The sequence below is a fragment of the Anomaloglossus baeobatrachus genome, chromosome 1, assembly GCF_048569485.1.
Source record: "Anomaloglossus baeobatrachus isolate aAnoBae1 chromosome 1, aAnoBae1.hap1, whole genome shotgun sequence".
In the NCBI taxonomy this organism is placed as follows: Eukaryota; Metazoa; Chordata; class Amphibia; order Anura; family Aromobatidae; genus Anomaloglossus; species Anomaloglossus baeobatrachus.
In genome coordinates, this window is record NC_134353.1 from 262475559 (window position 1) to 262726148 (window position 250590).

General features: G+C 44.9%; 1 protein-coding gene across 2 annotated transcripts; it reads right to left on the reverse strand.

Annotated features, from left to right (window-relative positions):
* Window positions 1–73289: 73289 nt before the first annotated feature.
* On the reverse strand, window positions 73290–222012 carry ENPEP (glutamyl aminopeptidase). Of its 2 annotated transcripts, XR_012754245.1 has the most exons (21): window positions 221241–222012; window positions 188428–188569; window positions 183141–183272; window positions 179189–179309; window positions 166571–166725; window positions 162349–162462; window positions 157623–157757; window positions 154367–154432; window positions 152589–152654; window positions 151850–152001; window positions 140772–140851; window positions 104460–104602; window positions 89675–89730; window positions 85672–85822; window positions 82475–82548; window positions 82294–82395; window positions 80778–80948; window positions 79431–79574; window positions 79269–79350; window positions 75258–77173; window positions 73290–75200 (listed from the first exon to the last, which is right to left on the reverse strand). XR_012754245.1 is itself a non-coding variant. In XM_075349316.1 (20 exons), exons 1-20 carry the CDS (start codon window positions 221954–221956, stop codon window positions 77030–77032), a joined length of 2946 nt encoding a protein of 981 aa, XP_075205431.1. In that variant the 5' UTR covers window positions 221957–222012; the 3' UTR covers window positions 73290–77029. The 2 variants fall into 2 exon arrangements, 1 of the variants encoding a protein (XP_075205431.1); XM_075349316.1 differs by having other exon boundaries at window positions 73290–77173.
* Window positions 222013–250590: the final 28578 nt, after the last annotated feature.

The following is a 250590-nucleotide window of genomic DNA, read 5'->3' on the forward strand; positions in this document are numbered from 1 at the left end:
ATGATAATTTCTCCCGGTCTGAGCGGTGCTGCTCTGATCGGGAGAAATGAATGAGCGATCAGACAGCTGATCGCTATAACCCCGAAGGGAGATTAGTAAAATAGTAAAAAAGAAAAAAGAAAAAGAAAAAACCTAAAAGTTTAAATCACCCCCATTCGCCCCATTGAAATTTAAAGGGTTAAAAAAATAAAAAATTTACACACATTTGGTATTGCTGCGTTCAAAAATGCCCGATCTATCAAAATCTAAAATCAAATAATTTGATTGATAAACGGCGTAGTGGCAAAAAGATTCCAAATGCCAAAATTACGTTTTTTGATCACCACAAATTTTGCACAAAATGCAATAACAGGCGATCAAAACGTAGCATCTGCGCAAAAATGGTACGGTTAAAAAATGTTCAGCTCGAGGCGCAAAACATAAGTTGTAACTGAGCCATAGATCCCAAAAAATGAGAACATTACGGGTCGTGGAAAATGGCGCAAAACATACGCCACTTTTTTCAGACAAACTGATTTTTTTAATTTCTTAGATAAAAGTAAATCTATACATGTTTGGTGTCTACAAACTCGCACCGACCTGAGGCATCACAATGACACATCAGTTTTACCATATCGTGAACACTGTGAATAAAATAACTCAAAAACAATAGTGCAATTGCACTTTTTTTGCAATTTTTCCGCATTGGGAATTTTGTTTAGCATTTTCCAGTACACTATATGGTACAACTCGTGGTTTCATTTAAAAGTACATCTTGTCCTACAAAAAACGAGCCCTCACATGACCATATTGACTGAAAAATAAAAAAGTTACGTCTCTCAGAAGAATGGCAAAAAAAAAGGAAAGCGCAAAACGGCTGGTTGTGAAGGGGTTAAAGCACCTCTCCAGTATTGAAAAAAATAATAACCCCAAAGCACTGAAGTGGTGATTTAAATAAAGATATAAAACTTTTTTTTTTAAATAAAACAGTATACTCTAAAACTATCAGAGGATGTTTAAGATTTTATTTTAATTAATGTCTTACATTTTTAATCTTTTACACAGTGTTTTTCAGTGTTTGCTGCTATATGCATTAAGAGAGGTCTTAGCTCTTATGTCAGCCATATATACAGGCTCTCATTCACCTAGGAAATGAAGACTGTCCTTTTAGTCTCAGTTATCATGCAGTACATCATACAATTGGGGTTGAGCAAAACGATTTGTAGGACCCTGGTCAGGCGGCCATGTCTCTGTGGTGTCCTGCGAACTTTCTGCTATCTGCCGGTATCCTACTTACCTTTTCTGATTAGTAGGCCGCAGCAGTTCCTACCAATCAGTAGTGACACCCAGGCGGCAGGTAGTGGTAGGTTTACAAGGCACAACAGAGTACCAACGTGGCCACCTGACCAGGGTCCTGCAGATCATTTAGCTCAATGATATATATATTTTTTTTACAATAGAAGTCTATGGCTGAGGGATACTATTGTATATCTATATAGATTATGGAGGTATACATTTGGAAATTCTCTAACAATATATGTCGCGGGCGGGGAGGAGGGTGTCCGCACACTACGCTCACCCCTTCTGCTCGGGTCCGGCGGCTGCTGCTCAGTGGTGGCTCGAGCCGTGGGCCGGATCCCGGGGGTTCTCGAGCGGCACTCCTCGCCCGTGAGTGAAAGGGGGTTGTTGGGTGTGGGAATAGTTTATTGTCCGTGACGCCACCCACGGTTGTGGTGATTTCACCACCGCTGCTCAATGTGGGGATCCCGGGGATGGTGATGCGGAGCAGCCAGGTGTTGTGTTGCCCCTCCGTAGGTAGGGGTTGGTGATCCCGGGGCCCGGTGATGGGGAGGGAGGTGCAGGGCCTGGTGGGCGCAGGGACGTGGGGGCAGCGCTGTGCCTTGCGGCACTGTGGTACTCACTCAGCCTGAGACGTTGACACAGTTTTATGGTAAACCACACGGCTGGAAAGACGGTTCCCACGGACGGCTGCACTTGCTCTCCCAGTAGGTGACGGTGATGTCCCTTTTCCTCGCACCTTTGTTTCTGTGTTGGTAGCGATGGATTCCCACCGGTAACCCGCTCCCCGGCTTCAAGTTGGACCGGAGGAGCTCTACTCTTTGCCCGCAGGCGCTGGCCCTGAGAGACTGGTGCCTTGGCGGTGGCGGTGTCTCTCCTACTCTGGTTGGACTGTTGCCTTCAATCGGGACTTGGTTGTTGGGGGATCTACGTCCCCTTCACTGACGGATTTGGCAAATTATGGCGACTCCTAGCCTTGCCAGGGTCCGAGAGGCCCCTGCCCTGGTGCTGACTGTCCTTCGGTACACTGCTCCAGACCGCCGGGCCACTACCCGTCCGCGGTCCTTCCAGGAACTTCCACACGGTCCCCCTCCAGACAGTTACCGCCGTTGCTGACCTGTCCTGCACACAGCTGGACTACTTCAGGCTTTCTTTCTGTCACCACTCTTGCTCTCCTCCTTTTACTACTTTACTTCCTTCCACTTCTTGTTTGCTCCTCCACTTAGCTCCTCACTCAAGCTTCCCCTGAGCTAATCTGCCTGGTACTTCCTGCCTCCAGAGCTGTGAACTCCTCGGTGGGCGGAGCCAACCGCCTGGCCCACCCCCTGGTGTGAATCATCAGCCTCTGGAGGAAGGCAACAAGGATTTTTGGTTAGCTTTGGTGTTCCTAACTGGGATGTAGGGTGTGGTGGTGTGATGACCTGTGTCCCCTGGCTTGCCCAGGGCGACACATATAGCCTGGCAGACACTGCAACAGGGGTTCTGTGTTCACCTGTTCACCCAAGTCTATGCCAGACCTCTGCTCTAGGACTAGTTCCGCTGGAGTCAGTTACTATCCAGGATACTCAGCTTTGGGCCTGGTACTCAATACGGCGGAATAGGGATGATCCATTATCCTGTCTTATATCCATTATCCTTGAGTCCATCTAACATGCTACAGATTCCCTTTTGTGATCCTGAGGGTCCGGCCGAACTGTCTTTGCCACATACACCTACTTTCCTTTGCCTCTTAGCTATACATCTTCTAGATATGGCTTGCTCTACTTCTTACCAGTACTCTTAACTAACTATCTCAAGCTTGGATTGAGCCCAGCTGTACCCTGCAGCTGGCTCCTCCCACTCTGGCCAGCACAGCATTTAACTGTTTGCTATCTCGCCCCTCCCTGTCACTAGGCGACACCTAAGGTTTAAGCCACAGGGCATGAAAATAGGTGCGAGTGGAGTGCGATAAAAAAAAAAAAAAATCGCATTCCAATCGGACCAATATTAGCCTGTGTCAGCACACATGAGCGATTATTTTCTCAGCCCTAATCGGACCGAGAAAACAATTGCAGCATGCTGTGATTGTTATGCGAGACTCTTTCTCTCGCACCCATTCAAGTCTATGGGCCGAGAGAAAAATCGCACTGCACTCGCGGTACTCCGGTGTACCACGAATGCAGTGTGAGAACGGAAATAACTGGCTACGGAGGTGAGAGGGAGATAAATCCCTCCCTCCCCTCCTCAACGCTGGCCTGCCCCCCCCGCAGCAAAGTCGGACCTCAGTCGCAGGGACACTCGCATGACACTCGGCTCTTTTGTACTGCCAGCGTGAGCCAAGTGTCATGCGAGGGGATCGCAGTAATCCCCGTTTGGGCCCAGCCTTACCTCTCTACCAGGGAGCAGTACCTAAACCAGCCACAAGATGGCGACATTCAAAGACTAAACATAACCACATTATATGTATAACACAATTCACATTATTATTCTGTAATGACGATTGGTGTCTTCAGGGCGGGACACACGGGCCTAATACCCTCTTACCAATGCATGAAAACACTATTTTTTTACCATTCATTTTTTTACATTTTGTTTTACTCCCTTTTCCCTTTAATGCCATAGAAATAGTGTATGATCATTACAAGTACAGGGGTACCAATTGTGTAGGATTTGATATAATAAAATTTTGCATAAAAAATATGTATTTGGTCACTTTCACATGGCACAAGACCAGAAGGCTGAACTGGAGTGACGTGGTAAGTAAAGCTCATCTTGTCATTTTTAGATAAAGTCTGTGGAATAAAAAAAAATCAATCTGGGAAACATATGCTATGTTTGTGCCGCATACTACATTACTATAATACACTGATATTTCCATATATAGTTTTTGCTGAATTTACAGAACATTTAGTAAAATTTGCTTTACTTTTGCTCATTAGAAAATTACACTTTACGAAAGTATGCTTCTGCACTTTTTTTTTGCCTTTGGCTTTTTGCTTACCCCTCCAGTGATGGAATATGTTATTTGTCTGACGTAATTTGTTGGAAACCTTTAATCAGAATTATTTACTGAAAATGGCTAACCTGGTAAAAATCATCTAATCACAAGTGTATGGAACAGTCTGTTTGTCTGTTTATTTACTAGTTACATAAGTATTTCTAAAGCACTGCTATAGAGTGGCATTAAATAAAATGATAAAACTATAAAGCAGATTTATCAATGTTCACACAATGTTTACACTAAAATTTTAGCTTTCTTCCAGAATGTCCAATTTATGACACAAAATGTCGGAAAAAGTATGTGGGCCTTAAAAGTTGCTTGCACAAGTGGATGAGGTCCCTGCCGAGCTGAGTGACCTGGAGTGCCGCAGTGCAGAATGAAGTAATGGAAAATGTGCAGCACTGAATCAGCACTGTGGCCTTATTTTCAGGATCGATGGAGGTCACAGTGGTCAAATATCTGCTGTTACATAAAGTACTAACATATCCTAGCAATATGCCATCACTTTATAAATTGGGAATACCTCTTTAAAGTCTATTTTCAACATTTATGCTGAATTTACACATGCTAGTTGACCTTAAAATAAACAGATTGCCCATTTTAATCTCATTACACACATTTTTATGTACTTTTTGTGGTTACGAAACATATTTTGTTCAGATATAGGAAATATCTTATTTAGTCCACCTGTAAATGTAATGCCTGTATGTATGTATGGCGACTAACAATAGCATCCTCACGTGACAGCAGCTATTGCCTCATCATTTACAATGAAATAATATATTATATATATATAATATATTATGAAATTAATAAGTCGGTCATTTGCTTAAAGGGAACCTGTCACGTGGAAAATTGCTATTAACCTATACATATAGGGTTAATCTTCAGGTTAATAGCATCTTGAACCTGCCCGGTATCTGCATTGGTACTCTTTTGCTCCGAAAAATCTAAGTTATAATTTTTATCATTTTGTTAGTATTTTGTAAATCCATATTTTGGCTTTAAACATTGCCTGAATCCTTGTGGACATGCTCTCAATCAGATTCAAGCATGCCTCAACTGAAATCTGATCCCAGGTCTCTTCTACACATTCCCAATGTTGGTACATACTGGTCAACTCACTTGGGTATGTATACAGCTTTTTCTTCAACTTTACCCACAAGTGTTCGATTGGGTTGAGATCTGTGGACTGTGGGGGACAATTCAGCACCTCTACTTTATTGTCATTGATCCATTTCTTCCCTATGTATGCTTTGGTTCATTGTCCTGCTGGAACACTATATCATTATCTTCATACCCAGAGTACTCAAGTGTATGAAGTAACTCATTTTGTAGAAAACTCACATATAGCTCATCATTGAGATCACCATCAATCTTGGTCAAGTATCCAACGCCTTTGGCTGCGAAGCAACCTCCTATCATCAGGCTTCCTCCGCCGAACTTCACAGTTCCTTAAATTTCTCAAGCCCTTAGCCCCTTTTCCCTTGTTTCTCCCAGACCCATTTGTACCCTTTGGAGCCTAGTTTATTGACTTTTGTCTCATTGCTCACAATCCCCTGTTTATAATCTTCTATTATCCATTTTTCATACTATTTTGCAAACTTGACGCTTCCTATGATGATATTCAAGTTGAGGCTTCTTCATCTTTTTTTGGGCCACCATTTCAGACTTGCATAACATGCTTTGCACGGTGCTTGCATGGATGTCTGTGATCTCACTATTACGAAGCATATGAGCCACCTCCACTGTCATGTTTGTTGTGCCAGAATTGATAGACCTTGTGATGAGCTGACTTGTTGACTCTAATATTTTATTAATTAATTTGGTATTCTTCTAACTGTCATAGCACTCACATGATAAAGTTTGCCAATTTTCTTGTCCAACAGAATGGTATCGATAAGTTGGATGATACTGTATCTCTTTTCTTGGCAAATCTTCTTCATGGCTGCTCCTTGATATGAACCGGTGACCTTTTGCTTGGTAACCAACTTAATAACACACTGAGCTATTAAACAATGTGAGAAATCTATAGTATGCAGGAAGAATTTTTTTTTCAAACACCAAGAGCAAAACAGTAACAATGCAGTGACATGACAGGAATCTGCACAACTAGTCATATACTAAATAATTGCAAGTCAAATTAATTTATGATATAGCAAAGATGATTGTCTATAAAATGAAGGTCGTCTCACGTCTCAGTGAATGGTGAGATACAGAGTCTAAAAGTCAAAATACCAAAACATTGTTACCCTTTTGCTCATCACCGTATATACAAAATGAGGGAGCAAAACATAAATAATATAGCATAGTAGTAAAAAAAGTATATATATTTGTCACTGTATATAACTAGATACACTTGAGTGTAGCAAAATATAAAGTGTGAGTTACATTTTAGAATTTACAAATGAAGGCTCCTTAGAAATGTACAGTATGTGTAAAGCGATCATGTGCATTCGAGAGCAATGCCTGCTGCCCCTAATGACTGAAAACAACAAACTAGTAGGAAAAGTTTAATAGTTTTTTAGCTGTTAAGGTAAAAAAATGATAGATTAATTGAGTGTAATCTATAATCCTAACATGATCTGGAAGAAGGCTGAAACCCTATGATGCAGATGCTGCTTGCTTCATATTAGAGGAAAAATGCCTTCCCGACTACAGATAGGGCAATCATACTAGTTCCCTGGATCAATGTCCAATGAGAGAATCTGGTATCCATGACCTGTAATCGAATACATTAATAAAGAGGAATCCAGGCCCTCAGTGAATTTGCTTCATTAATTGATCATCACAACATGCGTGTCAGACAGTTTCACAATCTCACTGCTTTTACAGAAGAGAATCATCATCTGTAATGATATTTAAAACTTCTTTCATCTAGAAACAGGGGATGCTACATATCATTGTTCCAGGTACAGGGGGCCAAACGGGAGAATTTGATGTCTGCACCTTTTGCCTTTTTTACCTTTACAAATTTAGGTTTTAAAATAAAAAAAAGAATTAATAAAATATATTCGCAAAGATATTGCCAAGTTTATTTCCTCTTTTATATAGCTGTCACATTATAGTACAAAAGTAAAGAAAAAATATCCTTTTTTAAATAAAATATAAAAGAAAATCAAAGCACTAAAAGGAGACCACGGCATGACAGGCATGAACAACATGCAAATAGGTGGGTATTGATGGCAAAGGGCTATGATGATAGGGATACATAAAAATGTTTTCACATAGACATAAAAATTACCATCAGTATTTATGATGGCCTAAGATGCTGATCTAGTTTTTTTCACAGAAAACATATGTAGATTTATAACATATATCACTCAAATAGCTTTGTTGTAATAGAGGTCATGAATAATAGCACAGGTGCACACAAGGTGAGAAGATATATATATATATATATAATTGCCTTATTCTGTCTGTCTGTCTGTCTTGCTCCAAAATTGTGTCACCGTGACAGTGTAATTTCAGTGACAACTGTCGGATTGGCCGTTGGGCTCGGCCTGCCCCCCCCCCCACGGATTGGCCGCTCGCCTCGGCCTGGCCCCGCCCCGGGCATAGATTAGCCGCTCGCCCCGGCCCTCCGCACGCATCGCCCGCTCCAGCGTACACCGGCTCCCGGTACACATGTGCAGGGAGCCGGCATACGCTGACGCCTCGCCCCCGCCACACGTTGGCACACTCGGCACCGCCCCCGGCGGACAGAACCTTGCGATGCTGGGGTCGTGACGGAGCCGATGTACGCTGGTAACCATGATACACATCGCGTAACTATAGGAAGCGCTTCCCTTAGTTACCCGATGTGTATCATGGTTACCAGCGAACACCGGCTCCCGGTACACATGTGCAGGGAGCCGGCATACGCTGCGGTCAATAATGAAGTGTCATGCAGCGGTGAAAGAGTTAAAGACACTGCAAGACACTTCATTATAGGCAGCGGGCACCCCCAGAAGAGAGAAGACAGAAGAAAGAACACCCCGCAGTCATACTCACCAGACACCGACCTGGAGCAGGTGAGCGCATCAAGGTCCTGCAGCGGCGTAACACACACACACGCACACACATAAGAACAGACACACACACATCAGATCCCACTCACTCACTCTCACACACACACCTCACACACACATCAGATCGCATCCACACACTCACAACATCCAGTGATATCGCTTACTTCTCGGCGGCGATACTGTGCGTGCAGTGACCTTCCAGGACCTGCCGGAGGATCACATGGCCGGAAGCATGTGGTATCTCCGGATGTTGTGAGTGTGTGAGCGCGTATGTGCGATATCGTCAGTGTGTGTGCGTGTATGCGATCGGATGTGTGAGTGTATGCGATCGGATGTGTGCGTGTATGCGATCAGATGTGCGCGTGTATGCGATCGGATGTGTGCGTGTATGCGATCGGATGTGTGCATGTATGAGATCGGATGTGTGCGTGTATGCGATCGGATCTGTGAGTGTCGGCAGAAAGCAGGGGAGCACGGCGTGCAGCACAGCTGCTGGGACCGCCCACCGGAGGGCACAGCGAGAAAAGGGGTGTGAGTGTATGCGATCAGATGTGTGCGTGTATACTGTCTGATGTGTGACTGTGGAGCACGATGGGGAGTGCGCAGCATGGGGGATGGAGCACGATGGGGGTGCGCAGCATGGGGGATCGAGCATGATGGGGGGTGCGCAGCATGGGGGATGGAGCACGATGGGGGGTGCGCAGCATGGGGGGTGCACAGCATGGGGGATGGAGCACAATTGGGGGTGCGCAGCATGGGGAATAGAGCACGATGGGGGGTGCGCAGCATGGGGGATGGAGCACGATGGGAGGTGCGCAGCATGGGGGATGGAGCACGATGGGGGGTGCGCAGCATGGGGGATGGAGCACGATGGGGGTGCGAAGCATGGGGGATGGAGCACGATGGGGGGTGCGCAGCATGGGGGATGGAGCACGATGGGGGGTGCGCAGCATGGGGGGTGCGCAGCATGGGAGATGGAGCACGATGGGGTTTGCGCAGCATGGGGGATGGAGCACGATGGGGGGTGCGCAGCATGGGGGATGGAGCACGATGGGGGGTGCGCAGCATGGGGGATGGAGCACGATGGGGGGTGCGCAGCATGGGGGGTGGAGCATGATGGGGAGTGCGCAGCATGGGGGATGGAGCACGATGGGGAGTGCGCAGTATGGGGGATGGAGCACGATGGGGGGTGCGCAGCATGGGGGATGGAGCACGATGGGGGGTGCGCAGCATGGGGGATGGAGCACGATGGGGGGTGCGCAGCATGGGGGATGGAGCACGATGGGGGGTGCACACCTCCCCCCAAAACACACACACAGCGCCACACGCACACCGCACAACACACCACACACACACTGGGAACCACAAACACTGCCCTACACAGACACCCACACACAGACAACGCAGCACACACACACACACACACAACACCCAACACACAAACACCGTGGCATACACAAATATACGCACATACCGCACAACACACACACTGCACAAAACATACCTCCCCCAAAACACACACACACGCACTCCACACCCACACAAACCGCGCAACAAACACAGCACCACACACAGACAACACTGCAGACACACAGCGCTCCACAAACAACCCAACACACACAACGCAACACACATACAACACCACTCTCACACACCCCCACACCTAGACAACACCCAGAACATTTACAGTGCCCTACACAAACACTGGCAACTACACACAACAACATTTATATATACAGTGCCTACAAGTAGTAATCAACCCCCTGCAGATTTAGCAGGTTTACACATTCGGAATTAACTTGGCATTGTGACATTTGGACTGTAGATCAGCCTGGAAGTGTGAAATGCACTGCAGCAAAAAAGAATGTTATTTCTTTTTTTATTTTTTTTTTAAATTGTGAAAAGTTTATTCAGAGGGTCATTTATTATTCAACCCCTCAAACCACAAGAATTCTGTTTGGTTCCCCTAAAGTATTAAGAAGTATTTCAGGCACAAAGAACAATGAGCTTCACATGTTTGGATTAATTATCTCTTTTTCCAGCCTTTTCTGACTAATTAAGACCCTCCCCAAACTTGTGAACAGCACTCATACTTGGTCAACATGGGAAAGACAAAGGAGCATTCCAAGGCCATCAGAGACAAGATCGTGGAGGGTCACAAGGCTGGCAAGGGGTACAAAACCCTTTCCAAGGAGTTGGGCCTACCTGACTCCACTGTTGGAAGCATCATCCGGAAGTGGAAGGCTTATGGAACTACTGTTAGCCTTCCACGGCCTGGACAGCCTTTGAAAGTTTCCACCCGTGCCGAGGCCAGGCTTGTCCGAAGAGTCAAGGCTAACCCAAGGACAACAAGGAAGGAGCTCCGGGAAGATCTCATGGCAGTGGGGACATTGGTTTCAGTCAATACCATAAGTAACGTACTCCACCGCAATGGTCTCCGTTCCAGATGAGCCCGTAAGGTACCTTTACTTTCAAAGCGTCATGTCAAGGCTCGTCTACAGTTTGCTCATGATCACTTGGAGGACTCTGAGACAGACTGGTTCAAGGTTCTCTGGTCTGATGAGACCAAGATCGAGATCTTTGGTGCCAACCACACACGTGACGTTTGGAGACTGGATGGCACTGCATACGACCCCAAGAATACCATCCCTACAGTCAAGCATGGTGGTGGCAGCATCATGCTGTGGGGCTGTTTCTCAGCCAAGGGGCCTGGCCATCTGGTCTGCATCCATGGGAAGATGGATAGCACGGCCTACCTGGAGATTTTGGCCAAGAACCTCCGCTCCTCCATCAAGGATCTTAAGATGGGTCGTCATTTCATCTTCCAATAAGACAACGACCCAAAGCACACAGCCATGAAAACCAAGGCCTGGTTCAAGAGGGAAAAAATCAAGGTGTTGCAGTGGCCTAGTCAGTCTCCTGACCTTAACCCAATTGAAAACTTGTGGAAGGAGCTCAAGATTAAAGTCCACATGAGACACCCAAAGAAACTAGATAACTTGGAGAAGATCTGCATGGAGGAGTGGGCCAAGATAACTCCAGAGACCTGTGCCGGCCTGATCAGGTCTCATAAAAGACGATTATTAGCTGTAATTGCAAACAAGGGTTATTCCACAAAATATTAAACCTAGGGGTTGAATAATAATTGACCCACACTTTTATGTTGAAAATTTATTAAAATTTAACTGAGCAACATAACTTGTTGGTTTGTAAGGTTTATGCATCTGTTAATAAATCCTGCTCTTGTTTGAAGTTTGCAGGCTCTAACTTATTTGCATCTTATCAAACCTGCTAAATCTGCAGGGGGTTGAATACTACTTGTAGGCACTGTGTATATATATATATATATATATATATATATATATATATATATATATATATATATATATATATATATAAAAATATATATATATATATATATATATATATATATATATATATATATATATATAACAAAAATCATACATTAACTACACAATAAATTCTAGAATACCCGATGCGTTAGAATCAGGCCACCTTCTAGTATATATGTATATTATATATATACACACAGGGTGTCCCAAAAGTAGGTGGACAGTATGTGTAAGGCTACTTTCACGCTTGCTTGCAACGGATCATACAAAATAACGCAATCCGTTAGTTTTTTTCCTTGACTTTACACATTTGGGCATGCGCAGTTGTGTAAAGAGTAAGACGGTTGCGTTAACGGAATCCGTCAAATGACTGTTTCTAACGGAATCCGCCACCATAGGCGTCCATTATAAAAACAACGGACGCCGACGGAATCCTGCAGGTTGCGTTTTTTTGACACTCCGCCAAGCGCAGAAAAATGCTACATGCAGCGTTCAATTCGCCAGACGGATGCAACGCATTGTCGGCTAATGGATGCAACGCAAGGCCATCCATAGCTAATAGACGTTTATGAGGAATCAAACGGTTTCCTGCAAGGGTTACCGTAATTCCTCAAAGAGGCGGATAGCTACGGATGCCGTTCAACGCAAGTGTGAAAGTACCCTAATAGGGTTATCAAACATGGTGTAAAGTGAAGCTGACTCAGTTGCCCTTAGCAACCAGATTCCACTTTTCATTCTTCACAGACTCTTTGGAAAATGAAAGGTGGAATCTGATTGGTTGCTAAGGGCAACTGAGTCAGTTTCACTTTACACCATCTTTGATAAATCTCCTGCTTCATTACCCTATTACACATACTGTCCACCTACTTTTGGACCACCCTGTATATATAAACAGGAGCGGACACTGAGAGCAAAGGGCCCCTGTGCAAGAATTGTGTATGGGTTCACCCCTCCTCCCCAAGGCAAAATGTTACCTCTGAGACATAAAGAGCAGCATGTCCCGGAGAGTCTGTAGTGCAGCAACGTTACTGAGAAGAGGAGTCTGGCGCAGGACACCAGTGAGAGCAGCGGTAGTAGTATATGATCACACATCACATGCACATACACACATTTAGTGAATACAAAATTTAATGGGAGCGTTCTTTAACAATGGTAAGGTTGTTACCAGAAAACAGATTTATCTCTCCATACTGCCCCCTCATGTTCCCACTTCAACATATAGTTCCCCTACATCTACATACTATCCCCCCCATGCTCCCACTTATCTATACTGCCATCCTATGCTCCCACTTATCTATACGGATCCCCCTATGCTCCCACTTATCTATACGGATCCCCCCTATGTTCCCACTTATCTATACTGATCCCCCAATGCTTCCACTTATCTATACTGATCCCCTATGCTCCCTTTCTGGGTACTTCTTGAAATATGTTTGGGGTCATTATCCAGCTTTCTGACATTGTGACCCACAATCCTTTCATAATCTTAAGATTTTATGATTCCTTGAACAAAGTCAAGTCACTCAGTGTCAGAGGCAGCAAAACAACCTCAAAACATCATTGAACCTCCACTATATTTGACTGTAGGTACTGTGTTCATTTCTTTGTAGGCCTCATTTCAAATTCTGTAAACAGTAGAATGATGTGCTTTACTAAAAAGCTCTATCTTGGTCTCATCTGTCCACAAGATGCTTTCCCCAAAGATTTTGGCTTACTCACGTACATTAGCTTTTTTATGTTTCTGTGTTTAGTAACTCACTACACATGAAGACAAATATATACAGGAAAACTATTTTTCAAAATATTTTTTTGAGTATAGAACATAAGTATACCTAGGTATGACCCATTGTACACTGACCAAAAATATAAACTCAACACTTTTGTTTTGCTTCCATTTCTCTTGGCTGAACTCAAAGATCTAAGACTTTTTCTATGTACACAAAAGACCTTTTTCTCTCAATATTGTTCACAGATTTGTCTAAATCTGAGTTATCTTCTCCTTTACCAAGATTATTCATCCACCCAACAGGTGTGGTATGTCAAGATGCTGATTAGACAGCATAATTATTGCACAGGTGTGCCTTGGACTGGCCACAATAAAAGGCCACTCTAAAATGTGCAGTTTTACAGTATTTGGGGAGTCCGGGGGAGGGGGGGGGATAAAAAAAACCTGTCAGTATCTGTTGTGGCCACTATTTGCCTCACATAGATCAATACATATACTTCTCATAGAGCTAATCAGTTTGTTGATTGTGGCCTGTGGAATGGTTGGTCCATTCCTTCAATGGCTGCGAAGTTGTTGAGTATTGGCAGAACTTGATGATGCTGTCATACATTGACCCTAAGCATCCCAAACATTCTTAATGGGTGACATGTCCAGTGACTATACTTGCCATACAAGAGCTGGGATGTTTTCAGCTGCCAGGTATTGTGTACAGATCCTTGCAACATGGGGCCGTGCAATATCATGCTGCAACATGAGGTGATGGTTGGGGATCAATGGCACAACAATGGGCCTCAGGATCTCGTCACGGTATCATGGTGCATTAAAAATGACATCAATAAATTGCACCTGTGTTCGTTGTCCATAACCTATGCCTGCCCATACCATAACCCACCGTCACCACGTGGAAGTTTTAGGCTGGTGTGGTTACGCATGTGTACCGCCCCGCGCTCGGCCGCAGCCGAGCCGCTTGGATCCGGGCTCGTTGGTGGGTGGCTCGAGCGCCTCCGGACCCGGGGTCACTTCGCTCTGAAAGGATGCTGGCGCTACGTAGGGGGGTGGTAGTTAGGTACGGCCGAAGCCGTGTTTGAGTTCGTGACTCCACCCACGGGATGTGGTGAAGGTGTAGACACCTTCGCTGCAGTTACGGGGCACCCGGGGGAGATGGTTATGCAGCAAGATGTTAAACCCTCCGTGGGCAGGGAAGATGGCCCAGGGACCCGTTGGGGGGGGGGAGCTGGGCGGTGCAGGGCGGTGCGTGGCCGGATGGCACTGTGGTACTCACACACAAGTCTCTGGTAAACAAAGTTGATGGTGGTCGGTGCCGCAGCCGGCTGCGTCTAGCCCCCACCCGGTTTGGTGGTCTTTGCCTTTCTCCTGCACCGTGTAGTGTGTATGTAGACTGCCTTCGCTTCAGCGACGGGAGTCCGCTCCCCGGCTGTATGTGTGTCGGGAAAGCCCGTTTTCCCGCAGACGCTGGCCCGTGGGATCTCTCTGCCTGTGCGGTGGCTTTCTATCCCCCTCGGTGGGCTGTTGTCTTCAGTCGGGACTTGGGTGGGAAAGGACCTATAGTCCAGTCCTCAGTCAATGAATTAACTCGGTCCAGTGGCTTCTGGACCTCGTTTCAGGGTCTGAGTACCCCCCTGTGTGCTCCGGTTTCCAGTCGGTTCCCCGGGTCGGTACCGGTGGGCCACTACCCTGTCCCGGTCCACCACGGTTCCACTGAGCTGTTTTCCAGGCTCCTGCAGGCTAGGCCACCGTGTGCCTCCTAACCAAGGTACCAGAGCTACGAGCCTGGCACCTGTCAGTTTCCGCTGCAGACCTGTCACCACAGGCCTGCTGCACTTCACTCCTAACTGAACTTGACTTACTCAACTCAACTTAAAACTGACTGTGTTTCCTGCCTCAGGCCCTCTGAACTCCTCGGTGGGCGTGCCAACCGCCTGGCTCCGCCCCCCTGGTGTGTCCATTAAGCTCTGAGGGAGGTGACTAGGGTGTATGTGTTTGGCTGATGTTACCTAGTGTGGGGCGCTATCTGTGACTACCTGGCTAGTCCAGGACATCACACTCCCCCTTGGTTAACTACAGACTGTCCGCGGGCTGTCCAACCACCACCGTTTATTTTGCTGAACTGAAAAAGATAAGAGAGACATTACAAGTATACTAACATATTTATAATTATGGGTCTTCCCTTGACGGGAGGCATTCTGCTTAAACGTTGCAAACAGGTAAAACATTTTTATTAACTGGGAACGGGACCGGATCCTTTCAGTTGTTCACCCAAACAACCTGAACCTTGATGCTGCCTCTAAGAACAGGTCAGCACCCCTTTTCCCCAGTCCAGGAAACAGGAATGGGTCCGGGTGTTGCCCAAATGGGCCGGGTACAAAGTTCCAAACCCGGCAGTCCCTCAGAGGCCCCACGTCCAGGGGACCCCTGACCCGGAGGGTTGTCACCGGTTTGCATGGTGATGGGACCCCGCAAGCCCTTCCTCCAACCAGCCTCTCCGTAGACTGTAGGACCTGAAAGGGTGGTCCGGATTTATTTACAACAGGGTAACTTCGCTGCCGGCGCAGCTTTCTCCAGCCACTTTCCCTCAGTCCACCACAGGGCAGCACGAGTCCCCAATGCCACATTCGCTCACGGTGACACTGTCCAGAAAGACCCCGTCTTCCAATGCCTGCAGTGCGGGTACGGTAAACCGGGCTCTGTAACGGGAACTGTCCTTGCTGCAGCTTAACTAGCTTGCCGTCCTCCACCAGGGGCTCCTATCCCTGATGGCGCCCTCTGGGACTCCAACCGCAACGGCGTTCAACAAGTCGGGCAGCTTTTCTTTCCCTTCCACCCAGTGTGCTGGATGGCATCTCCTGGGGAACTTGGGGACGTTCAACAAAGGGTGTGTCCATTAAGCTCTGGTTGAGGTGACTAGGGTGTATGTTTTTGTCTGATGTTACCTAATGTGGGACTGGTGTTGTGTGGGGCACTATCTGTGACTATCTGGCTAGTCCAGGGCGTCACACATGGTCTGGAGTTGTGAGGCCAGTTAGATGTACTGCAAAATTCTCTGCAATGCCTTTGAAGATGGATTATGGTAGAGAAATGAACATTCAATTAACACCCAACAGCTCTGGTGGACATTCCTGCATTCAGCATGCCAATTACACGCTCCCTCAAAACGTGCGACATCTGTGGATAATTTTTAGACTGGCCTTTTATTGTGGGCAGCCTAAGGCACACCTGTGCAATAATCTTGCTGTTTAATCAGCATCTTGATATACCACACCTGTGAGGTGGATGGATTATAGGAGAAGTGCTCACTAAGAGTACTCACTGTGTCCTGGACGCAGTGGGGCCTGACCCTGTGGGGCCTCGAGTCTCCTTCGCATGAGAACGCAGGATACCGCAGCTGCTTGTACCCATGATCAGGGTTCAGTGAGCTGTGGTCTCTCACTTGTGTTCTCCCTACGGAGGACGCATGCAATTCCGCAGCAAACAATTGACATCCTTTGGTCTGGAAAGTCGCACGGTAGGTCAGTGTTTGCTGTGGAAAAATCAAGCACTGTGGGCACGGGATTTCTAGAAATCCATCCACTATGCTTGTATTGTACAACGCAGCGTTTTGGATGCAGCTGAAGCACGCTACATCCAAAACGCTGCAAACACTGATCATGGGAACGCAGCCTAACACAGATTTAGCCAAATATGTGAACGATATTTGACAGAAAAAGGCCTTAAGAAAAAGTCTAAAGGGTGCTTTACACACTGCGACATCGCTAATGATATATCGTCGGGGTCACATCGTTAGTGACGCACATCTGGCGTCGTTAGCGACATCGCAGTGTGTGAAACCTAGGAGCGACGATCAACGTTCGCAAAAACGTCAAAAATCGTTGATCGTTGACACGTCGCTCCTTTTCATAATATCGTTGGTGGTGCATGCTGCTGATTGTTCGTCGTTCCTGCGGCATCACACATCGCTATGTGTGACACCGCAGGAACGACGAATATCTCCTTACCTGCGTCCACCGGCAATGAGGAAGGAAGTAGGTGGGCAGTATATTCCGCCCGCTCATCTCCGGCCCTCCGCTTCTATTGGACAGCTGCCGTGTGGGGTCGTTGCGACACCGCACGAACTGCCCCCTTAGAAAAGAATCGGTTCGCCGGCCACAACGACGTTGCAGGGAAGGTAAGTACGTGTGACCGGTGTAAGCGATGTTGTGCGCCACGGGCAGCGATTTGCCCGTGATGCACAACTGACGGGGGTGGGTGCGCTCACTAGCGATATCGATAGCGATATCGCAGCGCTTAAAGTGCCCTTTAGATCTTTGAGTTCAGCTGATGAAAAATGACAACAAAAACAAAAGCGTTATGTTTATATTGTGTTCAGTATAAGTAGTGGGTATTTAAGCAGCCAAAAAAAATCTACAAAAATAAAAAAATAAATAAGTAAAAATTAAAGAAGTTGTCCAGTTACCAAAACTGATTTTTTTTTTCTGATAAATATTGCTAATATGTGCCTCTCCACACAACTATCATGTTTTTTCAGCTATATTACCTTTTATTGTGCACTAGCAGCACATCCTCATTGCTGGCTCCAGCTCTGATGGGGTTAATCTCTCTTCTGACTTCCTGGGTTCAGTTCCTACAACTCCCATAATTCTTTGTGGCTCTAGGGCTGTGCCTAAAATATCTAACACCCCCCCTCAGCTCTCCACCCAAAGTCTCCTCCCTGCCTCTTCCTTGTGGATGGACTGAGAGCAATCACACAGAGACAGCAGCAGCTCTGCACAACCAGGGGAAGAAAGCGTCTATCTCCTGCTTGTTCTCATATAGTTCATAGTGTGTGTGGTGTGTATATACAGTGTGTGGTGGGTGTGTGTGGTGTGTTGTGTGTGTGTGTATATATACAGTGTGTGGTATGTTGTGTGTATATACAGTGTGTGGTGTGTATATACAGTGTGTGGTGTGTGTATATACAGTGTGAGTGTGTGTACAGAAATTATGATTATTAGCCGGCGTAACATGTGAAAAAAATAATTGGGGGAAAAAAAAATGAAAGGGTGATGAAATTGCTTTTTTCCCTCTTGCCTAGTCTGTGTGTCGTCCGTATCATCCGTGTGGCATGCATTTTGCAGGCTACTTTCACATCAGCGTTTTTTTGCCTGTAGGCAAACAACCGCAAACCGCATATGACCGGATCCTGTGGATTAAATGTACAACGCATGCAACCGTTATTTTACCGGATCCTTCTGCAGAGGGACACAGAATTTATCGGCCGGCACTGGAGTCTTCTGACTCCTGATCTCACAGCCTGCACACGCTGCAATAGCTGCAGGTGGGCTCATTCACATGACCATACCGTTTGTCCTGGTCAGTTCCTGTTTTTTTGCGGACCCACGGACAGGACCATCTTTTCAATGACTTTTGTGTAGGATCGGATGTTACACGGTAGCACCTCCATGTGCATCCAATCCTACAAAAAAAACCACATCGGATGCCGTATGTCCGCTCCGTTATTATGGAAGATGTCCTATTCTGTTCTGTAATAACGAACCGTGACTCAATACAAGTCAATGGGCCAGCAAAATTCCTGGAAGCAACACGGAAGCACTTCCATGTGACTTCCGTTGGGTTCCCGTGCAGTCTATGTCCCGCTCCAGCCCCAGCCCCATGGCTACCCGCACAGCAGTGTCAGCAGCTGCCCGCACTGCAGTGTCAGCAGCCGCGGGGATGACAAGCGCTACCGTCAGGAGGTTAGTAAGTTCATTACCTGCGGTTATGAAGTCCTGCACTCCTGATGTCAGCGGTCGTCACTTTCTTCTATGCCCGCCACTTGTTACATCACCTCTCGCTGTCGACCCGAGACTGTGACTAGTGGTGACGTCACGGGCCGCTCACAATACTTGGTTTGTGAAGGCGGCGGTCATTGAACTCAGTGACAGCGCTGCTGTCAGGAGTTCGGCGATCATCGCAGGTAATGTACCTTGCTAACCTCCTGACAGCAGCACTCGTCGTGCCCTGCAGTGACCTGGGCTGACCTATTGATGTTAGCTCAGGTCACTGCACGGCTCTCCCAGCCAATAGGGAACATTCTGTTCTTCATTGACTGGGACATTGACTATGGTATGGATCGTCGTGGGACCCCCTTGGATTACACCAGACCTGGATTTATTTTTCTTTTTAATAAATTGGTGAAAGAGGGAATGTGTTGGGGAGTGTTTTTTCAAATAAAAATGTGTTTGTTGTCTATTTTTTTTTATTACTGACTGGGTTGGTGATGTCAGGTATCTGATACACGCCTGACATCACTAACTCCAGGGCTTGATGCCAGGTGACATTACACATCTGGTATCAACCCCATATATTACCCCGTTTGCCACCGCACCAGGGCAATGGGATGAGCTGGGGCGAAGCACCAGGATTGACGCATCTAATGGATGCGCCACTTCTGGGGCGGCTACAGCCTGCTATTTTTAGGCTTGGGAGTGTCCAATAACGGTGGACCTCCCTAGTCTGAGAATACCAGACCACAGCTGTCCGCTTTAGCTTGGCTGGTGATCCAATTTTGGGGGGGACTCAGTGTTTTTTGTTTTAAATTATTTATTTAATTTAAAATAATAGCGTGGGGTGCTCTCTGTTTTGGATTACCAGCCAAGGTGAAGCTGCCAGCTGTGGTTTGCAGGCTGCAGCCGTTTGCTTTACCCTAGCTGGCTACAAAAGATAGGGGGACCGCATGTCATTTTTTTTTTTATTATTTATTTATTTTTTGGCTAAATACAAGGCTAAGCACCTTAGTGCCACATGAAAGTCACAAAAGGGTGCCAGCTTAGAATATGTAGGGAGGTGGGACATTATATATGTCTTTCTCATCTATCTATCTATCCCTCTATTCATTCATCCCTCTATCGCTCTCTCTATATCTATCTATCCATCTCTATATCTACTCATCTATTTATCTTTCTTGCTGCTTCCATTTTTTGCGGTATGCAAAAAAAAAGGAAGGCACACGGATGTCACACGGATGCATCCGTGAAAAAAAGGACCGGTTTTTGCGACCCGCAAAAACGGAACGGTCATGTGAATGTAGCCTTAACAGCAGTCACTGCCTGCTGCCGATCACATGTGACCGTGTGCGGGCTGTGTGTACAGGAGTTCAGCTGAGTTCAGGTCAGCTGACTCAAGTGTCAGCCGATTAGGCTGGGGCCACACGGGGATTACTACGATCCCCTCGCATTACACTCGGCTCACGCTCAGTACAGCAGAGCCGAGTGTCATGCGTGTGTCCCTGCGACTGAAGTCTGACTGTGCGAGCAGACCTCAGCTGCGGGGGGCGGTCCGGCACTCAGACTTTGTGTCTATGGCTGCTTTCACACATCCGGTTTTTGCAGTGCGGCTCAATCCGACTCAAAAACCTATGCAATGGATGCGGCGAAAAAAACGGATCCGTTGCATACGTTTTTCCATCCGGCCCATCCGTTTTTTGACGGATGCGGCTTGATACTGAGCATGCGCAGTTCAAAAAACCGCATCCGGCGGCCGGATGCGTTTTTTGCCACAGGACGCCGCCACCGGCGTCCATAGGCTTGCATTGCCAGGCAACGTTCCATCCGGCCGCCGCATGGGCTAAATATGCCGCATCCGGCAAAAAACGGACGCAACGCAAGGCCATGCGGCACAATACAGCGCTAATGCAAGTCTATGCGGAAAAAACGCAACCGGCGGCAAAAAAAAGTTGCGTTTTTTCTGCAAAGCGCCGTATTGTGCCGCTCAGCAAAAACCGGATGTGTGAAAGCAGCCTTACTTATCAGTTTATATACGAGGAATGGCCCAGGGTGGAGGCCATATGGGTGGCACAGGGCAATAGTCATGGGTAGAGGCGAACCCTGGGTGCTGAGCAGCCCTGCAATGTCAGTGCACACTCCAACCACCTCCTCAATGCAACTAAAGCAATTTAAAACCTTCTCCCATGGGAAGATTCAGACACAGAGTCTTGTTTCAAATTCAATGGTAGTTTATTTAGACTCTCGCACAGTGTCTCTGGAACACATCCACTGCGGGCACAAATCTTCAGCGTTACATTCTGGGCATATGTTGTTTGCAATGCACAATTTACTACGCACTGCTCAGTGGTATCCAGGACCGCTATTTTCCTCCATATTTAACACCACGGTGGCAGGCAATAAATTAAAACAATCCTGCATGATTCTAATTTCACCCCACGCACAGGGATTCCTCTCTTTACTTGGCATAGATCCTTCACCACTGTTCCCCTGACCACCCATTCGCCAGATTCTATGTCAAATACTCTCATAGCCGGTCCTGTAGGAGCTAGTGGCACCCAGTAGTCCTCTTCAGAGCCAGAGGCTGCTACTTACAGTTCGGGCATGGACACTTCACTAAACCCAGCTACATCAGAGACTTCTCTCCCACTTGCTCCAGTCATCCTGGGGTAACTCTGAGGGTCTGACCATATTTGCTGAATTTCACCCACTCCTCGCTACACCTTCCACAGGTGTAGTCTGCTGCTTGTCTTACATTTCTACTACTCTCTCTACTAAAATGAAGTCAGCCTGTTTTTCTTGCTGAACTCCTCCCTTGAGCTGTCCCTACAACATATTGACTACTTCCTGCCTATAAGGATATCTGGGAGCAGTACATAAAATTAACCAATAGATGGCCACATCAAATACATTGCACTTTAATACACATACACAAGGCAATACTGTACACATATTTTATGCAATCAACAATGTCTTCACGGGTGTACTCAAATAGCAAAACCCAAGCACTCAAAAAGAAGAGGAGAATTGTTTTTGATGCAAGTGTTTTATTAATAACCGACAAACTGCAAAAGTGTGAACCCTGACATATAGCAACAACCAACGTTTCGGTTATGACACCTTTATCAAGGTAGTTGCTTAATATAGAGATGCTATGTCGTACGGGTCAACTCGGACAACCGTCAATGAAGATTAGATGGAGGGCATCACATTTTGCAGCATGCAGTGTCAAGGTGATGGTGGTGGGATGAGAAAAGGCAGAGATGTGCTGCGTTACCAACCACCCCAGCAGAGAGAGACTTCCCGCACCGGCGGCTGATATTGGCCGCACACCACAGGTGGCGTCACGAACAACTACCCCCATCATCCCCATCCCCTGCTTTATTGACACCGCCAGGGTCACGGAACCGGGCAAAGCCATCGTGGCGACCCAGCAGAAGCGCTGAGGCCCGGTAACGAGTAGCCCCTGACCCCGTGGGCGAGTCACATACATACCTGGATGGGCCCAGAATGGGGTTAGATATACCAGGGTGAGGAATATATATATCAGGATGAGGAACATACATACCAGGATGGGGAGCATACTTGCCAAGATGGAGCCCATATATGCCAGGATGGGTGACATATTTATCAGAATGGGGGACATATATACCAGGATGGGGGACAAACTTAACAGGAATTGGCCCAGGATGGGGACATATATACCAGCATGGGGCATATAATATACTAGAATGGAGCACATATTTACTAGGATGGAAGACATATTTACCAGGAAATGGCCCAGGATCAGGGGCAGATATAGCATTGGTACAACCTGTATGGCTGCACAGGGGCGCAAGAGGTAAGAAGGCCATTTATACCTCCAATGCAGATACAATTATGCATTTTTATGAGCTGTTGGGCTGCAAATGGCCCATATATTGTTCTTGCACAGGGGCCCCTTTCTGTTTGTGTCCACCTGTAGCCAGGATGGGGGACATTACTACATAATGAAGTGGGAGGGGGTAACCTGTTTGTCTTTATAGGAGTTAGAACACTATAGGGGGTGGGCATGCCCAAATTTTGCTCCAGGTTTCATTGGACTCTAAACATGCAACTGGGTCCTTGGCATCCAAATCTCACACTGGGTGTAGAGGTAGTGTGCCGCCCCCGTGCCAGCAGCCAGCGCTGCTCGGATCCGGGTCTTCTGGGGTGGTGGCTCGAGGGTCTCCGGACCCGGGGGTCTCGCGAACACGCCGAATAAAAAGGGGGGCGTAGATGTACGGGCTAGGCCGTATTAAGTTCGTGATGCCACCCACGGTGTGTGGTGAGGCGGGACACGACCGCTGCTGTTATGGGGCACACGGGGGAGATGTTGTGGCAGCTAGATGTTAGATGTGCTAACCCCTCCGTGGGAAGGGATGGTGGCCCCAGGACCCAGTGTCGTTGTGCAGGGTATAGCGATGGCAGGGGGATGCTTGTTTACTCAGTCAATAAATCACACGAGTCTCTGGTAAACCAAGGTGCTGGTGGCCGGTGCCGTGGCCGGTTGCATTCGGGTCTCCCACCCGGACTGATGGTCTCTATCCTTTTCCTCTGCACTGTTTTGTGTAAGGTGGACTTCCTAGTCTGAAACTCAGGAGTCTGCTCCCAGCTGGATGTGGCCTAAGGAGTTATGCCCGCTGACGCTAGCCAGTGGGATCTATGGGCCCTGGTAGTTACCTCTTATCCCTATCGGTGGGCTGTTGTCTTCTATGAGGGACTTTGGGTGGGACAGGACCTATAATCCTGGCCTCAATCGGTTAATTAATCAGGCCGCTGGTTTCCGGTCCTGGCTTCAGGGTCCGAGTACCCCCCTTTGTGCTCCGGTTTCCGGGACGGTTCCCTGTGTCGGTACCGGCGGGCTACAACCCTGTCCCAGTCCACCTCGGTTCTGCCGAGCCGTCTTCCCATCCCCTGCTGACGGAGACCACCGTCAGCCTCCTAGCCAACGTACCAGGGCTCCTACCCTGGCACTGTTCAACTTGAACTTCCTCTGCTGGAGCTACACCTAGCTCCAGCCAACACTCCTCTCCAAACTGAACTACAAACTAGACTGCTTGTTTTCCCGTCCCGGGCTGTCTAGACCCCTTGGTGGGCGTGTCCAACCACCTGGTCCCGCCCACCGGTGTGTCTGTCTTTCCTTCAGGGGAGGGGTCACTAGGGTTTCAGGTCGGCTGTGTGTTTCCTAAGTGGGGGATGGTGTTGTGCTGGTGTAGCGCCCTGGACAAGCCAGGACGTCACAGGTACTACAACAACACACCCCACACCCCGGTTAGGCACATCAGTCACACACACAAATCCTTGTTGCCTCCCTCCAGTGGCTGATGTCCACACCAGGTGGGGCGGGGCCAGGCGGTTGGCCCCACCCACCGAGGAGTTCACAGTCCTGGAGGCGGGAAAGGAAGGGAGTTGAGTTAGGGAGAGTGGAAGTGGAGGAGCGAGAAGTGGTAGTGGAGGAGCAAGAGCAGACTGACGGTGTCCGGGTACGTGGCTCGGGCACTCAAGAGCAAGGTTGGCAGATGGTGGTGACCGTCTGCAGGCGAGGCTGATTGACGCACAACCGTGAGGACCGGGGACGGGCGGTGGCCCGCTGGTACCGAACCGGGGAGCGAAGAGAAGCCAGCACCATTCGGCAGGGCCTACGGACCCCGACCAGGCTTGGAGTCGCCATTAAACCGGTCAAATCCGCCAGCAACGGGAACCTCCGGGGTTCCTCAGCAGCAAAGACCCGACTAAAGGCAACCGCTCAACCGTGAAGGGAAATACAGCTACCGCCACAGCTAGAGTTCCCAGGGCCAGAGCCTGCGGGCAAAAAAAGGGGCTCCTCTGGCAAATACACCACTGGGGAGCGGGTTACCGGTGGGAAGCCATCGGAGCCGAAAACACATCACAGGTGCAGGGAGAGACAGTCACCGCCAACCTACCGGGAGTGACCATCGCAGACGGCTGCGGGACCTGTCCATCCAGCCGTTTGTTTTACCAGAGACTCAGTCTACGTCATTGGCTGAGTGAGTACCACCATGCCACCTGGCACTGCGCTGCCGCCCCCACGACCCTGCACCTCGCCAAACCCCGCCATCCACCTTACAGTCACCATCACCAGGCCCCGGGACCACCAAAATCCCCTACCCACGGAGGGGAGAGAAACATCTCGGCTGCGCTCTGTCATCGCTCCCGGGATCCCCGTCCAGAGCAGCAGTGGTGCCCCCAACCTCACCACAAACCGTGGGTGGTGTCACGGACTAAATCCCCAAACCAAGCCACCCCTTTCACTCACGGGCGAGGAGCGCAGCTCGAGGCCCCGGATCCGGCCCACCGCTCGAGCCACTGAGCAGCAGCAGCGCCGGACCCGAGCGTTAGTAAGCGCAGCGCCCCGCCGCCCGCGACACAGGGGCCTATCTGTGACTACCTGGTTTTGCCAGGGTGTCACAGTAGCAGTTGTATATGGGCTCAAATGCATTTCTGAATTGCAAGAAGAGAACAGTATTCTAAATGCATATAGCATATTAGTGCATTTTTATAGATTTTTCATTATAAAGAACTAAAGCTTCAATTTACAATATTAATAAACAGAGTCCGTCACCTCCAAAACAGGATTTACCTGCAGCTATGGTAGTAATCTGCAGGTAAATAGCATTTAAATCATGTCTGGAAAGCTTACTGGATGGAGTACAGGGAGAAAATGAAGTTATATTCTCTCTGCAGTTACTCAGTTTGCAGCATGTGTACAGTGTGTGCAGAGGAGGCTGTCAATCAATGTGTCGGGGAGTGATTACAGCTGGGTTCACTGTGTGGTGTATATTTCTCATTGTATATGTGGTGTAAAATTCTCATTGGATAGGGACTGATATCAATCAGAGTCAAAGCAGGTTGCTTTCTTTCCACTGTAACAAACAGTAGAAATAAAAAAAAAAAAATAAATAAATAAAAAAAAAATCCTAATGGCAAATCATATTTTTTTCTCGTTTCAGATCCCTTTAACATGGGTCAGGAATAAAATAAATAAACTAACTAATAGACTTGAGCAAGTCATGGGCGTTATGGGGACAACCATTCCCTGCATCACAGGATCACTGACTTTATGATTTAACTTTGCTTTATGAGCTTCTCTTGATAAGGGTGAGTGGTTGTAATGTACAGCCCCCCCCCCCCCCCCCCCTGCGTAATCTGAATTTATCAAATCACGTATATGGTGGCAATGTAAGGAAAAAATAGTAAAAATTAAACTAAAAGAAACCCTGCTCCTCTCTTTGCTAGTTCAGAGTTCTTCTCCCGGTCACACCTTCCCAAGACACCAATGTCTTGACCTCAACTGTAAGCAATTGGAGATGTTATTTGTAGTTCTTGAAACTTAGTACATGACCCCTAAAGTTTGTTATTGCAAGTATGCTGGACCTAAAGCGGTACCTTTATCTAAAAGATAGGTGTAGATGGTCTCAGAATACCTTCAACCCCTGTGTCAATGGATTCAAGACTAGTAAAAACAAAGAATAAGCTGTAAAAACAGAAGGGAAACACCACCGACAGTATTCATTTCAGCCACCAGGTGGCTCTCTAAGCATAGCAACAAGCTAGGGAACGTTGTAAGATTTGCTGTGGAATTCTGAATGGATATAATACATTAGTTGTAAACCTTGGGGCTATAAAATCTCTTTTCACCCAATGACTTTCTTATATTTGATTCAAAATAGTTTTATGGAATTGTCCTAAAAATATAATGTATGGACGGGTCCATGACCATTTAAAAATAAGATGTTGATGTACAAAAAAAATCCGTTCCTGTGTCTATCCTCAGCTGAGTTTAGCTGAATTATAAATTATAATTATTTATAATTATTATTATAATTTATAATATATTTTGATAACATTGCAAAATTTAGTGTAAAAAACCCAGCTTTTTATATTAGTGCATGCAAGACCCAGAGTCAGATATGAGCAGAAGAGGAGGCTGCGGGCACTAACGTTACAACAGGACCTATGAGGTGCAATAACCCCATTCAATTACTGACATCGCAGCAAGGGGTTAATAACTCTCTACTATTAATTTGGCTTATGTACGTGAAATGATAAAGGCAATTGAAGGATTATCCGTATATATATATATATATATATATATATAGTGATACTTACCGTGTTTCCCCGAAAGTAAGGCCCTGTCTTACATTAATTTTACCCCCAAAAGTCCCACCCTGCCTTACTTTCGGGGGAGGCCTTACATTGGAAAAAAAAACAATTTTCAACAACATCCCCTGCAGCCTCCCCATTGTTTCACAGTCTGGCATCCACCCCATCCTCCCCCCTGCAGCCTCCCCATTGTTTCACAGTCCGGCATCCACCCCATCCTCTCCCCTGCAGCCTCCCCATTGTTTCACAGTCCGGCATTCACCCCATCCTCCCCCCTGCAGCCTCCCCATACAGTGGTTCTGCCCCCCACTCTGCCACCACACACACTGACACATACGGTACCGGTACAGCCCCACACGGCACCCACACACATATCGTACCGGTACCGTACACACACACACACACACACTGACACATACAGCCCCATACGGTACCCATACACATACCGTACACATACCGTACACACAGAGAGAGAGAGAGAGAGTTTCGGAACTTACCGTTACTTTCCTTCTGTTTCGATCTCCTCTGCAGTGCTGACGATTCGGATGCGGTGGAGCCTGGAGGCGGTGACGTCGCGGCTGATTCGGCCAATCAGCTGCGAGCCGGCTGACTGGAAAATCACAGCTCGAGCTGATGGCCAGCAGGGAGCCTGTGACGAACAGGCTGATCGGCCAATCAGCATCGAGCAGGAAGGATGGAGCGAGGGAACAGCGGCAGCGGTAAGTAACGCCGCGACCACCACCCATAGGCGGCCTTACATTCCCCGGGCCCCCCCGCTACCCTGCCTTACAATCGGGGGGTGCCCTACATTGGCGGACCCCCCCGAAACCCCCACCCTGCCTTACTTTCGGGGGGGTCCTACTTTCGGGGAAACACGGTACTACCACCATTGCTGCAGTATGTGAATAATACATACCCTGATATGAGAGTATACTGAAAAGCTTCGACCAGTAAATAATAAAACAATAGAATACACACTCACCTTTGTTTAAATCATTTAGGCAATATTGATAATATGTGCTCATAAACAGATGCAAACAAAGGTGCACCTGTCTCTACAACAGTACAAGGCCCCTATACGGCTTTATTGCACCCGCTAAAACAAACACAACTGCAAGGAGCTGAACGAAAATACACATTTCTATGTCGGAGGGAGTAGGAGAACACTATAAATAAATCACATATTGTCATATAGTCAAAAAGTATAATAGAAAAGATCAAAGGGACTGTCCAGACTTATTCATGCAGTGATATAACCGCCTGCTCACACTTGGAATAATCCTGATGTGCCGCCCCCGTGCCAGCAGCCGGTGCTGCTCGGATCCAGGCCTTCAGGGGTGGTGGCTCGAGGGTCTCCGGACCTGGGGGTCTCGCAGACACGCCGAATAAAAGGGGGGACGTATATGTACGGGCTAGGCCATAGTAAGTTCATGACGCCACCCACGGTGTGTGGTGAGGTGGGACATCACCGCTGCTGTTATGGGGCACCCAGGGGAGATGTTGTGCAGCAAGTTGTTAACCTCTCCGTGGGTAGGGATGGTGGCCCTGGGACCCGGTAGCTCGGTGCAGGGGAAATGACGACCGCAGGGGGGTGCTGGTGTACTCACTGTTAGTAAAACACACAAGTCTCTGGTAAACCAAGGTGATGGTGGCCGGTGCCGCGGCCGGTTGCGTTCGGGTCCCCCACCCGGCTGGTGGTCTCTATCCTTTTCCTGCACTGCTTTGTGTAAGGTGGACTTTCCTAGTGTGAAACTCAGGAGTCCGCTTCCGGCTGGATGTGGCCTAGGGAGCCATGCCCGCAGACGCTGGACCGTGGGATCTATGGGCCCTGGCGGTGACCTCTTATCCCTAATCGGTGGGCTGTTGTCTTCTATGAGGGACTTTGGGTGGGACAGGACCTCTAGTCCTGGCCTCAATCGGTTAATTAACCAGTTCCGCTCGGTTCCGGTGCTGGCTTCAGGGTCCGAGTACCCCCCTTTGTGCTTCGGTTTCCGGGTCGGTTCCCCGTGTCGGTACTGGCGGGCTACAACCCTGTCCCAGTCCACCTCGGTTTCACCGAGCCGTCTTCCCGTCTCCTGCTGACAGAGCCCACCGTCTGCCTCCTAGCCAGTTCAAAGCGATTGTCTTTTAACTATGAAACCGAGAACTGTAAGCACACACAATCCCAACGGGGGAACTTTAACTGTGGGTAGTCGGGAACCGCTAATTAAACATCTTCATAATCTGGACTGGAGAGTGGCGGAGAGGGGTGGACGTGCAGCTGGGCTCCCATAGTCACCCTCCTTCTGACGTCAAGGGCAAACCACCCCCTTTTTCCGCAGTGTCGGGTGGGCCACGTCCCTCCAGGACAGACAGATATATCTCGGCCTCCATGCCCGGCTCGTATATAAACCCCCATCCCTTTTGGGGGTTAAAATGCCGGACCTGGCCTTCATACGTTGGGCCCCTCACCCGGAACGTGGCATTCCTCAGATTGTCCTTTTCTGTGTAGGTCCGGGACAGGACCTCCGCCTTCTGTTTTTCCCGGGCGGCAATTTCTTTACCCAGCTGCCGCTCCCAGTAGGGAGCTTCTGCTGCCTGCTCCAGGTCAACCTGCGTGGGAGACGGGCCCAGCCGGAGTCCCTTCGTGCCGGCTACAACCGACACCTTCTGCAATGGGGGACCCCGCCGTGACGTGGCCTGCTCTGCTGCCTGGCAGCTACATCCTCGCCGTGCCTCAGCCCAGGCCGAGTATCTGGGAGCGGTCAGCATGACTTGCGGTACTGGCTTCCAGTCGGGGATTGCCTCCGCTGTGGCCGGGCCGACTGCCGGGGCCGTTGTTATCTCGGGCGCTGTGTCCTCCGGGACTGGGATCAATGCTGGGCTCAGGGCTGGATGGGGCACCTTCCTGGCGTGGGTTTTGCGTGGAGCTGGGATGGGTGCCAGGACGGTGACGGCTGTGCTGTCGGAGGCTTCCTCTGGCAGGTCCTCCTGGACCAGTGGAACGGACACCGCTGCCGATGTTGGTGGCAGCGGACCGAGCGGGGTGTCAGTGGCAGGTGCGGGCAGTGAGGGAGGCAGCGTGGCGGGCAGGGGCAGGCCGGGCCCCTCAGCCTGGTCGGCCGGTCCCTGAGGGACATAGGGGCGTGGGTCGCTTACCCGCTCCTCCAAGGTTGCCTCCACTTCACAAGCCTGAATGGCTGCAGCCAACTCCGCCATCTCTGCTGTCCATCGCTCAAGGATAAAGCGCACCTGTGCCTGGATCCGGCGGCACATGCACTCCGTCTGGGCTTCTACCCAGGCCGCTGTTCCGGGCACGGGCCCCTGCACTCCGGGCTTGCCAGACGGGTCGGCCATGTTGCTCTGATGGTGTCGAGGAACTAGAAGGGTGGCAGGGTTCTGGAGTCCCTGCCCTTTATCTGCTCGGTCACATGCTGCAGAATCTTCACCCGCCCCCCCTTCGTCTTTTGCCGACACTTCTTTCTGCGGCATGTTAGTTTCGTTTTGTGACTTCCGGGCTCGTTTTCCAGCCGCGTTCCCAGGGGGCGGGGCTTCATCTTTAGTGCCCTTTTCACGGGGAAGAAGACGCTGGGCTGTAGTTTTTGCGCCCAAAATGGCGGCACAATGGCAACTTCTGAAAATTTGGCAACGGATCTTTGCTGACTGTCCAATACAAGGCGCACTTCTACAAGGTAAGTGGATGGGTAAGTATCCTGTTCGTGACGCCAAGTTTCGGGCTGTGCCGCCCCCGTGCCAGCAGCCGGCGCTGCTCGGATCCGGGCCTTCAGGGGTGGTGGCTCTAGGGTCTCCGGACCCGGGGGTCTCGCGGGCATGCCGAATAAAAGGGGGGATGTATATGTACAGGCTAGGCCGCAGTAAGTTCGTGACGTCACCCACGGTGTGTGGTGAGGTGGGACACCACCGCTGCTGTTATAGGGCACCCGGGGGAGATCTTGTGCAGCAAGTTGTTAAACCCTCCCTGGGTAGGGTCCTGGTACCGTTCAATCTGGACCTCTCCTGTTGGAGCTACTCTTAGCTCCAACCCACGCTCCTCTCCAACTTGAACTCTACACTAGACTAAACTGATCTGCTGTTTTCCCGCCCCGGGCTGCCTGGACTCCTGGGTGGGCGTGTCCCAACCACCTGGTCATGCCCACTGGTGTGTCTCTCTCTCCCTAAGGGGGGGGTGACTAGGGTTTTTGGTTGGCTGTGTGTTTCCTAGTGAAGGAACGGTGTAGTGCGGGGGCCTAATTGTGACTACCTGGTTTTGCCAGGGCGTCACACTGACACTTAGCATACACGCAGTGACGTAACCATCTGCTCACACTTGGAATAGTCCTGACACTTAGCATACATGCAGTGATGTAACTGCCCGCTCACACTTGGAATAGTCCTGACACGTAGCATACATGCAGTGATGTAACCGCCTGCTCACACTTGGAATAGTCCTGACACTTAGCATACACGCAGTAATGTAACCGCCCGCTCATACTTGGAATAGTCCTGACCTTAGCATTCATGCAGTGATGTAACCGCCCGCTCACACTTGGAACAGTCCTGACACTTAGCATACAAGCAGTGATGTAACCACCCGCTTGCACTTGGAATAGTCCTGATACTTAGCATACAAGCAGTGATGTAACCACCCGCTCGCACTTGGAATAGTCCTGACACTTAGCATACAAGCAGTGACGTAACCGCCTATTCGCACTTGGAATATCTGGGAATCATCACAATGTGCACACAATTCAGCAGTTTGCAGTTACATATAGTGACTTCACACTTTTGTCCTGAGCCCGGATAACCCCTTTAACCCCTTCAGCCCCCGGGCACTTTCCGTTTTTGCGTTTTTGTTTTTTGCTCCCCTTCTTCCGAGAGGCGTAACTTTTTTATTTTTCCATCAATCTTGCCATATGAGGGCTTGTTTTTTGCGGGACGAGTTGTACTTTTAAATGAAACCATAAGTTTTACCATATAGTGTACTGGAAAATGGCAAAAAAATTCCAAGTGCGGAAAAATTGCAAAAAAAGTGGGATTGTACAATAGTTTTTGGGATATTTTATTCACCGTGTTCACTATATGGATGCCTCAGGTCGGTGCGAGTTTATAGACACCAAACATGTATAGGTTTACTTGTATCTAAGGGGTTAAAAAAATTCACAAGCTTGTCCGAAAAACGTGGCGCACGTTTTGCGCCATTTTCCAAAACCCGTAGCGTTCTCATTTTTCAGGATCTGAGGCTCAGTGATGGCTTATTTTTTGCGTCTTGACCTGACGTTCTTAACGGTACCATTTTTGCGCAGATGCTACGTTTTGATCGCCTGTTATTGCATTTTGCGCAAAATTTGCGGCGACCAAAAAACGTAATTTTGGCGTTTGGAATTTTTTTGCCGCTACGCCGTTTACTGATCAGATTCATTGATTTTATATTTTGATAGATCGGGCATTTCTGAACGCGGCGATACCAAATATGTGTGTATTTTTTATTTTTTTAACCGTTTAATTTTCAATGGGGTGAAAGGGGGGTGATTTGAACTTTTAGGTTTTTTTATTTTTTTTTAATTTTTTAAAACTTTTTTTTTTACTTTTTTTTTTTATTTTACTAGTCCCCCTAGGGGGCTATTGCGATCAGCAATCCGATCGCTTTGCACAATCTGCAGATCTCAGGCCGCCGGCGGCAGGGGGCGGGGCTTACCGGAACACGATCCATGACGTATCTAGTACGTCATGGGTCGTTAAGGGGTTAATAGTTTGTATGGTAACGAAAGCTTTTATCCTCTGGAGAGTGATTTTTTTTGTCTCTCAAATGAGGGGAAAGCCTCATTATTTTTGAAGGGGGTATACACAGAATATATTTTCACCATACTTTTTGTATGGAACATTTAAAACACCTCTCCAGCGTTTTTTTCCCCACTGCTGGATTGATACTTTAATCTGAAGTCCTTGCCCCATGGTCTTATACTCACCCTCCAGCACCATCTTGCAACCGCAACTTCTGACTGGCCAGAAAACAGAAGTTATGTAACAACCTCTCAATGAAAATCTATGAGAGCCAATTTGAGGCTTTGATAGACTTGTGTCGTGGGCGGAGGAGGGGACGCTGCGCTCTCCCACTGCTCGGGTCCGGCCGCTGGTGCTGCTGCTCAGTGGTGGCTCGAGTGGTGGGCCGGATTCCGGGGACTCGAGCGGCGCTCCTCGCCCGTGAGTGAAAAGGGGGTTTGGAATGATTGTGGGGATTTATTGTCCGTGACGCCACCCTCGGCTGTGGTGATAATGGTGACACCACCGCTGCTCTGAACGGGGATCCCGGGAGCGGTGACAGGGAGCAGCTTTGTTGTTAGTTCTCCCCTCCGTGGTTGTCCCGGGGCCCGGTGATGGGGTAGGGATGGATGGCAGGCGGGTTACGGGGCCTGGCGAGTTGCAGGGTTGCGGGGGCAGCGCTGTGCCGCACGGCACGGTGGTACTCACTCAGCCCAATGATGAAGACACAGTTCTCGGTAAAACACTCGGCTGGATGGATGGGTCCCACAGACGGCTGCGGTGTTGTTTCTCCCGGCAGGTTGATGGTGACTGCCTTTCCCTGTACCTAAGTACGGTTGATGGTTCCGATGGGTTCCCACCGGTAACCCGCTCCCCAGCTTGGATATGGGGTGGAGGAGCCCCTCTTTGCCCGCAGGCGCTGGCCCTGAGAAACGGTTGCCTTGGCGGTGGCGGTGTCTCCCTCTGTTGGTTGGACTGTTGCCTTCTGTCGGGACTTGACTGTTTGGAAACCCAGGAGGTCCCCTTCACTAACGGATTCGTCAAATTCACGGCGACTCCTAGCCTTGCCGGGGTCCGAAAAGCCCCTGCCAGATGGTGCTTCTCTTTGTGTACCGGTCTGGTACCGCTGGGCCACCGCCCGTCCACGGTCCTTACGGTAACTCGGATAGGCCACTCCTGCAGACGGTCACCACCGTCTGCCAACCTTGCTGTTCCGCCCGGCCACACACCCGGACGCTGTCAGTCAGTTGCTCCACTACTACACTTTCCTCCTTCCACTTTCACTGTCAAAACTAGACTGCCTGTTTTCCCGCCTCCAGGACTGTGAACTCCTCGGTGGGCGGGACCAACCGCCTGGCCCACCCCCTGGTGTGATCATCAGCCGCTGGAGGAAGGCAACAAGGGTTTTGTGTCTGACTTCGGTGTGCCTGCTGGGAGTGTGGGGTGTTAAAAAACAATTCGTGTCAGTTGCTTACCCAATGTAGCTGCAATTAGCAAAGCAACATATGGTCTCAAAAGTAACGTGGTAACAATTTTAAAATATAACCTTTAATAGTTTATGATAAAAGAAATAATTGACCACACAACATAAAAGGTTGTAAAACCAACCTAAATGACTAGGGCCCGAAACAGGCTCCTACTATTACCAAATTAGGACACAGGTGCGGTAGGAAAGTCACCCACCGTAACCGTAAAAATAAGGTGACCAGACAGAGTTGTCACCCTAATATGCACACCAAGATATACCACACTTCAATATACAGTGCTTAAAACAGTCACTAGGACCAATAGTTAGGTCCTGCTATGGTAAATAAATAATGAAAAAGGTTGTCCAATAGAGGGGGGGCAGACCCTTCAGCCACACAATACCCCTCAAATGGCAACACTCTGACCTTAGTTTGTGCTTAGACCTCCCAACGCGTTTCTTAATTCACTTAGTCATCAGGGGACTGTGGTCAAGAAACCAAGGGCTGCAAGAAATGAGCAGTATTGTCAGAATCAAATAGAACAAACAAGAGTGCATTAAGAGTCACAGCATATATCCAGAGAGCATGTCCCTACCTTCAGTATGAAGCAGACTTCCTGCATGGTGTGTCAGGGCATGGCATAAAGCACAGGGCTTTGAATTTGCCGCCCTTAAATATCCTGTGGGAGTGTTAGAAAATCGTCCCACGTCAGAGGTCCCGCCCAACCACATGTCTCTCACCAAACAAACAGAGCGGAACGTTTTACAGTGGTGCCGCCCATAGGCAGGTTTCCTGATAACCCCCAAGAGTATGGAGCAAGGGAGTGACACCCACCGCCGCACCGCTCCAATAGTGAACACATGCCCACACACCGGTGTCAGCCAGAGCGACGCCCACCATCGCGTTGCTGAAGGCAGGGACAGATGCCGTGTTACCGCTTCTGGGTTGGTGGGAGGAGAACCTAGTCTTTGGGAAGTGTTCCCCGTTTGATTTGGACAGGATCGTGTTGTGGACCCGCTATATAGACGACGTGTTCATCTTGTGGCGGGGGACAAAGGAAACCTTCTCACAGTTTGTCTCGGCCATTAATCACAACCCTCTGGGTTTACACTTTACAGCACAAAGTGAAGATAGGGAAATATCTTTTTTGGACATCTTGGTTACGAAAAATGGAGACGGAACATTGACAACTAGTACTTTTCGCAAACCAACTTCCTCAAATTCACTTCTGCGATGGGAAAGCAACCATCCCAGATCTCTTAGGGCTGGGATCCCTAAAGGCCAGTATTTGAGAGCACGACGGAACTGTTCCAGTTCCCTAACTTTTTCTAGACAAGCGGTTGATTTGCGTAGCCGCTTCAAGGAGAGAGGATACCCGGATTATATCCTCTCCCAGGCTTTTCAGACAGCACAATCAAGAGAAAGGGCAAGTCTACTGGTTCCTTCTCCCAAGAAGAACGAAATGACAGAAGGTAAATTCCGGTTTATCTCCACGTTTAATAACTGTTCTGCGGAGATACGGAGGATTCTTGAGAGGCATTGGCCGATTTTGCAGATGGATATCGACATCGGCGAGGCAGTGGGAACATATCCTAAATGTACCTATAGAAGAGGCCGTTCTATTGGGGACAGGGTTGTTCATAGCCACTTTGTTCGCCCACGTGAGAATAGTTGGCTACACTCAGATCTCAAAGGTTGTTTCAGATGTAGTGGGTGCCCACACATACAGACTGGCAAAACCTTCTCCAGCTCAGTAATAGGGGACTCCTTCCACATCAGGGCTTTCATCAACTGCCGTTCGAGAGGCGTGATTTACAAGGTCAGATGTATTTGTGGCCTCGAGTATGTGGGAAAGACGAGCAGGGAGTTCAGGAGGCGGGTTGGAGAACACCTCAGAGATATAGCCAACAAAAGAGACACCCCCTTGCAAAACATGTAGCAACTATGCACAATGGGGATGTTTCGGGCCTAGTCTTCATGGGCATTGACCTCATTAACTATCCGGTCCGTGGTGTAGATTGGGACCGAAGGATCCTCCAACGTGAATGTAGATGGATCCACACACTAAAAACACAAACACCACTAGGCCTCAATGAGATCTTAACATTCGGTTGCTTCTTGTAAATTGTAGGGCTTCATAGGGCTTTCAGGGAAAGCCGCCGTGGAACGGGGGCACCCGGTACTTTATGGTGTTGTTACACTCCGTCGGTAGGTAGGAAATAGAGCAGGGCAGTGTAGGGATACTTCCCTTTCCCTCTGCCTCGCCGGGTCCGTACCCCTTTGCGCTCTCTTGATAAGAAAAACATTTTTCCAAAATGAGTTTTTTTTCTTAAAAATATATATTTTTTCACATAGGGGTCTTGTTTTTGTTTTTGTTTTTGTAATTCCTTGTGAAAAAAATTTTTCTTTGCCTTTTTCCCTTGTCATTGTTACCTGTTTGTGAGTAGTCGCTTATCCAATTTACGTGTCCCCCCTCTTCCCCTCCTTCTCTCGGCGTGGGGATATTGTTTGGGACCTGTGAGTCTAGCATATATTCAACCTTCTTATAATATCTCCGTTTAATTCCCCCCCCCCACCCCCACCCCCACTCCATATCCACCCATACACATAAACCCCCCCTCCCCCCCCCTCCTCCAATCCCTCTTTCTCCCTCCTCCTCCCCACCCCTATAATGTTTACTCAGGCATCATTACCCTGCCTGTTTACATAGGTGGGGACCCTTAGTGGGTAGCGTTTGGCACTTAACAAGCACCGTTTTATGCCCCTTTTTATTCTGATGAAAACGCTCCCACTATCGATGGGTGATGCAATGTTGGGATTGGTCTACATTTCTAAGTGCCTGGTCGGAGGGGCCACCTCATGGGGTTAATGGAGAAGTGGAGTGCAGTGTCTGGATGACGTCCGTCTGGGGCGTCTATATGGATAAGCACACACGTCACTGTATGGGCGGTATTGTGCAGTGTCAGACCTGTAAGGCTCCATGAGGGGGTGTGGCCTTAGTCAGTGACATGGTATGGGGGCGTCTGCTATTGCTGCGGGAGCGGCTGGCCGACGAGGCTAACTAAGGGGCGTGAGCAGTGCCCGGATGACGTCTACCCTGGGCTTCCCCTTGGTGAGCATACACGTCACTGTAGGGGCGGGACAGTTTAGCGTCAGGCCCGTGACGTTCGTCGGAGGGGCGTGGCCTCGGCCGGTAACACGGCGTCTGTCACTGCCTTCAGCAACGCGATGGTGGGCGTCGCTCTGGCTGACGCCGGTGTGTGGGCATGTGTTCACTATTGGAGCGGTGCGGCGGTGGGTGTCACTCCCTTGCTCCATACTCTTGGGGGTTATCAGGAAACCTGCCTATGGGCGGCACCACTGTAAAACGTTCCGCTCTGTTTGTTTGGTGAGAGACATGTGGTTGGGCGGGACCTCTGACGTGGGACGATTTTCTAACACTCCCACAGGATATTTAAGGGCGGCAAATTCAAAGCCCTGTGCTTTATGCCATGCCCTGACACACCATGCAGGAAGTCTGCTTCATACTGAAGGTAGGGACATGCTCTCTGGATATATGCTGTGACTCTTAATGCACTCTTGTTTGTTCTATTTGATTCTGACAATACTGCTCATTTCTTGCAGCCCTTGGTTTCTTGACCACAGTCCCCTGATGACTAAGTGAATTAAGAAACGCGTCTAAGCACAAACTAAGGTCAGAGTGTTGCCATTTGAGGGGTATTGTGTGGCTGAAGGGTCTGCCCCCCCCTCTATTGGACAACCTTTTGCATCATTTATTTACCATAGCAGGACCTAACTATTGGTCCTAGTGACTGTTTTAAGCACTGTATATTGAAGTGTGGTATATCTTGGTGTGCATATTAGGGTGACAACTCTGTCTGGTCACCTTATTTTTATGGTTACGGTGGGTGACTTTCCTACCGCGCCTGTGTCCTAATTTGGTAATAGTAGGAGCCTGTTTCGGGCCCTAGTCATTTAGGTTGGTTTTACAACCTTTTATGTTGTGTGGTCAATTATTTCTTTTATCATAAACTATTAAAGGTTATATTTTAAAATTGTTACCACGTTACTTTTGAGACCATATCTTGCTTTGCTAATTGCAGCGAGTGTGGGGTGTTGTGGGTGTTGTGCTCTGTGGCCCCTGGCTTGTCCAGGGCGCCACACTTGCATTGAAAAGTGACCCCCGGCTCTTTCCATGATATACTGGAGAAATCTGGCAGATCAAAAACTGCCAGAGACCGAAGGGAGCGTTGGCAATACAAGATGAAGATGGCGGTAGATAAGAATAAGACTAAGGGCAGGGGATGTAAGGGTACTTTACACGCTGCGATATTGGTACTGATATCGCTAGAGAGCATACCCGCCCCCGTCGATTGTGCGTCAAGGGCAAATTGCTGCCCGTGGCGCACAACATCGCTTACACTCGCCACATGGACTTACGACCCTGCAACGTCGCTCTGGCCACCGATCCGCCTCCTTTCTAAGGGGGTGCTTCGTGCGGCGTTACAGTGACGTCTCACGGCAGCCGTCCAATAGCAGAGGAGGGGCGGAGATGAGCGGCCGGAACATGCCACCCACCTCCTTCCTTTCTCATTGCCGGTGGACGCAGGTAAGGCGATGTTCGTCGTTCCTGCGGTGTCACACATAGCGATGTGTGCTGCCGCTGGAACAACGAAGAACATCGTACCTCCAGCGGCAACGATTTTAAGTAAATGAACAACCTCTCCAAAACCAACGATTTTTACCGCTTTTGCGATCGTTGAAGTACGTGTAACATGCTGCGATGTCGCTAACAATGCCGGATGTGCGTCACAAACACTGTGACCCCGACGATAAATCGTTAGCGATGTTGCAGCGTGTAAATGGCCCTTTAAATTTGAAGCACCACTCCAGCGGTAATATAAAAAAACTGCTTAGTGGTGCTTTAAATATTTTTACAAGTTTACAGCTTTAGGAAACAGACATAATGGTTGTCTAGAATCCCTAATGGAGTGTAAAAATAAAAATTAAATTAAAGAAATGACGTAGAGTCCCCCGTACATCGATAGCCAGTGCAGATAAGGCAGATGGCTACAGTCTGCAGCCCCCAGCTGTTCGTGTTATATTGGCTGTATATCAAAATACATGGGACTCCATGCGTTTTTTTTGTAATTATTTAAATAAATAATTTTTAAAAAACGACATGTGGTCCCCCAATTTTGATACTCCTTCAAGATAATGCAAGAAGTTCAGAGGAGACCAGAGTTGAGGTAGTGTGATCCTAAAGTATTGATCGAGATACAGAATGCAAGACAACGCTGTGGCTAGAAACTGGACTTTAAACAGAGTGGCCCCAGACATGAGCGTCTGGAGTACAGGACTTTAGTGACAAAGCCCCAAGCCGGAAAGGTAATGGGTCAGGACGGACTAATACGTGAGCAAAGTTGGCTTTCCCTGGCAGAGTTTCCCCAAGCATATAAGAGTGCCAGGCTCTACTCTGGCACTACTGGCTACCCTTCTTAGCCTCCTCCTCTATGAGGCGAAGAGACATGAATTCTAAAGCATCTGGGAGCACAAGGCTCTACTCTGGCCATAGTTACAAAACCCCTTATCCTGTATGGTAAGAAGATGCGGGGAACTGCAGAAAATGAAAGTCACTGTCATGAATTGGACTATAGCATGAGACTGATTTGTGCAGGGACTTACAGGACCAGTTAGAACGGAAACAACAGTCGCGGGCGGAGGAGGGGACGCTGCGCTCACCCACTGCTCGGGTCCGGCTGCTGCTGCTCGGTGGTGGCTCGAGCGGTGGGCCGGATCCCGGAAACTCGAGCGGCGTTCCTCGCCCGTGAGTGAAAGGGGGTGGTTTGGGTTTAGGGATATTGTCCGTGATGCCACCCACGGTTGTGGTGAGATTGGTGACACCACCGCTGCTCTGGACGGGGATCCCGGGAGCGATGACAGGGAGCAGCTTGGATGTTGGTTCTCCCCTCCGTGGGTAGGGGGGTTGGTTGTCCCGGGGCCCGGTGAGGGGTAGGGATGGATGGCAGGCGGGTTACGGGGCCTGGTGAGGTGCAGGGTCGCGGGGGCAGCGCTGTGCCGCATGGCACGGTGGTACTCACTCAGCCAATGATGAATGCAAAGTCTCCGGTAAAACAAACGGCTGGATGGACGGGTCCCACAGACGGCTGCGGTAGCTCTCCCGGTAGGTTGATGGTGACTGCCTTTCCCTGCACCTGTGTTGTGTCTATGGTTCCAATGGCTTCCCACCGGTAAACCACTCCCCAGCTTGGATGGATGCTGAAGGAGCCCCTTTTGCCCGCAGGCTCTGGCCCTGGGAACTGTAGCCTTGGTGGTGACTGTGTTTCCCTTCACGGTGTGAGCGGTTGCCTTCAATCGGGTCTTGACTGCTGGGAAACCCCGGAGGTTCCCTTCGCTAACGGATTTGACCGGTTTTACGGCGACTCCTAGCCTGGTCGGGGTCCGTAAGCCCTGCCGAATGGTGCTGGCTTCTCTTTGCTCTCCGATCCGGTACCGTCGGGCCACCGCCCATCCACGGTCCTTACGGTTCGCTCCAATCGGCCTCTCCTGCAGACGGTCACCACCGTCTGCCAACCTTGCTGTACCGTCCGGGCCACACACCCGGACGCCGTCAGACTGCTCCTCTACCACTTCACTCCTCACACTTCAAACTCTAAACTCTCTCTCCAAAACTAAACTCTAATCTGACTCCTTTTCCCGCCTCCAGGACTGTGAACTCCTCGGTGGGTGGGACCAACCGCCTGGCCCACCCCCTGGTGTGGACATCAGCCCCTGGAGGAAGGCAACAAGGATTTTGTGTTTGACTTTGGTGTGCCTAGCCGGGGTGTGGGGTGTGTTGGTGTAGTTCTGTGACGACCTGGCTTGTCCAGGGCGCCACACAACAAAGCGTTGTCTGGAACAAATGTGTCTGGATATGCTTTGTAGAAACAAATTTGCTGGAAGATGTGCACTCACTATCTTGTGTATAAATTGAACTGTTAAGTAAAGAGCTGTTGTTGAAACTGATCTGGTGATCTCCTTGTGGAAGAGAGTCGTCATTTGGTCCTGGCCAGCTGACACTAATGGCAACATAAAGCCTACTCAGTTGTACAGTCCACACAACACAAGTCCACACACCCAGCAAGGACCATATTTGTTATGAAGCGTGCAGGGGCATCCGGAGTCAATCCGTTGCTTACAACTACCTTGCTGCACCACTCTACACTCACACATTAATCTTCACTGCTGTGCTGTCACACACTTTAATTTTTTCAGTGATTTATGGCTTTCTCTCCCTGCCTCTATGGTTAACCTGTGGGCTGTGACATCCTCTCACTATCCATATTCACTACCAAATGCTTCAGCTTTTATGCCGTCTACAATATTTCCTCCTGATTAGTGATGGTGTACTAATCAATAGGGTGAGCTACAAGGCTTCATGGGGAAGCACATCCGGTCATGTCTGAGGTCAGGTGATCTTTCTCCAGTTGATAAATTCTTATAAATCTTGTACTATGTCTAAAAAAGCAGTAGTCATTGTAGACGATTCCCAAGATCAAATTTGCTTCAGCTGATTTCGAACAATTTGACACATATTTCATTAGATTAGAAACCATCAGCTAAAAAGGCAACCTCAAACAAATATGGCACTAGCCACTTTGTCTAGCAGGTCCCAGAAGAACCATACCCTTCACCATATAACCCCTATACAAGGAATCTGGACTTACAATGGCACCTTCCGGGCCCATCCGTGATAGAACCATGAATCACATCTGTAGATAGAAACATAGTCTATAAGATAGCCAGGAAGGATTAATGAACAAGCAAAATCAGGATCGGGAGAGGCCAGAATCAGGATATCAGCAGATCTAGCACCAATGATGTGTTAGGTAGCCAAATGCAATAACTGGCAAATCAAGGAGATAGATGGGAATTTAAATAGGGTATGTGTGACGCCCTGGACTTGCCAGGTAGTCACATACATACCAACATACACCCCCCCCACCCTAGGCAGTTACAACAGTCAGACAAAAACCCTTGTTGCCTCCCTCCAGGGTCTGATGTCCACACCAGGTGGGGCGGAGCCAGGCGGTTGGCCCCACCCACCGAGGAGTTCACAGGCCTGGAGGTGGGAAAAGTGTCAGTTTAGTCTTGTTTAGTCTTGGAGGTGAAAGTGAGAGGAGTAAACACTTGAGGTGTCTGGGTAGGAGCCCAGGCACTGACAGCAAGGTTGGCAGACAGTGGTGGCCGTCTGCAGGAGTTGGTGGAACTCCGCGGAGCCATAAGGACCAGGGTCGGGCGTCGGCCCGCCGGTACCGGACCGGGGAACGGAGTGAAGCTAAGCACACAGGCAGGGCCATCGGACCCCGACCAGGCTTGGAGCCGCCGACAATAGTCAAATCCGAATGTGACAGGAACCCCAGGGGTTTCCTAACAACCAAGTCCCGATTGAAGGCAACCGTCCACCCAGAGAGAATATACAGCCACCGCCACAGGCTAGAGATCCAAGGGCCAGCGCCTGCGGGCAAAACAGGCTCCTACGGCACTTATACGCCGGGGAGCGGACTACCGGTGGGCAACCACAGGAGTCAGAACATTTCTAAAAGGTGCAGGGAAAGACAGCCACCATCAGCCGTCCGGGGAGAGCACAACAACAACACTGCAGCCGGCTGCGGGACCCGTCCATCCGGCCGTTTTGGTTTACCAGCGACTCTGTCAGTGATTGTCTGAGTGAGTACACCAGTGCCGTCTGGCACCGCGCAGTCCCTGCACCCCAGCCATATGGCCTCCCCGTTACATCACCGGGCCCCGGGATCACCAACCCCCCTACCCACGGAGGGGACAACATCTTAGCTGCACCCCACTATCTCTCCCGGGATCCCTGTTACCAGCAGCGGTGGTGCCATTATCACCACGTCCCGTGGGTGGCGTCACGAACAATCTCCCTAACCAAACCATCCCTTTTCACTCACAGGCGAGGAGCGCTGCTCAAGTCCCCGGGTCCGGTCCACCGCTCGAGCCACCGAGCAGCAGCAGCAGAAGCCCCGGACCCGAGCGTGGCGAGCGCGTCCCCTCCGCCCGCGACATATGCTACTGCCCCATAGGCCACAGCAGAAAGCTATGACACTTGCTGAGCAGCTGGATAACACAAACACAATGTCATTGTTGCCCTTTTCTTGGTGGCACATCTAGTCCCAGCTACACCAGTATCCCTAGCTGGATAGCACCTCTGCCACCCAGCAATATTGGAATTGCTGCCATTACCACAGTTGACTACAGAGTGAATAAAGGTGCGGCTGGACACAGAGGAAGATGCCCTTGGAGCAGATCCAGGTAAATCACATAACATCAAATATGTGTCAATAACAATGACTTTACATTGTGTAATTTGGCCTGCTCTTGTTTTTTTTCTGTAGGTGTTTGCTTCACATGTGTATAGGGCCAGATATAATAGCTGGATACACTTTGGTTTGTGATCTGTGTATACATGGTACCCCATGATTGTATAATTAGTCATATTGTATTGTTATTGGCCACTGTGTGTCCTCTGTATATGTAATCAGCCACAATGTACCCTCTGCTTATGTAATTAGAAACACTGTTCCCCCATATAATCAGGCACACTGTGCAATCAATATCTATATATATACAGTATATATATAATTACCCACACTTTATCCTGGCACATATTATTATTTTCAGTTTGCTTCCTTTATACACAAATAGAATCACTGTGCTCTCTGTATATATAATTAACCAAACTAAATAAAACCAGGAACTCACTCATCCCTCATCAATGTTCCCACTGTCCTCAAGCTGCTTCAATGACTTGTTCCAGCAGAACTCCTGCAGAACGACACTGACAAAACAATGACATCATCAAGCCGCCTGTGTCACCGAAAAAGTGGACAAGATAAGAAGACAAGGAGGACTTCCTACAGTGCTGCTGCATTTGTGGCGCCCCTGACCTGGTCAGGCGCCACTGAGTACTGCACCCATGTTGGGTGAGTGCAAACTGGTAATCCAAAGGCTGGAATAGGGTGTGTACGCACAGACACATAGTGACCAGGTCTCACACACCATTGAGGGGATCCCTAGGCAGACCCAGGTGGGGGCATGCCTCCACATCCAATCAAGGGGTGCGGTAGAGAGGCTGGAAGCTAAGTTGCAGTGGCAGTCAGGAAAAGGAGCTGGAGGTAGCCAGTCTGAAGTGGAGACGCAGGAGAGCGGACACGCTAGTCAGACCCTGCACGTGTAGTAGCTGTTGGCGGGGGAGAACGGTCACCAGAAGTTGGACAGAAAGATGCTGAGGAAGTCAGCTGGTTGTGTACGGAGACCTCTGGTGGCTAGGCACGCACGGGGAACAGGTCCCCAGAGCCAGACATCCATTTAGTGGTCTGCTAAACCTGCCGGTGGGGTGGACCACAAGTTCCACACCAACCAAAACAGAGTCCGAGCATCAGCAGCAATGAGGGGGCCCATAAGGAGGATCGAGCCTGGAGCCATCTTCCTTGGTCCACGCTGCCAGGAAACGGGCCAAAAAGGGGAGAAAAGGCAGTTGCGACTTCCCTGGATGAACCCCACGGTACTTCAAGTCAGGGGTTATCCGAAACAAGAAGTGCTAGGAAGGCGAGCTAACAGTTACCCGTATGCCAGCCTGAAGGATACCTGGTTCTCTCTTGGTATATTTCAGCATCGCCCGGGTACCACTTGAAGCATTTGAAAGTAAGTAAAAACCAGTTGCAAGACACTTTGGACTGAGATTGAATTATTCTGTGACCTGTTGTTCTACACACATACACCCGGGCCCCTGGGGACAGCCTTACTCTCGGGAGGCCACACCACCTGACTGCAGATTCCATCAGTCCCAGACGCTCGTTAAACTGCAGTGGCGGTCACCTATAACCGTGACCACAAATCGAGAGTGGCGTCACGACTCAGATGTAGATAACCTGACATACCTGTCGCCAGAGAAGGATCCCCAAAGAGAAGTCCCTGCGGCGTCCCCGGAGGTGGAGCGGTGTCCCTGGGGCGACCGCCGCAGCGGTGGGTGACTCACATTCTTCAATTGGACACTCATTTTAAAGATGTCAACACACTTGATACAAGGGACAATATAGTACAATGTATTTGCTATATAATATTGTATAAGGAGTAATGTAGAGTGAGATATAGCAAGGTAAGTAAGTTACAGTATATAAGAGGGTTTTGGTTATGTGAGTCACAGTGCTATCACCAGCCACAAGAGGTCACTGGTTTTATCTGGACACCGTTAAATTTCCCTGTGTTTAGGTGAGATAGGGTTAATCCTTTGCCAGTCAGAGAGGAGTATAGTGTAAGGTTATGTAGGAGGAGTAATTCCTTTTTTAGTTAGTTAAAGTGTGGGAAAGACACCTGTTAGCAGTAGACAAGCTTGGTGAGCTGTTGGAGAGTACAAGGGGGCATGAACCCAAATCAACATTAGTGGCGACAGAAATGACTGCAGAAGCAAGTGGATGCAACCTGTATGACAACAGTCTTTGACATTAGTGACTCCAGTGTTATCTGGGAATGAAAGTGGACCTGGTAAGAGAAAGGATGCGCCTAGTTGGAAACACAAGGATGAAGGTATGGACCCAAGAAATGGCCTTTGTAACGAATCAATGTGCACAAGTTGAATGGTGTTGCCAAAAACTGTTAAGATTATGCCTCTGTTTGATATAGAAAATAAAGTGAAGTGTGCTGCTTGTACCCAGATTGTCTACCAAGTAAAGTGAGTCTTATTTACAACTACTCGTCTGGTGTCCTTGTCCTGAAAATTAAGAAGAAGGTGTTCATGGTAACCTCATCATAACTTCCACACACAAAGCAACCCCTTACTGTAGCATGCCAGAGTGAGGAAACCGCGCCAAGCTCGCTTACGACTACCGACTTCTGGCCACGTTACACAAGCATCAATGTCTTCATCTTCTGTGTTATAGTTAGGTTATGCCACACATATTATGTTACAGGTGTGTTTCTAACAAATCTTGGGCAATTTACACCATTTTTTTTACCAACTGGTAATGTCATGAACCCAACAACAGTATCGATCATTTCTATACTCTATCTGCTGTTTTTGTGGTATTTGTCCTCATTTTGACTTGAAAATAAATCAGGAAAAATAACATATTAACAAAGTGATTTCTACATCTGCTGCCACAAGCGCGTTTTTCACTGTATTTTAGCTATCGGAATCATTGTAGTTGAAGTTGCCTTTTAAACTAACGAAAAAAGTTGAACTCTGCCCCTATTTCATCAGAAAAGGCTTAGCTTAAAGTGACATTTTTATCTTCCAACTATATATTTATGCTCAAATGTCTACTCACCACATAGAAACTTGTAGTAAACCATTCCAAGGCCGGCCACTCTCAATGAATATATCAGTTAGACAGGAGCTTTTTGGCACAATGATCATCCTCTCTCAGCTCTGAAAGTCTGGTTGCTGTAACTGATACAAATACTTCAGACATCTTTTCTTACACAAATGGTATTCAAATTATCATGACCAACTCATTCATCACATGAACACACACTTTTTAACCAGTATTTATAGTGTTCGCATCTGTACCATTATGTGCCGCAAACATATATGGGCCATAATCTCATTCACATCTGAAATCAATTTTTGCAGCTCGTAAGTATATAAATTAATGAGGATTCCGGCAGTAGAGACAATGTTATATCACAAATTAGAATCAAAAGGAAAAAAAAACCATAGGACTGTTCACAACAAGGACATTGAGAAATCACTTGTACTAATATATTAGAGAAAACATATGTTAAAGGGATTACCTTAAAAAGTAGACCTATGATGCTTCCACCTTTGGGAGTTACAGTATATAGAGGATGTGCCTGTTTCCAGATGGTCTCCTAGTTTGAAATGGCAATTGTATTTGCATTAACCATTTCCGTTAAGCTTGGCATTGCTGGACACTCCTACTAAGACATCTTTTAAAGTTTTTTCTCTTTGGACTTTACAGTACCTCTTTTGAGATATGTATCTCACTGGTTATCACAATTCAGGACCCTAATCTATTAGCAAGAAGCAGGTGAACAGGTACCGGAGAATTTCCCATTCTCGAAGTCAAGCTTATCTAGTTTACGGATTGGAATGGGCAGTATAGCTCATCTTTTCTGTAGTGGCACTGCCGAAGAGTTGAACTTCTAACAAAAAAAGGGATTTCTTTAACTGACTTGGTCAAGCACATGTGGACCACAGTGCCATTCTGAGCAGCCCCCAACCATCTGGACACAGAGAGAAATGATCATCTGGGTGAGTGCAGTCAGATATAGTTTTTTTTGTCAGGGGATAGCAGAGTGCCATGTAGCTCAGCAGAGGAGATGTAAGGGGGTGTAAGGTGAGGCTGCCACATCCTGCAATCCTTCATCTACTGTATTTATGTAACTGTGTAGTGTTTGAAATTGATATGATGGTGTATTTAGTTCAGACAGCCACTAGACTGCTTCCTTGGTACCTTGGGTTTGGTATGGTTAACTGCAGGGAGGAGTTTAGTGAATAAAAAGGTCAGGGACTAGGAAGTGAAAGAAGAGTCTCAAGAGAATTGAAAAGAGGCAGAAGCTACATCTGTGGGAGGCGTAGTGAGCGAGGAGCTCAGTAAACAGAATTTGATAAAGCCTTTAGGCAAACCAGGATCCCAGACACACAGGGTCCAAGAGAGAGTAGAGGACTGGCTGTATCTGCGTCCCTAGGAGAAGGTTGAGTCCGTATGCTCCTGGCTGGCATCCGTTCCTATGGCATATACTCGAAGAACCCCCTTAGACGACTGAAGCTCATTTGGCTCTAAAGAGAGAGCAGGGATCATGTGGTTGGCAGAGGAGTGCTGGCGTGGAAAGTCCCTTTAATAACTTCGCGCTAAATCCCTGTGGCTGGGATGAGGGGGCCAAGAAGGACTATTTGAACCAACCATGTATCATGAAGTCAGCAGAGAGGATGAGGGGCTTGGAGGCTCTTATGGAAGTCCATGTGCAAGGGAAGCGGTTGGCCGATAAATTGATGTGTATAACTGTTGCTACTGGAAAACCCTTCACGGAACAAGAGTGTACATGTCTTTGGATCAGCATGAAAAGGGACTGTTAACAGTATATTGCACTGAGGAGGATTTTGGGCTACAAGGGGTTAACACCCGGCTGTGCTGTAGCCAAACCTATACCACGACTTCTACTGCCCTGTCTGGGCCTCCAACAGTACCCATCTGTGGCTCCCTCCCTATGTTCATTGTGTAACCATTTCTGGGTCCCTCACATCTTCTACCTGAGATTTGGCACCCTTTCACACAGGTTTGGCTCTCCTAAAAAAATATATACATTAAAATGTAATAGTCATTTTAATAAATCAAAAGTACACAGATGATAAGAAAGCATATAATAAATCTTTTCTTTAAAAGTTTCTATCCTCACTCATCAGTCACTTTTCGTCACCTGGACTGATCCAGTATTCTAAAAAGAAACTATTTGAATCATTCTACTTTCTTCAGTAAAAGATCAAATGACACCTACTGCTTATAGAAGTGTATGGAGAACACAGGGGGATTAGCTGGAGGTAGAAAATGGGGGAAAACTGCTAAAAAATACACAAAGCAAGTTATTTAATGGCCAGGAATAGGGTTAGTTTTCATGCACATACAAAACAGTGTGCAGTAACATGGTCTCTTGTTGTCTAGAGCGCCGATTATTGGAGAAGCAGACCTACGTTCTCCAGATAGTTGGGTTCCTAAAATTGGAAATGGCACTAAAGTTTTTGGCTTATCATTTGATACTACAAACATTTCAGATAGCAATGAACCTCTATGTTTTATCTGGGTCCTTTCTGGGTGATTTAGCATGATAGTGTGGCCCTCAGGATAAAAGATGTTCTAGGAGAACCTCAAATAACAGAACTCTTTAGTTGGTTGATTAACTTATTTGAGAATTATAATAATTAATTTGACTCATTTTCAAGACATAAATGTTCTTTAAAAGGATTGTCTGGATTTGGGACAAAGTCTGCAGCCATATTATGGCTGGAATGCACACTGTCAAAATGTATCAGTATTCCTGGTGTGACTGGGTGGTCATTTGACCGCATGAGTGCAATTTCCATACGGTCACATGCCAACTAGACTCTTTAGAAGTGAATTGAGATAAGCCGGGTAAGACTAGTCAACACATAACTGCAAGTATGCAAATCGCATATATATGCTCATGAGACCATTGACTCGCATCACGAATGATGGGAAATCATGACAGCATGCACCATTGGTGGACACAGAAAGGAAAGGGACCCAGTTCAAGAATAATATAGGGTCCCTTTGCAGTCCAATAATTCATAATTATGAAAAGTTCCAACTACTTGGAGATGGAAATGGGCCTCCTTACGTCTTGGGACCCCTGGTTGCACCAATGATATGTCCCTCCCTGACATGCACACCATATACTGTTACATTTTGGCAGTCTACATTCACTCTTTTGTCCCAAGCCCAGTCAACTCCTTTGAATTATCGACAGCCCGGTCTGTGCTCACTAAAAATTAAAAGTTGTTATCCTTTTAAAAGTTATTATTAAAAAAAACAGTATACAACTGTATTAAGAAACTAATGAGTATCGAATTTTGGATTAAAAGACAACATAATAAAAAAGGATGGACAATTTAAAGTGAGTTTACTCTTTTTTTAATTTGTTGTCTTTTGGTTCAAAATTCGATACTCATTAATTTCTTAATATATTTTGATACTGTTTTAAACTCAAATTTTCTTTCACACACACACACAGATTTGTAAAGCTAACATTCTGGTCGCTGCCACTAGAGGGAGGATGGAAGGTGATGGTATAGAATTCAATGTACATAATGCAGTTCAGAGAGACAGATATTTGGAGTTCTGCATATAATCTCCCTCCAAACCAAAAAAAACCTACTCTCTATGATCGCTACATAAATATTAATATTAAAGTAATTTCTTGATAGAGGACATGTTCTGTACTATCACAAATGTATAACTGCCTGGAAACCATCACTGTGCTAGCGAGATTAGCAGGAGGACCATAACTGTAATACACAACCAGGTTCTTGCTGCCACTGCTGGGTCAGAATATTTTATTATTTACTTATTATGATGCTTTGTTTATATAGTACTAACATATTCTGCAGTAATTTACAGATATTTTTCATCACTATCCCCTTTGGGGCTTACACTCTGAATGCCCTATCTGTATGCCTTGTAGTGTACAAAGAAACCAAAGTACCCAGTAAAAACCCATACATACACAGGAAACTGCAGATGGAATCCTTAGCAGAAATCGTAGCCAGAACCCCAGCAATGCAAAGCAACAGTGCTAACCACTGAGTCAAAATAATGCAGAACCTAACAATTTAAACCCTTAAATGCTGTGGTCAATATCTGCTGCAGCATCTAAACAGTTTGACAAATGGAGAAGTCTCCTTCCGTCCTGTCACCCCCCACCCACTATTTTCATTAATAATTATGTTGCCTTTAAAAAATATTTCACCATAAAATACATATTCCCAGAATATTGTTGACCCTCAAAATAACAATGATTTATTAGATATATGACATTGTTCAGGGCATAAAAATCCTAAAATAAATATAGAATTTCTAAATTTTTTTTACCTCCCCAAACAAGAGTCATAAGTGTCCTGCTACATTTTTAAGCACACAGTTGTGGTCCCCTTTTTAATACTGCAATAGACAGTTTATAGCCAGGATATCATCACCTTCTATTCCCTATTATCATATATCGGAGGATGAACATACAGTGCCTACAAGTATTCAACCCCCTGCAGATTTAGCAGGTTTACACATTCGGAATTAACTTGGCATTGTGACATTTGGACTGTAGATCAGCCTGGAAGTGTGAAATGCACTGCAGCAAAAAAGAATGTTATTTCTTTTTTTATTTTTTTTTTAAATTGTGAAAAGTTTATTCAGAGGGTCATTTATTAGTCAACCCCTCAAACCACAAGAATTCTGTTTGGTTCCCCTAAAGTATTAAGAAGTATTTCAGGCACAAAGAACAATGAGCTTCACATGTTTGGATTAATTATCTCTTTTTCCAGCCTTTTCTGACTAATTAAGACCCTCCCCAAACTTGTGAATAGCACTCATACTTGGTCAACATGGGAAAGACAAAGGAGCATTCCAAGGCCATCAGAGACAAGATCGTGGAGGGTCACAAGGCTGGCAAGGGGTACAAAACCCTTTCCAAGGAGTTGGGCTTACCTGTCTCCACTGTTGGGAGCATCATCCGGAAGTGGAAGGCTTATGGAACTACTGTTAGCCTTCCACGGCCTGGACAGCCTTTGAAAGTTTCCACCCGTGCCGAGGCCAGGCTTGTCCGAAGAGTCAAGGCTAACCCAAGGACAACAAGGAAGGAGCTCCGGGAAGATCTCATGGCAGTGGGGACATTGGTTTCAGTCAATACCATAAGTAACGTACTCCACCGCAATGGTCTCCGTTCCAGACGAGCCCGTAAGGTACCTTTACTTTCAAAGCGTCATGTCAAGGCTCATCTACAGTTTGCTCATGATCACTTGGAGGACTCTGAGACAGACTGGTTCAAGGTTCTCTGGTCTGATGAGACCAAGATCGAGATCTTTGGTGCCAACCACACACGTGACGTTTGGAGACTGGATGGCACTGCATACGACCCCAAGAATACCATCCCTACAGTCAAGCATGGTGGTGGCAGCATCATGCTGTGGGTCTGTTTCTCAGCCAAGGGGCCTGGCCATCATTTTTCCGCATCCATGGGAAGATGGATAGCACGGCCTACCTGGAGATTTTGGCCAAGAACCTCCGCTCCTCCATCAAGGATCTTAAGATGGGTCGTCATTTCATCTTCCAACAAGACAACGACCCAAAGCACACAGCCAAGAAAACCAAGGCCTGGTTCAAGAGGGAAAAAATCAAGGTGTTGCAGTGGCCTAGTCAGTCTCCTGACCTTAACCCAATTGAAAACTTGTGGAAGGAGCTCAAGATTAAAGTCCACATGAGACACCCAAAGAACCTAGATAACTTGGAGAATATCTGCATGGAGGAGTGGGCCAAGATAACTCCAGAGACCTGTGCCGGCCTGATCAGGTCTTATAAAAGACGATTATTAGCTGTAATTGCAAACAAGGGTTATTCCCCAAAATATTAAACCTAGGGGTTGAATAATAATTGACCCACACTTTTATGTTGAAAATTTATTAAAATTTAACTGAGCAACATAACTTGTTGGTTTGTAAGATTTATGCATCTGTTAATAAATCCTGCTCTTGTTTGAAGTTTGCAGGCTCTAACTTATTTGCATCTTATCAAACCTGCTAAATCTGCAGGGGGTTGAATACTACTTGTAGGCACTGTAGCATGAAGGTAAGTCCATACTAGACCGAACAGGTGCTGATCTTCTTGCGGATTTGCACAGGTAACATATGCAGTGGATTTCTGTACCTGGCAAGAGGATGACATTTTACAAATATAATCCTTTATCTGCAGAATTTTTCGCTCACATATCTTAACATGCGGTGAAAATCTTAAAATCTGCACCACGCCAAATTCAGTTGTGGATTTCCAACGTGGAATGATATATAGATGAAATTGTCTGTGAATTCATGTAATTGAAATATTTGTGGGTGATGGTTTTAATTTGCTGCCGCAAAAATGAGCAGCAGATTTTTAAAAAACAAAAAAACTACATGGAGACATACCTTACTTTTAAAAAAGACAACCTTAGAAGTTCTTAATACATGGCAGTGTAAAAGAGTTTTTCTGGACTAAAATATTTATCATAATTCTGCAAAATTTGTAATAATGATAAGAAATTATCTACAATTTAAAGGACCTCGCAGTTTAAACACAACATAAATGTTCCATCATATGCAATAAAACACATCTACCACTAGAGGGCACTCACCAGATATTTACAAGAACAGTGTAATATTTTCCTGTGGCCGTATGCATTAGGAGTCACTCACATCTGAGTATAAGGAATTGGTACAATTTTTCTCCAGAAAAGTGGGAAGAGTGAAATCTGTCTGATATTCCCTATGTCAGGTGAATGGACAATTTCTTGCAAAACATTGCTGTCACATGTAGTGGTAATCTGCCTTTAAATTGCAGTTAAATCATAGAAGAAAAAAATAGAAATAAATCAGACAACTCAAATAAATAATCTCTAGTATCAAAACAGAGTCCTACAGGTCACAAGCAAAGTGCAGCGGAGACTTGTGTGTCCTGCCAAAGACGCGCCAGGGAATAACAGATAAACAGAAATACTAAAAATCAGCTTCACCGCTCTAAACCTGTGTAAGGAAAACAATAGATGCTGAAAGGTCAACAAAGATCTGTAACTAGATCACAATAAATGCAAAAAAGAACATGGGACTATGTGTATAATGCCAAAAAGAAAGAAGAAAGGAACTATCACTCATACTGGGGCGAGTAGTTCTTTAAAATTGGTTGCCAGATCTGCTTCTTAAGGTCTTGTTCCGTACTGTAGTTTTGGCCTGAGAGCTATCTGTGGAAAAAATGAACATTACTCGAACCAATGTTACTCATGAGGCAGTAGAGATGACTGATTCTTTACCTGACAGACTCTGAAAAACTGTCAGCTTGCACAATTTTCCTACAGATATCGGATGAGACTCACTCATTCAAGCCTATGGATCTGAGTGACAGTTCATCCAATTTCTATTGAGTGTTTATGCAGAACAGGCTGTCAATAGACGTGATGGGGAGTGAATACAGCTGTTTATTGTGTAGTGATTACAACTGTTCCCTGTATCGGACTAATGACTGGAAGTGAGCGGCTGCAGGTAAAATATAACTTAATTTTCTCCCTGTAGCTGCTGCTCCAGTAAACCGACCAGGCATGAATAAGCACTATTAGGCTATGTTCGCACGTTGCGTTTTTTACCGCGTTTCTGCAGCGTTTTTGGCAGCAGCGTTTTTGCGCAAAAACGCATGCGTTTTTGATTTCCAGCAAAGTCTATGGGAAAAGCAGAAATCCTGTCTGCGCTTTGCTTTTTTTTCAGCAGCGTTTAATTTGCATATTTGTGGTCAAAAACCATGCTGAAAAAGAAGCAGCATGTCAGTTGTTTTTGCCATTTCTGCAGCGTTTCCTTAACATTGAAGTCAATGAGAAATGGCAAAAAGCAACCAAAATGACAATTCCTGCGTTTTTCATGCTTTTTACCTGCTTTTCCACTGCGTTTTTGGCTCCAAAAACGCATGCTTTTCTGGGGAACAATTAATGGGTTCTAATGTTCCTTTACACACACACAATAACCGAAAATTTAAATGTAAGAAAATAATAAACTTTACCTATTTTTCTGTTAAAATGTGCATAACCACTATTATTTCATTAAAATTGATAATTTCCCATATTGTTTTATTAAAAGTTAATTTTAACCTTTTTTCCTCTTTTTTCATTCTTTTTGACTATTTCAACTTTATTTCTCAGTGTCTTGATCTCAAAAACGCATCTGCAGAAACGCAGGTGAAAACACAGGTAAAAAGCGCTAAAAACGCACTAAAAACGCGGTAAAAACGCATGCGTTTTTAGCGCTAAAAAAATGGTCAAAAGCCATTTGGTCAAAAACCAAGGGAAGGAAAACGTGCAGAATAAACTGCAGGTACTCCGACGCAACGTGCGCACATAGCCTTACATGCAGATTATCACTACACTACATCGGCAAGCAAATAGCATTTTTGGATGTGAGAGGTTCCCTTCAGGAAATAATAAATAACTTTACCAGCAGTTCATTCCATTTTTCTTTAGCTGTGGATGAAAGGTCTGTCAATAAATATTTATTAAAAATGTTCATATATACATTTAGATTACTTGTGAAATATGTTAAAACCACTATACTCGCCAATATTGCTTAGACTTCATGCACACAGCATAATATGAATCTGTGTGGTAATGTGGTGGCCATTGTCTTCTGTGAGCTCATAGGAACCCTATTGTTTTAAACAAAGGTTTTTTTTCCTCACAGATTCTGTATGAATTTATAGTAAAAAATAATAATCTTATCGTGTTCCACAAGCACATTAAGAAGCCTTCTTTCTTCTGAGGGGAGAATCCTCCATGTTTTGCAATATTCACTTGACTGAATTTTCGGTCTAAGTGCGATCTGACAAACCATAGGGTTGGACTTGAACCGATTTTGTTCTATGGAGACGAGAATGTCTGATTTTTGCTCCTTGGACCGAGTCCGTCCAAGGAAAAACTTACAGTATATGTGATTTGCATCCGTATATCGAATCATAATCGGCCGTGCAAGCCAATGGGTCCATGGAAAAAATCGGACTGCACTTGGATGACATAAGAGTAAGGCAAGATTTTCATGGACTGACACAATGGAGAATATAGAGAATATTTTTTCCCATCGTCTCCATATCAAAGAGAAAAAGGATCACAATCGGACCAGAATCTGGCCACAGTGTAATTAGCATAACTGGACCTATTTTCTCAGATGAGAGAAAAAACAGTCATGCAACTCAGAAGTGCAATATAGCTGCTCACATAGTGACGAATTAGATCCCAAAATGTTCTACTTCCCACCATAATGGATTTTGCCACCACTCACTAGACAGTGAATGTGCTGTAATCACTGCCGTGCACTTTGACTGACAGCGTGGTCTCAGGTAAAATTTTATTTTTCAGCAGATTACCATATATATGTTCAGGTAAAGCGCATTTTTGTAGGTTACAGAATCCTTTTAACTTGACAACCCTTTTAAAGACAAGATGTGTGTATGTTTAGCAGTATGTCCACTAGGTGGCAGTGTAGCTTCTTTCTTATATGGAATGAATCATTAGTACAATAAAAGTTTGTTTATAAAACTTACGTCTTATTGAACAATACAATAATGTGTTTTGTTATATTATTATTATTATTTATTTTTAGGCTATGTGCCCACGGGACTATGTACCTGCGGATTTTGCCGTGGAAAACCTGCGGATTTATCTGGATTTTCTAGACAAATCCACAGGTTTTAGCAAGTACAAGCACTCCCCATGTTATCCTATGGGACATGGGGAGGGCTGTGTCCATGCTGTGGTATGTGCGGCTGCGGAATATGCTGCGGATGTCTCACAGCCACACATAACTGCACGTGAATTATTCATGCAGAAATATCTGTGGAATTCCCACTCCTCCACTATGGAGATAGAGGCCTGGACGTCCGCTGGTAAGTTGCACAAATGTCCGCAGGTTTACCGCAGATATTTCTATGTATAGCTGCAGATTCCGGGGAGCTGCTGCGGGAAACCTGTGGACATACCTGCGGATATATCCGCGTGTACATAGTCCCGTGGGCACATAGCCTTAAGAGTGCTTTACATGCTGCGACATCGCTAGCGATAGCTAGCGTTGTCGAGCGCGATAGCACCCGCCCCCGTCGTTCGTGCGACATTTGGTGATCGCTGCCATAGTGAACATTATCGCTACGGCAGCGTCACATGCACGTACCTTTTCAGCGACGTCACTGTGACCGCCAAACAATCCCTCCTTCAAGGGGGAGGTGTGTTTGGCGTCACTGCGGGGTCACTAAGTGGCCGCCCAATAGCAGAGGAGGGGTGGAGATGAGCGGTTGGAACATGCCGCCCACCTGCTTCCTTCCACATTGCCGGTGGACGCAGGTAAGGAGATGTTCGTCGTTCCTACGGTGTCACACATAGCGCTGTGTGACGCCGCAGGAATGTGACGTGTCAATGATCAACGATTTTTGACGTTTTTGTGCTCGTTGATCGCCGCTCATTGGTGTCACACGCTGCGATGTCCCTAACGGCGCCGGATGTGCGTCACTAACGACGTGACCCCGACGATATAGCGTTAGCGATGTCGCAGCGTGTAAAGCACCCTTTAGAGTCACCTGAATCCATTGTGCGATACATGCGAAGGGGTTCAATACAAATAAAAATTACAGGTAACAAACTAATAGCATCAGCCTCGTACAGAAAGGAGAGGCCCCTGTTCTTGCAGGCTTACATGCTACATCTATTGAATATGACATGTTGCAGTGCATTTACTACCTACAATAAAAATGAAACTTTTCTATTATATAGAATAGAACATCAATGAAAGAATATTGCTACAATACAAAACAGAACAATAAAAATCATCACAATGTGTAAAGAGGGTTAAATGATAACATTATAAAACTAATTATTACTTATTTGTGAAATGAATCATATTTTGTGTAACAAATGTAAATATCACATTTCAATATTTGCTTTAGCTATTATTTATAAGTAGCCATTGTACTAGGAATCCAACATGTTTATGACTTATGTATATTAGTTAATTATCATTTATTAATTGCTTCCTAGACCACCTGTCACTTTTGTTTTGGTGCTTGTCTGTATCATTTCTACAGATAATTTAATATATGTATTAGAGCTCAGATAAGGTAGTCCTTATACATTAAAATAAAGATATTTTCTTACAATTAAGATTTATAACCTAAAGGATGAACTCCTTATCATTCTCCAGATAAATGGTCATTTACAGATAAACCCTATTAATATCAAATAGTCCAAAACTTTCAGTCCAATCTTTATGTACAGATCCCTGATGGCAGGTCAGTTTATGGGGAAAAAGATGAGAGATCGAGCAATTGAGAGAAAATGGGAATAAAAAATATAACATCTGTTAGTGTTTGTGTGTATATATAAAAAACCCTATATGTCTGTATATTGTGTAATGAAGGTAAAAACTTTATCTACATATTTAGTTCTTAGTTTTTATTTTTTTAATTAAGCTCATAATAACCAATCAGATCATTAATTTAATTTCACAGTAATATCTTTCAGGTAAGGAGATATTTTTGCAGATATTACCAGTCTTTTCATTCATGATTTACAGAAGATCCTATATTACTTTTTTCAATATTGTCTTTATCCCCGTATTTTATTGCTGATAGAAATGTATTATTTTCCTCTATGTGTTTTACTGGGTCCCTACATACACAAACAGGTTCAATAATTTCTCTTCTTAAGGGTACGGTTCTACTAGCGTATAGTTTCCGATATGAGAGCATCGGAAGCGATATGCTAATGACCCTCTGCTGCGGGTCACAGCTGTGGAGAAGTGGGAGGGAGCACTTTCTCCCCATCTCCTCCGCTGCCTGTCTTTGCATGTATCGCACAGTCGGAAGACATGCGAGTGCAGTGCAATGTTTCACATGCTCCCATAGACTTGTATGGGGGTGCGTGAGCCGAGACTCGCTGCCAAACGCAGCATGCTGCGATTCATTCTACATACCAATACGGCATGAGAAATCAATCGCAGATGGACACTACCCCATAGTTTTGGACTTTTAGTTTTTGTTTTATCGAATTGCACTTGTCCGTGCAAAATGCAAGTGGAAGCGAGCCCTAATTCTAGTAATCAGCTCATTTTCCATCTCTCAAAGAATTCTCTATGAAATGGCCAATAGCAGTAGTAATTACAACATTGTCCCTTTTCTCTCTTACAGTGCCTCCTCTTCTACGAGTGATGGTATCGCCCCCCTCCTTTTTCTTAGTTGTACCTTTGCCTCATTCTAATAGTCACAGATGTACCAAAGATCACAGAACATTAAGTGCACTCCTTTCCACCAGGACTCATATCAGCTCCCCCATCTTAAAGCAGTCACAGCAGAACCCTCCATCCTCAGTAGTTGCAGAAATGCCTTTCCTCCCTTTCCTGCATAGACACAAAAGGGTAGCCAAGGCATTGCCTTATTTGCCCCGTATTCACAGGAGTGCCTACCTTTCTCCAAGTAATGACTGTCTGTTTTCCTACTATACTTTCTCCTAGCAATATCCCTCTCTTTAACTGGTGGTCACAGCAAGTCCTTCCTCTCATTGCATAGCATTTAAAATTTTCACTTTTGTAAGAGTGAGAAGATGTCTGACACCCTTCCTGAAGACTTTCATGTACTGTTATAAAATGTATAATTGTTGTTTTATACTGAATTTAATATAATATCTCCATTACTGCTGTAGTAGATTAGACAGCTGGGGAAGGAGAAGTTAACAGTTACCAACCCTGCAGTGGGGAGGAGTATTTTGGGTAAGAGGAGAGATACTGGTTACAGTGAGTCTGTAGTTAGTAAAGTGGAGACAGTCATAGGGAGGGTGTGAAGGGAAGAAGCGGAACAGAGATAGCAAGTAGGGATGAGAGAACCCGAACTGTTCGGGGTTCGTACCAGACACTTAAGGCCCTGTCACATACTGAGATAAATCTGCGGCAGATCTGTGGTTGCAGTGAAATTGTGGACAATCAGTGCCAGGTTTGTGGCTGTGTACAAATGGAACAATATGTCCATGATTTCACTGCAACCACAGATCTGCCAAAGATTTATCTCTGTGTGCGACGGGGCCTTTAGTGTACAGTGCTCAAATCAGAACACGATCGAGTTCGGATGCTGAATGGATGCTGAATAAAGGCTGTTGAAAGGCTGCAGAGCAGCCAATCAACAAGCTTTTCGGCTGTGGGCACTTACACAACCATCACAACCATGCCGAGTATTGGCATGGCTGTAATTCGTCGGTGCACCACATGACCCTGTTTGTATAATTGCTGGCGCCACTGTGGCGCCCCTGAGGCTTCAGTCGCCACAGGATGTTGCATCTGCCTTAAGGTGCAGTACTTATCCCAGATAAGAAAAAGTTAACCACTGGTGTTCATAGCTTATGTGCCGCCCCCCACGCCTGTAGCAGCCGGGCTGCTCGGATCCGGACCCGCTGTGTGGCTCGAGGGATCCTCCAGACCCGGGGGTCACGCGGACACTCCAAATGAAAAGGGGGGCGTAGTTGTATGGGCTTGACCGTATTCGGTTCGTGACACCACCCACGGTGTGTGGTGAAGTGGGACACCACCGCTGCTGTTGTGGGACACCCGGGGACGATGTAGTGGCAGCTGGATATTAACCCCTCTGTGGGTAGGGATGGTTGCCCAGGGACACAGTGTCTCTGTGCAGGGTATGGCGATGGCAGGGGCTCGCGCGCCCGGACATACCAGGGGGTGTTTGGTTACTCACAATTAAATGAATCACTTGAGTCTTTTGGTAAACCAATGTGCTGGTGGCTGGCCGCTGCGGCTGGCTGTACTCTGGTCCCCCACCCGGGCTGGTGGTCGCTGTCTTTTCCATCTGCACTGTGTTTGCTTGTGTTGGACTTCCCGGTATGGAACATGGGAATCTGCTCCCAGTTTGTTGTGTGCCTGTGGAGCAGTGCCGCTGACCCGTGGGATCTATGGGCCCTGGCGGTTGCCCTATTCCTTTCTGTGTGTGGTTGTCTGCTTTTGGGACTTTGGTTGGGACAGGACCTATAATCCTGCCCTCAATCGGTTGATTAGCAAGGCCATTGGTTTCGGTCCTGGCTTCAGGGTCCAAGTACCCCCTCTGGCACGGTTTCCGGGTCAGGTCTCTGGTGTCAGTACCGGCGGGCTCCAACCCTGTCCCGGTCCACCTCGGATCTCCGGCTGCCATCTTCCCGTCACCTGCCGATGGAGACCACCGTCTGCCACCTAGCCAAGGTACCAGGGCTTCAACCCTGGCACCATTTAACTTGAGCTTCTTCTCTGCTGGAGCTACACCAAGCCCCAGCCTCCACTCCTCTCAACTTGAACTACAGACTTAGACTGACTGTTTTCCCGCCCCGGGCTGTCTAGACCCCTAGGTGGGCGTTCTCTAACTGCTTGGTCCCGCCCACTGGTGTGCCTGTCTTGACCTGAGGGGGGGGGGTGACTAGGATTTAAGGTCGGCTGTATGTAACCCTGTGAGAGAAAGTGTTATGCGGGGGCCTAATGTGTGACTACCTGGTTTTTCCAGGGCGTCACACTTACACAACATCCTCTGCTCATGGCTTACACAACACAGCCAGCCAGCAGTTATACAACACAGGTGGTCACCATAGCAATGGGTTTTTCCCGGGCAGGGTGAGTCAGTCATCAGGAAGGTGGGGGCTGACTGGGGAAGTTACAGTATTAAAAAGGTAACTGAAGTGAGCACCAATATATATATATATATATATATATATATATATATATATATATATTATAGATACAGAGTCCAAGCCAAAAATACATGATCACTAAAGATGAAGGCTGTACATCAACAATTTGATAATAGTATAATGTTACAACCATGTTGACAAATGCAATGAAAAATGCAATGTGCTAAATGAAAGGTGAAAACATGAATCATGAAATGCATACCTGGCAAGACTATTAGGAAAAAAGAGATATTTAGCAATTACATTGATCAATGTAACCGAGCCTCAATACCTCGCCAAGGTATATCTCTATATTGGGGTCCCTAGCTCTGTGACCCTAAGGCTATGTGCGCACGTTGCGTACAGTTCACTGCAGAAATTTCTGCAGCCATCTGAAGAGCACATGTGCGCTTTAGATCGCTGCAGTAATGTCCGTAGTGAGCGCCGATTCCATGCGCTTTGCCTGCAGCTCCTGCCATAGACAGAGCAGGAGCTGCCGGCAAAGCGCACAGAAGAAGTGACATGTCACTTCTTTTTACGCAGCGCTTCGGCAGTAGCCGAAGTGCTGCGCTCTTAAACGGCACGTGCGCACGGCCCCTGCACAGTCTCCATAGACAGTGCAGGGGACGCAGGACGCATGCAGTTACGCTGCGCTACAAAGCGCAGCGTAACTGCATGTATTTGCGCAACGTGCGCACATAGCCTAACTGCATGTCATCTTATTGCAATTGAAAACTGCTGTGTGTGGATAAGGGTAGCCAAGGATTAACTTATATAAGAAATGGAAAAAACATGGCCGAAAGGGGCGGAGCTGTGTTCACATTCAGAAAAAAAACTTCATAGTATTTTTTATTGCCGAGCAATTGTCCTGCTCTTACCCCCATTTTGCTTCATTTTTCAGCCTCCTAACCCTTACTATGACCACTTTGCAGCAATTTTACAGATCACTATTGACTTCTATGGTGTTCGGGGTCAAGTTTGTGAACCAAACCAAACTTTCTACTTCCGGGCCCGCTCATTATCCTTCATGCATATGCACTGCTTCCCCTGCTCACCGGTGTCTGTGATTGGTTGCAGTCAGACAGTGCCCCCACGCTGAGTGACAGCGCGTCCGATGCTTCCAATCACAGACGATATCTGTGTGTTTAAGACCCCTATTACTAATCTCTAAATGAAAGTAAATAAACCCAAACATCAAAAAATCCATTATTTGAAATAAAATACAAAAATCACCCTCTTTTTACCAGTTTATTAACCCCAAAAACACCCCTGCAGGTCCGACGTAATCCCCATGATGATTCCAGCTCTGCTATATCTGATGTCGTGATCATGGATCATGATTGCCAGCTGTGAAGTTCAGGCAGAGACTCAGCAGCAATGATCGGTGACATCACTCAGGTTAGTTGCGGCCACAGCTGGAGGTTCCCATGGTCCTTTACCTGTGACCGCAGGTAACTTGACCTCAGGTGACTTCATTAAACTCAGTGACCTCACCTCGGGTAAAGTTTGCCCATCAATAGTTACAAATATTGGAGTTCTATGACATCTGTACACATTATAGGTATTTAGAGGGAACATGTCAGCTGATTCATGCTGCCCAAAACATGAAACAGCATGAAGCAGAACCTGGCTGTATGATTGCAACAAGGTATATTTTTATCTGGAATGCTGTGATGTTTCAGAGAAAATATGGTTAGAATATCCGTCTGGCTTTTTCCAGCACCATTCAAAGGGATTGAAAGTTTCTTGTTATGGGAGAGATCTATCAGTCACCTGCAAAAGGGCACCAGCAATGGTCTAGTTAGGCTGGGGCCACACGGGGATTACTGCGATCCCCTCGCATGACACTCGGCTCACGCTGGCGGTACAGCAGAGCCGAGTGTCATGCGAGTGTCCCTGCGACTGAGGTCCGATCATGCGATCGGACCTCAGCTGCGGGGGGCAGGCTGGCACTGAGGAGGGGCGGGCCGGTGCTGCGGAGGGGAGGGAAGGATTTATCTCCCTCTCCCCTCCGTAGCAAGCTATTGCCATTCTCGCCCTGCGCTCGCGATACACCGGTTTACCGCGAGTGCAGTGCGATTTTTCTCTCGCCCCATAGACTTGAATAGGTGCGAGAGAAAACAGGATTGCATTACAGTTGCAGCATGCTGCGATTGTTTTCTCCATCCGATAAGGGCTGAGAAAATAATTGCTCATGGGTACTGATGTACCGCCCCCGTGGGAGCAGCCAAACTGCTTGGATCCGGGTTCGCTCTGGCTCGAGGGTCTCCGGACCCGGGGGTCGTGCGGCCACTCGAATAAAAAAGGGGTATTTACAGGGGAGTTATAGTTTGTGACTCCACCCATGGTGGGTGGTAATTGGGAGTACCACCGCTGCCGTTGGGAGTACCCGGGGATGATGGAGTGGGGGCAGCAAGGTGTTGTAACCCTCCATGGGTAGGGGGTGCCCCGGGACTCGGTGAGGGGGGTGCTGTGGGGATGCAGGGATCACTCTCGTACTCACTCAGTTCATAGGCAGACACTGACAACCAGGTAAACCAAGTTTCTGGGTACCGCTGCTGCTGAGGGGAGCTTGTCCGGATCCCGTCCCCAAGTGGTTCTGCCTGGTGATCCGTGACCTGCCTCCTTAGTTTGACTTCAAGTTGATGGTCTGATAGCATGCAACTAGCCGGGCCCCACTCCCTACTATGGCTAAGTATGGGAGATTGCTCTCCGGGCTCACGCTTGGGATTTTCTGGACCGTTTTGGTTGGAAAGTCCTATCCCCCCTCGTTGCGCTAATTCCCCGATTCTGGAGCAGGTGGGAATGGATCGTAAAGGCTCCATTCTCCTCAGGTGAATTGTCGGGTTGCCTGAAGCTACTCCCTGACCTAGGGTCCATGTACCCCATCGTGCCTTCGGTCCCGGACCGGTGATAGGGCTAGGCTGCCGGCCGTTCTCCTCGACAGGTCCGAGCACTTTGCCACAATCCCCTGTGACCAGGGGTCTGACTCCTCCAGGCCCAGACCACCGTCTGCGACCTAGGCAGTTACTTCAGGAGTCACCCCTCCCAACCTCCTCTGATCTCCTCTCAGCTAAAGGGCTACTTCCAACTCCTACTACACTCACAGACAGACTCGACTAACTACACTCCTCACCTCCCCTCCCTCACCCCCCTATTCCACTCAAGCCGTCCACTGGTGTGTCAGGTGGGTGTAGTGCAGGGTGTCGCTAGGATTTGATTTGCTGTTGGAGGCAGCACCACTTAAGTAGGGACCCAGAACCAGGAGGGAGGCGGAATACTGCACAGAAGGGCAGCTTGTGCAGTACCCTGTGAAGACCTGATAGTCCAGGGGAGTCCCACTGACACATATTGGTCCGAGTGGAATGCGATTTTTTTATCGCACTCCACTCGCACCGATTTTCATGCCGTGTGGCTTAGGCCTTAAGTTAAGAATCTTAACCCCTTCGCAACATATGATGTACCTGCATTTGATGTGGGCTCACACGCCAAGCCCGCATCTTTTTTGGCAGATGACAACTGATTTAATTAGCCATTATGTGCTTTTACCAGTCAAGGGTTGAGCATCAATCTCTGACAGCGGCATTTATTTAGCCCATGAAATGATTGTGGGGTGCCGATGGATTTTCATGACAGCTGGAGGTCTGCTGATACCTGTCATTATAGATCTCTGAAAGCCAGTGTTTAGCTAATCACATGCTAAATAGTTACAAATCACATTTAGGTGTGAGATAGCCAAGATGATTTTCTATAAAATGAAAGTAGTCTCAAAAGTTCAAAATATTGATACCCTTTTGCTTGTTAGTGTACAGCACAAGTGATCATAACAGTACAGCTTCAAGTAACCTTAAATACAGTAAAAAGTAAAAAAAAAATTAAAAAATAAACCCCCCACAAATGTTCAAATTACCTCCCCTTTTGCCCATTAAAACTAAAAAAAATTAAGAAATATAAATATACATATTTGGTATTGCTACATTCATAAAAGTCCTATCTATCAAAATATAAAATAAATGAATCAGATCGGTACAGAAGCGTAATGAGAAAAAAAATAAAAATAAAAACACCAGAATTAAAATTTTTGAACCACAGCAACACTGCAATAAAATGCAATAAGAAGCGATCAAAACATCATATCTACCTCAAAATGGTATCAACAAACACATCAGCTCAGGGCGCAAAAAATAAGCCCTAACATAGCCTGATATCCCGAAAAATGAAAATGTTACGAGTCTTAAAAAATGGTGACAAAAGTAAAATTTTCAAAAATTTTCAAAAATTTAAAAAAAAAAAAAAGCCCTCATATGGCTGTGTAAAGGTAAAAATAAAAAAGTTACGTCTCTTGGAGGAAGGGGAGGAAAAAACTAAAAAATGTAAAATTGTCACAAAGGGGTTAACTATATTTTATTTGAAATATTGTTGTGTTCCAAAGAACAATATACCAGTCTGCGATCATACAGCTCGTAGTTCTGGCAGCATGAAACAGCTGACAGGTTTCCTTTAAGTAGCATTGGAACAAAAATTCTAAGCTTCATTTGATTTTGTAAATCAACAAATGGAAAATCTGTTAAACAATGACTGGGAAAGTAAAGAACTGGTCAAACTAGGAGGAAATGTTATTGTTTAATACATTATGAGTTATATGTTGCGGAGATGTGGTCATACTGATTTATGTAACATCTCTGGGTAGGAGGTTTTGATGAATATAATGTGAACTATGTACTATTGTCTTACAGTCCCTGGGAGCTAACCCAATTCCAAGTTTATGATGGTAGAAAATTAACCATGTGACTCGCAGTTATACAGTAACTGCAGGTCACGCGGGAATGTTTCTGTCATTATACATAATACTGTATATATATATATATATATATATATATATATATATATCTGTCTAATATATAAAGCTGAGTGTATGTATGTGTGTATGTATGTGTGTATGTATGTGTGTATGTCCGCTAAAGGAATCCGCACCGTCGCATTTACAATCACGAGATTTTGCACAGATGCCTCATGTGACTCAGGGAACGTAGTAGACTATGTTTTCACAGGAAAATTTAACCCCGCGCTTTACAGTTACTCTCCAAAAAACATGCCTCCATTACAGTAAATGGAGCCTGGAACTACTGGTTTTAATACGGTAGCAGCTGGGATTGGTTGCTATAGGAACAAAAGACATTGTTAGTATAAGAAGCTTATGTGTGAGGTAATAAGATGTCGGTGGGGAGACAGAAAGAGACAGACAAACATAGACACAGAGTAAGAGGCACACAAGTAAAGAAACAGACAGAGACAGAGACAGACAGGGAAAGAGACAGAGAGATAGAGACAGACAGACAAACGATGAAAGAGACAGACAGAGACAGACGAGGAAAGAAACAGACCCGGAAAAAGACAGACCTGGAAAGAGACAGACCTAAGAGAGACAGACAGACAGACCGGCAGACAGGGACAGAGACAGGCAAACAGGGAAAGAGGAGACAGCTAGAGAGACAGACAAAGATAGATGGGGAAGAGACAGACCTTGATAGAGACAGATGAGGAAAGAGAAAGAAATAAAGACAGACAAGGAAAGAGACAGGCAGACAGGAAAAGACACAGACAAAGAGATGGACAAAGACAAGACAGGGAAAGAGACAGGAAAAGAGACGGGGAGACAGACGTGGGAAAGAGACAGACCTGGAAAGAGATAGTTGGGGAAAGAAACAGAGAAATAGAGACAGACAAAGAAAGAGACAGACAGAGACAGGCAGACAGGGAAATAGACAGACCTTAAAAGAGACAGACCTTCAAAGAGAGACAGACCTGGAAAGAGACAGATGGGGAAAGGGACAGACGGGGAAAGAGACAGATGGGGAAAGAGACAGATCTAGAAAGAAACAGACCTGTAAAGAGACAGACAGAGAGACAGACAAAAACAGACCTTGAAAGAGGCAGACCTTGAAAGAGACAGACCTTGAAAGAGACAGACCTTGAAAGAGACAGACCTGGAAAGAGACAGACCTGGAAAGAGACAGAAAGGGACAGGCGGGGAAAGAGTCAGATGGGGAAAGAGACAGACCAGGAAAGAGGCAGACATGGAAAGAGACAGACCTGGAAAGGCACAGACTGGGTAAGAGACAGACTTGGAAAGAGACAGACCTTAAAAAAGTCAGACCTGAAAAGAGACAGACCTGGAAAGAAACAGACGGGGAAAGAGACAGACATGAAAAGAGTCAGACCTGAAAAGAGACAGACCGGGAAAGAGACAGACCGGGAAAGAGACAGACCGGGAAAGAGACAGACCGGGAAAGAGACAGACCTGGAAAGAGACAGACGGGGAAAGAGACAGACGGGGAAAGAGACAGACCTGAAAAGAGTCAGACCTGAAAAGAGACAGACCTGGAAAGAGACAGACGGGGAAAGAGACAGACCTGGAAAGAGACAGACCTGGAAAGAGACAGAAGGGATAAGAGACAGACAGAGAGACAGACAAAGACAGACAGGGAAAGTGACAGATGGGGAAAGTGACAGATGGGGAAAGTGACAGATGGGGAAATTGACAGATGGGGAAAGAGACAGATGGGGAAAGAGACAGACGGGGAAAGAGACAGACGGGGTAAAAGACAGACGGGGAAAAAGACAGACGGGGAAAATGACAGACGGGGAAAGAGACAGACAGACAGAAACAGACATAGAGACACAAAAAGAGATAGAGACAGACAGACACAGAGATAGAGAGACAGACAGACACAGAGATCGAGACAGACTGATACAAAGACAGACAGAGATCATAATAGACAGATAGAGACATAGACACAGACAGACAAGGAAAGAGACAGACAGACAGCAACACACAGACAGAGACTGGGAGAGAGACAGAGAGACAGTTACTATCACGGGCAATGCCCGGGTACAACAGCTAGTATATATATATATATAGTTTATATATACTGTATATCTATCTATCTAAATTATATACTGGACATGCGCCCAGCGCACACATCATATAGAGTAGTGCAGTAACAAGAGTGATCTTCACATAGGGGTGCAGTTGGCTCATCCATAATTCGGGTACATCACTCTGTCAAGCCAGAAAGGATCAGTTTAAGGCTTTGTGCGCATGGAAATGCTGAAATTTCTGCAGTGATTTCACAACACATGTGCGCTTCAAATCACTGCAGAAACACTGCATAATGGATGCAGTGTTTCAGCAGAATAAATGCCAAATTCATGCACTCAGGATGCTGCCCCCACCATAGATAGAGTGGGAGCAGCATCCAAAGCGCACAAATTAATTGACATGTTGCTTTTTTGTAAGCATGGATTTGGGTCAAAATTTCAGCATCCAAATTTCTGCATTCAAAAAAGCAACATGCGGATGGATTATGCACAATCTACGTAGATTGTGCTGGGGACGCAGGACGCATGTATTTACGCTGCAGTGCTAGACACAGCGTAAATGCATGAATTTACGCAACGTGCACACAAGCCCTAAAGGGAACCTGTCACCAAGTTTTTCCTTTATAACCTGTGGCCACCACTAGTGAGCTCTTATATGCAGCATTCTAGAATACTGTATATAAGTGCCCAGGCTGCTTTGTATAACATAAAAAAATGTTTTTATTATACTCACATGGGGGGTAGTCGGGTCCAATGGACGACGCTGGTCTCGTCCCGGTGCCTACTTTCTTCCTTCCATTGTCGTCCTCCTTCCCAGCTCCGTGTGGATGATGTGTCCTATGTCATCCACACAGAGACCTCCATTATTCTCCTGGGCATGTGCACTTTGATCTGTCCTGCTGAGGGCAGCGCAAAGTACTCTAATGCATAGGAGGGGTGAAAGGTCAAAGACTTTCCGCACATGCGCTATACAATACTTTAATCTGCCCTCAGCAGGGCAGATCAAAGTGCGCTTGCGCAGGAGTGAAATGGAGGCCTCTGTGTGGATGATGTCGGATGCATCATCCACATGAAGCAGGGAAGGAGGATGGTAACTGCACAGGATAGAGGAGGCATTGGACCGGAGACCAGCGACACCCATTGGACCCAACCGCCCCGCAGGTGAGTATAATAAAGGTCTTTTTAACATTATACAGAACAGCCTAGGCTCTTATATACAGTATACTAACATGCTGTATTTAAAGTTTACTCTTGGTGGTCACCGCTCATAAGGGAAAATCCTGGTGACAGATTTACTTTTAAAGCAGTGCTCTAAATTGTTGATGTCATGATAATGGCGGTAACACCTCAGCCATGTGGGACTAGTAACATCTACCGAAGACCAAGTCTGACTCTTATGCTAAAATGAGTATAATTCTCAGAATTTAATACAGGCCATTGTGATAAATAGGACATTGAGCTCCTGTTGACACTTAGTTCCCTCCAGTATATTTCATACACCTGACATTTAATATAATTTCTAACAAGATTGTTACAAAAATGTATAGTCAGGAAGTGTACATCTTTGCACATGTCAATCATTTTTTTCAATTCAGCAAGAGGAAAGAAAAAAATAGTCTTGCTGCATTAAAGGGTAAAGAAATATAATAGAGGTGGGTTGAAACTCTCCTTTAACCTTTCAGTTTCAATATCAACAGGATAATTTGATGAGGTGCCCAAAACTTTGCATAGACAATGTGTATTGTAAATTCGTAAAACTCCCATGATTAAATGTATATTGATGAATCCCCTAGGACACTGGTGACAACCTAATTTACATTTTTGGAACTCTAACAGTATAATTATATTACATTGACATTATGGATCATTTTGTGACATTTTTAAGTCATCTGCCTTCTTTATAGTGGAAGAAGAATGGGGCTGCCGGCCGACTTTTGGTCCAAAGAGATGTCAGTCTCTCATGTCCGATTTCAGACTGCCGATTGCATTGTTCTCCCAGACATAATTCGCTGGCCAACGTATCAGGCAGCCGATTTCTCATAGATAACACAGGAGTGCTTGGCTGAATGAACAGGAGACATGACCAAGATGACTTTCAGCCCAACAATTAGCTAAAGCATCATTTGGCTAACAGCCATCTAATGTTTATGGACAGCTTTCGTCAGGACTATGCTGAACGAAGCTTAGATGTCTGATTGCTAACATGGCAAATTAGGATAATGCAACAAGACACAAGCAACGTTTCAAGTTCCTCAAGTATTACCTGATTCATGTAGAAAGGGAGAAATAAAGAATGTTCTGAAATTGATAGGGTGACTTAGATAATTCTGACAAGAATCTAGAGAAATCAGTATGAGTCTTTAAAGAGAACCTGTCAGCCAGTTTTCACAATGTAAACAGTTGCTCCCACTTTGTCATATCTTCCTAGCAACTCTATTTTTTATAAAGCTTTGAATATCTTGTAAAAATCACAAATGATCCTGATAGACTTCTCCAGACCATGCTCAACACCACCTCTTTGCCTTCTAATGCAGACCTTTGCTTTTGATTGATTTTGATGATGTCCCTAATGGTTCTCTTTAAATCCTTTCCATGTTCCATCTAGTTATAAACATCATCATAATGTAGTCACAAAGCGACTGTGGAAAACTAAAATTCTAATAATAGGTACCCACAATAAAGGCATTTGATGACCTCAACTTTTTTTCACATTATCTAACCACATTCGAGAACATTGAATACGTTTAAGAAAAGAACTCATATGTTCCCTGAAAATAAGACTTACCCCAAAAATAAGTGCTAGTAGGATTTTTGGGGCTTTTTTTGAGTATGCTTAAAATATAAGTCATACTCCAAAAATAAGACCTAGTTGTGGTTCTATAAGGAAATGTCCAAGCATCTATAAAAGTTAAAAAATACAACAGGACTCTTCATCAAAGAAAGCAAACATTCCCCAAAAAAAGCAGACCCCCCCAAAAAATTAATTGCACTCACCAGACCCCAAACAAATTACAGTTGACAAGTGCTGATGGTGGATGGGCTCTCACACAGATCTGCATCACTGTCAGGTTCATCGCTGTTCCAGCAGCATTGCACTGCTGCTCTCACAAACAGATCTGGTACCAGTATCACTCTGCATGACGGATACGGCTTCTAGTCCCCAGGGTTGAGCCAACCACTGTAGATAGAAGGAGGACCTGACAATGATGCAGATTTGTATGTGAGAGCCCATTCACATGCCAACTCTAATTGTTTGCGGTCTGTAAGTGTGATTCTTTTAGGGGTCTCTGCTTTCTTTTGGGGGTAAACAGCAGTGCATAGAGGATAATAAATTTAAACAGGTAATTTAAACCTTTGTTCCCACAACTATAGAACTGGTTCTGCACCATAAGGATAGCAGTTCAGATAAGCAAATATGCACCTGAACCAGTAATAGGATTAACCCATAATGTTGTTGTTCCAGAATGTGATGACAATTATATTTGAATTATTGCTGATTTTTTTGTTCAAGAAGTAATGTGGATTGTTCTTCATGGGAAAATATAAGACATCACTTGAAAATAAACCCTAGTGCATGTTTCGGAGCAAAAAATAATATGACTCTGTCTTATTTTTGGGGAAACACAGGTACTCTATGGTCACTTTTTTTATTAGAACCAAAACAATTCACAAAATGTTTCTTTAAGAACTGCACTTTTGAGAGTCCAGAAGTCCGAGGAAGCTGACATATTCTACCTATACTTCCCCTTCTACCTCCAACATCTTCTTGAAGTTCTCATGTATGTCTTCTGTTAGTCTGGCTCCCAGAAGTGCTATCTTAGTATATCTTTTATGTCTTGCCAAAGGCGAGGTCATTCTAACCAAACTGATTCTCAAAATAAAAGTAACTTGTTATTTATACAGCACAGTGAACGGTGTGCATTTTAAAAGTGAAAAAAACCCACAATGGAAGAATTGTTACATTGTTCCAGAGTTAATAAGGTAAATCAAAAAGTTATATGAATCCAAACTTGGTGTTGTTAAACTTTAAAAACCCTTCTACAACTATGATAATAAGGTTTTCTAATGGGCTGATAAAAAATAATAATGCTGCTTGATTAAAAAAGGTTATACTAAGTTTATAAGTCATCTTCCACAGGTAGTAAAAAAATAATTACTGATCACGGGAGTACAACTGCTGGGACCCCAATGATCCCAAGAACGAGGGTCTACACCTGCCTGGCTGAATGGTTTGGAGACTGCGCATGCGCAGTTGTGCACCACTGCTCCATTCCTCTGCATTCCCACAGAAAATTAATGGAGCAGCAATGCGCATGCTCGATCTCCTCTCCAGCTACAGAGCTTCATTTTTGGAAACCTCGGTAGTCCCAGCAGTTGTAACCCTAGCACTAAATGAGTTATTCCAAGAGAAAAGAATGAGGGGACACACATCAGCATTAAAACTTTTCCTATTGAAGCCTCATAAAAGCAGAACGAGGCTGCAGGTATATGGGAGGATGCATTGAATGTCTGGATGACTGCCGTTTTGCATTTCCCAGCGAAATGGCCGTCGTACTGATGTTTAATGTATCCTCCCGTATACCTGCAGCCTTGATCTGTTTTTATGAGGCTTCAATAAAGGAAGAGTTTTAATGCTGGCGTGTGCCCCCTCATTCTTTTCTTTTGGACTGCCTGTTTTGATCACTGCTGATCGGTGGGTAAGCATAACCGTGAGTGTTAGCTTTGAGGCAATACCTCTATAATCCCATAGTGGGATGTAGCAAGGAGTTGCAGTTGGTGGAACGGATCAAGCTCTTTTTTGCATAAATAATTCCCTAGTCGTTATTGATAGCGTTTGACCTAATAACTATAACATGACAAATCGTTACTAGGTTTTAAGCATAAAAATATAAAAATCTAAAATAATTCTAACCCCAAACTAAGGATGGTGAGAATATTATATTTAATTAAATTGTAAATCTGACAGATCAAACAGAATACATTTCATTTACAAAAAGTATTTATAATAGAAACTGACTGTTAATAATTTATGTTCTATTAATTTATAAAAAAAACCCAGTTAATTAATGGATAAGATCCTACAGGTAAATGATCTCATAACAAGATTAATAAAACATGTATTTTCTACTTGACAATTTTAATTTAAACATAATTTAAAGTGTTCATTGCTTAAACGGGTTGTCCAATCATCTGGTAAAGGTTTGCAGTCAGTCTATGTGACTGCAAACTTCTGAATTTTTACAGCACAGACACCGCATGCTATTATGATTCACCGGTATTACTGCCAAGAGTGGATGGTCACATGACTGCAAGGATGCGATTTTCTTACTTCCGGACACTTTTCAACTAGACTAGCTCAGATAAGCACATCTAGTTGCCACTATACAAAATGCATGCAAATTGCATACTTGCGGTCATGTGACTGCCCTCTATCAGCAGCATTACTAGAGAATCCTGACAGTGTGGAAGGATGCAGTAGTCTGCAGTCACAGAGTAATTGCAGACTTTTAGGAGAAGACTGGATACCTCCTTTAATTTTGGACTAATCATCTATATAGCGGTGCAGAGTGAAATTGTGCATTAGGCACGGCCAAAGATAACTCTAAGCTGTTTCTATGTTACAACATAATGTAAGTAAACATAGTCAAATTGTGATCAAAAGAGTAGTCAAGACTGCTACACGAAGTCACAAAGTATAACAGATTTACACTTCTTGCAACTTGCAATGTAAAGGGAGCCTGTCAGGTGCAATATTTACCCAGAAACACAAGCAGGTCTGGGTGCATATTGCTAATCCCTGCCTAGTTAGGGATTGTCCCAGGTTATAGTAGCATAAGACTAGCATCATCAGCGGACACAGGTATGCGTGTCACCGCTGATGACGCTAGGCAATGGGTATTGAATAGCATGTTAGCACACTTCTATGGGCGTGCAAACATGCTAAGAGATCAGACTGAGTGCAGGAATTAGCGTCCTTGTGGCTAGTCCCTCCACTCATTAGCATATCATAAAGGATCTTTAGAAATACGATTTCTAAAAATCTCTTCATGTATGCTAGTATAGCCTGGGACAGTTAAGCAGGGATTAGGAATCTGAACCCAGAACTGCCTGAGGTTCTGGGTGCATATTACATCTGACAGGTTCTCTTTAAGGTTGTGGCAACAAGCTGGGTGGAACTTGACTACATTCACCTGCATTATGGTTCAATATAGCAACAGCATAGTGCAATCTTTGACAAATTGACTTTTGTTGATGATAAAGTCACCAAGTAGCCCTTTGTATCACTCCTTAGTTGAAATCCAAGATACATACATTTTCAAACATTTAGTTGAAATCTCTACATAAAGATTTCTTCTGAAATTTGATAACTCAACAGATTATATAAATGTTAAAAATTATCTGTTGTTTTTCTAGAAACAGTGCCTCCATTGTTCATTATTTGTTTTTAGTATTGCAGCTCATAGACATTAACTTAAAGGGAACCTGTCACATGCAATAATTAAACATGCAGATATAAGGGTACTTTACACGCTGCGATATCGGTACCGATATCGCTAGCGAGTGTACCCGCCCCCATCGGTTGTGCGTCACGGGCAAATCGCTGCCCGTGGTGCACAACATTGCTAACACCCCTCACACGTACTTACCTGCCCTGCGATGTCGCTCTGGCCGGTGATCCGCCTCCTTTCTAAGGGGGCGGTTCGTGCGGCATCACAGCGACGTCACACGGCAGCCGTCCAATAGCAGAGGAGGGGCGGAGATGAGCGGCCGGAACATGCCGCCCACCTCATTCCTTCCTCATTGCCGGTGGCTGCAGGTAAGGAGATGTTCATCGTTCCTGCGGTGTCACACATAGCGATGTGTGCTGCCGCAGGAACGACAAACAACATAGTACCTGCTGCAGCAACGATATTTAGGAAAGGAGTGACGTGTCAACGAGCAACGATTTTTCACGTTTTTGCGCTCGTTGATTGTCGCTCCTTGGTGTCACACGCTGCGATGTCGCTAACGACGCCAGATGTGCGTCACTAACGATGTGACCCCGACGATATATCGTTAGCGATGTCGCAGCGTGTAAAGCACCCTATAGTGTTAATCTGTTGGTTAATAGCATTATGAAGGTGCTCAGCTGTCATACTAAAAGTACGGTAACTGGAATAAAATTAACTTTATTCCTCCCAGGAGCTGCCGGATTCAGTCATGCAGGTGTGCCGGAGGGGCTTTAGTCATCACTCACTATACTGTGTGTAAGCACTTGAATTAACAGGCAGCTCAGCAGTGCATCCGGTCAGAGCCAGCTGTCAGTCATAGTGCTAAGGCGTGCTTACAGATACCGTATAGTGAGAGTGACAGAAGCTGCACCCACATGCCTGCATGTCTGAATCCAGTGGCTCTTGGGAGGAATGAAGGTCATTTTCTTCCTGGTGCCGCATTTTAATAATGCTATTAACCTTCAGATGAACAATATATCTGCGGGTTAATAGCGTTATCTGACCTTTAAAGTGTAACTGCACTTTCAGTTGACTTCAGAATAAGCTGTCATGTGTGTGTATATGAGGAATATCACTATTTTAGGTGATTATATGATTTGTATCTTGCATTTTTTTGCAGTTTCTTGCTCTGCAGAAGAAGCTTCAGCAGTTTTTCTTTCGTTCTGTTTTTGCCACCCACCACCTTTACTGACTTCTCTTTTCCATAGCGTTCTTTGGACCGCTATTTAAGACAAATTTGAGGAGTTTTTGAGAATGAATGAGTGGTGGAGAAAACAGAAAGTGACTGATATTTAAAGAAAAAGCATCGTGTTTCTAATAAGACATATTACAAAGTTTCTTCATATGTTCTGTTGATTTATGAAAAAAATGTATACAGTATTGTTCAATGTAAGTAACGCTAATCTGCGATACCAGACATGGCACATGGACTAGGATGGCCTGTTACTGGAAAGAAGCAAACAAACCTATTTGACTAATTTCTATAACCACCATGTTTGATGATTTTACACCTTCTTTGCAATTTCATTGCTAACAATATCAGGCTGGGTAGGTAAATGGCCCATCGATAAGGGGGAACAGGTATCTAAACTGTCCATTTATTCAGAGTCTGTATACGGACCACAATCCCCGGACTGACCACAGGCCTGGCAACCCGAATTACATCTTCATAGGCATTTATAGAACAATACATTTGGGTCAGATCTGTATTCAGTCAAAGCATTGTGGCCTGTATACAGACCGTGAATTATGAAGAGACAGCAGAATACAGGATTCTAAGAAAAAATGCAAGAAAATTATTATTTTACGAAGGATACAATCTAAACCAGAAACTTTAAAACTGTAAATGACGGAATTGTTATTGCATTATTTCTATTGAAATTTAGGGTGACAAAATACCTACAGTACAGGACTAAACTAAAATCCTTCATAACAATTGTCAGAGATTTTTACTTTTGCTTGTTTAAGACAATAAATACAAAACAAACACTCTAAAATTGGTCCCAAGGCACTTTTAGCAGTCCAGAATATTGATTACGGAAAATAGGCTTATCATAGACATGGCCTACAAAGTCCAGAATATCCAGACTTCTCCATTGATGAGCTCATTTTTGGTTTTCTCATTCACAATTAATTTGTCCATTCAGAATTGTGATTGTAGATCTGTTTCAGATGTTCAAGCGTTTTCTTCCAGCCAGGCCTTGATACCATTTTTGTTAGCTGCAACCCATTCAATGTTATTTCTAACAGTTTCAAGTGCTTGTTTTCTTGGGGTTTCTCCTGCCCCAGCATTTGGATTTGTCTCAAAAAAATTTGTCATCTGGAAAATAAAAAGTATGAAAAGTCAGCTCTATTATTATTTTATTTAGTTTACTTGCTTATATAGAGCTATTAATTAATACAACACTTTACAGCCATCAATGTCCCTACTGGGGCTCACAATCTAACTTCCCTATCAGCATGTCTTAAGTGGGGTTTACACGCTACGATATTGCTAGCAATTGCTAGCGATATCGTACGCAAAAGCACCCGCCCCCGTCGTGCATGTGATTTCAGGCGTTCGCTGCCGCAGCAAACATTATCGCTACGGCAGCGTCACACGCACTTACCTGGTCGTCGTCGTCGCTGTGACTGCCGAATAATCCCTCCCTCAAGGGGAAGGGACGTTCGGCATTACAGCAACGTCACCGCGACGTCACTAAGCGGCCGGCCAATCAAAGCGGAGGGGCGGAGATGAGCGGGACGTAACATCCCGCCCACCTTCTTCCTTCCGCATTGCGGCCGGCGGCAGGTAAGGAGACGTTCCTCGCTCCTGCGGTGTCACACACAGCGATGTGTGCTGCCACAGGAACGACGAACTACATCTATAAACAACCATTACCGATTTTTGGTTTTGGGACGACCTCTCCATGGTGAACGATTTTCACCATTTTTGAGGTCGCTTAAGGACGCTGGTAAGTATCACACGCTGCGATATCGTTAATGACTAACAACGTGACCTCGACGATAAAACATTAACGATATCGTAGCGTGTAAAGCCCCCTTTAATCCTCTCTGTCCTGGGGCCACTGCTGTTTAATATCTTTATAAATGATCTGGATAACGGAATTATTGGGAAACTCATAAAATTTGCGGATGATACTAAGATAGGAAGAGTAGCCAACACTAGAGAGGTAAGAGACTATATTCAAAAAGATCTAGACACACTCGAACAATGGGCTGAGGAAAACAGAATGGTTTTTAACAGGTACAAATGCAAAGTCCTACATCATGGTAAAAGAAATGTAAAAAGCATATATTGTATGGGAGGAACAGAACTAGGTGATAGCACCGGGGAAAAGGATGTGGGCATTATAATAGATCCCAGATTCAACATGAGCCAACAATGCGGAGCAGCAGCTAAAAAGGCCAATAAAATTCTGGGATGTATCAAGACAAGCAGTGAATCTAGATCAAGAGAGGTAATTATACCCCTATACTCTGCCCTGGTCAGACCCAACCTGGAATACTGTGTACAGTTCTGGGAGCCCCAATTCACGAAAATGGGGAGAGAAAGAGAAGAGGAGTGGGAAAGAAAGAGAAGAGGAGGGTGAAAGAAAGAGAGAAGAGGAGGGGAAGAGAAAGAGAGAAGAGGAAGGCGAGATATACCAACGCACCAGGGCAGTGGGAGAGCACACCTTATGGAGGCACCAGTTTTGGGGTGGGTGTACAGGGGGATTCAGGGCATAATAGCCACCTACTTAAAATGCGGCATAGGTGCTTCTGAAGATGGTGCTTTTAGTTTAAAACGTCAAAAACTGGTCTGGTGACAGGTTCGCTTTAAATAAAGGGGGCAATGATTATAATTACTAAACTTATTAAACATGCCTACGCTCAACCATGACACAGGAACGACTTGTTGGATTAGCAACAATTGCAACTGAACATGAGCTTGGCTACAAAGTGGACTTGGATGATGCAATTCAAACATTTGCATCCAAAAAGGCACGCAAAGCCCCCGTCATTTAAGTGACTATATTACTCAAGTAAGTTATGTTTCTAGTTGAATTCCTAAGTATACCGTTTCTCAATTTTTGGTTTATGATTTTTTTTTCAAGTTTTTTGCAATGACAAGTCCCGTTTCTTGGCTACAGCCGATAACTGAACATTAGCTGACTGCATTGCCCTTTCGATTTCCCACATCACTCTTTTCAATTTTCCTTAATCACATTATTTCACAGTGGAAAAATTAAGTAAAAAAAGCTATGAATTAACTATTTGTTGTCAATTTGAATATTGGCGAAGTTTTGGCTGCAATATAAGAACTCAGAGGCTGTCTCACCACATCTAATGCAAAAAGGTAAGTATATCCCTACATAGGACCTCATGATGAGTGTCATGATCTGATGGCCAAAGTTAAACTCAAGAATACTTACTTGCCACAGTTGTGTCTCCGTGTTAAATGTTGTAGATATTCTTGTAACTATCCGTCCAAGGCTACGATCATTGATGCTGTACCTGATGTGAGAATTAAAAGGTGTTGTTATGATATTGGAAGAAAAATGTGATATCTTTGTACTGATTAATCTTGAAGTTACCTGTTTACTAAATAGTCCCAGTTTACTCGCACCCAGTCCCAAGCCATTTGTTTTCCAAGCTTGCTGTATGCAGATATATAATATATAACATTCAGTGCATCTTGGCTCTTAATAAGGCTGGTGTTCTTAACACTTTTGAGTAATCTAAAGAAATATAGAAGAAATAAACATTAATTCACATTACATGCCTTTGCTCAGACAGAAATGTTGGGTATAGTGGACTATGGGTAGAAGGAAATACAAACATTAATGCATATATGTATGTAGGAATAGTTCTTTTGTCAATGAATCCCCATGTAGGTAATTATGTTACTGAGAATGCTGATCTGTGTAATCTTAGTCAACAGAAATATATGGGCCCAATATGGAAAATTGTTAGAGCTGCTAACCCCATGCTTTACTAATCAATCTCTTTAATCTGCAAGCTTCAGTATCTCTATAGAGCTGTGGTCCCCAACATTTTTTACCTTGAGAGTCACATTTAGGTCGGATAGATGGTTGTGAGGTTTATTCAACATTCCCACTCCCCCAATAGTAGTGACATGCAGAGCCCCTCTTTATCAGTATAATGACTTCCTAAGCTTCTCCATAGGAGAATCTGTCAGCAGGTTTTTGCTACCTCATCTGAGACCAGCAAGGCAAAGACAATCTGAATCTAATGATGTATCACTTAGTTTGCTGGGTGTAGCAGTTGTGACACAATCCAAGTTTGTAGATTTAGCATGCAGCAGAACTTAGAAAGTTAACCTGCCCACATCAAGCTCTCTATGTAGAAAGTCTATAGACAGAGAGCTGGTAATTAGGGGGGGAGGGGCGTGGTTCGACTAATGTAGTCCGAACACTGATAGTCCCAGGGAGATAAACCTTCATTATAAGAAAATAACAGCACACAAGGTAATAGATGACACATCATTTAACTCTGTGTGTCAGCCTTTATCTCCTGCAATCTTCAAATTACATAGCATAAACCTGCTGACAGATTCCCTTTAAATCTAGGCATTCCCACTTTTTCCCTTCGGTATTCTTGCATGAAACACTTCCACCACACTATTGCACCCAACTTAAATATTACTCTAACTGGCAGTATCATCCTATCTACAGCTTACATTATTTGCCACCCCCCTATAGCCTCAGATCTGCTCTTCTATGTTCTCATAGTGGTTTGCTAGACCTACTGCTAATGTACATGGGCTGTCTGACTGTTGTGAGTCACGCATTACGTGACTCCTGAGCCACAGGTTGAAGACCCTTGCTATATAGCATCTAGACTCTATAATGTAAGTGGTTGTCAGGCAATGTATTGTTTAAAAACTAAGCTACAAAGAAAAGTCAAAAGTTCTAGAAGACCTGTCCAGAAGTGGGATGCTGTTCACCGACGCTAGTCCCTGTAGAAGTTTTTCTTTCTCTTGAGCTAATGTTGTTTTTAAATATTCCTGAAACATGAAATTCCAGTATTCTTCTTCACCAGACTGCCTCATCCCATAACGGTACACCAACTGTCTGAGGTTCACAGGAACCCTGGGAAAAGCAATATACAAACAATGTATTAGCAAAAATGCACACTAAAGCTATTGTTTATTCTGTTTATTCTACCCTGTGTTTGCTAATCGTAAATATTAAGAGACTGAAAAGGAACTGTTGTATTAATTTTCCAGACTTTTACAACTGATTTATAACACGTCTGTGCAAGGCTGTTCAATATATATACACTGTATATATGTGTATATGTATCTAGGCATATACGGTACATTATATAGATAAAGGTATTGGGAAACTTACACATTGCACTTAATATGGAGCTGGTCTCTCTTTGTACCACTAAACTTTACTGTACATTGTGTTTCAGTGGCATTGGAACGTCCAACTTAATGCCTGGTCCTGTACAGATCAGGAATAGCCTCTATACCAGGGCTTCCCAAGCATTTTCTACTTTGGCCTCATCAGACTGACTAAGGTGATGTCTGGGCCTCACCATTTGTAATGGAAGTCCATGTTTAAATAAAAAATATCTCAATTTGACTGATTTTCCTCCCGAAGCCAATATAATATTAATATACATATAGAATAAGTAAGTTACGTTGCTAAACTAGGGGTTTTTTAGCAGAAAATTGTTGAAAACTACAACCAGTTCTGGTTTTGTACACCAGCAGGGCAGATCAAAGTGCGTCATGCAGGACTTCAATGCAAGCTAGTGTGTATGACCTAGGACGCGTCATGCACATGATCCTCAGAAGAAGGAGGGCGGCGGTCGCTGCAGAGAGGAGGTGCCGAATCGGAAAGCAGCGACGCCCATCGGACAGGACCGCCCCCTAGGTGAGTATTATAAAAGTGTTTTTTACGGTCTACAGAGTGGCCTGGGAACTTATATACAGTATTCTGGGCTCATTGATGGTGGCTTCAGCTCATATGGGAAAAACCTGGTGACAGGTTCCCTTTAAAGTGCAAGTAGGATCAACCCTCCTAAGTTATCTATATGTGCATGCAGATCATTGAATAAAATGATGCCTTGATATCTGTAATCTGATGAGTGTTTCTTGAGAAATCTAGGCTTTTCTTGTATGCAAATGAGCTGAAAAGATCTGTGTGCCAGATTAATCAGAGACAGATGTTTCAACTAATTTGCAAGTAAAAAAAAACATTAATTTTTGGGGAACCATTTATCAGATTGGAGATATTAAGGTATCATTTTATTCAACCGTCTATGATCTTCATACACATAGGTTAGGAGGGTTGATCCTACTTACAGTTGCCCTTTAAACATGATGCATAACAGTGACATTATGGGATTAAAAATATGTAATTATGTAAGTATCAGTATTTGGACAAATACATATAGAATATCTTCACAAGAAGTTTCTATTACCCTGTCCCATCTGTCCAATTTCTGAAAATGTTTAAGGAATTTGCCAATGCGTCAGGATCTCCGAGCCGACACGCAAGAGCTAGTACTGAAGTACGGAGGAGCCTTAAAGAAAGAGAAAAACAGTTATTCTGAGATGCTATATGTAGCAAGTTATTTAGTTTTCATGGTACCATGCACTTACTTCTGTATGTCACTGCCTTCATCAAGCCATCCAAGTTGATTTGCAATTGGTTTAACTTTTTTCTGTAAATATTCCTATAATAAACTTTTCATAATTATTATGTGATTATGACCATTTCAGTCTATATAACATTATGTTGAAAAGGCTTACCGTCATCTACACCAAGTGTATACAAGTCTGAGATGTTGTCTCTAGAGAATAGCAGACCCGTTGAAGTCCGGGTTCAGCTTAGCCGAACTTTAGATAAAATTCAGTTCTAGACCCGGACTTGACCCGAACTTCATTGGAAGTCACTGATTGGGCAGTTTAGGTCTACGCCCACATGCAGTCAGCCATAAACAGATCACTTCCGGGGAGGACAGGTTTCTTCATTTTTTTTGTGCACACTATATCCGATAACACTGTTTTTACCACAGTGCGAAAAATTCAAACACTGCATGTAGCTTGCACTGGGTCGAGCACCGAGCGTACTCGAACACAGCGAAGCTCGTTCTAACGGTCAGCATACATAAAGCACCTAAACTTCAACACTGATTCTTTTTTAAAGGTCCACTCATCTCTAGTTGTTGCAAATCTTTGGGCCAAATTCACTAAGATGTTTTCATCAAAATTCTTAACTTAAATTCTTAACTTAAAATGTTGCTAACTGTTTTGATGTTTTCAGTCCAGTCCTGCCCATCTTTGACAAAATGAGCGCAGCTTGGACAGAGCATGGCTAAGCCTGCCAACCTGATTGAACAAAATTTATGCTGCTTTAGGCTAGGTGCCCAAGTTGAGTATTTGGTGAGTTTTTCACCTCGGTATTTATGAGCCAAAACCAGGAGTGGAAGAAAGATAAAATATAATAGAAACACGGTCACCACTTCTGTATTTTTTACCCGCTTCAGGGAACAGTATACTGGGCTACAGCTTTTGAGGCAGGCTCTGATCCATGCTAACCACAGTTTTGGCAGCATGGATGATGTGGCACGTCTCGTTTAAGTCTGAACTGGTCTGAACTGATGCCAAAATTGTGTATTTTGTGAACTTAGCCAAATCAAAATATGCTGCATGCTACGTTTTCTGATTCAGCTTTAAAAACAAATCAAAGCAACAACTGATAAATGGGACAACCCCATAGAATGCTGTTGGATTAGATCCCACATTCCCACTTTAGTGTCCCTTTGGCTTTGTATTAATTTGAACTTGTCATCATTTTCTGTCATGTTACTAACATAGCAGACCTACAGTCAGGTCCTGATTATTTTATCTGTCATATTGTCAGTGACTTCCCTCATACACTAAATACAAAGAGAAAACGTTGCTGTGAACACTTGGCTTTAGTAACTAGCAGGTTCCTTCTATAGACCATTTTTAAAAGATGCCCACACACATCAGGTTAGTATTTGCCTAAATCTGCTAATTTTAGGGGGTGCATGTAACCATCTCATGCGTATGGGGGTTTGCCCACTCGGTGTACAGTGGCACAGAGGCATAGCAAATGGGAGGCGGAGGGGGCGGTCCGCCCCAGGCGGCACGTGTCAGGAGGACGGCATTTTGGGGGTAAAAAATAGAAAAACATAGAAGAAATAATAATTGTTGATTAACCTCTTAACGACCCATGACATACTGGGTACGTCATGGTGACCTGGTACTTAACGACTCATGATGTACCCAGTACGTCATGGCGAAATCGCGGCCCCGGAGCCTCGGTGGCTGTGATCGGTGTGCAAAAATCTTAGATTTGGGGAGGAGGGGACCTCTGCCTGACCTCAAGAGGGGTGGTGTCTCCTCCCCGGACCTACGGAGGCTGTGATTGGCTGACGAACTTCGCTCAGCCAATCACAGCCACTGTGATATTTCAGCCTTTGAAAATGGCTGAAACATTGAAATCCAGCCATGATCAGTGCAGCCATAGCACTGATCACTGGCTGGAGCTGGGTGAACTTTTTTTCACCCGCCCCCAGCTCTGATTGGAGAGATCGGTCTTGTGACCGATCTCTCCAATCACCTAGTATGTGGGGCCGGTGACCTGTAGGTGACCACTCCCCTCAGCTTCACTTCATCCGTGAAAGCTGAGGAGAGTGATCCCTGCAAGTGCCATTTGGTAAGTGCCTCCGATCCAACGCTGCTCCCAATCAGCCCCCGATCCACCGCTGCCCCCGCCACTGACCTCTTTCAACCACGTCGCCACCGCAGCAGCAGAAGTCCCCGCCCCCAATCCACCGCTGATACTGCCTCTGACCTGTCACCATCCTCCTCCATTTGCTGCAACCCCCTCCATTTGCCATTGCTCTCCTGATCAGCCGCTGCCCCCTGCATCCGCCACCTGTCTCTCCATCAGCCACTGCCCCCCTTCATACGTCACCACTCTCTCCATCAGCCGCTGCTCCCCTGCATCCACCACCGCTCTCCCCATCGGCCGCTGCCCCCTCCATCCATCACCCAATACCCAAGATACCCAAGTTATATATATTCTGGATTATTGATGGCTAATGGAGGGGGGCGGCAAATTTGACAGCTGCCCTGGGCGACAAAAGCAGTTGCTACGCCACTGAAGTGGCACATGTCAGGGAAAAGAAGGATCGGCATGTTGGATTTAAACATGCCATGAATTTTTTTTTACAAGAGATATTTACTACTAGAGATGTTGGGTTTATTTCCCTCTCCTCATTAAAGCTGACCATATGCATTAGATGGTTTTGGCTGTACAATGTTTTGACCTACTGCCATCTCAGTGGACTCACCCATATACAGAAGTGCTCACTAAGAGCTCCTGTGTTCTCTATAAGAAAGGTGCTGACTGAAGTCAGTTGGTGGTTTACCTCTAGTAAAACAATGCGATCAGCAGTCCAAAATCGGATATCAGCCCCATACACACTAGATCGTTGGCCGAAATAGTCGGTTCGGCCAACATTAGTTTATTGTGTATGGGGCCTTAGGAGCATATATACACCCAGCCATACCAAACATGAATGTCTAAGGTGGATTTGGGACAGATTGTTGTTGGTTGAAGGAGGAGTGGAGTGACAGCAGTCTAAGATGTATGGCCACCATTATTCCATATTTGAATAAGACATGCAACTCATTTTAGCATGTGTATAACCTTTGTCTCTTAAGGCCACTTTACACACAGTGACACAGTCCACATTCATGATACCACTACATTAAAGGAGATAGAGATGGATTAATATACCCAATAAAGTAAATAATTGTACCTGAAATTTTGGGTAGATGGTATCATCATCTTCCAACATGTCATTTAAATAGGAAAGTGCAGAGCTCACTCTCACCCAGGGAAGATAATCTGTCTCTTTATCAAGATATTTTGTTAAATCCAGAGAAACATTGTAATCCAATCTCTCAGCACTGGGAAAAAAATAATAGATTACTTTATCATTTGCTTTAGATAAAGTGTAGTGATTATGATGATGTTTGCTTTCCCTATAGATTATAGGATACTTTGACCTGACTATCAATCTACCATGTATTTGCAAAGTTTTTATGACACGATGAGTATGAGATTTTAATCTTTATCAATGATACCTTTTGGCCATGTCAGTTGGCAGTGACTATATTACACGCTGTAATTAGGTATACAACACATAATTTAAGCCATGCCATAGACTCGGCATGCCATATACAGTACTGGATGCATACTTCTTAATATATATTTTTAAAATATGCTTTGTGGGGTGCACTTTTAATTGTCCAAATACAGGAGTTCTCATTCGGCCGAGGCCGATTGCTCCTATGTTCTCCAAGAGAAAGCTGTAGATTGTCTTGTTGACCTGCAGCTTCTTTCCTGGAGAACAATGTGATTAGTAGTCCAAATTCTGACATGCGTTATCAACATCTCCCCTGACCATCAGTCATCTGGGGCCCCCATACTCATTAAATCATCAGATGAATCTGTCGATATTGGTGGGTTCTACTGACATTAGTCCAATGCGTATGGAGGCCTTAAGAGGTCCAGAAGCTGCGAATTAGGTTCAATCGGCCAGCTGAAAACAGACCTTGGAAGCAAATGGATGTAAGTAATTTAGTTGTTTGCATATAGACTAATTTTGTGATGTCATATATAAAGGAAGAGCTGCCTTAGTAATCTGTTTTCAGTCTGCTTTCCTATTTGTGTCAATTATCAGAAATGAAGACAAAAATGCCAGGCCATACTCTGCACTTTGTAACGTCTGACATGCCATGGGCTAATGAGTCATTCTGACTCCTGGGGCCTTATCCAAATATTGGTCTTTGGTAGTTTACAACTGTTGTCTGTTTTCTGAGACATCTTACAACTGTATTGTCTGAGATTTCACTGTGAATGTTTATAAAGCATCATACAAAAATGAGAGGTAAATTCCTCTGATCTTATAGATGAAGAGGTTCTATGAAAGTGATAAACTCTGACGTAAGTAATGTGGATATACAATGAACAAAAATATAAACGCAACTTTTGTTTTTGCTCCCATTTTTCATGAGCTGAACTCTGACAACTAAGACTTTTTCTATGGACACAAAAGGCCTTTTTCTCTCAAATATTGTTCACAAATGTGTCTAAAACGTTGTTAGTGAGCATTTCTTTGCTGAGATAATCCATCCACCTCACAGGTATGACAGTTCAGGACGCTGATTAGAAAGCCTGATTTTTGTACAGGTGTGCCTTACCCTGGCCACAATAAAATGCCACTCTACAATGTGCAGTTTTATCACACCGCACAACACCACAGATGTTGCAAGTTTTGAGGGAGTGTGTAATTAGCATGCTGATTGCAGGAATACCATAAAGGCTACTTTACACACTGCGATATCGGTCCCGATATCGCTAGTGTGGGCATCCGCCCCCATCTGTTGCACGACATGGGCAAATCGCACAACATCGCCCAGACCCGTCACACATACTTACCTGTCCGACGACGTCGCTGTGACCGGCGAACCGCCTCCTTTCTAAGGGGGCGGTCCGTGCGGCATCACAGCGACGTCACTGAAGCGTCACTGAACCGCCGCCCAATAGTAGCGGAGGGGCGGAGATGAGCGGGACGTAACATCCCGCCCACCTCCTTCCTTCTGCATAGCAGCCGGGAGGCAGGTAAGGAGAGCTTCCTTGTTTCTGCGGCGTCACACGCAGCGATGTGTGCTGCCGCAGGAACGAGGAACAACTTCGTTACTGCTGCAGTAACGATTTTTAAGAATGGACCCCCATGTCGCCGATTAGCGATTTTGCACGTTTTTGCAACAATGCAAAATCGCTTATCGGTGTCACACGCAACGGCATCGCTAATGCGGCCGGATATGCGTCACGAATTCCGTGACCCCAACGACTCCGCATTAGCGATGTCGCAGCGTGTAAAGCCCCCTTAAGACATTACCAAAGGCGTTTAAGAGAATTTGGCAGTACATCCAACCGGCCTCACAACCGCAAACCACGTGTAACCACACCAGCCTAAAGGGTGCTTTACACGCTGCGACATCGCTAACGATATATCGTCGGGGTCACGTCGTTAGTGACGCACATCTGGTGCCGTTAGCGACATCACAGCGTGTGACACCAAGGAGCGACGATCAACAATCGCAAAAGCGTTAAAAATCGTTCATCGTTGACACATCGCTCCTTTTCATAATATCGTTGCTGGTGCAGGTACGATGTTGTTCGTCGTTCCTGCGGCATCACACATCGCTACGTGTGACACCGCAGGAGCGATGAACATCTCCTTAACTGCGTCCACCAGAAAAGAAGGATGGAAGGAGGTGAGCGGGATCTTCCGCCCACTCATCTCCGCCCCTCCGCTTCTATTGGACGGCTGCCGTGTGACGTCGCTGTGACGCCGCACGAACCGCTCCCTTAGAAAGGAGGCGGTTCGCCGGCCAGAGCGACGTCGCAAGGAAGGTAAGTCCGTGTGACTGGTGTAAGCGATGTTGTGCGCCACGGGCAGCGATTTGGCCGTATCGATGGGGGTGGGTACGCTTGCTAGGGATATCGATACCGATATCGCAGCATGTAAAGTACCCTTTAGACCTCAACAACCAGCAACTTCATCACCAAGATCATCTGACACCAGCCATCTGGACAGCTGCTGCAACAATCAGTTTGCCTAACCAAAGAATTTCTGCAGATATTGTCAGAAACTGTCTCATGCATGCTTGTCATCCTCATTGGGGTCTCAACCTGACTGCAGGTCGTTATCGTAACCGACTTGAGTGGGAAAATGCTCACATTCTATGGCATCTGGCATGATGGAGAGGTGTTCTCTTCATGGATGAATCCCGGTTTTCACTGTACAGAGTAGATGGCAGGGTGCGTGTATAGTATTGTGTGGGTGAGTGGTTTGCAGATGTCAATGTTGTGAATTGAGTGGCCCATGGTGGCGGTGGAATTATGGTATGGGCAGGTGAATGTTATGAACAAGGAACACAGGTGTATTTGATTGATGCCATTTTGAATATACAGAGATGTGACGAGATCCTGAGGCCATTGTTGTGCCATTCATCCACGACCATCACCTCATGGTGCAGCATGATAATGCACGGCCCCATGTTGCAAGGATCTGTGCACAATTCCTGGAAGCTGAAAACGTCCCAGTTCTTGCATGGCCAGCATAGTCACCGGCCATGTCTCCCATTGAGCACGTTTGAGATGCTCTGGATCGTTGTATATGTAGACTGTGAGCCCTCGCGGGCAGGGTCCTCTCTCCTCCTATACCAGTCTGTTTTGTACTGTTAATGATTGTTGTACGTATACCCTCTTTCACTTGTAAAGCGCCATGGAATAAATGGCGCTATAATAATAAATAATAATAATAATAATAATATGACAGTATGTTCAAGTTCCTGCCAATATCCAGCAACTTTGCAGCCATTGAAGATGAGTGGATCAGCATTCTACAGGCTACAATCAACAACCTGATCAACTCTATGTGAAGGAGAAATGCTCACTAACACAGATTAAGACAAATTTGTGAACAATATTTGAGAGCAAAAGGCCTTTTGTACATAGAAAAAGTCTTAGATCTTTGACTTTAGCTCATGAATAATGGGAGCGAAAACAAGTGTTCTGTTTATATTTTTATACAGTGTATACATACATTAAACAACCCCTTGTAACGGTAAGCTTTCAAAGTTGCATTTGAGAGCTATTTTTTACCATGCACTTTAATGAGAATATTGAGTGCTTAAAAAATGTCTAAGCCATATACAAGAAACACATTAATGCAATGTTATATTCACCTTGCTAAGGCAAAAACATCATCAATCATTCCAGCTCTGTCTCCAGGCGTAAAGACCTAAAACATCAGTCAAATTGTAAAAATATTACCAGTACATGTATAACTGTACATAACCATACAAATAGTCACATACGAATAGTTACTCCAAGTGTGTGAGGCTGCACATTATATACAGCTCTGGCAAAATTAAGAGACCATTACAAAATTTTCCGTTTTTCTGATTTTTCTCTTTATAGGTATATTTTTGAGTAAAATTTAAATTGTTCTTTTATTTTATAAACTACTGACAACCTGTCTCCGAATTTCCAAGCAATAAATTTTGTATTTATTTTCTGAAAATGAGAAATAGTCAAAATAACAAAAAAATGCATTGCTTTCAGACTTCAAATAATGCAAAGAAAACAAGTTCATAATCATTTAGAAACAACAATACTAATACCTCAGGAAGAGTTCAGAAATCAATATTTTGTGGAATAACCATGATTTTTGTTCAAATCAAAGTTTATTAGAATAGCAGAAGAGAATCAAACAATTGCACAGCGTGCAGGCTGAGGGTATATATCCCAGGCTAGCTGCTGAAAAATCACAGTTCTGTGTCTACACCTTCGCCACTGGCGACCAAAAATAACAAGTACAATTCATATTTATGTGGAATAGGAAGAACAAGTTGAAAAAAAAGAGATAACGAAGAAGAGGTGGAAGAAGGATTTAGAGACAGTAAAGACAACAGAAACATGGGTGAGTAAGATGAAAGGGAAAGGGTCAAAGGGTCCCCACCCGAACGGACTCGCCCTCCTACATCAAAACCTCATTTTCAAGGTAAGCCTTCCAGGTACAGAAATAAGAGAATTAATAGAAGATTACCCACATACCTGCCTCCCTTGAATCCATAGACCCATATATATATATATATATATATATATATATATACACTAGAAGGTGGCCCGATTCTACGCATCGGGTATTCTAGAATTTACGTATTGTGTAGTTCATGTATGATTTTTGTTATATATATGTGCAGTATGTGCGTATATTTGTGTGTGCAGCGTTGTCTGTGTGTGGGTGTCTGTGTAGGGCAGTTGTTTGTGGTTTCCAGTGTGTGTGTGTGGTGTGTTGTGCAGTGCGCGCGTGTGTGTGTGTGTGTTGGGGGGAGGTGTGCACTCTCCATCGTGCTCCATCCCCTATGCTGCGCACCCCCCATCGTGCTACATCTCCCATCCTGCGCACTCCCAAACGTGCTCCATCCGCCATGCTGCGCACTCCCAAACGTGCTCCATCCGCCATGCTGCGCACTCCCTATCGTGCTCCATTCCCCATGCTGCGCACTCCCCATCGTGCTCCATCCGCCACGCTGCGCACTCCCTATCGTGCTCCATCTCGCATGCTGCGCACTCCTAAACGTGCTCCATCCGCCATGCTGCGCACTCCGAAATGTGCTTCATCCACCATGCTGCGCACTCCCAAACGTGCTCCATCCGCCATACTCCACACTCCCCATCGTGCTCCATGCCCCATGCAGCGCACTCCCCATCGTGCTCTATCCCCTATGCTGCGCACCCCCCATCGTGCTCCATCATCCATGCTGCGCACTCCCAAACGTGCTCCATCCGCCATGCCGCGCACTCCCAAACGTGCTCCATCCGCCATGCTGCGCACTCCCAAACGTGCTCCATCCGCCATGCTGGGCACTCTCGATCGTGCTCCATCCTCCATGCAGTGCACTCCCTATCGTGCTCCATCCCCTATGCTGCGCACCTCCCATCGTGCTCCATCTCCCATGCTGCGCACTCTCAAACGTGCTCCATCCGCCATGCTGCGCACTCCCAAACGTGGTCCATCCGCTATGCTGCGCACTCCCAAACATGCTCCATCCGCCATACTCCGCACTCGCCATCGTGCTGCATCCGCCATGCTGCGCACTCCCAAACGTGCTCCATCCGCCATGCTGCGCACTCCCAAACGTGCTCCATCCGCTATGCTGCGCACTCCCAAACGTACTCCATCCGCCATGCTGCGCACTCCCAAACGTGCTCCATCCGCCATGCTGCGCATTACCAAACGTGCTCCATCCGCCATGCTGCGCCAGCATCAGCCTCTCTACCCGCATCATCAGCCTCTCTGCCCGCAGCATCAGCCTCTCTCCTCCCAGCATCAGCGTCTCTGTCCCTAGTATCAGGCTCTCTCCTTCCAGCCTCCCTCAGCATCAGCCTCCCTTTCCCAGCCTTCCCAAGGATCAGCCTCTCTCCTCTCAGCCTCCTTCCTCCCAGCCTCCGCCTCCCAGCCTCCCTCAGCATCAGCCTTCCTCTCCCAGTCTCCCCCAGCATCAGCTTCCCCAAGCATCAGCCTCTACCAGCATCAGCCTCTGTTCTTCCAGCCTCCTCCAGCATCAGCTTCCCTAAGCATCAGCCTCCCTCGTCCCAGCCTCCCTCAGCATCAGCCTCTCTCCTTCCAGCCTCCCTCAGCATCAGCCTCCTCTCCCCAGCCTTCCCTAGGATCAGCCTCTCTCCTCCCAGCCTCCTTCTTCCCAGCCTTCCGATCCCAGCCTCCTTCAGCATCAGCATTTCCCTCTTCCCCATGATCAGCCTCTCTGCTCCCAGCCTCCTCCAGCACGCCCTGCTCCTCTGCCGACACTCACACACCCGATCGCATGCACTCACACACACACCCGATCGCATCCACTCACACACACACCCGATCGCATCCACTCACACACACACCCGATCGCATCCACTCACACACACACCCGATCGCATCCACTCACACACACACCCGATCGCATCCACTCACACACACACCCGATCGCATCCACTCACACACACACCCGATCGCATCCACTCACACACACACCCGATCGCATCCACTCACACACACACCCGATCGCATCCACTCACACACACAGACACTGACGATATCGCACTTACGCGCTCATACTCACAACATCCGGGGATATCACATGCTTCTGGCCATGTGATCCTCCGTCAGGTCCTGGAAGATCACAACAGCACATTTTCGCCGCCGAGAAGCAAGCGATATCCCAGGATGTCGTGAGTATGTGGATGCGATGTGAGGTGTGTGTGAGGTGTGTATGAGAGTGAGTGTGAGTGTGATCTGATGTGTGTGTATGTTTGTGTGTGTGCGTGTGGACCTTCCGGCGCAGCAGGACCTTGATGGGCTTGTAACCATGCGAGCATGGTTACCAACGTATCCACACCACTCCCACCACTGCCGTGGGAGCGGGGGCCGGGGGAGGGGGAGGGAGTACAGTACTCACCTCCGTGACAGCGCTTGTAACCATGCGAGTATCCACACCACCCCTTTGGGAGCGGGGGCCGGGGGGGGGGGGGGTTGGGGGGGGATAGGGAGTACCGTACTCACCTCCGTGACAGCCGTGTCAGTTAGAGAAATGCGCGGGGGGAGGGAGGGGGGTGGGGCCAGAGCTAACGTGCATTGCGTGAGGGGGGCGGGGCGTGGCGTGGCTGAATTGCCAATGCCTGCAGGGTGCCGGGGCGAGAGGCCAATCTGTGGGGGGGGCGGAGCCTGGGCGAGCGGCTGGCCAATCCGTGTGGGGGCGCAGCCTGGGCGAGCGGCCAATCCGTGTGGGGGGGCGGGGCCATGGCGAGCCCAGCGGCCAATCAGCTTTGTGTCACCGTAAGGACACAATTTTGGAGCATGACAGACAGACAGACAGATAGACAGACAGACAGACAGACAGACAGACAGAATAAGGCAATTATATATATAGATACAGTGCCTTGAGAAAGTATTAGCCCCCTTGAATTTTTCAACCTTCTCCCACATTTCAGGCTTCAAACATAAAGAATTTTAATGTTATGGTGAATAATCAGCAACAACTGGGACACAATTTTGGAGATAAACAATATTTATTGCTTATTTTAAATTTTTGTAAAAAATAAATAACTGAAAATTGGGGCGTGCAATATTATTCATCCCCTTTAAGTTAATACTTTGTAGGGCCACCTTTTGCTGCGATTACAGCTGCAAGTCGCTTGGGATATGTGTCTATCAGTTTTGCATCGATAGACTGAAATTCTTGCCCATTCTTCCTTTGCAAACAGCTCAAGCTGAGTGAGGTTGGATGGAGAGCGTTTGTGAACAGCACTTTTCAGCTCATTCCACAAATTCTCGATTGGATTCAGGTCTGGACTTTGACTTGGCCATTCTAACACCTGGATACGTTTATTTGTGAACCATTCCATTGTAGATTTTGCTTTATGTTTTGGATCATAGTCTTGTTGGAAGACAAATCTCAGTCCCAGTCTCAGGTCTTTTGCAGACTCCAACAGGTTTTATTCAAGAATGGTCCTTTATTTGGCTCCATCCATCTTCCTATCAATTTTAACCATCTTCCCTGTCCCTGCTGAAGAAAAGCAGACCCAATCCGTGATGCTGCCACCACCATGTTTGACAGTGGGGATGGTGTGTTCAGGGTGATGAGATGTGTTGCTTTTACACCAAACATATTGTTTGATATCATGCCCAAAAAGTTTAATTTTGTTTAAACTGACCAGAGCACCTTCTTCCACATGTTTAGTGTATCTCCCAGGTGGCTTGTGGCAAACTTCAAATGACACTTTTTATGGATATCTTTGAGAAATGGCTTTCTTCTTGCCACTCTTCCATAAAGGCTATATTTGTGCAGTGTACGACTGATTGTTGTCGTATGGACAGACTCTCCCACCTCAGCTGTAGATCTCTGCAGTTCATGCAGAGTGATCATGGGTCTCTTAGTTGCATTGTTAAGCCCCACAGGTGTAGTGTCGGTGCATTACCTTCAGGGACTCCACTCGGCTGGATCTTGTCACAGGTAGGAGATCTTCTTCTTGTCGTGACGCCACTCTCAGTATTGCGGCCAGTAGGGACCGCCACTGCAGGTTGAGGGACGCCTGGGGCTGATGGTGAGTGCAGTTAGTTGGAATAGCCTCCTGAGAGTGAGGCAAGCCCCAGGGCCCTGTGTAGGTGCGTAGAACCACAAGGCGCAGAATAACTCCACACAGGCAGAATGTCTTTCAGGGTTTTTACTCACTTCAGGTGGCAGGGTGAGTAACCCGGGCGTAGCTGGGATGAACCAGGCGGGAACCAGGTATCCTTCAGGCTGACTTCTGATGGTGACTACCAACTCGCCTTCCTTAGCCCTTGGTGGTTTGGGGTAACCCCGACTTTTAGTCCCTATGGGGGTCACCCAGGGAAGTTGCTGAAGCCTCACTCCCCTTCGTTTGCCGTTTGCTTGTGGCCTGGACCAGCTCACTCCAGCTGCTTGCCTCCTGTGAGCTATGGGCCCTAACTGTGGCTACGTGGCTGCGGCTTTTGTGGTGTTGTGGTGTGGGCTTTGAGGGCCCCACACCGGCAGGTTTAGCAAGGAAAGGTGGATCTATCCCCGCTCCGGGATCTGCCGCCCGTTTGGGCCTGGTTCTCCCTAGCAGTCTCCTTACTTCCCACTCTGTGCTCTCTCTCTAGCTGGAGATGGGTTTCGGGTAGCACTCCTAGGTGACCGTTCTCCCCCGTCGGTAGCCACTGCGCGGACGCTGTCAGACTACAGCAGCCCAGGGGAAGGGGTCAGCTCTCCTCGGAGCTCCCTGGACTCTGCTCTGAACCGGCTCACATCTGGGACCTTCACTGCTGCTCCTGTCAGAGCTTCACTTTCCTGTTCCTCACTCCTCCACACTCTGCTGCAGACTCTAGACTGTTTACTCCTCCTTCTGTTCTTGCCTACGCCACCTAGCAACCAGACTCTCCACCACACCCCTTGAGAGGAGATGGAGGCTCTACCCCCTCCACTATTCCAGTGAAGGTGAAGGCTTGCCCCCTCCTGGGATCCCCAGGGGTCCTCTCATGGGTACATGTGTGAGACCTGATCACTATGCGCCTGTGTTCCACACCCCTGTCAGCCTTCTGGATTACCTGTTTTGTACTGTCCCCAGCATGGGTGCAGTACTCAGTGGTGCCTGACCAGGTCAGGGGCGCCACAGCATCTCTGATCAGTCTTCTCCTTGTTTGAGATGAAAGTTTTGAGGGATGGCCGGTTCTTGGTAGATTTGCAAGTGGTATGATACTCTTTCCATTTCAATATGATCACTTGCACAGTGCTTCTTGGGATGTTTAAAGTTGTGGAAATCTTTTTGTAACCAAATCCGGCTTTAAACTTCTCCACAACAGTATCATTGACCTGCCTGTTGTGTTCATTGGTCTTCATGATGCTCTATGTACTTTAAATAGAACACTGAGATTATCACAGAGCAGGTGCATTTATACGGACACTTGATTACACACAGGTGGCTTATATTTACCATCATCAGTCATTTAGGACAACAATGGAACATTCAGAGATCCTCAATGAACTCCTGGAGTGAGTTTGCTGCACTGAAAGTAAAGGGGCCGAATAATATCGCACGCCCCAATTTTCAGTTTTTTATTTTTTAAAAAAGTTTAAAATAAGCAATAAATTTCGTTCAACTTCACAATTGTGTCCCATTTGTTGTTGATTCTTCATCATAAAATTAAAATTTTTATTTTTATGTTTGAAGCCTGAAATGTGGGAAAAGGTTGAAAAAAATCAAGGGGCCGAATACTTTCGCAAGGCACTGTATATAATATATGTATATATTATATACAGTCATGGCCAAAAGTGTAGGCACTCTTGAACTTGTTCCAGAATATTGAGTATTTCTCCCACAAAATTGACAAATTGGACATAATTTCCCACAAATCTCCCAAAATGAGCAGGACAAAATTGTTGGCACCTTTCCAAAATTGCAAAATTCTGGGCGAACAACTTTGTTTCAAGCATGTGACGCTCATTCAAACTCCCCTGTAGTAAGTAACAGGTGTGGGCAATTTAAAAATCACACCTGAAACCAATTTAAAGGGAAAACATTGACTCAATCTTTGCATCGTGTGTTTGTGTGTGCCACACTCAGCATGGAGAACAGAAAGAGGAGAAAAGAACTCTCTCAGGGCTTGAGAATCAAAATTGTTGAAAAATATGAACAGTCTCAAAGTAACAAGTCTATCTCAAGAGGTAGTCCTTCGTCCACAGTGAGCAACAAAGTCAAGAAGTTTACAATCCATAGTACTGCAGCTAATCATCCTGGATGTGGAGAGCAGAGAAAAGGTAGACTGCAGTTTGTCAAAATTTACATGTGTAGGCCAAAATTCTTCTGTGAAACCGTTTTGTGGACAGATGAGACCAAGATATAGCTTTTTGGTACAGCACATCATTCTTCTGTTTACTGCCGAAAATGGAATGAGGAATACAAAGAAAAGATGGTAGAGGGTCAAAGATGTTTTGGGGTTGTTTTGCTGCCTCTCGTACTGGGTGCTTTGACTGCGTGCAATGGATCAATAGATTTGAACATTGGTCATGGGCAGGACAATGACCCCAAACATAATTCAAGAAGCACCTAGAAATGAATTGAAACAAAGTGGCGGAGAGTTCTGAAGTGGCTGGGAATGAGTCCGGATCTAAATCTCATTGAACACCCCTGGAGAGATCTTCCAATTGCTTTTGGGAGAAGGCATCTTTCAAATATGAGAGACCCGGAGCAGTTTGCATAAGAAGAGTGGTCCAAAATTTCAGTTGAAAGGTGTAAGAAGCTCATTGATAGCTATAGGAAGCGATTGATTGCAGTTATTTAATTCAAAGGGTGTGCAACCAAACATATTAACATAAAGGTGTCAATAATTTTATTCTGTCCATTCGTGGGGTTTTGTGAGAAATTATGTCTAATTTGCCTCAGCCCCTCAGTTTTTTGTGTTGCTCTGGGAGAAATATTTCATTTTATGATACAATTTCAAGGGTGCCAACACCTTTCCATGACTATATATATACAGTTAGGTCCAGAAATATTTGGACAGTGACACAATTTTCACGAGTTGGGCTCTGCATGCCACCACATTGGATTTGAAATGAAATCTCTACAACAGAATTCAAGTGCAGATTGTAACGTTTAATTTGAAGGTTTGAACAAAAATATCTGATAGAAATTGTAGGAATTGTACACATTTCTTTACAAACACTCCACATTTTAGGAGGTCAAAAGTAATTGGACAAATAAACCAAACCCAAACAAAATATTTTTATTTTCAATATTTTGTTGCGAATCCTTTGGAGGCAATCACTGCCTTAAGTCTGGAACCCATGGACATCACCAAACGCTGGGTTTCCTCCTTCTTAATGCTTTGCCAGGCCTTTACAGCCGCAGCCTTCAGGTCTTGCTTGTTTGTGGGTCTTTCCGTCTTAAGTCTGGATTTGAGCAAGTGAAATGCATGCTCAATTGGGTTAAGATCTGGTGATTGACTTGGCCATTTCAGAATGTTCCACTTTTTTGCACTCATGAACTCCTGGGTAGCTTTGGCTGTATGCTTGGGGTCATTGTCCATCTGTACTATGAAGCGCCGTCCGATCAACTTTGCGGCATTTGGCTGAATCTGGGCTGAAAGTATATCCCGGTACACTTCAGAATTCATCCGGCTACTCTTGTCTGCTGTTATGTCATCAATAAACACAAGTGACCCAGTGCCATTGAAAGCCATGCATGCCCATGCCATCACGTTGCCTCCACCATGTTTTACAGGGGATGTGGTGTGCCTTGGATCATGTGCCGTTCCCTTTCTTCTCCAAACTTTTTTCTTCCCATCATTCTGGTACAGGTTGATCTTTGTCTCATCTGTCCATAGAATACTTTTCCAGAACTGAGCTGGCTTCATGAGGTGTTTTTCAGCAAATTTAACTCTGGCCTGTCTATTTTTGGAATTGATGAATGGTTTGCATCTAGATGTGAACCCTTTGTATTTACTTTCATGGAGTCTTCTCTTTACTGTTGACTTAGAGACAGATACACCTACTTCACTGATAGTGTTCTGGACTTCAGTTGATGTTGTGAACGGGTTCTTCTTCAACAAAGAAAGTATGCGGCGATCATCCACCACTGTTGTCATCCGTGGACGCCCAGGCCTTTTTGAGTTCCCAAGCTCACCAGTCAATTCTTTTTTCTCAGAATGTACCCGACTGTTGATTTTGCTACTCCAAGCATGTCTGCTATCTCTCTGATGGATTTTTTCTTTTTTTTCAGCCTCAGGATGTTCTGCTTCACCTCAATTGAGAGTTCCTTATACCGCATGTTGTCTGGTCACAGCAACAGCTTCCAAATACAAAACCACACACCTGTAATCAACCCCAGACCTTTTAACTACTTCATTGATTACAGGTTAATGAGGGAGACGCCTTCAGAGTTAATTGCAGCCCTTAGAGTACCTTGTCCAATTACTTTTGGTCCCTTGAAAAAGAGGAGGCTATGCATTACAGAGCTATGATTCCTAAACCCTTTCTCCGATTTGGATGTGAAAACTCTCATATTGCAGCTGGGAGTGTGCACTTTCAGCCCATACTATATATATAATTGTATTTCTGAACATGTTTTTGTAAACAGCTAAAATAACAAAACTTGTGTCACTGTCCAAATATTTCTGGACCTAACTGTACATATATATATATATATTTATTTATATATATATATATATATATATGTACACACTATATACTGTGTTTCCCCGATTGTAAGACACCACCGATAGTAAGACGTAGTGGGGGTTTTGGGGGGGTCGGCTAATGTAAGACGTACCCCGAACGTAAGACATAGTAAACGGAAATTTTATTTTTTTTTTTCTTCTGTACAGTACCGGCCAAGCGCCCAGCTGAGCGCCCTGACACGCCGGCGGCCGAGCGCTCAGCTGAGCGCCCTGACATGCCGGCGGCCGAGCGTTCAGCTGAGAGCCGTCACATGCCGGCGGCCGAGCGCTCAGCTGAGCGCCCTGACATGCTGGCGGCCGAGCGCCCAGTTCTTCTTTACAGTACCATACAGTAGTATATATATATATATATATACACACACTATATATATATATAAATATATATACACACTATATATTTATATATATATATATATATGTATATATATATATAAATATATACTATATATATATATATATATATACATATATATACACTATATATATATATATATATATATATATATATATATTTGAAACCAGACGTTTACATACACAATCTACAAGCACACATATGCATGCTTTTCGCACTATCTTCCCGTTTTAGGTCAATTAGTATTACCAAAATTATTTATATTTGCCAAATGCCAGAATAATGAGAGAGAGAGAGAGAGAGAGAGAGAAAGAGAGAGAGAGAATGTTTTAAGGCATTTTTATTACTTTCTACAAAGTCAAAGGTCTACATACACTAAAGGGTACTTTACACGCTGCGATATCGATACCGATATCGCTAGCGAGCGTACCCGCCCCCATCGGTTGTGCGTCACGGGCAAATCGCTGCCCGTGGCGCACAACATCACTAACACCCGTCACACGGACTTACCTTCCCTGTGACGTCGCTCTGGCCGGTGAACTGCCCCCTTTCTAAGTCACAGTGACGTCACACGGCAGCAGTCCAATAGAAGAGGAGGGGCGGAGATGAGCGGGCGGAAGATCCCGCCCACCTCCTTCCTTCCTTCTTTTCCGGTGGACGCAGGTAAAGAGATGTTCGTCGTTCCTGCGGTGTCACACGTAGCGATGTGTGACGCCGCAGGAATGACTAACAACATCGTACCTGCAGCAGCAATGATTTTTGGTAAATGAACGACCTCTCCAAAACCAACGATTTTTACCTCTTTTGCGATCGTTGAAGGTCGCTCGTACGTTGCACACGCTGCGATGTCGCTAACGATGCTGGATGTGCGTCACAAATTCAGTGACCCCGACAATAAATCGTTAGCGATGTCACAGCATGTAAAGCACCCTTAAGAGTACTATGCCTTTAAACAATATGGGGCAGCCCATATGATGATGTCATGTCTTTGGAAGCTTCTGATAGATTTATTGGCAACATGTGAGTTAATTAGAGACACACTTGTGGATGTATTTTAATGCACATCTGAAACACACTGCTGCTTTGTGTAGCATCATGGGAAACTCAAAAGAAATCAACCAAGATCTCAGGAAAAGAATTGTAGACTTGCACAAGTCTGGCTCATCTTTTGGTGCAACTTCCTGATACCTGAAGGTGCCTCATTCATTTGTACAAACAATTATATGCAACTACAAACAAGATGGGAATGTCCAGCCATCATACCGCTCAGGAAGGGATGAATGTGCTTTGATCAGACATGTGCATAAATCAAGCAACAATGTAGAGGTCCAACACCAACCACTTAACCATTAACTCCTCTCAGCAACAATGATTCTGATGCACGGAAAATAGGACTATTTAAGTGGTGCACTGCACAAAGTAGATACTCAAAATTATACAAAAAAAAATTAAAACAGCAGTATTTATTATTTGTGTCCAAGTGTTCTTTATTGTAGATCCATAAATTCACCAAATGACAGGGTGCAGAGAAGGGGAGTGGGTAACGTCCGGACGATGGCCGTTTCATGCGTGTCAAGCTGCGCTTCAACAGGTCCTAATTGCAATAAAGGACACTTGGACACAAATGGTGAGTGTTGCTGCTTTAATTCTTTTTTGTATCATTCAGACATGTGCACATCAACCCACGAACAAAAGCAAAAGACCTTGTGAAGTTACTGGCAGAAGCTGGTAAGATTATGTCATTAACCCCAGTGAAACAAGTACTGTATCAACATGGGCTGAAAGGCCACTCTGCCAGGAAGAAGCTATTATTCCAACAGAAACATAAAAAAGCCAGCTTAATGTTTGCATATGAACAAAGACCTTAATTTTATGGTGACATGTCATGTGGTCTGGTGAAACTAAATTTGAACTGTTTGGCCATAATGACGATCGTTACGTTGGGAAGAAAAAGGGAGAAGCTTTGAAGTCTAAGAACACCAACTGTGAAACACTGGGGTGGCAGCATCATGTTGTCGGGTTGTTTTTCTGCAGGAGGGACTGATGCACTTCACAAAATAGATGGCATCATGAGGAAAGAAGATATTGAAGCAAAATCTCAAGACATCAGCCAGGAACTTAAAGGTTGGGTTGAAATGGGTTTCCCAAATGGACAGTGACATGAAGCATACTGCCAAACTGGTTACAAAGTGGCTTAATGATAACAAAGTCAATGTTTTGGAGTGGCCATCACAAAGTACTGATCTCAATCCTATTGAAAATTTATGGCAAAATTGAAAAGGCCGGTGTGAGCAAGACAACCTACAAACATGGCTCAGTTACATCAGTTCTGTCAGGAGGAATTGGCCCAATTCCTACCAACTATGGTGAGAAGCTTCTGGAAGGTTATCCAAAAGTTCTGATCCAAGTCATAAAGTTTAAGTGCAATGGTACCAAATACTAATGAAATGTATGTAAACTTTTGACTTTGCAGAAAGTAATAAAAATGCTTTAAGACATTCTCTCTCATTATTCTGGCGTTTGCCAAATAGAAATAATTCTGGTAATCCTAATTGACCTAAAACGTGAAATATTTATGCTGATTTCATGTCAGATAGCGAGAAAAACATGTATATGTGTCTTTTTAGATAGTGGATGTAAACTTCTGCCTTCTACTGTATATATATATATATATACATGTATATATATATATATATATATATATATATACAGTACAGACCAAACGTTTGGACACACCTCATTCAAAGAGTTTTCTTTATTTTCGTGACTCTGAAAATTGTAGATTCACATTGAAGGCATCAAAACTATGAATTAACACATGTGAAATGAAATACTTAACACAAAAGTGTGAAACAACTGAAAATATGTCTTATATTCTAGGTTCTTCAAAGTAGCCACCTTTTGCTTTGATTACTGCTTTGCACACTCTTGGCATTCTCTTGATGAGCTTCAAGAGGTAGTTACTGGAAATGGTCTTCCAACAGTCTTGAAGGAGTTCCCAGAGATGCTTAGCACTTGTTGGCCCTTTTGCCTTCCTTCTGCGGTCCAGCTCACCCTAAACCATCAAGATTGGGTTCAGGTCTGGTGACTGTGGAGGCCAGGTCATCTGGCGTAGCACCACATCACTCTCCTTCTTAGTCAAATAGCCCTTACACAGCCTGGAGGTGTGTTTGGGGTCATTGTCCTGTTGAAAAATAAATGATGGTCCAACTAAACGCAAACCAAATGGAATAGCATGCTGCTGCAAGATGCTGTGGTAGTCATGCTGGTTCAGTATGCCTTCAATTTCGAAAAAATCCCCAACAGTGTCACCAGCGAAGCACCCCCACACCATCACACCTCCTCCTCCATGCTTCACGGTGGGAGCAAGGCATGTAGAGTCCATCCGTTCACCTTCTCTGCGTTGCACAAAGACATGGTGGTTGGATCCAAAGATCTCAAATTTGGACTCATTAGACCAAAGCACAAATTTCCACTGGTCTAATGTCCATTCCTTGTGTTCTTTAGCCCAAACAAGTCTCTTCTGCTTGTTGACTGTCCTTAGCAGTGGTTTCCTAGCAGCTATTTTACCATGAAGGCCTTCTGCACAAAGTCTCCTCCTAACAGTTGTTCTAGACATGTGTCTGCTGCTAGAACTCTGTGTGGTATTGACCTGGTCTCTAATCTGAGCTGCTGTGAACCTGCAATTTCTGAGGCTGATGACTCGGATAAACTTATTCTCCGCAACAGAGGTGACTCTTGGTCTTCCTTTCCTGGGGCGGTCCTCATGTGAGACAGTTTCTTTGTAGCATTTGATGGGTTTTGCCACTGCACTTGGGGACACTTTCAAAGTTTTCCCAATTTTTTCGGACTGACTGACCTTCATTTCTTAAAGAACTGATGGCCACTCGTCTTTCTTTACTTAGAATTTGTATTATGGCAAGAAAAAAGCAGCTAACAGTCTATTCAGTAGGACTATCAGCTGTGTATCCACCAGACTTCTACACAACACAACTGATGGTCCCAACCCCATTTATAAGGCAAGAAATCCCACTTATTAAACCTGACAGGGCCCACCTGTGAAGTGAAAACCATTTCCAGTGACTACCTCTTGAAGGTCATCAAGAGAATGCCAAGTGTGTGCAAAGCAGTAATCAAAGCTGGCTACTTTGAACAACATAAAACAACATAAAATATAAGACATATTTTCAGCTGTTTCACACACTTTTTTGTTAAGTATTTCATTCCTCATGTGTTAATTCATAGTTTTGATGCCTTCAATGTGAATCTACAATTTTCAGAGTCATGAAAATAAAGTAAAACTCTTTGAATGAGAAGGTGTGTCCAAACGTTTGGTCTGTACTGTAAATATATATATATATATATATATATATATATAAAATATATATATATATAGTTGTAATTGATATTTTCGTCAATAGGTCATGATTATTATTGTAATATGAGGAATTTCACAATATCATAAAACTATAATATTTCTTGCATAGAATAAATTATGTGGTTAATTCACTTACTCACTGCAATATACCATGGTTAATTAATTAAGAGGACACATCTGCTAACCAGCGTGCACCTGCTGCCAGAAATGTACTCTAGTTAGTGACTGGAATACATGTCTGGAGTAAGTTATACCACTAGCGTGGAGTAATTTATTGTGAATATGACAGGTGGGAATAATCATGCGCCATCATGCTTATGTCATATAAATGTTACGCTCATGTAGCAGCATGGACTGGTGCGTAAATGCCGAATATCACAGTATTTTTATGCTAACTGTGAGTTTCACAAAAAAAAAGTATGACTTATCAAGGTGTATTACTTCAGAATTCTAGTGTAGACACTTTAATGCATCACCCCCATTTTTTTTCTATTATATCATTATACATACGTTATGTTTTTGCTGCAACAAAGTTGATAGATTACTCCATACTCCAATTTCATAATTTACACGGAAAAATCCAACGTGCACGTCATTAATCTTAAAGAACTCCACATTGTTACTATCATATGGTTCCAAGGTTAAGGAGGTTTCTAAAGTATAAAAATATACATAACTGGATTATTAGATTTGATTATTATCATCATTGGGATTATTGTTAATAGATAAATACAAAAATATATTCCTAAAATGAGTTGTCCCTTAAACATTATTTATTACCTACCCAAAGATATGTGCTAAAAGTATGATTGTTAGGGTGTCCAACTGGCAGGACCACAGCCAGCTCTGAGATCATGGGTCTTAAAAATGTTAACGTAGAAGTACACATGTAAACATAGCTCTTTTTACTTCATACTAACAGAGATAGTCACTTCATTAGTCCTACAGAAGTAAAAATGAAGATAACATAAGTATACATCTACTCCATTCATATAGAGGACTTGGTGATTTCTATTCATGGGATCATGAGAATCTAAGCTCGGTGTCAGAGAAACTGTGGAAAGAAAGCGCACATAGGTCCAATGATAAAGCAGATATAAGGAAATAGGACAGGTGCACTGCTCACCTGTTATAGTTGTGACAGGCACATCCCCTTGAAAGGCCGAAGCAAATGAATGCAAAAGTGGTCAGCTGCAGCCCCAATGTAGCCGTAGAAATCACAGGTTAGGTAGAAAAGTCGGGTTTGATGCTGCGCTAAAAACCACGATTCCAAGGATTGTAATAAATTCTTTTCTTTATTTTCAAAGGTCAACGCATTTCAAAGGCATCTCCGCCTTCTTCATCAGGACAAAGAACCGAAAAGAACAGCCTGGCTGGTGCTCCCATTAACATTAGACTGTCGGCCAACTCCATCAATATCGACATTAGTCTAATGTATATGGAGGCCTCTACACATGACTGAGGGTCATTATTAGGAATTCGTATAGGTACAATAGAGGCAGGCGCAGACAAACACTATAGGCTGCTTTACACGCAGCGACATCGCTAGCGATGTCGCTGGTGAATGCACCCACCCCGTCGGTTGTGCGTCACAGGCAAATCGCTGCCCGTGGCGCACAATATTGTTAGTCCCCGTCAAATGGACTTACCTGCCTAGTGACGTCGCTTTGGCTGGCGAACCGCTCCCTCAGAAAGTCACACGGCAGCCGTCCAATGGAAGTGGAGGGGCGGAGAGCAGCCGAAAGAAAGTGATGCCCACCTCATTGCCGGAGGATGCAGGTAAGCTGTTGTTCCTCATTCCTGGGGTGTCACATGTAGCAATGTGTGCTGCCTCAGGAGCGACGAACAACCTGCATCGAGCACCAGCACCGATATTTGAAATTAGAACGACGTGTCAACGATCAACGATAAGGTGAGTATTTTTGATCGTTAGCGGTCGTTCGTACGTTTCACACGCAATGACGTCGCTAACGAGGCCGGATGTGCGTCACGAATTCCGTGACCCCAACGACATCTCGTTAGCGATTTCGTTGCGTGTAAAGCGGCCTTAAGTGCAGCTGATGTCAGTGTTCCACATTCTCGGGACTCAAACTCATGTCATGACATAGTCTACACCGCTAGTTATGGTACAATTGTTTTCTCCCTGGTATAATTCTTCATAAAAGGCATATTGTACCAATAGATAGCAAACCATCTCTGTATGCCAGTGCCTAGCAGTGATAATATAATGTGCGATGTTTAGTTAGGAAGTTCTGCCTAGCAATAGACAACACGGTCAGAGACAGTTAAATATTGGGACTAACCCACCCTGGAAGGGGTCAAATGGAAGGGAAAGTAATGGCTCTTTCTAGAAGACTCAATGAAGACCTAGTGAGTGAGTGAAATTGATGGACATGTAGTCTGGCAGTCGTGAGGGTAAGTTTTGCCAGTGAGTAGTTTGTCACAAAAATACAAGGAAAGATGGAAGGCAAGATAGCATTATACCTCAAGTGTGAACAAAGACACAGGGTTTGACAAGCAATGAGACTAGAGATCGTTCGGAGGGCAAAACCCTAGCAGCAAGACCCCCTAACCATCAAAGTACCGGGTGATCTCTATTAGTGCAGGACTCTAATGGCCAGGCCCCTAAGTGTCAAGTTAGACCTTAACTAGTGTGGGAACGTCTTCAACCAACCAAGCAGTTTCCCGCTAAACATCCAGGAGGGTAAAGCTTTCCTCTGGTCATTATGGGACCCCTAAAGAGACTAAATATGGGACTGCAGGAAAGGTAGGTACAAATATTTCTGGACCTAACTGTATATACAGCGTGCAAAATAAGTATTGAACAAACACCTCAAAAATTTTCTAAGTAAATATATTTCTAAAGGAAGTGTAAATAACATAATTTCACCATAAACTGGCCACGACCAGGTGCTCTCAGCAAGGTTACAGACAGAAAAGTGAAAAGAATTATCAGAAGTGTTGCCAAGAGCCAAGGACCACCTATGGAGAGTTACAAAAAGACCTGAAATCAGCAAGTACAATTGTTAGATAAGACTCCATTGACGAACAAAAAGCAAGTTCAAGTACGTATAAAGTTTGCTCAACAATATTTAGACAAGCCTGTGAAATACTGGAAAATATATTGTCTGGCCAGATCAGACCAGAATTTAACTCTTTAGGCCACGTCTCACTAAGCGATATCGCTAGCGACATTGCTGCTGAGTCACGGTTTTTGTGAAGCAACAGCGATCTTGCTAGCGATGATCTGGCCCCTGCTGTGAGGTTGCCGGTCGTTGCTGAATGTCCTGGACCATTTTTTGGTCATTGCTCGCCCGCTATGAAGCACACATCGCTGTGTTTGACAGGGGAGCCAACGATCTGAATGTGCAGGGAGCCGGCTTCTGGCAGGCTGCGGTAAGCTGGTAACCAAGGTACATATCGGGTATCCAAGCAAGGTGCTTTGCTTAGTAACCCGATGTGTACCATGGTTACGTGTGCAGGGAGCCGGCTTCTGGCAGCTGCGGACGCTGGTAACCAAGGTACATATCGGGAATTCAAGCAAAGCGCTTTGCTTAGTAACCCGATTTGTACCATGGTTACGAAGCACAGCGTCGTTACACAGGTCGCTGGTAGCTGGTGGCTGATCTCTGATCGCTGTGGAGATCTGCCTGATTGACAGCTTACCAGCGACCATGTAGCGACATCCCTGCCAGGTCAGATCGCTGGTGGGATCGCTGGTTGCGTCGCTTAGTGTGACGGTACCCTTTGGATGCCATAATACACACCATGATTGGAGGATAATAGGCACTGCACTTAACCTCAAAAACACCATAACAACAGTGAAGTTTAGAGGTGGGAACATCATGATGTGGGTCTTTATTTTACTGGTAAACTTCATATAACTTAAGGATGGATGAAGGGACAAAGTCTGTCAGCCACCCCCTTAAACTCCCACCAGCCCATAGCATGATGTTTGGGGGAGAATGATGCCATGCCACGTACTCAACAGTTTAGTGAAGAGCAGCTCCCATTACACTCATAGCCAGCACACACATCATGCTATATATTCCTATCCAATGCTTTGATGTGGGCAGTACCAAGTGGGTGGAGGTGGGAGAAGTAAGCAGTCTCATCCAAACTCACTCCACTGTGCCCTGCACTACACTAAGCAATGAAGTGGAGAGTCACTCCTGCTACACTAAACTGCACTTTGACTGAGTAGACAACATGCTATTGAAACTCCATGTTGGTTTGTTCTGGGTATTTTGCACATTCACAGTAGCTGATGCCTTCGCATTACATCTATCATTACTAAAACTAGATTATTTTCGGTGGCATGGAGATTCACATATATAGATTGCAGTCGATGTCCTGGGACAAAAACTCCTTAAGTAGATGCACTTACTCTTACGGTTACTGTCCTGGCATGGGCTGTATACTAGTGTGCTATTATGTGAGTCCCAACGAAACCCAGCCCAGCGTTCCAGCACAGTCTGTGACAGTCATCTTCCCTTCTTGCAGTCCCTCATTCAGTACAGAGTGGAGTAAAGTTTGCACTTCCAAATGTCTAAAGGGAAACTGCTTGTGCCTTCGACTATGTTCTTGTTTCAATGCTACTCACACTCTGTGTCTCTCTCAGCACTTGAGGTTCACACTTTCTCACATTTTGTCTCCTCTCTTTTTCGTTTGTTGCCACAGACCACCATCTGTATGAGACTTTCACAACAGTCTTACTAGCCTTCACCTTTACTCATTGTGTCTTCACTGACTTCTCCAGAATGATTGTCACTTTCCCTTTCACTTGACCCCTCCCATGGTGGGCTAGTCCTAACATTTAACTGTTACTGACCCTACAGTCTGACAACTTGCTAAACAAGTGCTATGCAACATATAACCACACATAACCCTACATTACACATTATTAACACTACATATCACAGGTTATACTATAGATTACACAGGAGCACATTACAATACATATATTATCATCACAGTTCACATTACAAGACAACAAGAACGCAATTGGTATCTTCAGGGGTCGGAATGCGCCAGGAATTTTCTATAACCCTTATACTTGGGCAACGATTTTACAATTTTATGGGGCTAATAAGAATGTTCTTTGTGAAGCAGTTTCCCCACGAAATGCATGTATATAATACCCAACTTTTAGGCGGGTGTTTTCAAATAGCATAAAATATAATTTCTTTATTTCATCGCATAGACAAGCTCAGGATTAAAAAAGAAGAACACGTGGTCTACAGATGTTTTGGGCCTCTTAGGAAACATGAGTAGTGCGAGAAACAGCTGTAGGCCACATGCTGATTGTTTGTATTCCTGTGCTCATGCATGCATTGAAATAAAGAAAAATGCATTTCATCAGCGAGTGTTATATCCCTAACCATCACTGAGTAATACATTGTAATCACCAGTGTTTATCCAAATAATTAGCTACAGAAAATATTAACGAGCTGTGCCGACTTAGGTTTTTGTTGGATTTCATTTTCAAATCTGCTTTCAGAAAAATTAAATTAAGCAGTATCACATTTGAAATTGTTTGGAGGCAAATGTCGCACATAATAGAGATGAGCGAACCGGTCGTGGTTCGGCTCGAGTTCGGTTCGTCGAACGGAGGTCTCGTTCGAGTTCAGTTCGTCGAACGTTCGACGAACCGAACTCGAACCGCATAGGAAACAATGGCAGGCAATCACAAACACATAAAAACACCTAGAAAACACCCTCAAAGGTGTCCAAAAGGTGACAAACAACTCACAACACAACACAAACACATGGGAAAGTGACAAGGACATACTCATGCAAAAACAAAAGAGCTGGACAAGGAAAAAGAGGAGGAGACACAGATATAGGCATGGCATGCCCTTCTAAAATCATGTAAAACACCGCAAGGTGACTCCAAGCGGAGTCTCCCTTTTTTTCCAAAAATTGGGCCCCACACACACCCACCCCTTCAGTGGCAGCACTTGTGCCCCAGTTAAAAACTTCACAGCTAGATTTGCATCAAGCACATTCAAAAATACGCCATTCTTAACCGTCCCCAGGATGACACCGGGGTAGGTAGCAAAGTCTTTGCTAAACCATGACTTGTTCATCTTGGCTCCTTTTTAAAAACACGGCAAGCAAGGGTTACTCCAAGCGAAGTCTCCCTTTTTTCCAAAAATTGGGCCCCACACACACCCACCCCTTCAGTGGCAGCAGTTGTGCCCCAGTTGTACACTTCACAGGTAGATTTGCATCAAGCACATTCAAAAATACGCCATAATTAACCGTCCCCAGGATGACACCGGGGTAGGTAGCTAAGTCTTTCCTGATCCCAGCTCTGTTCATCTTGGCTCCTTTTTAAAAACACTGTAAGCAAGGGTTACTCCAAGCGGAGTCTCCCTTTTTTCCAAAAATTGGGCCCCACACACACCCACCCCTTCAGTGGCAGCAGTTGTGCCCCAGTTGTACACTTCACAGCTAGATTTGCATCAAGCACATTCAAAAATACGCCATTCTTAACCGTCCCCAGGATGACACCGGGGTAGGTAGCAAAGTCTTTGCTTAACCATGACTTGTTCATCTTGGCTCCTTTTTAAAAACATGGCAAGCAAGGGTTACTCCAAGCGGAGTCTCCATTTTTTCCAAAAATTGGGCCCCACACACACCCACCCCATCAGTGGCAGCAGTTGTGCCCCAGTTGTACACTTCACAGCTAGATTTGCATCAAGCACATTCAAAAATACGCCATTCTTAACCGTCCCCAGGATGACACCGGGGTAGGTAGCAAAGTCTTTGCTGAACCATGACTTGTTCATCTTGGCTCCTTTTTAAAAACACGGCAAGCAAGGGTTACTCCAAACGCAGTCTCCCTTTTTTCCAAAAATTGGGCCCCACACACACCCACCCCTTCAGTGGCAGCAGTTGTGCCCCAGTTGCACACTTCACAGCTAGATTTGCATCAAGCACATTCAAAAATACGCCATTCTTAACCGTCCCCAGGATGACACCGGGGTAGGTAGCTAAGTCTTTCCTGATCCCAGCTCTGTTCATGTTGGCTCCTTTTTAAAATCACTGTAAGCAAGGGTTACTCCAAGCGGAGTCTCCCTTTTTTCCAAAAATTGGGCCCCACACACACCCACCCCTTCAGTGGCAGCAGTTGTGCCCCAGTTGTACACTTCACAGCTAGATTTGCATCAAGCACATTCAAAAATACGCCATTCTTAACCGTCCCCAGGATGACACCGGGGTAGGTAGCAAAGTCTTTGCTGAACCATGACTTGTTCATCTTGGCTCCTTTTTAAAAACACGGCAAGCAAGGGTTACTCCAAGCGGAGTCTCCCTTTTTTCAAAAATTGGGCCCCACACACACCCACCCCTTCAGTGGCAGCAGTTGTGCCCCAGTTGTACACTTCACAGCTAGATTTGCATCAAGCACATTCAAAAATACGCCATTCTTAACCGTCCCCAGGATGACACCAGGGTAGGTAGCAAAGTCTTTGCTGAACCATGACTTGTTCATCTTGGCTCCTTTTAAAAAACACAGCAAACAAGGGTTACTCCAAGCGGAGTCTCCCTTTTTTTCCAAAAATTGGGCCACACAGACACTAACCCCTTCAGTGGCAGCACTTGTGCTCCAGTTGTACACTTCACAGCTAGATTTGCATCAAGCACATTCAAAAATACGCCATCCTTAACCGTCCCCAGGATGACACCGGGGTAGGTAGCAAAGTCTTTGCTGAACCATGACTTGTTCATCTTGGCTCCTTTTAAAAAACACAGCAAGCAAGGGTTACTCCAAGCGGAGTCTCCCTTTTTCCAAAAATTGGGCCACACAGACACCCCATCAGTGGCAGCACTTGTGCCCTAGTTGCAAACAGGATGTTTTGATTTGCATCAAACACATTCCAAATCCACAAGCATTTACTCTCCCCAGGATGACACAGGGGTAGTAAATTCCTTCTGGATCCATGACTTGTTCATTTTGATGAACGTTAGTCTGTCCACATTGTCACTGGACAGACGCGTGCGCTCATCTGTCAGCACACACCCAGCAGCACTGAAGACACGTTCAAAGACAACGCTAGCAGCTGGACACGACAAAATCTCCAAGGCGTAAGTTGAGAGCTCTGGCCATTTTTCAAGATTTGAAGCCCAAAATGAGCAAGGCTCCATTTGCAAAGTCATGGCATCAATGTTCATTTGGAGATACTCCTGTATCATCCTCTCCAGCCGTTGACTGTGTCAGACTTGTTGTCTCTGGTGGCCTTGCAAAGGAGGGTCTAAAAAAATTATGAAAAGATTCCATAAAATTGCTGTTACCAGCACCAGATACGGTGCTACTGGTACAGGTAGACTATTGAAGATGACGAGACCGTCCCATGTTTGTCAAGTTACAACTGGGAGATTCACTCCCTGCACCTGCACGGTTGTTTGGTGGAAAAGCCGAGCTAAGATCGAGTGACAGCTTCTGCTGATACTCCTGCATACGTGCGTCCCTTTCTTTGGCTGGAATTATGTCACAAAATTTGGACTTGTACCGGGGATCTAATAGTGTGGCAAGCCAGTAGTCATCATCACTTCTAATTTTGACAATACGAGGGTCATGTTGGAGGTAGTGCAGCAAGAAGGCGCTCATGTGTCTTGCGCAGCCATGCGGACCAAGTCCACGCTGTGTTTGTGGCATAGAGGTGCTAACCGTTCTTTCTTCCTCTGACATCTCCCCCCAACCTCTTTCAACAGAAATTTGACCAAGGTCTCCCTCATCCGCTGAGTCTTCCATGTCCATGGACAGTTCGTCCTCCATTTCTTCATGTTCTCTTGCACCTTCCTCAACATTTCGCCTGCTACCATGCGCCCTTTTTGATCCCTGTCCCCTATGGTCCCATGCCTGCTGCGTTGGTGATGATGAACGTCTGGACCTTGGTGATGTTGTTGTGTCTTGCGCATATGAATCCTCCTGTAGTTCCTCCCCTTCCTGTTGTCTCACCCCCTGACTCCGAATAGTGTTTAGCGTGTGCTCCAGCATGTAAATGACTGGAATTGTCATGCTGATAATGGCATTGTCAGCGCTAAACATATTCGTCGCCATGTCGAAACTGTGCAGAAGGGTGCATAGGTCCTTGATCTGAGACCACTCCATCAGGGTGATCTGCCCCACCTCTGCATCTCGTTGGCCCAGGCTATACGTCATGACGTATTGCACCAGGGCTCGGCGGTGCTGCCACAGTCGCTGTGACATGTGGAGAGTCGAATTCCAGCGTGTCGGCACATCGCATTTCAGGAGATGAACCGGCAGGCTGAAAGACTTCTGGAGCGATGCAAGTCGCTCAGCTGCGGCGGTTGAACGGCGGAAGTGAGCAGACAGTTTTCGTGCCCTGGTCAGAAGGCCATCTAGGCCGGGATAGTGTGTTTAAAATTGCTGGACAACAAGGTTCAACACATGAGCCATACAAGACACGTGTGTCACCTTGCCCAGGCGAAGGGCCGCACCCAGGTTTGCAGCATTGTCGCACACGGCCTTACCAGGCTGCAGGTTGAGTGGAGACAACCATTTATTAAACTCAGTCTCCAGAGCTGCCCACAACTCAGCCGCTGTGTGACTCCTATTTCCAAGACATGTCAAGCTAAAGACCGCCTGATGCCGTTGCGCTCTGCTGCCAGCATAGTAATGAGGGGTGCGTGATTCCTTCTGCGCAGTGAGAACGCTGGTGGCCTGAGCAGGCAGGCTTGGGGCAGAGGTGGAGGACCCAGATGAGGTGGAGGAGGCAGAAGCAGTGGCCGAACTTGGACAGACAGAGGATTGACACACAAGTCGTGGGGACGGTAAGACTTGTGCAGCAGACCCTTCACCATCTATCACCATAGTTACCCAGTGCCCAGTCAGCGACATGTAACGTCCCTGTCAATGCTTACTGGTCCAAGTATCGGTGGTGAAATGCACCCGTTGACACACAGAGTTTCTCAAGGAAGCGGTGATGTTGTGTGCGACATGCTGGTGTAGCGCTGACACACCTTTCTTAGAGAAGTAGTGGCGACTGGGCATCTGGTACTGGGGCACAGCGACAGACATAAGGTCTCTAAAATCCTGTGTGCCCACCAGGCGGAAAGGCAGCATTTCGGTAGCCAAGAGCTTACAGAGGGATAAAGTCAACCTCTTAGCTTTGTCATGGGTCGCAGGAAATGGCCTTTTATTTGTCCACATCTGAGGGACAGAGATCTGGCTGCTGTGTGTAGACGGTGTTGAGTAGGGTGTCCCTGGAAAAATGCAGCTTTGTGAGGAAAGTGCAGGCGTAGACATGATGTTGCCTTTATCCAATTTTGGTGCTATCGATGTCTGAGAGAGCTGTACACACGTACTGGTTTCCCCTTCCAAACCAACTGACGACCTACCAAGCAAACTGCCTGTTGCGGTTACAGTGGTGGAAGTTGTGCGTGGAAAACCAGGTGTGACAGCTGTCCCCACAGTCCTAGAAGATGAAGAGCGCGCGGATGCACTAGAAGGGGCAGGCGGTGGATGGTTCGCTCCGCTAGGCCGCATTGCAGCACGGTGAGCTTCCCACCGGGACAAATGATATTTATTCATGTGATGATTCATGGAAGAAGTTATCAAACTGCTGAGGTTTTGCCCTCTACTAACAGAATCATGACAAATTTTACAGATCACATAATTTGGGCGATCTTTTGCTATGTCAAAAAAGGACCAGGCTAAGCAAGGCTTAGAGGGCATGCGACCTGCTGATTCACCCCGACTAGTGCTCAGAGGCAGAGTGGTGGCTGAGGATGCAGTTGTAGACGTGCCACCAGTACTCATACTCTGTCCAGGAAGGCGCAAGGTAACTTCGTCGTCAGTTGCATCCTCCTCCACCATCTCTGTTGACCTCCTCGAGGGCCTGACTGTGGGTTGACAGTAGGTGGGATCTAGAACTTCCTCATCAATTGTTGTGTTTGCACTCCCCTCACCCTCAGACCGAGCCTCTTCTTGCCTTGACCGAATATTTAAGTTGTCATCCCAATCTGGTATCTGAGTCTCATCGTCTTCAGTATGTTCCTCATTGTCTATAATAACAGGTTTTACAGTTTGTGAAAAAGGGTCAACATTATGCTCAGAAACGTGGTCATCACGGCCTGAATCAGAGTCACAAAGGTTCTGGGCATCACTGCAGACCATTTCCTGGTCTGTACTCCCCTGTATCTTGGGAGCAGACCTCTGATTCCCAGGCTATAGTGTGACTGAACAGCTCTGCAGACTCAGCCATCTCAGTTCCACCATACTGTGCAGGGCGGATGGAGACTTCAGAGCTGGGAGAAAGCAAGTTTGATTGGGATGACAACTCAGAGGACTGGTGTTTTTTGGATGCGGTAGTTGAGGTGGAGGAGAGGGCACTTGTTGGACCACTTGAGATCCATTCAAGCATTTTCCTTTTTTGGCCATCATCTACCTTTGTTCCAGTTGTTCGTGTCCGTAAAAAAGGGAGCACATCGGATTGTCCACGGTAAGTAGTAGACATCTTACTTTTGCTGGAAGATGGTCTATCTTCAGCAGATGTTAATGGAGCTTTGCCACCTTCCCCACGGACAAAACCTTTTTTGCCTTTTCCACCACGCCTCTTCCCCTTTGCACCAGCATCTGTCATTTTGCCACTCATTTTGATTGCGACAAAATTGTGCACTTAAAATGTGGTAGTAAAAATTGAGAGGTGGTGTAGATTTCAGCGGTGGTCTAGCTTTATTAACAGCAGAATAAACAACAATAATTATCCCTGACAATGCAACTACGGCCCTTAACTTGGCAGTAGTGTTTGCTAGTATAATGGCTTAGTAACAATGAGTTTGAGTGTGCAATGCAGGCAGACGTGCTGCAAATATCTTTGCACTAGTGGGACAACACAGAAGTCCAACAGCCACTTTTATGATGCCACTAAGTTCACTCAGTGTTTGCTAGTATAATGGCTTAGTAACAATGAGTTTGAGTGTGCAATGCAGGTAGACGTGCTGCAAATATCTTTGCACTAGTGGGACAATACAGAAGACCAACAGCCACTTTTATGATGCCACTAAGTTCACTCAGTGTTTGCTAGTATAATGGCTTAGTAACAATGAGTTTGAGTGTGCAATGCAGGCAGACGTGCTGCAAATATCTTTGCACTAGTGGGACAATACAGAAGTCCAACAGCCACATTTAGGATGCCACTAAGTTCACTCAGTGTTTGCTAGTATAATGGCTTAGTAACAATGAGTTTGAGTGTGCAATGCAGGCAGACGTGCTGCAAATATCTTTGCACTAGTGGGACAATACAGAAGTCCAACAGCCACTTTTATGATGCCACTAAGTTCACTCAGTGTTTGCTAGTATAATGGCTTAGTAACAATGAGTTTGAGTGTGCAATGCAGGTAGACCTGCTGCAAATATCTTTGCACTAGTGGGACAATACAGAAGTCCAACAGCCACGTTTAGGATGCCACTAAGTTCACTCAGTGTTTGCTAGTATAATGGCTTAGTAACAATGAGTTTGAGTGTGCAATGCAGGTAGACGTGCTGCAAATATCTTTGCACTAGTGGGACAATACATAAGTCCAACAGCCACTTTTAGGATGCCACTAAGTTCACTCAGTGTTTGCTAGTATAATGGCTTAGTAACAATGAGTTTGAGTGTGCAATGCAGGCAGACGTGCTACAAATATCTTTGCACTAGTGGGACACTTATGGAAGTCCAACAGCCACTTTTATGATGCCACTAAGTTCACTCAGTCTTTGCTAGTATAATGGCTTAGTAACAATGAGTTTGAGTGAACAATGCAGGCAGACGTGCTGCAAATATCTTTGCACTAGTTGGACAATACAGAAGTCCAACAGCCACGTTTAGGATGCCACTAAGTTCACTCAGTGTTTGCTAGTATAATGGCTTAGTAACAATGAGTTTGAGTGTGCAATGCAGGTAGACGTGCTGCAAATATCTTTGCACTAGTGGGACAATACAGAAGTCCAACAGCCACGTTTAGGATGACACTAAGTTCACTCAGTGTTTGCTAGTATAATGGCTTAGTAACAATGAGTTTGAGTGTGCAATGCAGGCAGACGTGCTGCAAATATCTTTGCACTAGTGGGACACTAAAGGAAGTCCAACAGCCACTTTTATGATGCCACTAAGTTCACTCAGTGTTTGCTAATATAATGGCTTAGTAACAATGAGTTTGAGTGTGCAATGCAGGCAGACGTGCTGCAAATATCTTTGCACTAGTGGGACAATACAGAAGTCCAACAGCCACTTTTATGATGCCACTAAGTTCACTCAGTGTTTGCTAGTATAATGGCTTAGTAACAATAAGTTTGAGTGTGCAATGCAGGTAGACGTGCTGCAAATATCTTTGCACTAGTGGGACAATACAGAAGTCCAACAGCCACTTTTAGGATGCCACTAAGTTTCCTCAGTGTTTGCTAGTATAATGGCTTAGTAACAATGAGTTTGAGTGTGCAATGCAGGTTGACGTGCTGCAAATAACTTTGCACTAGTGGGACAATACAGAAGTCCAACAGCCACGTTTAGGATGCCACTAAGTTCACTCAGTGTTTGCTAGTATAATGGCTTAGTAACAATGAGTTTGAGTGTGCAATGCAGGTAGACGTGCTGCAAATATCTTTGCACTAGTGGGACACTAATGGAAGTCCAACAGCCACTTTTATGATGCCACTAAGTTCACTCAGTGTTTGCTAGTATAATGGCTTAGTAACAATGAGTTTGAGTGTGCAATGCAGGTAGACGTGCTGCAAATATCTTTGCACTAGTGGGACACTAAAGGAAGACCAACAGCCACTTTTATGATGCCATTAAGTTCACTCAGTGTTTGCTAATATAATGGCTTAGTAACAATGAGTTTGAGTGTGCAATGCAGGTAGACGTGCTGCAAATATCTTTGCACTAGTGGGACAATACAGAAGTCCAACAGCCACGTTTAGGATGCCACTAAGTTCACTCAGTGTTTGCTAGTATACTGGCTTAGTAACAATGAGTTTGAGTGTGCAATGCAGGCAGACGTGCTGCAAATATCTTTGCACTAGTGGGACAATACAGAAGTCCAAAAGCCACTTTTATGATGCCACTAAGTTCACTCAGTGTTTGCTAGTATAATGGCTTAGTAACAATGAGTTTGAGTGTGCAATGCAGGTAGTTGTGCTGCAAATATCTTTGCACTAGTGGGACAATACAGAAGTCCAACAGCCACGTTTAGGATGCCACTAAGTTCACTCAGTGTTTGCTAGTATAATGGCTTAGTAACAATGAGTTTGAGTGTGCAATGCAGGCAGACGTGCTGCAAATATCTTTGCACTAGTGGGACACTAATGGAAGTCCAACAGCCACTTTTATGATGCCACTAAGTTCACTCAGTGTTTGCTAGTATAGTGGCTTAGTAACAATGAGTTTGAGTGTGCAATGCAGGCAGACGTGCTGCAAATATCTTTGCACTAGTGGGACAATACAGAAGTCCAACAGCCACTTTTATGATGCCACTAAGTTCACTCAGTGTTTGCTAGTATAGTGGCTTAGTAACAATGAGTTTGAGTGTGCAATGCAGGTTGACGTGCTGCAAATATCTTTGCACTAGTGGGACAATATAGAAGTCCAACAGCCACTTTTATGATGCCACTAAGTTCACTCAGTGTTTGCTGGTATAATGGCTTAGTAACAATGAGTTTGAGTGTGCAATGCAGGCAGATGTGCTGCAAATATCTTTGCACTAGTGGGACAATACAGAAATACAACAGCCACGTTTAGAATGCCACTAAGTTCACTTAGTGTTTGCTAGTATAATGGCTTAGTAACAATGAGTTTGAGTGTGCAATGCAGGTAGACGTGCTGCAAATATCTTTGCACTAGTGGGACAATACAGAAGTCCAACAGCCACGTTTAGGATGCCACTAAGTTCACTCAGTGTTTGCTAGTATAATGGCTTAGTAACAATGAGTTTGAGTGTGCAATGCAGGCAGACGTGCTTCAAATATCTTTGCACTAGTGGGACAATACAGAAGTCCAACAGCCACTTTTATGATGCCACTAAGTTCACTCAGTGTTTGCTAGTATAATGGCTTAGTAACAATGAGTTTGAGTGTGCAATGCAGGTAGTTGTGCTGCAAATATCTTTGCACTAGTGGGACAATACAGAAGATCAACAGCCACGTTTAGGATGCCACTAAGTTTACTCAGTGTTTGCTAGTATAATGGCTTAGTAACAATGAGTTTGAGTGTGCAATGCAGGCAGACGTGCTGCAAATATCTTTGCACTAGTGGGACAATACAGAAGTCCAATAGCCACGTTTAGGATGCCACTAAGTTCACTCAGTGTTTGCTAGTATAATGGCTTAGTAACAATGAGTTTGAGTGTGCAATGCAGGTAGACGTGCTGCAAATATCTTTGCTCTAGTGGGACACTAATGGAAGTCCAACAGCCACTTTTATGATGCCACTAAGTTCACTCAGTGTTTGCTAGTATAGTGGCTTAGTAACAATGAGTTTGAGTGTGCAATGCAGGTTGACGTGCTGCAAATATCTTTGCACTAGTGGGACAATACAGAAGTCCAACAGCCACTTTTATGATGCCACTAGGTACACTCAGTGTTTGCTGGTATAATGGCTTAGTAACAATGAGTTTGAGTGTGCAATGCAGGCAGACGTGCTGCAAATATCTTTGCACTAGTGGGACAATACAGAAGTACAACAGCCACGTTTAGGATGCCACTAAGTTCACTCAGTGTTTGCTAGTATAATGGCTTAGTAACAATGAGTTTGAGTGTGCAATGCAGGCAGACGTGCTGTAAATATCTTTGCACTAGTGGGACAATACAGAAGTCCAACAGCCACATTTAGGATGCCACTAAGTTCACTCAGTGCTTGCTAGTATAATGGCTTAGTAACAATGAGTTTGAGTGTGCAATGCAGGTAGACGTGCTGCAAATATCTTTGCACTAGTGGGACAATACAGAAGTCCAACAGCCACGTTTAGGATGCCACTAAGTTCACTCAGTGTTTGCTAGTATAATGGCTTAGTAACAATGAGTTTGAGTTTGCAATGCAGGCAGACGTGCTGCAAATATCTTTGCACTAGTTGGACAATACAGAAGTCCAACAGCCACTTTTATGATGCCACTAAGTTCACTCAGTGTTTGCTAGTATAATGGCTTAGTAACAATGAGTTTGAGTGTGCAATGCAGGTAGACGTGCTGCAAATATCTTTGCACTAGTGGGACAACACAGAAGTTCAAAAGCCACTTTTATGATGCCACTAAGTTCACTCAGTGTTTGCTAGTATAATCACTTAGTAACAATGAGTTTGAGTGTGCAATGCAGGTAGTTGTGCTGCAAATATCTTTGCACTAGTGGGACAATACAGAAGTCCAACAGCCACGTTTAGGATGCCACTAAGTTCACTCAGTGTTTGCTAGTATAATGGCTTAGTAACAATGAGTTGGAGTGTGCAATGCAGGCAGACGTGCTGCAAATATCTTTGCACTAGTGGGACAATACAGAAGTCCAACAGCCACGTTTAGGATGCCACTAAGTTCACTCAGTGTTTGCTAGTATAATGGCTTAGTAACAATGAGTTTGAGTGTGCAATGCAGGTAGACGTGCTGCAAATATCTTTGCACTAGTGGGACACTAATGGAAGTCCAACAACCACTTTTATGATGCCACTAAGTTCACTCAGTGTTTGCTAGTATAGTGGCTTAGTAACAATGAGTTTGAGTGTGCAATGCAGGCAGACGTGCTGCAAATATCTTTGCACTAGTGGGACAATACAGAAGTCCAACAGCCACATTTATGATGCCACTAAGTTCACTCAGTGTTTGCTAGTATAATGGTTTAGTAACAATGAGTTTGAGTGTGCAATGCAGGCAGACGTGCTGCAAATATATTTGCACTTGTGGGACAATACAGAAGTCCAACAGCCACGTTTAGGATGCCACTAAGTTCACTCAGTGTTTGCTAGTATAATGGCTTAGTAACAATGAGTTTGAGTGTGCAATGCAGGCAGACGTGCTTCAAATATCTTTGCACTAGTGGGACAATACAGAAGTCCAACAGCCACTTTTATGATGCCACTAAGTTCACTCAGTGTTTGCTAGTATAATGGCTTAGTAACAATGAGTTTGAGTGTGCAATGCAGGTAGTTGTGCTGCAAATATCTTTGCACTAGTGGGACAATACAGAAGTCCAACAGCCACGTTTAGGATGCCACTAAGTTTACTCAGTGTTTGCTAGTATAATGGCTTAGTAACAATGAGTTTGAGTGTGCAAAGCAGGCAGACGTGCTGCAAATATCTTTGCACTAGTGGGACAATACAGAAGTCCAAAAGCCACGTTTAGGATGCCACTAAGTTCACTCAGTGTTTGCTAGTATAATGGCTTAGTAACAATGAGTTTGAGTGTGCAATGCAGGTAGACGTGCTGCAAATATCTTTGCTCTAGTGGGACACTAATGGAAGTCCAACAGCCACTTTTATGATGCCACTAAGTTCACTCAGTGTTTGCTAGTATAGTGGCTTAGTAACAATGAGTTTGAGTGTGCAATGCAGGTTGACGTGCTGCAAATATCTTTGCACTAGTGGGACAATACAGAAGTCCAACAGCCACTTTTATGATGCCACTAGGTACACTCAGTGTTTGCTGGTATAATGGCTTAGTAACAATGAGTTTGAGTGTGCAATGCAGGCAGACGTGCTGCAAATATCTTTGCACTAGTGGGACAATACAGAAGTACAACAGCCACGTTTAGGATGCCACTAAGTTCACTCAGTGTTTGCTAGTATAATGGCTTAGTAACAATGAGTTTGAGTGTGCAATGCAGGCAGACGTGCTGTAAATATCTTTGCACTAGTGGGACAATACAGAAGTCCAACAGCCACATTTAGGATGCCACTAAGTTCACTCAGTGCTTGCTAGTATAATGGCTTAGTAACAATGAGTTTGAGTGTGCAATGCAGGTAGACGTGCTGCAAATATCTTTGCACTAGTGGGACAATACAGAAGTCCAACAGCCACGTTTAGGATGCCACTAAGTTCACTCAGTGTTTGCTAGTATAATGGCTTCGTAACAATGAGTTTGAGTTTGCAATGCAGGCAGACGTGCTGCAAATATCTTTGCACTAGTTGGACAATACAGAAGTCCAACAGCCACTTTTATGATGCCACTAAGTTCACTCAGTGTTTGCTAGTATAATGGCTTAGTAACAATGAGTTTGAGTGTGCAATGCAGGTAGACGTGCTGCAAATATCTTTGCACTAGTGGGACAACACAGAAGTTCAAAAGCCACTTTTATGATGCCACTAAGTTCACTCAGTGTTTGCTAGTATAATCACTTAGTAACAATGAGTTTGAGTGTGCAATGCAGGTAGTTGTGCTGCAAATATCTTTGCACTAGTGGGACAATACAGAAGTCCAACAGCCACGTTTAGGATGCCACTAAGTTCACTCAGTGTTTGCTAGTATAATGGCTTAGTAACAATGAGTTGGAGTGTGCAATGCAGGCAGACGTGCTGCAAATATCTTTGCACTAGTGGGACAATACAGAAGTCCAACAGCCACGTTTAGGATGCCACTAAGTTCACTCAGTGTTTGCTAGTATAATGGCTTAGTAACAATGAGTTTGAGTGTGCAATGCAGGTAGACGTGCTGCAAATATCTTTGCACTAGTGGGACACTAATGGAAGTCCAACAACCACTTTTATGATGCCACTAAGTTCACTCAGTGTTTGCTAGTATAGTGGCTTAGTAACAATGAGTTTGAGTGTGCAATGCAGGCAGACGTGCTGCAAATATCTTTGCACTAGTGGGACAATACAGAAGTCCAACAGCCACATTTATGATGCCACTAAGTTCACTCAGTGTTTGCTAGTATAATGGTTTAGTAACAATGAGTTTGAGTGTGCAATGCAGGCAGACGTGCTGCAAATATATTTGCACTTGTGGGACAATACAGAAGTACAACAGCCACGTTTAGGATGCCACTAAGTTCACTCAGTGTTTGCTAGTATAATGGCTTAGTAACAATGAGTTTGAGTGTGCAATGCAGGCAGACGTGCTGCAAATATCTTTGCACTAGTGGGACAATACAGAAGTCCAACAGCCACGTTTAGGATGCCACTAAGTTCACTCAGTGTTTGCTAGTATAATGGCTTAGTAACAATGAGTTTGAGTGTGCAATGCAGGTAGACGTGCTGCAAATATCTTTGCACTAGTGGGACAACACAGAAGTTCAAAAGCCACTTTTATGATGCCACTAAGTTCACTCAGTGTTTGCTAGTATAATCACTTAGTAACAATGAGTTTGAGTGTGCAATGCAGGTAGTTGTGCTGCAAATATCTTTGCACTAGTGGGACAATACAGAAGTCCAACAGCCACGTTTAGGATGCCACTAAGTTCACTCAGTGTTTGCTAGTATAATGGCTTAGTAACAATGAGTTGGAGTGTGCAATGCAGGCAGACGTGCTGCAAATATCTTTGCACTAGTGGGACAATACAGAAGTCCAACAGCCATGTTTAGGATGCCACTAAGTTCACTCAGTGTTTGCTAGTATAATGGCTTAGTAACAATGAGTTTGAGTGTGCAATGCAGGTAGACGTGCTGCAAATATCTTTGCACTAGTGGGACACTAATGGAAGTCCAACAACCACTTTTATGATGCCACTAAGTTCACTCAGTGTTTGCTAGTATAGTGGCTTAGTAACAATGAGTTTGAGTGTGCAATGCAGGCAGACGTGCTGCAAATATCTTTGCACTAGTGGGACAATACAGAAGTCCAACAGCCACATTTATGATGCCACTAAGTTCGCTCAGTGTTTGCTAGTATAATGGTTTAGTAACAATGAGTTTGAGTGTGCAATGCAGGCAGACGTGCTGCAAATATATTTGCACTTGTGGGACAATACAGAAGTCCAACAGCCACTTTTATGATGCCACTAAGTTCACTCAGTGTTTGCTAGTATAATGGCTTAGTAACAATGAGTTTGAGTGTGCAATGCAGGTGGTTGTGCTGCAAATATCTTTGCACTAGTGGGACAATACAGAAGTCCAACAGCCACGTTTAGGATGCCACTAAGTTTACTCAGTGTTTGCTAGTATAATGGCTTAGTAACAATGAGTTTGAGTGTGCAATGCAGGCAGACGTGCTGCAAATATCTTTGCACTAGTGGGACAATACAGAAGTCCAATAGCCACGTTTAGGATGCCACTAAGTTCACTCAGTGTTTGCTAGTATAATGGCTTAGTAACAATGAGTTTGAGTGTGCAATGCAGGTAGACGTGCTGCAAATATCTTTGCTCTAGTGGGACACTAATGGAAGTCCAACAGCCACTTTTATGATGCCACTAAGTTCACTCAGTGTTTGCTAGTATAGTGGCTTAGTAACAATGAGTTTGAGTGTGCAATGCAGGTTGACGTGCTGCAAATATCTTTGCACTAGTGGGACAATACAGAAGTCCAACAGCCACTTTTATGATGCCACTAGGTACACTCAGTGTTTGCTGGTATAATGGCTTAGTAACAATGAGTTTGAGTGTGCAATGCAGGCAGACGTGCTGCAAATATCTTTGCACTAGTGGGACAATACAGAAGTACAACAGCCACGTTTAGGATGCCACTAAGTTCACTCAGTGTTTGCTAGTATAATGGCTTAGTAACAATGAGTTTGAGTGTGCAATGCAGGCAGACGTGCTGTAAATATCTTTGCACTAGTGGGACAATACAGAAGTCCAACAGCCACATTTAGGATGCCACTAAGTTCACTCAGTGCTTGCTAGTATAATGGCTTAGTAACAATGAGTTTGAGTGTGCAATGCAGGTAGACGTGCTGCAAATATCTTTGCACTAGTGGGACAATACAGAAGTCCAACAGCCACGTTTAGGATGCCACTAAGTTCACTCAGTGTTTGCTAGTATAATGGCTTAGTAACAATGAGTTTGAGTTTGCAATGCAGGCAGACGTGCTGCAAATATCTTTGCACTAGTTGGACAATACAGAAGTCCAACAGCCACTTTTATGATGCCACTAAGTTCACTCAGTGTTTGCTAGTATAATGGCTTAGTAACAATGAGTTTGAGTGTGCAATGCAGGTAGACGTGCTGCAAATATCTTTGCACTAGTGGGACAACACAGAAGTTCAAAAGCCACTTTTATGATGCCACTAAGTTCACTCAGTGTTTGCTAGTATAATCACTTAGTAACAATGAGTTTGAGTGTGCAATGCAGGTAGTTGTGCTGCAAATATCTTTGCACTAGTGGGACAATACAGAAGTCCAACAGCCACGTTTAGGATGCCACTAAGTTCACTCAGTGTTTGCTAGTATAATGGCTTAGTAACAATGAGTTGGAGTGTGCAATGCAGGCAGACGTGCTGCAAATATCTTTGCACTAGTGGGACAATACAGAAGTCCAACAGCCACGTTTAGGATGCCACTAAGTTCACTCAGTGTTTGCTAGTATAATGGCTTAGTAACAATGAGTTTGAGTGTGCAATGCAGGTAGACGTGCTGCAAATATCTTTGCACTAGTGGGACACTAATGGAAGTCCAACAACCACTTTTATGATGCCACTAAGTTCACTCAGTGTTTGCTAGTATAGTGGCTTAGTAACAATGAGTTTGAGTGTGCAATGCAGGCAGACGTGCTGCAAATATCTTTGCACTAGTGGGACAATACAGAAGTCCAACAGCCACATTTATGATGCCACTAAGTTCACTCAGTGTTTGCTAGTATAATGGTTTAGTAACAATGAGTTTGAGTGTGCAATGCAGGCAGACGTGCTGCAAATATATTTGCACTTGTGGGACAATACAGAAGTACAACAGCCACGTTTAGGATGCCACTAAGTTCACTCAGTGTTTGCTAGTATAATGGCTTAGTAACAATGAGTTTGAGTGTGCAATGCAGGCAGACGTGCTGCAAATATCTTTGCACTAGTGGGACAATACAGAAGTCCAACAGCCACGTTTAGGATGCCACTAAGTTCACTCAGTGTTTGCTAGTATAATGGCTTAGTAACAATGAGTTTGAGTGTGCAATGCAGGTAGACGTGCTGCAAATATCTTTGCACTAGTGGGACAACACAGAAGTTCAAAAGCCACTTTTATGATGCCACTAAGTTCACTCAGTGTTTGCTAGTATAATCACTTAGTAACAATGAGTTTGAGTGTGCAATGCAGGTAGTTGTGCTGCAAATATCTTTGCACTAGTGAGACAATACAGAAGTCCAACAGCCACGTTTAGGATGCCACTAAGTTCACTCAGTGTTTGCTAGTATAATGGCTTAGTAACAATGAGTTGGAGTGTGCAATGCAGGCAGACGTGCTGCAAATATCTTTGCACTAGTGGGACAATACAGAAGTCCAACAGCCACGTTTAGGATGCCACTAAGTTCACTCAGTGTTTGCTAGTATAATGGCTTAGTAACAATGAGTTTGAGTGTGCAATGCAGGTAGACGTGCTGCAAATATCTTTGCACTAGTGGGACACTAATGGAAGTCCAACAGCCACTTTTATGATGCCACTAAGTTCACTCAGTGTTTGCTAGTATAGTGGCTTAGTAACAATGAGTTTGAGTGTGCAATGCAGGCAGACGTGCTGCAAATATCTTTGCACTAGTGGGACAATACAGAAGTCCAACAGCCACATTTATGATGCCACTAAGTTCACTCAGTGTTTGCTAGTATAATGGTTTAGTAACAATGAGTTTGAGTGTGCAATGCAGGCAGACGTGCTGCAAATATATTTGCACTTGTGGGACAATACAGAAGTACAACAGCCACGTTTAGGATGCCACTAAGTTCACTCAGTGTTTGCTAGTATAATGGCTTAGTAACAATGAGTTTGAGTGTGCAATGCAGGCAGACGTGCTGCAAATATCTTTGCACTAGTGGGACAATACAGAAGTCCAACAGCCACGTTTAGGATGCCACTAAGTTCACTCAGTGTTTGCTAGTATAATGGCTTAGTAACAATGAGTTTGAGTGTGCAATGCAGGTAGACGTGCTGCAAATATCTTTGCACTAGTGGGACAACACAGAAGTTCAAAAGCCACTTTTATGATGCCACTAAGTTCACTCAGTGTTTGCTAGTATAATCACTTAGTAACAATGAGTTTGAGTGTGCAATGCAGGTAGTTGTGCTGCAAATATATTTGCACTAGTGGGACAATACAGAAGTCCAACAGCCACGTTTAGGATGCCACTAAGTTCACTCAGTGTTTGCTAGTATAATGGCTTAGTAACAATGAGTTGGAGTGTGCAATGCAGGCAGACGTGCTGCAAATATCTTTGCACTAGTGGGACAATACAGAAGTCCAACAGCCACGTTTAGGATGCCACTAAGTTCACTCAGTGTTTGCTAGTATAATGGCTTAGTAACAATGAGTTTGAGTGTGCAATGCAGGTAGACGTGCTGCAAATATCTTTGCAATAGTGGGACACTAATGGAAGTCCAACAGCCACTTTTATGATGCCACTAAGTTCACTCAGTGTTTGCTAGTATAGTGGCTTAGTAACAATGAGTTTGAGTGTGCAATGCAGGCAGACGTGCTGCAAATATCTTTGCACTAGTGGGACAATACAGAAGTCCAACAGCCACATTTATGATGCCACTAAGTTCACTCAGTGTTTGCTAGTATAATGGTTTAGTAACAATGAGTTTGAGTGTGTAATGCAGGCAGACGTGCTGCAAATATATTTGCACTTGTGGGACAATACAGAAGTACATCAGCCACGTTTAGGATGCCACTAAGTTCACTCAGTGTTTGCTAGTATAATGGCTTAGTAACAATGAGTTTGAGTGTGCAATGCAGGCAGACGTGCTGCAAATATCTTTGCACTAGTGGGACAATACAGAAGTCCAACAGCCACGTTTAGGATGCCACGAAGTTCACTCAGTGTTTGCTAGTATAATCACTTAGTAACAATGAGTTTGAGTGTGCAATGCAGGTAGACGTGCTGCAAATATCTTTGCACTAGTCGGACACTAATGGAAGTCCAACAGCCCCTTTTATGATGCCACTAAGTTCACTCAGTGTTTGCTAGTATAGTGGCTTAGTAACAATGAGTTTGAGTGTGCAATGCAGGCAGACGTGCTGCAAATATCTTTGCACTAGTGGGACAATACAGAAGTCCAACAGCCACATTTATGATGCCACTAAGTTCACTCAGTGTTTGCTAGTATAATGGTTTAGTAACAATGAGTTTGAGTGTGCAATGCAGGCAGACGTGCTGCAAATATATTTGCACTTGTGGGACAATACAGAAGTACAACAGCCACGTTTAGGATGCCACTAAGTTCACTCAGTGTTTGCTAGTATAATGGCTTAGTAACAATGAGTTTGAGTGTGCAATGCAGGCAGACGTGCTGCAAATATCTTTGCACTAGTGGGACAATACAGAAGTCCAACAGCCACGTTTAGGATGCCACTAAGTTCACTCAGTGTTTGCTAGTATAATGGCTTAGTAACAATGAGTTTGAGTGTGCAATGCAGGTAGACGTGCTGCAAATATCTTTGCAGTAGTGGGACAACACAGAAGTTCAAAAGCCACTTTTATGATGCCACTAAGTTCACTCAGTGTTTGCTAGTATAATCACTTAGTAACAATGAGTTTGAGTGTGCAATGCAGGTAGTTGTGCTGCAAATATATTTGCACTAGTGGGACAATACAGAAGTCCAACAGCCACGTTTAGGATGCCACTAAGTTCACTCAGTGTTTGCTAGTATAATGGCTTAGTAACAATGAGTTGGAGTGTGCAATGCAGGCAGACGTGCTGCAAATATCTTTGCACTAGTGGGACAATACAGAAGTCCAACAGCCACGTTTAGGATGCCACTAAGTTCACTCAGTGTTTGCTAGTATAATGGCTTAGTAACAATGAGTTTGAGTGTGCAATGCAGGTAGACGTGCTGCAAATATCTTTGCAATAGTGGGACACTAATGGAAGTCCAACAGCCACTTTTATGATGCCACTAAGTTCACTCAGTGTTTGCTAGTATAGTGGCTTAGTAACAATGAGTTTGAGTGTGCAATGCAGGCAGACGTGCTGCAAATATCTTTGCACTAGTGGGACAATACAGAAGTCCAACAGCCACATTTATGATGCCACTAAGTTCACTCAGTGTTTGCTAGTATAATGGTTTAGTAACAATGAGTTTGAGTGTGTAATGCAGGCAGACGTGCTGCAAATATATTTGCACTTGTGGGACAATACAGAAGTACATCAGCCACGTTTAGGATGCCACTAAGTTCACTCAGCGTTTGCTAGTATAATGGCTTAGTAACAATGAGTTTGAGTGTGCAATGCAGGCAGACGTGCTGCAAATATCTTTGCACTAGTGGGACAATACAGAAGTCCAACAGCCACGTTTAGGATGCCACGAAGTTCACTCAGTGTTTGCTAGTATAATCACTTAGTAACAATGAGTTTGAGTGTGCAATGCAGGTAGACGTGCTGCAAATATCTTTGCACTAGTCGGACACTAATGGAAGTCCAACAGCCCCTTTTATGATGCCACTAAGTTCACTCAGTGTTTGCTAGTATAGTGGCTTAGTAACAATGAGTTTGAGTGTGCAATGCAGGTTGACGTGCTGCAAATATCTTTGCACTAGTGGGACAATACAGAAGTCCAACAGCCACTTTTATGATGCCACTAAGTTCACTCAGTGTTTGCTGGTATAATGGCTTAGTAACAATGAGTTTGAGTGTGCAATGCAGGCAGACGTGCTGCAAATATCTTTGCACTAGTGGGACAATACAGAAGTACAACAGCCACGTTTAGGATGCCACTAAGTTCACTCAGTGTTTGCTAGTATAATGGCTTAGTAACAATGAGTTTGAGTGTGCAATGCAGGTAGACGTGCTGCAAGTATCTTTGCACTAGTGGGACAATACAGAAGTCCAACAGCCACGTTTAGGATGCCACTAAGTTCACTCAGTTTTTGCTAGTATAATGGCTTAGTAACAATGAGTTTGAGTGTGCAATGCAGGCAGACGAGCTGCAAATATCTTTGCACTAGTGGGACAATAGAGAAGTCCAACAGCCACGTTTAGGATGCCACTAAGTTCACTCAGTGTTTGCTAGTATAATGGCTTAGTAACAATGAGTTTGAGTGTGCAATGCAGGTAGACGTGCTGCAAATATCTTTGCACTAGTAGGACACTAATGGAAGTCCAACAGCCACTTTTATGATGCCACTAAGTTCACTCAGTGTTTGCTAGTATAGTGGCTTAGTAACAATGAGCTTGAGTGTGCAATGCAGGCAGACGTGCTGCAAATATCTTTGCACTAGTGGGACAATACAGAAGTCCAACAGCCACTTTTATGATGCCACTAAGTTCACTCAGTGTTTGCTGGTATAATGGCTTAGTAACAATGAGTTTGAGTGTGCAATGCAGGCAGACGTGCTGCAAATATCTTTGCACTAGTGGGACAATACAGAAGTACAACAGCCACGTTTAGGATGCCACTAAGTTCACTCAGTGTTTGCTAGTATAATGGCTTAGTAACAATGAGTTTGAGTGTGCAATGCAGGTAGACGTGCTGCAAATATCTTTGCACTAGTGGGACAATACAGAAGTCCAACAGCCACGTTTAGGATGCCACTAAGTTCACTCAGTGTTTGCTAGTATAATGGCTTAGTAACAATGAGTTTGAGTGTGCAATGCAGGCAGACGTGCTGCAAATATCTTTGCACTAGTGGGACAATACAGTAGTCCAACAGCCACGTTTAGGATGCCACTAAGTTCACTCAGTGTTTGCTAGCATAATGGCTTAGTAACAATGAGTTTGAGTGTGCAATGCAGGTAGACGTGCTGCAAATATCTTTGCACTAGTGGGACACTAATGGAAGTCCAACAGCCACTTTTATGATGCCACTAAGTTCACTCAGTGTTTGCTAGTATAGTGGCTTAGTAACAATGAGTTTGAGTGTGCAATGCAGGCAGATGTGCTGCAAATATCTTTGCACTAGTGAGACAATACAGAAGTCCAACAGCCACGTTTATGATGCCACTAAGTTCACTCAGTGTTTGCTAGTATAATGGCTTAGTAACAATGAGTTTGAGTGTGAAATGCAGGCAGACGTGCTGCAAATATCTTTGCACTAGTGGGACAATACAGAAGTCCAACAGCCACGTTTAGGATGCCACTAAGTTCACTCAGTGTTTGCTAGTATAATGGCTTAGTAACAATGAGTTTGAGTGTGAAATGCAGGCAGACGTGCTGCAAATATCTTTGCACTAGTGGGACAATACAGAAGTCCAACAGCCACTTTTATGATGCCACTAAGTTCACTCAGTGTTTGCTGGTATAATGGCTTAGTAAAAATGAGTTTGAGTGTGCAATGCAGGCAGACGTGCTGCAAATATCTTTGCACTAGTGGGACAATAGAGAAGTACAACAGCCACGTTTATGATGCCACTAAGTTCACTCAGTGTTTGCTAGTATAATGGCTTAGTAACAATGAGTTTGAGTGTGCAATGCAGGCAGACGTGCTGCAAATATCTTTGCACTAGTGGGACAATACAGAAGTACAACAGCCACGTTTAGGATGCCACTAAGTTCACTCAGTGTTTGCTAGTATAATGGCTTAGTAACAATGAGTTTGAGTGTGAAATGCAGGTAGACGTGCTGCAAATATCTTTGCACTAGTGGGACAATACAGAAGTCCAACAGCCACTTTTATGATGCCACTAAGTTCACTCAGTGTTTGCTAGTATAGTGGCTTAGTAACAATGAGTTTGAGTGTGCAATGCAGGCAGACGTGCTGCAAATATCTTTGCACTAGTGGGACAATACAGAAGTCCAACAGCCACGTTTAGGATGCCACTAAGTTCACTCAGTGTTTGCTAGTATAATGGCTTAGTAACATTGAGTTTGAGTGTGCAATGCAGGCAGACGTGCTGCAAATATCTTTGCACTAGTGGGACAATACAGAAGTCCAACAGCCACGTTTAGGATGCCACTAAGTTCACTCAGTGTTTGCTAGTATAATCACTTAGTAACAATGAGTTTGAGTGTGCAATGCAGGTAGACGTGCTGCAAATATCTTTGCACTAGTGGGACACTAATGGAAGTCCAACAGCCACTTTTATGATGCCACTAAGTTCACTCAGTGTTTGCTAGTATAATCACTTAGTAACAATGAGTTTGAGTGTGCAATGCAGGTAGACGTGCTGCAAATATCTTTGCACTAGTGGGACACTAATGGAAGTCCAACAGCCACTTTTATGATGCCACTAAGTTCACTCAGTGTTTGCTGGTATAATGGCTTAGTAACAATGAGTTTGAGTGTGCAATGCAGGCAGACGTGCTGCAAATATCTTTGCACTAGTGGGACAATACAGAAGTACAACAGCCACGTTTAGGATGCCACTAAGTTCACTCAGTGTTTGCTAGTATAATGGCTTAGTAACAATGAGTTTGAGTGTGCATTGCAGGTAGTTGTGCTGCAAATATCTTTGCATTAGTGGGACAATACAGAAGTCCAACAGCCACGTTTAGGATGCCACTAAGTTTACTCAGTGTTTGCTAGTATAATGGCTTAGTAACAATGAGTTTGAGTGTGCAATGCATACAGACGTGCTGTAAATATCTTTGCACTAGTGGGACAATACAGAAGTCCAACAGCCACGTTTAGGATGCCACTAAGTTCACTCAGTGCTTGCTAGTATAATGGCTTAGTAACAATGAGTTTGAGTGTGCAATGCAGGTAGACATGCTGCAAATATCTTTGCACCAGTGGGACAATACAGAAGTCCAACAGCCACGTTTAGGATGCCACTAAGTTCACTCAGTGTTTGCTAATATAATGGCTTAGTAACAATGAGTTTGAGTGTGCAATGCAGGTAGACGTGCTGCAAATATCTTTGCACTAGTGGGACACTAAAGGAAGTCCAACAGCCACTTTTATGATGCCACTAAGTTCACTCAGTGTTTGCTAGTATAATGGCTTAGTAACAATGAGTTTGAGTGTGCAATGCAGGCAGACGTGCTGCAAATATCTTTGCACTAGTTGGACAATACAGAAGTCCAACAGCCACTTTTATGATGTCACTAAGTTCCCTCAGTGTTTGCTAGTATAATGGCTTAGTAACAATGAGTTTGAGTGTGCAATGCAGGCAGACGTGCTGCAAATATCTTTGCACTAGTGGGACAATACAGAAGTCCAACAGCTACTTTTATGATGCCACTAAGTTCACTCAGTGTTTGCCAGTATAATGGTTTAGTAACAATGAGTTTGAGTGTGCAATGCAGGCAGACGTGCTGCAAATATCTTTGCACTAGTGGGACAATACAGAAGTACAACAGCCACGTTTAGGATGCCACTAAGTTCACTCAGTGTTTGCTAGTATAATGGCTTAGTAACAATGAGTTTGAGTGTGCAATGCAGGCAGACGTGCTGCAAATATCTTTGCACTAGTGAGACAATACAGAAGTCCAACAGCCACGTTTAGGATGCCACTAAGTTCACTCAGTGTTTGCTAGTATAATGGCTTAGTAACAATGAGTTTGAGTGTGAAATGCAGGCAGACGTGCTGCAAATATCTTTGCACTAGTGGGACAATACAGAAGTCCAACAGCCACGTTTAGGATGCCACTAAGTTCACTCAGTGTTTGCTAATATAATGGCTTAGTAACAATGAGTTTGAGTGTGCAATGCAGGCAGACGTGCTGCAAATATCTTTGCACTAGTGGGACAATACAGAAGTCCAGCAGCCACGTTTAGGATGCCACTAAGTTCACTCAGTGTTTGCTAATATAATGGCTTAGTAACAATGAGTTTGAGTGTGCAATGCAGGCAGACGTGCTGCAAATATCTTTGCACTAGTGGGACAATACAGAAGTCTAGCAGCCACGTTTAGGATGCCACTAAGTTCACTCAGTGTTTGCTAGTATAATGGCTTAGTAACAATGAGTTTGAGTGTGCAATGCAGGTAGACGTGCTGCAAATATCTTTGCCCTAGTGGGACAATACAGAAGTCCAACAGCCACGTTTAGGATGCCACTAAGTTCACTCAGTGTTTGCTAGTATAATGGCTTAGTAACAATGAGTTTGAGTGTGAAATGCAGGCAGACGTGCTGCAAATATCTTTGCACTAGTGGGACAATACAGAAGTCCAACAGCCACTTTTATGATGCCACTAAGTTCACTCAGTGTTTGCTAGTATAGTGGCTTAGTAACAATGAGTTTGAGTGTGCAATGCAGGCAGACTTGCTGCAAATATCTTTGCACTAGTGGGACAATACAGAAGTCCAACAGCCACGTTTAGGATGCCACTAAGTTCACTCAGTGTTTGCTAGTATAATGGCTTAGTAACAATGAGTTTGAGTGTGCAATGCAGGCAGACGTGCTGCAAATATCTTTGCACTAGTGGGATAATACAGAAGTCCAACAGCCACGTTTAGGATGCCACTAAGTTCACTCAGTGTTTGCTAGTATAATCACTTAGTAACAATGAGTTTGAGTGTGCAATGCAGGCAGACGTGCTGCAATTATCTTTGCACTAGTGGGACACTAATGGAAGTCCAACAGCCACTTTTATGATGCCACTAAGTTCCCTCAGTGTTTACTAGTATAGTGGCTTAGTAACAATGAGTTTGAGTGTGCAATGCAGGTTGACGTGCTGCAAATATCTTTGCACTAGTGGGACAATACAGAAGTCCAACAGCCACTTTTATGATGCCACTAAGTTCACTCAGTGTTTGCTGGTATAATGGCTTAGTAACAATGAGTTTGAGTGTGCAATGCAGGCAGACGTGCTGCAAATATCTTTGCACTAGTGGGACAATACAGAAGTACAACAGCCACGTTTAGGATGCCACTAAGTTCACTCAGTGTTTGCTAGTATAATGGCTTAGTAACAATGAGTTTGAGTGTGCAATGCAGGTAGACGTGCTGCAAATATCTTTGCACTAGTGGGACAATACAGAAGTCCAACAGCCACGTTTAGGATGCCACTAAGTTCACTCAGTGTTTGCTAGTATAATGGCTTAGTAACAATGAGTTTGAGTGTGCAATGCAGGTAGACATGCTGCAAATATCTTTGCACCAGTGGGACAATACAGAAGTCCAACAGCCACGTTTAGGATGCCACTAAGTTCACTCAGTGTTTGCTAATATAATGGCTTAGTAACAATGAGTTTGAGTGTGCAATGCAGGTAGACGTGCTGCAAATATCTTTGCACTAGTGGGACACTAAAGGAAGTCCAACAGCCACTTTTATGATGCCACTAAGTTCACTCAGTGTTTGCTAGTATAATGGCTTAGTAACAATGAGTTTGAGTGTGCAATGCAGGCAGACGTGCTGCAAATATCTTTGCACTAGTTGGACACTAAAGGAAGTCCAACAGCCACTTTTATGATGCCACTAAGTTCACTCAGTGTTTGCTAGTATAATGGCTTAGTAACAATGAGTTTGAGTGTGCAATGCAGGCAGACGTGCTGCAAATATCTTTGCACTAGTTGGACAATACAGACGTCCAACAGCCACTTTTATGATGCCACTAAGTTCCCTCAGTGTTTGCTAGTATAATGGCTTAGTAACAATGAGTTTGAGTGTGCAATGCAGGCAGAAGTGCTGCAAATATCTTTGCACTAGTGGGACAATACAGAAGTCCAACAGCTACTTTTATGATGCCACTAAGTTCACTCAGTGTTTGCCAGTATAATGGTTTAGTAACAATGAGTTTGAGTGTGCAATGCAGGCAGACGTGCTGCAAATATCTTTGCACTAGTGGGACAATACAGAAGTACAACAGCCACGTTTAGGATGCCACTAAGTTCACTCAGTGTTTGCTAGTATAATGGCTTAGTAACAATGAGTTTGAGTGTGCAATGCAGGCAGACGTGCTGCAAATATCTTTGCACTAGTGAGACAATACAGAAGTCCAACAGCCACGTTTAGGATGCCACTAAGTTCACTCAGTGTTTGCTAGTATAATGGCTTAGTAACAATGAGTTTGAGTGTGAAATGCAGGCAGACGTGCTGCAAATATCTTTGCACTAGTGGGACAATACAGAAGTCCAACAGCCACGTTTAGGATGCCACTAAGTTCACTCAGTGTTTGCTAATATAATGGCTTAGTAACAATGAGTTTGAGTGTGCAATGCAGGCAGACGTGCTGCAAATATCTTTGCACTAGTGGGACAATACAGAAGTCCAGCAGCCACGTTTAGGATGCCACTAAGTTCACTCAGTGTTTGCTAATATAATGGCTTAGTAACAATGAGTTTGAGTGTGCAATGCAGGCAGACGTGCTGCAAATATCTTTGCACTAGTGGGACAATACAGAAGTCTAGCAGCCACGTTTAGGATGCCACTAAGTTCACTCAGTGTTTGCTAGTATAATGGCTTAGTAACAATGAGTTTGAGTGTGCAATGCAGGTAGACGTGCTGCAAATATCTTTGCACTAGTGGGACAATACAGAAGTCCAACAGCCACGTTTAGGATGCCACTAAGTTCACTCAGTGTTTGCTAATATAATGGCTTAGTAACAATGAGTTTGAGTGTGCAATGCAGGCAGACGTGCTGCAAATATCTTTGCACTAGTGGGACAATACAGAAGTCCAGCAGCCACGTTTAGGATGCCACTAAGTTCACTCAGTGTTTGCTAATATAATGGCTTAGTAACAATGAGTTTGAGTGTGCAATGCAGGCAGACGTGCTGCAAATATCTTTGCACTAGTGGGACAATACAGAAGTCTAGCAGCCACGTTTAGGATGCCACTAAGTTCACTCAGTGTTTGCTAGTATAATGGCTTAGTAACAATGAGTTTGAGTGTGCAATGCAGGCAGACGTGCTGCAAATATCTTTGCACTAGTGGGATAATACAGAAGTCCAACAGCCACGTTTAGGATGCCACTAAGTTCACTCAGTGTTTGCTAGTATAATCACTTAGTAACAATGAGTTTGAGTGTGCAATGCAGGCAGACGTGCTGCAATTATCTTTGCACTAGTGGGACACTAATGGAAGTCCAACAGCCACTTTTATGATGCCACTAAGTTCACTCAGTGTTTACTAGTATAGTGGCTTAGTAACAATGAGTTTGAGTGTGCAATGCAGGTTGACGTGCTGCAAATATCTTTGCACTAGTGGGACAATACAGAAGTCCAACAGCCACTTTTATGATGCCACTAAGTTCACTCAGTGTTTGCTGGTATAATGGCTTAGTAACAATGAGTTTGAGTGTGCAATGCAGGCAGACGTGCTGCAAATATCTTTGCACTAGTGGGACAATACAGAAGTACAACAGCCACGTTTAGGATGCCACTAAGTTCACTCAGTGTTTGCTAGTATAATGGCTTAGTAACAATGAGTTTGAGTGTGCAATGCAGGTAGACGTGCTGCAAATATCTTTGCACTAGTGGGACAATACAGAAGTCCAACAGCCACGTTTAGGATGCCACTAAGTTCACTCAGTGTTTGCTAGTATAATGGCTTAGTAACAATGAGTTTGAGTGTGCAATGCAGGTAGTTGTGCTGCAAATATCTTTGCACTAGTGGGACAATACAGAAGTCCAACAGCCACGTTTAGGATGCCACTATGTTTACTCAGTGTTTGCTAGTATAATGGCTTAGTAACAATGAGTTTGAGTGTGCAATGCAGGCAGACGTGCTGCAAATATCTTTGCACTAGTGGGACAATACAGAAGTCCAATAGCCACTTTTATGATGCCACTAAGTTCACTCAGTGTTTGCTAGTATAATGGCTTAATAACAATGAGTTTGAGTGTGCAATGCAGGTAGTTGTGCTGCAAATATCTTTGCACTAGTGGGACCATACAGAAGTCCAACAGCCACGTTTAGGATGCCACTAAGTTTACTCAGTGTTTGCTAGTATAATGGCTTAGTAACAATGAGTTTGAGTGTGCAATGCAGGCAGACGTGCTGCAAATATCTTTGCACTAGTGGGACAATACAGAAGTCCAATAGCCACGTTTAGGATGCCACTAAGTTCACTCAGTGTTTGCTAGTATAATGGCTTAGTAACAATGAGTTTGAGTGTGCAATGCAGGTAGACGTGCTGCAAATATCTTTGCACTAGTGGGACACTAATGGAAGTCCAACAGCCACTTTTATGATGCCACTAAGTTCACTCAGTGTTTGCTAGTATAGTGGCTTAGTAACAATGAGTTTGAGTGTGCAATGCAGGTTGACGTGCTGCAAATATCTTTGCACTAGTGGGACAATACAGAAGTCCAACAGCCACTTTTATGATGCCACTAGGTACACTCAGTGTTTGCTGGTATAATGGCTTAGTAACAATGAGTTTGAGTGTGCAATGCAGGCAGACGTGCTGCAAATATCTTTGCACTAGTGGGACAATACAGAAGTACAACAGCCACGTTTAGGATGCCACTAAGTTCACTCAGTGTTTGCTAGTATAATGGCTTAGTAACAATGAGTTTGAGTGTGCAATGCAGGTATACGTGCTGCAAATATCTTTGCACTAGTGAGACAATACAGAAGTCCAACAGCCACATTTAGGATGCCACTAAGTTCACTCAGTGTTTGCTAGTATAATGGCTTAGTAACAATGAGTTTGAGTGTGCAATGCAGGCAGACATGCTTCAAATATCTTTGCACTAGTGGGACAATACAGAAGTCCAACAGCCATGTTTAGGATGCCACTAAGTTCACTCAGTGTTTGCTAGTATAATGGCTTAGTAACAATGAGTTTGAGTGTGCAATGCAGGCAGACGTGCTGCAAATATCTTTGCACTAGTGGGACAATACAGAAGTCCAACAGCCACGCTTAGGATGCCACTAAGTTCACTCAGTGTTTGCTAGTATAAAGGCTTAGTAACAATGAGTTTGAGTGTGCAAAGGGCAGGAGGGTACAGTGTCAGGTTTGTGGGTCTCTGGGTAGAGGAAAGGAAGCCTGCTTTTCTATCCCTCCTAATGGGGAAATGCAGCGAGGAAATCCCTGACCTTAGCTACACAGACGCTGTCATCTTGTGTAGCTGTTAAACTCAAAGTGCTATCCCTATTGTGTACAGCGCTGTGTATAGAGCGTACACAGCAGTATCGGAGATAGGCGCTGCACCAGCGGTGACTGACACCAAGGACGCAGAAGAGATAATGGCGTCCGGACGGGCAGATACTCGTTTTTATAATGCAGGGACATGTGACATGGACATCCTATCACACATGCCGATGCTTATCTGGCTAAAAGTACATTTAGCTGTGTGTGTGTGTCTGGGATTGGCTGACATGCTGGCCCGCCCCACTACACGCGCGCGCTTAGGGAAGGAAGACAAGGAAAAAAAAAAAAAAATGGCGATCGCCATTATCCATACAGCAGTGATCTGAATGCGCTGTTCCCGCACACTATACACTGAAATTTCATAATAGTGTGAGTCACAGAGTGACTTACACTATTACAGCGGAAAGCCAGCTAGTAATTAGCTGGTCTTTTTGCTGCTAGAACCGTTCTCGAACGTATCTAGAACTATCGAGCTTTAGCAAAAAGCTCGTTCTATCTAGAACAGCCCCCAAAATCACTCGAGCCGTGAACTGGAGAACCTCGAACCGCGAACCGCGCTCAACTCTACACATAATGGCCCCAATTAACCTGCAGATATGGGGCTAATCTGCAGGTTATTGAAGCTGTTTGGTGCCTGCATTGAAACCTGCTGCTGTAAGGAAATTATTCCTCCCTGTGGCCTCATGCTTTCAGTCACAGGTGCGGCTGGTGCGACTTCAATCACCACTCTGTGCACAGTGAGCGATGGCTGTAACCATGCCCAACACGGACTGACAGCCGGCTCTAATGCTGAGACGCTTTTCAATCAGTGCTGGAGGTGGTTACAGCCGCCGCTTAGTATATACTGAGCAGTAACTTAAACCATGCCTGCCCACCCTTATGACTAAAAGTTTGAGGCTGCAGAGAGGACTAAAGGTCATTTCCTCCCTTCAGCAAGGCTCTCAGTGAAGGCCCCAGGCAGCTTCAGAATGCTATTAACCTGCAGAATAACCCAATATCTTCAGGTGAACAGTGTTATTGACAGGTTCCCATTAATTTACATATTTTTTTAATTTAAAATTGATTCATTTTTTTATATAACGATGTGAGCATGATTTTCCTTATTAAGATGTTTTAGCCTTATAATTATTTTTATTATTTATTTTTTTAACCCATTTCACAACCAATGACCAAAACCTTAGATAGAATTGTATAAATATTCCTAAAGATGAAAAATATACCCCCATAAGGCTACTGTGAAACGGGGGCACCACTATCAAATTAGGGTGTTTAACCTGCGTTGGTAGGTAGAGGAGGAAAAGGGGCACCACTATCAAATTAGGGTGTCTAACCTCCGTTGGTTTGTAGAGGAGGAACGGGTACACCAAAATCAAATTAGGGTGTCTAACCTCTATTGGTTAGTAGAGGACAGTTCCTTAGGGCTTTTCAGTATGGTAGACGAGTGGTCCTGGCATCCTCACCATATGTAGGACTTTTTTGTCCTAGCTTTCGCACAATTTAGGTTTGTTTTTTGTCTTTGGGGTATAATTGTCTGTACTTAGATCCATATTTTACTAAACTAATAAAAGTTATATTTTAATTATCCAGGGGTTTAAAATTTGTTTGGATCTTTCTCTCCTCCATCATCTGTCGAGGGAGAGTCAGAAAGAGCATTCACATTAGACAGTTGGCCAGTTCCAGTGAATTCGGCGGAGAACAGACAGCTTTAAATAAGTATGATACATTTGCCACAATTTAAATTTTTTTGTTTTGTTTTTGAGTTAACAGGGCACCAGCTCATAAAAAAAAAACTAATTATGCTGCTAAGGACAATGCACAGATTTCCATTTACCTGAGTTGTTGTAAATCCTGATGTGTTTCAATGTTGGGTTGCTAGTAGAATAATAGGTCACCGGGATATTCCACAGGTAGCTGAAAAGATAGAAACATAATGTGTCATCTTCCTTGCTCAATTATAACATAACCATGGCGCTTATATTACTTTTTTTTTTGTGAAGAATCAACATAAGGCAAAGACAAACTTTATGGGAGTGATTAAGGGAATGCCTTTATAGATTTTAGGAAAATAAAGTAAAATCATTGTAAAAAGAAAAGTTCTGAAATTTTAAATAAAAAATAGGGCACTGGGAACTCAAAAAGGCCTTCACATACATAGAAGAGAACAAGAAGACAAGTGGTGAATGATTGTAAAGTACTTTCCATGGTGAATAAAACCCCCTTCACAACATTCACCCAAGTGATGAACACTCTACAGGAAGTCAGTATCTAAGTCTATCATAAGGAGAAGACTTCATGAGAACAAAGACAGAGGGTTCACCACAAGGTGTAAACCATTAATCAGCCTTAAAACAGAAAGGCCAGATTAGACATTGCTAAAAAAACATCTATAGAAGCCAGACCAGTTCTGGAAAACATTCCTTGTGCAGATAAAACTAAGATCAACCTGTACCAAAATGATGGGAAAAAGAAAGTATGGAGAAGGCTTGGAGCTGCTCATGGTCCAAAGCACACCACATCCTCTCTAAAACATAGTGGAGGCAGTTTGATGGCCAGGTATGCATGGCTTCCAATGGCACTGGGTCACTGGTGTTTATTGATGATGTGACTGAAGACAAAAGCAGCTGGATGAAGTCTAAAGTGTACAGGGCTATACTTTCTGACCAGATTCAACCAAATTCAGCAAGGTTGATTTGGACTGTCTTCACAGTACAGATAGACAATGACTCAAAGCATACTGCATAAGCAACAGAGGAGTTTTTTAACCCCTTTACAACTGAGGACGTACCCATATGTCCTAAATCATGAAAGGGTAATCACCTCCAGCTGCTGCTGTGAGCCTGCGGCGATCCCTGCACATGCCTGCTGATTTGTACAGCAGACATGTGTGACTCATAGGCGCAGGTAGATTCGTGATCCACCCATGCCTGTTAATGCCTTAAATTGCGCAGTCAAAATGTGACAGTGTGATTTAAATGCCCGCAGAGGGTAACAGGCACTTACCCACCGCCATCGGAATCCCTGTGACGTGATCACAGGGAGCCGATGATTGTCATGGTAGCAGAGGGCCATGTCAGGACTCTTGTCGCTATCATGACTCACTTCCTATTACTGCCGGCAGAGAGCTGCCTGTAACTGAAGACAAGCATTTCTCCTGGTCTGAGCTGTAGAGCTCTGATTAAGAGAAATGAATGAGCGATCAGACTGCTGATCCTTATAGTCTCCTAAAGGGACTAGTAAAATAAAAAAAAGTAAAAAACAAAAATGTTTTTACAAATTAAAAATAAAAAAAATTAAAAGTTGAAATCACCCCATTGAAAATTAAAGGGTTAAAAAAATAAAAAATACACACATTTTGTATCACCACATTCAGAAACAACCGTGCTATCAAAATATAAAATCAATTAACCTGATCCGTAAACGGCGTAGCGGCAAAAAAATTCCAAACACCATAATTACATTTTTTGGTCATCACAAACTTTGCGCAACATGCAATAACAAGCGATCAAAATGTAGCATCTGTGCAAAAATAATGCCATTAAAAACATCAGTTTTAGACACAAAAAATAAGCCGTCATTGAGCCTTATATCCCAAAAAATGAGAATGCTAAGTGTGGCGGAAATAGCATGAAATAGCATGAAAAGTGCACCACTTTTTTGGACAAACGTCTGAATTTTTTTAACACCTTAGATAAAAGTGCACCTATATATGTTTGGTGTCTACGAACTCGTACTGACCTGAGGCATCACACTGAAACAACATATCTCCAAAACAATCATACAATCATACTTTTCTGCATCCTTTTTTGCATTTTTTCTGCACTTGGAATTTGTTTTACTGTTTTCCAGTACACTATATGGTAAGCTTATGGTTTCAGTTAAAAGTACAACCTGTCCCACAAAAACTAAGCTCTCATATAGCAAGATTGACGGAAAAATTAAAAAAATTACGGCTCTTGGAAGAAGGAAACCAAAAAAAAAACAAAAATGAAAATCAGAAGGGGTTAAGGCAAAAAAGTTAAATATTCTGCGATGGCAAAGTCAATCACTGGATCTCAACCCCATCGAGCATACTTTTCACATGCTTAAGACAAAACTTAAGGCAGAAAGACCCACAATCAAGTAACAACTGAAGACATCTGCAGTAAAGGCCTGGCAAAGCATCCCAAAGGAGGAAACCTAGTCTTTGGTGCTGTCCATGGCTTCCAGACTTCAGCCAGTTATCGCCTGCAAAGGATTCTCTACAAAGTATTAAAAATGAACATTTTATTTATGGTAAAGTAAATTTGTCCAAATACTTTTGAGCGCCTGAAATGAGGAGGCTTTGTAGAAAAATGGCTGCCATTCCTAAACGTTTTAAGGATAGTTTTGTTCAACCCCTTTAATTAATCTTGAAAGTGTACACTTCATGGATACAAAGGAGGAAGAAGTCATTCATTTTGCCAAAGTGCCTACATGCCTCGAAGTTAGAAGCAGAAAGTAATCAAAATGCACAAGTGTGCAGGTAAAAATACTTTTAATGAACAACAAGTACAATATAAAGGCATAGATGTGAGCATAAATAAGTTACACAGACATAGGGGGTGATAAGAATCCCCACATGTGAATGCATGCGAATCGTATCAATTAAGTTACTTGTAGCTCACTGGCATGGTCAGTGCTGAAGGCATATAACAGCATAGTGCAAACAACAAAGGTACCAGCCGAAAGAATCAACAAGCCGGCTACACATTATAGGTTAACAAGTTGACAATGCAGCAAAAGACCAGAGGCCAGTATAGAGCTTACCAGGGTAACAGAAGGAAAAAGCGTGCAGGCACACACAGGGAAAGTCCCGACACGTGTTTCGTGTTGCGACTGCTTCAGGGGACTGTGGACAACAGGACAAGGCAAGAGTCTAATATACCTGCCGTACTTATGCTGGATTTGCAACACCTGTCGCAGTTCAGTGGGGCGGAGAGGCGCAGCGTCAGTATGGGCGGCTGCTCAGGCGTCATCTGGGTGAAGGGAAATCCCTTATTGACGTCACAAACCCAGAGGACGCCGGGAAGAGAGCCGCACCCACCGCGCATGCGCGATCCCGCAACCAGGAAGTGCGATCGCAAAACCCATATTAAGTACTGGCAACAGTAAGGGCAAAAAAGCGCAGATGCAGCTCCTGAGGAGGAATGTCACATATACCAATAGCTCAGAGAAGATGACTGAAACATAACACAATAGGTAAATATAGCTATGCAAATTTAGTAAAAACGAAAGCAGACCAATTATATTTAGGCTGCTTATTATACGCATTATACCAGACCAAGGCATATATAAACATATCATGGATGAAAAATACATATACTGGATATATAACATCCCAACCAGGTACAGAAATGAAAATATCTGCTTTGGTTAGTTTGTGGAGCGAAGCATTTGCTGCAGTAATAATCCAGAATGGTTTTAATCAAACACTCCATTTACTGTAGTTCGTATAGGTGTTCAGTGTTCTGATTACTGTAACTTCAGAAGAGATGGCGTGATAAGCATCCGGCAGGCATATTAGAAAAACGAGAAAGGGGACTGTGAAGAAGGAAAAAGACACAGAAAGTGAATTTTTTAAAAATTAAAACATAAAAAAATTTTTTTGTGTTAAAAAGACTCAACAGAACATAAACAGCACATGGAAATTGCAACCAACCAGCAAAACGCATTAGCACAACCCACGACGGAGGAGAAGTGGTGGTTTAAAGGAATGACGCAAACGTTTGTCTTTCATTCAGTCCGTTGGGTACCACGGACTCAAGCAGAAAGATCCACCGACATTCTGCCCTTGCCAACATCCTATGAATATCCCCGCCCCTAAGTCCAAGGTGCACCTGGTCAATTCCCCTCACCTTAAAACCCGAGGGGTCCGACCGGTGGTGCACCCTGAAGTGGCGGGGAATAGTCTTAAGAGTGTCAACATCCTCAAGTTTAACCTGTTTTGCGGCAATTATATCCCTCACATGTTCCCTAGTGCGGACTTTAAGTTCACGGCTAGTTAGCCCGACATATATTAAATTGCATTTGCACGTGGCATAATAAATTATGCCAGTGCTATTGCAGGAAATATAATGTCGAATGTCAAAAGTCCTAGAACCACTAGAGGACGTGAAGGATGTTGCCCGAACGATATTGCCGTGGCGGCAAGCGATGCATGATCCACAGGGGAACGACCCAACTAAGGGTCGCCCAGTAGAAAAAGGTAATTTGTTAGGTCTTAAATAATGACTGTGGACCAGCATATCGCGTAGGCTGCGACCACGACGAGCCGTCATAAGAGGGCGGTCAGGCAGAGTGTTTCTCAACACGGGCTCAGTTTGTAAAACCGGCCAGTGTTTAGATAGAATACCTCTGATGTGTTCCCACTGACGGTTGAATGATGACACAAAACGGATCTTGGGTTCGGTGCAGCGTGTCGTATTGGGATTAAATCTAAGAAGAAGCTGGTCTCGTGGGGCAGACCTTGCGCGTTTGTATGCCTGTTTTATAGATCTTGTACTATAGCCTCTCGCCCTAAACCTATCACGCATCTCATTGGCCCGGTCCTCGAATACCCCCGTCTCAGAACAAATTCGTTTAAGACGGATAAATTGACCTGTGGGGATGGCATTGATGGTAAATTTCGGGTGGCCAGAGGATGCGTGGAGAAGGGCGTTAACAGAGGAGGGCTTACGATAGATGTCAGTAGACACAAGGCGCTGGTCAGTAAGGGATATATTAATATCCAGAAAGTCCACCTTAACTACATGGCAGACCCAGCTGAACAAGGTTTTTGACACCGAGGGTGAATTGGACAACACGACTGACTCCAGATCACACAGGGAACTCTGTAACCAACTTAAGCTTTTATATAACCGCAGGATGAGATTGTGGTGGAATAAAGCGTTCATGCAGCGCTATGTCGACCGAGATTTAATACCTAGAGGTCTTAGGGTGCAAGTTTTCCCCTCTTTCAACGTCACGGATGTGGACTTCAAACGAGACTGGGAGGACGCAGCCTCGGCTTGCTCTAAGTCCTTTATGCTTTTATTGATTAAGAACAATGAGGCCTCTCTCCGTGACCTTGATGGAGAGATTGCTACCCTATTAGACCGGTTGCCTAAGGAATTAACGCCTACGGAATTATCCAGTTTCAATGAAACAATGGATAAAGAATTTACTAAATGGGAAAAGGAACTGGTCTCGACTAAAACCAAAAAATATCAACGGGATGTCACCGATTATAAGAATCAGCAGGTATATCGCTGGAGGGGGAACACACGTCGTAGAAGGCATTTTGTTGGTCTGGCAGCCTCTGTATCCGCCTCCTCGGTCTCTTCAGTGGAGGACGAGAATGTGACCTCGCAAGTTCTCTCGAGACCCGTGACCAGAGGGTTTATGGGGAAAAATCGACCGAATAAGGCACCCCCTGGCCCCCCGAGACCAACCCCGGGCGCAATCGCCAAAAAGGGCAGCTCTAATGAATTGGAGGTGATTAATTTGTCTCAACTTGTCCTTTCTGATGATCAGGTTGAAGTGTTGAAATTGGGGCTAACTTTTGTGCCTGATTGCAATTTTGACTTATTTACAGTTGCAAAGGACTTGAACCTATTCCTCAGAAGGTTGATCCTCCATAAGCTGCACTCTAAGACATCTGGTCCGGGGCTGTCCATCACTGAGGCCGAGGAGGAGGCAACACGTACGCTTGAAGAACTCGAGGGTCAGGCATCTGGTGAGTTGTCTGGTATCTTCCCTATACACCTGTACCCGCGCTCCACCACGTTCCCCCCGCTTTCGCTGTGCCCCCAGGTTCAGATCTTTCATGACTTGGTCATGGGAGACCTGAAATCTCTCTCGAGGAGCAACCGACCTAACAATCTTTCAGCTAAACATCAACGGGCCCTCGAGGAGCTGAAGAAGTTAGAGGGGGTTGTGATTAAACCAGCGGATAAGGGGGGTAACGTGGTGATCTGGCCAACCACCATGTATGAGCGAGAGGTATATAGGCAATTGAAGAATGCTGACTTCTACCAGCTGCTTCCCTCGAATCCGACTAATGCCTATCTTACCCAGTTGACTCTCATACTCGAAAATGCTCTCGCCGCAGGCACCATAACAAAAAAGATCTATGATGGTCTCCTTCCAGGGTCGCCGGTAACGCCCACGTTCTACCTATTGCCAAAAATACATAAGAACCCTCGGGTTCCCCCAGGGCGTCCGATTGTCTCTGGCATGGGAGGGCTATGCGATGCAGTGTGCAAGTTTATAGATTTTTATCTCCAACCTTTGGTTGAGACGCTGCCCTCCCATGTCAGAGACACTTCGGACGTCCTTAGGAGGCTTAATGGCCTGACGGCGGCCGTGGGTGTATTGCTGGTGACCCTGGATGTCGAGACACTATATACCAACATTTGTCATGAACATGGTTTGCAGGCGGTGGAGTATTTTCTGAGTATGAGCAACTGGGCACCCCCTCTACAACAGCTGATTTTAGAGTTATTGGAGTTCATACTGACGCACAATGTCTTCACCTTCGGGGAACGGTTCTACCTCCAGCGGCGCGGCACTGCGATGGTGGCGGCTTGCGCGCCATCGTACGCAAACCTCTTCCTGGGCTACTGGGAGAGAGAGGTTTTCGGCGGTGGCGTGCCGGCTAGCTCCCATGCGCAGTGCTGGCTCCGCTTCATTGATGACATATTCGTCATCTGGGGGGGAACCACCTCGGAGCTTGAGGGCTTTGTGCGTCACTTGAACTCCAACTCTTTTAACATCTACCTTACTTTCCATGCTGACCCCATTAAGGTGGACTTTCTGGATATTAATATATCCCTTACTGACCAGCGCCTTGTGTCTACTGACATCTATCGTAAGCCCTCCTCTGTTAACGCCCTTCTCCACGCATCCTCTGGCCACCCGAAATTTACCATCAATGCCATCCCCACAGGTCAATTTATCCGTCTTAAACGAATTTGTTCTGAGACGGGGGTATTCGAGGACCGGGCCAATGAGATGCGTGATAGGTTTAGGGCGAGAGGCTATAGTACAAGATCTATAAAACAGGCATACAAACGCGCAAGGTCTGCCCCACGAGACCAGCTTCTTCTTAGATTTAATCCCAATACGACACGCTGCACCGAACCCAAGATCCGTTTTGTGTCATCATTCAACCGTCAGTGGGAACACATCAGAGGTATTCTATCTAAACACTGGCCGGTTTTACAAACTGAGCCCGTGTTGAGAAACACTCTGCCTGACCGCCCTCTTATGACGGCTCGTCGTGGTCGCAGCCTACGCGATATGCTGGTCCACAGTCATTATTTAAGACCTAACAAATTACCTTTTTCTACTGGGCGACCCTTAGTTGGGTCGTTCCCCTGTGGATCATGCATCGCTTGCCGCCACGGCAATATCGTTCGGGCAACATCCTTCACGTCCTCTAGTGGTTCTAGGACTTTTGACATTCGACATTATATTTCCTGCAATAGCACTGGCATAATTTATTATGCCATGTGCAAATGCAATTTAATATATGTCGGGCTAACTAGCCGTGAACTTAAAGTCCGCACTAGGGAACATGTGAGGGATATAATTGCCGCAAAACAGGTTAAACTTGAGGATGTTGACACTCTTAAGACTATTCCCCGCCACTTCAGGGTGCACCACCGGTCGGACCCCTCGGGTTTTAAGGTGAGGGGAATTGACCAGGTGCACCTTGGACTTAGGGGCGGGGATATTCATAGGATGTTGGCAAGGGCAGAATGTCGGTGGATCTTTCTGCTTGAGTCCGTGGTACCCAACGGACTGAATGAAAGACAAACGTTTGCGTCATTCCTTTAAACCACCACTTCTCCTCCGTCGTGGGTTGTGCTAATGCGTTTTGCTGGTTGGTTGCAATTTCCATGTGCTGTTTATGTTCTGTTGAGTCTTTTTAACACAAAAAAATTTTTTTATGTTTTAATTTTTAAAAAATTCACTTTCTGTGTCTTTTTCCTTCTTCACAGTCCCCTTTCTCGTTTTTCTAATATGCCTGCCGGATGCTTATCACGCCATCTCTTCTGAAGTTACAGTAATCAGAACACTGAACACCTATACGAACTACAGTAAATGGAGTGTTTGATTAAAACCATTCTGGATTATTACTGCAGCAAATGCTTCGCTCCACAAACTAACCAAAGCAGATATTTTCATTTCTGTACCTGGTTGGGATGTTATATATCCAGTATATGTATTTTTCATCCATGATATGTTTATATATGCCTTGGTCTGGTATAATGCGTATAATAAGCAGCCTAAATATAATTGGTCTGCTTTCGTTTTTACTAAATTTGCATAGCTATATTTACCTATTGTGTTATGTTTCAGTCATCTTCTCTGAGCTATTGGTATATGTGACATTCCTCCTCAGGAGCTGCATCTGCGCTTTTTTGCCCTTACTGTTGCCAGTACTTAATATGGGTTTTGCGATCGCACTTCCTGGTTGCGGGATCGCGCATGCGCGGTGGGTGCGGCTCTCTTCCCGGCGTCCTCTGGGTTTGTGACGTCAATAAGGGATTTCCCTTCACCCAGATGACGCCTGAGCAGCCGCCCATACTGACGCTGCGCCTCTCCGCCCCACTGAACTGCGACAGGTGTTGCAAATCCAGCATAAGTACGGCAGGTATATTAGACTCTTGCCTTGTCCTGTTGTCCACAGTCCCCTGAAGCAGTCGCAACACGAAACACGTGTCGGGACTTTCCCTGTGTGTGCCTGCACGCTTTTTCCTTCTGTTACCCTGGTAAGCTCTATACTGGCCTCTGGTCTTTTGCTGCATTGTCAACTTGTTAACCTATAATGTGTAGCCGGCTTGTTGATTCTTTCGGCTGGTACCTTTGTTGTTTGCACTATGCTGTTATATGCCTTCAGCACTGACCATGCCAGTGAGCTACAAGTAACTTAATTGATACGATTCGCATGCATTCACATGTGGGGATTCTTATCACCCCCTATGTCTGTGTAACTTATTTATGCTCACATCTATGCCTTTATATTGTACTTGTTGTTCATTAAAAGTATTTTTACCTGCACACTTGTGCATTTTGATTACTTTCTGCTTCTAACTTCGAGGCATGTAGGCACTTTGGCAAAATGAATGACTTCTTCCTCCTTTGTATCCATTTATGCTTCCAGAAGTCTTTGCCTTTTACCATTGTTAAGATCCAGTTACACTGTTCTATGATTTTCAAAGTGTACACTTCAATTGCATCTTAGTTGTTTCATTTTAAATAAAAAATATTGGCCTGCAGAGGCCAAAATGACAAAGATTTGATCGGTGTCCAAATATTTGTGAATCTAACTTTATATCCATTTCCTAGACTGGATATAACTGAATCAATATCACACTTATTAGAATATTAGTCTGTGTGAATTTTCAGCCTCTGAATGTAAAGAGGAATTTTCACATTTATTGAATGCAATAAAGATATTGAAATTAGAAGGGATTTACATGTAAAGTACAATTCAAAGTTGTACACCTTTCCCATGCATCTAAAAAGTTAGATACATTTGGATAAAACTAGAAAACCTCTCAAATGATTTTTGTATGACATGATAGTTTTATAGGTGATGACCCTCAATCTGCAATCTAATATATAAAGCTGAGTGTATGTATGTGTGTGTGTGTGTGTGTATGTATATGTGTGTATGTACGCTAAAGGAATCCGCACTGTTGCATTTACAATCACAAAATTGCACAGACACCCCATGTGAGTCAGGGACTATGTTTTGACCAGAAAATGTAACCCTGTGCTTTACAGTTACTCTCCAAAATATCTGCCTCCATTAAACTGAATAGAGCTGCAATCTACAGGTTATTACTAACAGCTGTGATTGGTTGCTATAGAAACAAAATAAATTGTTAGTATCAGAAGCTTATGTGTGAGGTAATAAGATGTCGGTGGGGAGACGGATGGAGAGAGACAGAAAGAGACAGAGACAGACAGAGAGAGGGAGACAGGGAAAGAGACAGACCGACATAGGAACAGACAGAGTAAGAGGCAGACAGGGAAAGAGATAGACGGAGGCAGAAAGACACAGACAGACAGACACAGACAAACAGGGAAAGAGACAGGCACAGACAGACAGGAAAAAAGACAGAGAGACAGACAGAGAAGGAGAGAGACAGACAGGGAAAAAGACAGGGAAAGAGACAGAGAAAGAGACAGACAGGGAAAGAGACAAAAACAGAGAAAGAGACAAAAACAAGGAAAGAGACAAAAACAGGGAAAGAGACAGAGACAAGGAAAAAGACAGGGAAAGAGAAAGAGACAGACGGGGAAAGAGACAGACAGGGAAAGAGACAGACATGGAAAGAGACAGGGACAGTTGGGGAAAGAGACAGATGAGGAAAGAGACAGATGGGGAAAGAGACAGACGGGGAAAGAGACAGATGGGGAAAGAGACAGGCGGGGAAAGAGACAGACCAGGAAAGAGACAGACGGGGAAAGAGACAGACCGGGAAAGAGACAGACCGGGAAAGAGACAGAGACAGATGGGGAAAGAGACAGACGGGGAAAGAGACAGACTGGGAAAGAGACAGACGTGGAAAGAGACAGACGGAGAAAGAGACAGACAGAGAGTGGGAAAGAGACAGAGAGACAGTTACTATCCAAGGCAACGCCCGGGTATTACAGATAGTTTATATGTAAAATTGCTGTATGACACTCTGACTTGTTCTAAGGCAACTAACTTTGTATGTACCCCAGTATTTTGGCATGCATAACTGGTCACTGAAGAGATACACCTATCTCAATATTTCAGCCTATAATTGTCATTAAGGTTTAATCAATCAGTTATTATTAGCAGTGGTGTAATTCTACAAGACATTCAGTAATATATAATAACACTCACTGGCTCGCACACACATCACTTACCGGTATGGGGACTCGGGTGTGGATGCATCTGCTTTTGAATCCAAAAGAAATCTTTGCTGTTCAACAGTATTTCCAGATTGCACATTGAGAACTGGGTATCCCATCTGTCTAGTCCAGGTATCCATAACATCTTTCACTGGAAGGTTACTTGCCTGAAGAAAGTAATGTTCATTATCATAATCATTATATGTATAATTATAATTAAACTGTGTTCAGTTCCTTTAAATGCCTATAGCAGCAAGACAGTCTGTAGCAATGGACAAAAAATGTAACAAACCACCTCATCTCTGCCTCATATTTTAATTTCTCAGATAAATTTCAGACACACTATGGATAATTTTGAAGGAAAGAAGTGTACACAATGAGAAAATATAAACTCCACACAGATGGTGTCTTTGGACAAATTTTTATCATGTTCCCCAGTGCTGCAATCATACATTTTTTTGGCACATCTCTTTAAAATGCCATTAGTGAGGTTGTCCTATGGTACTTCTATGAAAAGTGCAAAGAAACAAAGTTGCCTAGGTTCCAATTTACAAGCACGGTGACACTTCAGACCACCTGATATCCAGGACACTGCATCAGGGCTTGAAAATGCAAAGGAACCAAGCCGCTTTCTTAGCTCTATAACGCCTTTATCCTAAGGATCGTGCCTATTTGACACTTATTTATCACTAAGTGATGTTATTTCCTCGTGATATACTATCATATTCTTTAGTAGGAAAACTAGCTTGCTCACCTCAGCCAGCGAACCCCAGAAGTCATCTGTTTTGGCATTCCTGAATTGGTAGGTTTTAAGGTAATTCTAATATAGAAATAAAATAGTTATTATATGCCACCTACACAATTAAGAAAATCCTAAGAAGCACAAAAGACATTATAAGCTTCATAACCCTAAAGTAGTACAGTACAGTTTCCATTAAATTCTGAGATATATATTTATTGATATTAGGACATCAACTTTCAGCAGAAGCTGCCAAAGAACATTTAGCCAATAGATACAGTATCTTCCCTAACTCTCATATTAACGATACTATTTAGCTTAAAAGAGAATCCGTCAGCAGGTTTTTATTATGTAATATGAGGACAGGAAAATGTAGGGGTTAAAAACAAAAATCAAGTGTTGCTCTCTTATCAGGCTGTGTGCTGTTGTTTACTTAAAGTTAAGGCTTTATCACCTAGTGATTATCATTGCTGGACTACAATGACAAGCACACGGAAGTTCGGCATTCTCCCTTCTCTGATTGGTAACTCACTGTCAATGTATATTTTCTATTGAGAGCGTGGTGTGAGCGGGGCAGCTATCTCTGGTCTCCTGTTTTCCTAAATCTAAAAGCTTTGATTGTGTCATAACAGCTGCAGCCAGTAATGTAAGTGATACATTGTGGATTCAGAGTCTCTTTTTTTCACATTATTTTGTTCTCAGATGAGGTACCAAACACCTGCTGCTAGATTCCCTTTAAAGAGAATCTGGCAAACACATTTTTGCTGCCCTATCTGAGACCCTAATTCTAGGGATGTATTATTTACTTAGATACTTGCTGTAATTTCAATAAAATTACTGTTTTAGATCTAGCAGTTTTCTGAATGCTGAGCTCTACATAACCCACTAATTGACAACAAAGCTCATCATGGAGGACATGGTAACAAGTTTAGTAGTCCTCTAGTGATTATCTCCTTCTGCTAAAAAAGTGATTTCATAAAAGCTACAGCAAGTAGCCCAGTAAGGCCAGGGCCACACGAGGGACTACTGCGATCCTCGCATGACACTCGGCTCATGCTGGCAGCACAGCAGGTGCCGAGTGTCATGCGAGTGTCACTACGACTGAGGTCCGATCATGCAACTGGACCTCAGCTGCGGGGGTTGGGCCGGCACTGAGGAGGGGAGGGAGGGATTTTTCTCCCTCTCTCCTCCATTGCCGGCTATTGCCATTCTCGCCCTGCACTTGCGGTACACCGGTGTACCGCGAGTGCAGTGCGATTTTTCTCTCGCTCCATAGACTTGAATGGGTGCGAGAGAAACAAGGATTGCATTACAGTCACAGCATGCTGCGATTGTTTTCTCGGTCCGATTAGGGCTGAGAAAATAATCGCTCCTGGGTGCTGGCACAAATGTTAATATTGGTCCGAGTGGAATGCGATGTTTTATCGCATTCCACTCGCTCCGATTTTCATGCTGTGTCTTAGGCTTTAGTGATACATCACTGGAATCAGGGTCTCTGTCCCTATATTATACTGCTGTCAGATTTGGTTGCAAAATCTGGTGACAGATTCCTTTTAACACTTAAAATGCCCATTTGATATAACACAATTTACACTATTTTTGAAAGATATGTGATTTATTTTTACTGTTTAGCACTTGGAAAACATTTAATAAAAACATTTTACATGTAATAACAAAATAGACTAAAAGTTATTTATTGGCTTATTTTTTACATTATTAAATGGGACCAATCAAGGTGTATCCTAGAAGTGTAATGGCATATCACATAAAGGATAAATAGACTAAAACCGTACCTGACATCCTAACTGGAATTTCTCTGGTGTTATCCAATCTTCAAGCATTCTTAAAATGGATGCTCCCTGTAAAAAACAATATGCATATTTTGTGCATTTTTAATTTCACTTACACATTCAAATTATGGTAACATTTCTACGCGAATCCAAATTACATTGTATATTCTGAAAGTGAATAAATGGCTTATATAATAAAAAAATCATAATAACTTTTAATAATAATTTCTCACGTACTTGGATTAATTCATTATTAAGGCTGAAACACTGAGTCTGTACAGTAGCACAGAGACACCCTATATGTCTGGATAGCAGCAAAACCTTACCAATATGACAGATGGGTGAACATCTGACTCATTTTATATAAAAACATGTGCGCCTTTGCGCAAAATTTGCATATTTTATTAAATTCATAGTGTCAGAAAGGTAAATTCATAAATATGGCATTTGGCATAAACTGCATGGCCAGATTTCATCATTGTTTCTTCAGTTTTCTGTATTCTTTCTAGTGGCTTTAGTAAGAGAAAAGCAGTAACTTAGGCCATGCATCAAATTCGTGGACCGCGTGTAACATTTTGAAGAATTTAACTGAGTAAGAGAAAAGCACGTACTGTATTTTTCGTTTTATAAGACGCACCGGATTATAAGACGCACCCCAAATTTAGAGACAACAAAAAGGTAAAAAAAAATAAAAATGGGATCCGGTGTTGCCTTACCAGAGGGGGGCAGCAGTGGTGGTGAAGCGGGGTCACAGGAGGCAGCCGCGGCGGGTCAGTGGCGTCAGCCGCGGCGTGTCCGTGGTGGCAGCGGCGGTCAGTGGCGGCAAGCGTGACGGCGGTCAGTGGCGGCATCCGCGGCGGGTCAGTGGTGGCAGCCGCGGCGGGTCCGTGGCGGCAGCAGCGGTGGCAGGTGAGTGGTGCAGCAGGCCGGTGCAGTGAGTGTCCCAGTTGTTTCTGCGGTCCCGGTTCAAATGATGGCGCCTGGAGCGATGCATGCACAGATGGAGCTCTCATCCAAGGGCTCCATCTGCGCATGCACTGACTCCCGGAGCGAGGCATGCGCAGATGGAGCTCTCATCCAAGAGCTCCATCTGTGCACGCGCTGACTTCCGGCGCCATCATTTGAAACTGGGACCGCGGACACACTGGGGCACCTGCCACACAGCCGCCCACATGCACAGAGTGGCAGCCAGCACCGACAGGTACACGGCTGCCCGCATGCAGCCACAGGCACCTGGCTGCCCGCACACAGCCACAGGCACCCGGCTGCCCGCATAAAGGCACCCGGCTGCCCGCATGCAGCCAAAGGCACCCGGCCACCGCACAGACAGCCCCCCGGTAAGCTATATTTGGATTTTAAGACGCACCCCTCATTTTCCTCCCAAATTTTTAGGAGGAAAAGTGCATCTTATAATCCAAAAAATACGGTATTTTGTTCTTCTTGAGAAAATTGTACCTTTATTCCATATGTGCTAAAACCACTGAACACAGATCCTCATACAACTGACGCATTTCGGAAGTAGCTTTCCTTATTCATAGCTAGGAATAAGGAAAGCTTTTTTCCGAAACGCACTAGTTTTTGAGGATGTGTGTTCAATGGTTTTAACACGTATGGAATAAAGTTACAATAAATCTGGGGTTTTCTCAAGAAAGACAGAGTGCTGGCTTTTCTCTTACTTGATTATATAGACACAATCCGCTCAAGCTGTCGAGCACCTTGGATGAAGCCATTATAGGTGAGGTGGTCTATTAGAGAGGAGGGAATATATCAGCTCACCAGCACAGGAGTCACCAAGTAGATATATGTGGAGCACGCAGAGACCAGCCTGGCCTCTGGCTTTGGCAATATGGAAGAAAAAGTGAGGAAGATCCAGCAACTGCAGAGAGATGCTCAGTTCATATTAAAACATCACATTTATTAGAAAAAAAAGTTAAAATGGGGGATAAAAATTACATCATCTATGCATTTCAAGTATAAACACTTAGTCCTGACTAAGAGTTTTTTTTACTTGAAAAGTGCTAGCCCTGGATAGCATCATGATGTAATTTTTATCACCTTGCTAACTTTTTTTTTCTAATAAATGTGATGTTTTAATATGGACTGAATATCTCTCTGTTGATGCTGGATCTTCCTTGCTTCTTCTTCCATCGTGATCTGTTTTTTTTTCAAAGGGAACCTATCAGGTATAATATGCAGCCAGAACTAAGAGCAGTTCTGGGTGCATATTGCTAATCCCTGCCTAACCGTCCCTGTATACACTAGCATAGATAAAGGGATATATAGAAAAAGTATTTCTAAAGATCCTTTATAATATGCTAATGAGCGCAGGGACTAATCGCAAGGAAGTTAGTTGCTGCACTCATTTTACCCTCTTAGCATGTTAGCACACCCCTGTTCTATTTAAAGCCCATGGCCCAGCGTCATCATTGGCAGTGACATGATTACCTTGTGACTAGTCCCCACGCTTATTAGCATATCATAAAGGATCTTTAGAAATACATTTTCTAAAGATGTCTTTAGGTATGCTACTAGATACAGGGACAGTTAGGCAGGGATTAGTAATATACACCCAGAACTGCCCTTTATGTTGGATTTGAAGAATTTGGCGCAAAAAGAGTCAGTGAATAAAAAAGATAAAAATGAAAAAGTAGTGACTTCTATAAATTGCATATGATGAATTGGGCCTTACAATCATACATGCATTTATGCTATTACACTGGTGTGAAGGCAGTGATAAACCTGCCACATATTAGCATATTTCTGTAGATATCCGGGCATCTTCAGGGGTGGGGGACAACTGGCACCTAAAAGGCAATGAATTCGACAATCCTGCAGTCTTAAGCCCCTGTCACACAGAGATAAATCTGCGGCAGATCTGTGGTTGCAGTGAAATTGTGGACAATCAGTGCCAGGTTTGTGGCTGTGTACAAATGGAACAATATGTCCATGATTTCACTGCAACCACAGATCTGCCAAAGATTTATCTCTGTGTGTGACGGGGCCTTTAGTATATAAATTGCTAGTTCTTGTAAACTGCCCAGTTATATGACATTAATTAATATTGCCACTTGACAATAAAAATCTACAAGAAATTGGACATAAATGGTGCAAAATGTAATTCAGAGAAAAGGGAACAATAAACTAATCCAGATGATTGAAAGAAGTAGTGCAACATTCTTATTTGCAACCTAAAATAAAGAAGACTAAATATATTATCGTTCTAGATTAGCGTTATGAATAAATGTAATTAATTTCCAACCTTGTTATACGAAATGGCATCAAAGACCGATGTAATTTCTGCCGGGGTGGAGACGCTGACAATAATTGGATGGGAAGACAGTAATGCATCGTCTCTCATTACAGGTAACATGTCATCTATTAAAATTTGGTCAAGCTATAAAATAAAGGGTTTATAGTGTGAAAAAGAAGAACTTGTGTCATTGTAAATAAATGTACACATTTCTGTATCTGTATAGTATATATATATATATATATATATATATATATATATATATATATATATATATATATATATATATATAGACACAGTATACATAAAAAGAGCATTAACCACCGAACTGCTACACAACCACTATATAAAGCTCTATATAAGCATTTTAATATTTTATTATAGAGTTTATAGACTATGTGGCTAAGCAACACCACAGGAAATGAGTCTAAACCCTATATGGGCCATTTTCATCAACCCTGTCTAAAAAAACAAATATATACCTCTTTGTTGCCCATAGCAACCAATCACCGAGCAGCTTTCATTTTACCAAATCAGTTTAAGAAGTAAGAGTTGAGCCGTGACTGGTTCCTGTGGGTTACATAGACAGTTTTTCTTTTGGACAGTTTTCAGAAAACTCCCCCATTGTCTCCATTTTCTCTGGCGAGCACCTTTAACCCCTTCGCAACCGGCCGATTTGCGCTTTCCATTTTTTTTCGCCATTCTTCTTCCAAGAGATGTAAGTTTTTTATTTTTTGGTCAATATGGTCATGTGAGGGCTTATTTTTTGCGGAACGAGCTGTACTTTTAAAAGAATCTATGAGTTTTACCATATAGTGTACTGGAAAACGGCAAAAAAATCCAAATACAGAGGAAAAATTGCAAAAAAGTGCGATAGCACTATTGTTTTTGAGATATTTTATTCACTGTGCTCACTATATGGTAAAACTGATGTGTCAGTGTGATGCCTCAGGTGGTTGCGAGTGAGTTCGTAGACATCAAAAATGTATAGGTTTACTTTTAACTAAGGGGTTAAAAAAAATCAGATTTTTTCCAAAAAAAGTAGCGCACGTTTTATGCCATATTACGTGACCCGTAGCGTTCTCAATTTTCAGGATCTATGGCTCAGTGATGGCTTATTTTTGCATCTCTAGCTGACATTTTTAATGGTACAACTTTTGCACAGATGCTACGTTTTGATCGCCTGTTATTGCATTTAGCGCAAAATTTGTGGCAACCAAAAAACGTAATTTTGGCATTTGGAATTTTTTTTGCCGCTATGCCATTTACCGATCAGATTAATTGATTTTATATTTTGATAGATCAGACGTTTCTGAACGCGGCGATACTAAATATGTGTATATTTTTTATTTTTTTAACCCTTTAATTTTCAATGGGGCGAAAGGGGGGTGATTTGAACTATTAGGTATTTTTATTTTTTTTATTAATTCTTTAAAACTTTTTTTTATTTTACTAGGTCCCCTAGGGGACTATATGGATCAGCAATCTGATCACTCTTCCATATCTGGTGATCATAGCTACACAGCTGTCAATGGCAGATATACTCATTTCCTGTTTCACGCAGCTCTGGGCCGGGTGAAACAGTAAGTGAGTCATGTGAGCTACAGGAGTCATCACAAGACCCTGTGCTACCATGACAACCACCGGAAGTCACGTGATAATGTCACGTGACTTCCAGTATGTAAACGTTTACCGCGAGCGCGATTATAATGGCGATGTCACTTATTGACAGCGCTATTTAAGGGGTTAAACTGCACGGGCGGATAACGATTCCACTCATGCCTGGCAGGCACACATCCCAGCTATATAAATAAGCTGAGAAGCGTGCCGATCTCTTGCTGCTGCCGGCGGCAGAAGAGGGAGATTAACCATATGACTGCTAGGATGTAATTTTACCGCCCGCGGTCATTAAGGGATTAAACAAGAGTGTTGCTTTAAAAATCTAGAGAACGTCCATAGAGCTTGTCTGATCAGAGTTTCAGAGACTTTACATATCCTGAGGAAAGCCTCAGCCTATTTTCCTTTTTGGTTAATTTTAAAATGTAAAAGATGAAAATTATTTTTTATTTTTGCTAAAATACAATGGAAATGTGTCATTTTCAAGTCTGTGCCTTTTAGACATCATTTCATCTTCAACTTGCTTAACTGTTCACAATAACAGTAATTTTGACCAGGGGAGCCAAAACTTTTCTATGCCACTGTACATGGGTGTATATTGGGCTAAAAATATGTTTTCCAATTAGGTTTCATTACAAATGTTGCTCCTTTTGCCTTTTTATGGCTCTTTGTTACTCACTGCTTGCTGCAGAATGAGTTAACTTAGAATCCATTTGTGAGCTTGTTATGAGTAGAGAACATATAACTCTAATGCGGGCGTCACACGGGACGATCTATCGTGCGATTGCAGGAGCGATCGTACCCGCCCCCGTCGTTTGTGCGTCACGGTCAATTAGTTGCCCGTGGCACACAAAGTCATTAACCCCCTGTCACATGTACTTACCTCCCGGACGACCTCGCTGTGGGCAGCGAACATCCTCTTCCTGAAGGGGGAGGGACGTTCGGCGTCACAGCGACGTCACACAGCTGCCGGCCAATAGACATGGAGGGGCGGAGATGAGCGGGACGTAAACATCCCGCCCACCTCCTTCCTTCCGCATTGCCGGCGGGACGCAGATAAGCTGTGTTCGTCGTTCCCGGGGTGTCACACGGGGCGATGTGTGCTACCCCGGGAACGATGAACAACCGGCGCACAGAAGAAGAAACGACTTTTTGAAAATGAGCGACGTGTCAACGAGCAACGATAAGGTGAGTATTTTTGCTCATTCACCGTCGCTCGAAGCTGTCACACGCTACGATATATCAACCGATGCCGGATGTGTGTCACTTACGACGTGACCCCGCCGACATATCACCCGATATATCGTACCATGTGACGCCCGCATAAGTTTTCTTTTTCTGAGCTCCACTAAGTTGATTTATGACCGTTAATAGTTCACCTCAACGTTTAGTGTGTTCTGTAGCCATAAATCAGCATAGAGGAGATCATTAAAAGATAATAAAAGAGTTCACTAAATGATTTTCAGTTTAACTCATTTTGCAGCCAACAATATGTAAAGAAACAAAGAGCTTGTAAAAGCCAAATTGTGTATTATTTTAATGAAACTCAATTGCAAATATGATTTTTTAACTTAACTATATGCATTTAAGCAGAAAGAAATGTTCCTGAAGGTTTCTTTAAGCTTTAATAGACATGGATGACCACACATCATTTTTTCCAATTATTTATTTATTTTTGGACTGCACTTCGGGCACCCAAACAGCTAGTGTGAAGGCAACCAATCATAGATGCCAGAACAGAGTGAGGAGGCAAAATCTGACTGCAACCAATGACAGACGCTGTTACAAAGGTTGGGAGGTGGAAGCAGTGAATATTTATAAGATTTAATGAGCGGACCAGAAGCAGAGTGACCGCCGCGTGGAAACTCAGTAAATATAATTGTCCTGCTTTAATTGCCATTTTGCTTCCTTTTTTTAAATCCTGGCGGCCAAAATCAAACAGTAACCCGGACTTCACTTAGAAGTCCTTGTTCGGGGTCCCTGTACAGACACCAGGTGTCTGGTGTGGACCCCAAACTTTACAGTTTGGGCTCACTCATCATTATCTTTTTAGCCTACTATTTAGTCCCACTTTATTTCTCATAGTTGGTGTGATGACCTGGACTCTGTCAGTGCCTAGCAGGGGTAAAATTTCTTAAAATTCAGCCAGACATGAAGATAGTTTGTTTATAGATGGGGGATAAGCCCTCATTGTTTTTACAAGACTCTTGTTGACGCATGTAATTGCCTTGGCTAATGAAGGCTAGACACACAGATAAATCAAATTATGCTTCCCATTGTATTACTAAGTGAATTGCTAGATGTGATGTAACTTACCTGTCTCTCCCTTGTCTCTGGATATTGGAATATGGCTTGAAATCTAGCCAATAAGAGCCCAGTCTTTTCCACCAATCGTGAAGACCCCAATGGTCTGAATGGAGAGCTCAGGGGTATAAGAAGGAGGACTGGCCATTGCCCAGGGAGACTCTTGCTACATGATACCAATCTAGGACCTGCGGATCCGATTGGCAAGACATAACCGAACCTGGATTATAACACTATATGGACTTCAGCATCGAATACAATGATTCGACTGAGATATCAAGGACTACCTAAGGAAGGAATGAAGCTTGGGACAATCCAGTCACCGGACTACAGACTTTACAGACCTCAACCAGCTTCCTAAATCTGGCGTTATTCCATTCTCGGTGGGTGCCCGCCGAAAGCGGGGTGCTGCTGGATTGGAGTAAGTAGCCCTGGAAGCTCTGAGGCATGGACATTCTAAATCCCTGGTGAGCCAGCGGAAGGGTGAGACTCTGTTGCCTGTTACATCTGTGTTTTGCTGGTTATGTGCTATGTGCCATTAATAGTTTGGGGATCCAATAAAGTCTTAATATTGTGATTTCCTCACCCTGTGTTGTCTGAGTAGTGTTTCGCCGACGGTTAAGGAGGTTGTGCGTTCACTTGGGATGAGCCCTGGACCATGCTGTTTTTCTAAAGAAGGCCGGGCCAGCGGACAAGAGCACCCACTGACCCCCGTGCCTCCACAGTTGAGCCGAATTAAGAAATCGCATCCCTGAACACATTGATATGTATATAATATATTTTTATAAATTTTCCTTTTAGAAAAAGCAATTACCATGTTCCATGTTGGCTCGTGTGAATTAACTCCAGAATACTCAAAGAAGCTGGCAAAGCCTTCATTAAGCCATAAGTCCTCCCACCAGTCCATCGTCACTATATTTCCAAACCACTGAAATAAAGATGCAACATGACAAAATGTATCAATCCTTCATAGAAAAACAACATTTAGTTACATAGTACCTGCTCCCAATCAGTTGTGCAATCTGGGATCCATTAGATGCTACATTATAAAATATATTCAAATTTGAATAAAATATACATTTCATAGTAAACTTTCCGTCAATTAAATATATATTCCATAGAAAACATGCAATCAATCTGTTATTTAAAACATAATCCATTTAGTTATCTCGGCCATAGTCTTTTCTCAGAGTTGTAAGTGTAATGCTGCAATGATTAAAGGGTTTGTAAAAAGATATTATTAAAGCGTATCTATCATGTGATGGCGGCATATTCTACAAAAGAGGGAGAGGCACTGACCTCGGGGACATACAGGTATCTATGATCTGATTAACTATTTTTGTTACACAGGTCAGGATATGCTCTTTTATTTCTGCTACTCCCTGAGAATATATTTTTGTTAATTCGCCATATGGTTCCAGAGATGTGGACCTATTTTTTAAATGCTAATTTTTATGGTCTTATAAAGTGTTGTTCTCAGGATTCTTTCAGAGTGTGTCTCTAGGCTGCTCTGCAAAATTACCTTTTAATCATCACCCCCTTCGTAAAGAGTATAAAAATTTGCACTAAATAAAACAGAATCCTTGGGAGCTGTGGGAATCAAATAAAAGCAAAAACTGTCCACTTTTCACCTGATGACAGGTCCTCTTTACAGTTGCTAAAAGCCTATGAGGCTGGGTTCACATGTCCTGTAGTCATCCATTATCATGAATCCATCAGATCAGAGATCTAATGGCAAAAAAAATTGTGCAAACACAACTTTTTTGTCCATTGTTAAATAAAAGATGTCGGCCAGATCAGTTTTTAACATGTGGAGTCTATGCACAATGCATTTCAATTTATTGTACATTTGTAATGGATCCGTTAAGAAAACAAAGGATCCGTTACAAATTCAAGTTCAACGGATGGCTAAATAGCAATCCCTTAACCGATCCGTTATCCATAGACTCGCATGTTAAAAAACTGGAATCAGCAGAAATCAGTCTCCCAACGCATCCTTTAGGCTGGGGCCACACGGGGACTACTGCGATCCTCTTGCATGAGACTCGGCTCGTGCTGGCAGTACAGCAGAGCCGAGTGTCATGCATGTGTCCTTGCAACTGAGGTCCGTTCGTGCGAGCAGACCTCAGCTGCGGGGGGCGGGCCGGCACTCAGGAGGGGAGGGAGGGATTTCTCCCCCTCTCTCCTGCGTAGCCGGCTATAGCCATTCTCGCACTGCACTAGCAGTACACCGGTGTACCGCGAGTGCAGTGCGATTTTTCTCTCGCCCCATTCACTTGAATGGGTGCGAGAGAAAGAGTCTCGGATTACAATCGCAGCATGCTGCGATTGTTTTCTCAGTCCGATTAGGGCTGAGAAAATAATCGCTCATGTGTGCTGACACACAGGCTAGAATTGGTCCGAGAGGAATGCGATGTTTTATCGCACTCCACTCGCACCGATTTTCTCGCCGTGTGGCTTAGGCCTTAGAACCACAGTTTTCTGCCAGGAGATGCAGGTCTGTGAACTCAGTAAAAGTTCATTGAGGTCACCTGGGGTCAGGTTATCTGTGAACACAGGTGGAGGACAGTGGGAACCTCCAGCTGTGACCACAACTAACCTTAGTGACGTAACCACTCATCACAGCTCAGTCTCTGCCTAAACCTCACAGCGTTCGGTCATATTCCGTGATCACCCCCTGTGCATTCAGTAATGTAGCAGAGCTGAATCGCCATGGGACCTCGTGTGGATTTCATTGGACCCGCAGAGGTGTTTTGGGGGGTTAATAAATTGGTGAAAAAGGGGGCTTTTTTGAGTTTTATTTCAAATAAAAGATTTTTTGGGTTATTGTGTTTATATCCTTTCACTTATAGATTAGTAATGGGGGGGTGTCATAGACTCATTGTGATGGTCGTACAGTCTGGGTCACTAGTTCTAACAAATGACTGCAGAACATGTGAACTTAGCTTGAGTTCCATTTCTACCCACCCAAATAATTGAGAGAACCCATGTAAGCATATACAGTTAGGTCCAGAAATATTTGGACAGTGACACAATTTTCGCGAGTTGGGCTCTGCATGCCACCACATTGGATTTGAAATGAAATCTCTACAACAGAATTCAAGTGCAAATTGTAACGTTTAATTTGAAGGTTTGAACAAAAATATCTGATAGAAATTGGAGGAATTGTACACATTTCTTTACAAACACTCCACATTTTAGGAGGTCAAAAGTAATTGGACAAATAAACCAAACCCAAACAAAATATTTTTATTTTCAATATTTTGTTGCGAATCCTTTGGAGGCAATCACTGCCTTAAGTCTGACTTGGCCATTGCATAATGTTCCACTTTTTTGCACTCATGAACTCCTGGGTAGCTTTGGCTGTATGCTTGGGGTCATTGTCCATCTGTACTATGAAGCGCCGTTCGATCAACTTTGCGGCATTTGGCTGAATCTGGGCTGAAAGTATATCCCGGTACACTTCAGAATTCATCCGGCTACTCTTGTCTGCTGTTATGTCATCAATAAACACAAGTGACCCAGTGCCATTGAAAGCCATGCATGCCCATGCCATCACGTTGCCTCCACCATGTTTTACAGAGGATGTGGTGTGCCTTGGATCATGTGCCATTCCCTTTCTTCTCCAAACTTTTTTCTTCCCATCATTCTGGTACAGGTTGATCTTTGTCTCATCTGTCCATAGAATACTTTTCCAGAACTGAGCTGGCTTCATGAGGTGTTTTTCAGCAAATTTAACTCTGGCCTGTCTATTTTTGGAATTGATGAATGGTTTGCATCTAGATGTGAACCCTTTGTATTTACTTTCATGGAGTCTTCTCTTTACTGTTGACTTAGAGACAGATACACCTACTTCACTGAGAGTGTTCTGGACTTCAGTTGATGTTGTGAACGGGTTCTTCTTCACCAAAGAAAGTATGCGGCGATCATCCACCACTGTTGTCATCCGTGGACGCCCAGGCCTTTTTGAGTTCCCAAGCTCACCAGTCAATTCCTTTTTTCTCAGAATGTACCCAACTGTTGATTTTGCTACTCCAAGCATGTCTGCTATCTCTCTGATGGATTTTTTCTTTTTTTTTCAGCCTCAGGATGTTCTGCTTCACCTCAATTGAGAGTTCCTTAGACGGCATGTTGTCTGGTCACAGCAACAGCTTCCAAATGCAAAACCACAAACCTGTAATCAACCCCAGACCTTTTAACTACTTCATTGATTACAGGTTAACGAGGGAGACGCCTTCAGAGTTAATTGCAGCCCTTAGAGTCCCTTGTCCAATTACTTTTGGTCCCTTGAAAAAGAGGAGGCTATGCATTACAGAGCTATGATTCCTAAACCCTTTCTCCGATTTGGATGTGAAAACTCTCATATTGCAGCTGGGAGTGTGCACTTTCAGCCCCTATTATATATATAATTGTATTTCTGAACATGTTTTTGTAAACAGCTAAAATAACAAAACTTGTGTCACTGTCCAAATATTTCTGGACCTAACTGTACTGTGTTAATTGTGAATGGCTTTCTGTAAATGGGGAAAGCAGAACACCCAAGACCAGGAAGATTAAGAGGATACAGACTATAGCATCTAATAAAAAAAGTGTTATGGAAACTCCTTTTTAGAAGAAATTATTAACGTAAAATGAATATTTGATAACTTGTTAATAAGATCAAGACAAGTTTAAGAAGAAAGTCCCTGAATAAATAGAAATGGTCCTAGTTATCAGCTGATGATCACACCCTGCAGCCTCGATTTCTCTACTTCACCTTGTGACTCAGCAATATACAGATGTGCCAGGTTCTCCACATTTTGCAACTCTTTTAGGCACATGGAAAAAAATGTCTAAATGGAGCACATGGAAAGACTTTATTATTACATGATTTGATTATCTCAAAAGGCACATTAACAAATTAAAAAAGGTACAGGACAACAAATGTTTTGTTAAAAAATACATTCTTTCTGGGGTTTGTCTTGGAGCAGGTTTACCCCAGTGCTGTATGGGAAGAGGTTCAATTATTAATAGTTAATTAATAATTAGCTTCATACCTGATGAACAAGCTCATGAGCAATTACAGCCGCCACTCTCTGCTTATTGATTGTTGCAGATTCATTAATATCATACAGAAGGTTGGTCTCCCTATATGTGATCAATCCCCAGTTTTCCATGGCTCCAGTGCCAAAATCTGGTATTGCTATTTGATCTAGTTTTAAAAATAAAAAGTAAATTAGCTGCATTGTAAATACAAAGGTGAGAGTTCTGTACAGAAACAATGTCACATTGATGTCAAAGTAGTCAAGAAATTTCAAGAAGTAGAAAACACAAAGATATGTCACCTCTAGAGATGAGCGAAGAAGAGGTTCGGTGTTCAGTGTTCAGACTTTGATAAAAAAAACAGTTCGGGTGCTTTACGTATGAACTTCACTTGTAGAAGAATCGTTGTGCTCAGGTACGCTTGGTACTCGGCCTAGTACGAGCCGCTTGCAGTGTTTGAATGGCTTGCACTGGCGGTAATAACAGCATGATTGGATGTAGTGTGCACCCCTCAAAAAAATGGAAAGATCCCGTCCTCCCGCCCCGGAAGTGCTCTGTTTATGGCTGACTGAATGTGGGCAGAGACCCGAACTGCCCAATCAGTGACTTCCATTGGGCTTCAGGTCAAGTCCGGGTCCCAAACTGACCTTACTCTAAAGTTCGGCTGAACCCGTCGAACCGAACTTCATCTCTAGTCAACAAAGCAAGACTATGAAATAAAGTAGATCACATAAAAATGTTGACTTGTGTCCAATGCTCAGACTTTTTATGTAAAAACTGGAAGTAATTTGATGGTACAATTTATCCTAATTTTATTTAGAATGAGTTCTTTTCTTTTTTGTGCCCTTTTTAGCAGCAAACATTTCTAACATTACAGACTTCTATCAACACTGTTTAAAGATGAACTTTGAGGTCAAAATCCTACCAGATGAGAAGCAGAGACACCACAATATAGGTAAACATATACTACATGACTAATGAAACTAGTGTATGCAATAACATCTCTAAATCCGTGACAAAATAAATATGCCAAGAATGCCTTCAGATGTTGCAAAGCAGCCTGATTTTTAACCTAAAAAAACCTACATCATTAGAATGTAACAACAGTTATGAATGTACATTCTACAAAGGACCTCAAGAATGTAATCCGTGCAATTGTGATAGATTTGTCGTTATAACCAGGGGTGGGATTCAGCCACTGCTCTCCGGTTCGGGGGAACCAATTATCAAAATTGCAGCAAGTTACCCGAACCTGCAAGAAGCGGCCCCCCGATTCAGTTCTGGGGACACACCAGTTTTAACTGAATTTGTGTCCTCAGACGCACATTCATTTGAAATGTATTGTGATGCAGGAAACCTTTCTACTGCAATAGCTAACATAACTGCCAGCCTATCGGAGGCTGACAGCTGACGTTGGCATGCACAACCTCAATGTACGATGTCACTGACATGAGCTGGTCTTTCCACTTCGCATATGCAGCAGGAAGAGAATGCTGCTTGACTGAGTACAGGTAAGTAGAATTATTTTTTTTAATATAAAAGAACAGCCATATGGGGACCAGGATGGAAGAAATATGGGGACCAGGATGGGAGACAAATAGGGATCAGGATAGGAGACATATGAGGACAGGGTTGGAAGACATATGGGGACCAGATTGGGAGACATATAGGAACCAGCATGGGACAGGACAGAGCACATATGGGGACCAGGATAAAGCACATATGAGGACCAGGATGAAGTACATATGGGGACCATGATGGATCACATATGGAGACCAGGATGACATATGGGGACTATAATGGATGACACATGGGGACCAGGATGGATCACATATACCGAGCTCCTGTGTATAATGTCACTGGTGATCACTGTATTACCTGTACTCGTTTACTTTATACTCTATACAGAGCTCCTGTGTATAATGTCACCGGTGATTACTGTATTACCTGTACACTATATACTATACACATAGTGCCTTTGTATAATGACAGTAACGGTAATATAATTAGTATTGTCATTTTTATTAATGATAAGTAGTGTAGTATTCAGTCACCTGTCTTGGCAAAAAACGCATGAATACATTTGCGATGCCGTTTGGTGTGGTTTTCTGCCAGGAGATGCAAATTTGGTGCAAAAATCTGGTGAAGACATTTCAGTACCAAATTTGCATCTTCTGGCAGAAAACTGCACTAAAGTGGCGCCAAAACAATTTTTGTGCTTTTCTTTTTAACAAAAGATGCAGATTTGGTGCTGAAATTTATACACCATATTCCTGCACCAAATCTGCATCACCTGGCAATCGCATCAATACCGCTTCAAAACCACATCGTGGTTTGATGCGTTTTTTTGGCCAGAGGATGCAGATTTGGTGCAACAATATGGTGTAGAAATATTGAGCACCAAATCTGCATCTCTTGGCAAAAACAATGCAGTTTTCTGCCAGAAGATACAGGTCTCTGAACACAGTTTACATGAGGTCAGGTCACCTGAAGTCAGTTTCCCTGCGGTCACAGGTGGGGTACCATGGGAATCTCCAGCTATGACCACAGATAAAATGAGTGACGTCAAGGCTCACAGCTGCAGCTAAGCCAGTTTCTGCCTGAAGCCCACAGCGTGCGAACATGTTTTGTGCCTGCACGTTGTGACTTCAGTATATATGTAGCAGAGCCAGCATTGTTGTGGGACTTCATGTTTATTACTTTCGAACTGATTGTTTGGGGTTAATAAAGGAGTGAAAGAGTGTGTTTTTTTGTATTTTATTTCAAATAAAGGAATTTTTCGGTATTTGTATTTATTTCTTATCACTTACAGATTATTAATGGGGGAGGGGGTTTCATAGACACCTCCCATTACCAATCTAGGGCTTAGTGGCAGCTATGAGCTGTCATTAACCTCTTCTATTCCCCAATTGCTATTGCACTAGGGCAATCGGGATGAGCTGGGTAAAGTGGTGGGATTGTCATATCTAATGGATGCAACAGTTCTGGGTGGTTGCAGGCTTCTATTTTTAGGCTGGGGACCCAATATCCATTGGTCTCGGTAGCCTGAGAATACCAGCCCCCAGCTGTTGGTTTTATCATGGCTGGATATCAAAATGTAGGGGGACTGCACATTGTTTTTAAAAAGCAGCATATTGTCTTTCTTATTTTGATACCCAGCCAAGATAAGAACACAGCTGAGTGCTGCAGCCTGTAACCTTATCCTTTATCTGTGCTGGGTATCATAATATGGGGGAACCCTATTCCAATTTTTTTATTTATTTATTTTTGCACCTTTATTGAGCTGCAGACAGCATGTGTGATTCCAAGCAGTTAGACATGCTGTCACACAGGGTGGGGGAGCGGTCTAACTGCAACCAATCACAGACACCAGGACTGCCAGTGGGTGGGGGAAGCAGTGAAAATGAATGAGGGTAACAAACGGCTACCTCTGCCCGGGAGGATTGTTAAGTATAACGCTCCTGCTTATCCCTATTTCTTTTTTCCCTTCTTTTTTTTAATTATCCTAGTGGCTGCATTCAGATAATTAACCGGAGTTCCATGAGAACTCTGGGCCCGGGGTCGGAGCAAAGATACTAGGTATCCCGTGCGGATCCAAACTTTTACAGTTCGGGTTTGCGCATCACTAATTGTGACCATATGCTCACAGATGGTGTCATTGGCTTTGCTTGATATTATAAGGTCTTCACAATAATGATGTGTAGGTTCCACAATGAAGCAAAACCAGCAAAGACATGATACTCCCATGATTTTTCCAAATTTATCTTTTTAACCCCTTCACCCACTTTCCGTTTTTCCTCCCCTTTTTTCAAGAACCATGACTTGTTTATTTTTCTATCAATATAGGCAAATGAAGGCTTGTTTTTTGCGGGACAAATTGTACTCTTGAATTACATCATTCACGTTACCATAAAGGGTACTGGAAATGGGGAAGAAAAATTGAGCTGACATTGACAAAGAATTGTGCTTTTGTTGCCAGTTTCCGAGACCTTTAACGTCCTCATTTTTCAGGATCTGGGGCTGTGTGAAGGCTTATTTTTTGCATCTAGAGTAGAGATGAGCCACCCCCCTAGTGTTCAATTTCGGTTCGGTTCGTCAAACGGCGGGTGTGTTCGTCGAACGTTCGATGAACACCTTCGAACTCCATTGAAAACAATAGCAGGCAAACAGATACAAACAAATTGAAAACACAAAAAAAAAGTTCAGCTTACCAGCGTAGAATCCACAGGACAAATCAGGAGGTGCACGGATCGATCCAGATGAGCCACTTCTGGTATGAAGTACGTATACACAGAGTAAACTCCTTTTACGGTGTCCAAAAGTGAAACTACTCAGAAGTCCTTATAGGGCAAGGACATGTGCCATACACAGCCAATGACACATGCCCTTGCTTGTGTGCAAAAAATGCACTTTGCTGTGTGTGTGTGTGATTGGCTGACAACCTGCACCGCCCCACTGTACGCGCGGATAGGAAAAAAAAAGGAGATTGCCGTTATTTCAGGAACCCCCACCCCCCCGCACACTAAGCACTGAATTGGCATATTATTATTATTATTATTATTAACATTGCGCACATTGCGTAGTGTCCATACGTATAATTCTGCAGCTATTTGGCAGCACATGTGAATGTATTGTGAGTGACTGCAGAATTGATGCAGAATGTATGCGCGCTGGATGCTTTCTCTACCATTCAGCAAAACTCCATGCCCGCTCACAGCAGACACAAACAGTCGCACGATGAGAATGAACTCGGATGAACTTCACCCAACTTCATTGTCATCCTGCGGCTCTGTCTGTGTCGCAGCCTGATTTCCGGTCACCGATGAAGGACACACCGGAGACCGTAAATACCCTGAGTGACAGAAGTGTGAAGTGATCAGCTGTGCCGTTACTGCAGTTACCGGCCTCCATCATCCCAGCACACACCGCCCCATCATCCCCGCACACACCGGCCCCCGTCATCCCCGCACACACCAGCCCCCGTCATCCCCGCACACACCAGCCCCCGTCATCCCCGCACACACCGGCCCTCGCCATCCCCGCACACACCAGCCCCCGTCATCCCCGCACACACCAGCCTGATCGAATCGTTATTGAACGTTAACTCGAACCGTCGAACGTGAAGCAAATCGTTTAAGTTCGGCGAACGACTAGAGCACCGCCAAAAATCACTCGAATTTGAAATTGACGAATGGTTTGATTTGAACACCGTTCATCTCTAGTTTAGAGCAGCCAATTTTAATTATGCCATTTTTGGGTAGATGCAATGTTTTGACTGCCTATTATTGCAATTTATTGCAATGTTGTGGTGACCAAAAAAACATGATTCAGGCTTTTTTAAATTTTTATGCGCTTTACTGATCGTATTAACTTATTTTATATTTTAATAGATCGGACATTTCTGAAAGTGGCAATACCAAATATGTGTACTTTTATTTTCAGTGGGGTAAAAGGGGGGTGATTTGAACTTTTGTAGTTTTTTATACATTTTTTTTTTTAATTTATTTTTTAACTTTTTTTTGTTTTTATTAGTCCCTTAGGGAAAATTAAGCAGTGTCCAATCGCTTCTGCTGTTCAGTGATGCTTCAGCATTCCACTGAGCAGCAGAAATGCTGATTTCCTATGAATGCCAGCGCTCAGCCAGCGTTCACGGGACCTTCGTCATGACCATGACAGAGGTCGTCAGCTGACCCCTGCTGTCATGACAGCCCATCGGCACCCCATGATCATGTCACGGGGCCGCTGATGGGAGTGGGGAATGGCGCGGTCTCCGCTGGTGCATGTTATATTCAGCTGTTAGAGTTTAAGTGCACAATCTAACTAGTTAACAGGTTCGGGTGGATCTCTGATCAGGGAAATATGAAAGCTCAACGTGTGAGCTCCAATCAAAGTCAGGGACATCAAAGATGTACAGCTACGTCCTTGATCGTGAAGGGATTAAAAATCTGACATATTGTTCAAAAGATAAAGGCTTTTTTATTTGGTACTAACTTTTATTGTCTTCACCAAGGGGAATGGCTCATACATTTCATTGATTATTACATTTTCCAAAAATCTCAAATCATGAGAATTAGTTTACCCAATAAAGCCTAATACCTGGCAATGGATAACCAGTTTGAGAATTCTCAAAACTCCAATTGGGCAAACAATATGCTATATTCGATTAATAATGTATACTTTTTTTTTAGATACTTTATTGCATGTCATTCCATAATACATACCACAAATATAATATTAAAAATAAAACGAACTAATCCCCTACCCACCTAATTCACAGCAAGATAGTAGAAAAAAAGGTATTATACATGTAATGAGAGAGAATGGGTAAATTCACCTCCACAAATTCAAACATCCTATATTTCCCCTTATTTTTAAGGTAGTCGAACCAGATTTTTTTCATATATTTACCCAAACTTGTGTCGCGGGCAGGGAGGAGGGTGTCAGCACACCGCGCTCACCCCTTCTGCTCGGGTCCGGCAGCTGCTCAGTGGTGGCTCGAGCGGTGGGCCGGATCCCGGGGTTTCTCGAGCGACACTCTTCGCCCGTGAGTGAAAGGGGGTTTTTGTGGTTGGGTGTGGGGATTGTTATAGTTCGTGACGCCACCCACGGTTGTGGTGAGTTCACCACCGCTGCTCAATGTGGGGATCCCGGGGATGGTGATGTGGAGCAGCCAGTTGTTGTGTTGCCCCTCCGTGGGTAGGGGTTGGTGATCCCGGGGCCCAGTGGGGTGCAGGGGCGCAGGGGCAGCGCTGTGCCTTGCGGCACTGAGGTACTCACTCAGTAAACACGACACAGTTCTCGGTAAACAAACGGCTGGTTGGACGGGTCCCTCGGACGGTTCACGGTGCTGCGGTTGCCTGCAGTTAGCGGTGACGGTCTCTTCCCTGCACCTTTGAAATGTCTGTTTGGTAGCGGTGGATTCCCACCGGTTACCAGCTCCCCGACTGCAATCTGTGCCGGAGGAGCTCCACACTTTGCCCGCAGGCGCCGGCCCTGGGAAACTGGTGCCTTGGCGGTGGCGGTGTTTCCCCGTTGTGGTTGGACCTTTGCCGTCAATCAGGACTTGCTTGTTGGGGGATCTACGTCCCCTTCACTAACGGATTTAGCAATTTACAGCGACTCCAAGCCTTGCTGTGATCCGAGAAGCCCCTGCTCTGGTGCTGACTGCCCTTTGTATACTGCTCCAGACCCCCGGATACACACAGCCTCCGTGGTCCTTCCAGCAACCTCCGGACAGTCCCACTGCAGATCTTCACCACTGTCTGCTGACCTTGCTGACTCCGTCTGGGCACACAGCCACAGACCAACTTCAGGCTTTCTGTCACTTTCACTGCTGTTTCACTCTAGCTCCCTCCTGAGCTACACTCTGTTCACCTCCTACTCCTTTCTCCTACCTGGCTGAACAACCTGGAACTTCCTGCCTCCAGAGCTGTGATCTCCTTGGTGGGCGGACACCAACCGCCTGGCTCCACCCCCTGGTGTGAATCATCAGCCTCTGGAGGAAGGCAACAAGGATTTGTGGGTTAGCTGGTGTACCTACAGGGAATGTGGGGTGCGTGTGTGTTGTTATCTGTGTCCCCTGGCTTGCCCAGGGCGACACATTCCCCCTTAGCAAAACGCAGACCGTCCTCGGGCTGCCCGTCCAACACCGGTTTTAATTTTCCTTTTTGTTTTCTGAAAATGTAAAACGGTATAACATTATAAACGGTAAATTATATACATTTTTAATAACAACTCTTCCCAAGACCGGAGGCACATTTACTTTTAACGTTACAACGGTGTACGGTCACGGTTTCCGCTCTCTCCCACCCAAGCAACCTGGCCCTGATGCTGCCCCTAAAACCCAGGCAGCACCCCTTGACCCACAGTCCAGCACAAGTTACCCGAGCGGGATCTGTCCTTCCCTCCAGATGGTAGCCACCGGTTCCTTTGGTGGCTGGGCCCTAGCCTGCTCTGCTCAGGGCCCTCCCTCCAACCTGCCTCTCCGGAGGCGGCATTGTGGAAACGGTAACGGTACCCAACATATTTACAAGCCACTTAACGTTTGTGGTGCCCTGCAAGTTCACGGGCTTGTCCATGGATAGTTCCCATGCAAAACTTAAACGGTCCCCACGGGGACAACGGTGCCGGCTCCAGCCGGTTGCAATCACAAAAGCAAATCAGGTAACTGTTCGGTAATTTTCATTTTTTTTTCATCTGCAACTTTCAAAACTTTTCAACAAACTTAACTCAGTGGTGGTCCCAACGGGGACGGTGCAACGGGCATCCGCTGCCCTACTCGTACTTTTCTGCTGAGGCGGACCCATCCTCTGCCACTGGCACATCAAACATGCACTGACATGCCTGCGGTGACAGGGGCACCCGATACCCATTTCCACCGGCACACGGGGTATGGACAACCACGGGGTCCCACACATAGCGGGAACGCTCACTGGCCTCTTCAAACTCAGCAGCAGACCCGGGACTAGGGCCGGAGTCGTCATCTCGTGTTCCTGCGTCAGGCGGGTTGCCGCCAGCTGTCGCAGCCTCCTGGCCTCCAACTTCCAGCACTTCAGCCCCTTCTGCGGTAGCACGGAGCAGCAGATTTGGCGAGCTGACATTAAGGCGCCTCATAAGTAACGGCAAGGGCGATGCACAGGCCGAGACTAGGCCGGGCCCCTCAGCCGCAGCAGCCGGTCCTGGGAGGACATAGGGACGTGGGTCACCAGTCGGTTCTGCTACATCCATTCCCCCTCCGTACCTCGGGGCAGTTGTAAGCAGCTCCTCCATCCCGTTGGTCCACTGCTCCATCATCCGGAAGAGCTGATCCTGCTGACACTGGTGGAATTGCATCACCCGGGCCTTCATCCAGGCCACGGTCTCGGGCTCAGGGTCTGGCACAGTCTCTACTGGGACTTCTGGCACCATGCTGTTAAGGGGTCGCGGTTCCCCCTGGCATACTTCAGGGATGTCCCGGACGTCTGCAGCCGGCTGGTCCGCTGGAGCGGCTGGGCAGGGTATCGCTACCGGTTGGGCAGGTAGCGGGCCTAATGGCGGGGTGGCAGCAGCTACTACGGGTAGCAGGGAGAGAGGCAGGGTGAGCGGAAGCCGGCCGGGCCCCTCAGCTCCAACGGCCGATCCCTCCGGAATACAGGGGCGTGGGTCGCTTACCCGCTCCTCCAAATCCTCTTCTGCCTCGCGTCTCCACATAGCAGCCACCACATCCGCCATGTCGGTCTCCCACTCCTCCAGGAGGAGTTGCATATGGTCCTGCAGACGATTACTCAGCGGGGCAGTCCGGTCCCTCAGCCACGTCGCCGTGCCGGGCGCGGAGACTTCCTCGTTGGGAGTTGGGTTGTACATCTTGGCAATCGTGCCTTCCAGGAACCCAGTATTGCTGCAGAGTCCTGGCGTCTCTGCTTTTATAGCCGCAGCTACATGCGTCCAGCCGCCATCGCGTCCCCCTTAGCTCTTTCCGGCCCCTCCTCTCTCGGGGCGGAGTTTTGGCCTTCGCGCCTCTACTGCTCGAGAAGACGCTCGAGCGGGAACTTTTCGCGCCAAAGATGGCGGCTTCTGAACTTTTTCTGCCGGATGCCTCCGGCGGTAACAAGGCGCACCTCTACCTGACGGCAGAGCGGTAGGATCCTGTTCGTGACGCCAAGTTGTCGCGGGCGGGGAGGAGGGTGTCAGCACACCGCGCTCACCCCTTCTGCTCGGGTCCGGCAGCTGCTCAGTGGTGGCTCGAGCGGTGGGCCGGATCCCGGGGTTTCTCGAGCGACACTCCTCGCCCGTGAGTGAAAGGGGGTTTTTGTGGTTGGGTGTGGGGATTGTTATAGTTCGTGACGCCACCCACGGTTGTGGTGATTTCACCACCGCTGCTCAATGTGGGGATCCCGGGGATGGTGATGTGGAGCAGCCAGTTGTAGTGTTGCCCCTCCGTGGGTAGGGGTTGGTGATCCCGGGGCCCAGTGGGGTGCAGGGGCAGCGCTGTGCCTTGCGGCACTGAGGTACTCACTCAGCCAGTAAACACGACACAGTTCTCGGTAAACAAACGGCTGGTTGGATGGGTCCCTCGGACGGTTCACGGTGCTGCGGTTCCCTCCAGTTAGCGGTGACGGTCTCTTCCCTGCACCTTTGAAATGTCTGTTTGGTAGCGGTGGATTCCCACCGGTTACCCACTCCCCGACTGCAATCTGTGCCGGAGGAGCTCCACACTTTGCCCGCAGGCGCCGGCCCTGGGAAACTGGTGCCTTGGCGGTGGCGGTGTTTCCCCGTTGTGGTTGGTCCTTTGCCGTCAATCAGGACTTGCTTGTTGGGGGAGCTACGTCCCCTTCACTAATGGATTTAGCAATTTACAGCGACTCCAAGCCTTGCTGTGATCCGAGAAGCCCCTGCTCTGGTGCTGACTGCCCTTTGTATACTGCTCCAGACCCCCGGATACACACAGCCTCCGTGGTCCTTCCAGCAACCTCCGGACAGTCCCACTGCAGATCTTCACCACTGTCTGCTGACCTTGCTGACTCCGTCTGGGCACACAGCCACAGACCAACTTCAGGCTTTCTGTCACTTTTACTGCTGTTTCACTCTAGCTCCCTCCTGAGCTACACTCTGTTCACCTCCTACTCCTTTCTCCTCCCTGGCTGAACAACCTGGAACTTCATGCCTCCAGAGCTGTGATCTCCTTGGTGGGCGGACACCAACTGCCTGGCTCCACCCCCTGGTGTGAATCATCAGCCTCTGGAGGAAGGCAACAAGGATTTGTGGGTTAGCTGGTGTACCTACAGGGAATGTGGGGTGCGTGTGTGTTGTTATCTGTGTCCCCTGGCTTGCCCAGGGCGACACACTTGTTCCACCATACCCTCAACATGGTGACATGCTGTCTCAACCAATTTCTAGCATTTAGTATTCTAACAGTGAAAAAGCAACCATGTAATGAAAAGAATTGCACTGTTATTGCAATTCCACTCACCGGAAAGGGGTTTTCCGGTCTTCTGACGAAAGTCTGTGGTCACTATATCTGACAGCAGACTTCTGATTTATTATGTCGTGCACCTTGAACACTGCCAAGATTCTCCACTAGCAAGAGTGGGCGGTAATGTGACTGTAAATATGTGATTTGCATACTTTCAGCCTCATTGTGACAAGATGACTGAGTTGCCAACTGTCCAGAAATTTCAGGACAGTCTGTAAAAAAATGTTTAAGGTGTCTGTGATTTTTATGAAACTGAAAAAATATACAAAGATTATTTTGACTCTAATTATCATCATTTTACAGTTTACAGTGAATGCAGCTGATATCTTCATATCAGAATAATGGATCACTTATAATCATAATGATTTATTATAATTTTCCAATATGTCCGTAAAAAATATTGTCTGTCTGTGATTTTTTGATAAGCTGTCCAGAAAAAATACAAAGTAAAGTTGTCAACCCTGCAAGACGTGCCTGGCCTGTGCAATTCATGTCTAGTTGGCATCTATACAAATCGCATACTTTCAGTCACTAGACTGTCCATCATAGAGTGACTGCATACTTTCATCAGAAGACCAGACCACCCCTTTAAAGGGACTTTGTCAGCAGATTTTTGCTCTGTAATCTGAAGACACCATGCTGTGAGGGTTAAGATTCAGTTTAAAGCGCTGCTTCTCTTAGCACAAAGTGTGTTTTCCTCTACCTGCAATGTTAGTTTAAGCCTCTTAGCTTTATCGTTAGTGGGTCCATGGAGGATTGAGCTGAAGTCCGATTTCGCCCCCTTCGTGTGATTAGCAGTTTCTGTCTATGGAAATGTACAGTGAAGGCCTGGTGTTGTCGGCGGCAGCTTGTTAAGCTCTTGTTAAGCTCTCTCGGCATAGCTGCGCCCAGTAAACTGATTCATCACTGGTTTCAGGATGTCTTTGCCTACATCATGCCACTCTCAGATGAGGTAGCAAGAACCTGCTGACAGATTCCCTTTAAGGCGGGCTTTGCACACTACGACATCGCAGGCCGATGGTGCGATGCCGAGTGCGATAGTGCCCGCCCCCGTCGCAGCAGCGATATGTGGTGATAGCTGGCGTAGCGAAAGTTATCGCTACGCCAGCTTCACACACACACACTCACCTGCCGTGCGACGTCCCTGTGGCCGGCGACCCGCCTCCTTGTTAAGGGGGCGGGTCGTGCGGCGTCACTGCGACGTCACACGGCAGGCGGCCAATCAGAGCGGAGGGGCGGAGATGAGCAGGATGTAAACATCCTGCCCACCTCCTTCCTTCCGCATATCCTACGGAAGCCGCAGTGAGGCCGGTAGGAGACGTTCCTCGCTCCTGCGACTTCACACACAGCGATGTGTGCTGCCGCAGGAGCGAGGAACAACATCGGACCGTCGCGTCAGCGTAATCATGGATTACGCCGACGCTGCACCGATGATACGATTACGACGCTTTTGCGCTCGTTAATCGTATCATCCAGCCTTTACACACTGCGATGTCGCATGCGATGCCGGAAGTGCGTCATTTTCAATTTGACCCCACCGACATCGCACCTGCGATGTCGCAGTGTGCAAAGTGCCCCTAAGGATCCCTCCTGATCAATATGCCAAATGGCAGGCCAGATGTGCAAAACAAAGAATAATATGTACTTTAGTGCATACCTTATACTAAAGAAACATACATACCAAGTTTGGGAAGAGAATAGTTCATACCAAAGTATACTTCAAAAAAATCAAATACAGTTTTTGTAGTGTCAGCTGCATACACTGCTGTTGCCCTCTGTAGTGGCTGCACATAGATCCTTAGCTGGATAAAAAAATAGGCAAAAAGTCATTCTATGAGAGTGAGACTTGTATTAGAGTATAATCTATTATACACATTATAAAGTTTATTACAATTTCAATCATTTTGATATTGTTTCCTATATTAACCATCACCATCACCCATTCCCTGTAGACTGTGAGCCCTCGCGGGCAGGGTCCTCTCTCCTCCTATACCAGTCTGTTATGTACTGTTAATGATTGTTGTACGTATACCCTCTTTCACTTGTAAAGCACCATGGAATAAATGGCGCTATAATAATAAATAATAATAATAATATTAACCCCTTCACCACCAAGCAAATTTCCGTTTTTCATGTTCATTTTTGCCCCCTTTCTTCTAAGAGCCATACCTATTTTACATTTCCGTCAATATAACCATATGAGGGCTTGTTTTTTGCAGGACAAGTTGTACTTTTGAATGACATCATTCTTTCTACCCCATATTGTACTGGAAAACCATTCCAAGTGAGTTGAAATTGCAAAACAAGTGCAATACCACGATTGTTTGCTTTTTTTTATTTACCATGTTCTCTATATGATAAAACTGACGTGGCATTATGATTCCCCAGATCACTATGAGTTTGTAGATACCAAACATGTATATTTTTACTTTTATCTAAGAGGTGAAAAAAAAATTCAGAAGTTTGTCCAAAAAAGGAATTGCGCTTTTGTCGCCATTTTCTGAGAAGGGGAGGAAAAATGAAAAGGTAAAACCTAAAATCACCTCGGGATAGAGGGGTTAAATAGAAAAAAAAACAAAACAGAAATTTGTTAAAAAATGAATTGTGTTTTTGTTGCCATTTTCCGTAGCATTCTCATTTTTCAGGATCTGGTGCTCTGTGATGGCTTATTTTTTTGTGTCCTCAGCTGACGTTTTTAATTACTGTATTTGGGACGAAAATGAGGGGTGTGTCTTATAATCCCAATGTAGCTTACCGGAAGGTGGTGGAAAGGTGTCACAGGGAGAAGGGGCAATGCTGTGAGCGCTGTACTGCGGGCCGCTGTGCTGCAGGCTATGGGCCGCCGTGCTGGTGCTTGATATGGGCAGTGAGGCAGAGGCCATCCTGAAAATGTCAGCAGTGTGGGCTTTCAATTATGGGCCATGGAGTCGGCATGCATCAATGGAGCTCTCGCCTCAAAATCTCATCTGGGCTTGTGCCGCCTCTTGCCTAATAATCTCTCAGCAGCAGACTAAAGGAAAATGGCGCCCGTAGGTGGCACGTGCACAAATGAGATCTTGGCTTGTCATTGAGCCGATAGCCCAATCTGCACATGCGCCGACTCCGGGTGCTATTTGTTTGAAGTTCACACTGCTGACAGTTTCTGGATGTTGCCTTCTGCACAACGCCCTCAGCAAGTATTTGGGACACCCACAGCATCGCCCTACTCGAGCACTGCCCTTGCCTTATGTGACCCCACTTCACCACCACTGCCGCAGCCCCCCTGGTAAGACACCACTGGATTATAAGACAGACCCCCCTTTTTTTTCTCTAAATTTGGGGTGCGTCTTGTAATCTTGTGGGTCTTATAAAACAAAAAATACAGTATACCATTTTTGGGTACATATGTTATTTTAATCGCTTTTTCTTGTTACGCCCTTTACCGTTCAGATTAATTGATTTTGTATTTTGATAGATGAGGCATTTCTAAACCCAGAGATACCAATTATGTGTTTTTGTTTTTTTTAATTGTTTTATTTTCAATGGGGCAAAAGGGGGTGATTTGAACTTTTGTGTTTTTTTTTTTTTCATATTTTTTAAAACTTTTTTTTACACTTTTTTATTGTTTTTACTAGTTCTCTTACGGGACTTAAAGCTGATATACTCTGATCACATCTGCTGTTCAGAGAGATGCTTCAACATTGCTCTGTATAGCAGAAATGCTGATCTCCTATGAATGCTGCCACACTGCCGGTATTCACAGGAACTATGTCATGATAGTGACAGGGGTCATAAGCTGACCCCCAACTGTCATGACAACCCATCGTCACCATGTGATCATGTCATAGGGCTGCCGATGGGGGCAAGAAATTACATACTCCCTACTGCCGAGCATTAAATACTGCTGATTGAGATTTAGGCCCTGTGCACACACTGTGTTTTTTGCCAGTGATTTGCTGCGTTTTTTTCTGCAGAATTGGTGCAGTTTTTGTTCATAAGCTTCATGCAGTCCTTCCCCAGCAAAATCTATGAGAAATCCAAAATGCTGTGCGCACACTGCATTTTTTTTTCCGTATAAGTTTTGTTGCAGCAAAAAGAAGTAGCATGTTACTTCTTTTATGTGTTTTTCCCTGTGTTCAACGTTAAAAAAAAACCGCAGGGACAAAACCACAGGGAAAAACACAGTAAATCGGCAACAAAAACGCGCATGCGTTTTTGGTGCATTTTTTCTGTAGATAAGTGCATTTTTCTGCCAGAAGGTGCGCTTTTCGCTGGAGAAACAAATCCGCAGTGTGCGCACATAGCCTTAACTAGTAAACAGACGTGGGTGGATCTTAGATCCACCCGCACCTGTTAGCGGCACGTCACCTGATCAGATCAGCTGATGTGCAGGAAACATGCATGCTCGTGACCTGAGTCCACATTAAAGGGACAGACACTATCTAGCACGTCATAGGTCATGAAGTGGTTAAACATGTACTGTAGACAAATGACACACCAAAAACGCAACAAAAAAAGCAGAAAAAAATGGACCAAACTGCTTTTTTTAAGCAGCTTGATTACTGCCAAGATAGCAGGATTTTCCTGCAGAAAAAAAACGCAGCAAAAATGTATTGTGTGAGCATAGCCTTAAGGCCCCTTTACACACTGAGACTTTCTAGCGATCCCACCAGCGATCCCAACTGGCCGGGATCGCTACAAAGTCTCTGGCGAGTCCCTGGTGAGCTGTCAAAGAGGCAGACCTGGCCAACGACGCAGCAGCGATACGGACCTGCAGAATGACCTAGCTGGTCATTGGGGACGTGTTAAAGCAGCTATTTGAAAGGGAAGTCGCTAACAAAGTCGTCGTAATGGTGTCAAACACACCAATGCATGCTGCTCAGCGGGAAACAAAGGACCAAAAAATGGTCCTGAAAGATTTGTAGCGATCAGCGACCTCACAGCAGGGGCCAGGTCGTTGATGTGTTTCACACACTGCAATGTAGCTTTGGAGGTCGCTATTACATCACAAAACCGGTGACGTTACAGCGATATCGCTAGCAATGTTGCAGTGTGTAAAGGGGCCTTAAGACTACCTTCGCACAATGAGATTTTGGTGAGTTTGATGTTGCAGAATTTCTGCACATACTATATAAATAAGTTGACTTGCACTTTTTTACATTTGTTTTTGTGTATTTTTTTATTTTCATATGCATTTTCATTACATTTTGACGCTGCGCTTCTTGTTAGTTGTTTTTTTTTCAATGTTCATCACGTGTCATGAATAAAATAATTTTATATTTTGGGTCATTACGGTGGAGGCTATACTAAATATGTGTAGTCTTACTTTTAAAAACATTTTAAGTCATTTTAATTTTTTAAATAGGATATTTTATTTTTTTCCTTTATTGTTTTTTTTTTTTTTGCTTTATTTTTACTCCCAATATGGAAGTTGACCACACAATTATTTGATCTCTTCTACATTATACTACAACACTTCATTATTACAGAAACAATAGCATAACACAGTACAAATATCTCAGAATCTGTGAAGAAAGCACAGACCCCTCCGCATTCCATTTGTCAACAGAGCCGTGCATCAAGTAGAATTGACTAGTTCTTCTGAGAAAAAAAAAAGAAAGGGTGTTTTTAGTTTTTCAAAGACTCAAACTCACAGGGATCCCTCGATTTGATATTCTTTCCACAAAGTCAAATTGGTGGACTGCAAAGGCAACCAAGTATGTACTCATAGGTACTGAATTAAGGAAATGTGTTTGGCGCCAACCATTTCCCAGGTCTTCAGTTTTCTGAAAAGAAATAGAGATGCTGTTACAACTTGAAATAAGTGTGCATTGTGCCTATATGTATATCTTAATCAAGCTGTTAGCATTTTCAGTTTAAATATTCAAGTGCTTCCATAAAGTCTTTCTGCTCTATAATAACATAATACTGTATATGACTACATATTTTTAGCTTTCTCATGAGCCAGATCAGACACCCCCATACTTTGCACTGACGAGGGGCAAGCACCCCGAAACACCGTGTCTGCAAATTGGGATTCTGATCTGGCTTATATATCCTGAGTCATATTGCAAAGAATTGTTAAAAATCCACTTGTGACTTTCAGGATCGCTACTTCCAATAGGTGGCGCTGTGCTAGAGTTTGTCTCCTTTACTGGAGAGACAATTTACATATTTTTAGAACCTGTTGCCGTTTAGGGCTCATTCACACTTCAGTCTTTTGATTATGAGAATACTCCTTGTTTTTCATGGATAGTACTCATACCTATAAAAGTCCACAGTTCACATGTCCGTGTTTTTTGCGGACAGAGGGGTCCGTGCAAAATCAAGGACATTTGTCTGATGTTGATCGGAGTGTTGGATCAAACTCAGTAATGAAAGTTCAAGGGTCCATGAAAAAATTGGATTCTATCCGAGTCTTCTCTGTTTTTCAGGGACATAAGAGAAGGTGGAGAAACATTTTTTTTCCTTATAAAAAAAAACTGATGTAACTGACCAAACTCGGATGAAACAGATGACCAACAACAACGTTTTTTTAAACTCTGATCAAAAACACAGATGAAAATGTGACCGATTTTCTCATACAGGAAAATCTCTAATGTAAGCATGAGTCCTTACTGCTGTGGACAATATGGATGATTCAGAGGGACTTCTATGTTGATGTCATTAAGGGGAGGTTGTCAATCCGAAGCCTCCTCTTTAATCCACAATGGAGAACAGTTCTGTAAGAGCAGTTCCTGTTCTAGCAAACTTGAGTGGTTGGTGGATTCCAATAAACTATTTTTGTGAATGGTCAACATGTATTACCATATTTTCTCTGCAGTGACCATTAGGCTATGTACCCATGAGAAATTAAACCTGCGGATTTATCTGTGGAAAATCTGCAGATTTTCTGCATTTTCCAGATAAATCCGCAGGTTTCAGCATGTACAAACACTCCCATGTTATCCTATGGGACATGGGGAGTGCTGTGTCCATGCTGTGGATACGTGCGGCTGCGGAATATGCTGCGGATGTCCCGCAGCCGCATGTAATTGCAAGTCAATTATTTCTGTGGAATTACCTGCGGAAATCCCGGCCTTCCACTATGGAGATAAGAGGCCGGGACTTCCGCAGGTAAGTTGCACGAAAGCCCGGAGGTTTACCACAGCTATTTCGCTGTAATACCGCAGCTAAAAATTGCAGCGGATTATGGTAAGCAGCTGCGGGAAACATATGGATGTACCTGAGGATATATCCGCAGGTACAAACTCCCATGGGCACATAGCCTTACGGTTGAAGAGTCTGGCTGCTAGTTGAGTTGATGAGTGCTGTGATGATAATCCATCTTTAACTTGTAGACAAATTTAGATATTTCCCCATTTTTCAACAAGTGATACAACCATCTGTTTTTACATTAAGACGCTCATCAGTTGATGACTGCTCACTCTCCCCAGTGACGCACGCTCGTTGCCTGGGGGTAATTCTCAACTCTGCTTTATCCTTCAAGCCACACATACCAGCTCTCTTCACCTTCTGTCAACCACAAATCAAAAATGTTTTCTGGATTTTTACATTCCTTAACCAAGAATCAGCAAAAACACTAGTGCATGCCCTCATTATTTCCCGACTGGACTACTGCAACTGTGACACCCTGGGCAAGCCAGGGGTCACAGGTCATCACACCACCACACCCTACACCCCAGTTAGGAACATCTAAGCTAACCCAAAATCCTTGTTGCCTTCCTCCAGGGGCTGATGTTCACACCAGGAGGTGGGCCAGGCGGTTGGCTCCGCCCACCGAGGAGTACACAGCCCTGGAGGCGGGAAGAACCAGGCAGATAGAGTTTAGAACAGAGTTCAGTTAGGGAGGTGAAGGAGTAAACAACGGAGTCTAGTGAGGGAAGAAAAAGTGTGAGGAAGCAAGATCTGGAAGAACAGCTAGAGGAGTGAAGCTGAAGTCAAGTAAAAAGGAAACAGTAGTAAAGCCTGAAGTTGGTCCGTGGCTGTGTGCCTGGACAGTGTCAGCAAGGTCAGCAGATGGTGGTGACAGTCTGGAGAGGGACTGCTCGGAGGTTGCTGGAAGGACCGCGGACGGGTAGTGGCCCGGCGGTATGGAGCAGTATACAAAGGACAGTCAGCACCAGGGCAGGGGCCTCTCGGACCCCGGCAAGGCTAGGAGTCGCCATAATTTGCCAAATCCGTCAGTGAAGGGGACGTCTGTCTCCAAACAACCAAGTCCCGACTGAAGGCAACAGTCCAACCATTGAGGAGAGACACCGCCACCGCCAAGGCACCAGTTTCTCAGGGCCAGCGCCTGCGGGAAAAGTAGGGCTCCTCCGGCCCATATCCAAGCCGGGGAGCGGGTTACCGGTGGGAACCCATCGAAACCATCATCACTTTAGGTGCAGGACAGAGGGACCGTCACCGTCACCTACTGGGGAAAGCAAGTGCAGCCGTCCGTGGGAACCATCTTCCCAGCCAAGTGTTTTACCGAGAACTGTGTCATCGTCTCAGGCTGAGTGAGTACCACAGTGCCGCAAGGCACAGCGCTGCCCCCGCGTCCCTGCGCCCACCAGGCCCTGCATCTCCCAATCCATCACTGGGCCCCGGGATCACCAACCCCTACCCACGGAGGGGCAACACAACAACTGGCTGCTCCATACCATCCTTCCCGGGATCCCCATACAGAGCAGCGGTGGTGTCAACAAATCACCACAACCATGGGTGGCGTCACGGACAATAAACAATCCCCACACCCAAACAACCCCTTTCACTCACGGGCGAGGAGCGCCGCTCGAGTCCCCGGGATCCGGCCCATCGCTCGAGCCACCGAGCAGCGGCAGCCGCAGGCCGCAGTGCCAGCCGGACCCGAGCAGCAGTGGGAGAGCGCGGCGTCCCCTCCTCCAACCGCGACACAACCTCCTGCTCTATGGCTTCCCTTTGAACACAATCTATTGTAAACTATGCTGCCTGACTAATCCACCTACCCCTCTGCTATTCCCCGACCTTTCCTCTCTGTCAAGCAGTTCACTGGTTTCCCATTGCATACATCTGTGATCTAGTCACCTAGTACTTATCTACACGTAAACTCTGATCCTCACAAGAGCTCCTTCTTCACTGCCCTCTTATCTCCTCCTCCCACAATCACATACAAGATTTCTCCCATGCATCCTCTGTGACGCCCTGGCCTATCAGGTTGTCACAGGGTATTGTGCAATCTGCCCTTCTGTGCAATATCCACCTCCTCCTTGGTTAGGGGTCCCTAACCACTGGTGTTGCCAAGAACAGCTAATCAAAATCCTAGGAACACTCTGCACCACACCCACCAGATACACCACTGGACGGCCTGAGTGGAATAGGGTCGCCAACTGGGGGGGTTGGTTAAAAGGGGAGGTCAGGAGAGTCAGGAGTCAGTCAGAGAAAGGGAGAGTGAAGCGTTGGAGGTGAAAGTGAGAGGAGGTCAGGAGCTAGGCTCCTTGGAACTACTAGGTAGCAAACATTGGTCTGGGCCTGGTAGGAGCTGGACCCCGGTCGCAGGGGATTGTGACAAGGGGCACGGACTGTTGAGAAGGACAGCCGGCGGCCTTGTGCCATCACTGGGCAGGGGCCAGGGCATGACGGAGTACGTGGACCCTAGGTCAGGGAGTAGCTTCAGGCAACCTGAAAATTTACTCGACAAGGACGGAGCCTTCAAGAGCCATTCTCCACCCGCTCCAAAATTGGGGTACTGGCGCAACGAAGGGGTTAGGACTTTCCACACATACGCTCCAGAAAATCCCAAGCGTGAACCCTGAGAGCAAGCTCTCTCAGTTAGCCACACTGGGGAGTGGGACCCGATTAGTTCCAAACTAAAGGGGCCAATTAGAAGACAAGGTGCCACAAAGAAGGTCACAGGCTAACAGGCAACACCAACAGAAACGGGACCCAGGGGTGCTCTCCCTCAGAGGCAGCGGTGTCCAAAACTTTGGTTTACTACGGTTGTCGGTATCAGCGTTATTGGACTGAGCGAGTATGCAAGTGACCCTTACCGTTCCACTGGCACACCCCAGTCGCCATCACCGAGTCCTGGGGCATCCCCCCTACCCGTGGAGGTGTTAAACACCTAGCTGCCCACACCATCGCCGCCGGGTACTCCCAATCGCAGCGGTGGTACTTCATCTTACCACGCACCACAGGTGGCATCACGAACTTTCCACACCATCCCCTGTACATAACCCCCCTTTGTTTGAGGAGCCGCACGACCCCCGGGTCCGGAGCCCTCTCGAACCACCGCTGATCCGGATCCGAGCAGCCCGGCTGCTCACGCGGGGGCGACACACCTCCATACTCTAGAACTCTCTGCCCCAACATATCAGACTCTCTCCTACCTTGGATGCTTCAAAATGAACCTGAAGATCCACCTCTTCTGACAAGCCGACAACCTGCAATAACCCTCAGTCCACTATAGCACAGCATGACCATCTCTACCATCATCGACTGTACCCTCACTCATCCCCTGTAGACTATGAGCCTTCAGAGGCTGGGACCTCTCTCCTCCTGTACCAGTGTGTGCCTTGAATTGTTCATGGTTATTGTATTTGTCCCTATTATGTATACCCCTTTTCATATGTAAAGCGCCATGGAATAAATGGCGCTATAATAATAAATATTAATCAGTTATAAGGCATGCATGAAAAAATGTTTCACACAATGAAAATGATTTTCCCCAATAGAAATCCTATACATCATAGCAAATATCAATTACTTGGTCTCCTTTTTTAGCAGAAATATTGCGACAACACACATAGCAGACGTTCAAGGACACTCTTCATACAAGCAGTCAATGCATTCCCAATGTCTTGTCTGATAAACCGACTGAACAAAACTTGACGGAGAATGATTTTGCTGCTCAAGATAATGATAGCATGGAAAAAAAGATTAATATGATAACAGACAGCAGACAAATAATGTCATAGTTACCTCCACAGGCATATTGGAGAGTGCACTGTACTGATTGCTGTGCGTAAGGGAAATTTTGTACGTTGCTTTTTTATTGGGTTCATCAAAACATGGGAATGACTTGCGTGCGTCTGTCGGTTCATGATCTGTAGCTGCGATGCTCCTTGAGAAGAAAATTATAATATTCAATGAGCTTTTATTTCCAACATAAGATATGATTACATTTCATCAGGGATGTTTAAAAGTAGTATAGGGTTATATAAGGCGACATTTGGAGATCTTTCATATTGTTTAAAAATATTAAGTTCTTAAAGGCTAAAAAAAAAAAAAAAAAAAAAAAAAATCGCAGAAAAAAACAGCACATAAGATATAAATCATGTAGCCTTACCCATTGTGTGCTGATAATTTACATGTAAATTTACTCACCCCCTCACAGAATTAATTATTAAGGAATCTCAACTATGTTGCGTTTATTTGTGCTGACAATGACAAGACTTTCTTTCCCTTCTTCAAATGTTATTGTTGAAAACACAATAAAACAGGCTGGTAGTCTTCAATTAGATATGGCAATCAGAAGACTATTACTATCCATAGCTCCAAGATTTTTCATGCACTTTTTGTAGTTCTTAATTTATCATTCATGACGTTTTAATTTTTGTGTATAAAATATATCTACAAAATTTTTGTCATAACCTAATAGAAAAACATTAGATTTGAAAAAAATATCAATACTGATAATGAAAAATTGTACTGATACAGTAATTAAAGACTAAAACTGTCCAATAAGAGTTGCATTTCATTACCAATTATTCGTAGTGCGTTTCATTGATATAATGACAAGTTGTGTTTATATTGCGCCAACATAGACATAATCCCACAGGAATATTTAGGTATAATTTAGATAATTAGCTTTATCCCTATGTGCCTATGACCAGTTTGCTATAGGAATATTGAGGTATAGTTATGTAGCACCCTTTTATTTAAGGCTATGTTCACACACTGCGTTTTTTACCTGCGTTTTTGGTCTGTTTTTGCTGCAGAAATTTCTTGAGAAATTCTTGTAACCTTTCTGCAGACATTCCCCAGCAAAACCTATGGCAAAAAAAATTAGCTGTGCACACACTGCGTTTTTTTCTTAAGAAAATTCTTTCAGTAGATTTTCTTAAGAAAAAGAATGAGCATGTCACTTCTTTTCTGCAGCTAACTGCGTTATTTGCCATATATAATTGGCACAATAACGCAGGGAGCAACCAGCGGTAAAAACGCACCAAAAACGCACCAAAAACGCACCAAAAATGCACCGAAAACGCGGCAAAAACGCAGGTGCGTTTTTGGTGCGTTTTTTAACACAGGTGCACTCTTAAGAAATTTCTTAAGAAAAATCATTTTTCTAGTGTGAACATAGCCTAAGAGTGACTTAGTGTCTTTCATATGAGGGTTACTGTATGTGCTTGGCCAAGCTGATCACTGCTAGAACTGTAGACATCATGGAAATTAGAGGGTTTGGACAATTGAATTTAATACGGTATGTATAAGAATTATCAGCCTACACATAGGGGGGCACGGTGGCTCAGTGGCTCAGTGGTTAGCACTGCAGTCTTGCAGCGCTGGGTCCTGGGTTCAAATCCCACCAAGGACACCATCTGCAAGGAGTTTGTTTGTTCTCCCCGTGTTTGCATTGGTTTCCTCGGGGTACTCCAGTTTCCTCCCACACTCTAAAAAAAAATACTGATAGGGAACCTAGATTGTGAGCCCCAATGGGGACAGTGTTGTCATTGTATCTAAAGCACTGTGGAATTAACAACGCTATATAAATGAATAAATATTATATATCTTATATTAATCACAATGATTTACAAATTTTGGCTAAGACCTTGGCAAACTATAATTCTTGAGCCATATATTATTTTTTATATTATTAAAACTTTTTTTATACTTTTTATTGTTTTTACTAGTGCCCTTAGGGGACTTGAAGCTTATATCCTCCAATCGCTGTTGAGAGCGATGCTTCAGCACGGCTTTGAACAGCAGAAATGCTGATCTTGTGTGCATGCCTGCGCTCTACCAGCGTTCACAGGAACTATGTCATGACAGTAACAGAGGTCATCAGCTGATCTCGGTTGTCTTGATAACCCATCGGCACACCGTGATCCCGTTATTTCTATTAGTCCCCCTAGTGTACTTGAAGCCTGCACTATCTGATCGCTTCTGCTGTTCAGAGCAATGCATCGTTCTGAATGGTAGAAATGTTGTTCTCCTGTGAATGTCAGCGCTCTGCCAGTATTGACAATAAGTGAGCCATGACAGCAACAGGAGCTGACCCCACTCTCTGTTATGACAACCTACTGGCACCCCGTGATTGCAATGGCACAAGGGAATGGCGGGATCCCCTTCGAAGTGCATTTGATCGCGCTGTCAGAGTCTGTGGTCCACCTTCACCGCGATCTACCTTGCACATGTCTGCTAATCATGTCAGCAGACATGTATGAGAAATAACGTGGGCTTGCTTTGCGAGCCTGCATTAAAGGGACAGATACAACCTAAGATGTATAAGTATGGTCTTGGTCATATTAAGGTTAAAGAAGTTGTAAAGCAATTTCTAGGTAGCAACAAAGATCCAAAATTCAAATCCATCATGGAGACTATGCTGAAACGTTTCAAAGCCTTGGGTTGTTAGACTATAAAGAAGTGCTGAAAAACAATAAAGCGCAGTTCTTTGAGTCCCGAGTGACTGATGCACTGCTAAGATGTGCGAAGTGCAGCCAGCTCTAAAGTCTGTGTTGGGAACTGCGCCAATGTGGTATTAGGGATAGCATGTGGATCACAAAGCTCAGCACAGCATAGTTGAGCTGTGCTGGAGACCAATGCCGAAGCCAGTGTAGGAAATCGCTCCAATGCAGCTTCATGAAAGACAAGAGGTCCGTCAGCTCAGCACAACATAGCTAAATGATATTGACTAGCTGCATAAAATACACTAGACTGAACAGCTCATACATGGCTTACTGAAAGTGTGGGCAAGTGGCTAATATAATAAATATTTGGAATGTGTGCCTTAGTGAGAGGGAGCTTGCAGACACCAGATGGCATTGTGCATGCTCAACCATTGTCATTGAAACAACAGTAAATAGATCAGGGAGGCATCATTGGGGGTATTATGTGTAAAACTAGTCAGAATTTTAATTATTTATGTTGGCACAATAGAATAAGATTGCATGAAAATTATAATGAGATGACATTATCATTTTGGTAATAAGTATTAAAGAGAAATGATAAAAAAGTTACCTTCTTTTTGACAAATTGCAAGTTATATAGAAATCTACCTGGAGATGTAACTAAAAATAATGAGATATAATTGCAAAACTCTAACCTGTAAGGGCTACACAAAACTGCCGATACACAATATAGCAATGATGACCAAACTGGACACTTTAGGCATCATATGTATTATGTGTATGGGGGGTTGCAGACTCTCCTCCAACATCAATTGTAATATTAAAAAATCAAGAATGTTGGATCTTAACATTCCCAAACATTGGCTATCACGTGAGATGAGCCTCTGCCAGCAGTTCTTTCCCTCTTCCTATTGAAAACACATGATCGTGTATGGGGGAGTGTGAAGAGTAGCAAGTATTCAGCCATCAGGTGATGGTGATGATGGATGATGATGCATTTCAATGGGTATACAATGGGTATACAACATATTTTGATCTGTAATATTTCCATAGTGTTCTGTATTGTCGTAAAGGAAACAAAATGTTAATCTGCTTTTTCTAACATTTATTTAAACTGGAAAATTCTACTGGTTATGTTGGGAAATTAGACATTACTTAAGTTTCCACAAAATCATTTTAACATGTGCAGTGATTAATTGGACAACCACTGTACATTACCAAACCCCCTTATCTCTGCTCTTAGACTGATTTACTGACTGTATCTTTCCATGTGTGACCAGTTTACCTTTGATCTTGTATTCCTTGGAAAACTTTACCAACTTCACTTGCTATCTCTAAATTACTGTCCCTAATCTTATCTGTAACACTGAGTTGTAAACCTAAATTACTAGTACAAAAAGTGTGATCACATACATCTATATAGTAACTGATGTTCTGTAAAAGCTAAAATCACCAGAGCTCATGACGCTCTAGTGAGGTTCCAACATTCCGACCTCTACAGAGTTCTCTTCTGTGCAACTCCCTATTTTATGAAAAGATCACTTAGGTCAAAGAGTTTCTCCAGTACACACAGACAATAACATTGGAAATATTACGTATCTCACCCCATACATTGCTTCTAAGTCATATGTTATCATGTAAATAAGAAGTCGTGTTACAATGTTTGGGGGAGTGAATAGTAGCATTTTGATGTGCGTATATATATATATGTAGCGCCCCACGGGTCAGGTGGTTAACCTACTCGTCACCAGGATGTTTAGGGTTGGGTCAGGCGTTGTCACGGGGGTGCCTTGCCCGGTTCCGTTGTCCCGAAGTGTACAGTTAAATGGTGAGGGAAGCGGGATATTGGGGAAAGTTTGTTGTGATGCCACCTGTGGTATGCGGCCAGGGAATTGCCACCGCTGCCGGGTTCCTCTCCGGAGCAGGTGTTAAGGCAGCTGGGATGGTGGTGCCCCGGGTGGATGATGAGGGGTGTAATGGCTGTTGGCGCCTAAGCGCTGGGCGGTGGCGCTGGTAAGGATGAGCCAACACAGTGTTTGCGGGTTCAGGGTGTAGTTTACTCACAACTTCAGCTGTCAGCCCGGTCACACTGGTCACTGCAGTGATGGGCACCGGTCAATCCCAGATCTGGTAAAGGGGTCACCCCCAGTGTTTTGAGAGAGGAGTGAGAGTCCTATTTCTAGGGTGTCCCCCTCTGCAGTTAGGTACCCTGGCTGAGCTCCCGCTCCAAGCCCCTGGGCCCAGTAAAGTCCAAGTTGTCCAGAGATGTCTTGCCAGAACTATGGTCCTGACGGGATCTGTTTGTGTGAGTGTGTTGCACCTATATCTACCCCAGGTGGACCCCGCCCCCCAGGTGGCTGGCTTCAGTGACCGGGGAAGTCCCATGTATCGTGATGGCCACTCCCCTGGCTACCGAGCCATCCCACCCTGTGAGAAGGCTCCTATGCTGCATGTAGTGTGTGGATGTGGAGCACCGGTGATTATCACCCTCCCCTTACCTGAGATAGATGCACTTTAATTGAGGTGCAATACCCTGTGGCGTCCTGAACATCAGGGGCGCCACATATATATATTTATCGAAATGGTATGAAAAAACATTAGCACTGTAGATTTTGGAAATAAAGATCTGTGTCAATTCCTGGAAAATAAGCTTACTGAGACTGTTTATGGAGGATTAAAAAAAGGAGAACTTGTAGTGTGAATGGACTATAATTTTGCTAGTATATAATTTTGGTGTCTACCGATGCCATAATTGTTAATTAATCATCAATAATAGGTGCCAACTGTAGTCCTAAAATGATTGATTCATAATTGTATTCCACCAATGATAAGTGACCAATGTTTCTTGGTAGATCACAAATAAAGTTATAATAGCATTCAATTAGCTATTCACAATAAAATATAAGCATTGGCAGAGGTTAAAAAAGAAACAAAAAACAGAAGTAGGAGACATACCCCAAACTAAGTTCCAATGGGCCCCAAGGAACCTTTTCCACATATCAAGAATTATTAATGGAAAATGGCAGATTGGGAGATTTGTTACACCATTTGAATTGGAGCCAAGGAGCCAAGTTAACCTGTTACACAAGATTTAGGAGCATACTGTAGCAGACTACTGTGACGCCCTGGACCCCCAGGGGTCACAGTACACTAACATCACACACACACCCCTTCCCCTGGGTAGGTGACATCAGTCAATCAAATCCTTGTTGCCACCCTCCAGGCTTGATGTCCACACCAGGTGGGGCAGAGCCAGGCGGTTGACCCCACCCACCGAGGAGTTCACAGGCCTGGAGGCGGGAAAAGACAGGAGAGTGTGGTAGGCAGTGGAAGTGAGAGGAGTGAAAACTGTTGGTGTCTGAGTTGGAGCCCAGGCACGTTCAGCAAGGTTGACAGACGGTGGTGGCCATCTGCAGGAGTTGGTGTAGGTCAGCGGAACCGTAGGACCGGGGTCGGGCGGTGGCCCGCCGGTACCGAACCGGGGAGCAGATTGAAGCCAAGCACCAAGGCAGGGTACTCAGACCCCGACTAGGCTAGGAGCCGCCGAAAAGGTCAAATTATCTGATTGCGGTCTGGACCTCAGGGGTTCATTCCCACCTAAGTCCCGTCAGAAGGCAACAGCCCAACCCGTCCGGATAAGTGCCACCGCCAAGGGCCAGAGATCCAAGGGCCAGCACCTGCGGGCAAACGGGCTCTCCCGACACGTACACGCCGGGGAGCGGACTACCCGTGGGAAGTCATAGGAGTCAAATACACTTACACAGGTGCAGGAAAACGACAGCCGCCATCAACCCATCCGGGAAGAGTGAGAACACCGCAGCCGGCTGTGGGCCCCGTCCATTTAGCCATTTGGTTTACCAGAGACTCTGTCCTTCTGTGTCTCAGTGAGTACAACAGTGCCATCCGACACCGCGCTGCACCGCAACATTGCACTCGCGCCCACGCAGCCTCCCCGCCTCGGCACCTACACCTATACCTCCTCCCTACTCCCCAACCGGGGCCCCGGTACCAACAGCCCCTACCCACGGAGGGGCCAACACCTCAGCTGCTCTCCGCCATCGCTCCCGGGATCTCCCGTCACCAGCAGCGGCGGTGCCCACCATCACCACAACCCGTGGGTGGCGTCACGACCGACATCCCCAAATACCCACCAAAAACCTCCCCTTTTCACTCGTGGGCGAGGAGGCGCTGCTCAAGCCCCGGGTCCGGCCCCATGCTCGAGCCACCGAGGAGCAGAAGCACCGGACCCGAGCGCCAGCGATTCCAGACGAGCGGCGTTCCCCACCCCTCCGCATGTGCAGAAGTACAGCAGTAGGAACAATGGTAAAATATACCCATCATTGCAGATACTATATACTGCAGTAGTTAATGACTAATATCCCAACAGCCTAAAACATATCAATGCTGAATTGATCTTGTCCAATTCTTTCGATTGAATCTTTGTGCCATCCTCTTAGGTAAAATGAGAGAACTTCAGATTCCAAGGCAAAGTAAACAGTCATCCGCCGTTATCATAATTCAGTGTAGATGCTTTGTTCTCGCGGGACATGAAACACATCCAGAGTAGTCTGGCAGTGGTTTATTCCTCATTCCCCATTAAAAGCACATGTACACTTAGGTGAGCCAAGATAAAATTTGGTTTAAGAGAGATGTTAAAAGAAAACTTTTAGTGAACTTTGCAGCATTTTATTTTATATACAGTCAAGTCAAAAGGTGTTATATTCAGTGTCAGTTCATTCTACAATATAGAGCATCCATCTTTCTTCGGAAGAGGATTTGAGGATGTTCTCTTTCTGCAAAACTACCTCTTACATGTGGTAATACATAAAATGGCATTCTTTATCTCTGTTGCTGAGGTTAAACTGACATAAAGAAGAGATATAGTTTGGAGACATCTTATTAATTTTACATTGGAAGTTCATATAACGAATGATCAGAATTTCGTCTCTGCAAACAGTACAATCACCCCATATGGGTGGCCATACACACTAGAAACAAGTAGTCAAAGTTTGATGGTGGAACCATCATTATTTAGTGAACGATGGTTGATGCAGCCTAATATTTTAGTCCGTATTGGCTGTTACAGTTGTTCAACTTGGCCATAGACATTTGACAACACCGGGCAATGAAGAAATAACTTTTCTTGCATGAGATCTTTTGTCTGATAAGTGAAGGGCAACTTAATGTAGACAGTGACATTTCTGTGATCGGCCTGTTAAAACAATATTTAGTTCTTGAGTCTTCTACAAAGAACGATCGTTTTGGTTGACATGTTATTTTCCACAGCTAAAGTCTAATGTCTATGGGCATTTTTAGGCCGAATTACTGTTGTTGTGTGGCTGACATATGATAACAGTCTTCATTACAGAAGCGCTTCCATGATGGGTTTTTTTACTAAATAGGTGCATGTCTCACGCTCCCGGTGTCCCGTCACCGCTCCATACCCACTGATCCGGTCTCTGTGTCCCGGCACCGCTCCGTACCCACTGATCCGGTCTCTGTGTCCCGGCACCGCTCCGTACCCACTGATCCGGTCTCTGTGTCCCGACACCGCTCCATACCCACTGATCCGGTCCACATGCTCACCGATCGCAGCCGCTGCTCCCGCTCCTCTGCATTCCCCGTGCTCCCTGCTCGGCCTCTTGTGCTTGCCTCTGGCTCCCGGGCTTCACGTATGAGCGTTAGGGCGCGGGCGTGCTCAGTCACCTTGTCTTATAGGGCCAGCATCCCTGGAACAGGATGTGGCTGATTGCAGGTGCAGGGTATAAAAGACTTCCTGTTACTTATGGGCGGTGCTTGTTCAACAAGTTCTCTCGCCCTTTGTGTTCAGTCATTAACCCTGTCTCTGTCCTCAGAACCTGATGCCCGGTTTGCCTCAGCTGGTTCGGCTCCCTGGAAATTCCCCGGTGTCCGTTTGCAGTGGATCTATCCAGGGGTTGTCCAGGTTTGAGATGAAAATCTGCAGTTACTATGTCACTGCAGACTTCTGAATTCTCACAGTGCGCACACTGCCCACTGTCAGGATTCTCTGGTGCCGATGGTCAGAGTGGGAGGTCATGAAACTGCAAGTATGTGATTTACATATATGTAGTCATGTGCTGGCTAGACATGCATGGCCTCGCTCAAAATGAAATGAGTGAGGCTGGACACGTCAAATCAGAATGTGGCCAGAAATATAAAAATCTCATAGTTGCGCTCACATGACCATCCACTCTTGCCACTGGCACCAGAGAATCACAAAAGTGTGCAGAGCATGCATTGTGAGAATTCAGAAGCCTGAAGTCACCTAGAGTCACTGCAGAATTTCATCTCAAACTTGGACAAGCCCTTTACGTATACAATTAAGCAGTGTATCCCAATTCTAAAGGCCCCGTCACACACAGAGATAAATCTTTGGCAGATCTGTGGTTGCAGTGAAAACATGGACATATTGTTCCATTTGTATACAGCCACAAACCTGGCACTGATTGTCCACAATTTCACTGCAACCATAGATCTGCTGCAGATTTATCTCTGTGTGTGACAGGGCCTTAAGTAAAGGGGTTGTCCAATCTTACAATTTATGAATTGTTACTTGTGTACAGGATCAGAGATAATAACAGCACCAAAACCAGCAGAGGTACAGAAATACATAGTTGTAACACCCAACAGTACAGAAACACAGCATCACAACCACCAGCAGTACAGAAATTCATCATCAGAACCACCAACAGCACAGAAATACATCCATATAACCCCATCAGTTCAGAAATACAGCATCAAAACCCTCATCGATACAGAAATACATAATGAGAACCACAAGCAGTACATAGTACATCAATTTTAATGTCAGGTCAGATCCATACACATTTGTATTGCATGAACTGACAACTTCCAGTACATCCAGGGCTGGCTCCAGGTTTTTGTGGGTCCCAAGCAAAAGAGTCTCAGTCGGCCCCATACACACATAGAAACGCACATATACATATTTAAAAATCAATTCACAAGAATACATCTAAGTAGACAAATCTATACACAGTCATATACACTGACATACATAGATACACATCATACATGCCCACACAGACACATTAGCGATATTAATAAGGGGAAGCCGGCGGCAGCCTCACTCACCTCCCCAGCTTGTCTCAATATCCATCTCCGCCTGGGCATGTGACTGTGCCGCGCTTATTGGGGGCTATGGCTAACAGACATGGCTGCACACAGAGCACACTGACACTGCTATATACATCACAGGAAAGACTGGAGACATACAGCAATGGGGGCACGTACAGCTCCAGAGGGGGGCATACAGCTTTGAAGTGGCAAACAGAACTGTGGTGCGGGTACATATAGCTCTTGGGGTGTACAGCACTGGGGTGGGGGAGATATAGCTCTGTGGGGTATACAGCTGTGGGGTGGTATACTGCACTGGGGTGGAGGTACATACAGCTCTGGGGGTATAGCTCCCTGGAGTAGAGAGTCAGACACTTCTGGGGGGTATACAGTACCGGGGTCGGTGGACAGACATTTCTGGGGGTATACAGCACTGGTGTCAGGGAACAGACAGTTCTGGGAGCATATAGCACTGGTTTGGGGAGACAAACAGTTCTTGGGGTATACAGCTCTGGGGTGGTGAGGACAAACAGTTCTGGAAGTATACAGCTCTGTGGTACGTGGGACAGATAGTACTGGCGGTATACAGCACTGGGGTGCGTGAGACAGATAGTACTGGGTGTATACAGCTCTGGAGTGCGTGGGACAGATAGTACTGGGGGTATACAGCTCTGGGGTGCATGGGGCAAATAGTACTGAGGGTATACAGCTCTGGGGTGCGTGGGGCAAGTATTACTGGGGGTATACAGCGCTGGGGTGCGTGGGACAGATAGTACTGGGGGTATACAGCTCTGGGGTGCGTGGGGCAAATAGTACTGGAGGTATACAGCTCTGGGGTGCGTTGGGCAAATAGTACTGGGCTATACAGCTCTGGGGTGCGTGGGGCAAATATTACTGGGGGTATACACCACTGGGGTGCGTGGGACAGATAGTAGTAGTGGGGGTATAAAGTACTGGGGTGGAAAGGATGACATACAGCTCGGCGATATGTAGATGCTTCGGTTCCTCTGTGGGTTGAGCCTAGAATGTATGGGTTCCTTCCATGTTAGTGGGCATGACCAGCTTCATTACAAATTAACTCATACCTGGAAGGAGCCCATACATTCTAGCATCTACCTTCATCTGTTGGATGGGGAGCACAGTGCACAGTGCGTGCTAGCTCCACCCACAGACAAACGTACACCCTGCATGAAGCAGTGAAAGCTCCGTGCAAGTAAGGAGCCAGCAAACCAGGAAAGTTCGGGCTGCCAGCAGGAGCTCTGTGGTCCTCGGAACTCGGCACGGGGGCTGCAGCATACATCACCGCCCTTGCTGACAGCCAAGCATTGATGTTGGCTCAGGCCGCCAGGGAAACTCAGTGCTGCATCAGTCAGCATGACAGCGCCCCCCTGACACTGCGCCAAGGGCAGATGCCCCGCCAGCCCCCACCTAGATACGCCTCTGTATAATGCCTCAGAAAGTGGAAGCCAAAGGCTATGTTCACACACTGCATCTTTTAATGCGTTTTTGTGCATTTTTTGAGGTCACAAAGATGGAACTAAATGCATGCATTTCCTTCTCCCAGCAAAGTCTATGAGATTTCTATTTTGCTATTTACATAGTGCATTTTATTTTTGGCTGCATCTTGGCTGCGTTTTTGAAGATGCAGCATGTCAATTCTTTTTGCATTTTTCCAGCATTTTTGAACCCTGCCAGTCAATAGATTTGACTTAAAAAAAACGCTTTGGGCAAAATGTGGTAAAAACACTGCAAAAAGGCGTGGAAAAACGCATACCTTTTTGCCACGGGTGCGTTTTTTGGGGCCAAAATCGCTGCATCTTTGTGGTTAGGAAAGGATGCAGTGTGTGAACATAGCCTAAAGGGGGCTTTACATGCTACGATATCGCTAGCGATATCGCTAGCAAGCGTACCTGCCCCCGTCGTTTGTGCGTCACGGGCAAATCGCTGCCTGTGGCGCACAATATCGTTAGCCCCCATCACACGGACTTACCTGCTTAGCGGCATCGCTGTGGCCGGTAAACTGCCTCCTTTCTAAGGGGGCGGTTAGTGCGGCGTCACAGCGACGTCACACGGCAGTCGTCCAATCGAAGCGGACGGGTGGAGAGCAGTCGAAAGAAAGTTATGCCCACCTCGTTGCCGGAGGACGCAGGTAAGGTGTTGTTCCTCGTTCCTGGGGTGTCACAATTATCGATGCGTGCTGCCTCAGGAACAACGAACAACCTGCATCCTGCAACAGCAACGACATTTGGGATTAGAACAACGTGTCAACGATCAACGATTAGGTGAGTAATTTTGATCGTTAGTGGTTGTTCATATGTTTCACACGCAATGACGTCGCTAACGAGGCCGGATGTGTGTCACGAATTCCATGACCCCAACGACATTTCGTTAGCGATGCGAGCAAAGCCCCCTTAAGTCTACAAATACTTCATTCTGCGCTAGGCTTTGAGACTCCCAATCTATTATAGCTAGCTTATTGACTGGCGTAAAGGGAATCTGTAAACAGAAATTTGCTATGTAATCTGAGAGCAGCATGCTGTAGGGGTTGAGACCCAGATTTCACAAATTTGTAACACACTAGTCTGCATGCTGTGATATTGAAACACTCACTGTCTTTTCCGGGGCAGCTCTAGTTGTGCTCAGAGGATGAACTTTGTACTGTATAACTCACACCACTGACTGGCAGCTTTCTGTGTACACTCTACATTGACAGCAAGCTGCTAATCAGTGGTGGGGACAGGGTTACACACAGTAGTTGACTAGGAGGCACAAGATAGCTAGTCTTTTATTGATAATCTCCTCCTGATAAAACACTGATTTTATTGAAATAGCAATATACAGCCTAGTTAGTGATACATCCCTGAAATCAGGCTCTCAACCTATACATCATGCTGCTCTTAGATTACATAACAAAAACGTCCAGAGTCACTTTTAGAGGGAATCTGTGTCACCCTGAACTAGTTATATTTGCATTTAGATTTTTCAAAGACAAGTCTAAAGGCCCTGTCACACACAGAGATAAATCTGCGGCAGATCTGTGGTTGCAGTGAAATTGTTGACAATCAGTGCCAGGTTTGTGGCTGTGTACAAATGGAACAATATGTCCATGATTTCACTGCAACCACAGATCTGCCAAAGATTTATCTGTGTGTGTGACGGGGCCTTAACAATACCTTTACCTTGCCAGTCCCTATGTTACTAAGAAATCTGCATTTGCATTGACATGTGAATGAGGTTGAAGAACTACTTGTAGATCTGCAGCCTCTGTCACTCAAGTTCTATTCCCTTCCCAGCAACACCTCTTCCTGCTTGACTGATGACTCCTTTGCCTGAAGTCAAGTAGGAGACGGTGCTGGGAGTGGAATAGAGCTGGAGTGACAGAGCCTTCATATATACAAAGAGTTCTTCATCTTTATCAATGCAAACACTGATTTCTCAGTAACGGAGGAATGGACTTTCCATGTAAAGTTATGGCTAGACTAGTCCTCCATGCACTCAGTAGCTCTTTGTACCTGTACTTGTACTGATGGTGACTGGTTCATGCAGCATTGTGTGAATGCCTCTTTTATTATCCTGATAGCTGGGACATTACATGACAAACACTTTATTTTTACCTTTTGTGTCACCCCTATTTCCTGATACATTGTGAGCTTGCAAGCAGGAACCTCACTCCTACTGGTATGTGTTGAATTATGTGAGACGTCTTATTTTGTTGGCATTATTTAAGAGTTGCACATATCATGCAGACCCAGGACTCTTCTAAATCTTTAAATTCTCCTAGATGGATGCAAATATTTGTGGATCCTTCATGCAAATATACAAAATAGAAACATAACTATATTACAGCCTAGACTGAGGAAAGTCAATTGTTTAAAGTGTACCTACAATTTGAGGTGACTGCATTAATTTACAGCACTAGTTGCTGCATGTTATGTGCTCTGTGCATGCCGTAACTAATAAAGTGATTCATCGGAAAAGGATTTTTGGTGCATTGAATTTTGGACCTTCTGATGATGTGACAACATTGTAGACAGATGTACCAAGACTGCACAGACTACTGAGCGGGGTATGGGGATATAGCATTTGTACATTTTTTTTTCTCATCTGTTATGCCAGGATTCACTTTATGATATGGCATCCGATGTGAGTGCATCAGATGCGATATGCTAATGAACCTCGGCTCCCGCTGTGCTGCCAGCGTGAGCCGAGTGTCATGCAACTGTGAGCCGATCCTGCAATCATATCACAGCTGCGGAGGAGAGAGTGGAAGCTGTGGAGGAGAGGGAGGGACTAATCTCCCCATCTCTTCCAGTGTCAGCTGATGCAATTATCACACTGCACTCTGATGTCTTCTGAGAGCAGTCCGATGTTTCTCTCGCACCCATAGACTTGTATGGGTGCGGGTGACATGACTCTCGCTGACAATCACAGCATGCTGTGACTTTTCTCTCATCCAGAATCTGGAGGAAAAAAAGCTGACCATCTGCTCTCCTTCACTGATTAACATTGGTCCGAATGCAATGCGAGATTTTCTTTGATTGCACTCGTCCGATTCATACGCTCGTGTGAGCGTACCCTTAGCTTATATACATGATGGACTCTACAATGTAAAATTTCTGTTTAGAACTAAACAAATGCAATTAATATTGAGTATTTTTCAAAATAACTCGTGGAACATATGATGCATAAATACCTGTCTGGCAATTACAGAAATCTGAGTTAAGGTACCGTCAAACTAAGCGACGCTCCAGCGATCCCACCAGCAACCTGACCTGGCAGGGATCGCTAGAGCGTCGCTACACGGGTTGCTGGTGAGCTGTCACACAGGCAGATCTCACCAGCAACCAGTGACCAGCCTCCAGCCAGCAGCGACGCGTGGAAGCGATGCTGCACTTGGTAACGAAGGTAAATATCGGGTAACCAACCCGATATTTACCTTGGTTACCAGGACACACCGCTTAGCGCTGGCTCCCTGCACTCCTAGCCAGAGTACACATCGGGTTAATTACCCGATGTGTAGTCTGGCTATGTGTGCAGGGAGCCAGCGTGAGAGTGGCGGACGCTGGTAACGAAGGTAAATATCGGGTAACCAACGTAAGGGCTTCTTGGTTACCCGATATTTACATTGGTTACCAGCATCCGCAGAAGCCGGCTCCCTGCTGCCTGCACATTTAGTTGTTGCTGTCTCGCTGTCACACACAGCGATCTGTGCTTCACAGCGGGAGAGCAACAACTAAAAAATGTCCCTGGACATTCAGCAACAACCAGCGACCTCACAGCAGGGGCCAGGTTGTTGCTGGATGTCACACACAGCAACATCGCTGCTACGTCACAAAAGTCTTGCCTCAGCAGCGATGTTGCTAGCGATGTTGCTTAGTGAGACGTGGCCTTTACATGCCTCTCTATCTCTCAGAATCAAAGTTTAAATGGATGATCTGGCATAGATAAACTGATTTTGCAGCCCCGTAAAACTAATGCTATTGTTTGCAGAGAGTTTTCATTGACAACTTCTCTACAATTAAATTCAGCTAAGGTGCCTTGGACATGATTTACGTCTTAAGTAACATTAGTTAGTGACATCGTGCTAGATATGTGTGCCAGCTGTAGTGCAAACTACCCTGGACACTTGACAAAAATATAACCGTGATTTAGCAGAGAAGGAGTGAGAAATTCTTAGCTCCTACTCCAATTCATTGAGCATCGGTCCAGAATAGAATGCCAAAAAGGATTTAACCCATTTAGCTGTGTTTAAAGCATTCAATGAACCCAATCTAGTAGAACATCTTTGTCATTACTATTTAATTTCAATTTCCTGGCAATAATGATGAGCTGCAGCAGAGGTCAACATTGAGGACCCTCAACTTTCACATGCCATTGGAAGAAAAATGATCTTGATATTGAATACATAGAAATCAAGAAACCCCATAGCAGAAGTTCTAATTGCAGCCCCCCCAAAAAAACAAAATCTAAAAAAATAATATTCGGCTGGATCACATAATAGCACATGCGACAACTTTTCAGCTCTTTTGAACTAATTGTCCTCCCATTGAAGACCCTAGATTCCCCTTTCATTGCATTCATAAGGTACAATGCCAACAAAACTGTCCTGCAAACACTGTATTATGCCCCACAATAAATTCCTTCACAGTACCCTCCAGACATACAGAATGGTGACCATGCAGTACCCTCCTCAACTACCCCAGCAAAGTATAGTGACCCCAACACTGTATAATTCTCAACTGTGATCCCCAGATAGCCCTCCGTGCAGTTTAATGTGTCTTCTTACAGTATAATGGCCTCCATACCACTGCACACTCTATATTAGGTCCCACTAGCCCTTCAAACAGTACAATGGCCCCCACACAGTAAATAGACCACACACAAATCTCCACACTGTATATTTGCTTACATACAGTATAGTGGTCCTAAAATAGCCCTCCATAAAGTATAAATGCTCCCACATAGTCCTCCAAATACTATAATGGCCTCCACGTATCCCTCCAAACATTATAATAACATAGCCTTTCATATAGTATAATGGGCTTCACATTGTTTCCCATATAGTATAATGTACCCCCCCAGAGTCCTTCATATGATATAATGGGCCCCACATAATCCTCCATATAGTATAATGCAGTACCCATAGTCCTCTATAAATATAATGCACTCTCCATAGTCTCCATATAGTATAATACCCCCTCATAGTCCTCTATATAGTATAATGCATCCAACAGTCTTCCATATATAATGCACCCCTGATAATCCTACATATAGTACAATGCACCTCCATAGTCCTCAATATGATATAGTACACACCCCATAGTCCTCTATATAGTATAATGAACACCCCAGAGAGCTCAATATAGTATAATGAACACCCCATAGTCCTCCATATAGTATATTGCACTATCCATTGTCCTCCATATAGTGTAATGCACCTCCATAGTCCTCCATATCGTATAATGCACCCCATAGTCCTCCATATAGTCTAATGCACAGCCCATAGTTCTCCATATAATATATCGTACCCTCCATAGTTCTCCATAAAGTATAATACACCCCCCATAGTCCTCCATATAATTTATTGCACTTTCCATAGTCCTTGATATAAAATAATGCACCCTCCATAGTCCTTGATATATAATGCACCCAAATAGTCCTCCATATAGTATGATGTACCCCCATTGTCCTCTACATACTATAATGCACAGCCCAAAGTCTTCCGTATTGTATAATGCACCCCTTAGTCCTCCAAATAATATAATGCACACCATAGTCCTCCATATAATATAATGCACCTTCCATAGTCCTCCATATAATATACCCCCGAATAGTCCTCCATATAGTACTGTATAATGCACCTCCAAATATAATGCACAGCCATTAGTCCTCCATATGGTATAATGCACTTCCCATAGTTGTCATCAATGTAGCATTATGGCCACCGTCCGTGTAAGCACTGATTTAAAAAAAATATAAAAATACTCACCTCTCCTTTGTCTCTCACTGCTTCAGTGTCAATAGGGAGTGTTCAGAAGCTGTCTGTTTTATAACTCAGTACATTGGGTGCGATGAAGTGACATAATCGCACCTGCTGCGCTAAGATATCTCAGATGCAACAGCAGGAGAATGATGAGGGAGGGGGAATGGACAGCAGAGCGCTCCCTCTTTCATCAGTGCTTTCAACTGTATTGGCATCTGTGGTACCGAAACAGTTAAAAGTGTGAAGATGTGCGGGGTCCGATGTCGCTGGCATGGCACCCCCCGATTCATGAGCCCCATAGTAGCCATGTGGGCTATCGCCATTGGCAGTATGCCAATGCCTCTGGGGCATCATTGCTCAGATATAACTGCATCCTATGCACTCTCAATAACTTGAAGAGAATCGGTAAGCTCATAAACCACCACCATAACTTTATAGAAGCCTACTTCTTGGTTATAAGAAGGTCCTTTTATGCCATATATATATTGCTATGTTTGAAAAATCAGATTATAAGTGTTGTTTGTGTTATGCAAACTAGCTAGGACTAGTCCAGCATGGTGTTGTTTCCCTAAAACTAGTCATACATCAGATCTTGTAATTTCGCCCTTGGAAATATCACAATCAGGGCTGCGCATCTCTTGAGAGAGAGCATGAGGTTCTGCCTTCTTGGCCATGTGCAGTGAAGCCTGGGAGTAGAGTTGAGCGCGGTTCGAAGTTCTCCAGTTCGCGGCTCGAGTGATTTTGGGGGCTGTTCTAGATTGAACTAGAACTCGAGCTTTTTTGCTAAAGCTCGATAGTTCTAGATGCGTTCGAGAACGGTTCTAGCAGCAAAAAACCCAGCTAATTCCTAGTTGGCTTACCGCTGTAATAGTGTAAGTCACTCTGTGACTCACACTATTATGACATTTCAGTGTATAGTGTGCGGGAACAGCGCATTCAGATCACTGCTGTATGTATAATGGCGATCGCCATTTTTTTTTTTTTTCCTTGTCTTCCTTCCCTAAGCGCGCGCGTGTAGTGGGGCGGGCCAGCATGTCAGCCAATCCCAGACACACACACAGCTAAGTGGACTTTTAGCCAGAGAAGCAACGGCATGTGTGATAGGATGTCCATGTCACATGTCCCTGCATTATAAAACCGGACATTTTCCTCCAGCACGCAATTATCTGCCTTCTGCGTCCTTGGTGTCAGACATCACTGGCGCAGCTCCTATCGCCGATACTGCTGTATACGCTCCATACACAGCGCTGGACAGCTTAGGAATAGCACTTTCTATCAGTCCTTTTAAGGGCTCATACCGGCAGGGTCAGAGCCATAGGTGACAGAGTTTAAAACAGAGTTTAACAGCTACACAAGATGACAGCGTCTGTGTAGCTAAGGTCAGGGATTTCCTCGCTGCATTTCCCCATTAGGAGGGATAGAAAGGCAGGCTTCCTTTCCTCTACCCAGAGACCCACAACCCTGCCACTGTACCCTCCTGCCCTTTGCACACTCCAACTCATTGTTACTAAGCCATTATACTAGCAAAAACTGAGTGAACGAAGTGGCATCCTAAACATGGCTGTTGGACTTCTGTATCGTCCCACAAGTGCAAAGATATTTGCAGCACGTCTGCCTGCATTGCACACTCAAACTCATTGTTACTAAGCCATTATACTAGCAAACACTGAGTGAACTTAGTGGCATCCTAAACGTGACTGTTGGACTTCTGTATCGTCCCACTAGTGCAAAGATATTTGCAGCACCTCTGCCTGCATTGCACACTCAAACTCATTGTTACTTACTAAGACATTATAATACCAAAAATTGAGTAAACTTAGTGGCATACAAGAAGTGGCTGTTGTACTCCATTAGTGCCCCACTGGTGCAAATCTATGTGCAGCACCTCTGCAGGACACCCTCCTGCTCTGTTTTTAATAAGCTATAATGATAGCAAAAAATACTGCCATTTAGTGGCATCATAGAACTGGCTGTTGTATTTCATTAGTGTCCCACTGGTGCCAAGCTATTTCTAGCACCTGTGCATTACACCCTCATGCACATTTTGCTACGCTAATGTTATAGCAAACTCAGGGAATTCATTGCTGCATTTGATAATTCGGAGGGATAGAAAGTGAGGCTTCCTTTAGCTTTTCCTTCTGTTCATAGACAGTATCTCCAAGTCCACACCCGAAGAGCAATTTCTCCTCCATGTGTAAGTGTGGAGAGGCAGCTAGTGCGCATGCGTGTGCCGATTTACCCCAGCTGCAGCCTAACTACAGTGTTTCGCCTAGTGAGTATGCTCAGCCTGACTGTGCCATTCCTGAGGCTAAGTCTTCATTTCGGGATACAGCCCATGCTCCCACACTTAGTGCGAAAAGCCTCTTTGCACAGGTACTTGTATTCCGTGCCGGGTATAAGTCCTGTTTTGTGCCGAGACACCATGCTAAAGCTGATAGTCTTTTTTCAGAGACTCTATTTCATGCAACTGACCATGCTCAGGCACTTACTGCATCAGAAACTAGGTCCGGTAATGAACTCTTTGGCCCTGCCCCTGATGTGGGGGGGCCCATATAGACCACAGGGCATCAGGTCTCCTGACGATGTGGCCAGGCCACTCCCAAATGGCTTGCAGAGGCCCGCCCCTATGACTTGTCACCTCATTATTGATGGTCAGACGATGACTGGTGAGGTGTTTGTGTCGTGGCAGCCATGAGGTCATTATTGAAGTTGCGGTTCCAAATAGGACGCTAGTTATGCCACTCATGACGTGTCACTCTGCTTTTGTCTCAAGGAGGTGCATTGTGGTCCACCCTGCTTTGGGGCGGACCCAGGTTATAAAACGGGCTGGAGCCAACAAGGAGGTGCGCAGTCTTCTATTATGCTCCGAAAGAGCACACCTCCATGTGTTGAACCCATTGCGGCTTTAGGCCAGAGGTAGGCAGGGATAGGGCGTCGATGCAGGCCGCCACCACAGTTGGTAACGCAGAACGGTTAAGACCAGCTCCTGTACTACAAGTCCTGCTTGTGCAGCCCAGTGACATTAACAGGCCTGCTGCTGCTGATGCGCCTGCTGTCCACAGGTGTGGCCCCAATGCACACGGTCAGCGTACTCAATGGCCCCTGTGATGTTAACAGGGAGTTCCTGGGCTGGGTGGGCATGTGGACCCTGTGACGCTAACAGGGCTCCCAGTCTTAAGATCCGAGTGGCGTCTAACTCGGTTCAGGCAACTATTAGTTTCATAGCCACACAGATCTGTATCCTCCACCTAACCTTCCAGTTGCCAACCTCACCTTTTCCATCTTGGAGCACGGTGGACACTGACTGCTGATGGGGATCACCTTTCTCTTTCTTTTCTTATTAATTTTCGTTATATAGCGGTAACATAGTGTATACCACCTTATCCAAATCTGCCAGTCCCACCGTAACAGATGGTGTTTCTTCATCAAATGTTACTTTTGCTTAACCAAGAAACCCACGGACAAAAATTTTTTTCCCCTTTCCAACACACCTGTTCCCCTTTCCACCAGCATTTGTCCTTTTTCAACTCATTTGGTATATGACCAAAAGTGCAACTCTGCAGGGACACCGTACTCAATGCCATCTCAGCACAGCAGCCAGCCCTCGGTCCCTCAGATGTGGACAAGTAAAAAAGCCCATTTCCTCCTATCCATGACAAAGCGTTGAGATTCACTCTGTGCAGCACTGGTGTTTACTGGAAAAGCAGATCTAAGAATCCGTACCACCTTTTGCAGATACTCCTGTATACGTGCGTCCATTTCTATGGCAGGAATTATTTCGCCAAATTTTGTCTTGTACCGGGGATCTAACAGTGTGGCAACCCAGTAGTTAGCATTACTTCGAATTCGTACAATCCGAGGGTCATGTTGTAGGTAGTGCAGCAAGAAGGCGCTCATGTGTCTTGTGCATCCAGGAGGACCAAGTCCTTGGTGTGTTGGTGGCAGAGAGGTGAGAATCGTGCCTCCTTCCTCTGCCCTCTCCCCCCAACCTCGCACAACCGAAATGTGAGCAAGCTCTCACTCATCTGCTGAGTCTTCCATGCCCATCGCCAGTTCGTCCTCCATTTCTTCATGGGCTCCTGCACCTTCCTCAACAATTTTTGCTGATACTATGCGCCCTTGTTAATCCCTCTCCCCCACCATCCCTTGACTTCCGCCTAGGTGCCGCTCACCGTCTGGACCTTGTAGATCTTATTATCCCTTCTGCATATGACTCCTCCTGTACTTCCTCCCCTTCCTCTTGGACCAACATCTGACTCCGAATAATGCATACAGTGTGCTCCATCTTGTAGATGAACAGAATTGTCACGCTGAGAATGGCATCGCCAGTGCTAAAGATCTTCGTCGATATTTGTAAACTGTGTAGAAGGGTGCATAGGCCTTGATCTGACACCACTCCAGCAGCGTGATCTGCACCACCTCTGGATCAAGTTAGCCCAGGGTATACGTCATACCATATTTCAGCAGGGCTCTGCGGTGTTGCCACAGACGCTGAAACATGTGCAGATTCAAATTCCTGCGTGTCGGAACATCGCATTTCAGGCGTTTAACCGCCAGACCCTAAGACTTCAGGAGCGATGAAAGTTGTTGAGCTGCTGGGTGCGAAGGATGAAAGTGAGCACATAGCAGCGTGCCCGCTGCACAAGGCCATGTAGGCCGGGATGGTATTTTAAGAATTGCTGGAGAATCAGATTCAACACGTGAGCCATACAAGGCACGTGTGTCACATTGCCCTGACGAAGGGCCGCAGACAGGTTTGCATCATTGCCACACACGGCTGTTAAGTCACCAACGTAGTCCACTCAATCAATTTGTACTCCGGTCGCCAGGTGACAACGTGTTCCTTTCGTGCATAGTGCTGATGATGGGAAAGGAGTCGATGCCTGCGGTGCAGGTGGACGCAGGTTATGGTCACCCACTGGGTTGCGTTACCTTGACAGATACAGAACCACAGGCTGAATGTAGGTGGTGGGTATCTCACAGATGAAGTACCATCATTCAGCTACAACCAATGGGAAGACACCACACCCTTTTTTAGGCCCCTCCTGTCTGCAGACCACTGCCAGACAAAGCTATGAACCTCTTGTTATTGTTACCCCCAGTTCAGTTTTATGAGTTTGTGTGCTTGTTACCTGACTACTTTTCCTGCTTGCTGTTTATGTACCTCGTTAACCGATCCGCATTTCACCTCTGCTTGTTTTCTGATTAAGTCCTGGCCATCCCATTCTGTTCCTCTTCCTCAATTAATGTTTTTGACCATGCATGACTACTATTCTCTGGAACTGCAGCCTTCCACAGGTATTGATCAACTTGGGCCCTGTGTAATTCCAAATCACTGTATAGGGGTTAAAGGGTTTCAGGGTTCTGATTGTCCAGCTTGGTGAGTGGCTTGCCTCTAGCCTATCCTTTACAGCCCATCTGAGTGTGTCGATCCAGGCAGGCGTTACACCGTGCCCTCTGCAGAAGGCCATGTAGGCCGGGATAGTGTTTCAAAAATTGCTGGACAACCAGGTTCAACACGTGAGCCATACAAGGCACGTGTGTCACATTGCCCTGAAGAAGGGTCGCAGACTGGTTTGCATCATTGTCGCACCCGACCTTCCCTGACTGCTGGTTGAGTGTAGACAACCATTGATGAAACTCGGTCTCACTCTCCAGAGCTAACCGTCCACAATTCCTCAGCGGCGTCTCACATTTCCCCTACATTTCAAAGTAAACATTTGACCGCCTGATGGCCTTGAGCTCTGCTGCCAGCATAGTAAGGAGGTGTGTGGGATTCCTTGGGCGCAGTTACAAGGAAGGGTGGCCTGACCACACAGGGTTTGGGCCGAGGTGGAGCACCCACACGAGGTTAAGGAGGCAGAAGCAGTGGAGGAACTTGTACATACAGAGGAAGGATTGACACACAAGTCGTGGGGACGGCAAGACTTGTTCAGCAAACCCTTCTCCATCTCTCACCATAGTTACCCAGTGCCCAGTCAGCAACATGTAACTCTCCTGTCCATGCTTACTGGTCCAAGTATCTGTGTTGAAATGCACCCTGTCACACACAGAGTTTCTCAAGGAATTGGTGAGGTTGTGTGCGACCTGCTGTGGTAGCGCAGGCACGCCTTTCTTGGAGAAGGAGTGACGACTGGCCATCGGCTCTTGGGGCACTGCAATGGGCATAAGGTCTCGGAAATCCTCGGTCTCAAAAGGGTGTAAAGGCAGCCTTTCTGTTGCCAACAAGTTGCAGATGATGAAACTCAACCTCTTAGGCATGTCATGCCCTTCGAAAATCATGTAAAACACAGCGAGGGGACTCCAACCACAGTCTCCCTCGTTGCCACTAATTGGGCCACACACACCCCACTTGACTGGCATCAGTTGACCCCCCTTTTGAAAAAGAAAAAGATGCTTTGCATGAAGCACTCTCAAAAATACGCGTGTCTTTCCCATCCCCTGGATGACCCAGGGGAAGAAAAGTCCTCTGAGAGCCATGACTTGTTCATTTTGGTTCTTTTAGAAACACAGCGAGGGGACTCCAACCACAGTCTCCCTCGTTGCCACTAATTGGGCCACACACACCCCACTTGACTGGCATCAGTTGACCCCCCTTTTGAAAAAGAAAAAGATGCTTTGCATGAAGCACTCTCAAAAATGCACGTGTCTTTCCCGTCCCCTGGATGACCCAGGGGAAGAAAAGTCCTCTGAGAGCCATGACTTGTTCATCTTGGTTCTTTTACAAACACAGTGAGGGGACTCCAACCACAGTCTCCCTCTTTTCCACTAATTGGGCCACACACACCCCACTTGACTGGCATCACTTGATCCCCCTTTTCAAAATGAAATAGATGCTTTGCATGAAGCACTCTCAAAAATACGCGTGCCTTTCCCGTCCCCTGGATGACCCAAGGGAAGAAAAGTCCTCTGAGAGCCATGACTTGTTCATCTTGGTTCTTTTTTCAAAAGCGAGGGGACTCCAACCACAGTCTCCCTCGTTTCCACTAATTTGGCCACACACACCCAACTTGATTGGCATCAGTTGACCCCCCTTTTGAAAAAGAAACAGATGCTTTGCATGAAGCACTCTAAAAAATACGCGTGCCTTTCCCGTCCCCTGACTGACCCAGGGGAAGAAAAGTCCTCTGAGAGCCATGTCCACATTGTCAGTGGACAGACACGTGTGCTTATCTGCCAGCAGACCCCCAGCAGCACTGAAGACAGGTTCCGAGAGAACGCTGGCTGCAGGACACGACAAGATCCCCAAGGCGTACGTGGCAAGCTCAGGCAATTTATCCAGATTGGAAGCCTAAAATGAGCAGGGCTCAAGTTGCACAGTAATGGCATCGATGTTTCCTTGCATATACTCATATATCTGTGTCTCCTCCTCTTTTTCCTTGTCCAGCTCTTTTGTTTTCGCATGAGTATATGTCCTTGTCACTTTCCCATGTGTTTGTGTTGTGTTGTGAGTTGTTTATCACCTTTTGGACACCTTTGAGGGTGTTTTCTAGGTGTTTTTATGTGTTTGTGATTGCCTGCCATTGTTTCCTATGCAGTTCGAGTTCGGTTCGTCGAACGTTCGACGAACCGAACTCGAACGGGACCTCCGTTCGGCGAACCGACCTCGAGCCGAACCGCGACCGGTTCGCTCATCTCTACCTGGGAGGCATTAGTGATGCTGATCCTGTTCTCTGTGGCTGGCTACAAAGTAGGTTAGGCAAAACAAATGTCTCCCTGTGCCTGCGTCGTTCAATGATGAAACCAGGGAGCATACCACCACTTAATTGCACATGGCCAGAATGTCATCCTCATGCTCAAATGATTCAGAGTAATGTCTCCTGTATGGTGGATGTTAATCGCCAACCCCATGTTACGAGGAATAAGTGGGTAACTGAGCAGAGACCTCTAAGTTGGCCCTCAAGCTAGAGCTCCTGTGCTGTCTCTTATGCCAGAGGTAAGCTTGACTGTAGCTAGGTCTGGGTCACTAGCGTAACCCTAGCTCCTGTCCGGACCCTGATCTAACAACCCCTCTCTCCCACCCCAGGAGAGGTCCAGGACCAGAGAAGCAAACCCCACAAATAACAAGGGGAGTGGAAGTACCAAAACACACACTGCAATCAGCCACAGGGAAGATACAACATAAACCTAGGAGGAAATAAAACACAGGGAGGAAATAAACGAACAACGGGATTATTTCCACAACACTCAGGAAAGTACATCACAGATCCCCAGGCTCTGGATCTCTACAATAAGGACCGTTATCGCTGAAGCAACGCTGAGCTATATTCGGCGACAAGAAACTGGATCCAGTACCTTATAAGGAGTGAAGGCGGCTGTGAGTGGTCATTAGCAGCCTGAACTATTAGCAACAGTTCACAAGCCAGCAGGAATTAACTTCTCCTGGATTGGAGAAAAGTGAAGCTAAAAACAGCATACGCCCGAGTCAGGCTGAACAACTAAGAGACCTCAGGCTGCTTGTCAGACTCTGCAGTGTGAACAGAGTCCAACGCTGCCATGACACACAGCAAGTGCAAAGCCAAACAACGCATGACACCCCAGAGCATGATTGCAAAATCCAAGATGGGATTAGTCTAGGGAGCTCAATACTCCACTGTACTAGTACTGGCTAATTTGCATTACTAGCGATATTTAGAACTTGATTTTTTTAAATATAGAAATAAGTGTATGGCACATTAAAACATCTTATAATACAGAAATGAGCTTAAATAAAGTTGTGGGGATACAGTGGGGAAAATTAGTATTTGTTACACTGTCGATTTTGTAAGTTTTTCCAGCTACAAAGAATGTATAGGTCTGTAATTTTTATCGTGGGTACACTTCAACTGGGACCGACAGAATAAAAATATTCAGAAAATCACATGATTTTTAAATAATTAATTTTCATTTTATTGCATGAAATAAGTATTTGATACAATAGAAAAACAGAACTTAATATTTGGTACAGAAAACTGTGCAATTACCGAGGTTAAACATTTTCTGTAGTTCTTGACCAAGTTTGCACACAATGCAGCAGGGTTTTTTGGACAACTCCTATCTAGAGATTTTCTCCATATAGATCTTCTCGAGATCTTTCAGGTTCAGGGGCTGTTGCTGGGCAGAGATTCAGCTATCTCCAAAGATTTTCTATTGGGTTCAGGTCTGGAGATTGACTAGGCCACTCCAGCACCTTGAAATGCTTAGTTCCCTGGCAATATGTTTCAGGTTATTGTCATGCTGAAAGACCTAGTCATGAGCCATCTTCAATGATTTTACTGAGGAAAGGAGGTTGTTGGCCAAAATATCACTATACATGACCCAATCCATCTTCCTTTCAATATGGTGCAGTAGTCCTGTCCCCTTTGCAGAAAAGCACCCTCTAAGTATAATATTTCCACCCCGATGCTTCACAGTTAGGATAGTGTTTTTGGGGTTGTACTTATCCTTCTTCTTCCTCCAAACATGGCCAGTGGAGTTGACTTAAAAATTTCTATTTTGGTCTCATCTGTCCACATGACCTTCTCCCATGCCTCTACTGGATCATCCAGTCATCCAGATGTTCATTGGTAAACTTCAAATGGGCCTGGACAGGTGCTGGCATGAGCAGGAAAACCGTGCTTGCCCTGCAGGATTTAAATCCATGGAAAAATGTCTTACTAAAGTTAATCTTTGAGACTGTGGCCCCAGCTCTCTTTAGGTCATTGACCAGGTCCTTCTGTGTGGTTCTGGGCTGATTCCTGACCTTCCTCAGAATCATCCTTACTTCACAAGGCGAGATCTTGCAAGGGGCCCCAGACTAAGTAACATTGACAGTCATCTTCTGTTTCTTAAATTTTCTTGTGCCAACAGTTGTTGCCTTCTCATCAAGTTGCTTGCCTATTGTACTGTAGCCCATCCCAGCCTTGTGAAGGTCTTCAATTTTCTTCCTGGAGTTCTTCAACAGCTATTTGGTCTTGGCCAAGTGTCATTTATATAGGTAATGAGTTCTAACAGGTGCAATTAATACAGGTAATGAGGTAATGAGTGCAGAGTAGTTGAGCTTTTTAAAAAAAATGACAGGTCTGTGAGAGCCAGAATACTTGCTGGTTGGTAGGTGATCGCATACTTATTTCATGCAATAAAATGCAAATTAATTATATAAAAATCATACAATGTGATTTTCTGGATTTTTTTAGTACATCTGTCACAGTTGAAGTATACCTACGATAAAAATTTTTTGTAGGTGGGAAAACTTACAAAATTGGCAGCGTATCAAATAGTTATTTTCCCCACTTTAGTATATTAGGGGCTGGGAAGGTGATAGGCTCCCTTTAAAGCAGGGTTGTGAGGTCGGTAAACCAAACCTCCGACTCCAACTCCGACTCTGACTCCTCAATTTCCCTGATTCCGATTCCAACTCCCTCATACAGTTGAAACCCTTAACTTCCATCCACTATCTGTAAAGACACATCTGCATGTTTTTCTCACTATCTGGCATGAAATCAGAATAAACCATTCCCATTTTAGTGTCAATAGGAATCAAAATGATTTATATTTGCCAAATGCCAAAATAATGAGAGAGAGAGAGAGAGAGAGAGAGAGAGAGAATGTTTTAAGGCATTTTTATTACTTTCTGAAAACTCAAAAGTTTCCATCTATTTCATTAGTGTTTGGTACCATTGCCCTTACACTGTATGACTTGGGGCACACTTTTTGGATCTCCTTCCACAAGCTTCTCACAATAGTTGGTAGGAATTTTGGCCCATTCCTCTTGACAGAACTGGTGTAACTGAGTCATGTTTGTAGGTTGCCTTGCTCGCACTTGCCTTTTCAGCTTTGGCCATAAATTTTCAATAGGATTGAGTTTAGGGCTTTCTGATCACCATTCCAAAATATTGACTTTGTTATCCTTAAGCTACTCTGTAACCAGTTTGTCAGTATGTTTCAGGTCAGTGTTCATTTGGCAGACCCATTTCCGCTCAAGTTCCTTCAGATGTTGCTTCAGTATTGTCACATAATCTTTCCTCATGATGCCATCTGTTTTGCAAATTTCACCAATCTCTCCTGCAGCATAACAACCTCTCCACATGATGCTGCCACCCTTGTGTTTCACAGTTGGGATGGTGCTCTTAGGCTTCAAAGCTTCTCCCTTTTTTCTTCAACTGTAATGATTCTGATTATGGCCAAACAGTTCAATTTTAGTTTCATCAAACCACAGGACAGGTCTCCAATAATTAAGGTCTTTGTTCCTGTGTGCATTTGCAAACATTAATCTGACTTTTTATGTTTCTTTTGGGGTAATGACTTCTTCCTGGCAGAGTGGCCTTTCAGCCCATGTTGATACAGTACTCATTTCACTGCGGATAATGACACAATCTTACCAGCTTCCACCAACATATTCACAAGGACTTTTGCTTTTGTTCTTGGGTTGATATGCACATGTCTGACCAAAGCACGTTCATCTTCGGTACACAGAACCCATCTATTTCCTGAGCGGTATGATGGTTAGACATTTCCATCTTCTTTGTACTTGCATATGATTGCTTGTACAGGTGAATATTTTCCCAGGGGGCCTTGTTCTAGTGTCACTGCATTGAGAAACACGTGATATTGTCTCCGCGGTGTTGGATGTTGATCTCCCCGAGGTCAACCATCCTTACCCGTGTACAGATGAATGAGGCATCTTCAGGTATCTGGAAATTGCAACCAAGGATTTACCAGACTTGTGCAAATCCACAATTATCTTCCTGGGATCTTGGCTGATTATGGGCGGCTCAGTGGTTAGCACTGCAGCCTTTCAGCCCTGGGGTCCTGGGTTCTAGTCCACAACATCTGCAAGGAGTTTCTATGTTCTCGCCGTTTTTGTGTGGGTTTCCTCCTGGTACTCCGGTTTCCTCCCACATTTCAAAGACATACTGATAGGGAATTTAGATTGTAAGCCCCAATGGGGACAGTGTTGCTAATGTATGTAAAGCGCTGTGGAATTAATGGCGCTATATAAATGAATAAATATTATTATTTCTTGTGACTTTGTGACTTTCCTATGATGCCACATAAAGAAGCAGTGTGTTTCAGGTGTGCAATAATATACTGTATATCCACACGTGTGTTTCTAATTTACTCAGTTGCGAATAAACCTATCAGACGCTTCCAAAGACATGACATCATCATATGGCCTGTCCCATATTGTTTAAAGGCATAGTATTCTAAGTGTAAAGGCTGCTTTACACATTACAATTAATCGTGCGATCGCATTTGTGATTGCACCCGCCCCCATCGTTTGTGCGGCACGGGCAATTTCTTGCCCGTGTCGCACAATGCTGTACCACCCGTCACACGTACTTACCTTCCATACGACCTCGCTGTGGGCGGCGAACATCCACTTCCTGAAGGGGGAGGGATGTTCGGCCTCACAGCGACGTCATACAGCGGACGGCCAATAGAAGCGGAGGGGCGGAGATGAGCGGGGCGTAAACATCCCGCCAACCTCCTTCCTTCCGCATTGCTGGTAGGATGCAGGTAAGCTGCAGTTCATCGTTCCCGGGATGTCACACGGAGCGATGTGTGCTGCCTCGGGAACAATGAACAACCGGACGTTCGATTTTTAGAAAATGAGCGACGTGTCAACGATGAACGAGAAATTGAGTATTTCTGCTCGTTCATAGCTGTCACACGCTACGATATCACTAGCGATGCCGGATGTGCGTCACTTACGACGTGACCCCGCCGACATCTCGTTAGATATATCGTAGTAGCGTGTAAAGCCTGCTTTAGTAAACTTTTGACTTAGTTATGTGACGCCCTGGGCAAGCCAGGGGTCACAGGTCACAACACCACCACACCCTACACCCCAGTTAGGAACACCTAGGCTACCAAAATCCTTGTTGCCTTCCTCCAGGGGCTGATGTTCACACCAGGGGGTGGGCCAGGCGGTTGGCTCCGCCCACCAAGGAGTTCACAGCCCTGGAGGCGGGGGAAAAACCAGGCAGAAAAAAAAAAGAGAGTTTGAAGTGTGAGGAGTAAACAGTGAAGTGGTAGTGGAGCTAAAGAAAAAAGCTGAAGTGACAGAAAAGTGAGAGTAGTAAAGCCTGAAGTTGTTCCGGGTGTGTGCCCCGGACAGTGACAGCAAGGTCAGCAGACGGCGGTGATAGTCTGCAGGGGGACTGCTCGGAGGTTGCTGGAAGGACCGCGGACGGGTGGTGACCCGGCGGTCTGGAGCAGTATACGAAGAACAGTCAGCACCAGGGCAGGGGCCTTTCGGATCCCGGCAAGGCTAGGAGTCGCCATAATTTGCCAAATCCGTCAGTGAAGGGGACGTCTGTCTCCTAACAACCAAGTCCCGATTGAAGGCAACAGTCCAACCGTAACAGAGAGACACCGCCACCGCCAGGGCACCAGTTTCTCAGGGCCAGCGCCTGCGGGCAAAGTAGGGCTCCTCCGGCCCATATCCAAGCCGGGGAGCGGGTTACCGGTGGGAACCCATCGCAACCATCATCATCTTAGGTGCAGGAAAAAGGGACCGTCACCGTCACCTACTGGGGAAAGCAAGTGCAGCCGTCCGTGGGAACCGTCTTTCCAGCCGTGTGTTTTACCGAGAACTGTGTCATCATCTCAGGCTGAGTGAGTACCACAGTGCCGCAAGGCACAAAGCTGCCCCCGCGTCCCTGCACCCCACCTAACCCTGCATCATCCACCTCATCATTGGGCCCCGGGACAACCAACCCCCTACCCACGGAGGGGAGGATTAACATCTGGCTGCTCCATACCACCACTCCCGGGATTCCCATACAGAGCAGCGGTGGTGTCAACAAATCACCACAACCGTGGGTGGCGTCACGGACAATAAACTATCCCAAATCCCCAATCCCCTTTCACTCACGGGCGAGGAGCACCGCTCGAGTCCCCGGGATCCGGCCCATCGCTCGAGCCACCGAGCAGCAGCAGCAGGCCGCAGTGCCAGCCGGACCCGAGCAGTGGGAGAGCGCGGCGTCCCCTCCTCCGCCCGCGACAGTTACATAGTTACTAAGGTTGAAAAAAGACCTAGGTGCATCTAGTTCAACCTTCTTCCACCAGTTCTACACCTGGTCACCAAGACTTTGTAGAGAGTAATAAAAATGCCTTAAAACATTCCCTCTCTCTCTCATTTGTCTGGCATTTGGCAAATATAAATAATTTTTGTTCCTAATTGACTTAAAATGAGAAAGGTTTATTCTAATTTCATGTCAGACAATGAGAAAAACATGGAGATGTGCCTTTATAGAGAGCGGATGGAAACTTCTGGTTTAATCTGTACATGACTCATGTTTGTGACAAATTTACAGTAGTAAAATTGTAACATCACTACTTCTATCATGTAGCTAAAGTGCAGTATACATTCATCTCAACTAAAAGCCTAGATTCTTTCATCAGGAATAGAACAGACATTTATAGGACATTTCATAACTTTCCTAAATTCTTATGAAAAAATATTCATCACATACTGCATAGAACCGCTTTTCCCAATTAATTATATATTTTAGGAGTTGGAATCAGTCCATTTTATACCGACTCCGACTACGCAAAAATGGACACCGACTCCGACTACATGACTGACTTCACAGCCCTGCTTTAAAGAGAATCTGTGAGCAGGATTAAGCAATATAAAGTAAATACATCGCTATAATGGTGCTGCTATACTGAGTAAACTAATATCTTTGGTGAAGGAATCTGATCTCTGGTTCTTGTATAATGAGATATCTTCTAATGACAATTCTGTGCATCGGTACAGGACTGAGGGTATGGCCTTCTGCTCCTCTGACCCTACACTTGCCTCATATGTGTCAAGGACAGATCACTGATTATTCAGTGATCTGCCTTCTTTTTGAAATTTTGTGTCGCCACCATCATTGGGGAGGGTGGCACGTGTGCGGTGGGATTCTACAGCTAGTTTTCAGGTCTCATGCTCTGATCCAGATCATGGCTCAATGACATCTTCAATAAGCCGAAATCTTGGTCTGTGCATGTGCCGCTTCAGGCAGCATTTTATTGAATACCTAAAAACCAGCCATGGAATCACACTGCGCGTGTGCCGCACACCCAAATGATGATAGCTCAACGAAATTTAAAAAAGAAGGCAGATCACCGAAAAATTAGTAACCCACAAAGGAGGCAAGTTGAGGGGCAGAGGCGCAGAAGAAACACCTACCTACCCTCAGTCCTACCCCAATGCACAGAGCTCTCATTAGAAGAAAACGTCAGAGATTGATTAAAAAAGAACCAGAGATCGGATTCCTTCACCAAAGATATCAGTTTAATCAGAATAGCAGCACCAATATGGCCATGCCTTTATGTTATATTGCTAAATGCTGCTGACAGGTTCTCTTTAACCTCTAAGCACAAACAACTCTTTCTAAAAATGTATTTGCTGACTGCAATTAGGGTCATCATGATTGCACAGTATACAATGTAGCATCCATAATTTATCTAATGCTAGAGATGGGTTGGCATTAACTATTACAAGCAAAAAGAGTCTACCCTGTGAATTATAGTGATGCAGTATTCGACTAATGCTATATAATAATAATTAATAATTTACACACTGAAAGAATAGAACATATATAGATTCGAAAAAGTCAAGAATACATTACTTGGTCACTCCATTTTCTTGGTAGGTGGTCCTGTAGAAGCCCACTAGGGAGCCATTCAACTGTCCTGCAAATTGCAGTGTCAGACGATAAGTATCATCCTGTACATCATTGTTGGCATTAGGCTGCAGAATTTGGTTGGCTTGGAAAACCACATACTCATGAAGTCTAAATTCAAAGCAATGATCAATAGTGATATCCCGGTTATCTCGATCTCTCAGTCTTGGTTGCCCTATAATCTTAAGGTCCCTGATGTGCAGCCACAGATGTCTGCTTCCTGACCGGAGCACCTTCAGCCAGATGGTCACAGTACCATTGTACGTATCTTTATCCAACTCAGGTTGGATATGCAGGTCATAGTGCAAGGGATAAATGTCACTTGGGAGTCTAAACTTACTCCAGTCCCCACTGTCATTATTCTCCACTGGACAGCCTTCGGAGTCTGGGTGCGGCGGAACAGTAGTAGTAGTTCTAGTAGTAGCAGTAGAAGTCGTTCTTGGCAGAAGTGTGGTGGTCTTCAAGCTGGGGGAAGGTGGCTTGGTTACGTCTCCATTGGTGACTTTACATGGCTCTGGATAAGTAAGTCCTACTCCCAGACCCACTGCCAAACCCACCACTACCACCCCTGCTACTATAAAAGCTGCATGCTTTCCACTGATGCAATACTTCTTTGAGCCCCCCTTCTCGTACATGTCCATATCTTCTACATCGCTTCCCATTATGTTTGGAGGACAATGAGGTTTTCTGCTCCTCTGTTCCCTGCTGCTGAGCCCAAGCTGATGTGAGGCTCACTTCACTACTTGAAGCACACTTCTATCAGCTCCCCCTTCCTCCTCCACCTCCTCAGTCCTCTCCCCGCCTCTTGCAGGGCAGTGTAGCTGAAAATAACTCTGTGTTAATCAGCAATAGATGATGGCGAGATCTTAAAGAAGGCATCCTTAGACTTGAAGACCTAAGAACACTTTGTCAATGAACTCTGCCCATTCTGCTGAAATTACATGTCATTAATGCTGGGACCGTCATGTCTATTAAGTTTAGATTATAACCGTCTTGATCATGTTCCTCAATAGCATATTGAGCCAGAGCAGTTAGTCTTCTTATTTTGGATTTACATTATTATTATTTATTATTATAGCACCATTCATTCCATGGCGCTTTACATGTTTACAATGTAATTTTCTATATGAGTCCTATTTTAGGATTAATCTGGAAATGGGTATAAAAGTTTTAGCAAATTAAAGTTATTGTACAATAAATTGTGATACCATTTCCAAAATACTTTTTGCATTTCTTTTTTTTTGCAGTCATACAAAAAAGGACCTTCATTTTTTACTTCATATGAAGAAGAAATCAACTTTATTCTGCAAGTCGATACAATTACTGTGATACCTATAGTAAAATTACTTTTTCGTGTAACGAGTAGTGATGGGTGAGCATGCTTGGCACTGCTTGTTACTCGATCAAGTGCTGGGGTTACAATGAAGCAGCTTCTTTGAATGTTTAGATCCACCACCAGGGATTTCCACAGCTGAGTGTAGGAACTCCTCGCTCACCTGGACTCTTTTAGAGCTGCCAAGTTAGTTCTCTCTTTTTTACATCTGACTGTCTCTGCTCTGCTACATTTGACAGAAGGGGGCTTTACACGCAGTGACATCGCTAGCGATGTCACTGGTGAAAGCACCCACCCCCGTCGGTTGTGCGTCATGGGCAAATCGCTGCACGTGGTGCACAATATCGTTAGGAGCCGTCACACGGACTTACCTGCTGAGCGACGTCGCTGTTGTCGGCGAACCGCCTCTTTTCGAAGGGGGCGGTTCGTGCGGCGTCACAGCTACGTCACTAAGTGGCCGCCCAATAGAAGCGGAGGGGCGGAGATGAGTGGCCGTAACATCCCGCCCACCTCCTTCCTACTTCATTGCCGGCGGCCACAGGTAGGCTGTAGTTCGTCGTTCCTGAGGTGTCACACATAGCGATTTGTGCTGCCGCGGGAACGACGAGCGTCCTGCGTCCTCAACAATCACTGATTTTTTGAAAATGAACGAAGTGTCAACGATGGACGATATGGTGAGTATTTTCCACCGTTAACGGCCGCTTGTTGGTGTCACACGCAACGACGTCGCTAACGACGCCGGATGTGCGTCACGGAATCCGTGACCCCGGCGATATATCGTTAGATTTGTAAGATTAGAATTGTAAAGCGCTGCGGAATATGTTGGCGCTATAGAAATAAAGATTATTATTATTTATTTTATTGTTAGATACGTTGCTGCGTGTAACGGGGCCTTTAGGCTAGTTTCACATCAGTGTTTTTTTAAATGCGTCAAGAATGGATTTTTTGCAGCAAAACTGGATCCTTTACAAATGCGTTGTCATTTCAATGCATTTGCAATGGAATCGCGGCAAGATGCGATCACTTGCGGTTGCGTGCGGCATACACTGGATCCGGTGTTTTGCGGTATTTTATCTTTTTTCAAAAACACTACTTGTAGCGTTTTTGAACCTGGACAAAATACTGCATCTTACTGGATCGGATGCATTGCAGCAGTACCTGCAGGGTAGTTCAATGAGTGCTGGATCCTGCTCTACCGGGAGTCACCACATTCTGATAGGCAGGATCCTGTTGTCTGTACTGAGCAGGCCAAGAAAGTAGTTATTCTTCCCCTGTGCTTTCTGATATAGTGGAGCTGTATCAGTTGAAGAAAGAAAACAGAAGAAAGAAGACCAGGATCGTGGAGGGGTGAGAGGGCGTAATAAAGATGGAGTCCCAAAGTGTGTTTGTGCATTTATTTCTAATAAAGTATTTTTTCTCTGTGTGATGTCTTTTTTTAACCCTTTATAGGAGATTCTTAATGGCCGGGTCAAACTAGGCCTGACATTAAAAATCTCGGGCTTTATACCAGCTGGTAAAACAAAGCTGGTATTAACCCGTTATTACCCAGCGTGCCACCCGACACCAGGGCCGCTGGAAGAGTTAGGTACAGCGCCAGAAGATGGCGCTTCTATGAAAGCACCATTTTCTTGGGTGGCTGCGGACTGCAATGCGCAGCGGGGGGGCCCAGAAAGCTTGGGCCACCCTGCTCGGTGGATTCCAATCCCCAGCTGCCTAGTTGTATCTGGCTGGACACAAAAATTGGGCGAAAACTACATCATTTTTTTTAATTATGTAATGAAATTCATGAAATAATTAAAAAATGGGGCTTCCCTACATTTTTGGTTCCCAGCCGGGTACAAATAGGCAGCTGGGGGTTGAGGGCAGCCCATACCTGCCTGCTGTACCTGGCTAGCATAGAAAAATATGGCAAAGTCCACGTCTTTTTTTTTTTTTAATTTTTGGGCAAAAAACTTAAAAAAAAGGGGCTTCCCTGGATTTTTCATTGCCAGTGACGGTAACACCAAGCAGTGTGGGTTACCAGCCAGTAGCTGCTTGGGTTACCCTTAGCACTAGAAAATGCAGCAGTAGCCCACATATTTTTATTTTTACCCCTAACCCGAGGGTTAGGGTTATGTGTTTGGGTTTTTTTTTTTTAATTAATTTAAAAAAAAAAATTGACATGGGCTTCGCCCATCGAACACCCATGCATTTTACTGGTCACTCATCCCTACTCCTGACCAGCAGAACAAGTAATCAGATCAGCTGACTCCAGTGTCGGACGATTACTTGTTCTGTGTCCTCGTGCATCCATCGCAGCGTGTGCAGGCTTTGAGGTCAGCTGAGTTCAGCTGGCACTGAAGTCTGCTGATCTGAACTCAGTTGAACTCCAGCCCGCACACTCTGCGATAGATGCAGCGGCCCACAGAACAAGTAATAGGCTGACACTGTAGTCAGCTGATCTGATTACTTGTTCTGCTGGCTATGAGGTCAGGAGTTCAGCTGAGTTCAGATCAGCTGACTTCAGTGCTGGCCGAACTCAGCTGAATTCCACAGCCCGCACACGCTGTGATGGATGCAGCGAACACAGAACAAGTAATCGTCCGACACTGGAGTCAGCTGATTTGAACTCAGCTGAACTCCTGACCACACAGCCTGCACACGGTCACACGTGATCGGCAGCAGGAAGTGACTGATGTTAACCTGCATCCATCGCAGCGTGTGTGGGCTGTGACATCAGGAGTTCAGCTGACTGCCGATCAGCTGACTCCAGTGCCAGCCGATTAAATTCTGTATCCATCGCAGCAGCCATAAAAACTAGAAGGATCCGGTAAAATAAAGTACCGGTGAATTTCGGTTGCATGTGTATGCACAGGAACCGGTCAAATGCGGTTTGCGGTATTTTACCCACAGACAAAAAAAATTCTGATGTGAAACCAGTAAAATATATCTTTGTACCGTGTTAGCCAGTAGAGATAAAAAAATTGTTTAAAAGAACAGAGAGTCCTCAGTGGTTGATACCTTTTAATGGCTAACTGAAAAGATGGTAATAATTGCAAGCTTTCGAGACTACTCAGGTCTCTTCATCAGGCATCAGCATTACTCAGTTGTAGCAGAGCTTAGATGGTCAGAGACGCTACATCTGTCTCTGTTCTGCAGCATCTGATTGTCTCACTCAGTTGTAGCAGAGCTTAGAGGGTCAGAGATACAGTTGTATCTACTCTGCTACATCTGACCATCTCAAACAGTTGTAACAGAGCTGAGATGGTCAGATGTAGCAGAGCAGAGAAGGTCAGAGACGCTACATCAGGTTTAGTGTTTTTGACAGTCTCTATTACCTCTAACCATCTCAGCTCTGCTACATCTGAGTGAGACATCAGATGTAGTAGGGGAGAGACCGATGTAGTGTCTCTGACTGTCTCAGTTCTGCTACATCTGTGTTAGATGGTCAGATGTAGGCAAACAGAGACAAATGTAACGTCTTTGACAGTCTCTGCTCTGCTACATCTGTCAGTCTCAGGTCTGCTATATATGAGTGAGACAGTCAGATGTAGCAGAGCAGAGACAGGTGGAGCATTTCTGACCATCTCTACTCTGCTAGATCTGACAGTCTCAACTTTGCTACATCTGAGTGAGACAGTCAGATGTAGCAGAGCAGGTACTGTCTCTGACCATCTCTACTCTAATACATCTGACTATCTCTACTCTGCTACATCTGACCATCTCTGATCTGCTACATCTGACCATCTCTGCTCTGCTACATCTGATTGTGATAGATATAGAAGAAACAGATGTAGCATCTCTGACTATTTTTGCCCTGCTACATCTGTCCGTCTCTGCTTTGCTACATTTGAATGTCTTTACTGTGCTACATCTGAATGAGACAGTCAGATGTAGCAAAGCAGAGACAATTGTAGTGTCTCTGACGTCTCTGCTTTGCTACATTTGACCATCTCTGCTCTGCTATGTCTCAGTGAAATGGTCAGATGTAGCAGAACAAAGACAGATGTAGCATTTCTGACCTCAGCTTTGCTACATCTTAGTGAGATGGTCAAATATAGCAGAGCAAAGACAGATGTAGCGTCTGTAATCATCTCTGCTCTTTACATCTGACCATCTCTGCTCTTCTACATCTGATGGGAGGATCAGATGTAGCAGAATAGAGACAGTTGTAGCATTTCCGACCACCTCTGCTCTGCTACATCTGACCATCTCACTCAGATATAACAGAGCTGAGACGGTCAGAGACGCTACATTTGCTCTGCTTTGACACATCTGACCATCTCAGCTCTGCTACATCTGAGTGAGATTGTCAGGTGTAGCACAGCTGAGACACATGTAGCATCTTTGACCTTCTGCGCTCTGCTACATCTTACCAACTCATTCAGATGTAGCATCTGTGACCATCTCTGCTCTGCTACATCCAACTGTCTCTGTTTTACTACATCTGACCTTCTCAGCTCTGCTACATCTGAGTACAGGGGCATAACGATCGCGTTCGCAGAGGTCGCCATCATGACCGGGCCTGGCAAGTTAGGGGCCCGGTGCCCGCCCTGCAGATCAGCAGCCGGCTCCTCTTAGTGAGAGAGGAGCTGCGCTGTTCTTTGGCAGACCACACGGCCGCTGTATGGCCCGTGAGTCAGGAGGGCCTGGTGTCAGCGGCGGCGGCACCTTGCCCCCCTCGCCCGTCGTCGCTCTCAGCAATGATGAAGCATTGAGCAGCACTCTCCGCTCCATGCTTCATCATTCTCCCCCTGTGCCTGTCCTCGATGTGTTAGCATGATGGAGAGCTATATACAAAGGAGGACAAAGTTACAAGCATGGGATAGGGAAGTTTTGTGCTGAGTGAAAAAAAGCTCTTTCTCTCAGCACCCAGCTTTCCATGCTCTGCTATACGTCTTCGCTCAGCATCCAGCTTTCCCATGCTCTGATATGGGAGAGCTAGGTGATGAGGGAAAGATGTATAGCAGAGCATGGGGAAGCTGGGTGCCGAGGACAAGATGGTTATCAGAACATAGAAAAGCTGGGTGCTGATAGAAAGAGGGATTTCAGGTTATGGGAAACCTGGGAGCTGAGGGTAAGAGCCAAGTGTCAGCGTTGTTATCCCATACCCTGAGCGTCAGCATCATTATCCTGTACCCAGAGTGTTGGTGTACATGGAGGGGGGTCCAGGTCCAAAGTTTGCATCGGCGCCCATCAAACTCTAGTTACACCACTGTCTGAGTGAGATGGTCAGATATATAGCAGAACAGAGACAGATGTAACATCTTTGACCTTCTGTTCTCTCCTACTTCTGACTTTTTCTGCACTGCTATAGCTTACCATCTCTTCTCTGCTACATCTGACCATCTCAGCACTGTTACATCTGAGTGAGACGGTCAGATATATAGCAGAGCAGAGACACATAGACACTACATCTGTCTCTGCTCTGCTACATTTGCCTGGCGCGCTGAGGAGGTCTCAGGAGATTTGAAGAGGTAGAAGGGGGTTCTCGGGAGGACTGGGGAGAGCGAGCGAGAGATCATACCCCTGAAATACTCTGTACTGTTAGAAGACAATTTTCAGTCCATTGCGTAACTCTCACACTGTGACCAGCCACAAGATTATCATATCCCTGAAATACTCTGTGCTGCAGGTGGAACTTGCACATTCCAGCTTGTAACCTACTACAATATCTCAACATTCTTTTCCTGAAATAATCTGTTCTGATGGAATACAATTCTCTTTCCACTGTGTAACTCTCAGTCTGTGACCCACCTCAAGATTATCATCCTCCTGAAATACTCTTTGCTGCAGTGGGACAATTCTCCTTCCACTGTGTAATTCTCAGTTTGTGATTATTATACCCCTGAAATACTACTGTATGTGTTGGCGGTGGAACCTGCATTTTCCAGCTTATGACCTACTATAACATCTCAACATTCATTTCCTGAAATACTCTGTGCTGCTGGTAGACGATTCTCCTTCCACTGTGTAACTCTGTCTGTGATCAGCAACAAGATTATAACCCTGAAATATTCTGTGCTTTGGGTTTTTGGGTAGAACCTGCACTTTCCAGATTGTGACCTACCACAATATCACAACATTCCTATTCTGAAAATCTCTGTGCTGCCAAAGGACACTGCATTATTCACAATGTAATGCTCCATCTGTGAACTACCATAACATCAGTTTACTGCTTTCCTGAAATACTCTATGCCTCTGACCTCCTATATGACTGTAATGTTCCTCTGAATTACTCAGTACTGCTGGGAGACCATTCTTCTTCCACTATAAAATTCTCAGTCTAAAGTCAGCAGACCTCTCTACTGAAATGCTCTGTGCTGCTGGAAGATTTTACTCTCTTCATTGTATAGATCCAGCATATTACCGCCATATAGTAATGAGACAGCATTGTATAGACCCATCATAATACTGCCATTAGTAACCACGTTACATTGCATTGTATAAACACAGCATAATACCGCCACATATTAACTACACTACATTGCATTGTATAGACCTAGCATAACACCAACATATAGTAACGAGATTACATTGCATTGTATAGACCCAGCATAATATCCCTATATACAGTCATATGAAAAAGTTTGGGCACCCCTATTAATGTTAACCTTTTTTCTTTAGAACAATTTGGGTTTTTGCCACAGCTATTTCAGTTTCATATATCTAATATCTGATGGACTGAGTAATATTTCTGGATTGAAATGAGGTTTATTGTACTAACAGAAAATGTGCAATCTGCATTTAAATAAAATTTGACCAGTGCAAATATATAATAATTTATTTAATATAAATTTAGGATAGGTAGATAAGTTTTAGAATCATTTACCATAATTAAAATCTCCCTCTCATAGAGACCTTTGTCTAAGATAACTACAGAACAGCACTTGTCTGAGTTTTTAATTACTAGATTATCATTAGTTTGAAGGGATTTCAGTAAGATTAGCTTTGAAAAAAGTGCTCCTTTGAAGCAGATTTCTTAGTTTAGATTTTACTAAATGTTGAAATTTGTCCATGGCCGAACTCTGTGACTGTACAGGATAAAAATTTGGGTTCGAGATTTTTTGGGAAAATGCTTCCTCATTTAGGCAGGAATATTTACAATTTGTGTCAGACAGAGAGCATGCCTCCAAAAATTAAGGTCTTTGTTCCTGTGTGCATTTGCAAACATTAATCTGGCTTTTTATGTTTCTTTTGGAGTAATGGCTTCTTCCTGGCAGAGTGGCCTTTCAACCCATGTTGATACAGTACTTGTTTCACAGTGGATAATGACACAATCTTACCAGCTTCCACCAGCATCTTCATAAGGTCTTTTACTTTTGTTCTTGGGTTGATATGGAGGTGTCTGACCAATCCACGTTCATATCTGGTACACAGAACCAATCTCCTTTCTGAGCAGTATGATGCCTGGACATTCCCATCTTGTTTGTACTTGCTTATTATTGCTTGTACAGATGAACAAAGCACCTTCAGGTATCTGGAAATTGCACCCAAGGATGAATCAGAATTGGGCAAGTCCACAATTCTCTTCTTGAGATCTTGGTTGATTTCTTTTGACTTTCCCATGATGCTACACTAAGAAACAGTGCATTTCAGGTGTGCATTAAAATACATCTACAGGTGTGAAGATCAGAAGCTTCCAAAGACATGACATAATCATATGGGCTGTCCCATATTGTTTAAAGGCATAATACTCTTAGTCTATAACACTATTAGGCATAACAATCTTAGTGTATGTAAACTTTTGACTTTGCAGAAAGTAATAAAAAAAAGCCTTAAAACATTCCCTCTCTCAATATTCTGCCATTTGGCAAATATAAATAATTTTGGTAATCCTAATTGACCTAAATGGGAAAGGTTTATTCTGTAACGGTAAGCAAAAGAAAAGTGTTAATATCTCAAGCTGAAACTACTGAAAATGTTAATAAACAATACATTTCAAAATGGATTCTATTTACAAGCACTATCCTATAAGGAATAAGCCAATACAAAAGGCATATTAAAGATGTAGTCAGCTCTGTTATACTTTGTGGTGGACCGAACAATAGGCTTAAATGAATTCTGCTCAATATTCCCGTAGATGGCATTTACCATCATTCCCCCAGTTTATTATCACAGTAATCATAATTTGCTGCACTATTCATCCTTCAAGTGCCCTTGCACAGTTTATTATCACAGTAGTCATATTTTGCAGCAGTAATCATTCCTCAGATGCCATTCCCCCAAGGCAATTATTCTCATGACCCTGGTTTATCACAGTAGCCATAAATTTTAGCAGTAATCATTCATCAGATACCATCCCTGTACCCCACTTTCCAGGCTCCTCTTGCTTATTGTCACATAATGAAGAATAGACCAACACTCCGATTTCATGAAAAACTATGAAGAATTTTATTCTATCAATTTCAAGTATAGGTGTCAATGGCAACTCATCTTATTGGAATATATAGTAGTCACAATGAAGTATTGACTATAACATATGTGCAAAAGTCCAGTTAGACTAGTTGAATGATTATTACAAAATCATAATGAGTATATCGCATAACTATAATCAGCCATGAAAAATTCTTCATATATGTGTTAAAACTTACTTTTTTTTATACCAACAAGCCTTATCCATATATAAATTAATAGATTGGATTGTGTAAAATAAAATCAATAATTAATTCTAATTATAAATTCAATCATTTATAAAGAAATTCCTTTATTCACAAAAGATCCTCTCCATGTAATATTGAAAGAAATAAAACTAATTATTTCATCCTGATTTAAAGGTAACAGAGAACAAACCAATCTAGATGAATGAATGACATAGAATTAATCTATTTCAATGCATATGGGGCTCAAATACATTCAATGCTGTCATACCACACAAAACACTAATGAATAAACCCACCAAGATTTTCAGCAGCCACAGTGGGGAATGACAAAGATGTAGCTTGACAGGTTGGGTCCAAAAGCACACAGCGTCACTTAGCCTTTTATTGATTTCAATGGAAAAACTTATCTATAGTGCACATTGTGCTGTTTTTCACCACTTTTTATTTATGAAAAATAAAGCAGCATGGTAATTCTTGAGATTTCTCTGTTTGAAAATATGCTCCAAATATGATCACTGAATTATTATTAATTTTTAGAGCACTATTCATTCCATGGTGCTGTACATGAGAAGAGGTTACATACAAAGTACAGATATAAATTACAGTAAAGAAACTAACAATGACTGATTTGTACAGAGGAGAGAGGGCCCTGCCATTGCAGTCTTAAAGTCTCCAGGATAATGGGGAAGGAGACAATAGGTAGGGGGGTTGTGGTAACTGTGGTAGGAAAGTGTCAGTGGGGTCAATGCAGGCTGTAAGCTTTCTTGAAGAGATGCACTTTTAAGTTCTGTCTGAACTTCCAAATCTGGTGAATAATGTCATGGGGTGTAACAGTGTTTGTAATGACGAGACAGGTGACCCTAGGCTGGCCCCTCAGAGTAGAGTCCCTGAGCTGTCCCTTATCTCGGAGGTAGATTTGATGATAATCAGGTCCGAGCCTCCAGCATGACCCTAACTCCTTTCGGAGCTCTGATCTTACTCCCACACCCTAGGCCGGCCAGAAAACACAAAGACAAAACCCCACAAAATGACACGGACAAGGGATAACGGAACCTCTTGCATACCACATTCAAACACAAAAAAAGAGACAGTATGTGTCCTGGGAAACAACGGAAAAAGGGGTGGAAGTAACACATAACACGGGAACGCTCACACCAGTCAGAAGCGGAGCACGGATCACTATAAGTAGGAAAATCACCAAGACCGGTAATCGCTGGAGCTAAAGCTGAAGCTATCATCGGCACATACAGGAAGGAAGCTATGCTTTAAGTAAGGAAGAGACAGCTGCACAAGGCAATTAGCAACCTGAGCTCTTAGGTCCTGCTCACCAGTCTGCAGGAATTTATTCCTGTAGAGCTGTAGACCAGTGAAACTCAACCCATAGATGCCTGGCTTAGCCCTCAAGTTGCTTGTCAGGCTCCGTTTTGTGAACAGAGTCTGACAACACCGTGGCGGCAGATGTGTTCAAAGCCGAATATCGCATGACAGATAATCGGACGTGTTAGGGCACAGAATTCCAGGAGATGAGGGATACTTGGGAGTCTTGGAGGCAATTGGGTGAGGAATGTATAAGGGTGAAGGAGGGAAGGAGGTCTTGGGAGGATTTCTGTAAGCATACCTTCTATGCACTTGACATCTTTAGGGATGAAGACGCTGTTTGCAGCATCGTTGGTCACCAGCTTTTATTTTTAACTGAACAATGGTCAGGTTAGTTCTTTTATCCCCTTTGCATCTTTAGAAACCTGAAGCGGTTTAAATAAGCTCAAAAGACTGATCATATGTACAGCAAATCGATTTTACATAACAATGCATATGTTCATTCTTCTTAGCTTTTATTTAGGGCTTCTTCAGGTAGGTTATGCAATGTACCTGCCTGAAAAATACATTGTGTCCACATATATCTGTAGAGGGAACTGATCGTTGTCCTTTATCTGGATTGCTTAATACATGGGCATTTTATTACATATCTGATATATAACCAATTCTGTATATTGTAGAGTTAAGGCTTCTTGCATGAGGAAAGTAAACTTTTGCCTGATTTCTGTTTTACTCACTTAGTGTCTATTGGAATTCATTGGCAAACTCATTTTAGACTTTTGTTATTCACTCTTGGCAAATTTATCTAAAAAAATTTAATTCACCTATTTTCTATTGTATTGATTAGTCACTTACAAAATCGCAAAACAGGTAAATTAGCCTGTTTGCGCCATATTCTTATCAGATCTGAGCACAGGCATCCAAATATCATTCAGATGTATAAAGTCACATTCAGCTCCCTCACTGTGGTGCCTCCCAGATAAGAGAACCTCAACCTGTTTGAGTAAAAAAAAGTTACATTTTTATTCTAAAAATTAGCAAATTAATTTAAAGTCAATCAAATTCACAATTTGCTTTAGGAAATGGCAACCAGCAGCCACTTTCATAGATTATTTTTAGAGTTAGGAAGGGGTAAAAAAAATAATTATACTCACATCTCACATCATCTGGCCAGATATATCATCCTGCTGCCGGTCCTTCACTGGCACCGTCCCTCTGACTCTGATTGTCTTCTCTTTAGGCTTCATTCTTCAGCACCTGATGCACTGAGTAGGCCTCATGTTGTCCTCTGTAGTGGATGGGCAACCAATGCAATGACTGGCACAGGTGGCAAGCATCTATGTATAGGCTGGACAGCAATAAGCCTAGCTGCTGCATTCAGGATAGATTAGAGAGGGAAGTGTTTAGTAAAATGGAAACCAATTAATAGAGAGTTGTAATAGTCTTGATTACAATAAGAGCAACAGTGAGAGTTATTTCAATTTCAAAAGTAACAAAAGCTCAGATTCTGGAGAGGTTTTTGAGGTGCAGATGACATGAGCAAGTGAGTTATTAGATTTATGGAGTTATGCAAAGATCTGAGTCAAATATAACAACAAGTCAGTGTGTCGCCCTGGGCAAGCCAGGGGACACAGGTCACAACACCACCACACCCCACACTCCAGGTAGGCACATCACAGCTAACCTACAAATCCTTGTTGCCTTCCTCCAGGAGTTTGATGATGCACACCAGGGGGTGGGCCAGGCGGTTGGCTCCTCCCACCGAGGAGCTCACAACTCTGGAGGCAGGAAGAAACCAGGCAGTCTAGTCAGGGAGGAGGAAGTGGAAGGAGTGGAGGAGTAGTCTAGACAGGGTGAAAGTGAAAGTAGAAAAGGAGAAAAGCAAGTGAAGTGACAGAGGAGAAAGAAGCCTGAAGGGTCCAGCTTTGTGAGGGCCAGATCAGCAAGGTCAGCAACGGCGGTGACTGTCTGGAGGGTGACCGTTTGGAAGTTCCTGGAAGGACCCCGTTGGCTGTGTGCCCGGTGGTCTGGAGCAGTGTTCCGAAGGACAGTCAGCACCAGGGCAGGGGCCTCTCGGACCCCGGAAAGGCTAGGAGTCACCAGATTTGCCAAATCCGTCAGTAACGGGGACGCAGCTCCCCCAACAACCAAGTCCCGAGTGAAGGCAACAGCCCAACCTGAACCGGGGAGACACCGCCACCGCCAGGGCACCAGTTTCCCCAGGGCCAGCGCCTGCGGGCAAAGTGTAGAGCTCCTCCGGCCCAGATTGCAGCCGGGGAGCGGGTAACCGGAGGGAATCCACCGCTACCACAAGTCAAACAAAGGTGCAAGGAAGAGGGACATCACCGTCACCTACCGGGAGTGCAGGTGCAGCCGTCTGTGGGACCGTCCTACCAGCCGTTTGGTTTACCGTACAAACTGTGTCCGTGTCTCAGGCTGAGTGAGTACCACAGTGCCGCAAGGCACAGCGCTGCCCCCGCGTCCCTGCGCCCACCGGTCCCTACACTTTACATCTCATCACCGGGCCCCGGGATCACCAACCCCTACCCACGGAGGGGCAACACAACACCTGGCTGCTCCGCATCACCATCCCCGGGAGCCCCCGTACGGAGCAGCGGTGGTGCAATCACCACAACCGTGGGTGGCGTCACGAACTATAACAATCCCCACACCCAACAAACACCCCCCTTTCACTCACGGGCGAGGAGTGTCGCTCGAGTAACCCCGGGATCCGGCCCACAGCTCGAGCCACCAGGAGCAACTGCCGGACCCGAGCAGAAGGGGTGAGCGCGGTGTGCTGACACCCTCCTCCCCGCCCGCGACAACTTGGCGTCACGAACAGGATCTTACCGCTCTGCCGTCTGGTAGAGGTGCGCCTTGTTACCGCCGGAGGTATCCGGCAGAAAAATTTCAGAAGCCGCCATCTTTGGCGCGAAAAGTTCCCGCTCGAGCATCTTCTCGAGCAGTAGAGGCGCGAAGGCCAAAACCCTGCCCCGAGAGAGGAGGGGCCGGAAAGAGCTAAGGGGGACGGAAACAAGATGTCTGCGCCCGACGGAGCCGCTGGAGGAGCGGTGGTCGCAGCCGCAGCGGCACCCGCGGATGGGAATGGGCCTGCCCAGGTCCCGGCCGTACCGGCGGGAGGTGCCGCGGCCCCCGCGCTTGCTCAGGTCATGCCGTTTTCCTTGCCCTATGCGCCCGGAGCTGCCTGGCTACCGCAGTATGACGGGAAACCGGATGCCCTACAGGCCTTCCGGAAAAAGCTTAACCCGTTGCTAGAGCTGTACCCCCTGACTGATAAGCAACGTGCCGCGATAGTGCTAGGCCAGCTAACCGGTGCGGCGGAGCAGGAAGCGGAGACCTGGACCGAGGGGGACCGGCTCTCTGTAGCCACCATCTTCGAGAAGCTACAGACTGCCTTCGAGACCCGGACTGAAGCGGAGCTGAGGATGCAGTTTTACCAGTGCCGGCAACGAGCTGGGGATAGCATTCGGGACTATGCTCTACGTCTGCAGACCGCCCTCCGCACGCTGAAGCGGGTGAACTCTATTAATGAGGCGGATAGCAACAAGATGTTAGTGGAGCAATTTGCGCAGGGGATGAGGTCCCCTGAGGATCGTAAACAACTCCGGCTCTGGGCCCTGGAACACCCTGATGTGGACTTTGCTGTGTTAAAGGAGCGGGCTATCAAAGCACTACAGCCCCCAGCTGTTGAAGCTCAGGAACCTGTCCTGTGGTCCGTAGAGACGGCCCCCGTTGTGGCGGCCTCAGCCAAACCAACCTCCCTAATATCTGCAGCCCCGAGCAGCACAGTAGAAGAGCTGGCAGCCCAGGTCCGTCGCATGGACGGAGACCTTGCCAAAATCCTAGCTGCACTGCAACCTCTGACCAGACCTCGACCCCCAGCGCAGATACAGCTTGCTGACAGTCCCGAAGATGTTCCCTGGATGCAGCGGAGAAGCGCTATCAACCCGCGGAGCAGACCTCCGATCTGCTACAAGTGCCGTAAGCCGGGCCATTACTACCGACAGTGCCCGTTAAACGAGCAACCCCTGGGGCCCCGGGCCAATCCTCAGGAGTAGAACACCGTGGCCCCCCGGACTGGCGAGACCGATATATCGGGGCCCGCCCTATCATCCCCGTGGCTGTGGACGGCATACCGGTGATGGCTCTCTTGGACACTGGATCACAGGTAACTACCATACCGTACACGTTGTATCAGCAGTATTGGGCCACAGACGAGCTGGCGCCTCCAGACAATAGTATAAATTTGATTGCCGCTAATGGACTCCCATTGACCCAGGTGGGGTATAAACAAGTGGCTATGACAGTGGGGCAAGCTGAACTGCAACACCAGGGTATGATTGTGATCATGAATGAACCCAGTGATCATAACCTGAAAATAGTGCTGGGAACCAATGTGATGGAACACTGCATGGCTGATGTGTTGAACTTATTGCAACAGCTAGCCGCTACAGCGGTTGGGAGCCGGCAGAGGGCTGTGCAGCGTGAGATCCGCGCCCTGATGTACCGCCAGCATGTGAGCTCAACAGGAGGGGAGATTGGTGGAGTGAGAGTGATGGATGTTGCTCCATTGACTGTGCCCCCTAGGAGTGAGATGATGATCTGGTGTAGGGCAGCGGTAGGGCCTCAGGGGCGTGACTACCCTGCGATGATGGAGCCCATGCCTTCCGAGCACTGGCCCACTGTAGTGGCCGCCCGCGGGGTGGTAGATGTGAAGAAAGGGAGAGTGCCCGTGAGAGTGTTGAACTGTGGGGAGGAAGAAGTCAGGCTCCCCCGGTATGCCACCATTGCCAAGCTGCTCACCCTGGACCCTCACACTATCCATGAAGCCAGTCCATCCACACTCCCACCTACCGTCAGCACTCCCCCACCCCAGGGGGACGCAAAGGAGTGGCACCAACAGTTACATGTAGGCACTGATGACACCCCTACACATCACAAGGCAGGGGTACACAGGGTGGTGCAGGAGTACGAACAGGTTTTCAGTAAGCACCCCCTAGACTTTGGGCAGATCAAGGGGGTCCAACACCACATTCCCACGGGTGAACATCCCCCTATCAAAGAGAGGTATAGACCTATTCCCCCTGCACATTACCAGTGTGCCAAAGATATGTTGAGGAATATGAAGGAGGCAGGGGTTATTCGGGACAGCTGTAGTCCCTGGGCCGCTCCGTTGGTACTGGTCAAGAAGAAGGATGGTACCATGCGGATGTGTGTGGACTACCGGAAGATCAACCAGATAACCCATAAAGATGCCTATCCATTACCTCGTATTGAAGAGTCTTTGGCTGCACTGAGAACTGCAAACTACTTCTCGACCCTTGACCTCACCAGCGGATACTGGCAAGTGGCCGTGGCCCCAGAGGACCGGGAGAAGACCGCCTTCACCACCCCGATGGGGCTCTGCGAATTCAATAGCATGCCGTTTGGGCTGTGCAATGCCCCCGGGACCTTCCAACGGTTGATGGAGTGCTGTCTGGGACATTTAAACTTCGAGACCGTCCTGCTGTATTTGGATGATGTGATTGTTTATTCCCAGACGTATGAAGCCCATCTGGAGCACCTGGCCGAGGTGTTCGCGTCCCTTGCCAAGTACGGGATGAAGTTGAAGCCCTCAAAATGCCACCTGCTGAAACCCAGGGTGCAGTATCTAGGGCATGTAGTGAGTGCGGATGGTGTCGCCCCCGACCCTGAGAAGATCACTGCCATCCAGAGCTGGCCGAGACCAACTACAGTGAGGGAAGTAAGGCAGTTCCTGGGTCTGGTGGGGTACTATCAGTGCTTTATAAAGGGGTACACGAAAATGGCTGCCCCCATGCAAGATCTCCTCGTGGGACAGACCAAAGGTGGTAGACCCATTGGCGCCCCACTGTCGTGGGAGGACAAGCATGAGGAGTCCTTTTGCCAGTTGAAGGCGGCCTTGACCGGAGAAGAGGTCCTGGCGTACCCTGACTATGGGAGCCCGTTCATCCTCCACACGGACGCCAGTAACGTGGGGCTAGGAGCGGTCCTATCCCAGGTCCAGGATGGAAAGGAGAAGGTGATTGCCTACGCTAGCCGAAAACTCCGGCCGACCGAAAGGAACCCTGAGAACTATAGCTCCTTCAAGCTCGAGCTATTGGCGTTGGTGTGGGCTATCACGGAGCGGTTCCGCCACTACTTGGCGGCAGCCAAATTCACCGCGTTTACGGACAACAATCCGCTGACTCACCTGAACACGGCCAAGTTGGGCGCGCTGGAGCAGCGGTGGGTAGCCCGGCTAGCCAACTATGATTTCACCATAAAGTACCGAGCTGGTCGTGTCAACATAAATGCTGATGCACTCTCCCGGATGCCCCATTTGTCAGAAGGGGGGTGCGAGGATGACGACCTCGAGGAGATCGAGTTGCCTGCGTTTCACCAGCTGCCTACGGAGAGGGTACAAGTCTGTCAGCAAAGGGTGGATCTGGACCCGCGGCCCAGTCAAGAGTGGCAAGACGCCCAGGATCAAGCGCCGGCTGTCCGCCTTGTCAAGATGCAGAGAAAACCTCGCATCACCTCTTGTGGGTGCTCAGGAGAAAAATAAGTCAGACAACATGGGAACCCTGGCACACTCACAATCACCCTTTGAGACACAGAAAGTCAGAAAACATAAGGCTGATGTCAAAATCCTTTTCTTTTTATTTTGTAGTGAAAAAAGTGCCAAAAAGTGCTGTACAATAGTCCGCCAATCACAACGTTTCGGCCAATATGGCCTTCTTCAGGTCGGACAGGCTGAATATAATATATACAAAGAAACAAAACAAAAATACAGGAAATCCATCAGTATAGAAAATTGAGACAGACAAAAGTATCTTAACAAGTATATTGGAGTTACAGGAAAAAATGGGAGATAATGATATAGAGTCATGGATACATAGACTCAACAAATGTGTCAACATCAATATTTCGAATAGGAGAATAAAATGGAAAATTAATGTGGGTAACCCCATGCATTCATATTGGTTTGTGCGCACTTGTGTGATGCCAATATTATGTGACATGCATGGTAAAGAGGCTCACCTTAAGAATGGAAGGACGAAAAAATGGGGATGAATATGTGCAGGACACTGTTGTTCAACCTATGATATGTTGAAAATGAGTCAAATAATTGAAAATAATCGTATAACGGTATCGTTTGTCAGAGATTACTATGTAGTCATACCAATGCTGGGAAGTCGTATGAATCAAGGAATACAAGGTGGTCAGTTTCGAATACACTATACGTGGAGAATAGCACTGGGGGAAAGATAATAGATGTAAGGATTGAGGAGACCAAAGTTATTTGTGGTATAACATACAATGGTTACCTGTTATTGAAAAGTATCAATCCCAGACATTCTACTTAGTCAATGATATAGTAGTGCATGGTCATGCGTAAAGGGTCTGGTTTATTCTGGAGCCAACTCCTGTAGCGGATGACATGGGTCATAGTAAATATAGTTCATCAAAGTGATGTCATGGGAAACGATAGATAATCCTAGATTACCTCATTGGTCCATAACATGTGTGTAGGTCTCTGACGCAAATAGACGTCCCGGATGGTCTGTGAGATGCAGTAATTTCTATAGGAGAACAAAGAAAAAGAGAAAGAAAGAGAAAAAGAAAAAGAGGAGAACAGGAAAACAAGAGAGGGAGAAAGGAAAAGAGAGAGAGAGAGAGAGAGAGAGAGAGAGAGAGAGAGAGAGAGAGAGGGGGGAAAGAGAGAGAGAGGGGGAAAAAGAGAGAGAGAGGGGGAAAAAAGGAAAGAGAGGGGGAAAAAGAGAGAGAGAGGGGGAAAAAAGGGGGAAAGAGAGAGAGAGGGGGAAAGAGAGAGAGGGGGAAAGAGAGAGAGAGGGGGAAAGAGAGAGAGAGGGGGAAAGAGAGAGAGAGGGGGAAAGAGAGAGAGAGGGGGAAAGAGAGAGAGAGGGGGGAAAGAGAGAGAGAGGGGGAAAGAGAGAGAGAGGGGAAAAAGAAAGAGAGGGGGAAAGAGAGAGAGAGAGGGGGGAAAGAGAAAGAGGGGGAAAGAGAGAGAGAGAAAGGAAGAGAGAAAGGGAAAAAGAGAGAGAAGGAGAGAGAGAAAGGGAAAAAGAGAGAGAAAAAAAGAGAGAAAAAGAGAGGGAGAGAGAGAAAGGGAAAGAGAGAGAAGGAGAAAGAACAGTAGAAAGAGAAGGAAAAGGGAAGGAAAAAGAGAGGGAGGGAGGGAGGGAAAGAGAATTAAAGATGGAGAGGGGGAGGGGAGGAGAAGAGAGGAGAAAAGAAAGGGAGAAAAGAGAGATAAAGGAGAGAGAGGGAGAGAGAAAAAAAGAAAGAAGAAGAAGAAGAGAGAAGAAAAAGAGAAGATATGTTAACATATGAAATGGAGTAAGCCAGATATGAATGAGAGTCAGCAGGTAGATAGTTGTGGTATACCTTGGGTAAGATATGGGAACCAAAGATAAATATCCACTGTGTGGTTACTCTTGTCAGCAATAGGGGCGGGTTGGCTGCTGGTTCAGGTAACTACCTAACTGTGAAAAAGGAAGGAATGTTGTAAGAAGAAAGGAAAGAGTACTGAAATAATGAAAAAATGGAGTGCTATATTGGAGAGAAAAGAGATCTATACCTGCGACTCTACTGGTATAAGGTCTGGAAAAAGGTCCTTCAGGTGCAGTAATGGGAATCCGGTTCGCTGGTGGATAGAAATGAGGGGAAGGAGGGATCACTCAGTGAGTGTCATTTGTCTAGTATGTGCGTCCTAATCGTCAGGATGAGCCACCTACCATGCCGTTCCGTGGTGCCAGGGGTAAACCGCACGTCCTGTGAGTGGTGGGACTTGGTTGTGAGTGATGTATTTAACATGAGTGGTATCGTAACGTCATTTCCGGTTTAGGGCTGTCAATCGAAGTGAAACCGGAAATGCCTTACTGCGCATGCGCGGAAAAAACAAGGTTAATACTAGACCATTATCGTGGATGGTGGTTGCTTGGTGACAAGCGTCATGCCATTGGGTGGAGCATAGACTAGGAGTGTCGACGCGCTCATGTGCCTATGAGGGCGTGTTTTCAAGGTGCATAATAATTTCGGCTGGGTAGTCTTAAGTAGAGATCGGACATAGGTGCAGGGACGAGTGAAGAGCTGGTGGTGGCCCAGGATCATATATAAGGTGCCCCACCACTGATATGACGTTAGTTCTGTAAAAGGGCAGAAAAAGGATAATATTAGAAAATCAGATGTCATGAAAACATACATCACTTCAGACCAATATATGACATATATAAAAAAAGTGCAATAATTAAATGATAGTGTCCATATCGTTACCAGATAGAGGACTCAGAGATCCTATGCAAAAGATGACATGTAAATATATGGAGGAAGAGAACATGTTATTACATTGTATTAATGCATGATAAATAGACGAGATCACAGGTATGATGAAATCCTCAAAAACCTGTTTCATATTTGCGATTCAGCCCGTGAGGCTCGAGGGTCCCCAGGGTATGGATCCATCGTGCCTCCCTTTCACGAAGTAATTTAACTCTGTCTCCCCCCCTGCGATGTATGCCCACCTGGTCAATAACCTGGAATCTCAGTTGGGAAATTCTGTGTCCCACTGAGATGAAGTGGGAAGGAATAGGCAATAGATTACGTCCACATCTGATGTCGGACTTGTGTTTATTAATGCGGTCCCGGACATGCTGGGTTGTCTCCCCAACATATCCGAGACCGCAAGGACACTTTATATAGTAAATCACGTAGGAGCTATCGCATGTGAAAAAATCCTTGATTTGGAAAGATTCACCTGTTCTGGGATGAGTGAATGAGCTGCCCTTGGTGATATTAGAGCACTGCGCACATCTGAGACAGGGAAATGTGCCAAATTGTGGATTTTGTAAAAATCTCTGTCTAGGGACCTGAGTGGAAGAGCCTATATCGGCTCTGACAAGTTTGTCCCTAATATTGGGCGACTTTTTGTAACAGAACAATGGGGACACTTGAAATTCCTTTATCTGTGGATATGCGAGGCCTAAAAGGGGCCAATGTTTCAGCACTATTTTCTTTACCAACGGGGAAAAAGGGTGGAAAGTGTTCACCAGAGGAATACGGTTGGGTTGTGTTAATGGGTCAGGTGGACGGGATGTCGTATTGGCTATATCAGGGGGATATCCTCGCTGTATGAATCTGTTTCCCATCTCCTTGTGCCTCATTAGGCGGGTCTCACTGACACTAACTATGCGATCAACTCTTGTGTGTTGGCTAATCGGAAGTGAATTCTTGGTGTGCTTGGGATGACTACTTGTAAAATGAAGAAGGCTATTTCTATCTGTCGGTTTTGTGTAAATGTCAGTCGAGATAGTGCCATCGCTGTTTTTTATGATCATGCAGTCCAAGAAATTAATCTCCTTGGTACTGTGATGAATGGTAAACGTCAGGCCTGGCAAGAACGTATTAATCTCACTGAAAAATGCCATTAAGGTCTCAAGGGGGACCGTCCCAAATCATGAATATGTCGTCGATAAAACGACGCCATAATAGAGCATGACCTATAATTAACGGGTGAGAGTGTATGAATTTGTCTTCAAAGGATGCCATAAATATATTTGCGTAGGGGGGCGCGACATTTGAACCCATCGCGGTCCCCCTCCGCTGCATATAAAACTGGTTCTGGAATAGAAAGAAGTTTTTCTCAAGGATTATTTCAAGGAGATCTAAGCAGAATTCCTTATTTTCGACTGGTAAGGTAGTATATTGATCCAGGAACCAGTGTATTGCCAATAGGCCGTCATGATGGTTAATGCTGGTATATAATGAGTTGACATCCAATGTGACAAATAATGCTGTGGTTGGGACTTGACGTAAGTCCGTGAGTATCTCTAAAAAATGAGATGTATCCTTGAGGTAAGATGGTGTTAGAGGGACAAATGGTGATAGAATTTTTTCAATGGTTTTTGCCAAAGGTGAGAGAACCGAATCAGTGGAAGCCACTATGGGTCTGCCAGGGGGTTTGGTTAAGTGTTTGTGGATCTTTGGGAGGGTATAGAAGACAGGGGGTGATGGGATGTGGATTACTTAGAAAATCTCTTATTTCTGATCTATTGTGCCACGTTCAAAGTATTGTTGGGCCTTAGATCTGATTAAGGAGGCAATATCTGCGGTAGGATTATGGGAAATTGGTTCGTAAGTTGATGTGTCGGATAATTGTCCCATGATCTCAGTGATATAGTACTGCCGGTCCAGGATGACTATAGCGCCTCCCTTGTCAGCCGGCTTGATTATGATCGATTGATTGTCTTTGAGGTTTTGTAAGGCTCTAGACTCATCGATGGAAAGGTTATTTTTGATGCTGAATTCACCTGTGTGGATCTGTTTATTTAGTGTCTCAATGTCGTGTGAAACTAATGAAATAAAAGTTTCAACCGGATGGTAGGTTCTGGGAGGCATGTAGGGGCTAGTCGTTCTAAGTTGTAAATTTTTAGGTGAAAAACAGAGGGAAGAGGTGGTAGATCCTCATCTATTGGGCTGGTGTAGATGGTATTGCTGAAATGCGTTTTTAGTCGTACTGACCTGAAAAACCTGTCTAATTCTTGTTGGACGGAAAAAGTATCATATTGGGGAGTGGGACTGTATGATAAGCTCTTCTGAAGGACCGAGTGTTCAGAGGGAGATAGGCTATACGAGGAAATGTTATAGACTAGATTCTCTTTACCTGTGATCTCGTCCACACTCTGTTCTCCCGATATTGGTGATCTCCGCCTCTGCCCCCTCCTCGTCTTTTTGTGGGTGGACGACGCTGTCCTAAAAAAAAGGGGTTGATGGCGTTGCGGCCGCGAGTCCACATCTGAGCTTCCTGAGGATGAATAATCTGTGAACCGTGGGGTGCGTCGTGGGAAGGAGGAGAATTCCCCTGAGCGCCATCTGTAGACTGTTCCCTGTGCGTAGTCCTCCTGATCTCGTAGGAATTTACTGCGTTTTTTTGCCTCTAAGGTCTTCCTGAAGTCCGTAATATACTCTTCAGTTGTCTTCTTGAGTTTCTCAAGGTCAGTTGTGGATAAGACTTGTTTAAGTTGGACTTCGGTTGTTTGAATATTCTCAGATAGTTGATTCACCTCCTTTTGTAAAAAATCAATCGTAAGAGTTATAATGTCCATCGAACATTTGTTCAGGATGGCCTCAAACTTGTCGCAAAAATCGTTATTATCGGCAAAAATTGTAGGTCTTAAAGAGACACGTAAACCCCTTGGGATTCTTTTAGTTCTGTGATATTCTGCAAGGGTTGCCAGATGAAGATCTAGGGAGGCGTGTCTCTGTAATGTTCTCTCAAAATCCCTCCTTCTGATGTCTTCTGCTGGTATATTCAGAAAAGTGTTTGACGTGGTAACTCTTGAGACTATATCATTTGTCTCCGTCTCGTTATAGGAAAACGTAGAAAAATTCGTTTGCGACATGGGCAAACTAGAAAAAGATGTGTCTCGTAGGAGGATGAGGGAGCTAGGTCAAAAATAACGTACTGATGCAGAGAAAACCTCGCATCACCTCTTGTGGGTGCTCAGGAGAAAAATAAGTCAGACAACATGGGAACCCTGGCACACTCACAATCACCCTTTGAGACACAGAAAGTCAGAAAACATAAGGCTGATGTCAAAATCCTTTTCTTTTTATTTTGTAGTGAAAAAAGTGCCAAAAAGTGCTGTACAATAGTCCGCCAATCACAACGTTTCGGCCAATATGGCCTTCTTCAGGTCGGACAGGCTGAATATAATATATACAAAGAAACAAAACAAAAATACAAAAATACAGGAAATCCATCAGTATAGAAAATTGAGACAGACAAAAGTATCTTAACAAGTATATTGGAGTTACAGGAAAAAATGGGGAGATAATGATATAGAGTCATGGATACATAGACTCAACAAATGTGTCAACATCAATATTTCGAATAGGAGAATAAAATGGAAAATTAATGTGGGTAACCCCATGCATTCATATTGGTTTGTGCGCACTTGTGTGATGCCAATATTATGTGACATGCATGGTAAAGAGGCTCACCTTAAGAATGGAAGGACGAAAAAATGGGGATGAATATGTGCAGGACACTGTTGTTCAACCTATGATATGTTGAAAATGAGTCAAATAATTGAAAATAATCGTATAACGGTATCGTTTGTCAGAGATTACTATGTAGTCATACCAATGCTGGGAAGTCGTATGAATCAAGGAATACAAGGTGGTCAGTTTCGGAATACACTATACGTGGAGAATAGCACTGGGGAAAGATAATAGATGTAAGGATTGAGGGAGACCAAAGTTATTTGTGGTATAACATACAATGGTTACCTGTTATTGAAAAGTAAGGCTCTAGACTCATCGATGGAAAGGTTATTTTTGATGCTGAATTCACCTGTGTGGATCTGTTTATTTAGTGTCTCAATGTCGTGTGAAACTAATGAAATAAAAGTTTCAACCGGATGGTAGGTTCTGGGAGGCATGTAGGGGCTAGTCGTTCTAAGTTGTAAATTTTTAGGTGAAAAACAGAGGGAAGAGGTGGGTAGATCCTCATCTATTGGGCTGGTGTAGATGGTATTGCTGAAATGCGTTTTTAGTCGTACTGACCTGAAAAACCTGTCTAATTCTTGTTGGACGGAAAAAGTATCATATTGGGGAGTGGGACTGTATGATAAGCCCTTCTGAAGGACCGAGTGTTCAGAGGGAGATAGGCTATACGAGGAAATGTTATAGACTAGATTCTCTTTACCTGTGATCTCGTCCACACTCTGTTCTCCCGATATTGGTGATCTCCGCCTCTGCCCCCTCCTCGTCTTTTTGTGGGTGGACGACGCTGTCCTAAAAAAAGGGGTTGATGGCGTTGCGGCCGCGAGTCCACATCTGAGCTTCCTGAGGATGAATAATCTGTGAACCGTGGGGTGCGTCGTGGGAAGGAGGAGAATTCCCCTGAGCGCCATCTGTAGACTGTTCCCTGTGCGTAGTCCTCCTGATCTCGTAGGAATTTACTGCGTTTTTTTTGCCTCTAAGGTCTTCCTGAAGTCCGTAATATACTCTTCAGTTGTCTTCTTGAGTTTCTCAAGGTCAGTTGTGGATAAGACTTGTTTAAGTTGGACTTCGGTTGTTTGAATATTCTCAGATAGTTGATTCACCTCCTTTTGTAAAAAATCAATCGTAAGAGTTATAATGTCCATCGAACATTTGTTCAGGATGGCCTCAAACTTGTCGCAAAAATCGTTATTATCGGCAAAAATTGTAGGTCTTAAAGAGACACGTAAACCCCTTGGGATTCTTTTAGTTCTGTGATATTCTGCAAGGGTTGCCAGATGAAGATCTAGGGAGGCGTGTCTCTGTAATGTTCTCTCAAAATCCCTCCTTCTGATGTCTTCTGCTGGTATATTCAGAAAAGTGTTTGACGTGGTAACTCTTGAGACTATATCATTTGTCTCCGTCTCGTTATAGGAAAACGTAGAAAAATTCGTTTGCGACATGGGCAAACTAGAAAAAGATGTGTCTCGTAGGAGGATGAGGGAGCTAGGTCAAAAATAACGTACTGATGCAGAGAAAACCTCGCATCACCTCTTGTGGGTGCTCAGGAGAAAAATAAGTCAGACAACATGGGAACCCTGGCACACTCACAATCACCCTTTGAGACACAGAAAGTCAGAAAACATAAGGCTGATGTCAAAATCCTTTTCTTTTTATTTTGTAGTGAAAAAAGTGCCAAAAAGTGCTGTACAATAGTCCGCCAATCACAACGTTTCGGCCAATATGGCCTTCTTCAGGTCGGACAGGCTGAATATAATATATACAAAGAAACAAAACAAAAATACAGGAAATCCATCAGTATAGAAAATTGAGACAGACAAAAGTATCTTAACAAGTATATTGGAGTTACAGGAAAAAATGGGAGATAATGATATAGAGTCATGGATACATAGACTCAACAAATGTGTCAACATCAATATTTCGAATAGGAGAATAAAATGGAAAATTAATGTGGGTAACCCCATGCATTCATATTGGTTTGTGCGCACTTGTGTGATGCCAATATTATGTGACATGCATGGTAAAGAGGCTCACCTTAAGAATGGAAGGACGAAAAAATGGGGATGAATATGTGCAGGACACTGTTGTTCAACCTATGATATGTTGAAAATGAGTCAAATAATTGAAAATAATCGTATAACGGTATCGTTTGTCAGAGATTACTATGTAGTCATACCAATGCTGGGAAGTCGTATGAATCAAGGAATACAAGGTGGTCAGTTTCGGAATACACTATACGTGGAGAATAGCACTGGGGAAAGATAATAGATGTAAGGATTGAGGGAGACCAAAGTTATTTGTGGTATAACATACAATGGTTACCTGTTATTGAAAAGTATCAATCCCAGACATTCTACTTAGTCAATGATATAGTAGTGCATGGTCATGCGTAAAGGGTCTGGTTTATTCTGGAGCCAACTCCTGTAGCGGATGACATGGGTCATAGTAAATATAGTTCATCAAAGTGATGTCATGGGAAACGATAGATAATCCTAGATTACCTCATTGGTCCATAACATGTGTGTAGGTCTCTGACGCAAATAGACGTCCCGGATGGTCTGTGAGATGCAGTAATTTCTATAGGAGAACAAAGAAAAAGAGAAAGAAAGAGAAAAAAGAAAAAGAGGAGAACAGGAAAACAAGAGAGGGAGAAAGGAAAAGAGAGAGAGAGAGAGAGAGAGAGAGAGAGAGAGAGAGAGAGAGAGAGAGAGAGAGGGGGAAAGAGAGAGAGAGGGGGAAAAAGAGAGAGAGAGGGGGAAAAAAGGAAAGAGAGGGGGAAAAAGAGAGAGAGAGGGGGAAAAAAGGGGGAAAGAGAGAGAGAGGGGGAAAGAGAGAGAGGGGGAAAGAGAGAGAGAGGGGGAAAGAGAGAGAGAGGGGAAAGAGAGAGAGAGGGGGAAAGAGAGAGAGAGGGGGAAAGAGAGAGAGAGGGGGAAAGAGAGAGAGAGGGGGAAAGAGAGAGAGGGGGGAAAAAGAAAGAGAGGGGGAAAGAGAGAGAGAGAGGGGGAAAGAGAAAGAGGGGGAAAGAGAGAGAGAGAAAGGAAGAGAGAAAGGGAAAAAGAGAGAGAAGGAGAGAGAGAAAGGGAAAAAGAGAGAGAAAAAAAGAGAGAAAAAGAGAGGGAGAGAGAGAAAGGGAAAGAGAGAGAAGGAGAAAGAACAGTAGAAAGAGAAGGAAAAGGGAAGGAAAAAGAGAGGGAGGGAGGGAGGGAAAGAGAATTAAAGATGGAGAGGGGGAGGGAGGAGAAGAGAGGAGAAAAAGAAAGGGAGAAAAGAGAGATAAAGGAGAGAGAGGGAGAGAGAAAAAAAGAAAGAAGAAGAAGAAGAGAGAAGAAAAAGAGAAGATATGTTAACATATGAAATGGAGTAAGCCCAGATATGAATGAGAGTCAGCAGGTAGATAGTTGTGGTATACCTTGGGTAAGATATGGGAACCAAAGATAAATATCCACTGTGTGGTTACTCTTGTCAGCAATAGGGGCGGGTTGGCTGCTGGTTCAGGTAACTACCTAACTGTGAAAAAGGAAGGAATGTTGTAAGAAGAAAGGAAAGAGTACTGAAATAATGAAAAAATGGAGTGCTATATTGGAGAGAAAAGAGATCTATACCTGCGACTCTACTGGTATAAGGTCTGGAAAAAGGTCCTTCAGGTGCAGTAATGGGAATCCGGTTCGCTGGTGGATAGAAATGAGGGGAAGGAGGGATCACTCAGTGAGTGTCATTTGTCTAGTATGTGCGTCCTAATCGTCAGGATGAGCCACCTACCATGCCGTTCCGTGGTGCCAGGGGTAAACCGCACGTCCTGTGAGTGGTGGGACTTGGTTGTGAGTGATGTATTTAACATGAGTGGTATCGTAACGTCATTTCCGGTTTAGGGCTGTCAATCGAAGTGAAACCGGAAATGCCTTACTGCGCATGCGCGGAAAAAACAAGGTTAATACTAGACCATTATCGTGGATGGTGGTTGCTTGGTGACAAGCGTCATGCCATTGGGTGGAGCATAGACTAGGAGTGTCGACGCGCTCATGTGCCTATGAGGGCGTGTTTTCAAGGTGCATAAAAATTTCGGCTGGTAGTCTTAAGTAGAGATCGGACATAGGTGCAGGGACGAGTGAAGAGCTGGTGGTGGCCCAGGATCATATATAAGGTGCCCCACCACTGATATGACGTTAGTTCTGTAAAAGGGCAGAAAAAAGGATAATATTAGAAAATCAGATGTCATGAAAACATACATCACTTCAGACCAATATATGACATATATAAAAAAAGTGCAATAATTAAATGATAGTGTCCATATCGTTACCAGATAGAGGACTCAGAGATCCTATGCAAAAGATGACATGTAAATATATGGAGGAAGAGAACATGTTATTACATTGTATTAATGCATGATAAATAGACGAGATCACAGGTATGATGAAATCCTCAAAAACCTGTTTCATATTTGCGATTCAGCCCGTGAGGCTCGAGGGTCCCCAGGGTATGGATCCATCGTGCCTCCCTTTCACGAAGTAATTTAACTCTGTCTCCCCCCCTGCGATGTATGCCCACCTGGTCAATAACCTGGAATCTCAGTTGGGAAATTCTGTGTCCCACTGAGATGAAGTGGGAAGGAATAGGCAATAGATTACGTCCACATCTGATGTCGGACTTGTGTTTATTAATGCGGTCCCGGACATGCTGGGTTGTCTCCCCAACATATCCGAGACCGCAAGGACACTTTATATAGTAAATCACGTAGGAGCTATCGCATGTGAAAAAATCCTTGATTTGGAAAGATTCACCTGTTCTGGGATGAGTGAATGAGCTGCCCTTGGTGATATTAGAGCACTGCGCACATCTGAGACAGGGAAATGTGCCAAATTGTGGATTTTGTAAAAATCTCTGTCTAGGGGACCTGAGTGGAAGAGCCTATATCGGCTCTGACAAGTTTGTCCCTAATATTGGGCGACTTTTTGTAACAGAACAATGGGGACACTTGAAATTCCTTTATCTGTGGATATGCGAGGCCTAAAAGGGGCCA

Coding starts and splice junctions, on each gene's coding strand:
- ENPEP (XM_075349316.1), bottom strand. CDS start 221,956: ATGGGAAGCGATGTAGAAGATATGGACATGTACGAGAAGGGGGGCTCA. Junction 157,758..162,348: donor ACGAGCCAACATGGAACATG/GTAATTGCTTTT, acceptor TTTATTTTATAG/CTTGACCAAATTTTAATAGA. Junction 89,731..104,459: donor TGTTGCAGCAAAAACATAAC/GTATGTATAATG, acceptor CTGATGTTTTAG/GTCTTTACGCCTGGAGACAG.